This window comes from Camarhynchus parvulus, chromosome 10 (genome assembly GCF_901933205.1).
Source record: "Camarhynchus parvulus chromosome 10, STF_HiC, whole genome shotgun sequence".
In the NCBI taxonomy this organism is placed as follows: Eukaryota; Metazoa; Chordata; class Aves; order Passeriformes; family Thraupidae; genus Camarhynchus; species Camarhynchus parvulus.
The window spans coordinates 6,960,782-7,221,658 of NC_044580.1; the positions used below are offsets into that span (position 1 = coordinate 6,960,782).

General features: G+C 38.3%; 2 protein-coding genes across 15 annotated transcripts; one reads left to right on the plus strand and one right to left on the minus strand.

Annotated features, from left to right (window-relative positions):
- Nucleotides 1-10,869: 10,869 nt before the first annotated feature.
- Nucleotides 10,870-169,517, minus strand: TCF12 (transcription factor 12). 10 transcript variants are annotated; one of them, XM_030954930.1, is made up of 22 exons: nt 169,344-169,517; nt 168,221-168,321; nt 167,366-167,438; nt 129,021-129,094; nt 127,030-127,098; nt 116,385-116,487; nt 80,494-80,558; nt 65,048-65,183; nt 61,781-61,833; nt 40,562-40,667; nt 39,305-39,444; nt 38,841-38,985; nt 37,275-37,339; nt 33,099-33,177; nt 28,444-28,517; nt 27,447-27,518; nt 26,509-26,712; nt 19,922-20,036; nt 18,945-19,116; nt 17,730-17,962; nt 14,504-14,657; nt 10,870-13,161 (listed from the first exon to the last, which is right to left on the minus strand). In XM_030954930.1, exons 2-21 carry the CDS (start codon nt 168,293-168,295, stop codon nt 14,515-14,517), a joined length of 2,196 nt encoding a protein of 731 aa, XP_030810790.1. In that variant the 5' UTR covers nt 168,296-168,321; nt 169,344-169,517; the 3' UTR covers nt 10,870-13,161; nt 14,504-14,514. The 10 variants fall into 10 exon arrangements, with proteins under 10 accessions (XP_030810790.1, XP_030810791.1, XP_030810788.1 ...); XM_030954931.1 differs by having other exon boundaries at nt 17,730-17,959; nt 26,509-26,715; XM_030954928.1 differs by having other exon boundaries at nt 26,509-26,715; nt 169,344-169,516.
- Nucleotides 169,518-202,982: 33,465 nt separating this feature from the next.
- On the plus strand, nt 202,983-248,610 carry ZNF280D (zinc finger protein 280D). Of its 5 annotated transcripts, XR_004061032.1 has the most exons (18): nt 202,983-203,166; nt 207,779-207,930; nt 211,644-211,709; nt 211,815-212,185; nt 213,826-213,943; nt 219,869-219,978; nt 221,603-221,829; nt 223,844-224,001; nt 224,507-224,607; nt 224,702-224,848; nt 225,400-225,534; nt 226,791-227,035; nt 228,134-228,274; nt 229,534-229,596; nt 230,134-230,252; nt 230,430-230,466; nt 232,765-232,862; nt 240,493-240,627. XR_004061032.1 is itself a non-coding variant. In XM_030954982.1 (17 exons), exons 2-17 carry the CDS (start codon nt 207,786-207,788, stop codon nt 241,109-241,111), a joined length of 2,802 nt encoding a protein of 933 aa, XP_030810842.1. In that variant the 5' UTR covers nt 202,983-203,166; nt 207,779-207,785; the 3' UTR covers nt 241,112-248,610. The 5 variants fall into 5 exon arrangements, 4 of the variants coding, with proteins under 4 accessions (XP_030810842.1, XP_030810845.1, XP_030810844.1 ...); XM_030954982.1 differs by lacking the exon at nt 232,765-232,862 and having other exon boundaries at nt 240,493-248,610; XM_030954985.1 differs by lacking the exon at nt 240,493-240,627 and having other exon boundaries at nt 232,765-235,431.
- The last annotated feature ends 12,267 nt before the right edge of the window (nt 248,611-260,877 follow it).

A 260,877-nucleotide genomic window follows, 5' to 3' on the forward strand; every position in this document is an offset into this window, starting at 1 on the left:
ACTGTGAACTGGAGAAGATGCTGAGATAAAATCTCCTTTGACCTCTTGGTTAGTCAACAACTTTTATATAAGTGCAATGAAATGTGCTATATACATGCCTGTTGCATGTGTGTATTACAAGAAAAAAAAATTAGCTGTAATGAGGTAATTTTTGATACATAAGATCACATCAGCCTACCTTTCTTTCTACTTTGCCTGCAAAATAAACTGAGAGGTGCATAAATTACTGTCAGGCTTTGAGTCTGATAGAGTTTTTTCAGAATTGAGAAAATTCTAACTTCCAGATTGTAAAGTTCTAAACTGATTAAATCTACAAAGAGAGGAGATCTTATTTTAAAGGTAATCAGTGGTTTGTATCTAACTAACAACTGTAAGAAATATCTGTGTAAGCATTAATGACTCTGCTGTAATGTACTGCCAAGGGAGACTGAAGTATGACTTTTTTTGAAGATAATTTTTGCCAGGTGAGGATATTACAGCCTTAATTTGCTGATCACAGGAATGGCTTGTTTATTTTTCTCATAAGATGAAGCTTGAAGTGAAAATGGGGTATGAAAAAATCAAGATTTGCTTATTAGTCTCCTTCATCTAAAATAAATATAAAAACTTAATTTAAAAATCTTTCTTATTAGCAAGGACTAAGATAATTAAGATGGCTGAGAAAGGTCAGTTATATATGCAACTTAATTGGGATCCCAAGGCCAGGAGACATCTCACCATCTCTAGAAGTCATGAGCAGTCTATGCACTCCAGAAGTATTTGTCTAGAATACAGAAAACTGAAAATAGCATGTCCCAAACACTCTTCAGAACAGTTCTAGTAGCAATAGGCACGAGCCTGTACCACTGCCTTACAATACTAACTTTGTACAAAGAACTTATTTTATGTTGCTTCTTTGTTTTTTTTCCTCTTCTTAAGTCAACAGGGGGAGAAAGAAAAGAGATGAAATAGATATTAGCTAGTGAGAAAAAGCACAAAAATATTTCAGACAGCAGCATATTCTTCAGCTGAATTTCTACAATTTTTCCTTAAGCACTTGCTGCCTCTGTCAGCATTGACATGCTGAACCAGAGGCCTTACTGCTATTCCTGTGTTTCTGTGGCAGTGGTAATTCCATCCCAGAAGTCACAAATCAGAAAACAGTTTCTTCCAATGAAACAGCAAATGAAACACAACAAGATCATCCCCCTTTCTCATGCGTGTAACTGTAAAAAGTTTCTGTGGTCGGAATGTGGCTCTGATTACATTTCTCTATCCCAAAATAAACATGGTGCAAAAGAAAAGGATATAGGGAGGGGGGGAAAGCCTGTCACTGGGCCACCCTCAGGAAACCTCACAAGATCTACTGTCTGTCTGTGCAAGCCATGGAAAAGCCAAGGAAGTGATCCCAGCTTGGTGGTCTTATTCTTAATTAAAACAAATGAGGCTCTTTCAGCTGCTGCAGATAAATATTTGATGAAAAGAGACAAGAACAGATGTCGAAAAACTGTAGTAAATAAAGAATAAGACCAGAAGAGCAAATGTTACAGCAGTATTTTATATTTTAAAAAACATCACTTTACAGATTTCTGTCAAATATCTATTTTTACTAAGATCATTCCATAAGTGGGAAGGCTATATTTTTTTTTACTAAGTAGAATTGAAATACAAATGCATATAGATGGTGAAAAATTTTTAAGTCAACTTGTTGCGCATTAGAGGGTTAAAGTAAGCATTAGTTCTCAGGCCACTGATGAGACAGAAGACTTCAAAGTAATTTGTACGCTTCCATGAGAGTTTGTGTTGATTCTAGAGTCATTAGTAGAGTTTTGCTCCATAATTTGTGTTAAGGATGCACAGTGAGAAGGTGCCTAGCAAAATACAATAGCAGCATCCTTGGTGAAATAATCTGTCATAATATTTGTAAGTCTCATGCTTTATGAATGGTTAATTTTATGCAGGGTACCTGCATAAAATTTATGAAGTTTATAAAGAGAGTAACTGCTGTCAGGTTCCATGTAAGTGCTCACTGGGCATGGCAATAGCAGGCTAACTGGGGACATGCTGACCTTGCCAAATCCTATCAGTTTCTGCAAGGGTCCCTTAAAATTCTCAGTGTCACAGATCCTTGCAACTCACTCTCTGTGAATTCTTAACTCAGGCACTGCTCACCAAAAAAATCCTCTCACCTTTCTTCTGTCCTAGCTGGGCACTGGGTTGATTACAACTGTTCTCAGAGTTGTTTCTCACCTTGAGCCTCACTCAACCTCTATTGCAATCTGCTGGAGTTGTCATTGACTTCAGCAGAATTAGGCTTAGGCCTTTATCAGAAAGTTTGCTGCTTGCTGCAAGTCTGATTTCCATGTGATACATCTGTAAGCTTTTAGTTATCATGCTGCCTTTGAAATGGAAAATTGACAAACTGTTATCTCTGGGAGCTTGTTGGGTTCAGATTGGTTCCATCAGATCACAAGGAAATTGGCCCCAAGCAAGGTTGCTATTGAGTTCCTTATGTTTGATCCCCAAATTAAAAGCTACCTGCCTCGTTGGTGTGACTTGAGACTACCTGGTTTTGTCTGAATTTTGCAACAATGGAAAGGGAAGGTCTTTAGCAGGACCTATGGGTTGGGAGTTTTGTGTCAGCCTCAGAAAACCTCCAGAGGACTGGGATACGATGTTGTGCTGAACACTACAAATTTGCAGGTGCTGTGGCCAGAACAGATAATTAGAAGAGACAATTATGATCATTCATCTCGACTTTCTGCAAACTACAAATGCCTCGTAGTTTTTATAAAGGACCATACTTCTCAATTTAACTAGTCATTAGAATTCTAGCTGATTTAATTTCTTCCAGTCATGGAAAGTTTGTTGCAATCTAAGGTTTCTTTTCCTCAGTTTTTAAAATTTGTTCCCCATCTCTCATCTAAACCTGTTAACTTTCATTTCATGTCTCTGGATGTTGTTCTGATTTCACCTGTGCCTGCTGTGGGACTCCAGCTCTGTAGTATCCCATGTAGACCCCGATGCAGTGCAGTCAATCAACTGTTTACTTTTTTTTCTCAACCATCTTCAGAGTCAGGTTTATATTTCAGGTCTCCATTCACTCCTAACTCCAGTATCTATATTTCCAGAATTCAGATTATACCAATTTATCCAGCTTCTGGTGATCTAAATCACTATATTATTTTAAAACATTATCATTGAAACTCCTGTGGTTCACACTCTATCAGTAGTTTTGTAAGGATCTACTTAAAAAAATCAGTTCTTTCACATTCAGATGTTTAATTTACATTGGACTCAATGGAAACATCCTTTTTGGAATGTTTTTCTTGAATGGCAAGACCAGACCTTAAACTAGCAGGCAATGCCAATGTGGCGCTAACAATGAAGATGTTAATGTTGAAGGAGCCAGCTACTGAGGTTTTTCCTCTACTTCATGACTCAGCTTTCTTTTATGGCCTACCTTTAAGTTACTTCAGTTATAACTTTTTTTTTTTATAAAATGCTTTTTTTTTTATAAATGCATTTGCTGAAAGGTAAACTAATTTGGACCCAATGCTCTCAAGGTATGGAGTAACTGAAATGGAAAGGGATCTTTGGAGTTCATCCTGTAAAAAACCCATTGAGAGCAAGGTGAGCTTTAAAGTTAGATCCAAGTGTACTCATAAGTAGAACTGCAACTACAGGAAAAGTTTGAATCATAAGTGACACGTTTTATAGAGATTTACTTCTGTAAAGACTTCTGTGATGGGTGAGAAAGAAGCAAAGGAGAAAAAGAAATTTTTCTCCAATTTCTTTTTTAAAAAAGGTTAAGGAGAAGGCTCCAAAATAATACTCACTCCTTTGTGTCCATTACAGATGAGGGTAAGGTAGACAAAAATGAAAAGACTTTCCAAGGTTGTGCTACACAGTCAGGATTTCAACTCAGAACTTCTGAATAGAGCCCCAGTGCCTGAGCCACACATTCATTCCCTTCTCTGTATTCCCCCACAGTCTTAGGCCATGTGGCCACTGTTGGTGAAATGAAAAACAGGTGCAGATCCATGAACAGATGGGAGACCAGCCCTGGCTGATCTCTGGAGGATAATACAACGTTGTTTTCCAGCAAAGAGGATTCCAAAGAACCACAGAGGCAGCACCCCTGCCCTAAAACTAAAGCTGCTCTGTCTCACAGAAAATGTTATCTCCACCAGCCCAGCAAGTGGGAGTTTTGAGGAATGGTCTGTTGTCTATCAGCAAAGGACACTGCCTCACTGACCTCTCAGATTTGCAGTATTGACATCTCTGTTTTTCAGGCATGTCTATAAAGATTGTAGAAGACTAATTGCAATTCCATTCTTAGCAGTAACTGCAGCCAATGTTTCTAAGTTGCTGGAACATGAAATTTCTTCCCTTGAATAGACATCTTTGGAATGTCTAACTCTCAAAAATGCCATTAGCCATATGCAGCATCTTTCTCTGGGAAAATCACTAGTGGTATGGGACAAATCTCCAGGTAAATTGAATAATATATTTGTTCTGGATCTTTAAGGAGTGATCTACTTTTAATTTCCAGTTCATGGGGAGCTGATGGCTTATTCCACAAGAAGTGTTTAAACAAAGAACTTGGACTGCTTTCTTAATGGGAGAGTGGTGGTGGATTACTAACAGGGCAATTGCCTGGGCCTAAGCACAGGATGGAGAGCAAAGCATTCCCTGCCTTGTGTGACCCACAGTTACTGTCCCTGGAAGACACAAAGACACCTTTCCCCTCCATGTGTCACCTGACACATCAGAGGAGGCAGGGCAGCCCTCCCTTTGCACAGAGCACAACCCAAAAGGAAAGTACTGCAAGAGGACAGGGGAGGTTTCTTAGGATCATAGAGTTGGGATTGGACAGGACCTTTAAAGGCCATCTAGTCCCACCCTGCTGGCTGTGAGCAGAGACACCTTCATGTGGATAAGGTTGCTTCGTACCCCATCCTACCTGACCTTGAAGATTTCCAGGGATGGAGCATCTATCACCTCTCTGGGCAACCTGTTCCAGTGTTTCACCATCCTCCTTGTAAAAAAAATCTTGCTTATATCAAGTCTGAATGTACCCTCTTTTAGTTTAAAACCATTCCCCTTGTCTTGCCACAATAGGCCCTACAAACATTTCAGCTTAGCTACTACTGGGTCCAGCCTTCTCATTGTTTTTTGGTTTTGTTTTGTGCAAAAATACTCCTGTAGTGCTGTGTCCAAGAGAGATTATTTGTCCTTGCTAAAGCTGCTTTTACAGCAAAAATGTCTGTCTACTTGTGCCAAGACATTTGAAGACAACCTGTTTCCTTAGACTCTGTTTGGGGCACAAGACCTGATTTGAAAAAGTAGCCCAAAACCACACTGCTGACGTGCATGAATTCTGCTCAACTGTGAATCAAACTCATTGGGAAAATCCATCTTGTCCAAGTGTTAGTCAGGTTTTGGAAAGAAACGTTCTCCACTGATGACACAAGCAGAATTAAACAACAAAGACCACCCAGGACACTGGGAATTTCAAATTTCTTGGCCTCAGTTTCTCTGATTTGTTCTTCCCAGCTTCATGTGTGCTCTTTGAGACAGAAAAGAGCATTTCCTTCATTTTGAACTAATATTTGTCTTCCAGTGAAACATTTGTGAAAGCAGCTGGTCCCAGAGGTGGAATGTTCCAAACTCCCATTTTGGAGCCAAGTACGTAGTTATGGAGTCAGGCATGACACCCCTTTATAGAGAACAGACAATGAGTTTTGGATCTTGTGAGTACCTTTTCTCCCTGCAGATAAGTTCCCTTCCCCCATTCTTTTGGAAACATCTCAGGCTGTATTGGAAACAGAGGATGTAATTTATTTTTATCGCCTTCCCTGTCAAACTGGCCAACTGCCACAGGGTTCTGCTTTCAGATGTAGCTAGAGGCAGGAGAATCACAATGAAGAACCATTCATTTCAGTGGCTCCTCCTCTGTTTCCTTATCTTATTTTGAGGCTACCTGCTGTGCTGTCTTATCTCTTTCTAATCCTGCAAAACTTCTCTGCAACTTGACCCCTCTGCAGAAAGAGCTGACCTGCTTAGACCTCCATGCTTCTCCTCTCCTGCTCCCATGCCCACAGAGTGTGTTGCTCCTTCCTTTGTTACTGCAGGGCTCCTTTTCCACTGCCTGTCTTATCCCTCACTCCTCTTTTCCCTGCCTTACATTTCCTAGCTGAATGTACATACAGCTGTGTGGGCTCCTTGGGAATGCGCAATTCCTCACTGTCCAGCCTGCCCTTTGATGTCTGCTGAGGAAGGATACATCTTCTTTTCCATCTCTTCACATGTGCCTATTAATTACTCTCTTCAGAGGAACTGTTTACTGACTATCACTCTGTTTACAGTTGAATACTGCTAAACATTTGGTCTTCACAGTTCCCCTCTTCTACACCACCCACCCAGTTTCTTCTCAATTGTTGCAAAATAGATGTCTCCAAATCTCTTTATAAAGGCACAGATACAAAGTACTTCTGTTCCACACCCAGCCTCCTGCTCTGAAATACTGAGTTTGCCTCGCTTGCAGGGAAGGAGGGAAAGAAGCTATATTGATGGTTTTGTCTTCAGGCCTCCAACAGAAAAGAAGCATTGAAGCTTTTGCTGCACAGGTTCCTACCTTGGGTGCTGTGGAAACCCAGAAAGACCTGCAAGCATCAGACTCATGACCTATGAAGAAACAATACAAACCCAGTATGAGGTACAGAAGTGTGCCCACTGAAACGAGAAGGGCTATCCTATGCATAAACTGTGCATATGTATTTGTGAGATCAAGGCCCTTGGGCAGAAGGAATTTTAATAGGCTAGGGAGGAAAAAATTACTCTAGCAAATATGCCGGAAAGTTGTATGGTTATAATGTAGCAGTTCAGATCTCAGATGAAAATTCCTTCAGATTTCCTCCTTATTCCATATGGAGCTTAAAATATTACTAAATAATATGAAATAAATTTAAAACAAATGTGGGATAGATTGGGGTTTTTTTTTCCAATGAACAAATTATTGTCAATCATAGAATCAAGGAATGATTTGGGTTGGAAGGGACTCACTTCCAACTCTCCCCTATGGACAGGGACACCTTCCACTAGACCAGGTGGCTCAGAGCCCCATCCAGGCTGGCCTTGAGCACCTCCAGGGATGGGGCAGCCAGAGCTTCTCTGGGTAACCTGTGCCAGTCCCCAGCCAGCCTCACAGGGAAGAATTTCTACCTCATATGTAACCTAAACCTGCCCTCTGTCAGTTTAAACCCATTACCCTTTGTCTCATGTCCTTGAAACAATCCCTCTGCAGCTCTCCCTTGGCCCCTTTAGGCACTGGAAGGTGCTGTAGGGTCTCCCCAGAGCCTTCTCCAGGCTGAGCATCCCCAGCTCTGGGCCTGCCTGCACTGGAGACAGCTCCAGCTCCTCTCTTGGTGGCAGAGGCAGCCTCAGCACTGGGCCTGGAAGAAACAGAAGCTTTCAACTTCCAACCCACAGTTTGGAGACCGTATCTCATGTAACAGAAATAGGGATGGGCTGGGCTGGGGCAGGGCCAGGGAAGGAAGTTCAGGAAGGCCTGAGAAAGGACACACAACCAGCTTAGTTTACAGAGCCTTCCAGCTGCAAAGTGGAGGGGTACAGAAACATGGGAATGAACCCGTGTGCAGATAATTTTCATCAGTTATCCCAGATAGGAAAAACAGCCCCAGCAGAAAAACAGACGGCAAAGCCTGACGTGTCAATTTTGGTGTCATTCACACTCTTTTCCCTGATGCTCCTGTAAATGCAGAATCTGCATTTATATCCAAAACACTTTTTAATGAGTGCTTTATTGACACATTTGTTCTACTTCTATATAACAGGATAATGACGAACAGCTGGCTACAGATAATGACAGGCACTAATTTATATTGGGTTACTACCTTCAGATTCTGGAGGCTGTTACCTTTTTTTCCTTTAAATTTTTAGCATTCTCGCCCTCTGTTGTAGTTGCATTTTATGATGCTCACATTTACTATTCTTATGTGCTAGGAAATGAATAAGCATTTTAAAAGCTTTATGTTTGATTACATTTTCAGCTATTAATTAGACACATAAACAAATTAAATGTACATTTAATTAAATGTTACCCATTTAAACGGGTAAACGGGAAGCAGAGTCCATCGACTTTAAAACCAATATTGTGTGCATTTATCTTAATTAGTCAGGTAGTGTTAGGGATTAATGAACTTTAACTGTTCTATTCATAATCAGATGCATTAGCATTTGTGTCTTTGTGGCACACAGAAGATGAGCTCAGATGGGAGCTCTCTCCTGTTATGCATTGTACAAACAGAATGGGAGGTGCATCTGCAAGACTTTCTTTGTCACCTTGCAAAGGAAATACTGATTATTTAGCTTTGCAGGTGTGAACTGAACATTCAAATCATCATCCAAAACTTTCCCCTACCTTGTTATTTCATCTTTACACCCAGGAGATTTCTCTTCCACAGCGTGGCCATTCAGCATCTTGAGAAGTGGATCCTCATTCTGGCACATCCAGGTTCTAGTCTGAGTGAATAAAGCTCATGAGGAAATATTAAGCCCACAAATATCCTAAAGAACTCACCTGATGGTGAAAGCAGTTATTTCAGCAGGCAGAGAAAGTCATTTGGGAGCAATCTGGAGCACCTGATCTGGCTGTGCAGCAAACAATTGGCTACATGTTGTCTTCCCAGCAAACACACAACTAGGGCTGGTGATTAATTCCACTTCTGTGATAAACTAATGATTCTGATCATCTCTGCTTGTTTATTGGTGCTGGGAAGTAAAATGTGGAGCCATAGCTCCTCAGATATTTCATTCTACAGATGGGTTTGTAACTTCAAGTTTGGAGAATTTATTTTTATAATTGATACACATACATTCAAGGTCATAAATTTTCTTTGGTTGTATTGGACCATCACAAGTATTTCTTTTTCCTTTCTGCCCTCCAGGATAAGGTGCAGTCATTATTTTGAGAAAGAGTTTTTATTTCAGCTGGTATAATTTTGTATAAGTTTGTTTTTTTTTTAAATCAGGTTCTATTTAACAGATATTATTATTTGCATCAAAACATTTTAAAAGTCAGGGTTAGGAGAGAATTGAAAGGGATTCTGCTTACAGCCCAGACAATTTGCAGTTTCAGGGCCTGGTCTGGACAGTTTCTGACTGATACAAACAAGCTGAGCTGAGTGCAGTGAGCAGCTGAAGTACTGAGCGTGCACACGCCGTGCTCGTGGTAAGAGTTGAGCAGTGGATTTGTATCTTCACCAACAAATAAACTCTCCCTGTTTTGCCAAGGCATCCAGGTTGACAGAGGGATTAACTTCAGTAAAACAAATGAAGGTTAAACAGTACAAACCAGCCCCCAAACGGCACCTGACTTATCTGCTCTGTGCAGCACTGAGCTGAGGGGCAGAGAGGAGGGATTGCAGCAGTCTCCTCTTAGCACCCTTCTCCCCCAGCCTGCGATTTCACCCCCTTGCCCTGGGCACAGGAGCAGCAGGAAGGCAGAGCTGGGCCTGCCATGCCCCAGGGACTCCTCCCTGCAGCCCAGGCTGGGGGATGCCCTGGGAGCAGGGCACTGGGAGCAGGGAGCCTCAGCCTGTGTGCACAGGCAGGAAGGTGCCAGCCTGCTCCTTCACCCCTGCTGGGCCTGCTGGAGCCCCACTCTTGATATGCTGCCAGGCTTTAAAGTGCTTTAAAATGTCTTCTTTTCACAGGACATTTTAGTATCCACAGGCGAGGGATATCAGTCTGCAGAAGGTATTGGTGTTGCAAACAAACAGCAAAGTTTACCACCCACTGCCTTGGTTGTCTTCTACACATGGTTCCGTTTTACTTTTGGTCTGCCACGATTTCCAGATGTTGGGGCAAAATGTTTAATTCTTGGGGAAATTTTAATTAATGAAGAATCCAGAAACTTTTTAGCAGCAACTACTCAGTAGCTGGAGGAAAAAAAGTTAAAGTCCATTTTAAGACCTCCCAATGCTTTAGATTTACAGGAGAGCTTTCCTAAAATATTCCAAATGCTAATTATAGAAGAACTGTATTTAACAAAGATATCCCAACATGCATCTCTTCCCCACACACACAAATCAAATGGAAAAAAAAAAAGATGAAGGACTTGTGATCAGAAAGTATATGCAAACAGGACAGCATGTGGTAAAAGAAAGATAAAGGCTGGATTTAGAATTGTTACTGGAGTAAAGTTCAAATTGGGAATGTGTGCTGGGGAAGGCACTGGGCATCTCTGCCACTGCTGCTGCTACAGCCATTCTGAAAGGCAGCTGACATGGCTGGGTCTGAGCTCCCCTGTTTGGCCAGGCCATGGCAGAGCTCTGTCTCTTTGTCTCTGTAACAGACACGAGCCTGACCTGCACTCTGGGTCCCTGAGGTTACCAAGGACAGACTCTGGAGTCAGAAGTGGTGCTGAGCACAGCAGCTGTGCTGACACCCCACACTTTCACATCAGCTCTGCACACAGAGGAGCTGCATCTTTGATGTGCCTGAACTACAGACCTTCCCCACAGTGCCACAAAACCTTCACAGCTGCATCAGTCAGGTCAGAATGAACTTGGCACTGAACTTCCCTGCACAGAGGGGCTCAGATCCAGGCAGCCTCTCTTCAGCACAGGCAGAGACAGGAGTGAGCTGGACAAGGGGCTGTGCCTGTGGGATCAGCTGCTCCTGGTTTGCTGTCTGTCTGTCTGTGCGATCCCCTCCCTGCTCTGCAGCAGGACGCACAGCTCAGGCACTGCTGCTCCTCAGGCACTGTCAGGCTTTGTTCTGACAACTCAGAAGAGAGTTCTGCCACTGTTTTTCAAGCAACACATTGCCTATGAGGAGAGAGAAATTTAAAAAACTCACTGATTTACCATGTTAAAAAAAGATGGCACATTTATTGCTACATAAATGTTATATACATAGTGTTTTCTGTTACATTGACAGAAATTTTTTGAACTTCTTGCTGCTGGTTGGAAAGGTTTATCAGCAATACCTTGAAATTTGACACAGGGTACAAATCTGCAATAAACCAACAATGGAAACTGGAGAACAAGATGAGAAGCAATTCATCTCGGACAATTAGCTCTTACAATACTCCATAGGTACTACACGGTATGCTAGAACCCTACTATGGTCTTACAATGCTATTGTAAATTTCTGATATTAATGAACAGGTTATGGTAAATAACCCTACATTTTTACTACCTAATATAGTAAAATAAAGTAAGAAACTTTTTACTGAAAACTTTTTTTGATTTCAAAAATCTAGAAAGAGTAATATTTAGAATTCAAGAAATTTTCTTACAAGATTATTGTATAAAAGACTAGCTACAGTGAAAAATAAGCCAAATGTTTTTTTCTTTCTATTTTATGAAGGAAAGCTTCTGGGCATACTGCAAAGTCTAATATAGCCAAAAAGACAACAAGCTTAGAAGGAAAAAGGCCAGGCAGTGGCACGTGATCACTTTCACACGTCATAAGCAACAAATTCCGTTTAGCTGATAAACACTGAAATGAAGAACAAGGCCACAGATATAATCAGGTGTTATCTGATGATATATGCAAATTAAAGTAATAGAAATGAGTCCACTAATTCCACAAACTGTTTTGTTAGGAACCATCCAGAACATGAGCTTAAATTCATTAGTTTATTTTATCAATCCATCTTTTGTTCTTTTAAATTAAACGACTTCATAAAAATTATAGTTTTGTTCCTGTTTTGTGTGTGAACCAATTGCCAGTGATGAAAGATGCACTATATAAACAATAGCTCAGACAACCTTGGCTTCGGAAATTTCCTCCCATGGTCATTGCAGTGGAAGACAGTTTCCATGGAAGTTCAAAGGGATTTTAACCATTTCAGCACATCTGTGACAAAGGAATACTTATGGACACTATTCTGGTGGAGAAACATTTAAAGGTTTAATGCTAATATGGCTTGGGACGGGGGTATTTGCATTTGATTCACACTATTTTTCTCCACTGACAAGCCATACAACATGACATGATAGTTAACGTGTACAGGAAGGAAAAACTGGTGACCATTGCTCTTAAGATTCCATTACGTAATAAGCCCACCTGGCTGGTGGTTATATCATCACACTACCTGCCACGGTGAATTCAGGATTTTACTATTCACCAAAGTTACAGCCTGAAAAAAATCTCCTTTGTATTTTAATGCATTTTGTGCTTACATACAGCTAACACTTTACATGTACTATATGTAGTACTTACTGCTCGGAAAACAAAGCAACTCTAACAAAGTAGATTCTCCCCACCCAATTTACACTTCACGTTACAAGCTTTACTATGAAGCCTAGAAGCCTAAAAAGGTTTTGTTTATAATTAGAAAAAAAAAACGTTTGAGGAAAGTCTGAGGGAAAATAAAAATCACTTTTTAAATCCAAGAAATGTTATGGTCACAGTATTGCTCCAGCCTGCAGCCTTCATGAGGCCTCTGAGTGGCTTGAGGCACAGAGCTCAGTATGGAAGGGGAACTGTGACCATAACTGTTCAGATTACCAGAGATCAAAAAGAACATAAAAAAAGCTATACCAAGGAATAGTTTCCTATTGCATGGAAAACACTAGTCATATGGCAAAAGGAGAGGAAAGGACAACAAAAGACTTTTCCCTTCCTTTTTTAAGACACTAATAGGTATGCTGGGAATGCTACGGGTCGAAGGTTGTCACTGCTTTGTTCTCTGAATGTGAACAGCTTTAGTAAATGCTGGCATTCAGCTGAAATTTTATCAGCTTTTAACATGTTAACTTTTCCCTTTATATGTAGACCTTTACAGTTCCATAACAATAAATAAAATTTGTAGTTACAATGCATTTGTCAATTCAGTTTAGGCACAAGGCAACTTCCACAATGAGTGGAGAGATCACAACAGTCTCTGATTGTGCAGAAGCGACACACTGCTTGCAACAGAATGATATGTTCAGAGTATCTCATGGGCTGAAATTCTGTCTGAAGATCTTGTATCTTCACTCCTGATGCAGGTGTTGACCAGTAGCTTTGATCATAAGATTGCATTTGGGTTTCTTGCTTCAAGTGTTTTCTCCTGTCAGGTTTGTGTCTTCATATAATGTTAGTTGTCTGTGTCCTTGTGAAGAAAGGTCACCTTCTGTGTATCCTACCAATAATTCTGGAATTCTAGAAAGAAGTTTAGGAGAAGCAAGAGGTTATTAGGAAAAGAATAATTTAAAAGCTTAGTATCATCATTAGAGACCTAATTTGAACTGGATTTGGTGGCATTTTTGGTCATTTAGGTGCAAAAGAAGATCAAATTGAGAGCCCCTGAAATCCCCTGTTCCAGAGATATCCGTCTTGAGCTTGATATATACTGTAAAGAACCTTCTGCTGGGCCTCTCTGGATAAGGGAGGAAGAATGATCTGCACATCTCAGACCTTAAGTTTGTGTCTGACTTTGCTCTCCAAATCAAGCAGTGCCAGCTTCACTCCCTCCTGCAGGTAAATTGCATGTTCCTGTACAGCCCTTTCTGTCAATGCTGCACTTAAGTCAACCCACAAAGTTACTGCTATTAAAAAAGCAAAGACACCAAACTTTTTAAAGTGGTTGTTTATATATTCTATGGAAAGAACAGACTAAGTTGGCTGTAAATTAAAAATCAGCTGACAGTTCCAAAGTAGCCAATTACTCTTGTATGAAATAAAACAAATTAGAGAAATTCAAAGCATTAAGAATTAGAATATACACGACAACAAGAAACCTCCCAAACCATAAAATTCAGTAAAGTTCTGGATTAAAACAAGGACACTGAACCCAGTTTTTTATTCTTTTTGAAAGTGGCAACAGGTCTACTGGAATACTCATTTTTTTTCCCTTTTAAAATCAAAGTTTCCCAACTATTTAGAAAACCAACCAACAACAAGAATAAACCCAAAAGACTGATATTCCTGTGGGGCCTCCCCATGAGTGTGTTTCAATGAGATGTTACATACTGGGCTACCCTGCAAAGCTGCAAGCACTACTTTCAAATTTTAACTATTTTTACCAATACAGATTGTGACTTAAGACAGTTGCCAGTCTCTGCTGGGCAAATGAGAGGAGTTAGAATGACTGGCCTTGAGCCAGAGAGCAAATCTCACTGGGATGAGGAGTCCCTGAGACTGTATCAGCACTGGGAAACAATATGTGGATTTTTAAATCAACTAATGTGATATTCAGACCATTTAAAGATGTATAATTCATCCCTAATAAGCTTGGCTTATCTAGCAAGCTGTTCAGTGTTCCTCTGATGTCATGCCAAGAAGGCCACCTGAGCCAAGAGATGTAGCCATTGGCAACAAGGCAAGAAAATAGAGACTGACGACAATTTCTTGGGGTTTTATTATAAACCCAAACAAATCTGCAGCCTTCTGTTTCTGCTGAGAGATGTGAAAGCACAGACGAGTTCGGTGCTGCTGGCAGCTCAGGAACTGAACCCCCATCTCCAGGTGTCCCCCACAAAGCAGCCAGAGGAGTCTCACGTACCTGGCTGGTGTTCACATATGACCCATAGGGTTGGTAGTTTCACTCAGGCCAGGGTGGCTTCCTGGGTGTGCTGTTGGTGGCTCTGCCGATACGGCAGAAACTTTTTCTTCTTCCCTTCTCTTAAGGCAGGCTGCTTTAGGGTTTAGGTTTCGTTCTGTAACAGAAGAATCAGAGTTCTTAATCTCCCATCCAGACACCACGGGCAATATCGATACAAGAACCCTGGAGCAAAAATAGCTCTGCAGCTTCCCCCTTCAGCTGCTGACACCCCCTGCTCACCCACAGGTGTCCAAAGCTGCAGACAATCACTACTCAAAGTCCTGCCAGACAGCTCCTAAACTGGTATTAAAAAAACCCAAAGAGACAAAAAGCCAAGCCCAAACCCTTTCAGCAGCCTACATACGCCTTCAGAAACTTTTAAAAAGCATCTCCTTTATCAGCTTAAGACACTTAAGTGCTAAATGAGAACTGTCTGTAATTTACAATATAATAAAATTGAATGCATCCATTTTGTTGGTAGGCTGAATTCTTACCAACCTTGCTGACACCACACTAGTTTTAGTAATGTCGCTGCTTCTTCCTTCCCAGTATGAGCCAGCTGTTAGGGGCAGGGGAGGCAGCACACCCTGAATGGACAGTTCTCATCAGCCTCAATCACCTTGTGCCCATCTTGGTTCAATCAAAAGACTGTGATGACAGTCACATACGGCAGGAGCATTATTTTTTTCCAAACCCTATTTCCTCTCACATTAAAGCCAATACTTGATAATAACCAGCTGTGGACCAGCTATCAAGGTATTTTCATTGGTGTGTTTCCACTTCCCCACTTAGCTTCAATAGATGTAGATTTGGATCTCATTTCCAAATAATGACAGTTTCTAAAAGTCAACTGTTTCTGTTCTTCAAAATGGCTTTTCATGAATCAAATACAGAAGATGTCAATCACAGGGGTCCAAAAGACACACAAAAAACATGTAACATATTCCACTGTGGAATTTAATCAACATTTTAAGGTATTTTCTAGCTGTCAGTACATTCTGTTTTGCAGTTGGAGATGGCAGATACAATTATAACTGCAAGAAGTCTGCCAAAACTGAATAGACAGCACAAGCCCTTTTCTTGCACTGCACAGGCACCCCTCTAGTAACTGCAGTTTAGTGACCCCTGTGCATTTTAGCTCATCTGACAGAGACTATTTTGGATGGACTTGATAGTTCTGCTGTCACCAAAGTCATTATCAGCAGCCTCCTACTGCATTTCCTTAAGGATGAGCACTCCTAAAGAGTCTACCGGAAAAAAACCCCAAACTGCTAACTTTCCTTAATCACAGTTTTCTTTGTCTAAATGTGGCTTGCCTTGAAGTTTTAAAGATTTAATTACGTGGAACTTTGAAAGGAAGTTAATTTACAGTGATTTAGGAAATGGAGATAAAAACCCCTGGCCTACACTGAAAGCTTAAATCTGAAATGGTTCATTTTGAATAGCACCAATCACAAAATGAGAAGCTTCTTTACCAGCAGAGAGAGGAAATTGTTTATGCAATTACACAAAGCACTGTGCAAGCTCCTGTGGGTGTCACACAAAGCTCTGGTCACTCACTCCCAGGAACAGGTGCAGAGGGGGACGGGAAGACAAACGGGAGCCAGGGCCTCTCTCTGCACGGGGAACGGAGGAAAGGAAGTTCTCCATTTACACTGCCTGGACAGAGGGGCCAGCTGAGCTGTTAGCACTAAAGTTTTCTACCACTGACACCAGGGCTGGAAGTCCTCTGACTGAGGCAGAATGATTTTATTAACATGGAGCTTCCTGTGAATTCCAGAATCTGTGAGAGCAGAGAGATGCTTTTTAAACACCAAAACCCACGCCTGATTAACGTCCCTCTGACTTCATAATGCTCAACCTTATCTTCTAAACCATGGCAACCATTTTCAGACCACAACAGTGCCTGAGTTCTAACTCTCAGAGATGCTAAACTGGGTTTTACAATGGCCCCAGCTGCCATCTCATCTGCAGTTGCTCTGTGCCTTGGAAGAGCTCTGGCTGGAGACAGTGTGTTCCTTTACTGACAAGTGGATCAGTAAAAGTGCCTGAAAACACAGCATCTCATCCTTACTGCATGAAGTACATAAGTTTGTGTTAAGTTAGTTATTTAGCCCTTTTCAGTAAACTTCTAACTTTTGCTTGGATCTTCTGTGCAAAATGCAATCAACAAATGAGAAAAAGGAAGTAAAAATGAGGTTTGCAAAAATAAAACATTGTTATCACTCGGTGACATCAGTTATTCAAAGATGTAGTGCATTGAGCAAATACAACCACTGACATTCCACATCTCAGACTTTTCACTTGACACACTTCCATCAGTGAGACACCAAGGAAGATGGCTGCTAATGAGTCCCAAACAGCAGAACACGAGCAGACTCATTTGGGCAGTGCCACCTCCACAGAACGAGACTATTTCTGTGGGAAAGGACTCCCAGCCACCAACCAGTCCAACTCGGGGCTGACCAAAGGTTAGAGCAAGGTGCACCAGAACTTCAACATGTCTTTGGCAAAAACAAACATGGAGATTTAAAGTCAACTGTGGCTTCACCAACTCACAAGAACAGAAGAGTTGAAGAACCAAACGTAATCCCTAGAACCATCTCTCCTTACGAGAATGAATGGCAAAAAGTGGTTTTCCTTCTGCACCTACAGCAAGCCTATTGTTTCTTTCTTGGAAAAATCTGAAGGAATCAGAGAAAGATTCATGCAAACCAAGCTCTGATTCAATTACAGTACAAGCTTCCTCCCTTCCCCAGTACATGTTTAATGCAAAATCTTATGAAAACACAAATAAATTCACTGCATTTTAATATTTCAATTATGTGGAGTTCAGCCTAAAACAGATCTCTTATTGTTGCTTAATCTTTTCTACTACAAAAGAAGTGCTTGTTACAATTTAAAGCAAGATCCATCACTACTTGAATAAAAGAATTTACCTTGAAAACTTAAAGTGATGACTGCCTGAACAGGAAAATGAAAGGTCAAATTATAAACCTTATACTCACTCTGTTCCCCCTTTCTTAAAAAAAGTGATTCTTTGCTTTTTCTAAAGAACTTCAGCATCACTACAGAACAGCAAACACCCTTTCAGTAGCTTGTGCATCAGGCTGAGCGGGTTTCAAGAGCCCCACACTGCTCCATGAACAAAGCTGCCACAGGGCTGGCCCAGCCCTAAGCCACTGACCTCTGACTTGCTGCTCCAGGCTGAGGATCACTGCCACGGCCTGGTGGAGGATCAGCAGCTTGGTCTGCGGCTTCTCGCTCTTCAGGTGCAGCTGGCACATGCGGCCCAGCTCCTTGAAGGCCTCGTTGATGTCGCGCACGCGCAGACGCTCCCGGGCGTTGTTCGCCATCCTCCTCTCCTTCTCCCGCTCTATTTTCTGCTCGGGGTTCAAATCCTCATCTTCGTTAGTACTGCTGCAAGAAAGGAAACGTCACAGGCTATTGAAATAACACTGGTGCTTCAAACAAGTGATCCTGGTGCTGACTACAAATAGATGAAAAATAAAATAATTTCCAACAAGGTTTTTGCTATTTTCCAATGCATCAGCTTATATAAAAACACATTAAAGGAATTTTCAATTTCATGTGCTTATTTAAGAGTTTTACTTTCGTTAAAGACCACACTGGCAAATTCTAGAACTATTTTTTCTTCTACTACTCGGTGTAGAGATACAGTTTTATTTAGAATTCCTGAACTGCCTCAAATGATACCAAGTTGCACAGTCTTTTTTAATATAGGTTCATCCAATTTAGTCTAAAACTGTGCAAAACCTCTGTTCTACTAAAACTAACACACAAAATGCCATTGAACATGTCTTAATACAGATTATGCTGCCTGTGGTTGCAAAATTCTGATTGTTTTCTGTTACCTCAAATTTCAATGCTTGCATCCGGCCTATCAGGCAGATCCAGAAGCATTTCCCCAGTATCAGCTCCAGTTTTGTGGCTGGCTTGGGAGGGGACAAAGTGTTTCAAGAGGATATTTAGCCACAGTGTTTGGCCTCAGACTCCAGGTCAGGAGCTGGAGCTCTCCACTGCCACAGACTCACATCTGCAAGGGCAGCCCTGGCCCAGGTACAAAGTATCAGGAATTTCTGACATTGTCCCATCCTCTGTGCTGGGCAGGGCCCTCAATCTTTTGCTGCTTACAGGTACAGGCAGACATTAGGCATGGCACTAGTGTAAGGAAATGTACGCTTGACACATGATTTTCCCAGCACATCCTCTACCTTCTATTTAAATATATACAGATACTATACACTTTTTCTCCCAGCTGCCTATTGGTGTATGCAGTGCAGTAACACAAAAGCCTTGCAATAAATTTATCAAATGTAAGGACAACGTGCTACTGAGCATTATCAAAGCACAGATTCTCCACGTTATGTCAGCAACACACCTTGTTCTGCCTCTGGAGGAGACCTTGATATCCTTCTGGGAGGACTCATCATCTGATTTCATGTCATCTGATGAGGGAGGTTCATGGATATTTTCATCCTTCTCCTTATGTTCAGACTTGATTTCTGTTGGACCTATAGCCACAGACTGGCTCTGTAAGCCACCCGACAGTGCTGCAAGCAAGCAGAGAGCAGAGAGAGTGTCATGGCACTGAAACTCTGCCCAGGACCTCAGCAGAGAATGGCACTGAGGGGCCAGGGCCGAGACAACAGGAAGAACTAACAGAAACAAGAAATCCTGCTAACACTGCTGCACTTGGACATGTGTCATGGGTTATAAAGCAATCACAGCTCACAGAGCAGCTTGATTGGTAACAGCTTAGTCTAAGGAAAACACTCTTTGAGACAAAAGGACATTGAGTGAAGTAAGGAAATCTGCACCTGATGTCTGGGCTGCAAATTGAAGGGCAAAGCTGCACTGACATTGAGGCTTGGGTTTAGGCTGAATGTGCAACACCCCCTAAATGGTGCTAGCATGGCAATAAAAGGAGCTGACTTCTGTTTTCTGCAGTTTACTTCTTCAGCTAAAAATGGAAGGAACTGTAAGCACGGGTGTGGAATGACCTCCTTCCCTTGGCTGTGCTGAACTCTGCTCTCAGCCCACCCCACAGCTCTCCTGGCAAATGGGAAACTGGGAAATGGCTGCAGCTCTGCAAGTGCATCATGGCCCCTTAGGCTGGAGGAACGTGGCTGTAATGCAGCCTTCTCTTGAAATTATACTGGGATAATTGAGGGATGCCCTCAAAATTGTTGCAGGAGTCCCTAACAGTGGTGGTATATCAGACCTGTTATTAATTTTTATTTTTCAACATTATCTATGCCCCCATCCCTTGCAATGATGACATTTTACCAAGATCTACAGCCTCACTGGCTCCGAACTACTGCAGACCCTGTCCAGCATTTAAGCCTGGCAAGTTACCTCTGTAGCTGTCTTGTGTTTTATGATTTAGTTCTGTGCTCTGAGCAGAAACTGTACTGGGAAGAACTGAATGGTTGCTGTTGAGGCTGACACCTTCTTCCCGGTGAGTCCCAACCTAAAGCAAGGCAAAGCAAAGATTTCACATTAAAGATGTGATTCAAAGAAATAGTCCAAAAACAGAAGTTTAAAACACTGGAAGTATTTGCTGGATTAGAGACCCAAGTTTAAATTCTTGCTGAATAAAGGAAAGATTTGCTTGATAGATGCTGTTACACTGAAACACTTGATTAGACCTTACTGGACTGGGCCGCGTCTCAAGCAGTGACCAACCCTATTTGGATAAAATAATCCAGGTATCTAATTATTATTACCACCTATTTTTCATCTATTCCTTCATAATAAACCATGATTTCATTTCTGAGTAGCAAGCACTGAGATGAAGAGTCTTGAAAAATTCTAATTTTGCATAAACTTGAATTAATGATACTTATGTGAGACAGTTTTGAGTGTGCATACCTAACCTGAAGAGGCAACTTGTTAAAAAACTGCTGCTCAATACAGAATACTGTCATCAACTTCTCTTAAAAAAATATTTGGTAGGAAAAAGGGGTAAAGATACACTGCCTATATTTAAATAATTTCCATTTAAAGCTTTTGATTTCTAAAGGCACAAAAGTTCTTAAACATTTATAATATAACCAACAAAATACAATTAAACAGTTAAAAATTAACAAAGACGAGGGATTCTACTATTATTTGTATAGTTACAAAAACTGGCTACAGATGAAGCTTTTTATTGGAACAGTAGCAAACATGTCAACTAGAAGATTAAGCCTTTAATTAAATAGGTTTATTGCCTGGAGTTACACATGAGAACCACTGTTTTTCAATAAATCCTTCAATCCTAGTAAACTGCTGAGCTTTGAATCCCTCTTGAGTAATTAATGCAGCTTTTACCTTTCATGTCTTAGTATGGGTTTTACCCAGAGAGAGATAAATACCCTTATGCAAGTTTATCCTTTGTTTAATATACACTTGTTCCTGTAAGCTAATGCACAGGAACAAAAAAAGAAAGGGGGAACCCCCCCTCCCCAACAACCCACAACTAATATCAGGTCATTCCGGGCTGCTATTTGTATCCATTGTTCTGCAGAAAATCTCCTCTTGTATACTGTGGAATATCTGTTGCTATTTCAAGTATATTTTATCTTCCTCTGTGTGTAATAGGCTTTGCTTGTGAGAAGTTCTACTCTGGATACAGTTGGCCCTGCAAGCTCCTGCAAGAGTCATGAACTCGCAGGGAGGAAGGAGCTGAGCCTGGGTCTTTCAGCCTCACAGACAACACTCTTTGCAACTGGAACATGAACCTCATTCTTACTCTGAACTTTTCAAAACTGAGTCTTTTCCTAATTCTGCCTTGCAGGTTGTGTGTTTTATTTTCTTCTTCTGGTCATGCTTAGTCCTAACACTTGAGGGTGCTTTTATTCAAGCTACAGACTATTAATTGTTTCAGGGCCAGGTTTGTTCCAAAATCTACTTCTTAAAAAAGGCAAAAATTTCTTAAAGCTGTGTACAAACACAGCAGTTGTCAGAACCCTGGCAACTTTCAAATCTAGAGCTAATCTAAAAGCAAGAGATTAGCAAATCAGTTCTGATAAAGGCAGAGAATAGATGAGAAATAAAACCTGAATTTAAGTCCATGTTCCAAACCTTTGAAACAAGATGCACAAATTAAAAGCATACAATTTAGATTAACAGGATTTACACAGAAATCTTAAGAGCTAAAATGTTACCAAACTGTCCATAACAGTGATTTTTATCTGTGATCTACGATATACCAGAAAATCCAATCTGGCAAACAAAAAAACCCAAACAACATGACTTGCTCAAAGTCACTGCATCCCAATCGGAGACCAAAAGCTCTGTTTGCTACAGTTACAACTGATCGGTGGCTACTTCAAGCTACCCAAGATTCAAGTATCTTAAACACCGAGCTGGAAAATTTGGTTTGTTTTCCTTTCCCTGGACTCGCACTGCATAGAGAAAGGGCTCTCCCCATCTGCATTTCAATGGAGCACAACCTCAGGCTTCCTTTAAGTCTTCTGAAAGGCGTCCGGGACCATCAGCTCCGCGGCGCTCGAAACAAACGACCTCTCAACGTGTTTTATCGCTATTATTTGTAAGCGATTCCCAGTCAGGCGCTTTCCTAGCGCCAAGGGCCGGCTCCGGGGGCAGGAGCTGCCGGCGGGTCCCGCGGTGCCCCGGTGCGGGGCTGGCGGCGCTGCGGCGGCTCCCGAGCGCTCCCCATTTCCATACAGCTGCCCCGGCCGGCAGAGCGGGCTGGGCGAGGCACCGGCCCTCGGAGCGCCGGCCGCGGGACTCGCGGCACCTCATCCCCAGAGCAAACTCACTCGGAGCGAATCCATTCTCTTCGGCGCTAATCCAGCCTTGTTTCACCGTCTCTCCTCCCTCTCCTCCCTAGCAAAGCTCGAAGCTTCCCAGGCACACAAAATGGGAGACAAACGAAAGGCCGGGCTCTGCCACACCGCAGGCAGGCAGAGCACACACAGAGTGCGGGAGAACAGCGGTGAGGAGCAAACAGCACTCGGGATCTGCTGTGAGCAGTGACCAGGGCAAACACCACGCTCGGGATCTGCTGTGAGCAGTGACCACGGCAAACACCACGCTCGGGATCTGCTGTGAGCAGTGACCAGGGCAAACACCACGCTCGGGATCTGCTGTGAGCAGTGACCAGGGCAAACAGCACTCGGGATATGCTGTGAGCAGTGACCACGGATCTGCTGTGCAGGCACCCCACTCGGTACCAACGCGTTCCCGTCACTGCTTCCTTTGTCTGCTTCCTCCACACAATGCCAACCCAACACAGGTCCGGCATCCAGTACAATCACAAAAAAACTTACCCCTCAGTAACCCCAGGTTGAGAAAAACAATAGTCCTGTTACAAGACTGTACGTTGTTGTAATTTACCAGGTCAACTGTATTCATTTCAAGACTTGTACACAGGACAATCTGCAGCCCCACCTCTCCTGCAAACTAAAAAAACTCCAAACCTGAGGGCAGAATATATTTCGGTTGATTTAAGTGGTAACATTTGGGATCTGAAACCAGAAAACCAGTTAAGTATTTTAGGCAACTAAATAAAAACTAGACAAATCATGGGCAGTGATGACACACAACTGCATGTAGGAGAACCGAGAGTGACACGTGGGGAAAGGACATCTCTGTCCTGTTAATATTGGTTCTGCATCTCACACTTTAGTCTCATTATTCATTTTGAGCACTTAGCACGGAAAGCTTTTGAGAACTGGAAAACAAAAATACCACTCTTGGTCTGAGTCTTTGAACTTTTCAAGCCCTACTAGCTGGTCAGTTTGGCTATGGTCATTAAAACCATTTTAGCCAAAGTGTGCATAATTAAGGCAATGAAAAGGGCTTTGTAATCAAGAATTTTACACTTCAGACAGCTCAGAGTTGTTCAGTGGGAGCACAATCTCTGCAGGGAAACAGCAGCTCTGGAAGGGTTTGAGCAAGAGCGGAGGCTGGTGTTGGCAAAGCTGCGTAACTGGCCTTTCATGCTTCTACTGGAGCAGGCACAGGGCACAAAGAGGGAGATCACCAATTTTCTTAGATTCCTGTTATACCTGAAAAAACCCTCTGACTTAAAGATTGAGTTTCATCCTTAACTGAGTTTCCAGGCCTTTTATTTATTTATTTTTAATCAGTTCAGGCTGTTCTTTTTCCATTGTATTACAATGACAAATAAAAAGCAGCTTGAATAAGAACAAAAAGTATTACTTCTTAACTTTTCAATAATACATGAAATAAAATACAAATCAACTTCAAAGGCCAGTTAGCAAATATTTGATGAGTTTGAGATATTAAAAATCTATTTGAATAAGTCTAATGGCCAGCCCAGCTAAAAAGAAAACAAGACCATTCAGAGCAAGCAGGAAATGAAGTCAACTAGAGTTGTAAAATAAATCTGGCTCAAAAATTAAGCAAATGTTAAAATAAAACCATGCCTGGTTACACTAATTACATAAAAAGGAGTTAAATTACTCATTTCCTAGCTCCTTCTGCCAAGATCATCATCTTCAAGGGAAATTAAATTTATTTTTTTCCCTACTTTTTTTTAAAGAGCAAAAATGTTTTGTGCAAAGATCCCACCCTCCTTCAACAAGGAAGTTTCATTTAGTGCTGAATTCCAACGAACATTTCTTGACCCTATGTCAAACAAAACTTCAAAAATAGGTAATCACCGTTATCAATGTTGACATTTCTCACTATGTTAGCCCAATACTCATTATTTTCTTAAAATTTACTGGATGTCATCTCAAGTAAAGCAGTATTTAAATCTGGAATGAAGGCTGGATCTTACAGTTCAGGTTGTGTGTCAAATCCTCTGCTCTCCTACTTGCTATTTAAAAAGAACACCAACCTCATAGTAAATAAGAGTTTGAAATGAACTGGTTATTGAAGAAGAATTACCCCTGATACTTGGGGAGCATGACTGCAATGCAGTCATCACCAGTAGAGCCATCAGCCTGCAGCACAGCCAGATGTGGCAGCCCCTGCTCTGCACCTATTTCAGGACTCCATCCTCAGCCACGCTGAGCTCCTGCAATTGCCAATGATGTCAAAGGGCGCTCTTTGGGGACTGGGCAAGACCACAACTGGATGCCTTCTGTTGGAGCCAATTATTCTGATGTAACAAAATTAAGGTTAATCCAAGACATTCTTTAGCTGACTCACTTTACAAGCCAAAACTGATCTGCAAGTTTGTTTCACCAAGTGAGGATGAAATGTACAGGCAAATTTTTTTTTGTTGTTTTCTTAATTTAAATTTATTTCTAACAGACAAGCTTATGTCAGTCAAATAATTAGATGATAAATTAGGTCTGCATTACATTTAAGTTACACAACTACATTAAACTAGAGAAGATCAAGGAACTTCTGTCCATTTTGGAGAGTAATTTTCCACTGTCTCCTATTTTAATAAAAATTGAGTTGATAAAATATTTATTGTAACTGATTTAAAAGAGAAACTGAGATTTTCAGGTACATTTTGGCACTATCTGGATATATTTGACTGTGTCTGGCTTAGCAGTATCAGAAGGTTCCTCAAGTCACAGAAAAAACTTGTCACTGCAGTTTCAGTTACTCACTTTATACCACATCAAGAGCAGAAGGGAAAAAGTTTTCTTTTGTAGGACTAAATTTCAGTCTACCCTAGAACATGGTAGAACTTTAACAACATTCTTTAAATATTAGATCTCTGTAGGTACTGTGAAAAAATTCAAAAGTAGTTATGCATCACTTCTTTCATTACTAAAAGTAACTGTGAACTTGTATAGAAAGCTGAAGTTGGATGTGCATTTGGAAAGTACCCCCTCCCCAAAGCCCCCAAACCCACGCAGCTTATAGAAAGCAAGCAGTTCTTTTTGATGTTTACTGCAGTGGTCCTGAAATTAATCTAAATGGATGTGTGACGTGCGAATGGGAGAGCCTGGAACTAATTCTGTTTTATAGAATACAAACCCTTCAGCAATTGGGGTACCTAATTATTTTGATGATAGGTGAAATTTTGCCTTGATCACACAGTACCCAGCTGTGAATCTGTTTTATAACAGAAAATTTCACAGCATGTAACTGGTCTTTAAAATTACGCTGTAAACATGCAAACACATGGCACCACTAAAACAAGCATGTTTTTAAAAGCTCTTTTTCCTTTAAGCATTTTTGAGAAGGGTGGAATGAAGAGGAAGAAAAAGGGAAGTGAGCAATGCTACAAATAGATTTGTTTACTGTGTAATGCTTTTAGCATATTTCTGATCTATAAAAAGCTCAACTACATTTTTTCGGAACAGTTCACATTTTTAAAGAAACAAAAAGAGATGGATTGAATTATTTCACCCTTCTTGGGGATTAATCTGAAAGTAGTTTCCTTTTCATTGTTACTTACACTACAGCTGTGCTCAAACTCCTTTTCGTTTAGAAAAAAAGTTTAAATTTTGAGCCTGCGCACACTATGGTTCCACATTCCAACAGCTTCCTCCCAGTCCTCTGCCAGCATCTGCTATTGAAGACTAGTTCCAATTTACAATAAACAGCTTTTCCAGACCAGAACACTTGAAATTCAGTCCTTCTCGACTGCTTTTCCCATTCAATCTCCCTATTCACCATTTCAAGGAGAAAATGGTTCTGCCAATTATTACACATCTGGAAAAAATGCATGTATAAGCTGAAACACTCTCAGCAGAAAGTTTCAGCTTTCTGCATATGGTCACAGCAGGATTTTATGGGCCACTGACCAGGCCAAAGTCTAAGTTTTCCCATCTTTTTCCTCCCCCTCATTTCTGCCCACCCCCACTCCAACATTCTAATTGGAAACCCATAGCAGGTGCAAGCTGTCTGCCATCTTTTCCTCCACAAGAATCTCAAGTGGTTTCTTCCTGATAAATATTAGTCTTCCAGCCCAGCTCTGCCTCAGCAGGCTCTACAATAGTTTCAGTGCATAGGCTGTAGTTGCTTTGCATAAACATACACGTATTTTATAACATCATTACCATGGATGCTTGTCTGCTGGCTGTTACAAGGCTGGATGCTCCATAGTTTGAGTTCAGGCTTCCAATTGGCCCATTGTGGGATGGTCCCAACAAACTATGGATATCTCCATGGGCAGCTGACAGGCTCGTGGAAGGCCCCACGGCGTGGTTCCGCAGCACGTGGATGGCATCATCCAGTCTGTCCAAGCGATCCTCCATCCGGGACTGCTGCAAGAGGGACAGGAACAGCCATTACTGAATAAATCCCCAGGCTCTCCCACCACAACAGAGTCTAGCTCGGAGGTATTAAAGATAGAAGATGAAATGTGGTATCAAAATAGTATCAAAAGACTTTGAGAGCACCTACCAGCACTACAAACAAACAGGAAAAGAAAATATTATCTGGAGATTTTGTTCAAGATAGCATTCATTCCACAAATAGGTGGCAGCTTTGAAAGTGAAGCTTACTATAAGGTTAATGTTACTCAGCTGCTATTATATTGCATGAAACGAAAAAAAGGAATTGCTACAAAATAAGCTAATGCAGGACAAGAAAGAATGATCATAAAATCAGCCTCACCATGCTGGAAACAATTAAGAGAGGCAGTGGTTTTTTGAGAATCTGCATTACAAAAAAAACTGGACAAAACTTCAAGTTACTATTTTTTAAAATGGACCTTCAAACGGATTAGGTATTTCAGAGATAAAAGCGAGTTGTGTTACTGTCAAAGTCTGTCTTAAAATTACTTTCTTTTAATTACTTTCTTTTATTAAAAGGAATACAAAAAAAAAAACCCAAAGCAAAACCAATTCTGACACTGCAGCTCTAGACACTGAAATAGCAGGATGTTGGAGTCAAAAGATGGGTCACACACTACACTAATTTAAGTTTTTAATGGGGAATCCGAAGGAAGCGTTAATTGAAACACAAAAAGGCACCATCTAAAGTGAAATAGTACCTCACAGACATCCTTTAAGAAGGACATTGCATCTTGCAAATGCTCGTGAAGTTGCTGTTCAACTCGATTTTTCTGGCAAAGTCAAGACAGAACAGGAAGCAAAGCACAGGTTAAGATTAATTCAAAAAAGAGGTGAGGAAACAGCTGATGTGCATGTCAGCAATAAATTGTTAGTCAAGTTAATGCAACAGAGATCTGATTATATTAAGATAAGAAAAGGCTAATATTTAACACTGCAGTTATGTTAGGATTCTAAGATGTACATAACAATTATATTTAATCGCAAAAATATTGAAGAAAAGAAATCTGATTTAACTTATAATTTATTCTTGTTAGACAGAAAAAAATAGAAATTTCATCTGTGGAAACTAGAAATATTAAGCAAGTAATCAAAACGTTCCCTCAAATTTTCCCTGTTTCCTTCCCAATATTGTATCGGAAATGTAAGAAGGAAGTCAGGAAGTGAAATCCTCTGCTGAATCCTCAAAAGAAGAAAATTTACAATGCTGTAGATTACTGCCTGTGTGTTTTTCTGTAAAATGTTTAATTAATAAATGAACATTCCTGACAACAAATAATAATTACAAATAAAATGTATTAATACTTCAATAACAGTGTAATGCAAACAAGCCCTAGAGACAGCCATTTGAAGGAGACAGGGGGAAGGACAAGTAAATGCGGAGGCATGAAGTCTTTATCTTTCTCCAGACTGAACTTTAGATAAGAATTAGCTATGGATTTGTGAAAAGGTACCAGAATCTCATAACAGCGCTTTAGCACCAGCTGTCCTCAGCACAGAAGCCTGATGCCCAAGGAACAGATGGTGAAAGACACACCCTGCATGTCTTATATTGTTCAACTGAACAGGCCATTTGTTAGCAAAGAATTCATTTGTAATGCTATCCTACTGTTTCCTTTAATGATATGCAGGATTTATACAAAACCAAGCCTTCAACTCCTAAGTAAAAAGTACTATGTTGCTTTCACCAATTCTTACCAAGGAGTGTAGAGAGTTTTCATAGCTGGGAGATGAGGGGGCTTGTCCTCCACTCCTCGACCACTGACTGGCACCTGTCAAAATTGTCTAGGTTAGTGCACAGATTTACACAGCAGAAGTGGGAAGCAGAGACTGTATTTCTCAACATAATTAAACCCAACATATTCTGCATAAAGGTAAGCTAACATATGGGTATACAAAGGAGGACAAATTCCTTCATTCTGCCTTAACTGAGGGATAATTTTCACATCCTGGCATCTGCAGGGTTAGATCACTGTCAGTGACAAAAGCGGTGACATGGTCTAAGTACTTCAACATTAAAAAGTGGACCAAGTACACACACACCATATTTGAAATACCTGCTTCTGCCTGTGTCACCAAAAAAGACCTGCTGAATTCTTCTTCAGACTCTGTTCAGTATATGAATGTGCATTTTTTATATTGTTAAAATACACAACAAAAATATTTAAAGTCATCAAATAGGCACCAAGTTAAGGAGAACTGGAGAACCATTTTTATGACACCTCTCTAATAAACGCAAAAACTTAAAACTGGATCTAAAAGCTTTACCTAGTCTAGTTGTATACCATACCATTTTAGATTTAGAAAAGTAAAAATATATCTAAGTCATTCCCATTTGGTATTTCAAATATAGTTAAGGTAAATCACAGCAGAAGAATCATTGATTGTGCAACAAATTGACAATTGAATTCATATTACCTATACACTTCAAATCCAAAAACACAGCCATTCTAATCTGACATAAATACACCTAATTATCATGTAAATTTTAAAAATAATTAGATGTGAAATGTAATACCTAATAAAGCAGTACTTTTAACACAAAGCCTGAAGTAGTACAACATGCATTTTTCTCACCAACTAATAATGCATCTTTTATAAAGATACTACATGAAATTCTATGGCCATTAGAGACAGCTTCCTTTCAGCCATACAAATGTAATAATAAAGCAATTACATTAATAAATTATGGATATACAATCCAACGCAGCTCATTAAAGGAAGAGCCTGTGGGCTTGTTCTTTCAATAACAGCCAGAGCTGTGCGTCTGGAAAACTGGGAAAAGGTTTAATAACATTACAGTTCCTTTGTTCAGAGAGCTGCAAGTAGTTACCTTTTAAAGACAAGGTTTTATTTAACAAAAAGAGTGCAGCTTGCGTAGCTATTAAAATTATTAAAATACCTAAATATTTCCTTTCTAATTAAAAAATAATAAAAATCTCCTATTTCATGAAAGTCCAGAGCTGCCATAATTGTGTTGGAATTCTCTTTTAAAATACAAAGAATTCAGTGAGTAAGTTTATAATTACCGACTTTCACTTCACACAGCTACTCTGGGTCTGGACCTTTAGTCTCCGTCTGCATTGCTCTCATTCCTGAACTTGGGAATAATGCTTGGAGTCCCACTTATTTTTGCATAACCATTAATGAAAAAACAATGGAGCATTTTGGTTCAGCATAATGTTCAAATTTTTCCCTGCTCAGAATGCTATTTTTAGACACAGGACTATGGTCAGGAGCACTGCTGCTATCAGAATTCAGAGTACCACTTCCTGCAGCACAGCAGCAGCACAGGATTAAGCAGGAAGGTGGCCAGGTGAGCAGCAAACAGACTGAAACCCTGTGCACTTCTTCCGTTTGTTTGGGGGCTTTAACTGAAGAAAGTCCTATTTCTGTAGTGTAAGCCCAGAACAAAACTGGGAGTGGGGCATCTAATGAAGGAGACAAAAAGAAAAGAAGAGAGGGAACAACCAACCCAACTGTGACCTGCAGCTTTCAGTGACACCTCGGCAGCGCCGGTGCTCCTCCCGAGCGGTGGCACTCTGCCTCCATGGCTGCACGTTGCCAGATGGCACCGATTTCCTGCTTGCCTCATTCCACTCCCCCTCCTAGAAGTTTGTGCATGAAATCCACCAATTATGTTAAAAAGCATCCTGGCACCACAAGCCCTGCAATTAACAACTGCAGCTTTTAGGGCAGCACCAACACAGCAGCATTAAAAAACAAATAAGCCAGGCAAGTGTTAGGATTTACAGGGGTCACCGACGGCAATCACTGCAGTATTGTTCTTACCCCCAGTCTCCCCAACACTAATCCTCTGGCTCCCCTTTCAAACACACTCAGAGCTGCAGAGGGCTGGCTTTGCATCCTCAGAACCCACTGAACCTCCTGAATGCCTCTGATCCTGCGGAAGGATTCTTAAAATACCGAGGCTCCCACCATTCAGCTCCCTATATAAACTTCACATGCGTGTGTACACAATCGTTAAAACTATGCAAGATGCTCAGCTCTGGGCATGTTTATGTAAAATTAGAAATTAAATGAGGGCAGGGCAGGCGAGACACGCACTATTGTCTCATAATACTTGGGGGTTTTCATCAAGTTGTTTTCCAAGCTTTTACTTAACTGAATTAAAAAACGTCATTAATCCTCATTCAGCAACATCAGAGCCAAAGAGTCAGTCATGAGCTTATGAACCCCAAGGTCTCATGACGTTGGTATCTGTCAGTGCTCTCCCTGGTAAACTGAGTACTCCTGCCCTAACTCACAATTAAAGCATGGGCAAATTATGACTTAAGCAATCTGTAATACTGTGAATGCCAACTAAACAAATACCTAAATGCAAAAGGGGAAAATGACAACGAAGGCTAAAATGCTCCAAAATATATTATTTCGGTACACATAAAACATTTGTTTTATCTGCAATAACTTTTTGGGTCAAGACAGAAAATGGCTACCAGGAGTATAAATAGCAATAAATGCAGTAGTAATTACTTCACATTGTGCTTCACCGTGTTCTTAGTGACTCATCTGGGAATAAAGATAAAAGTCCAGATTCATAAATGAAGGTAATTAACTACTGGAGCAATTTACCAAAGGCCTGATAAATTCTGTATCACTGGAATTAAAGGGGATGGGACGGTATAAATGTGAAGCAGATGCTAAGTTTGAGCCTGAAAAGGATTTCAGTATTATTTACTTATGTCTACTACTGTCTTAATCAACAGAATCCAGAATAAGGAACATAAAGTGCAAATTTTGTACATTTCATACAGGCTGCAACAGGCAAAGACAACAACAGCAAAAGAAAAACACATTTTAGTAACCTCAAATTTGTATTCTGAACTCAGAAATTAGCTAGTGCTTTCACGCTTACAAAACGAGGTGCAGTATCTCATTAGGCAACTCTTGAAAAAAAACTCTTTGGGATCTTTATAATTTTTAAATACTTGGAAATGCCAGAACTTCTTTCTTCCAGCCACAAAATATTTTCAATACTTGCTTTGATGTTAAAAAGAAAATAATAATAATTTTCTGGTCTGATCTGCCTTTTCAGTACAACAGAATACACGAAACATTTTTGTCAACTGTAATCACTAAATCAAAAATCCCATTAATCCCATCATTACTCAATTCAACATGGATTATTCAATAATAGAAAAGAAATGCCCAAAGCAGCTGCTCAGGTAAGCCATGTCAGATATTCATTAATCCATTACATCCACAGAAAACCAGAGCAGTGTCCATTAAACAGGAGTGAAGCATGAATGATGGAGGCTTTGAGTGACACTGCATATAAAGATATGCATATTCACAGCCATATGATTATGACTGCGTTTTGCATGCAATACCTTTACTAATTTATTCATCTAGATTACAAAAGCATTCAGCTAAACTCATTCTGTACCCTTTTCACCTTAAGGTAATTTTATTGTTTTACAAGAAGCACAACATTTACAAAAAAGTGACCAATGGCCAGAAGCCTGCATGGATGTACTAAACAACAGAGAACATGGAAACAGACTGTTGTATAAATGTTAAATAATTTAACAAATTGCACTATAGGAAAGAACAGGGTTAAAGTTACATCATCTTACTTGTAATTCTAGTTCTTTGTTAAACAACAAATTTAAGTCAATGGAGCTTTCACAGTCCTCTCTATATGGAGAACAGCTGTTCAACTTTTACTAGACAGCTGAGGCCACAGTGTCTGTGAAAGCTGCACTAGCACTAATAGCTGTAGGCAGCTGCCCACAGTTCATCTCCACACTGGAATGCTTCTTCCCACATTCACACTACAAACACACAAAGCACAGGTGACAGAGGTGCCTGCAATACACAGCATTTATTTTTAAAAATGCCAGAAATTCTTTTCCCAGAGAATGAAAACATTCATGAAATATATGAATGAAAAGCTATCTTGTGTACAAGTTGGATAGTCTCATAGCCTACTATATTTTCATTAGAGGGAACACACATCTGCTGTGTTTGTCACTGAAAGCTGATGCAGAGCTTTAACATATAGCTTTAAAAAAAACTCAATCAAATCAAAGCAAATCACTCTTCTTTCTCTCCAACAGTGCAAATCCATACAGACATCTTTATAGCCCTCACATGTATGGCCAGTTAATGCTTCCAAACATTATTTTAATTTGCTGATTTTCAAAGCAAGATGCCAGGACTCAAGTGAGTGCCCCTAACAAAATGTCTAAGAATCTGGATTTATAAATCTTCTTTTTACAATGGAAAAATAACCAAAATGCACAAGCAGTTATGCAAGGAAGTTAATGATGATTTCCAACAGGACATTTTCAAAACCACAAACAAGGTATTGACAAATGGCCAGTCTGTACCTGTAAGAGGCGATGGTGACCCAACTGGTGTTGATGGATTCGATGGAAAACTACTGCTGGTATGATCAGGAGAATAAATCTGATGACAGACAAAGAGATTATATATCAATATATGTTACAATACACAGGAAAAACGCTGTTAGGATTCTTTTTCATGTTTTAATTGTCACTCTTGATTCTGGATTGATAAAAAATGCAATTTGATCCTTCAATCATAGCTCTGCTTTATTACACTCAAGGCTCTAAAAACGTCCAAAGAACTTTCATTTTCAAGCAGCTGTCCAAATAAGCACAGTCTGTATTTCATAGTGACACAAGTATTACCGACCTTCCTGCTCGTTTAAGAGCAGCAGAAATTACAGCCTTTTTGTCTCTGCAGGGGAACGATTCACGTAAGAGTTCACAGTACACAGCTAATTATATCAAACAAAACTTTAGGAAAATGCCAATGAATAATGACTTTCCAAACTTTAGACAGAGATTTTAGCAGTCAACACATGTTATCTGCTAAAAATTAATCCTTCACAAAACACCAAGAAAGCATTCAGGCTCTCTTGTTATTGGTACCTACCAAACAAAAAAAAATTTTGAAATTTTGTTCCTCTTACAATGTACTGCAGCACATAACATGCTTCTCTCTTATTTCAGTATCAATTGGTCTCTTGAGATACTAAACTTACAACAATTCTTTTCTTGCTAATAATGAAATTAAAAACTATTGGTAAAAATAGAAGACATAATGCTTAAAGCTTTAATTAAAAATTAAAATCTCAAGACACTGGGCAAATTCATTTTATGAAAGGAATTTAATAGATTTAGAGGCTGACTATGGACTTCAGAACATATTTTTATAGGTCATCAGTTCAAACCTGTTTTACTTGAGCAGAGACCAGGATTTGTTAGTCATCAGATGGCAGTTAAAAAAATCTTCACTGGCAGTGTGGTTGATGTCTCTTCACACAGACAATATGACATTTCAGCATTTAGCTGACAATAACTTCATTAAGTTCCATATTGTATTTTCTGAACTGACAAAACCAGGACCTGATAGACCACATGCTCCTTCCTGGTATATTGTACTTTTCCATTAGAAAAGACCATCAGTTCCCTAATGGAAATGCTTCCTCCTTTTCATACATGCTAGAAAGGAAATATATTTAGAACAAACTACCTCATACTACCGGAGGAAATTCATGCATTGTACATCAGCATAAAAATAAATCTTGGGTGTCAGTATAAGAACTGCAGAGAGTTTCAGACAGATAAGATACAGAAAATTAAAATAAAGTCAAAGGCCACAAAGTTTTCTTTGAAACTGCTCATTTTCCACAGGCGTACCTGCCAATTTTATTTTGCTGTATTTTATAACAGGGAAAATCTACAGTACAGCAAAGCCCCAGCTAAAATACGAGGTCAGAATTCATTCTGCATTCAGACCCTGGCTGCTGTGCTGTTAAATGACCAATGATGAACAACCCTGACACCTTCTGCCAGGCTTAAACGGTAACATGACTCATTTTACTGCAACAAATGAGACTCCTCCTCCTATCAGTCATGGTCCATTCCAATCAGTGGGGTGCCAATATGCCAGGGTCTAATGAAAAGGCTCTTAGACAAAAGCTGCACAATTGAGAGCCTGCAGAGCCAAACCTCGGAGCTGTTAGTCCAATTTTTTAAACACTACAGTGTACATTTCAGTTAGGCTTTGTTATGTTAATGTTATTGAGTCTAAAGCAACAAAGAAACTTAATTCATGAATTACTTTTAGAAGTCAACTTCCCTACATTTTCTTTTCTTTTGTGGAGGGACCAGTGGCTATTTAACTACCGAGACGGTACAAAGGCCTTTACCCCAGTGCTGAGGTAGGAATCAAAACATAAGTTATCACAAAGAGGTCTGATATAATCAACAAAGTTAAACAGTCCTCCTGTTTGATCTCCTCTAAATTAAAGACCAAGTGTTTTGATTTGGCATTAGGCAATGAAATAAACCAGATGTTTCTCCTGCCATATAACCCTCCATGGGCACAATCTTAAAGGGTTATTGTTTGGCAAATGTTCAGGGAAACACATTAGAAATGGCACGAATACCCAGATTTTCTTTTCTTTCTATCTATACTAGTTCATTATCCAAACTAATGCATAATCCACAGGGCTTTGGGAACTTTGTGTAAATACTTTCATGTACAATTCTCTTTCTTGCCTACCCTGAGATTAAGACCACAATTATCCAGGCTTAAACCTAAAATAAAAGAACCTTTGCAAATGTATTATCTGGCCTTACATGTTTAATCACATACTATTCTGTATGGTCTTTAATACCTAAACTGAAGAACAAATGTCGTATCCTCTGATGTTTCACACATGAAAGGCCTATTGTGAGATGTACATCAACAGAATTTTAGAACTAGAAATTCCTCTCAACAGTTGCAGCAGCAGCATTTAAAGCCAAAACAGAAAGGGACACAGTGGCATCTTAGGGGGGAAAAAAAGGCACGACAATCGCAGTATTCGAATAAAACTTTGTTCAAACAGAAAAATATTCTTGATTTCCTAGCTGTCAAAATTCATGTGTGTCAGCTTCACCTGCAGGAGAGCCCAGCTCCCTCCTGGGCCAGCCGCAGCCGCGCTCTCGCAGAGGGAGTGCAGGGAGTGTGCTGGGTGCGCGTGCTGCGGGGTGCGGGGGAAGCAGATGGATGAGGCGAGGGATTTGAAGTGTGCAGACTATGGCATGCACTGATAGAGCAGATGGAATGCATCACCATCAGCTATGACAGAAATGATTTATGGAATGACCTGGCTGCTCCTGCCAAGCAACAACACGGGATGACAGAAACAAGTTTCTATGACAACCAGAGCCCACCCACCAGTTAGATTAAACATTTCTGCCCTGACTTCCACTCGCAATATATTTAGTTTTTCCTCAAAACATCAGCCTGGCTTTCTCAGCTAGTGACTTGGACAAAAATACCTGAAAGGATGAGAAAATCATTTAGAAAAGGAGAGCAGTGGAAAATGTCACAAAGTCCCGCAGGTCTAACTGGCCAGCGTGTCAGACTTAACAACAAAATCTTGTTCCGGCTGCAGAGCAGCAGACACCCAAATACATCTGCAGAGCAGTGAACAGCCTGCAGTATGTGAGCACTGCCATTTCTAGCAGGCAAAACCATCCCAGCTCTTTTCTGACAGGTCTCAAACAGACCAAAAGGGAGCGTTAACTGCCCTCTGGACTCCCAAATTGTTATCTACTTGCTGAATCCCTGAAAGCAACAGGGACATTTTTCTCCTCAAAGCCAGTAGGTCAGAGTTCTCCCTCCCAATATGGACATTACAGACATTATCAGATCTGGTAATCTTTTAACATATGACCCTCTGAGGGATGCGAGGGTAACATGATCTGCATGAATATGCACATTTGCATTCACTGGTATGAGGCGAGGGATGCAGAACTCAACACAGGGACAGTCATTTAGGGCTGCAAAGTTTGCTCCATACAAGAAATACAAAGTGCTTCCCCAGCCACCATTCCCAATTCTGAAATTTCTGCTGCTGTGTATCAATTACTCTTTTATAAAAAGTACATCTGATCGTACTAATGAAAAAATAATTAGTGTATGCATGTATATGGAAACAGAACTTGCAATAGATTGAAGATACTTACCATGTTTTACATTATTCCAACAGGAGTTAAAAGTTTAAATTTATGCATATAAACCATTCTAAAGGCTCTTCCATAGATTATAGCTATACAATACAGCATTCAAAACCTCTCTGTTTTCTAAGGCCACTAAGAAAACATTTTAAACCTTGAGGCAGGATCTGCTCTAAGACTAATGTTAAAAATATTTAACTTCACCTAAAACACTATAGGAAAAAAAATTAAAGATCAACTTTTTGTGATTATCTTTTACTTTGTCTAATCAGCTTTTTAAACCAAATCCGCCTTAAATCTTTTGATCACCTGAAGAAAAAGCAATTCAGAATAAGTCTTCTTCAAATAAAAGCATTTTCACTTGCATTTAAAAAAAGACATTTTTCTAGTATAAGAAATTGCATCATAGTATATTGTCTTGCCTTCATATGTGAAAATTCCTGATTTGATATTATGAAATGAATGACACATAAATAATGGATTAAAATATGTGTTTCAGATCTGAATATTCTGACTGCTACTTACAGATGCCAATGCCTTTCCAAGTGCATCACCTGTCTGTGAGCTTCCAGCACCATTTCCTCTGTTTCCTGTAATGTGGAAAGTAAACCCAACACTTATTTTTAAAGCTGAAATTTTATTTAGTTTTATTATTTTATTCATCACATAGAGTTGAGTAACCACTTTTAAAATTGATTTTCTGAGGAAGTCAGTGTCAATAGAATCAGTTCTCATTAGACTTAAAAATTTAATTAAAACAATTAGATTTACATTTAGATGCTCTCCTCTTAAAAGTCAAACACAGAACCACTGTGATAATTTAAGGACCAACAAGTGAAAGTAGCTAGAAAAAGACAAATTATTTTCTAGGATCATAGTCTAATTTTAATGAAATATGAAAAAGAAAATCAGAAAATTACATTATTGCAGCTTATTTCTAAACTGCTATCACTGAAGTGCTGCGCATTTAATTAATTCTTAAAGCCAAATTCACAGAACAGTTCCTTGTGTGTCTCCTTGCTCCCCCTGCTCTAATTCCCTGTGTTGTGCTCTCATCTTTAGTTTAAGAAGTCCCTGAAAAGCTCTGATGCACCAAGCTTTCTGTCACCCCTGCTCTCAGTTGCATGTCAGCAGCTTTGCGTGCCCTTTTGCTCCACACACCATTAAGCCAAGAGGAAGTCTGAAGCCCTGCCAATTGGAAACACAGAGAGGAACTGAATCCTCAGAAATATCTGCTTTGCTGTAGAAGACAGACCCTTTAAAAGCAAATCTTCTTTCTCCAATTATCAACTTCTAAAGCCAAAAAATGTATTGAATGTGAATGTAAGCCATTCACATCAGAAATCTAAATAATGCAAGGCTCACTGTTTCCAAGTTTGTGACAAACTTGGATTTTCCAGCCTGAATTTCCCATGCAGATTCACTAACTGGGTTCTGTTTAAAGATCTTGGTCTAAAACATGTTTCCAAATCAAAGCTAACAGTCAGCCTAACTAAATTCCACTTCCTTAAAATGAAGCTAAGTGCAAATCCTATCGAACTGACACGGAGCATCTACAAGCATTTAACTTCTACAGCTGTATCTCAAGACGAGCAAATATGTGCAAGGAACAGATGATCATCCTGCATTTCTTGCTTCCTAGGTGAGCACAGAGGAGGCTAAACCAGCCACCATAGTGGCTACTCTGTAATCTCTAAAACTGTTAAGAGAGGAATTTACGATGCATTTTATCAACCTCCCCTTGGAAGCAGCCTTCCTGCTTTTCTCCAGAGCAGCCCTGCAAACTTCAGTGCCAGAACTGCCTACACGGGCACACACATGCACTGAACTATGGAGGGACAGTGGCCACTAAGTCACACCACAGTCGAGCACAGGCTCGACTGTGAAAGCAAATAAATGGTAAAGTCTTAAGCTGACTGAAAGACAATTTGCCTTATGTCAGCCATACTGAGGACAGAAATATCACAGTGGTGAATTTTTCCTGATCTACAAGCATGCCATAAATTAAATCTTACTAATTTTGTGCGTCATGCAGCCCTAAATTTCATTTTCTTGTAAAATGAAAAAAAAAAATCAGGAAGAACTTTTTACCCAGAATATTATCTGATCCATTGACAGGTGGAGTGTGTGAGGCAGCTACGTAAGGTGAACTGCTGGTACTGCCACGATGGAAGCTGGACATTGGAGGAAGACTGGCATTTATATCTGTAGGTGAGACTGAATGTGGGGGATAGCTCTGGAGAGAAGAGAAGCAGACATAAGACATTAAGTTCTTAAATAAATGTTGATATTTTAAGATACCAAACATGTAACACCCAGTTCTTTATTACAGAAGAAAGGGACTCATCCAACCTCTGAACGGACCAGTGCACAGCCACAGATTTTTATTTATAAAACAGATATAACTAAAAGGACATAAATCTAATAATACACAAAGTTTGTGATTTCTAACTGCGTTTTTAACTGACATACGTGAGCAGCAAACGAGAAGTTAATTCTCATCAGTTAGATCTCCATACACAGCTATAAACAGATTAATGTGTGCTGAGTCTTACCAAACGGTCGTGTGTGTGCAGGCTGCCGTAACTGCCGGACTGGGACATGTGGGAAGAGGAGCCTCCAAGCATCCCACCATAGCCAGGCTGGCTCATGCCATTGGATGAACTCCAGAGGTCAGAAGAATTGTGGGTCCCATCTTTTTTGTAGTATTTTTTCAGTAGAAGAGAAAACAAGAAAAATACATTTAATGAAGAATACTAATTTCTCTGTTCCTTTACACGATTATTTTAAACAAATACAGAATTCAGTTACTGAGACTAATATCAGTGAGGAAATGGTGACCAGTTTATACTGCATCTTCTATTTTCATACCACCACAGTGTTGCTATATTTATTTTTAAAAAACCAAAGAAACAACAGAGGCTTTATAGCTGAAATATAATCCAACCACAGCTGAGAAAATACCACGCACTTCTGCTAATTACACAGACCTTCAGCAAGGCCAGATTTAAATCAAGAGTGTTGATAAAAAGTCCAGACTGAAAGAAATAATAAAAAAGGAGGTGGAGGGATAAGAAGTTTGGCCAAACAGAACTCATCATAAACATACACTGCAAAACATCTCTTTACCTAAAACAAGCAATTTACAGTCTGAGATACCCTAGCACCACAAAAATATAAAAACATTTCAAAATAGCAGATTTAAGTAGCTGAAATGACTACATTACATAAGCCTCAGCCTGTGTGTCAGTGCAGTTTCCCTTCCCTGCTGTAGCACAAAGTGAAGTGCTCTGTGAATTCCCGTTCTGAGACACTGAGCTCTCCATGTGCTCCAAACCCTCACCAGACTGCAGCACGAGCTAATTGTGTGACGTGAGGCTGAGGAAATGGATTCTGCTCTTGTTTCGATCAGCGCAACCCCCTTTTTTCTGGCATGCTGGATATACAAGCATCTGAGAACATAAGACTGTTAGCTGATATTGTACAGTCAAATTCCAGAAGAGTCAATAAGCCCCCACCTCATTTTTCTCTATCACTCCAGTGTGCTGCTCTGAAGCCCCTACAAATCAAAGGATGGGAATTCTGTCCATCTGGCCTGATGTGTAATCCCTTTAAATTTCAGTCAGCAATTAATGTCATGAGAAAAACTTTACATCAACAGACAGTTCCCTTCATCTAACTGTTTCAAAAGTATATAAAAACTTAACCATAGGCTCTAGTACAATATGCTCTCTTTACACTTCTCCATTCACCCAGTAAAACGGTGTCTGACTGCAGATTTCTGCCTAAAGGACAAGTGACATTTTACCCACCTTGCATGAAGAAAGTGCTAGCAAACATACTGCTTGGTGGCTTAGGAGATGGGTAACTTGGAGATTCTCTGTTGAAATCATCAGAACTCGGGGATGGTGCATACACCTACATATTGGAGGGCAATAAAAGCAGGTTAGCAATAACTGGGTGTCACGTATAAAAAAAACCACAACAGCATACAGATATAGAGAGAAAAAGCACAAATAAAAAAAGAACAGTGTAGCAAGCCGCAGCATTTGTTGCCCTTGTTTTATTTGCTTTTTAGCAAGTTGCCACAGTACAGAGGAACTACAGTAGAATGATCCTAACAACACACTTTCTGGTGTGCCAACTCAGCCAGGTGGCCTGATAAAAGCCTGAATGCTGATTTTGCTTTCTAAGTACATGACTCGCACAGACTTGTTGCTCAAGATAAAAAAGCAAGATAAAACAACTGGGCCCCAAACAAATTTTATTTTAAAACAACTGTATGCCTATTTGAATATTTAATTAGCTGGCACCCCAACAATCAGAAAGAAAAGAACATCCAGTGACAAATGGAAAGGTTTTAATGCAGCCGTTTTATCATCCATTCAGAAACTCACACGCCTTTGGAGAGCCATCAGAAATACACGCATGCATGTCCTCAGGAATAATCTTAAAACTGCAACAGCAAGCACGTAATTTTCACACTGGCCTAGCATTAAAGAAAAGCAGTACTATTGCTTTTTCAGTGTTAACACACCAGTGGAATGCCCATTCTCAACTTGTGAGCAACAAATATTCTTTTCAAGTAAAAAACGTAAGACGCCAAATAAACATAATGACTCAAAGTCTTTCACTACAGTAACTCTAAGAAGAAATATAAAGTGTATTCAGGAATAAGCTCAGTAAAATGAACAAGGCCCAGTATTCACAGAGTCGAGGACTTTACCCATAATTAGTTGCTCTATACTGAATATTGCAATGATTAGCGTGTGTTAGAAGAGAAATAAAATAAAAAGCAAATCAACATATACGACAGGAAAAAAAAAGTACCATCAAAACTGGAGCATCTTTTCCCTATGAAATAAAAACTGTGGTATTTTTAACGTTTATCTTATTTGTTAAATACAGATGACTTCATAAATACATATATGGTGAGTAATTTCACAACTTTAAAGCTTATATAATGCAACTTAAAAAGTGCACTGTGCCCTAACATTCTAACGTGATTATTTTGATCCCTTCCTATGCATGTACAGACACACATATGTTTCTACGGCATTCACAACTCTCCCCGGTCTTTCTGAAATGTTGTTTACCAAGCAAGAGAAGGGCCAGGAAAACCAAGCCAACCAACAAAAAAAACCCAAGTTCCCCTAAAAAAAGAACCATTGTCCTCCCAGAGGCGACTGTTCTGATAGGGACATTGAGGATAGTGAAGTGGGCAAGTCCTGCTCCATTTGCATCCCAATCCCCCTCCTCCCGCTGCCGAACGCTTTTGCAGCCCTGCTGTTGTGGGAACAAATGGCCGGGATGTGCCTGAGCCAGCGCCTCTGACATCACCCGCACCCAGGCACTGCGCTCTCGGCCTCGCTCACAGCGGCACCATTGCAGCAAAATCTCTGCAATTCCACAATGGTGGAACCGGGACAAGGGCACAGGGCACAGCTGTCGGGATGAGCCCTGGAATGAAAAGGGCAGCAGGTAAACAGACACCTGGTTAAGGAGTCAAGTGGAAAACTCGAAACTTGAAGTTACGTGCTTGTTTACCATTGGTTTTTTATTGAAAACAAATGTATTTTTTTTCAGAAAGAAAGCTTTTCAGAAAGCTGCTCAATATTTTACTCGAAATTTTTCAGTTTATGGAATAGACATAAAATAGAGATGCTTACCAGACCTGAGTGACAGAATGACAATACATCCTGAGCAATGTTCGCAGTACATATGTATTTACTCTATATGATGAATGCATGTATATTCCATGCCTGGGACATATTTTAACAGAAATGTCACTCTGTCAAATTGTAAATATTCGCACTCATAAGACTGCAAACATATTAGGTAAAACTGGGCTTAATTTACAAGTTCTCTGTTGTGCAGAATAACACAGCATATGCTATAGCTGATGGATAATCTATCACTGTCACAGGACAGCAGTGGAAACAAAGCTTTATGACATTTAGCACTGCCATGGAGATGTACACTGATTAATGCGAAGTCACCTACAGTGACGAATTCTACTTCTTTTAAACTGCAACGTTATCTATGAGATTTGTAAATACAAGCTTCAGACTGAAATTTTAACATTTTACATAATTGGGTGATTTATAAAAACTGATTAAACACTATATCAAAAGGGGAATTAAAACCTCCTACAAATGTATAATTTACAAATATGTATGTACAAGCCATTAACATAATAAAAATGTTATGAATTATATAAACGCAAAAGAGGCCCTTCCAAACAGCTACATGAAAGTCTTAGCACAGACACATAACTTCATATAGTTTCTGCTTGTTTTGGTATCTTAACTATAGCTTGCAAAAACATAGCTGCAATGTTATGAAGCTGCACTTGTGCCAGTCTAGATTTTTCAGATCAAAGGGTTCTTGCGGCAAAACACAACTGATGTGGTCTCAAAGACTTCATTAACTCCAGATGTGGGGAAATAGCCAGCCAATTCCACAAAAGGAGCGAGTCTCTTTTAGTTACAATCAGAACTACCCACAAATTAAAACCAGGCCTCTGATGTCATCTGATCACCTGCAGATGAGCGCTGGGTTTTTTCTGGTTAATGACCTAATCATAATTTTTGTGCTGCGTTACTACAAACAAAATTTAAAAGCAAAGGAGAAATTTTACTAAAATTAACCCAAAGTCTATGAGATGCAAAATACAAAAGTTTTAAAAAAGGAAGTTGACAAAAAGGACGAAATTTTATTTTTAAGTGGGGAATGCATCAGGGCAAGCAGCCAGTTCACTCTGAAAGGCCCACAAGCAGTGGGACCCCTACCCAGCCAAAGGTACCCCGTGGCTGCTGGCATGGCTGCGCAGCGGCTCCCCAGTAGGACTTGGTGTCCTACTTAAAGGGCTTTCTCTTCTGCAACAGCTGAGTAAGGCAGTTAAAAATATGACGTGGCTGCTCAAGACGGCCTCTTTTAGCTATTAAACTGATAACACTGACATCCAGGAGGCATCAAACCAGTTTTTCCTGGCTGACATTCCCGCTAAGACAAGGAAGGAATACTGTTAAAAGGTCAGCCTGTTTGCAGTCTCCTTGAAGAGGGCTGTCTCCAGCAGGTAGAAGAGGAGCCCATCTTTAATCCCCTCAAAAGCACAGTGCCCAAAGGCACCGAGCGTGCCTCCATGCTGACAAGCAAAACACTCTCCCATTATGAATGGGAAATTCCCTTCCGATAAACGCAAGCCAAAACCAGTTTTTTTACATGACTTATCAAGTCTTGGACTCGACTTTTTTGGAGCTGTGCTAATATATACATCAATCCTAATGCTGCAGTGGCTCCTGAAGGGCTGATAGACTCCACTGAGGCAAGCAGGACAAACGGGTTGCAGAGGACGTCAAGTCAGAGACCCACATCAGTCTCTCCTGCACCCTGAATTGGTTTACATCTCTCCAGCAGGAAAAGAAGGATGACAACTCAGATTTCTTTATCTGGGGTGGTGGTGGGGCCTGACTTCAGAGCTGAGAGACATTAGCTGTACGACATCAGATTTTTGATTTGGGTTTTTTAAAAAAAATGTTTGATTTGTTTAACCAAAACAAAAACATCATCCCAGTTCTGAAATTTGCCTTGGTGATTTCCACAGGCAGTGAACACTACCATGAAACTTATACGAACATAATATATCTAAAACATTTCAAATATTACTCACTGTTGCTTCTGTTTAATAATACAAATGCCAATAACTTCAACAGCAATTTGAAGATCTGGGTTTACCAAATTTTATGCTACTTCCAAGTCTTGTTCTATAAATACATTTAATAAATATAACACTTGGAGTCCTGTTGGCATCCATCCTCTCAGGCAATTTTCCTGTTTCAAATTCTTAAATATTTATCAATGTTTAATATTAATGTTAAAAGCAGATTAAAAAACCAGCAGTGAAGCAACCAAACTTACTTCCGATGAGCTCATGCTATCTCAAGACCAAGGCTCCCATCACACACACTGTTTATGAAATTATGAATTATGTTACTCATTTAAGCATAGTTATTAGCAATTCTTGGGAGTTCAGGAAAATATTTGTCAAGCTGCTTGAGACAGAATTTTTTGAAACCAGTAAAGATGAATAACCTATTCTGTAGCTTGTAAACTCTGCTAAGTAGCCTATCTGCATTCCATCAGCATCAGTCATGCAAGTGTGCACTGATGAATGATTTGTACATGTGGCAAAACTTTACAGACTATTATCTGCAGGTTTTGCAGCAAAAGCTAATTTTGCTGAAAGGCAGTTCTAGGAAAAGGAAACTTGTTTTCATGTTTACTGTATTTCTGACAAAATTATATACTAAAACTTCAGGAATGTAGAATATTAACTACAGTTTTCCATGCTCCTCTTTACAGCAAGACAGAAGCTTCAAATAAAAACCAAATCCAACCAAACCCAAGATCCAGCCTAAATTCTTGTCTAACTAATATTTAAGCAAGATGATAAAATGAAAAGCCATAGTGTACTTAAGTCAGTATCACCACATCCTCAAACATACTTCTGTTTCCAATACCAGGTGTAAAGGTTCATGTATTTAAAAGAGCCTTCTCACTAGCCAAAATGAAAATAAAAGACTCCTTTAAGAGAACAGTCTTGTCTGCAAATCAAACTGTATTTTTTAAGGATGGTATAAAATTCAAACTTCTTAGAGTAGCTAAACTGAATTCCATCTTAAATAAATGTTTATGCAGTTTAGGCATGCTATACATGCCTATTTGGGTATTTTTGAAATGCAGAATCCCACTGTAATGATACACAGCACAAACACTTCCTAGCTTCTTCCCTAGTGAATGACAATTTTAAAGTCATGTTAAAAAAGCAAGAGATAACCTTAGCAAAAATCTCAAATTCAGTATAGAGAAACCTTTTGGCCTGTTTTTTTTTTATTATTATTAGTAGTAGTTTTCATTTTTATTGTAGTGTGAACTGGAGAGGGAAAGAAAAAGAAGGTAAGGCAGCAAAAACAACATTAGGAAGAAATATGTGTTTATATAGTGCTTGAAGATTTTTTTTTATATTTTATTTCCTAAGCAAAATCTCTTCACCACACTCTTCAAATCATGCTGTCACTAAGGGACACATGCAACTATGTCTTCAAAAACTCCTGATTGAATTCAGATTTTCAGGAAACGAAAACCAGAACACTTGAAACTACTCTGCCTGTTTCTTAACCTGTTCCCCGTATTTCAGAAGGCTGCTCGAGCTGCGGGAGGAATCCCCAGCACCAGCAGCACCCCCAGAAACACGCAGCAGCGGATGCAGGCCATCTTTTCCGTTTGTCCCTCTGCTCTCTGAAGCCACTCTCTGGTCCTGCACCTCCAGAACAGACTATTGTATTTCTCCAGGCAGAGCTTGCTGTGCAGGTGCTAAAGGGAACCAAGGCAGGGAGCAAACAGGGCGTGTTCCTCCTTGGTGCGCGCCTTCTGAGAAATCCAGAACTGCCCATCCAGCACCTGAGCCCTTCCCTGGCTGCTGTCATGTGCCCAAAGAAATGGACATAACCTCCACTTTAAAGCATTCATAAAGCTTGTTGCAGACAAGACACTCTTCTGGCAAAGGACCACTGCCCAGCAGATTGGCAGTTCAACCCGATGGAGTGGAGCAGGGAAAACTCTCTTGGGCTGATGAACTGTAACTCATCGTTTTTCAGTCGGATGGAGAGGGAAAGAAAAGAGCAAGAAACAGAAAGAAATAAAAATCCAGCTGACCAGTGTTTACTACCTCTCTTTATTCAATGTCCACAGCCGCGTACCCCTAGAGATTTTCCAGATGATCTTATATTTGTCCTGACTCACAAATGTTAGCTTTGACCTTGTGTAAGTTGCTGTGGGCAGCATATGGTACAGAACAGCTTTAATTGTACCTTCCTCCCTGTGTACTAGCTGGCCCAGTACTAATAAAAGCAAAATTGAATCTTAACATCTGGTTGCTCCAAAATTTACAAACCAAAACCATTTTACATGGTTAGAAGCCTGAGTCCATTACTGAGTGCAGAACAGGCACAGCCAGGCACGCTGCCGTGCCAGCTGAGCATCACCAGGATTATCAACGCGCGCTCAGTGATGGCCGCAGGACCGGCAACTGCTGCCCTAAAAACCCCCAAACACACCCAGCTCTCCCCACACTCTGTGCATTTGTTCATCTATACACATTTGTTCATCGATACACATGTGCTCATCAGCAACGTGTTTATAAAAAGCTTCTTACACTCTCAACACTCCCAAGGAAAAGAGTATTTTCTCAAAAAATATCCCAATATAAGCTCACCAAAAAGCAAACCACAACACACTGCATATATGCAAAATACCTAAATCTCCTGACTTTTTTTTTGTCCTTTTTAAATAGGCATTGTAGAAATCTAGTGTAAAAGATGCAGGTTCTCCACCTTGGAGAAGGGCTCAATCTCAGCCTATGATGAGAAAAAAAAATGTATTTTATAATAAAATATACTTATACATAGACTGGTATATTAAATCAACTCATAAAATGCACTAAATAAAACAATAAACTGAATATACTCACAAATCTGTTCTCATATTAAATAGTAGCAATAGGTGATATAAAATAAAATAGAATCTTTTTTTCAAAAATTATTTATTGTGGTGATAACTGACACATTACTGCATTGTCATCTATATTAAAATAATTCTACAGCACATTTAGAAAATAACTAACTTACTTCTATACCTGTAGGTGAACTGAAAATAGTGGAAATCATGCAAGTCTATTTTACTTTTAAACACAAAGATGGTATCAGACTTCTATTAAATATCATTTCGGTACTGTTGCACTTCCTAAAATCCAAATGAAAAGGCCACAGTGAATGACAAAGTTTGCTTAATTGTGATTAAAAAAAAAAAGTAAAACCACAAAAAGACATAATTTACATTTATGCTATTATCTCTACCTAAATATTTCTGCAGCTTTATTTTTAATTGAGATTAGGTATTTGGAATATTTGGGGGGCTGAGGGCTGCAGAATGGCTCCTGAGTGAAAGAGAAGATAAAACTTTATTGATAGAAACAATTTTTAAGTATAGTTTTAATTTTTTTTCCTAAAAGCTCTATACGAAAATGTTGTAAGCTTTCCTTAAACTGAGAGTATTTTCTATATGTCAACAGGTGAAGGGCAAAAAAGAAACAAAAAAACCCCAAACACAACAACGAAAAAACCAGGCTACGTATAGCGCAGTGCAAGTGCTTTATTTCCTTTATGAAACAGAATAGGTCTTTTTTCTTTTTGATTTAAAGGGGATTCTTGAAATACTTTTTTTTCCTATAGCACCTATCACACATAACAGTAAAATTTCACTCCTCAGCAAGGCATTTTGTATAAAACCACTACTTTTTACTTTGATGTGTCCTTCCTAAAACAAAGAAATTTTAAAAACTCAACTTCTTCTAACCGTAAAAGCCTCTGATTTATACTTCAGGCTTTACTATATGTGCCAATCCTCATCGAATCTTCTATTGGGCTGCTCATATACTTGGTTTTAAGCATAATATTAACCTTTGTTTTGGCTTACAGATTAAAGAAATTGAAAAGAAGAAAACACTTTTAATCAAAAGTTTACACATTTTCTATATGTGATTTCTCACTTATTTTGTGAGTAAATAAATCAGATTTTATTTACATTAGCAGGTATCGAGGAATGCCAGCACCCAAAATCTAATACGATGATCTAAATAAAAATCTCCAACTTGAACAATGAGGTTCATGCTAGCAACCACTAATTTATCAGACCATACAAATAAAAGCACCAAGAAATCAAAATTAGGGTATGTACTGTTCTCTCACTGTAGGAAGGTTCATACAAAGATTTGGCATGCACACCAAGAGGCGTACTTCAAAAACTAACACAAAAACCAATCCCACAACTCCACATAAACTCCTTACGTATATTTAAATTAGAAATTTAGGCAAACTTGCAATATTCCTCGGAGAAACAGTGGTAAAAGTTACTAAGATGGTTTTTAAAAAAAAATTAAATAAAACCTTGGGCAACATGATATAGGATGATCATATGATTTGTCATCTATTTACTAAGTTTTCAAGCTCATAAAGGTCACCTCTGACCCATAACAGGCACATGCTATCAATTTTCAAGCCATGCCCTCCTACAGTACCAGCACTTCCATCTACTATATGCCTGGAAATACTTAATAAGATCAAAGCCTTTTTTCCTGCTACAAGAACAAAGAGAAATGTTGTAATAGAGTGATCTGTGCTCTAGAAAGAATAAAATCAAAACTCCATGCAAGTTATATTCCCTTTGCTTCAGGGGTATTGTATAGTTAATTTCACTTAAGTCTTATATATATCTTCACATAAAACTTCAAACAGATTGTTTTAGCCTAGGAGCAGACATGAAAGAAAAATCATTTCATATTTGAAAGACAGCTGGCATTTATGCCAAAGGAAATGAAATAGAGACCAAGCGATTTTACTGATTCCTCAACCTCTCCTCCAGTGTCTTTGCTGTTATTCAAGAAGCTCGTACACAGCGTTTTTTATGAATATAAAGATTCATATTTTAATTAACATTGAAAAAAAATCTTGGCAAAAAAAAGTTTACTAATGAAATCAAAACTCACACAGGCCCACGGGAGGTGGACCAGCAATAAAGAAACAAAACAAAACAAAAAAAAAAGCCACAAAAAAAGATCAGTATCAGCATCTCCCCTTTTCCTACTTAATACTATTTTTATAATAGAAGAAAGCCAAAACCACATACAACATAAACAGACGGGAAGAAACACACCGTTGTTAATTTACCATCGTATGCTAATTTTTACACACAAAAATCAGAACTGGTGTTCTAATTTAAAAAACAGAACTATCTACCACGAAACACAAATACCTCGTCCAACTTCCACTAAGTTCAATCCACAGAGAAGAGATTTTTTTCCTTCCACCCCTCCGGAATCCGCACTCCCCCCCTCCCGCCTTTGCAGGAACATTTGATGATTCCGAAGTCCCGCGGCGAGCGCTCGGCGCGGGCAGGGCAGCGCTGGCGGCCGGCCCGGTGCGCGCCGCTGCGCGGGGCTCGGGCCGCCGGAGCCGGGAGCGTTGCACAGGGCAGCCCGCAGCGCTCGGGGAGGGCCCTGCCTAAAACCAAACCCGAAACAGCCCCGGCCAAACCTGCACCCCCCAAAGAAAAGGCGCGGGCACGCAGGAACACAAACTTCGGCGGGTCTTGCGCGGCCGCCCGTCTCCCGTGGCACAAAGCAGCCCCCCGCCCCAGCCCGCTCCCCTCGAAGCCCGACCCGCCGTGCGCCCCCGGGGAGCTCCCGTCCCAGCCCGGCCGGGCTGGCGGGGCCCCGGAGCGAACTTGCGCGAGCCCGGCGCGGCGGTCCCGGACAAAGGCGGCCCCTCACCGTCTTGCCGTTGTAGTAGTACATGAGGGAGCTGCTGCCCACGCCGGGCACGGGGTAGGCGCAGTACATGGCGCGGCTGGCGCGGGCCGGGCTCAGCGCGCCGCCTCCCGCTCCCCACGGCATCCACCCGCCGCCGCGCACATGGAGCGCTCAAAGGCGGCTTATGCAAAGCAGGACTGAACCATCTCCGGCCGGCGCGGGGGTTGGGCGCGGGGGGCGCGCCAGCCCCCGCTCCGCGCCCCGGCCCCAGCCCCGGGAGGAGGCGCGCAAGGGCCCGCGGGCGCTGAGGGCTCGGCACACGCAGCCCTACGCGCCGGGGGCCGCAGGGAACCCGCACATGGGCACGTCCTGAGCCCTGAGATAATCGTCTGCTTTTTGTTTTAATTAAATTAGAGCACTTGTGGCCGTGCAGACGCTGCTCGATGCAGCTCCAGCCACACGGCCATCTGGCTCTGTCTAAAGTTGTTTCCAACTTTGGCAAACGTTTCCCACAGGCGTGGGGAGCTGCTGGGAGCGAGTCCCAGGGGACAGCCCGAGCACCCCGCGCTCCCGGGCCCCTCCGAGCAGGGTAGGATGGGGCAGGGAGTGACCCTGACACAGACAACACCTACACAAGGTGCTTGGGTTAAAAAAAAAAAATCACGGAAATATTTTCACTGTATGGAATCATCCAACATCCATCTTTAAGACGGGGTATACAAACTATAAAGAAGGATTCTCTTGGAAACACGAGTCCAGGGTCCCTTTATATTGTAAATACAGTTTTGTATGAATAGAGCACACATACGTGCCCATACAAGACAGGGCAGAGAAGGGGAGAGGACCTCAACAACTTTGTCACATCACAAAATCGTGAATTATTCAATACAGCAAACAGACTGCAACTTCCAGCACAGAGATCCCTCAATATTTGCACACTATCAATGCCTGGTAGGCCTTTTCACTTTCTTCACTGAGCAGGGGCATTAACTAACATTAACTCTTAATGGGGCGTACATTTTTTTATTTTCTACAAGTGAACACAGCTGGTTATTAACTGAGCTTCTGCTAAGTCACATACTGACTTCAATCCAGGGAAAAAAAGGTTAACATTCAACCACGTTTCTCCACCTCCAGTTGTGTCTACTGCCAATGCTGTGAATTCTCCCTGCCTTCCTCCTGACAAAAGCAGGAAAATATTTCAGGATAAGGAAAAAAATGGGTAAAGTTCAATTCAGCCATTTACAGGGAGAGAAAGCAAGTTGCAGAAGTCTGGTTCATTCTGCCAAGCACCTCGTGTGTCAGTGAAACCCTCTGAACTAAAAAGATCCACAAGGGTGATAAACTGACTGCAGCTGAATACTACAATCAGATAAAAATCTCTGTGTAATGTCCATTATCTCAGGACATAACTACTGTAGTGTCTATAAATATACAGAATATATAAACGCTGACAAAAAATATTCCCATCTCAAGCTTCAAATGCTTTTTCAGTGAACTCTTCCAGTCAATTAGACTACTGTGCTCAGAATATGTTGGCAAATACATCCTGAAGTTTCCATCTGCTGAAGAACACTTGCATTTTTACTGCAAGTCAAACTACGCATCCAGAACTGTTTAACTATGCAGCAAAGCTAATGATATCTGAACCAAACTCCTCTCCAATACAAAAGGCGTAGCAGCAGCAGCTGCAAAAAAGAACATCACTATACTGCAGACTATTAAATTGCCAGGCCTGCAGAGTGACTGGCGGCTTCCTCCCTCCCTAGGGACCACAAAGACCCATTTCAGTCCCCAGAGAGTCCCTAAGAACCTCTGATTTGCAGCTAACAATGCTGTTCCTTTAAAGCTTCTCACTAATGTTCAGGACTCTACAGATGAGACTTGCTAAAAGATCTTCAGATTTTTGCATGTGTTACTTCTTATAGTGCACTAGATTAAAAACACTACTTCAGAATAATGTACAACTTAGAAAAGTTGGAAAAGACGCTTTAGCTTACAGAATTGAAGTAGTAAGACAACCCTTTAAAAAAATAATTTTAGCATGCAAGCTTTTGAAACATTAGAAGTACTTCAAGGGTAACTGCAGTCAATTCTTTGAAGACTGTCACCAACACCGTTGTGATTGCTACTGCACCTCCATGTACACATGCCCAGTTTTCAAAATAGCTGTATTAGAGATGAAGAGCACAATCAAGCCCCCTTCAAATAATAACCATTACCTGCATATAAGCAACTGGAAAAATGTTAAATACATCAAGCACAGAAACCTAATTTGACTATGTAGCATTGGTGAGAGGCTGCTCTGTGTTCAGCTGCCCTACACTCATACAGAGCAGTGTAACAAAAAATACAGTGTAACAAAAATACCGGTAATGTTTACTAACACTATTAACATTTATCAGTAGAAGTAAATCATTCACCTTGTTCACCAGCACATGGGTAAGACAAAAGCAACAATATGACCAATAAAACTGAGGAACGCCACTGCAAACGTCGGTTTGTAGACAAACTGGTCCCTCCATAATGAGTCACTAAATGAATTTGCTCCTGGCTTGCTTCCCCACAAATCAAAAGGATAACAATTGCATTTTATTGAAAAGGAAATTATTTGTCCTACACTCAGTTACATCATTGGGAATAAAATCTTGAGTGCCCAATGCTTGAAACATATCACTGTATCTGCTCTACATTTACTGTATGAAAACATTGTTTCTCACATTTGGTACATTGATTGATCGATCATACAGGATCAGGCCATAATTCCATCAGCATATCAAACTTGAAACCACATAAATTTACTTTCACCAGGATAAAATCTGAACCTAAAATGGAAGAATTTGAAAGACTGCTGAAAAAACTGCTACATTGTTAGCAATAACTCTGCATTTGCAGGAACTGCTACCAGGTAACTATTCCAAAAGCTCCTGAAGTCCAAAGCAAGTTTTTGTTTTGTGGTTGCAATTTTTCTAATCCTCATTTAAGCCAAGCAACAGCTGCTCTGAAATTTGTTTTCTTAAGAGAATCATGTTACAGTGAAATGAATCATAGCTGGATAAGTGGTACTGTACAGGGTACAGTTGTTTACTCCATTTTTCCTTGGTGACAAGGCAAGGGTTAATCTTATGACTCAGCCTGACAAAACAAGTCAGCTGGAGACAGGGCCAATTTTTTAAACTTGATTTCAGACAGACATGCCGTCAGCAGAGGAACACTGAACTGACATGCACTTTGTAGCCCGAATTGTTTCCACTCATGACCCTGTAGTGTGTGTCAAAAACAATAAACTGCCTGTTCCTAAAGTATGTAAAGAGATTATGAAAGTTGATGCAGAGTGAAATAGTGACCTAAAAATAAATGAAGCTACCTGTAAGAGAATATTTTCAAAGATGATTTTAACGCTAAGAGATTTTGTGAATGAACCACATTCACATTCTCCCTGAAAACAAACTTTTATGTGAAATACATTCTTGTTCCATTTGTCAGAGTCACAAAGCAAATACACCATAAAGCATATGTAATTCATCACTTAAATTTATAAAAAATAAACACAATTTCCACAGATTACTGAATGCTATACCATATGAAAGTTAGTTACATAATTGTCTCAACAGATGAGCCATTCTCTAGTCAAACATATTCTACAAAACTGAAATATCAAAATGCTTTAAAAAGGTTAATGCCTTTGATCAGTTTTGTTATTTTAGATGTTCTCACACAAAAAACACCAAATCTTTTTAGATTATGTGCTACTAGAAATTACAGCTCCTCTTTCACCAACAAAAGCAACTGTGATGTGCAAACCCAAGTATCAAGTATCTCCTTGTGGAGAGCTAGCTTCAGTCTTGTTGAAAAAAACAGTAACATGGTGAGAGCCCAAGCCTGCTTTCCATGGGGAACCCAGATCTTTTGTTCTTACCAACTTTCATTATTTTCTTAGGGACTAGGTTAACCTTCTAAGTTCGGAAATAAGGCAAAGGCAACTGTCCTAGAACTCTCTCCTTTCCACCCCACACTGTCCAAGGCTGGGACTTCTTATCAATTTCAACCACGTTCAAAGAGGAACAGAAGTTTCACAAGTGATAAAGTTCTTATCAGTTCTAAGAAAACGGGAACCTGAACAGGAGAGACAGACTGGAACTGATACAGAACAACCTGTTGCTATCTAAAATATACATAGTAATTTTGAGCTGTTTGTCCAGCAAAAATTCAGGAAAAAAAACTATACATCTTTGGATTTCAAATATAACTTATTTTAAACATTTATGATGATTAACTATAGCAAAGCCAGACTTAGGACCATTGCTAAGCCATGCACTGAATATGCTGCATAATGTAGCTGTCAGGATAGACAAGATTTCAAGCTGTAAGAAAGAAACCTGTCTGTTTTCAGGGGAAAACACAATGCTTATTATACTGTCCTCCATGTAATTCATCAGCTAAGTAAATGTTAATTTATTTTAAAATCCTGGAAGGATAGCCTTCTGTGTTAACCAGCCACTAAGCATGCTGCTCAGCAGAGATGGAGCAGATGAGCTGTATGGAAGGCAATTTAAAATAACCCAGTAGACTAAATTTTATAGGCAATCCCTCCTGCCAATATCCAAAGGATGATGTTTTATGCAAATTAATTTGCTAATCCACACAAGAGCTAAAATAGTTTGGTGGTTTTCCTTTTCAAATGGTTTGTCTTTAACTGCACATTTAACATTCATGTTACTATAACCAAGGTAAGAGTTTGAAGGGATAGCAAATAGACAGTAAATACTAATTAAATGGATATTAATTGCTATCCACTGCTTTCACCTTGCAGTATTGCAAGGTTGAGGGATAGTTGTTGGGGATTTTGTTGTTGAGTTGGGACCTTTTTTTTTTCTGCAAAAAACTCCAGTTAGCTGTAGCAGATATAAGTAAAAAATAACTAATTTTTTTTTAACAGGAAACTGCAGCCAGGACTTTTCTGTCTAGTACTTCTCTAAATAAAAATGAATTTATTCAATGTTTAAGTTGAAATTATTGAATTTTATGAGATATTTAAGTTATTAACAAGTATTTTCTCGGAATGGGAAGAATGAGGGAAAAAGTGTTGCATATCCTATTTTTTACAATCAATCTCAAAATAATTTCTTAGAGGAAGTTTGAAATTTGTTTCAAAACCATTCAAATATAACTTTGATAGGATATTGGTCAAGTTCAGAAAGTTATATTATTTTTCTGGAGATATAAAGCACTTAGAGTTTGAAAGCCCTATAAGAAGGTCTTAACCACCCATATCTGCATTAAAAAGTAAACAAACATGTTTATTATCCTGAGGCAGTAAACTCTCCTATCAGAAGCCAGATAATCGCCACAAAACATGCTAAAAACCTATCCAACCTAGAAACCTATGCAGACCTTAAGAGAGTTTTAAACCCTGAGATAAATCAGCACTGCTGTTACTGAAACTCGCACAAGACTACCTGCAGCACAGATCCCTGCACACCAAATGCAGCGGGCCGGGCCGATGGCCGTGCGCAGCTGCGGGCTCCCTGCGGCTCCCTCCAAGCCCGGCTGTGCCCGGCCCGGGGCTCCCTCCAGGCCCGGCTGGGCCCGGCCCGGGGCTCCCTCCAGGCCCGGCTGGGCCCGGCCCGGGGCTCCCTCCAGGCCCGGCTGGGCCCGGCCCGGGGCTCCCTCCAGGCCCGGCTCGCCCCGCCCGGGCCCTGCGCCGGCGGTCTCGGCCTGCAGGGGGCTCCAGAGGCACGACCTGCGCCCGGCCGGGCCCGGCCCGCACCCGCCGCCGAGGCTGAGGCAGAAATTGGCTGCGAGGGAGCTCTGAACATGGCGAGGCGGAACGCTGAGCGCTGGCTGTGCCTCGGAACGGAGCGCCCTGCGTCCCTCCCCTTCTTCTGTGCTCCAGCTCCCTGCTCGGAAAAACTGCTCTGCGAACCACAAGCCAAACAATCCTTCTGACATCCAGGATCAGGAACCCGCCCGTGCCTTACAGAAAGGAAGAACTAACAACTAATCCTAGCTATCAGTGCAAGTGGAATGAAATCCCACAACTACCTCTCCAAGGCTGAACAACTTGCTTGCTTTATAAAACCTGATGTCACAAGCAACTGTGGCACTAAATTAGGAGGTAATTTAATTCAATTTCTTTGCTTCATTGTGTAAAGACATAGCTACATCTGAAATTTTACTTAAAGCTTTACTTTCAGTACCATTCTTTTGAAAAAACATTTGTTTTGGTTTTGCACTTGTTTTGGTTTTGTATTGGCCCCTGCCCCCCTCCGGGGCAGAGCAAGCAAGCAAAGGGAAACCTCTCACTTCAACAGCCCATGGAAGTCCAGCAACACAACATTCCTCACGACTTTCCCAGCTCACTTCAAGTATTATAAACATCTTCCCACCAAAGCCACAAGTATTATCAAGCAAAAGATAGTAAGAAATAGTCTTCAGAAAAGCTTCTATCCTTATCTATTGTTATAAAACACCACACCAATTTGTGGTAATGGACACATTCATCTTTGAGGAAAAGCAGAGTTGCAGAAATTCCATGTAACTTCTCCCTAAATAACATGAGCTGCAACTCAGTATTTTTTAATAACATTTTTTCTAACAATGCACAAAATTTAACGTTCTTTTATGCAAATCTACACTCTAATTTAAGAACATCCAATACATTCGTTTTGATATGTTATGAATACTTCAAAAATAAAGTACCTCCAGTAAATCCAAACACAGAGAAATTATTTGACATCATTATATATCCATCATGGACGCATGTATATGCAGGATTTTCAGAGAAGATCTCTCAATTAAGCAACCTTACATTAGTTCACCACAGTCAGATGACAGGACAGTTAGTTTGGAAAAATAATCTGATTGCAATTTTTAAAAAAAGCTTTTAAGAGAGGGTTGCTCAAGTACCTTCACCCTAATTCAGTGAGAAGTCAAGCTGAACTCTCACAGCAGGACTTTGCAATGGGCTGCCTGCTTGTTTAATGACAGCTAAATGTTCTCATGCAGCAAAGAGCAGGTGGGATGCTATAATCTGAGGCTACTGCGGTTTTCAGATAGATTTCAAATAAAGGCCGTGTTGAAAAAAAGCCCTACAATAATCTAACCAGAAAAACAGACCTTTTTCTTATTAAACATAACATCTCGAATATTTTTACTTGGTTTGTAACATAATTTAGAGGTTGGATGTTTTATACATTTGCATTTTGTTCAGGTACATAGATGAACACAGTGTTTAAAAAGCAGTACTGAGCAAGTCCCTACAGACTTTATTCCATAAATCAAGCAACCGAAGAACAAGCAGAAAGCAGAAGATGGAAGACTGTGTACTGAGGAAGAAATTGTAAGTTCTGTGTGGCATTATCCATAAAGATTTATTTACTCAGTTTCATTATTTAAACTTGCTTTCTAAAACACAGCAGTGCAGCAGAGGAGAGGGTCAGGAGAGTTCCTGCTGGCTTTGAGAGCTCTCACTATTAAAGACAAGTGACAGCTGAATGTTTCACTTGACTGTGCAAGGCAGTTCAGAACAGATCTGAACAAACTAAATCCTGCTTTTCACATTTGGGCACTGTTTGTGGGCAGTGGGAAAAAAACTCTTACCAAAAAATGTCTCCCTAGAAAGTCAGTTAAACACAACATCACAGTCAGTTCAACATCACACAAAGTATCTGCCCAGGATGCTCTGAAGTTTTGATTCAGAGCCACACAGTTCATAAAGTATTCCAGTGGTGTTGCTTTACACCAGGCTACTTCAACACACATGGAAATTGCTAATATTGACAGAGTCCACTCAGTATGGTAAACATTACATTATTTCTAATACAATATAAACTTTAAACTCTCAAAAATTAGGGTTCAGATAATCATTCAGAAGATACTTCCCATTCTACTATTTCAAATAATCTCCTTTTACCCTTTAGGAGGGGTAGAGGAAGGAGAGAACACAGAAGGGAGTAACATCTATTATTTTTCCTCTTGTACCATGAGTATCTTTATGTGACATGTTTTGAAACATCTCTACAAGCTCAGTCTTAAAAGACTGCCAGGAAAGCAGAAAGAAAAGTGCCTTACATGGGAGGTAATTCTATGCATGCAAACACAGTTTGCTGTATCTTTGCACCATAAATAGTTCTTGCAAGAAATTAGCACCCATGGACTATACACTTACCATAGAGGGTGATATATGAGAAACACCTATAATGAAACTACAAGTTGTCTTACATGCATTGAAAAATACAAGTTTGAATTTAGAAAGAAATCCCTGGTATCAGAAAATACCAATTTGACAATCTCTTATTAAATAAATGTAATCCAAAGTTTAATATTAAATGAACATCTCAGGTATGGAAAGCCTAATATACTCAAAATACTTATTAGAAACTACACAGAAAACAAGCAGACATTTATGTCTGTATGTCACAGCTCATTTTCTGTAACAAAAATCAACAGATAACAATGTATTCCAGCTATTTCTCTGATATGACACTAATTAAATAGCAAAAGAATGATGATAGATATTCACACTATTTTGCTTAGAATTACGTCCTCATGATAGCCACTGATTATGGTGCTAGTAACAAATGTGAGTTTGAAATAATTCCTGACTCCACATGTAAATAGGAGGTTTCTGCTCCCAGCCTATCCATTTTTGGATGATGATGTCCCTGGGCATTTCTGAGAGAGCCTCCCTTGTTTGTCTTGTCCCTGTGCAGCCTGAGCAGCTCTGGAAGCCCTGGCCCTCTGCTGTGCCTGGCCGAGGAGCTACGCCGCTTTTAGGTCACATGATGTTATTAGTGTCTGGCTTACTTCACTCCTACAATCAGAAGAATTCTCAGAAATACAACAGTTTTCAATCTCTGAAGACAATATAACTCACTGAACAGTTATTTCCCCCCCTATAACATAAACAGCATAGCAATCTTGCTGTTCACTCAAACCTGGCTTTTTAAAAAATATGGTTTTTCATTTCCATCATACTCAGAGTGCTTTAAATTTAGTAGTTGTAGTTTAACATAAATGCTTGCATGTCAACATTCAAAATGTTTTGGGCAGTGAGTCACCACTTAACAAGTTACAACATAAAAACTTAAAAATGCATTTGCCTGGAACATTTAATTTTTACAGTAAGAGGACAAATTCAGATTGAGTTGCATCCCAGAAAGAAGCCAAGCAATTCACCAGCACTTTTCTCTGTAACTGTTTTTACTTTAGGCCTGATAAGAAAACATTAAAAAAGATAAACCTCAAAACTAATAATTTCAGAAAACACCATATAAAACCAAGGGGAAAAGAAACTAACTAGAGGAAGGGTTGTTTGGGTTTTTTTGAATCATTATTACTTAAAAGACTGTTATTAAATTACAGTTATCTAGGAAATTAAATTACTGCTGAGTATCCGTTGACATGGCAGCCTTATAGTAACAAAAACATTGCAGAAACCAGTATTTTAGAAACTGAAAAATTAAAAAACACAGATTTGTATAGCAAAATTAAGTATCATCTTTCCTCTGACTTTTCATATTATAATTAAACTTCTCTGCACTAAAGCAACTTTTCCCCACAATCCATTCCAACTTCTTAGGAAAGAATATTTAAAATAAAGGCTGCACTTACAAAATGATCTACTCAATTTAAATTTCTCATGATGCTCAGTGAAATTTAGTTTTGTATCATCTTCCACATATGCAATATCTCAATATTTTTTTTGTAACCTGTCATTTTACTTCAAGGCTCTATTCAGCAGTGAAAGCATTGAAATACAGAGAAACAGTGCTTAAAACCTGCAGCATCACAATCATTGATTATTCACAGTAACTGCACTTAATTGCACAGATTGGTACAATGTTAATACAAATAAAATCTATCAGCATTTCATTGTCTCCAATCTTACAGAAGAAGAATTAAATGAAAACCATTTGAAAAATACTGCTTGTTAAAATTAAACCCTGGTAAGACAAATGAGAGAAATCTTTCGTTCTCCAAAATGATCTCTTTACCTGGCTGATGCTACTAAATATTAAACATGTAGCGTAAGCTTTATTACTGCCTAGAATTACTGTAATAAATTTCATGAAAATTGCACTGCTATGTGTTTCAGCTTCTCTGACATTTTAAATATATTTTTGTTAATCTAGCAGAAATCATCTGCTAGACTGTAAAGCCACCCTACATAACACGCAACTGTTAAAATGTAAATTGCCAAACTATTTTTAGCTGCTGCTGAAGGGGAAGAAAAAAAAAGGGAGGGGGGGAAAGAAGAATATTCCTGGCCTCGGGAATAATGATTTGAGGCATTGTGTTCATTTTGTTTATCAAGCAGCTATTCAGCCTCTAGTGGGGCCCAAGTGCTTATGCAAGCAAAAGCTTTTAAGAGTGCCTGCAGCTGCAATCCTGGCTTCCAGGTAGGCTGCAGGTTCAGAGCACAGCTGCCCCAGGCTATCCACACTATCTCAGCTCCATCTGGAAGTACTGTTAAAATAGGATTTCAGATCCCGGGTTCTGTCTGTATCATCGTGAGCAGGGAGAGGAAGAAGGGAAAGAGAGGGAGGAGAGAACAGGGGAGCTGCGAGGACTAGAAGACACCATCCATAGTTCAGGCTCAATAGGAAATGAAAAGCTCAGCCCCATTTTGCTGCCGCTATATTGCTGTTCCTGTGCACTGTGTTCTATTCAGCCTATCCGGCTTTGAGTTATGACTCATCCAAGTGCACCTGCGCCCATGTGTTAAGTACTGCCAAATAAAAGCCCAACATCCATTTACACAACAAAGAGATGTATCCCGCAAGGCAGCGGAGCTTCCCCCTCCCCTCCTGTTTGTTCTGAGCAAGGGAAAAAATAATTCTGTCCTTCACTTCACTGGGGATTTTTCACTTCACGTGGATTTTTAAATGCAGCTTCATTTATAAACAATTTTCTTCCTTTTAAAAATAAAGCATATTTAATACCACAAAACACCCCTATAGCATTAGATTATCACAGCCATTAATGATTTTTCCACCAAAACCCTTCCAACCTTTTTTATCAAAGCCCTTTATTCTCGAAGGATAAATTTTCAAGCAAAGAGGGATCAACAAACTAGTTGCTTGAAAGCTTTCCTGATGCTAGGCTGAAGTTAGGAAAGGCTTAATGAAGGCTTTAAAATCCACCAGGACTTCACAATGAACATCTGACTCGGTGATTTATGCATATTAATAACCTCAGTCCTACTGAGGCAAGCTGAGCTGTACATGTCCTCCGAATCTTAATGTCTTCAGCTCCACTGGGATTATTACAAATGTAAATTTCTAAGATTCTCAGCTATTAATCTCTGTCTGTCCTCCTGTTCAGCAACATAATGACTAATTAAACATCAAAAGACCTGTACAGGAGATCTTCTTTGACAGCTCCTGGCCCAGCTCTCTTCCCAAGAGAGGAATTCAAATGACAGGGACAAGTGGGTAGGAGCATATGAGCGAGCTACAAATCACTGCTATGAAATCTAAAAATTCCACATCAAATGTGTATTTAGTCCTGCAGAACCACTCCCAGTTACCTAGGCTAGCTGTTCATGTCCAGCAGACAGCCCTCCTAGTGCTAAAGGTAAGTAATGGGTATGTATGGCAGGTAAGGAGAATGCAGTTTGAGCCCAATTTTTATCACTACAAGTAAAAAATGTAGTACTTACAGAAGAAGGCAAACCAGGGGGCACCTTTCTTACTTTCTTTGTCTGCAGAGGATCTGTACAAGAAAAATAGCATTTCATCAAGTATCTACATTATAGGTGAGAAAGAATAAATTCCTACACTGCTCAGTTTTTTCCTTCCATGATGAATGTCTTATTTTCCAATTTCATGCCTTTTTTTTTATTCCCTGGCAAAGAGATTTGTCTTTCACACCAATATAAAAATGTAACATAACCATGTTCTCCTCTAAAATACAGCTTTGCTAAATAGTTACTTTTGATTCTTTTCCTAAGGAAAACAGTTATTCCTAAGAACAGTTACTCTGAAGGGTATACTGTGACCTTATACACTTGTTAAAAAACAAAGTATGGTTTTGAGATATACAAGGAGGAGAATGGGACTTATTAGCAAGAGAAATGCTTTATTTTCTGTGCATCAGAGTGAAGATATGTCAAAAGGAATTTGACATGATTTATACTCTAAGAATACTAACATGATGTACATTTTATAGTTTTTAGAGTCTTCCAAGGTTGTAAATAAACAGCAAATTTAATGACCTAATTACTTTCCTTGAGTAATAAAGTCAATACATCTCAAATTTGCATGTAATAGTCAAGTTGGAGGTATGATACCTGCTTCTTTCTTCCAGTAGGTGCTGTATTATAACAGAAGTACCCAGCACTTCCACTACCTAAACCAAGAATCTAAACCAGTTTATTCAGATGCTAATACAATTAATCTGAAAACTCTGCATGCAAAAAAACCTGATTTTTGACGATGAGTATCTGGTGAGATTACCAGTTCAACAGTTAACCAATAAAGTCTTTAATTAAAACACAAAATTCTTATTTTTCTGTTTTTATTCAGAACATTTATAATGATATGACAAGATAAAGGTGAGATAAGGTGAAATATCTGCTGGATATCTTTACTCTCATCATTTCCCATAGGGCATGCTCACAAAGAAAAGGACTTTTGGAAAACATATTTACATTGGATTTAGAATGTCACCTGGAAGAGAACACTGGTTGGTTTCAATGCAATTTAATATGAAATTTAACAAGAGCTTGTTATAATCTTGGTCAGACAACTCCTTCTCAGGGATAAAATGGGCATAATTTGACTTTGTTAGAAATTCTCAGGCAGCAGATTTGTAGCACTTAACAAGTCCGTTAAAAAAAAAAAAATAAAACTCAGACATACTTTCTCAAGCTATTGGAAAAGACTTGAGATAAAAGATTACCTCCTCCTCCTGACATTCCTGGAAAAACATTTCCACGGATTTGTAACCACCACCTGCCATATCCCAGGCTACAAGCCTCAGATTCAACCATGACAGAAAGAGGAACATCACCAGCTTAAACACATTTATACCCCCTGAGCTTCTCTTTCAAAGAAAAAGCTAAATATACTCTGAAAACTCCACACTTCACTTCTATTTATTTCATTTAATAATATCAGAAACTTCCCAAACTCTGTAGGGTTTGCACAGGAAACAAGAATCTCATTCAGGACCATCTCAGTGACTGCTGCACACAGCAGCACCCTGTGCCCAGCTCCAACACCCCCTGCCACTCCAACCCAGAGCAGGTTACTACTCAAGTAGTTCCTCCCCAAAACCAATTCAGTTTGGGCTAAAACACCATCAGCAGCAGCTTAAAACACAGTTCTTTTCTCTTGAAGTTCAATCACCCTTTCAAGCTGTAAACAATTTAAGTGTTCTTTTTCTGAAACAGGTGTGAGGAACTGCTGTGTTTGTTCTGGTATTCCTAGCAACAGGAATACTTACAATGATCTTCATAAAGGCAGCTAACCCCCCAAGATAAATGGCAGTTGGTTTGACAACAAGTAAAAAGATCATACAAATATATATTTAAAATACATATATACACACATACGTTAGGAGAAGAGGAAATGGCCTTAAGTTGCACCAAGGGAGATTTAGGTTTGATGTCTTCACTGACAGGAGTGTTGGGCACTGGAACAGACTGCCCAGGAAGTGGTGGACACCATCCCTGAAGGGATTTAAAGATGGGTACATGTGGCACCTGGGGACATGGGTTAGTGGTGGACTGGGCAGTGCTGGGGTAAAGGATGGACTCGATGGTTTAGAGGGCCTTTTCAAATGAAATGATCCCATGATATATAAGATTAGGTTCTAAAGTAGTATTTTTTTATAAAAAATAGTTTTAAAACAATTTCAAACATGTTCAGGAGTATTTCAGTGCCCAAGAAGTTCGCAGTTATAGTTAATATTGAAGTTACTTCATAAAGCAATTTGTGTTTGAAAATTTTATTTTGGGCAAAGTATGGTTGGAGTTACATGGTTCCAACAAACAAGATTTTTACTATGGAATAGAAGTGCTATACAGAATGAGGGGCATTAAGGACTCAACTATATAATTAGAGAAATTCTAATGACCTATCACATTAATACCTAAATATATGGTAACTAGAATATAAGGTTATATAATTTGAATATAATGGTAAACTAGAATATAAGGTTACAGTCTCTCTTATTATACCAAAAAGATTTTTTTTTATTTGCACAAACAATTATTCACAACAGTCTTATAGCAGATACTATAGAACAGCTGGCTCATTCTTGATTCTCTGATTCGACAGAATTAGAAAGCTATAAAATATTACCACTGTCTGTGACCGAGTATGAAAATTCCATTCACCTCCAGCTATCCCCAGATTAAAATACTAATACTGTCACAGGATTATAACAATTTTTAAGCAAGTTCCTGCCTGCATATTTTGCAAGGTAGCTTGATTTTAGGATAAACTACTAGCCTCCAATTGCTAAGATCTTTAAAGGCATGTTGAACCAATTACAATGAACTATATATTGCCCTGAATAAAGTTACTTTTAGCATATAAAAGGATAATTGTTTCCCCTTTTTGTCCTTCCCCTACTAAATAATGGTAATGACCTCAAGGTCAGGCATTTCCAGGAGTTAATGATGGCACGGGTTAAGGGCACTCAGCTGGTCATCAGCTCCTATCCATCTGTCATTATTGCTTTTGCAATTAAGGGTTTTATTAGAGTTTCTTGTTTGTTTTGTAAGCCAGACTGACCAGCGTTGAATCGAAGCTAGCATCTCAAAGAAAACATTAATAATTCCAGTTTTTCTCTTATATAGCAGTTTGGTGTAACTCAGCACAGAGCAATCTCGTGTATATTAAATGAACTGTCAAAAAACAAAATAAAGTCTGCAGAGAAGCATTGGGAACCAAAGTTGAAATGTGCGTGTATCACTTACCAAGAGCTGCAGAGTCGTGCAGCGGTCGGCGGCGCTGGTTGGTGGCAGAGAAGGGGTAGTAGGGGGTGCCAGGCTTCCCAGAGGATGCCAGCTGAGCTGCACTGCCAAGCCCCATGTCAGAACGAAGCAGACTGGACTGCAAAGTACACAGAGAAAAGTCAAATTTAACTCTACAATGCAGCTGTTAATATGCCAGGTTGACAAACTATTAACCACACTTACTGCTCTTGGCATTTAGAGGAATGTACTGGGATTTAGTGAAGGTTCTAGAGTTCAAAAAAATATAGACTTTTTAAAATCAATGTTCAGAGTATGTGCTATAGCATAACTCAGAAAGGCAGAGCAAGTTTAGCTGTGAGCCTCCAGAAAGCCATAACCATTTCAGCTGAAAACATCTGAAAGAATTAATTCATATTTAAATTTTAAACAAAAATCATAATCCTTTGTTTAGTTTGCAATATAACACTTCTTCTATTACACAATATAAACATAATTGATAAAAACTGCTAAGAGTTTATAGCATGACATTAAGTTTTAGCACATACTTAGAAATCAAGACTTAGATTACATTCATAAAAACATGGAATAAAGTTGTCCAAAACAAAAAAAATCAAATGCAGACGAGATAACAGAGTAGATTAATGAACAGAACATGAAAAATTGACATTTTAAACACTTCAAACTAACAAGGTGGCTGAACCCTACCCTTTTTGTTCCATTCCCATGCAGTAAAAACAAAAACATTCTAAACACTTAACAAGTGTATTGTATACTGTTTGACCTCACATTATTTGGATTTCCTCTGTAATACTGAAATGAATGTTGGTGATTTAGAACAACATAGTTTTTCCACGGGTGATGTTATGCTTAGCTTTATTTTAGTCTGAAAATCCTGACATGGAGGGAACCCACAGAACTGTCTGTACAGAAAATGTTCTTGTAGCAGGTGGTAAAAATTCACTGTGTTTCACTCCTGGCTGGTGCACACAGCTTTGCTCATGGAGCAGCATCCACTCCACATTGCACACAGCTAAAGACACACTGCTGTTATGTCTGCCAGTATTTTAAGGTCATGTGGAAGCAGCAGCCTCATGAGCAATTGGATTTCTTCAGCCATGGTCAGCACATGGTGCAGCCTTCCCAGACAAGGGGGTAAAGTACAGCTGGCAGGACAACGGGCATGTTTTCCTTACACTCACCTGCACTGACATTTCATTGCCAGCTGATGCTAAGACAGCAACTGCTAACTGGAGTAACTTTTATACCAAAACCCCACCTAATTCCTCCTTCAGCCTGGCTGCTCCCAAGCCAACATTCCTTGTGCCATCAGCTGCTCTCCAGGACGAGCCCTCGTGGCCATGCAGGTTCTGGAGGTTCCACCAAACCCGCTCGTGGGCTGGATTATGGCACGAACCTCTCCAGTGCTGCTGCCTGCCTGGGGTACAGCAGGTACTCATCGCTCCTGCCTCTCCTCACCTTCCTTCTGAGGCCCAAATACCTCGTTCATAAATAAATGTATTTTTGGAATATACTAGATCATCAAAACTGATGTGTCTGGTGTGAGAGGATGTGAAAGGTGAGGTTCACTCATACAGCTCACAGTGAGGTACTAAATGCCTTCCACCTTGCAGTGCGCTGGGATCAGCAGAAAATGAAGACTTCAGACAGTTAGGGAATCTATATAAAATAAGCTTTTCTTTTTGCATTGTATCACCATTGAAATTTCTCTCTTTTCTTGTTTGATGACTAATTTGAGCACGAAAATCTTATATTTTAATTGAATGGAGTGGGATGTGAAAGAATCGCCACATCACAAACTCAAGGAAGGCCCAAAAGTGTTAAGTATTTTATACAAAAGTGTGAAAATCAAAATTTATTAAAAGTGTTACTGCATAGAAATAACTTCCTCTCAGCTTAACTTCTTCAGTGTTATTCTTACAACAGTCTTTGAAACAGAATTCTTAATCTGAAACTCATATTAAAATGAAATACTCTGACAGAGTGACAAAAGTATATAGCAAATACATGCAGGGGGAAATCTGCTGGTGGGCTGTTCCAAGGTCTTCTAATTTTTGCTTTGGTCAAATAGCTAAGATTTTATTGTTTTGCAGAAAACATGAACATCAGAATATCTGGCTTACTCAGTATAAATCTGAATTTAGCAAAGATCCTATTCTAAACACTTACTACAGTTTTACAGGTGAACACTGTGCAGGAAACCTGGGCAATATTTTGTGAAAAGCAGCTCTTCCAAACCAACACTAGCCAGAAGAAGAAATGAAACCAGTTCTCACTTAGGCCAACACTTGTCCTTCTTGACCAAGAATACCCAGGACTGAAGGAAAATTTCTTAGCATAGCCTGTGGGGAAGGGAGGAAGTATTGTGGTAGTTGTCATTTCAAGTAGCTGAGGCAAGGTCCCCCTCCCAGAGCAGCAGCAGTGCTGAGGCTGGCAGGGAGCTCTGGGGGTCAGGAGCGCAGCCCTGCTCGCTCAGAGCAGCTGTCAAACACAATCAGGAACCGCAGCCCGTTCACATTAGAGACAGCCCTCCCTGCCACCCCAGCATCTCCCCTGACCACTGCAGGGATTTTGGAAATGCAATGGGATACATACAGATGCTTCCAAAAAAAAAAAAAGGGGGGGAAGGGGGGAGAGTTCCTAGTTCCTCTGTTCCTCTACTCATTAGGAGATGGGGAAAAATAAAAAAAAAAAGAACCAACCAGTAAAAACTCTGAAATTCATTTCTACAAAGTCATTCCAAAAGGTATGAGTCTATGTCTTTTCCAGACTTAAACTCCAACCTTTACTTCATGATATTTGCCACTCTTGCTCTTGTCCTAAGTATTCCAGTATGTGACATTTTCACCAGACCCTGAATTTCAAAGCAGCCTAGCTTCTACAATAACATAGTGTGTAAGCACTATAGTAGATACTCAAGCTATAGTAAATCTCAAGCTGTGCAACACACTCTGAAGAAGTTTTCTGATCTATACTGTGTTTGGGTAAGCATTTTTTTATTCGTAAAAAAAGGATTAAAAAACCAAAGCAACACAAAACCACAACCCTCTTCCACCATTGGCCCAATCAAATGAAACATCTGTTTAGAATTTTATAATTGTTCCTCAGTCTTCCAAAAGAAAATAAAAATAGATGTCATTAGTTCAGCTCATTGATTTTTCTGCCTGTTTGAACCAATTGAGAAAAAATATTGATTAGGACTGATCCTTTCCTAAGGGCATCTGATAAAGAAAGGAATACAAAAATACCACTGAGGATAGCAGAACAGCTTTGTATTATCAGCATCGAGCTCCTCCTGCCCGAGTGCCTGAGGTCCCTGTGCAGACGCAGATCACTTACACACGTGGTTAGGGGCATTCTCCACAGAGAACCTGCACCCTCACTCTGAACCTCATCTGCCAAGCATGCATCCAATTACCAAAGAATAATCAATGACTGGTTATTCTCTCAATGCTTGGCCAAGTCCTTGTCTGTATTACATTGTAAATAAACAGGCATCACTCCTAAAAATGTGCCTCTTTGGATTTTATAATGCATATATCCAGTTTCAAGATATACAAAAAGTTATTTAAAGCATTGTTTTCCCTAAGGAATAAATGTTCAATAACTTAAAAAAAAAAAAAAAGAAAAAAATTATTATAATCAACTGAGAACACAGCAAGCCTGATTCAGAAGAGAAAAGTGAAAAAGATGTGAACATGATTGCTTTACTTTTGAGATTTATCCCTTTCAGAGAAGCCAAGAACAGTTTTGACAGCCTCAGGGGAAAGAAATGGCATGGCCTGACCCAAATAGGAAAGGCTTTCACAAGGGCCACTATCTCAACAAATGCTTTAAAGGGGTCACTTTCCTAAAGAGTGTTCTGATAAAAATGAAATGCTGGGGAGGTGTCTATTGAAGCGCTGCAAGGATGAGGTGGGGGGAAAAGAATCATATCTCCATTGGGGGGTGGATTTATGCACCTTTATCTCAGGAAACAAGTAACTTTGCACTGCAGCTGCATTTTCGTGCAAGCGAAGTTTGCTTCCATTCTAACTAACAAGCCAATCAAGCATATGCTTATATCAAAATTATATGCCTGAGATAAAAAGTCCTTAGTCAACTTATTTTAAAATGTTTTTTAATTGATTCTTTCAAATAATTTAAGCATAAAAGTAAAAAAATAGTTTGGCTAATTCCTAGGTTTTCTTCTCTCCAGCCCAGCTCTATGACTCTTCAGATACAATTTGATGCCAAAACACTGCTCTGACTTCAATGAACTTCTAGGACACCAGCCAGCAGACTTCTAATACATTGGTAAACATTTCTTTAATTTTACTTTGATATTAAAAAAATAAAAGAATGGACAAGTAAAGGCCACAGATGTCCTTACATAATATTCCTTGCAGCTCTCTAATGTTTAGGCTCTATGCAAACAGGAAAGCCAAGCTATCCTGAAAAGCACACAAACATTTGGAACAAACACACTCCATACACTACCTATATACAGTTTTTTACCTATTCAAAATTGTATTTGCCATAGGCAGGTAGCCTCGTGCTTCCTGGTCTAAATCTTATTCACGTTCTTTTCTTAAATGCAAACATTGGCAAACAGTTTTAAGAATTCAAATTTTCCCAGCATAGCCATAGCCAAACTATGTGATAGTTTCATCCAAATACAACTGTGTGCCTTTACATTATTCATTATGTTCTATCAAAAGAATAATATGGTTGAGAATAAAAGCATTAGCCCATTATATGCAACTGATTATGACAGGCCTATTATGCTGGCATAATAAGGCAGTCTGCTTTGGCAGTGAAATGAGAGCTGCAACTCACCAACTGCAAACTTAGATCTTGAAAACCTCCCCAACAGTCAACTAGATTCAACTAGATTTTATTTTTCCTATTATTTTGCATTAGTTTCCTTTCCATAAAATTTATACTTTCAATCCTAGCAGTCAGGCTGTACCTATTTAAAGCAGCAAAACTGTCTAGAGGTAAAAAAAAAAAAAAAGTACTTGAGTTTTTAGTTAAAAATTGTGAGCTTGAGTACTTTACTTTTACAAAATAATGTAATGCAACACCATTCATCTCAATCAAATCCCTCCATTATCCCGCCACAGTCGCTGACAAACTCACTTGGCATCTCTCTATTTCTCAGAATTACACAGAGCAGATGGCAAGTGCATTCCTTGCCTTACTGTAAACTTGAAATGTTGCCCTGGGTAGAGCACAAGTTTCATGTGCATGTCCTTTTTACTCAGTGAGCTGTTTGGATGACTTACAGCATGGATAGAACGTGTCTCAGTATTGCATGTCTTGCCTTATAGATAAACCTGACAATTTGCATAAGCTGGCTTAAAAGAACATAACAAAACAGAAAAGTCAAACTCTGGTAAACTTGCAAAATCCCCCAGCAAAGTTGTATATTTTGTTATGGTGTTTCCAAAGGAAAACCCAGCACAACACTAAAACATCAAGTAATAATTGGTGTGAAATCCTAGTCCAGTGGAGAGGTTAGGGCTGCAAAAAGACCATTCACTTGAGTTCCACGTCATGCAGTTCAAGCCAAAAATATAACTAAAATATAAAGGGTTGAATTTCGCTTTACTCAAGTCTCCAGTCTTTGGAAACTGTAATGAATATGCACTCCAAAATAGGAGTTGAATTTGGAAAAAAACACTGACATATGATGTAAATTCATTTTAAATTTAAATTTTAGAGATATGTTTGCAATTATCAGCATGTTGTTAAAGAATCTCATCCTGAGAATATCATCAAATAGTAATGTGAAATACAGTGTTACCATTTTGAGAACAAAGGGACTCTGAATGAGTAATCAATAGCAACTGGCAGAAAATGAGGCATTAATTATGATCCTCTCTAGTGTTTTGTCTCAAACAACATTTCATTAAATATATTGTGCTAACCTGTACATCTTCAAGCCATTACCAATAGATTTGATCAGATACATTTTTGGTCTGTTTCAGGAGGAGGAAAATATCAGAATTAGAAAACCAAAACAACATCTAAAGTGTTATATGATAACTTGAGCTTTTTTTTCTTGATCAATTTAAAGGAAATCAGGGGTTGCCAATAAAACATCTCAGGAGAGGATCCTCTAACAACATGTTGATAATTGCAAACATATTCCTCATTTAAAAAAAATACTTAGGTCTTATAATCTCAGTGTAGTCTCTTGAAAATTTAATTATCATCTCCTATACCTAAAGTATCATGCAGGTTTGAGAAGATAATGACAGTCATCCATCAACTGCATCCTGCCAGTGTAATCAGGCTAATCTTGCTCACTGGATTTAAAACCAGCTACCTAGGGTACTAAATACTGAAGTGATGCAACATCATAAACAAAATTACATTTAGCTTTACTGTCTTTCCAATTAATGATAACTCCAATGAAGATCAGTTATCAATATATTCTCTTTTTATGCCAAGGCTTTTCCAGATCACCAAGAGCTGCTTATTCATGTGTGCACCTAAGCAGAGGCTGCTTCTGTGGCAAATTCTGTTCATGTGTAAATATATTGGGACTGAGCACAGGGACAGAGGAGAGAGAAGAAAGGAGCTGATTCAGAATTACATATATGGGGCTTTTTAAGCAGAGAGGAGGGCAAAGATTAAATGCAAAGGGAAGAAATAATTTTGTATTCTTTTTGCATCTAAATGTCTTTAAAGACCCTGATTAACACAAATATTTTGAACAGTCTCTTCCTTCTCTTTTGCAATATTGTCTCCCCTGCACCAATGCTGCATATTGGCAAGACTACAAATTCAGTTTTCCACCTCTAAAGCAGCACCCTGCTGATGTTGTGTCCAATCCCCGAGGTTATGCTGCCTCAGCTTGTCTTCCTTCATCCCCCCGGGCAAGGGATTTTTGCCTTGCTGACTGAATTCTAGGAAGGCATTACTAAGCATTGTGATTACAGGTCAGGCACCCCTCCCTTGCCTTTGAATCTTTTTGCTACATTATGAAAACAGTAATTTGAACAGCTTCCTTTCTCTGATTATACAAAAGCCTCTTTCTGGAAAATTCTAAAATTTTACAAGAGAAGTTGCTGAGTGGTTATTCATGTAGTTTTTGATTTTTATGGTACCACCCTCCTTGTCTTCCTTTATGATTACAAGATACTAGCATGAGGAGTCAATATTATAATAAAGGATTTTATGCTGAGCCTTATTTACAGAAGTTAGACTATAAAGGATATTATAAAACTCAAACTATATTTGCATCTGTTCCTTAGTTCTCAAACTATTCTCTGCATTTTCAGCAAAATTATTTTAAAATATTTCAGACCATTAGCAGATCATTTCATGTATATAGTATGGAAGCTGTACATCTCCTCTCCCACACAACCAAGAGAAAAATCTTGCTCTAAGAACCAAGTCAGAAAATTATTAACATGATGAGGGTATGTTAATTAGCAACCAGTTAATTGTTAGGACTTAACATGGAGAACCCAAATGTTTTCACATATGATCAAGGAACAGCTCAGTTCAATATTAGGGTGCTAGGAAATGGCCAGGAGATATCCTAGGCTACAATCCCCTCTCCTGAATAAATGTTACCCTTCTCTCCCTGCTCTTCAGAAACCTGTGCCAGCAGGAGCACCAGTGTCTGGAAAAGCACTCTAGAACACAGCTGAAACCAAAACAAGTTGGATGGTTTAGTTCCATGGAGGAGGAATGTAAATGACAAATCTTGTGGATTTGTCCAGCAGTGCCTGAGTGGCCAGGCTGTGCTGTCCCAGCCAGCCCAGGAAGCAGAGCTCAGAACAGGCTGCCCACAGCACCAACTCCCCCTCCCCAGTCCTGCCCAGAACAGGCTGCCCACAGCACTCACTCCCCCTCCCCAGTCCTGCTCAGGGCCTCTGTTCTTCTTGACACCAACTATTTGTGCATTTGTAAAGTCTGGGAAGGGACTTTCTATATCTATTAATTCAAAAAGGAAGGTAAATGGGGGCTTAACATACTACAGTAATTACAGACAAAAGGAATGCACACTTCCAAAGGGCAATATTAGCTCATTCAGATAAGCAGGCATGGCTGGGAGTACAGAGCTGAGCTAATATTTTCCCCATCCTCCACTAATACCATAAATTCGTAACTGAGAAGCACCCAACTCTGAGGCAGTCAGAACAGCTGGACACAAATAGTAATTCACCAAGAAGTTTTACCTGCACTCTGTGCTGTAGCATATTTTTTCCTTCCTTACGTAGCAATATGCATCTTAGTTTACAGAATACCCATAACCTTAAATACAATCAAAAATAAGCAAAAAAATAAAGGCGGTAAGGAAATTTGCCAACCCCAAATAGTGTGAGAAAGAGAAGGGCAAAGACAAGAAACTGTTTGCTTGGTACAGGCATTGAAAATTATTCCTTACAGAGCTGCTCCCCCTTTATAAATAGCATCCCTCCTCCAACTATAACAAATTCCTAACACCTGCTACCCACTTCATTCCAGGGGGAATGTCTTCCCTGATTAACTTCAGGTGGTCACCTCCAGCGCTGGAAAAAGAAATCTAGCCTGTGCCCCATACATTTTTACTTTCTAAAAAGGTTTTGCAGACTCCTTATCTGCTGAGTGACAGGAGATATTTTCCCAATAGCACGATAAGTAATTCACTTCTAATAAATCATGATGAAAAGAAAGTTAATATTGCTTGATTCTACTTGAGAAGTAAAATAAAGCAAAATAAACTAAAGTTCAGGCATTCCATCTGCCCTTAAACTATATATCCCTCTCCCCATCCCAATCTTTCAGGATGGTATCAGCTGGCAGAATCCAGAGTCACTGCTTCAGTTAACATTGTGCCAGCCTTTCCTTCAGCAGCTGCATTTCTTAGAGATTGATAGCTCAGCTGTAAAAATCTGCTTCAGGGAGACACCTGATATCAAAAGTGTCAGAGAAGGGGAGATTAAAAAGAGAGAATTTACAAAATAAAACCAGTTTTTCAGCGTTAAAGTTATATTGGTATTAAAATCCCCACACATGTACAAGCCTTAAATTTTTTTATACTTCCATAACTCAGTATTACTTGGATTTAAGGAGACATCATGTTCTCTGTACTGCTTCTAAAACTATGTGAGGAAGGAAGAAAGGCAACTGGTGCCACTGCTTGTAGCCTTTCTACAGCCCCACTCATCAGAAAGGTGCAGAAAATGATGCAATTTTCTGCCTCATTGGAAAGATCCATCTAAAGCATCCTCAGACACACACCAGCAGTGAGGAGGAAAAGCTTTTTGGTTGTTTCAGGGACACTGGCTGGTAGAAACCCTGGCAAAGCATCCTACGAGCAACTGCAGTGCCAGGCTGCCACACTGCTCCTGCAGCCTGAGGAGGATTTATTTGTGTGCCTTTGCACCCATCTGAACAACAACCACCTGGGAAAATACCCTGTGCTACAAAGCCCTTCTTCTAGTCTAACTCTTACATTTTAAGTAACATCCCAGCTGTCAAATGCCACTAAAATCCTGCTCTACCCCACTATTCACAATCACTCATTTCTTTCCCTGTTGTCACTTCTGAGGTTTTTGTCCTCACAAAACTTGTATTTCCAATTACATTTTTCATATTCTTCTCTACTTTTCCATTTTTGTCAGTAAATCTCATTTCTGCTTCCGACATATATTTTGCACATCCTTATAACCTAACATTCACATTTTTGTCTGTGTGCTTAATTAATCTTACAGCTGCTTAATGTTGCCTGATGCTTCATTAAAAATATTAAAATCAATCTTCTCCATTACACCAAATACACATATTGCAGTTATATAATTTATATAACTACATAAATTTAAATTATAATATAAATAATATTTCACACAATTGTTTTCTAGATTAATTAATATTATTTAATCAAAATTATTTTAATAAGAATTTATTAATTTATTGTTAAATATAATTTATTAATATTAGTTAATATGTTTAGGAACATATTAAAAATACATTTAAGTTGGTGGTATTTTCTGGTGTCTATACTCTTGTTTTAACTTTTGCTTGTAATACCAGCCAGTAATACAAAAAAGTTGCCATTTTTGCTTATGCACAATACAAATGAGCTTTTATGTTCTCCCTAGACAGCTCAAATTTCTGGAGTTATACCCTTATTACACTTCCTCAGCTATTAGAGAGTGAGCTCTGAGGTAACTACTTGCCCCAACATTGCAGGATTGCTCTTTAGGTTTGAATTCTGCTCAAGCTGCTTTAAAGTCTCTTTAAATTTTAAAGAGGCAAATTACTGACTATGCAAAGACAAAGTAACATACACTTGCAGTCATTTCTTTTGCTGAAGTGATCATCTGTTAAATTGCCCAAGAAATTGATGCTAAAGGCATTTTTTGGGTTCATTTCAAAAGTTCTTATAGTGTTCGTTCAGAAACAAATTTTTTACACAAAAATAAAACAAACTTCTTAGTCCGTTAAGGATGCAACAGCTAACACATACAGCCAACAAATGCTGCCATTTTATTCTTTAACAAATAGCTAAATTTGCAGGCAACAAGATGCAAACCTTTAAAGTTCCGTATCAAATCGTGAAGAAAGCAGAAATTGGTAAATTCTGAAAAGTTGTCTGAAATCATGTCTTAATCTGTTTACTTGAAGTATATCCCCATAAGGAGCACTAAGTGTGGTGCTAATGTGCATAAAATGTTACTGAGATACTGCAAAATTCAGGCTAATTTAATAAAGCCTGATGTGCCTTACATCATGTTGCAATGATGCAATAATATGCTGCTAAATGAGTCACCCCACATTAGCTTCATGGCAACAGCAGAGCTGATGGCTGTTGAAGGGAAAATGGGGTAGAAATATTACTGCAAATATTGATGGAGCAGCTTTCTATTGGATTTTTTTCATCCAAGAAAAAGCTGCCTTATTTATTGTGTATTACCAACGTACACAAAACCTATATAATAGTAGCAGCAAAAATGAGTTAGAAATCCATCTGCCACTACATAAAATATATGTAAAGTACACAGCATCATATAGATCATCCATATGCCTTCTGTGTAGTGCTTTCCATTTCATGCAATATGTATATACATCATGTACTATAGTGTATATTTTATAAATTATTTTACATATATATATATGATTGTACATAGTCTAAGTGAAATGTAATTACTAAATTCAATCCACAGCTCTTTCCAGCACTCATATATTCTACAGTTTTACCAGCAGCAGCTTTTTCTAAATGAGTTTTATAAGTTCTGAAGTGTCCCATCATCATGTAGACCACAGAGATTAATGAGTAACAAAAATGGAGTAAATTAAGAGAGGACTCTTTATAAAAGGCTACACTTTAAACCACAAGTGCTGAATGCCTCTTTAGTTCCTGCCCAGCATCCATTACATTCAGCACTTGATTCTCCTCCTTTCCCACACACAGGATAGAGTGCAGACTTCAAATGATTATGAAGGGAGGAAAAATGTGTTATCTCCACATGTCAAAAAATCCATCACATCTATTTTTCATGCATGATTGTTTAGAATGAAAATAGAACATTAAAGGGTATAGTCACCAACAATTTCCTACGCTGAGCCCAGCGATGCCAGTGAGGAGAGACTGTGGCAGGCAATGAGAACAGGCACTGTGATGCCAAAGGAGCATCCTCCACCAATTCCCCAGGGCACTCTCAGGCTCCTGGGGATAAAGTCACCTTCTGGGAAGACCCACACCAACAATTAGAAGAATTAGTCTAACAGCTACACATGTACTGCACATTTATCTCCATTTCACTTTAAAAATAGTGCAGACCCCTGGCTTTCTTTGAGCTCAGAGCTGTCAAACCAATGTGCAGTGACAGCTGGGGACCTTTCTGATGATATTGGAAATGGGAGTAGTGAATTCAATATCTGAAGTCTAATCTTGTTTCTTTCACATAAGCTACTGTTTTCAGTACAAAATCACACAAATGTGAAGAAAACCCTTTTTATCACAAGAAGCTTTCTGAAAATTTAACCTTTACCTGATTTATAATTTGTGAGAAGTTGCCATTCCCAAAATTGCAATTACATGGCCTACAGGAATGGTGGAGTTCCCCACAAAAATCACAAACCACCACCCTGCCTTCAACTCAACGACACAAAAGGAGACTTTTTGTCAAGTCATGTAGCATTGCATTTCATTCTGACAGCTAAATAGAGTTTTTAGTATTTCTTCTAAAAGCTGTCAATTCTTCCTCCAGGTAAAAGTTTTTGACATTCATCTAAATCAGCTCTGCATAAGCCTTAATTTGTCATCTCAGACACCCACTTAGAGTCTATATACTTTTGGATGTTCCTTTTTGGCTTGTTTAAAACACCTGATGGAGAGAAAGCCTGAGAACCTGCAGTTCTTGCTAATAAAATATTTGTAAATTAGCCATATTTATGTTCTTGTGACTAAATGTTACAGCTGAATCAGATTCTATTACCTAAGTCACTCAGGTTCCTAAGCTACATTGAAAATCAATCACACTTCACTCCTACAGCCTAAATATAAAGCCTGTAGGTAGCAAACAGTCCCTACAAATCACTGCTTAGATTATTTTCAGTAAAAGGTGAGAATGATACTAAGACTCTGAAACATTGCAGTTTACAGTAGTCTTGAAAATTTTCATTGCAGCCTTCTGTAAACTCAGAAAGTAAAAATTAAAACTCCTCACACTTCCATACCAGGTTATTAATACCTTTTACACCAGCAACATAAGGAAAGGAGGTAGGAGAAGGATGGAATCAAGTGTATTTGGAGAAGTTAGATATTTTCAATTTATCTGTACCCAATACCAAACTCAGGAGACTGACTAGCTCTTGCCATTTTACCATTTCAGAAACCTTAGCCACTGCCCTTGAAGAACTCATGGTTCAGAGCAGGGACCAGAAAAGAGTGGGGTTGGTTGGTTTCAGAGAGGAAGAAAAGTAGTGGCTTGTAATTCCTCAAAAACCTAAATTTCCTTTTTTTTTTTTTGAATACTGGAAGAAATAGACTGCAAATGTCAGAAAATAATGAAGAAGTGATACCAATTCAGCTGAAATACCCTATATAAAAGATATTTCCTTCTCAGATTGCATAATAGATGTTTTAATAAGGCTTTTACCACTTCCACATTTCACAGGTGAACTAAGGAACCAAGGACAACTAGAACTAGTGCTGAATACAGAGAGAAGCTGATTAAAAACAGCTAAGAGTTTATGATCAACAGTGAGTGAATGTATTAGCTGAGACTCTGCAGGCCTCTGTTTTGGGCATCATTCCACCTCTTAATTAGTGACTTGGATGAAAAATGAAGACTACATTTACTGAACTCACAAAGCAAATAACCCATAAGGATCTACAAATGCCATGCAAGCCTGGAATACAAAATTGCACTGACAAATTTAGAGATGGTAGAAGCAATGTGTTTAAAAAGTAAATACATTTTTGTACATGGAACCTGTAAACTGAAAAACACAGGGTGAGGGATAGCAAGCTAATTTCCCATTACCATAAAAAGGTATTGGGAAATTTTTGATCACCACAATTCAAATATGTATCAGAAACTGGATATTTGTTAGGAAAATAGGCGAGTACTACCCAGCAAAACATTCACAGTACTGTCTGAGAGATCCAGGAAATGTCTTTTTGCCATGGTGGTAAGGCCCTAGGTGAGATACTTAACCTCATTTAAAGCACTGGAATTCCCTAGAGTTGTGAACCTACTGGAGAACATTGAGAGCAGAGCATGAGCTTTTCTACCAATATTTCAGTCTGAGATAGATCCTGTTACATAGCCACTGTTAAAATATACCTGCACTATACACACCCAGGTCAAAATTAACTCCAGCTATATCTTATCTTTTCTAAGGACTCCTTATCATCTTCATCATCTAATGGTTTTTCCAGCCCCTACAGGCTTAAAAGAGAGTAGATCCATGTCCACTGGCTGTGTTAGCTACTTCAATTACAATGATGTTTAGATAAGGGACCAGGGAAACTTTCTTAAAGTAATTACACTTCAGTACTTGAAAACAAAACCCGGGGTGGTCATGCAGCCTCTTCCATCTCTGGAGTTTTTTGAGAACTGACCCCACGAAGCCTCTGTCAGGGACAATGCAGCTGATTCTTCATTTAGATTGTAATGACCTCACATGATAACTGTGGACCTTCTGTATGACAGATTTCAAACACTGTAGCGGCAATGAGAGCGATATTTCAAGCACTACCATGCATTCAAACAAACAAGCAAACAAATCAAAAATATTCAGAAATCCCAGCACAGTCCAAATGCAGGGTTTCAAATGCTGTCAGATTTACCTGACAAAAACCAAACTAAAGTACAAACTGTAACTTATCACATGAATTTAAATGGAATTAAAATTTAATTGAAAGTTAACTCTATGTTCATTTTTTATTTTCCTGAATATAGAACTAATACAGATTTACCTACAGTAATATTTTCCCCACATACCAAAATTTTTAAGGAAAAAGAAACGGAGGGAGATTACATAGTCAGAAGCTTATCAAAGGGATACACTGAAGTAAAAGTGATGTTAATAGAAACAAACATGTGTAAGACTGTAGGTATATGTAAGGTAGGACTGTAGGTATATTAAACAGTATTAGATAGAAACAATCCTAAATATGCAGAGATATAAAAGGATTTTCCTCACTGAGAAACTAAACAACAGAAATAACACTCATTACTGCAAAGCAGAGTGGAATTTTATGCAAATTCACATAAAAACATTTTCCAATACAAAGCATTAATTTAATGAAAGAGTAATGTGGAAATTATTTGATTCCAAACTAATGCCAAATTTAAGTTATTATATTTAAATAGAGTACATACAGAGTTATTTCAACAATAGTAACTACACTAATACAATGTTTTACTGTTTAGACTGGCAATAATGTGAAGCCCATAACTCTCAGGTAAAGAGCTATACTGCTTTTTGGGAGAATGCTGCTGAAAGCTCACCCATACAGCTACAAATGGGTCTTTGTTTGCCACATCTGCGTTGCAGAGAAGTAGTAAAGGCTGTGAGAATGATCCTTTCTTAATAGGGGAAGCACTGCCACATGGTGCTGCCCATTCACACTTCCCAAGCTACTAGTTAAAGACTGAAAACCAAGATGTCAAACTCATATGCTAGATGTTAGAAAGATACTTCTGAAAATATGAGCTCAAAGGAAATAGTCAACCTACAGTAAAATTAAAAAATTATTCCTCTTTGAGAAAATAAACATAAATTAATTTCTTAGAATTATAAACATATTAGTTATTTAAACCTTTATCAACAGACACTGAATGTAATCACATGCTAATTATACTTTTTAAGCAGTCAAACTTCCTGTGCATTCAAAACAAACTTTTAAACAATGATCAAAGTATTCTTAGTCTGGCTCATTAGAAATACCATGAAGAAAATCATCACTCTGAAATGAAAAACTCTGTACTTACTTGACAGCCAGGCAAGCCTGTATCCCTACCATACAGTGGAAATGGACCTCTGTCAGAGGTTTTTCCTGAAAAAGAAAGAAATTTAAAATTTGATTATTTTTAAAATCCCGTAGACATCCACATCAGTTGTTCTTTTATGCAATTCAGAAAATCTATTAGCATCGTAATTAAATTTACAAACATTAAGTCGCATGAATCAAATCAGGTTTTTATATCTGTGTTTAACATGCTCAAACAACACTGCAGTGAAAGATGACATATTTACCTAATTCCTTTTGTAATCAGTCAGATACAATAAAATATTCCTATTCAGTATGTTTAAATACAAAACGCAAAAGTCCGTTTTTATTTCCATTATTAACAAGCAAAGGTAGAGACATTTTTAGACATTTCTCCTTCCTACATGAAAGTAGCACTTAGCTGGTATCCATCTTAGACAATTAATATACTCAGCAATAAAACCAAACCACATGAAAATCAAACAAAAATCTTATTTAAAACACCAAAACTCACATCACCCTTAAACCACAGCTGATTTATTCAGCTCTTGGCACTCACCCCTAAATCTCTTTTTGTTTAATGTACAGATCAGCAGGCACAAAACTCAAGCAATACAACTGGGCAAGACAGCAAATGCAATTTTTGTGGGTAAGCAGCACATAGAGAACACGGTGCAGAGGCTGCCTTCTGATGCTGCTGCCTCAGGTCACAAGACATTAGCAATGGGTTTGGCAGCTCCAGAAAATCTACTTAGTGCTGTATTTGTTAGCTATGCCACCAAAATGGCATGTTTGTATATGAAAACTCAGTATGCAACTTCTCCAGTAGAGCTTAGAAGTTTATCAAGCTACACTTTGAAAAAAATCTTTAATAGAAGCCCACGGAACAATGCCAAGCATCAGACACTCATCAAGTTTGTGTGTAACAAAAAGCACCAAGTGCATGTGCCTGCCCTAATTACAGCACAGTTAGGGCTCAGAAAAACCCTGTACCACCACTCAGAGCCTTATCCAAAGGCAAGCATTAATTAACCAGATCTACCCATTTGAAAATGAATGCTATCTCACCCAACTAGGCACTCCCTTTGCAAATGATGTGTGTGTTATCCTGTCCTAATAAGAAGAAAAAGTAGCCTCTCTTTCACATTCCCATTTCAGTGATAAATAGCTCCAAGTTATTGCAATTGCACTTCAAGAATAGGACTTCCTTTGCTTTTTCTGATTTTTCTCTCTTACTACCAGAAGTCCCTAAATACAATTTCATATGAGGAAAATCTGAAGTATGCTTTCTGTTCATTTTAAAAGTGCATCTTGTGTAAGCAGGGAGGAAGAGGAAGTCTGAATCTCTTGGAACAACATCTCTGCAAGGTTATCACCATGATAGCTACCAATGGTATGGTCAACAATAGTTTGCTTGAAAAATGGCAGCTCTGCTGTAACAAAGGGAGAAAAAAAGTTAACATTTTTCTGCTGAAGCAATTTGCCTCTAACAATCTATCAAGCACCAAGCAAATAAAATACCTAGCATGCAAAATTATAAGTAGTAGGATGAATCATGCTGTTCATTTTAAACCAGACTCAGCATTTTCTTTCCAGAAAATGAGAATCTCATATCACATGATAAACAACTTTGACTGAAGTATGCAGTCTTCCAGGCAGGCTTTAAAACAAATATTTGTACAAGAGTCAATTACAGAGGCTAGAAAAATTATTATTTAAATTATGGTTTGTGTAGCAAGCAAGAAATTGTTAGATAAGAATGCATAAAATTTGTTATTTGAATGTTATAATTTTTAAAGTATGGCAGATTCATATTAAAGGAGAAAAGCTTCCTCCAACAGCCTAATCTACAGTAAATTTGGTTCCAAGAAGTGACCAGGAAAAGTCAAAGCTTTCTGATGCTGCAGTGCTAAATATTTATCAAAAATTAGCTGAGCAAATTAACACTTAATCTGAGTTCAAATGCCCTAGCTTTTCAATGAAGGGTTTGGAAAACAACCCAGGATCAACCATGAGAGTGCCTTTCACAGACAGTCTCCCAAACACATTCCCCTTTCAAGCACTCAGACAGGACTCTCAAACTTGCAATAGTGTCGTAACATTCAAGGTACACATTTTCGAAACACCCAAAATTAGCAGTCACACACTAGAGCAACAGCCACTGAGCCCACACTCAAGTCCTGCTCCAGGCTCCCTCTCAAACCATGGAGCTGCACCCTGGGGTCCCTGCGTGGGACTGGGGCAGGGTCAGCAGCTTCATCTCCACATGGGAACGGCACAAGGGTGGGACAGAGGAGGGGGATCCTGGGCACCATCAGAGCACTTCTCTGAGTGCAGTGAAGCCTCTGAAGCCCCAGTGAGAAAACACCAAGGTTTCCCAGCCTGGCCATATCACAGGACAGCTTCACTTCCAACACAAAGGAAAGGTGATGGAGGACAGACTTCAAACTGCTGTTGTCATCTCAACACACCTCCACACCTCCAGGCACAATGCTACTCTCCCTATTCAAACCTCTGTAAGGTAATGCCACAGGTGATGTTTACTTCTCAACAGAAACAGAAAATACTCAGCACTACTTCACAAGTACTTGGAAGGTGGGTAATGTCAGGTGTGAGAAGATGACACTTCCTGGATGGTTCACAAACAGGTAGGTCCCACTCACACTGTGATCAATGCATGGGCAGTCTCTAGCACCCAGTAAAGTTCATACACATGGCCAAATATATCAAAGCAGAATCCCTTTGGTGGTTTTCAGCTTATGAAATACCTTTCTTATTTACTCATACTCTCTACAGACTGACAGAAGAGAATAAAAATGTAGAGGTTACAGTAAAACCCCAAATTACTGGAGTCCCAGTGCTTATGAGAATGCCAACTCTAAAAATACAATGAGAGTGAGAGCCAAAGCAGACCCTGAATGACTTGCAGGTTTACCCCACAAGATTTGCAGCTGAGTCTGTTATGCCCTCTCTCAGGTCTTGTCTCAGTCATTGCCCACTACACAGACAGCAACAGTCTCCTTTGCATTGCAGCTGGAAATTCAGAAACACCAATGCTCAGCATTTCTGGGACATAAGGACACTTATCACTGTGGCACCCAACATTAATTAAAAGAAGGAGAACAAAAAACACTATAAATTACAAAATCCTTGTTGAACATTAATTAGAAGAAAGAGAGCAAAAAACACTATAAATGACAAAATCCTTATTGAATACTTTCATTTGCACAGGCTTGTGCAGAGATGGAGGTAAGGTAGTGTGCAGACTTATCAGATGGGAAGGTAAAGCAGATGCCCAGATGAAGTTTATTTCCTCTTCAGATCTGATTTTATTTTCACACAACCAAAAAAAGTTAGATGCTGCCGTTTTAAAAGCAAAATCTATGCCTTGCTTACAAACTAGCATCATGGTAAACTTTTCCTCAGGTTACATCCTAGTGGCTCTATATACCAGAGCTGTGCATTCCAAGCAGATTTGGAATAAAGCAATAGACATTTTAAAAAAATTGAGTTGCTTATATGCAAAAAATTTACATTTGCACAGGTCAATTCACAAAGCATTTGAATCTTTTAATAACATGGAATTAATGTGTTTTATTGGGCCTTGGGTTTTTTTTTTTTTTGAAGTTTCATGTGTTTTTATCAGAAAAAAATTTCAAGGACCTAGTCACCACCTAACAGGCTTAAAGTTCAGGGACTATGGAGTTAACAGAAACCCAACCAAGAAAATCCCACTAGGCATTTTGAACCACAAATATTTCCCAACTGCATAAATTTAAAACTCTGACACATTCTCTACCAATTCAAACATTAATAGGCATTTAGTAAATAATTTTTTTTCTCTTGCAATCACTTGTCTAAATGTGATATGCTCACAACTTAACACAGCCTTTGAATACCACACGAGGAATTGTCTTCCACAATCCATCTATACTATAACAGCTGTGCAGCCTAAATACTCAACACAGAAGGAACTGAAACAGCAAGATGCAAAGTGATAGTGAGCTGAAAACAGCACTGCATGAACTCAGCTGAGGACTACTTCAGTGATTGTGCTATAAATGCCTGCCAGTATCAAACAGCCTTTTCCCACTGCTTCTAGAAAATGCTTGGCTTATGAGAAGATGACAGAACTCTCAAAAAATTATTTCAATTCCCACAGAATTAACCCTTTACAGACTGAAGATCTTTCTGTGCATTGCTAAGAATTTGTTTGGTTGGCAATATGGAAAGCGACAACGTCTTTTAATGAGCAATGTTTATCATCCAGTATGAATGCCACAGTGACCACAGCTGGCAGCTGCTCTGTTTGTCAGACATGAAGTATGTCTGCCCTACTTGTACCGAGAATCGGCTCTAAGTGAATACTGAAGCGTGTTTTTACAGTTCCTAAACATAATTTCTTCAATGGTAACACTTTAAACTGGTCCCCACAGATACCCAAAAATCAGCTTATAAACTTTGTTGACAAGTTTGAAAATTTCTTTTTTCTTTTCAAGTTATTAAAGTGGTGTTTTCAGTTCATTATTTCAATTCAATTCAGTTAGAAATCTATTAGATTGCTTTCTCCCCCTCCACATCCAGCAAAGTATGTGTCTTTGTGACCCACAGAATGAATACATTCAAATAATTTTTCATATGCAGATCTAATGTAACAAGGAACAAGCTGCATAAGCTACACTGGCACATACAAAAGATGCAAGAAAACCTTCAACAAAATAGCTGTTTTTCTACTAATCAATATTGCTTTCCAAATTACCTTGAGGTAAAAAGTACACAATGTTTCTAGAATAAGATTCTTGTAGGTTCACTCTTTATTTCTTTAAATTTTGCTGGCATTAGAAATTCTTATTCAGCAATTCTTCAGTACAGTCAAAAAAATATTACGTTTGGTTAAAACACAAATCCATCTCTGCTCCTAGGACTTGGTGTGTTGCCTTTTTTGTAGCAAAACTGACACATGCAGCCATAAAAATTTTTACTACATATCTATGCATTTCCCATGGCAGCAGAGGAATAATTTCTTCCTTTTCTACTGCTATATAGCATACTCATTAATAGAGGCTGTCCCAGTTTTAGTATCTTCCCTCTAGCATTTTAAAGATCCATAATGCACACATGTATATATTGTGAATACATATAAAAATACAACATGCATTTTTCCTTCTGATACTTGAGCCCCAGAACTCCTGGAAATGAAACAGAGATCTGGAGCAACACAATTAGAAGAAATGGTTTAAAACAAATGACCTCCTATTCTCTTCATGACAATGTTTAAGTATTATTGGCTGATGTGTGCCAAGCATGCTGCTGGCTGCACTGAGGATGTTTAACAAGCCAGTGCCAACAAGTGCAGCTGCTGGACTTGCAGCACCCTCCTCCTGTTCATTCCAAGCCAAATTACTCACTCAGCTATGAACAATGAAGCAGCAACACAGAAAAATGCCAAGTGCAAGCGAGATTAGTGATAAACTACAGGATCCCTACAGAGGTCAGTGATTAGCAGGTCCCCAGCCGTAATCACTTTCCTAACCCAGCCTTTATCTCATCACTGCTCCATCTCAGCTCAGACTTCTGACTGCAAGCAGCTTCTCCAGTCAATATCCCTCCAAGTCTTGCAAACTCAGCCACACTCTCACACCTTTTAATAAAGCAGTCAAACCTACATAGTACAGAATGTCTGCAAACGTGTAGGACACATTTTTAACCTGATGTTTAATAAGTAATTAATACACAATAAAATCCTATAACTGGAAAAATTGTAATAAAGTAACAGAAGAAAAACTACAAACATACTTAAGCCAGATATGCCATGCCCAAATGTTGATCAGCAATGCAGCCTCATGATAAATACAATAATCATGATAAAAATGGTATGTACAGACTGCAACTAGTGAAAATATGTAGGGTTTTCCCCCCATACTGTGACATCTTGTAAAACCAATTTTTCCAGACAGCAGAAGTAAATGTTTTAGCAAAACTTGGGTTTAACACTACAGATTTGCTCCCTCCTCCTTTTTTGGCCAAAATTTTGAAAGACTGAGATCCTACAAAACTAATGATTATCAAGAAGTAAGAACTATGATTCTAAATGAGATTTATGGGATTTAACAGTCCAATCTCAGGTCTGCCAGTAATCTCCTAGGATTCTCCATGTCATAAATTCTCATTTGTAAGAAGACAGCATCATACTTTTGTTATCAAGTCCAATTACTTATTTGGAGCAAGAACTGCTTTTCACATCCAAATAATCCAAAATGTGAAAAAACTGAAGCTGGAATTACCTGTAATCAACTTCCCATTATAACTTTTGCAATTTAGGAACAGATACTGAATTATTGCTTTTGTTAACATTTGCACAAGATGATCTGGAAAAAAAAATTCAGTTTGCTTTCCAAAGACGAAAAAGATCAGAAGCTTTTATACTTACAGTTGTGTTGGCATTTGCAGATGTCTTTCACTGTGAAAATTCTACTGATTGAACCAACCAGGCAATAAATCTCCGAGTATATTTATAAAGATGTTAAACACAGAAGTCAAGGGATTTCTCACAACTTCTTTAACACAATATTTTTTAAAATAATGTCAGTGTGTGAAGAGGTATTAAAGAACCTGCTTCTCAAAGACATGCCTTTGACACTTCCATCCCATTGATTTGTAAGTACATCTAAGAAAAGATGGAGTATTTTGTCAGTTTGCAGATCACTGCACAGATCTTGCGCTATAAAAACAATTTATTAATGTTCTTATGTACTTCAAATACACAGGAGGTAAGGGTGGACTAAATTCCACATTATATTTGGATTGACCCTATGAACTTGTAATTTATATGCTCATGTCAACTAGGAACATTTCTATTCCAACAGAGGCTGATCCATGAGGGCTCCTTCCCCAGTACTATTCCTGTCCTTCCACTTAGCAGGTTTACTCTGAGCTGAATAACAAATCAAATGTTTGCAAGGCTAAAAGGCACTGAAGTCGCTGGCAGGAAGAATGCACAGCAGTAACTGAGGGAAGAGGGAGGACAAACCTGAAGAAAGAACTTTCTTCTCTTCCTCCCCCAAGCATATGTAGGCAAGTATCTGCAAAGCAAATAATTCCTGAAGAGCTGTTCCATGCACTTGCAAATCCTCCACTACTATGTGTACCCCAGGCTAACCTTACCATTATCAATGGTAGCACTCTATTAACCCATTATGTGTGCTGCACATAGAGAGAACACCCAGTGAGACACAGATTAAAAATACACTAAAAATGAGGGAGATCAGGGATATAGAATATCCAAAAAACAACAACCAAAGTGAGTTTGCATGTGAACACACAGCCATTCCACACTGGTGGCATTTGTCATATACATTTACTTAACTCACCTATCCATCCCTTGTTTTTCTAAAGTATCCAAGTGTCTTCACTTTGTCAATTAAAATATTTTTCTTTTGTCATCTTCCCCACCTCATGCCCAAGGGATTTAGCTGAAATTCTTAAGTAACTAGCAAAGCTGCTACTTATAGTTAACTTGAAAAGCATCCCTTGCTCTCCTGGTGTGGAATTTGTCCCAGATCTAAGGACAAAAATTACTTTGAACATCAATTACATTCTTAAGTCTAAAGTCAAGAGGATTTTTTAATTGGAAATGAATAGAGAATCCACACTTTACAACAAAATGCTACACCTGTTTCCAATTAAAAATTATTTTGGTGACACTACTTACTACAAATTACTAGATTACTTTATATATATATATATGTAAGTTCTGCAGGTATCTACAGCTTCACTTACTATCCAAGATCTATTGATTCTCATTTCATGTGAAAAGTCAGTTTGTCAACAAAGAAAGATTCCCCCCTTGCCCATTTTGTGTATAAACACAGGCACAAACACAATGAACATTTATAACCATCTTCCACAAGGCAACTGCAAATGCATACACGGGTCCTCTGCTGGAGAACATTTTGACAGTTCTTACTTGAATGACTTGCATAACCTTTTCTAACTTCACCCCTCACAGCCATCTCAATTGCAGAGACAGAGGTTTGCAAAACAGGAATTTTCAATCTGTGGGCTCTGTAACTGTTAAACTGAAGAAGAAAAAAAACCCCAAATAAAAACCCAATTAAATAAAAAACCCCACCGAACCACCCAAAGAACCAAACAACAGAGGAAAACAATATAGAAAACCAAACCCCAAACACACAATAGATGCTATAACACATTTTGGAAGACAAAACAACATGTTAAGTGTTTTCTGAGTATTACTTCTTCTAGAAACAATTCCCACAGGTACCACAGAATAACCAAGTTACCTGTTAAAACAAGAGGGGGAATCCTGAGGAGATGGTGCCTGAAAGGAGCCATGTCCTGGTTAGGGGCTGGAAACTCCTGACTATTCACATGCATTATATGAAGGTGCATCGAGCCAAAACAACGTGAAACAAAACCCCCAGAAAGAATAATTACACAGTCTAGAGTAATGCAAAGTACTTCAAATGCTAGGAGCTTAAAATAGGTGTTCTTGTTTTAGTACAAAAGTAATATTTACAGTATGGGACTTTGGAATGTCCAGAAATTGAAAGCAATCCTCCCAAGCCCTGAACCAGTGACGATAACTGCACAAGTGTGCAGAAATGTAAACTGGTATTGCAGCTACAAAGAGAATGAACTTTTAACTATCCACCACAATACCACTGAAAACCACAGATCTCTCATATGTAGGCACCTCACATCTCCATGCATTTATGAAAACACCAACACCTTACTGCCAAGGCACCTCCAGCATGAACATTGGAGTTTTAAGTAACAGATTATTTATAAGAGATCATAACAAGTGTGGAAGAAACAACAACTGAAGAAACATTAAGAATAATAACCCAAGTCCAGACATAGTCAAAGTGATCATAAGTCTCAGGTTTAAAAACACCATGGAACAGGGGGAGCTGCTCAATGCACTAAAGACTAAAATTTCATATATCAATAAATCCTACCTCTCTGCTTGGCTACACATGCTTTACAGAGGCTTTAAATGACCTAATGCAGATAAGGAAAACACTTTTTCTCAGCATGTTAAGAATAAAAGGAATGCTCATTGCAATATTGGTAATTATTTTATACAAATGGTGACATGAATAAGAATGATGAAATACTTTCTATTACAACAGTAAGGAGAATGTAAAAGCAATTACTAATGCTCTGCACATCTGTATCAGCAGGTCGAGGTATCCTGACTCCAAAAGGATTTTTTTTTTTTTTCAAATACATATAAACCAAGGGGTTATCTCAGATATTAAGGCTGGTTTTTACTAAGTCTTAGAATATTCATACAGTGCAAGATCTCTGGAAGAAAGTTCATTTTGTACACTATTTAAAATAAGTAAATAGGACTACCCAAACAATTTATTCCCCTAATAGCAAATCGTAAATAATGACATCACAAAATGGAATTTTATTAAAAAAGGATTAGTAGGCTAATGGCAATACTCTTCAATCTGATTTTGTGGGAAAGGTGTGGTTTTTTCACTGTAAGCTGGCACAGTACACTATCAATGTACCTGAGTTTTGTAAGTTATGTGCATTGATAACCAACTGTTTGACAATAAAAGGCTACATTTTAAAATAATTACTTAAAGGAATCACCTTATTACTCTATTAAAATAATAATGCATTAAGGGAGTGAAAGCTAGGCATCAGATAATGTTTTAAATGCAACTGGAATCACCAACATGACTCAAACCTTACCCCTAGATTTAGGTCATTTTTGGGTTTTTTTTAAGCATCAGCTTGTCAATCTAAATGTGTTACTGGAAATTCAGAGCTGGTAGATTGAAACAAATGAAGACAGGTCAGTGGAGTGCTCTGAACTGCACTTTGGAAAGCAAACTGCCTTTAATTCAGCCATGTGCAGGACTGAGACAAGGCCCTGCAGTCTGGAACTGGATTTCCCCTTCAGGGGGAGGGTAGGAGCTACAGAAACTTTCCACATTCCTCCATTATCCCAGCCCTTCCTGTTGGCCTGCCTCAGCACCTCTGCAAAAGGCATTGTGGCCTTGGCAAATCCCACAGGGAACCTCCTGAGGTGTTGACTAGAAAAGGCCAAATGTCCACCCTGGTGTTATGTGGTTATGGTCCCTGAAAGTATTGCAGAGTGAAAATCTTTCTTGTAAGGCTAAACAGTATTAATGAGTGAAAGTAAAACCACCTGGGCTTGGTATCTTTTTATCTATTTTACCTGCTTGTACTTCAACTCCCTGGACTATAGAACAGGTTCTGTATATTATTGTGCAAGCCTTTGATACACAAACAAGTATTAATTTCAAAGACATTTCACATTTCATACCTAGCTGTAATCTCTGCTGTAAGCTTTCAACTACACTTGATATCAAACAGGCATAAACACTTATAAAACACTTTTCTTGATCCTGTTCTAACTCATCTAAGTCTCAGCATCTGAAGCACCTATTTTACTTCTCATGCAATTTTTTCAACTTAAATTTACCTTGTTTTTCACTCTCCCTGCAGCTCTAATTCTGTATTACCAACTATACAGTGTATATGGAACCCTTCTTGCTTAAAGTCTTTATCAGCTTGGAGGAAAACACAGAGCACAGCCTAAAAGAGTTTTTACAGACTGTAATTTCAGAGATGCAGTTGGCATACTTGAAGGCAGGACCACCGTTCAGAGGAACAGAAACAACCTAGAGGATTGGGCCAACAGGAACCTTATAAAATTCAACCATAACAAATGTAAAGTTCTGCCCCTGGCCAGGAGCAGCCCCTTGCACCAGTGCAGGCTGGGGTCTGGAAGGGGCAGCTGCAGGTGAGACAGCATGGGCAGGGCAGTGACCATCCACCTCTGCCCAGCACACCTTACAACAGATCAAAAATATTGCACCTAATTTCCAAACCCCCAGTTAAAACAAAACCCCAACAGCCCACAAACATCAACCAGCCAAAGATAAGCTAAAGAGCAATAAACAGAAAGAATCCCAGTGCTTTCACTGGATGCAAGGGTTTCTTTCTTTTTACCAGTATCACATCCATTCCAGAATCCTGGATTCTGAAATCCTGCAGCTGGCAATTCTGCCCCCAACTTCCATCGGGTCGTATCACTTCCAATTTCTTCAGCTTCCTTTTGCAATGACTTCATATATCTATTTTTCTATCTATTTTTCTGTATTGGTTTCTCTTTACCTCTTACATATACTTTTCCCTCAGCACCAAAACTTAGTGAAATAATTTTAAGCTTTCCAATTCAACTGAATTAAGTCCCTTAATTATTCATTACATACTGGTTCTGCAAAAATGTTCATGCATTTAAAAACCCACACAACACTGACCTGTACCTCTTTCCTTCTTTGCCCATGAGAGCACTCTCTTGGATATCCGGTCTCTGCAATGAGTTTATGATTTGCATTCTGCTGTACAAAACAGCAAATAATTCTGAATGACGACTGAAACTATCCTTCTTTAGGCAAGCCATTTGGAGAAGAGTCATAAAAAGAATTAAGACTGATATTGAAATATCTGGGTTTCTCCGTTTCTTTAAATTAAAAATTGCATAGTTAAGTAAAACATAGAGTCATTGTAAGAGTTCCATGCCACAGTTGTATCTTGAAACTTTCACTACCTCTGTGTTTATTTAATTCACACATATATTCTAATTTTAAAAAACCAAAGCAGTACCGAGGTCATTTGAATTGCTGCACTTTTACTTCTAGGGTTATATTCACAAAGTCTATTTTAAGAACTGCTTTGGAAGCAACTGATGTTTTATGCAGTGAACTGCTATTTTCCCAGATGAATAGAATATCCATTCTTTGGCTCACAGTTTCCATGACACTAAAAACAAAACATTCATCGGCAGCAGCTCAGTGTTTGATGGTAAATGCAGCTGCAGCTCACAACAGCTCGCAGTGTACCTCAGCCCGCCACAGCTGAACAGAGGCACTGTATTTCCCCAACGCAATTTCATTGTTTTACAGACAAGCCTTTTCTTGCCAAACTCAAACATTTCAAATCCTGCTGCTGTTCTGTCTTGAAATGAAAAGTTATTCAATTCTGTAAGTAATGATACTAATGCTAAGTCTTCCAAATTACCGGACAAAGTACATAACCAGAAACACAGCTTCGGTGGCAGGAGCATCTGCCCCTACAGTCTAAAACAAATTTTTTTGCCAAAGAATTTCAAACTTTCCTCCTTGATACAATTCCAACTCACTTGCTTCAAGTAAGCTGTTGAAAATGAAGTACAGGGGCAATTTTAAAACTGGTAAATGGAGAAAGTCACATGGCAATCCAGAGACAAGGAATGGCACTGAGCTTTCAGAACTGCTTCCCTCCCCAAAAAGGAGCATTAAAGCGTGCATGTCTCTTTAGAACAAAGCCAGTCTTCTGTTTTAGGGCAAAATACAAGACTTCCACTTGCTAGTAATTTAATCCTGCCCCATATCAGCTAACTTTTCATCTGTTTGAGACCCAGTTTAGGTATATGGTCACTCCCCTTTTCACACTGGTCAGCACACCACTGTTAAACAAACACTGGGACTTAATCACATTGGTTTGATTCTGAAGGTCTCATTGAAAACAGGACCTAATCAATACTCCACATTTATTAGGAGTAGGTTTAGGCAGAAATTCTGTAAAGCAACTAAGCATATATCTACTTCCAAATATTCAAATGTTCTAAATTCAGCAGGGACTTCTCATATGAACTACACACTCAGGAAACTGATAGGAGACTGCAGGCGGATCACAGAGAAAAATCTGACAAAGGAAAACACATCTCAGCCAACTCTTAATGGAGTTCTTAAGAAATTCTGTCAAAACTACTGGAAATATTGAAAAAGTACTAAGTTAACATTAATCCATTCGCAACTTAACGGTAGTGCTATTTTCATTTCTGGTTTTTCTATAATATACAGTCCACCTTCTCTAAGGGCAGAAACAAAGTGACGGCTCGCAGCACGCCGCGGTTGGAGCAGAGGGGAGCCAGCAGCGCCGTGTGGCTGCGACAATGCCGGGGTCGAGGGGGTGACAGTGCCGTCCGGAGGGAGTGGCGAGGGGGGAAGTGACAAAGCTGTCCGGGAGGGGGTGGCAATTGCCGTTCGGGGTGGGGGGTGGCAATGCCGTCCGGGGAGGTGGGGGAAGGGGGGGAGTGACAATGCTGTCCGGGGGGGGAGGTGGCAATGCCGTTCGGGGAGGGCGTGGCAATGCCGTCCCGGGGAGGGGGGAGTGACAATGCCGTCCCGGGGTGGCGGCAATGCCGTCCGGGCAGCGGCGTGGGCCCTGGCGCGCTCCAGCTCCCCGCGGCGCGGCCGCTGCCGTGCCCAGAGCGCCCCCTCCCGGCGCCGGGCCTGCAGCGCACGGAAATGTCACGGACAGCGCGGCCTTGCACCGGCGCGGGCCGAGACTCCCCTCACGACCGAGTCCCTTGAAAGGGCAGCTCAGTAAAGAAAAACAGTAGTCCAAAAGCTGCAGCAATATTTAGTAATAAATCATTAGCGAAACAAAAATTAAATCATTGCTCTTTATACCCAAACCATTAACTTCAACTTGAGATTCAGCAGGCCCTTGAGGATCAAAGAGGGTTAGGGCAGCTTACTGTCAGAGGCCGCTGGAATTCACTTGCAAGCATTACTCTTCATAAATTTCTATTGATGGCCTTTCTACTGACAACTTACTGGACTTTTATCACATCCTTGCACTAAGCCATTAACAAGACTGGATCATAAGTGCACTCCCCACAGGCCACTACACATTACAAGACCAGAAAAAAAATGAAGCTTGCTTTTGTAGCTTTTCCAGGACCTGAATAAGAAAAATAGACACAGAGTGCAACATTCTTATTGCCAGCACAGCAACTCCACCTTGACAGAACCCTAGTTCTGGAGTGTAATGTGTGCTGCAGTAGCCACCACTGTAACCTAGGAAGAACATTCAGGTTCTTCTGCAAATACAGTCCTTCAGAAGTCCTTTGGTGGGCTGGTAAATACTGATACAGGACACAAATGCTATTTCAAATTTTCCATTTTATTAAGTGTTTCCTGAGGGTTTGACTCTTTTTTTCCTTCTGAAGCTTAAAAGGAGACAAGAAGTCCAGAATCTGGCAGAAATGGTCAACTCCCCTTGCAGTTCCTGGAAAGAATTTTCTTATCTACAGATTTAAATTCTTCAAGTTTATTGCAACACTGGTGTACATTTCCCTATCCTAGTGTCTCCCAAACAGCAGACAATAAATTGAAGATCCACCATCTGACTGGTATATTAGAGATGATGTTTTTGCTCCTTTACATCAAATATAGTGCCAGTTTTATTGAAAATATTCAAGATAAATCCATGTGTTTTCCTGAGACTGTCTTTTTGTAGCTGTAGTGGCAGTAGCAAATAAGGGACTCCATAGAAAGAATACAAGCAACTATGTCTAAGGCCATAGTAAAATCCCACCTGTTTGTAATTATCACACACCCAGCCAGGCATGCAGGGGGAAGATGAATGAACATAGAGAAGCTTTTTCAAGTATAATTTGCAGCATGAAAACCTGAAGGAAACCCCACATTTTAAGCTACCACAGATTCTCGATACGTTCTTCATAAGTCAGTAGTTAGTGATCCTTTTTATTGCTCCCTTCTCAAATGCAGATTCTTTATAGCCATCTACTTTCTGAAACTTTGGATAATGTCTAAAAATGCTAAACTGTAATATCAACATATTAAGTCAGTGACAAGGGAGGAAGACTGGACAGACAAACAGCACCTATTATAATCACTACCAGCATCTCTCTTGCCCAAGCATGAACCATGTCTTGCCCATCTGCTCAGGTACTTACCTCTTTTTCAAGAGGTAATTGAAAAAAAATTAATAAATTCTTATCCATGAGAAAGTGGTTTAAAAAAAAATTACAGCAGCTATATTGGATACAGAAGGTCAAAATTCAGAGTCTCAAAAAAATAGTGTTTTAAAAGAATCTCCAAAACTAAAAGTTAAAAGATGGCTGCTTTTCAGATAGCAAAACACCCAATTTTATTTGAAGTATAACTCAATCACAAGTGCACAGGAATGCTGAAGCCATGTCGTGTAGCTCTATTTGAAATCCTAAATATGGATTTATGACCCTGATCCTTCAAACAGCTACATACATGCTTAATGGGATTATGTGTGCTTAAAGTCTCTTAGATGCAGAAGTATTCATGAAATTAGGACTTACCTTGGGCATGTAGATCAGTAGGACACATTAGATTTATACTGACTTTTGTTATATTTGTAAGACATTTGGACACTTCCTATTATATGAGGTAAACACAGAAGTAGAATTATTTCAGCAGTATTTTCTTTGCATGTATCACAAAAAGCTTAGAAGGATTATTTTTTTCCTAAAAGAAAGGAGACTACTATGGGAGCACTACCAAAGCACCAGAAATGCTAATTAAGTGGTCACTTTGCTTATGATAAAAACAGCCTTGAAGTAAAAATCAGAGATATGTTTTAAATAGATTTTTTCACACTATCCTAGAACATTATGTATTTCTAGAACTGGAGCTGTACTGAAATATTCTAAAAAGTGAAAGCACTTGAGATATTATTTCAACAATTGTGTGCATGTATGCATAAGTAACAACACTTCACCTATGCACATTTCAGTGTATCCAAAACACCTCAGCCTCATACATGCTAAGATTTTTCTTCCCTGAATAAGACCCATTCTTTACCACTTTTTAATTCTTTTTTTAAAAGTCTTCCCCCACCAATTACAGGCAGGAAATAAAAAGAAACGCAACTCTTTTATGTAAAGTAAATCCATCTGGATGTTTGCTGCATCCTATATTATAAACTTGTGATCCCCAACCAGAATGAGTTATAGTGAAGCTGCAGGCAAAATTGTCTCCATATACCACAATCCATTATCCCTGTCAAGTTAATGTTCCATGTTGAGCCATATGGCGTGGGTACACACTCAACAAAGGAAATTCCTTAAACTTGTTATAATCAGCACTTACAGTCATCCGAAAAAACTGACATAAACAGCTTTATTGTGTTTTGTTCATTTCAGTTGATATCCATGACAAAAAGAGGAAGCTTCGCGGGGGAGAAAAAAGAAAAAAAAATTAGGGAGGAGGCAGTAAAGTTGCAATAATAAAAAGGGAGGGGAAGAGACAGAGACTGTACATTTTATAATTACACAACATTTTCCTTACGAAGTGATTTTCAATTACAATAAAGCTCAAGACTCCTGACACTGATACGGTATGCCAGATTAAAAAAAGACAAAAAAATCCCAAAAATCCTACATCAATACCTCATTTTCAATGTAAATACTACATTCTATAGTTTCAAAGTGCCTGACTCATGCAAAAGATTATCAACTAAAAAAAAAAAGTGAATAATTTTTAGTTTTTCTGACTTGGGAGAAAAGGTTTGCCTTCAGTTGTTATACAATTATCAAGAATTTAACAATCCTTCATTAGCAATATGGCAATTTAAGTAAATATCTTTCTATGCATTAAGTGTAGGTCACAGATGAATTAAGGACTCCCAGAAGCCTCTGCTACCTGGCACAACCCATCACATCAAGCCTAAGTCAAGGTACAAGTAGAGCAGAACTTCATTCCAGCCCCCGCAGTGACAACAATAAAACGCTGAGAAAACACACTATCAAATACTGAACTCAGCATCAATTTCTGTTAATTACAGCCTTGTCAGCAACGTGATTATTCAAACAGCTCATGCAAATGTTAATGAGTCCTTATTTGCATATTTATTTTTTCCTTTGTTGAAATGTCATTGATTATTACATTCTACAATGATGAATGCTGCTGATGATGTGCTCTGATATGTAATTAGTCATTAAGTGGAATGAATAGATCAATTATGAAAAAGGAGTGAGATTAAGAAATATCAAACAAGACCGCCCAATGTAACCATAGAATTTTTTTTAAAGGAACTAAAATAATTTCTTGGCATTTAAAGTGCAACATCAGTAGTTTTCAATAAATAAACTACTACTTTCCTGAGGTTAAATAAGATCTTCCACATGCACTGCTACTTGGGTAATCTAATTACAATAGCAGAGCGCTTTTGTAAAATCAGTAAGAAATCTGCAGTGACACGTAGGTTTTGGGGTTCGGTTGTTGTATCCCGTCCCTCCTCCAGTTTGTAGTTTTTAGGAGAGCTGCTCATGATGCCCCTGAGCCTCTCTGATCTCTGAGCAGGGCTCAGAGCAGCGCTTGCAGCAGCCCCACTTTGTTCAGGAGGCGAAGCTGAGCGCTGCCTTTGCCACTGCCTGCTCCGAGTCCCCAGCCAGCACTCGTGGCTTGTGCATGAAGGGGAAATGGGAGAGAAGAGGAAGGAAGGAAAAAAAAAAACCCTAACAAAAAAAACACATTACTGCAGACCAGATGGGAACATTCCACATGACCAAACCAATCAATCACCTCGGTGGGGCGCAGGTGCAACACAGCCGTGTAGCAACACACCATTTCACAGTCTATCGGGCACAAACACATGGTCACCAATCAATGGCACCCCCAGGACCTGGGGGGGAGGCTCTCTCGAGCCTTACTGGTCCATGCCTGATGACTTCATAATCACACATCATTTCATTCACTGGAGGATACAAACCAGCATTCTAATAACCTTCCCCCGAAACCGGTCATGTTGTGCATATTAATAGAGTGCTGGGTAGAGCTCAGCCACCGGCTCCACGCTGCAATTCGAGCAGTGCCTGCAAGAAGGAAACAACCTGAAGCTAAGAACTTCTGCCCGAGGAAGGAGTCTGCTCAGACCAGATCAATGGCAACATTATTCATTTTGCCAAAATAAACTCTGCATGACGCTCGCACCTTTCACCAAGCCACCCTTGAACAATAGCAAGCAAGCAGAGATAAAGGACAAAGCAGGATGAAAAATCAATGAAAGAAAGTGCTGCTGGACCTGGTGATATGCAAGACTAAATTCTGACACAAACAGGAATACTGGTAACAAAAACAAAAAATAAAAACTATTTTAAAAATTATTGATATGCTTACCAATGCTCTCAGGGAAATAAATAATTTTATTTCTTTTAGGCCAAGTATCACAGATTAGTTTTAAAACAAGCAGATAAAGTACACAATGCAGTGTGATCCCGACACACCAAGACTTAGATCAGAGCACTAGCTGCTTTTGACTAGTTCACAAAAAAGGTCAATTACAAATGGCAATTTATGTTTGTGTTATTGATGACTCAGGAGTATAATAAACATTACGGACATAAGGATATGGTGACATTTTTGCCAGAACATATCACACTAGACTGTTAAGTATTCACACTGTAAAAAGATACACGGGAAACAAATGTGATAAGGAGCACATCTTCTCTGGGAATTACATTGCACCTTGGGGCCAAAAGTCAAATGAGTTGCAGCTGAAATGTAAAAGACTAAACAAACTACTAATACACACATACAATGTTTAGAATGCTGTTAAGTGCACAGGTAGGCAGGACTGCCCCCCATTTGGTGTCAAAGCAAAGAGCTTAGTTTTACTTACGTATTTCTTAAACTGATTATATGAAAAGCAGACACCTCTAAATTTTACAGTTAAAAATTATGCAAATTTAGCATCTACTGAACCGACTCAGTTTTGCTTTTGGGCATAAATTCCTGAGAACTTGAAAAAGTAAGTATGTAGGCATGATAAGAGTACAGTTCTTAGGTTGCACTCTGAAGCACTACATGTTGCTTTAGGTCAATGGCAATTCCTCCTGGCCTATCTGGGAGGCTACACAAAGGAACTACAGCATAATTTAATTCATTAATACAAGGACGGGGGAAATGTCAGATGCAAAAAGCACAGTTTTTTATAGTTAGCATCCAGGTAATCTGGTGATTTGTGATGCTGCAGGCCTTCTAATCTTTCCTTGACTTCCTCCCTTCTCTATTTCAAAGATCTCAAGGAAATGCACAGAAATATTTATATTTTGTTAACAATTCAGAGTCTGGGTATGATTCACAGAACCACAGGGCCAAATCCGAGTCCTGTAATCTAAACCCTACACACAATAAAAAGGTGGCACACTTGGTGTTAGACAGAAGAGCATGAAAGGGTTAAAGAACAAACATGAGTATTATCAAAGGAATATTCACATCCTTTTGCAGAATTATGTTGACCAGAAGCAGAGGAAGTGTTCTCCCTCATTAGAATACAAAAATCATTAATCAATAAATTATTAAATTAAGGGCCTGATGACTGGTTCTATTCTGGGCACTTACAGAATACTAATTACTGCAGTGTTAGGGGAACCTATAGTGTTAAAATCAGAATTTCTCCTTTAATAAGATCCATTTTTTAGATTGAATTCAGCTCCTTTTATTTTGAAAGCTCTTGAAAAGAAATGAAAATGTCATATAATGAATTAAGTACTAATATTCACTACACTTCATATGCAACAGAGGGCAAGTTGATGGCTATGCTACAGACTTGACATCTCTTAAGAGCCAAAAAACTAACAGCTGGTGACATTCCCAATGGAAAGTGCTGGGAGGAGTTTGACAAAGAATGTCATCCAAAATCAAAGTGCCTCAGCAAAGCTTACCCTTACCTGGGAACATTAGGTAAGATGGAGAACAAGGGGACAGCTCACATCTCCAGGCGCATCTGAGCATCTCTCTTCCCTTCCCTGTGCTAAAATTCTGTCTGAGTGAAGCCAAAACCACAGGGAACTTTGGTGGGCAGCATGAACCAGCCACTAAACCTCTTCTAGTCCTCAGACAAAACCAGCCTCTCACTGACAGGATGGGAAAGCAATGGGGCTTGGCTTGCACTTGCTTGTGCCATAATTGCACCTTTAAAAGGCTCAGCTCAACACATGGGAACTAGAGCACAATAGGATTAGGATTCATCAAAGAGACTTCAAAAGAAAGGGTATTCCAAGACGGCAAAAGGTGGTGCTGCTTGTGATTAGGGGATTTCCACAAGGACAGGATGAAATGCAACAGACACGCATTTTAGTGAACTTCTGAGAAGTGTTTTTAAAAAGTGCATGGCACAGGTATGAGGGATCTAATTGTTATATAAGTTATATAGGCTGTAAGGACCTCAGGATGAACATGAACAGATTTTAATCAGTTTTTGAGATCAGTGAAGGAATCATCACAACAGTAACACAAATTTCAATCCATAAAGAAGGCAACACATAACTCCTGAAGCATTTTCTACAGCAAAGGACTCCAATGAAGCTTTAGTTATATTACAATTCTTATACCGAAAATATACAGAAGAAAAGTTATCAATAAAACATTATATATAATTCAAAAGTATATAATGCATAAATTAGGAAATTTATCTTGCAAAAAGTTGCTTTGATTAATTCATTCACTAAAAATCAGAAAAGCAGCAGTGTTTGGAAAAAGGAAGCTAGAAGTTAATGGACAAAACAGTTATAAAAAAACCAAAAACAACCTCATGTTATCAGTGCAGTATCCTGAAATGGATTTCTTTAAAAAGTACTCACAGCATGAAAAATAAGGCAAAATTAATATTTACAATAATCATAAGCAAGAATCTTTGGAAGCTTATGACAGTTGATAGCTAAGACTGAAAGTTTTGCAATTTTTCGAGTGAAAATGGTTAAATGGCAGGGAGGCAATGCAAATGTTACACTAACAAGAGACAGACATTTGTCCAATATTAAAAGAAGCCTTAAAAGATTCATTCAATGAATGAAACTTAAAACTGAAAGCACAGCTCAAATTAAGAATCTACTTCCCTCCATGAAAGCAATTCTTAAACGAATTCAAATCCAAAGAAAATCTTCAGTGCTACTAAGAATTTTCTTTAACTACTGCAGAAACATTCAAACCCAGCTACATTGAATGCTCTGAAGTTTAGATCCTGCCTAAGTGCTCCCTTCTATCTAATCAGCTATACTGACGTTACTCAGCTTTATCCAGGGTCAACAAAAATGATTCATTTTGTGTTTTGCCTAACTGGACTCCTTATGATCAGCTGTTAGCGTCAAGCTGTCTGATTTCCATTCAGGCTTCACAGCTGGATTCATCATAAAAAACCAGAATATTAAACCTTGGGCAAGCATAGCTGGCTTTGACTTCCAAATAAGCATTTTTCTAACTAATCATGCTATACTTTCAGGTATTAAATAAGACATTCATTCCAATACAATTTTTTTCAGTGTGATACAGACAGCATCTATTGAAGAGCTGCAAATGTAAAGCAGCTAACAAAACCAAAATCTTTAATGAGAAAAAAAGAATCAGGACAAGAACCAAAGGAAGTGTTGGAATAACATGGAAGAGGGTGGGTTTGTTTTCACTTTTTTTGAAAAAACTATGAGGAATATTTTGGGTACTTTTTCAGTAGTTACTGAGCTGGTTCTTAAAGAGTTGGTATCTTTTACATCTTCAACAAAAATTATTTCTAAGTTATGATAGAGAGAACATAGACACTGCTCAGAGCTATTTTGTATTTAAAGAATGTTCTTAGTAGTGAAAATATCTTCTGCAAGATGGATAGTTATTTAAAAAAAAATCAATGTCCACAAGGGAAAAAAGGGAAGTCTGTGGATTTTTTTTTAATTTATATTTGTCATCCAAAAAAGAAAACAGATGAGCAGTTCTCCCATCAATGCTTATTTAAGCAAATATTTGAAAAGGGTCAACAGGACAGAAAGGGAAAAGGAGGTATAAGTTAGAAAAGGTGGTTCTTTGTACAACTGCAGAGATGAAATCTGGCATCTAATAGTTGGTAGTTACATTGCCACCCCTTTTTAAAATCACTGCTGAGATCTGCTAATGAATTTTCTCAGGGGGAAGGAGTAGAGCAGGCGAAGGGCCATGTCCTCCTCCTCACTACACCAGACCTTGAACAGGCTACAGAGAGAGTCAGGGACTCCACGGATCACACGGGAAGGAGAGAACACAGCAATGTATATTATCATAAAGACACCAAAGGCAAAAAGGCAGGAAGGGTAAGAATATAAATAATTAATAAAAGTTTTTTTAAAAGAAAGCTAAAAATACAATTTACTTGCTGTAATTTGTCACTTCCTATGTCTTATTGTTGATATATTACTTCCACAGATTTGTCAAAACAAAGTGCTCAATGCATGTTGTTCACTGAATATGAAAAATGAATAACCAGATATGAATTTAAGTTTACCTACCACAAATTTAGAATTACTTAAAAAGCATGAATTGCTCTTTAAATCCTAGAAACATTTAAAACATATATATTTTAAGTATTCTTCTTGGAGTGGTCCCCCAAGCTCCTCACAGCAAATTTATGGAGCTCTGAAAGGAAACAATCAATCAGATACCTGTTCAATATCTTGAAACTTCAGGTTTTATTACCAGCTGCCACTAATTCTGTCTCACAGGCCAATACAACCAAAGAATGTATCCAAAGACGGACACAATCAGGAAAGCCATGAAATTCATTTTTGGCAATACTAAAAAAAAGGAAATTAAAAAGAGAAAATCTAGGAAAACACATTTTGGACAGCATCTTCCAGTTACAATCACTTGACATGATTCTCATGCAAATTAAATTTAAAAAAATAAATTCAAACAAAACAACTTCAAGGCAATACCATGATTTTAAAGCTAAACTACTCTGCATATGTCCCCTTTTATAATGTACTGACAGAAATAAAATGTAGAAAAGTTTGGATTTAGTACTTTACAAAAGTAAAGTGGTCACAGCACAGTTAGCTCAGATGGCCAGTTGAACAGAACATCCTTAGGGAGACAGAGCCACCCCAGAGGCTTTGGGGCAGAAAATCTTTAGGCAAAGTGATTCATCATGTGTGGCAAGACGACTGTGACATCTAAAGATTCTTGCCTTGAGCAGCATGGTACTTGCTACAGGGGATCAAGCATTCTGAAAAACATCCACACACATCTCAGAAGCTGCAGTAAAAAGGACATGTTTCAAATAACAAAATACTGGGCACTAATAATGTGTGTGTGAATTTGCTTGTTGCAGTGGAAAACCGCAAAGTTCCCCTTCAAGCCATGCTGTTGACCTAACACAGAAATAAGCAAATTTTTATTAATTTTGCACTCCAATTATTTCTGGCTCATATTCCTTCCTCCAATATAACTAAGCTTTAGTCCTGCTTTAATATTCTTTAGAAGTTGGCCATCAATGAATTATTATTTTTCCACTTTAAAATATATTTTCCCATATTGGTTTTTATTTTTCTCTTGTTCGTGCACCACAACTTCTAGCATTTCTACCAGAGTATTAGTGAATGCATTACTATGCCTCATTGCAATATGAAGTTTTCATCTTCCAAATCTTTGCCCAATAATCTGTCCTGTGAGGGGGAAAATTTACACTACTACACAGCACCCCTGTTCAGTATCTGCACCTAAAGACCTCTTAGAAGATGTAAATTTTGAGTGTACAAATGTCTCACAAAGAAAAAGACCCATGCTGGAGAAAGACTCCTCTACCACGGTGTCCCACCAACAGCACTGGCCACTAACAGGTGCACAGAGAAAGAATCACACAAACCCAGAGAGAATGTGAAAAAACTATCTGGTCTGCAGTTGAAACAGTCAGGCATTATAGCCAGGTTTGTACCACAGGGCAAGTAACAGAGCATAAGCAGTTTTAGAATCTAGCTTTTCTTTATATTTAAGATGATTGGAACAAAAAGAAAATAAATCTTTACAAACAGAACACATCTGCACAAAACCACATAAAAATGGTCTTTTCTTAAGAGAGGCAAAACAAATCAACAGAGCAAGGCAGACAGACAAGCCAGGTAAAGACAGGAAAAATCCCAACATGCAGCTGAGCACAAGTCTTATGAAAGTGCTCAGGTGGAACAGGGTACTGATCCAGATGGGTGCATTCAAGGGACAAAAATACAAGTTTAACCACAAAGTAACACTACAGTAAAATTATACTTTACAGATTTGAAGACAGATGATTCTATTCATGATTTTAGTGTAAATTAAAGTTTACATTATTTCCTACCTCTGAGGCTTTGGCATTTTTTGAAGAAAATAAACTGGACCAATGACACAATTGCATTGCAATTAACAAACAAGAAAGCAGCACAAAAGTACCATCAAGGAAGTAGGAGAGATCAGTAGAAGGGCAACAGCAACTTTAAAAACTCAGCTTTGAGTTCAATAACAGAGCTGAAACTGATTATCAAGGGAATAACAATGCTTGAGAGCACAGGTTAAAAGAAGAAAAAGAGTTACTGGGGTCTGGATAACATTTTCTCCTGATGAATCACTGCCTTTCCATTTGGTGTTTTATTTCACATTGGTTTGCTGGCATTTGCACTATGTCTCTATCATGAGACCAAGCTCTGTCAGAGCTGGGGAGAGAGGGGGAGGCACACAAACCAGAAACTCGAGGCACACAGCGACAAGGAAGCATTCCTCCTTCGTGTTGGAGAATGTCAACCCAGCCATATAAATGCAGTACCTTGAGTTCAAGACATTTGGGCTCTACATTTTCTTCTATGTAGGTAAAATAAGAAATCAATACAGAAAAAATTCTGTATTTTAACAGTACTATTTAGCTTTAATCTGTTCTAAATAAATAGCTGCAAGCCCACTGCTTATTGTCTATACATACACAAACTATCGCAGATAAAATGGTTACCAACTGGAGAAACGCATGGCCTTTTTCCCCCTGCCAACAAACTATATTCTTTTTCATAGTTTGTAACTGTGAAACTGAACCAACTAAACCCAGCAGTATTTTTCTACTGGCCTCTCTTTGTTTACCCTGCTGCCCCCTCCTCCCCTCAATTCCAAAATACTGACGGAACAAATTTATATTCAATTCCTTTATCCGATTTTAAAAGGGTTTGGATTGGGTTTTTTACCATGTGCCTTTTGAACCACATTTCCAGGAAGATCCATTTCTAATGTAATAGCAAAAATGTAATTGAAATAAAGAACATACAAGTATACTGGACAAAACTATTTGTTATAATTGTGCCCAGGGCTGAGTGCCAGATAGCTGTCAAACAAAGGAACAAAATCATACAGTTGTTTGGCACTCAAGGCTGAAATCATTGTGAAACATGCACTGTTTATAAATTGTCACTGATGAATAAAAGCAGTGAACAAAAAAATTTTAAAAATGCAGCCAAGCCTCAGAAAGACAAGGCAATCATCGCTCCTCCTCCCACCACTCTGTAATCAAACAAAACAAAATAACCCTCAAGCCCCCACTATGCTGGGCAGGAACAACGTAGTGGTGCAAGGTAAACAGAGCATTGCATGAACCAGTGACTTCAGGCCGTGCTCCCACAGCTCACCCTGCAAAGTACCCAGCAAAGCAAAAACATTCAGACACACACAAAAAGCCATGTGGATTTCTCAGCTTTGTTCTATCTAAAACAATTTCTGAATACTACTGATGCTAGTGAAATTTATCTTAATCTTAAAAATATCAATCCCTGAAGATATAAAGAATTTTTTTCAGTGATGGTAAAATATTTAGCCGATCTTTCATCACAGAACACAGCACTGCTGAAAAAAAAAATCACCTCACCTATCATTGAGAAAAAAGATCTAATTCATGCCAGGTGAAAGGATGATATTTGTCTAAATATAAAGCAAAAACTGTATCCTGGAAAATAAGCAACAGCTCAGATTCTGATCTAGCATATCTGTACCAATTCCCGTACCTTTCAAACTTGAAGCTGTATGATAATAAAGCACATCCATAAGGAAATGAAATCTCCTCTAAAATTACAGTGAAAAGGACTTACAAATATGGGGGGAAGTTCTCATTTTTTGACTGATAGGTGGAATGTTAAGGTGTGCCAAATATTTTCTATAGTATAGCTCACATAGGAGCTTCTGAAAACTCCTTTGAAGTTAGAATTACATGATCAGAAAATTCCCTACAGTATTTAATAATGCAATGCAACTTTTAAGACAGGTAAGGCATAATTTAAGAAATAGGGTTCTGTAAGGAGTTTGTTTTTGTAAATCGTGATTCTAGCAGATCAATCAGTTTAAGTTGGGAAGTACCTCAAGGATTCAAACAAATATATAAATAAATAAAATCTGAGATTACAGTTTGCAATGGACCAGCAGTATGTGAAATAAATAAATTATGTAATAGGAAAGAAATTAATTCCATCAGAAACAGAAGTGTTATTTATCACGTCAAAATAGTACAACAAACTTCTCTTTGTTCCTACCAGGGAGCAAACATACTTAAAACTGCAGTATCCTGATAAAGAGCATACGAGTACACTCCTTCCTATCACTGCAGAACATTTTTTAAACATGATAGAAGTTATTTATGATACAGTCATGCACTTAGGTATTCAACACAAACGCCAGGGATCAGCCTTGCAGCTTACAAGACTGTTAACAAGTCACACATTGCTCTCAAGACTTCTGCTTTCTATGTCCCATTGTACAGGAGGAAGACATTGCAAGATGCCTCATTTGTATTGCACGTATCCAAAAAGCCAGGATTGTTTTAGAGGTCCCTGTTACAATGGAAAGGAAATTAAAATTTCACCACAGCACTAGTTTTGCCCATGGTCTGTACAATTCCAATTTGAATTTACACATAACATATTTTATTGCCTTTGGTTCCCTAGTAGGGAACCTTTAAGTCTCATGGCCAGACTTTGCCAGTTTTACAAAAAACTTGTAAATCAGTCAACTCATCTCAACAGTAACCACTGTGCTTCTTCCTCATTCTCACTTCAATGAACCTTTTTTATTTTATCTCTTAATTTATGGTTATCGCTCTCTTTAAAAGAATCAGTAACAGTAAACCCAACTAGTGTGAGTTTATTTAATTGCGTATGTAACACATCATCACATAAAATTATGCATCAACTCTCCCTCATATTTCATCTTCAGATGGAGGACCCGTGTGAGCACCCTCCAAAAAACCCCCAACCAAGCAGCACCCTCCCTCCACCAAATGCCATCCTGGTGAAGCTGCCGCACACACAATTTCTCCAAGTGACCCTCCACGGGGATGCCAAGGAAATAACTCTGCAGAATTTTCATCTGACCCCATTTACACACACGTGTCAGAGCAACAGAAGCTGCACACCTGCGTGAAAGCTGCAGTGCTGACAGCCTCCAGGAAAAAAAACATTAAAAGCCAGCAACCAAGAAAGCCTCACAAATAAAGCAAGTTATAACCATCTCTTAACAGAATGAGTTGCTGTTCCTCTGGTCTTTGCACATTTCTGTCACATGAAAATTTTTCATCCATTTTTCCAAAACAAAACTTTGGAGCAATATTAGATTGAAGTGAAAGTGTCCAGACATTATCACCAAAATAAAATTTAAAATTTTTGTTTTCTTTCGGTGGTACTTGTCCCATTCATCTATTGTGTAGCTGAAGCACTGCACACCTTCAGCATCTTACAGGTCTATGGAAAATGCAGCAGCTGCTCAGGCAACTCACAAAAATCACAGTATTAGAGGTCCAACAGCCCCAAGCACCTTAAAAATAAAACTGCATCTTTTATTTTCATCTGATTTGTTTTCCCCTCCAAGACGTCTGTTATCTAAACAAAGTCAGGTTTCCAGCAGCAACAAACATTTGACTCACTAAAACCCAATCTCTAAAGAAAACTATTAGAACTTCAAATCATATTAATGCAAATACTATAATGCCCCAAATCACAAAAGCCACTTGTTTTGGCACAAGCAGCCTAGTTAGAACACTTTGGTTGATCAGTTCAGAATTTAATCACTGGGTACAGGCTGCTGTATTTATTAAAAACTGGACTGCTAGCAACTCACAGGCTACAGCTACATGCATGCAAGAATGAACAAAAAAAATTAATGGAATGAAATAGAGATTAAGTAAATGATTTTTATGCACCTGGCGATAAGCAAACATCTTTATTACAAAACAAAGACAAGCCATGAAAAATTACAAAATTATCTTTTAATCACCAGTGAGCTTTCTACAGCCTCCTATTTGAACAGGATAATAGGTATTATGTAGATCCCTAAGCAACTGCCTCATGGGGAAGTTACATCAGCAGTATGGGAAAAAATCACCCCCTCCTCCATAGAAGGGAGCTTGGCGCCTTCAGACAGACTCAAATTTAAAATCCTACAGCTTCACCCAGCTGATCCCATCCACTGGAACACATCTACAAGTGCCCAGGGATGGCAGGAACCACAGGAGAGAAATATGCCCTTTCAGCATTTCACGCACTGATGAGCCTTGTAACAGATAAACATACCCTGCAGCAGCTAAACTGACATGTTATAACAAAGAGGAAATACAAGACTTAAAAATTTCATCAGATTACTATTTATTCCCCTTTTCAGAGGCAGAGTACACTGTGAATAAATCAACACTCAAATGTATCAGACTGCATTAACTAAAACCCAAGCTTGGCAGAACAAATTTTATCAGAACTAAAATATTTCAAAATGTAAAAGCCACAGACTTTGCATATTTATTCCCAGACGGGCAATTCAAAAATACTTCGTATGACAAAAAATCTGGGTTCAAGTGTGAGACCATTTTGAAGAAGGCAACATTTCATCTTCTTCCAACACAATTTGCACCAGGTCCCGTGGTTTTCTCCTGTCAGTGCACAGTGCAAGCACCACCACTGCCCACGGACCACCAGAGCTGCAAGTGGATTGTAAGATACCTGTGGCACTGGTAGTATCCAGTGAAAAGGAACCATCACCTCTTCCTAGCACAGTGTAATCGTACAGCTTGATGGTTTTTCAAAGGAATCATCACCTCTTCCTAGCACAATGTGTAATCATACAGCTTCATGGGTTTTCTAGAACAAATTTATTCACTTGCTTACTTGACAGACAGAAAACCTTTCTGGCTCTTCCTTGAACCACAGCACTACTGACTAAGCCTGCTAACAACTCCTACAGTGATCCAGAGATACAAAAATCATCTAAATGTGCACAATACTCAGGAATGGTTAAGGATGAAGTGCCTGAACACTCCAGCACTGCTGCAGCCAGCAGGGAGGGGGCAGGCTGCCCCCCACACACCTGCTCAGCCCCACTCACCTCCCCATGCCCGGAGCTCCCCAGGGCAGGAGAGAGGACAGGCAGCTGTGCCCACGCACCTACCTGGCACTGCCACACCTGAGCAGCACCTGAGGAGCGCTGCCAGGGCCCCCCCTGCGCCACAGCTGCTCACCAGGAGAGAGATCAAAGTCTCCAGGGGAAGGGAGCACAGGCAGACACCTGCTACAGGAACGGCACAAAGGACACGAGCCCCCCGCCGCGGGTGGAGGAAGCCTCCGTGTGTTACCCAAGGTAAAGAAATGTTAAGAAAGAGATTTGATTGAAATATTACTGTAAACAGAAGGGAAAACTAAGCTTAACACACGCTCTTGTGAGCAAAAACCCAAGGGTAAAAATGCCCTGCACTTAGCACTTTCACTAAATGACTGTGTAATTTAATTTCCCAGAAACCCATTAGCTTTCACAAAAGGAAAATTAAGAGCAGATGAGAGCAATTCTTTGGTGTGAGTGGAATTTATTTAATGTAATACCTGGGGAAAAAGAAAAGATAAATCCAAAACTGTATGAACAGATAGAAAATACTGCAACTCTAGAAAGCTTCAGCCCACAGAGCAGTGACTTGTGCTGGCAGTAACCAGTGAGTCAGCCCAGGTCTGAGAGCTGCCTGTGCCCAACCCACCACGCCAGAGCTGGGACACAGCCAGACACAGCACAAACAGTCCAGAACAAAAGGACTGCCTGCATTCAAAACAGAAACAAACAAACAAAAGGAACCTCCATTTACTTATGGCGGTTTTATATATTCATACGTGAAGTAAATTATTCAAATAATTATCTGGAAGAGAGAAAGAAATAAATGAAATTTAACTTAAAATGTTACTCTGGGTTTGAAATTTCATTATAAAACCCAAAATACTATGGAAGTCACAATAGGCTTTTAGCCAATCCATATCATATAAAACCAGCATCAATTCAACAGAGTGACATACCCCAAAAGGAAAAGAAACAATCTTAGGAGGGAGCTTAAACAAAAATCTTCCATTTGCCAGATTCATTATGTGCAATGATTTAAAAAATGCTAATTATTAAAAGAACTTAAGCCTATCAGAAGCAAGAAGACAAGAAGCATTACTGGGGTGAAGCAACAGCAACTTACTTTGGGAAAAGTAGCCACGATGTATTACATCATGGGTGAGGTGAACCAGTATCATGGTATTTTTAGCTTTAATAACCAAAACAATAAGTGACTCAATGATATTCAAACATAATACTGTGCAACTGCACAATACAGTTATGTAAAGTGAATGTTAAGGAACTTTTTCACCAAATTTACAGTCTATGCCTTGTGGTGGACTCAGTAGCAATACCTCTAAGTATTTACTGTAACTGTGGATGATCTTATACTCTTGGGTTTTTTACTAGGGAAAGTTTTTCTAAACTCACTAATATTTCATATGTGAAGCTTATCAGGTATCCTCTTACAATTTTCTCTCAACTTACTGCCCTGTAAAATGAGACTGACTAAAGACTTGTCATAATCTTTGTTATGTCACTGTTTTGTCATTTTCTTCTTTTAACATTTTCCTCTTTCTTCTTAATGAATTCTCCAAAGGATAGAAAATACTCTGTCCCCACCATTCTCCAAGTTAATAACAATGTAACTGCATATAAATTATTTTAGATCAATCTTGCTATTACTCATATCTCTGGAGATAATTTCCATTGTGATGCCTGTTTTTTTTTTCATGTGTTGAAATATTAATGACTATAGAAAGCAATTCAAGGAAATCTAACTATTATTTTGGACAAATAGAGAGTCTGCCAACTCCCTGCTTGCATCTGCCCTCTCCCTTCCTAAAAGGTAATTAAGACAAGATTCCTAGCAAAAACTATAATGGCATCATTCTTAATGTGTGCCATTTTAATAACTATTTACCCTTGCTGGTTTGCTACTATTGCCTTCACCATTATAAAATCACTTGATAACAAGATGTCTCTCTTCAATTTCAAAATTCTTTTATTGAAGGGTTACTGAGGAACAGAACTAGCAATTTCCCTGAAGATTAGTTAGATTCTTAACTGAGTACCAATTCAGATGTACATCTTCTTTTAATTGTATTTTAAAGTTCAAAAGCCTCTCCTTTTACTGAGAATAACCTTTCACAAATTATGGTTTTAAAGGCTTACATCAGCTGTTCAAGAACTGTATCAGTACTGGAAGGTTTACAGAGGCTTCAGCTATTTACCATGTTGCTTCACAAAATGTCCCTCCAATGTTCAACTTTAAAAAAACCCCACTACTCTATCCAAGCCAACTAGAGGGCTTAAATTACAACCCAAATAATAAATTTTACAATAAAAATTAAGGGAGTAATTTCAGTTTGAAAGATGCTCTGGCAGAAGCCCAGGCATTCTTAGAAACCTGCACAATCAGGCAATCAAGTCAATTAAATTAATAGTAACTCTAAAACCAGGAGGCATCCCAATCCGGATATTGATCTCTCATTCATATTATAAATACACAAAATCCACTGTGAGTGTCACAGTAACCCAAAGACTAGCTTTGAAAATTCTTTAAATTTCGCTTCAACCTATAAAGCACCTCTCTGCTCCTGCCACCCTTCACCCAATAGTTTCTGCCCAGCACACACCTATTAACCCCTGCTACACTGGAACACGACTGCTAAACAGTAAGAGAAGGTAAAATTCATGGTGTATATAGATTTAATTTACTCAGAAACCCTGTTTTGTGATGCCTGATGACAAACCATCCAAGTGACCCAAGTGCATCAAGTACAGCAAATGGCAAAGAAGTTTCACTGCAAAACCCCCAATATGTATTACTGTACCTCCCTCTGCCAGTACTACCTTTGCTTCTTTCACCTATTTATTTTAAACATAAGAAGAATCAGACTTACCCTTTACATTCACATTATAAACAGTAAAATAAGCTATATTTTTATTTAAAATCAGAATAATTTATAGCTCTAAGTACTGTAACAAGTTGCTACTCCCACCTTGTAAATACCAACTGTTGTGTCTTGACTTCTCTGCATGGTCAGTCCTTCCATCTCTTAATGCTGGCCATAAAAAAGCACCACAGCATTACCCAGCAGAACTTGTCAGGAAGAGAAGCAAAGGCACCAGGATGCTAACAGAGGTGAGAGTTACAAAATCACCAGATGGTATGAACTAAACTACTAACTGCAACCTGCAGCCGATCGATTGGAGTCAGCGAGTAAATGAGGCAGATAATCTAAAATCCTCTGATTTCATACATTCAGAATCTCTGATTTCATTGACACTTCAAACCCTGCTGCTAGCTCAGAAACACCTAGATGTAACAGAAACACCTAAAATGTAACCCAATTAAACTTTAAAGGAACTAGTTAAAGAAATAATGAGAAAACAAGGAAATAGATTAGAAAGAACACTTGGAAGAATTATCTCTCTTCCTACTTCAAGAGACTGATTTCAACATGGCAAGCTGATATTCAAGCACTGTTTTTTCACTCACTATTGACTAAAATTTTTAATGACTTTTTGTCATATACAACCTTGTGGAACTGTGCAGTACACAGACAACGAACGTGGAGCACAAAAGTTTGGCTGTTATCCTTTCTACCACTTGTGGAAAGACAGGCACACAAAAGAAAGTAATTCACCCACTTCAAATTTTCAAGACAGACCAACAAAAACCCCCTTTAAGCTATATTCAAGAATAATCTGCTTTCTTTCTTCCCAGTAAGTAGTAGTAAAAAAGCTCAGGAGAATAAAGTCCAGGGAACAGTACAACAGACGATACAATACCACATGCTTGAAGGGTCCTAGCAAAAACTGACCTCTCCTTGCAAGTGCAGAGTACTAAAAGGCAGCATAATTACACAGAAAAGAATCTCATATCCTTGTGAATAGTTTTCTAGAATGTAATTAAAAGAGAAGTGTTGAATAAGCAAAGATTATCAAGTCTAAATGGAGCTACAATACCACCAATATATCTTTGCCTGATTTTCTACATATCTCTATGGATACCAACAGACTATGCTGGTCCCAAGAGGATTCAGTGGTTTTACTCAAAATATAAGTAACTGCCCTTCTTTTTTTATACTACCAAATCAACACGATAATTCTGGAATTCATTAGTGAAGAACACTAACCAATCCAGCATAATAGCTTTACTTCCTCTGCAAAACACTTCAAAAAATATCTAAATGAATATGGAAATGCATCTTTCTGTGGTAAATTGTTCATTATTGAATCATTATCAACTCTTGTTAGACAAAATTTCTCTCTTTTGCAATGTACAAGATCATTAAAATGTTTGAGAGCTCCATCATGAAAGACAGTGGCACTTTATAATCCACTATCTCTTCAGGCAAATATGCTTACGGCTGAACATAATACACAAAACAACAACATCCCCTTGACACACAATTCTTTCTTTTAATGGTACTCTTAAGTGTTGACAGCAATGGTGAAATATGTTGTCGCTCTCTCTTCTTCTTTTTTAATAGTTTTTAACTGTTTCAGAAATGTATTTCAGTTGTGATAAAATTTTGGGAAGGGATGTATTTCTTAGATCTTAGTTGTGGAACCCCAGATGCTCAATCACTGCTATAAGCTAGTGAGATATTTCCTATAAGCTTATCAACTTCCTAGCTTCTTAGCCTCCCTCCATTTCCTTTTAAACTCCAAAGATCACAAAATAATGAACCAATACCTTAAATATCATATGTCTACATTAGCTAATAAAATAAATGTGTTCATTCTGCTTACGGGAACATGTCCACAATTTAATATTAAAAAACTCTATGACATCTTTTTGTCTAAAAAAACTTTAGAAGAATTATAATTTTTCTTTTCAATAATTGATAAATAAACTATAAACACAGATAGTAGTACCACACAGAAAAGCAGTACTCTATGTTTTCATGTAGCTTTTATCATTCCTCTCTTCAAACTTTCACCATCAATTAAAATACAATGCAAAACTGAATGATGTGAAGGTGTAATAAACAAAGCTGCACTCAATACAGAAACATGATTTTTTTGTTATGACAAGCCAAAACCCACTAGTGGAATACTTTGAAAAGCATACTTTTAGAATTTTGATGTGAACATATCTTAGACATACATATAGAAAGCTTTCTATAATTCTTGACTGCATATAGAAGGAAATTAAGTACTTTTACTCCAAGAAAATAAAATCCCTAAGAACTCTTTGCCGCAAAGCTTTAACAAAACTATTTCAGTTCTCAGCAGCTTTGGGTGACTGACACATACATATCTTGCTATTTGTTAATCCTCTCCACAAAATCATCTAAATAGAGGGTTCTTCTCAAATCTGTATTAATGATGTAATTCTACTATGTCTAATAGAATCATCTGTTCAATAAAAATGAAAAGCCAAGAAGATATAGTTGCCCCAATTTTTTTTTCATATATTTAAAAGCATATATTGTTTAGAAATTGAATGGCTTAAATTAATAACATGAACAATTAATTTGCCTTTGGTAATACGAATGAAAAAAGAAATCAAACTTTGCTATATGTATTTTTGTAAAATAAAATCAGTATCAGCTACAATGCCTAGAGACATTCCACACATGCTACTGATCAAAATACTGGAGAAGCAATTGAAGTCACTTGTCTTTTTAGCTTTCTGCTAAAAAAGAAAGAAGACAACATGTTTGAAAGAGTATTCAGGGAAAGTCTACTTTGCTTTATCTTGATAACTTCTACATTTTAGCTTTGCTGTCTTCAGATAGAAGTGTCATTGACCAATTGACAAGTCCTTTCTCTAATCAAAGTCTACAGAGATGGGCATTTTAAAATTGCCTGTTTTCAGCTTTATATATGAAGTTTCAACAAAATTCTTTGTTTAAACAAAAAATTGTTTTCAGCAATAGCTGAGCTTTGTCTGTCTCTGTTTCAGAGAAAATTAAAGTAGTAAACAAAGACTGAGCAAAGTAGAAAGATTTCCAAAAGAAATTGCAGACCACCAGGATTTGGATTTAGGTAATCCACTTAGATTACCATGGCTATGTCTTAAAAGGACAATACTGAGATCACAAAATAGGTCATGTCTACAAGATGGGGAATATAGAAGTGAAACAATGTGAAATGTAGAAATTCAGAACAAATATTCGGAGTCATCCTGAAATCTAAGATACAAAACAGAAATGGACCCAAGACCATGCATTGCCAAATTAAATACTCTGAAATCAACAGTTTTATGTTCTGAACTGGACACAAAAAAGGAGATTTTTCAACCAATGCCATCAACACATTAGCATGTTTCAGGTAACACAAAGTATAGGCAATGAAAAAAAGGTTCAGTACCTAAGGCCACAATACAATACACCCTTTGCTTGCTTTTTTTCTGGTTTCAAAAGCAGAAAATGTTAAACCGGTCTGGAAGCAGGAGTTTCCGTCTATTTCTTAGAAGTGACAGAGTTGCTAATACGACAAATATCAAAGAAATTAGAAAACTAAAAATAAGAAGCAAGCTCTCAAATTATTACCTGAAGGGAAGCCTACAGTAAATTGGTAGGTAGTTCAAGAATTAAATGTTAGAAAAAAATATATCTTTACATACACAAATAAAAAATTGGTATAAATGTCTTCTCAAACAACATTAAGGAAAAATAACCTTGAAAATAATTTAGAATTTACATCAAAATATATCAGCTTTCTAGATCAACTTAAGAGAATCTTTGTATTTCCTTCTTCTAAAAAGTCCTGGATAATGGGCTTTCTGAGGAACTCACCCAGCATAAAAAGATTTGAATAGGAAAGTCAGTGTTGCTATGAGAAACAGAGCAACTTCCAGATGCTTGACATGTCAGGCCTAGACAAGGGAATGAAAAATGTCTCTTTCTGACCAAAGAGGCTTTGAGGGGATACTCGTAAAGAATTACCTACTTACCCATCAGATTTGAGTTCATGAAAGGTGTCGGGGACAATCCTTCATGAGGCCCTAATCGACTGTCATTCAAGTGATCACTGTAATGAGGACTGTCTGCAAAACCCTAGAGAAAAAAAAAGACCAGAGTATTAAACAGATTATTTGGCAGCCCTGCTAATTGAGTGTAATGACACTTTCCTAATTAAATGTGCAGAGTCACAATTGGTCATTAATCACAAAAGTTGGCTTTCAGGTCTATCTCACAGAAATTACTCTCTGCCCACATATTACTTTCTCCCCATCAAAAAGAAACCACATAGTTTCTTAATAAGCTGTGTCCTCATGGACAAGATTTTTAAAAATTGAATAATACAGAGATATTTTGATATTTGAATCCTCTTAGTGCTAGAAGTCACTAACCACAGAGAGTAAAATTAGTCTGAAGAACTTGCAACTTTTCTTTTCCTAAGCTTTCTTGCTTGCATTAATAAAAGTCAGTAGAAAGTTCAGGAAGAGTCACTAATGTAAGAGAAAATGTTGGTGCAGATGAGCAGAACGAATTCCATTTCTTCTTGCAGCCTGCATTTAATGTTACAGATTAATAAGCATTTTGACATTATCACAATACTAACCAGCACAGCTCACTGACAAAAGGTTTACTTCCATATAGTGATTAAATTAACAACTTTGTCACCCAATTTGCAAACAAGCACTGAAACACTTTTTTGCATTTTTCTGCCATCAGCACAGGCAGCTTACCAGGCCTGGAGCGCCCCTTACACAGTCAGGAAGTACTGGCTTACTGAAAGCTGACACCAAAGGCAGAGGAGATGGAAAACAAAGAAGTCCTTGGATGTAGATATTCTTTAATTAACCCAGTTACGTAAAGCTCTCCTCAAGACATTTTGAAATCCCATCAGCTTTTCCATATAAAGGTATGAATATGCTATTTGCCCTTCAGACTTACCAAATGCACACTGAATCACTTATTCTGTACAAAACATGAAAGACCTGGCACTCAAAATTGTACTTCCTTTGTGGCCAAAGTTTTGAAAAATATTGTATAAACCTTGTCTTACAATTCACACTTAGTCACTTCTCGTTCAGAAACCTAAAGCTCAGGCCTAATTAAGAGAGGAGGGAAAATTGTTCACAGCTACCAGAAACCATCGCAAGTGCCCTGGGACTATAAAATCATCAATCACTGAACATTTATCATTTCTCCAGACTGCAGGCTCACATTCAAGCCAACATTAATGGGGCTGAAACAGGCCTCCCTATCTTTGTAGGCGTGCTGTCAGTTCTACCAAAGGGCTGCTAAGTGAGGGCTAAAGAACTGTCACAGCCCTGCTGCTGCTTAGGGATGCGTGTCACACTCCTGCTGCTGCTGGGCTGCACAGCAATCCTTCCCCAGACCCAGCTCCCCACTGCAGCTCTGGCTGACTTCATCTGCCTCAGAATCACCAATACACTTGTGATAGGCATCCAGAAACAATCTTAGTGACATTTACAACTTGCTTATGACCACAAGGGTGTCCTCTGGAAAGCGTGACCTAGCCCCGTCTGTCAGACAAGCAGCGTGGAACAGCAGCTGCTGAGGAAATGGAGTGGCTCCTAGCTAAGGTCACCACATGTGGTTTATTTTTATGCTGAAATGAAACAAGAAAGAAATTAAATCTGCTGAATAAAGAAACAAAAATTTGCAAATACAGGACCAAAACCAAACCTCCTAAGTAGGTAGCTTTGTATTTGTGTCTCTGTTTTTACTCCTTAACATGGTATTTTTTTAAAAAACTTTTTCCCTAAGATTTTTGCTATACTTTCTTTTTAAAAGAAAGAAACTATAAAGGATAAAAGTGATAAAAGGATATCAGTGATAAAAGAGGATCCATATCTCAGACATTCAGCAAGTGGTGCCCAAACAAGGCCCAGAAACTGCAATCTTTAAGACATCTATATTTACAGAGTAACTAAGATAAGTACTGAAATTATAACACAGGTAAGACTCATTTAATACACAGTTGCACATAATGCAACACAATCCACCTAATGCACAGGACTGTTAATGGTCCTCCCCATGTTAATATTGCATATCCCCTCACAAAATAGAGGGATTGGAGAACTGGGTGGGTGGTTTACACAAAAATGAATATTCTTCCTTCCATCATGAAAATTCCTGTGAAGAATACTTGATATCATGTTCTTTTCATATACCCTCTCAGTTTCCCAGAATGCACTTGCAACCAATTACCATAGCATCCAAGTTGTACTTACACACTACCAGACAAATCAACTACTTCATCTACCTGGAAAATACTCAGGGTTATCCTTCACAACACCAAAGCCATTGAAAACAAAACATTTGGTATACAGGGTGAAGACGTACTAAGGGATATGCAAGCCCTTTAAGTAGAATTGGGCTTTTCTGGACTTGAATGCAATTCCTAAAATTAATTGTATCAGGCATTTCATTATTTGCCACTAGAGAATTCACAATTGTCAAATTGCAGCCTATGCCTTCACCTAGAGTGGACCAATGTAAAGAGGTTTTACCTTGGCCACCATGCCTGACACCAGTTACTCAGTCTCAGGATTCAGTTATGGATTATCAACTCAGGCTACAGAGCTCTGTTTGGATTAGAAACCTTGGGCTGATTCCTACAAACAACTCACCTCCACTAAATGAATACAAAATAACCACAAACACGTGCAGTTTTGATTTAACAACTTTTGCAATTCACAAAAGCAAATGAAGAAAAATCAGAAGAGCTCTAAGGACAGTGATTTAAATTACAGAGTTTTTTCAGAGCATTCTTCACATTTAAGCTGTACTTCAAATAAAATTGCATTCCTCTTACCATTCCTTGCTCTTGCATCTTTATTGTTAACCTACAGAGTAAACAGCAAAGTACTACTACTGGGAAGAGTTGTAACCAACCATGAATAAATCTTTAGAAGCTTCCAGTAGCTTCTGAAAAGCTACTGGAAGCTTCTAGTCATACAATCAAAGCTCAAAAATGTATTTAACGAATACAATAGTGCAAATCGACAACATCTGCTTATTGCTCAAAGAAGAACACAGGTGAAAGCCTTAAAAAGTCTGGAGCATCAATGAAGGACAGTGGTTTTTAAGACACACCCTACTTGTGTGACTGAGTAATGAAGAGAAGACACAATCAGCTGGCACGTGAACTCATCCCTCATGGCAAAAGCAGCAGAAGGTGGCCGGGAGGGATTTCCATGACATTCTATCAGAGCCCCTTTTCAAATCCATGTTTTAAGCAGGACTCAATAATACATACTGCTAAATTTCATTCTTCCTTTCTCAGAAAGGCAGGAAACCTCAGTTCCTGACAGTTTTGAAGACTAATCTACTGCAGCTCACTTAAATATAGCTGGATTGATACAGACTGCAAGCAGAAAAAGGAACTAATGAGTCATGCCAAAAGTTACTCTCCCCTCTTGGGAAGAGCTATTTGATGGTACATATTCTGGCTGGTGAGGTCATTCTTTGGACCACAGGTGGGCTTCCAAAGCCCTTTGAAGCATTTCTACCCCCTGTTACCTGCAGGGCACGTTTAACACAGAAAGGCTGGAAAGAGACATTCCATGCTGAATACACATGCTCATTTCTGCCTCTGCGCCTCCTCAGCAAACCTACCAATGGATTGCTATACAGCAGAGTGCACACCTGGGGTGTTTAGCAAATAACTGGCAAAAAGTCTACAAAATAGGAGTTACTGGACAAATTTATTTCCTGTTTTAAGCACTTTGTTCTGAAGGGACTGCAGATAGCTGAGGGCATTTTTCTGCTTGCAGAAAACAAACTGATTTTGAATACGATTAGATGACATAGCTGTAAACTCAAAACTGTCTTGCTTGTTCCAACCTCTTACATAGCTATTACAAAAGCAAGTTTTAGCTTTCCCAAAGGAAGACAAAACTTCTCTTTCTGTACTGTTATAGCCCAAATAAAGTGCAAATGGGGTTAACTGTTCCCTTACAGCATTTTGTAATGTTGTCACTGTTCACTTTGCCCAGGCCTCTCCCTGGATCTCACTCTGACTGTTGTTTCTGATCAGAAAGACCAAGTCAGATACATCTACAAATAAAAGTATTGTCCACTAATAATACCTGTGATGAAATGCAGCTGAAAGACTACTACTAATTAGTACTGCAGTTTAATTGAGTAGTGAAGGCACTCCCAACACTGCATGCTCTTTCTTAGTTTTTCAGGGATTTCACTGGATTAGAGTGATGTTCTCTAATAATTCCAATTAGTAAAATCCACCAATTTAAAAATTCCACAATTGTAACATTCATTCCTACCTCTTCTGGGTAAGGTGCCCCAAATGCCCAAGTGATTTAGGCTCTATCTGTATCAGGATTTTCCGAGCACAGGGATGCTAACACAGCCAAACCAATTAAAAATCTGACACTATTTACAAAATCATTAATACCTGTACGCAGGACACCTGAAAATTATCTTCCATAACGTATTATTCTAGAAGACTCAGAAGACAAAATGGAAAAAATCCCCAACCCACACACCCAGAGTAATCACATTGCTTACCAGGCACGTTTATCCTACCAAATCATGAGAGAAGACCTGGCACAATGAGTCTATGCCCATTTTACAAACACAGCAGTAATTAACCTCCTAAAATTCAATGTCTTTCAATGACCATTAAAGTTCTGCCATTTTGGTTAAATTTAATTACAGAAGTCACATAAGAACAAGTCAAAAACCTTTCCCAGTTCACTGTCCCCACCCTTTTTCATTGCAGCGGTTCCAGGTTTTCTGTGGGATTAATCCTTTCCCATTTACTTCCCCTTCAAAAACAAAAAACTATTGTCTCTTAGCAATTATTTTCTGAAGTCACATCAGCATTTGTCCATGCATAAGCAAAACTGTACTCCTGACCCTAAATCAAGTTGTAGGGTTTTTGGTTTTATTTTTAAATAACCACAACATCTTGTTTCCACTTCAGGGTAAAATGTGAAAAATGGAGAAGACACTGTCACTACATGGCACACCATTTTCCTATGCATTTATTGAGTTCACACTCAACTCATTGAGTTGTCCTCCCTGTACAATTGACTGCTCCACAGCATTTCATTTGCTCAAGTCCACTAGACTAGAGATAACAGGGGTTTTGTTTGTTTCTCCTCCCTTAGCCCCAAGCCCTCTCCTACACAAGTCCCTGGGAACAGACCAAAATCTAAGGCTCGTAACCAAGCTGCCAGATCACTAAGCACGTATTTGCATTTTAGCAATTTACAATATAGCTCAATTACTGCCTTTAAACTTAAGACATTAAAATTCCACTAAAATGAATGGTTGAGTTCACAGTTTGACGTGGCTGCAGACCAAAAGATTAAGTTTAATGAATGCTGCTTTCAATTCCTTGAGTTTTATAGTTTGGCTGACTTTAAATAACAAATATTAATTGTTTAAAGCTCAGGAATACTGAGGTCCCTTGCAAGCTAAATTTGGCAATGAACTTATGAATCAGGCAACAGTCATCCAAATGACTAATGTGTAAATGAACGAGTGAAGCTACTGCTGAAATCCACTTTATTTTGGATTATCTGGGCCTCCAAACTAATCTGAAAGTTCTACAGACAAACAAGAAGGGAAAAAACACAAGGGCGGGGGGGTGGAGTGAGGAAAGAAAGAAAGATGCAGAGGCGGTGAGCGACAGACGGACAGACCAGAGAGACCAACTACATCCAGGAACACGGCGCTGAGTCACTGACTGAAGGTTAGACAAGAGGTTCTGTACAAAAGCCATACCAACATGTCCTAGTGAATTTAAAAGATTATGGATTCCATGATTCTGAATAATTCCAGAAATACACAACCTTAAAAAAAAAAAAAAAAAAGAGTATTTTTAGTAATTTAATCTATTTATCTGTCAACAGCTCTTAGAGGAAAGGCTAGAGAACCAAAAACCTGGCTTGGTCTACTGAACACAGAGATCAGGAAGAATGGTGCAAAAATTAAGGTAAGCTAAAAATAAATCCAGAGAGGAATACTCTTCCTTTTTGCCTTGAGGATCACTTGCACTGTATTCACTGATTTTAACAGAACATCAAGAAACATCACATTGGCACAGGTCACGGCCATAACTCCATTTAAATCATGAACCATCTTACAGCAAACTAGCAGTGGGAACAATGTTGTTTCCAAGCAATGACCAAACTCCTCTCAGGAAGTCTGGAGCAGATGGATGATGGTGATGGGAGTCATCCCACACTCCTTCCATTGTTTCATCCATGTTCCTCTCATTTGCCCACTGCAATCCAAACGCTAAAGGACCAAGCTGAGACCTGTCTGATGTGCCAGGAAACAAACACATCTCCCTCTGCAGGCTCCATGTCTGCCACCTCCCAGCCCCCTAAGAACAGCCAGGACTTCAACCTCATCTCCTTTAGCTGCACGAGAAGCTTGGACAATACTCCCTAACCAGAGGAATGAAAGCAGTTTGCTGATGGAGACCACCCAGTCACACCAGAAACAAGGAGCTTTCTAGCTCCACTTTCCAGCTTCAGTTATGAGTCCCTTTCTGTAACCATCAGCAGGTGTTAACATTCAACTACAATATCCTAAATACAGAAATGCAGCTTTTTGTGTTATTTGGTTACCTACTACCTGCTTTTGCCTTGCCATGTTGTATCACTACTCCAAATTTCACATAATATTGGGACAAGTCAAGAGAGCTTTCCCAAGTAACCTTTTAAGTGTCACCCTAAGTAACATGCTTTGTAACAGAGTTCTAAAACTATTCATTAGCTTCTTTTCCCACTTCTGGTTGAAACTCACAAAACCTGTGTGTGCAGGAATGGAGAACAACTGAAAACACAGTTTATTTCTTTTTTCAAATTTATTTTGAATGTTATTTATTTTTTAATAAACATAATTTTCTCCAGCTCTAAATCCATTTCCAAGAAGTTAAGTTACTGAGTGCCAAATCTGATTTTAAACAGCTAAACCCAATAGCCCGTTACACCTCTCTAAACTCCTGTGAGACAAATATCAACATGATATGCAATAGGACAATTCCCTGGCCACATGGAAAACCAATTTGTGAACAGATTCCAATGCTAATTCCAATGTGGTAGGTAGTTGCAATAAAAACAAAACAAAAACCACAACCAAAAGATCCACTTCTCCAATATTGATGAAATGAAAAATTCATATGATAGAAACCAGATTTTTCTAGCTCTTATTATCTAAGCAATAAACCAGGAGATAAAAATGATACAAGTATAGCCAAAAGACTAACAGCAAATGCTTAAAGAAGATACTTGAAAACCTGACTAAAGCATTCAGAATTTAAAAAACAGAACTTGCTTTGAAAAATGCTGCTTGTAAATCAAATTATAAAGTAGGCTGCATTTGTAAGTGTCCTGAGCACTAAATATGGAATACTTAATTTGGGCTTTAATTCCACAGAGAATCATCATCTACGTTGTAGAATACGTCAGGAAAAGCAAATAACCAGCAGCAGAATCACCAAACAACCTCCCTCCCCCATTAAAAAAAAAAAAAAATCAGAGGACAAAAAGGACACAAATACAACAGACTTGATAACACTTACTGTGTTTCTGTGTCCCTCTTGTCTTGTTTTGCTATTTAACAGCTTCCCTTCTTGTTATGTACCTGAGATTAAGAGGTATAAAATACTATTTCAAAACCTGCTATCTCATTACTACTTTTTTACTTCTTTGCAAATTAAAAGTACTACTTGGGGTGAGGAGAGTGTAGTTTGGGCATAAAGTATTTCAGATTCCAACTCACATCTGAGTATTTTACATAGAGTAGAGGGAAGAACCTTTTGCCTGATGCTACAAAACCATCTAACCTAACAGTGCTATCTTGATCAGTTCCACTCTGGCTTCAATTAAATACATAGAGTTATGTAAAGGAACAGAAGGATAAGCTGCATCCTCAGCACTGAAGCTAGATTCATGTTAAATCAGGTCAAAATGTACACTCACAGCTTTTAGTGCAATGTACATGGTGCAAATTATTTGAAATATCCACAGTTCAGATTTTGGAAGAAAAATGCCTCAGCTAATTTATGCTAAATTTTTAACAGTTACAATTATTATGTGTGTATATATAAAAAGGAAATCCATCAAGGAAATGTCTTATGAAAAACATTTCAGATATGCTTGATTTGGAGACTGCAATCTGAACAGATCAAAAACTGACTTGCTCCTTTTATTGCTCCTTTTATGTTATGACAAAACCAAAACAATGAAAGAAAACCTCACAGAGCGTTATTCCTCATGAAACAGCAATCATTAGCCACACCACAAGAACCACTATAACCAAATAAAAAGTTTAATTACTCAAAAAAAGGTGACTATGCTGCTACATTACAAATTACAACTCGCAAATACACAGGAAAGCTACAAAGTTCAGGATTATCTCACTACAGGGAGACAAAACTTTCAAGTGCTGTAGGGCAATATATTATTGTACAATATATTATTGTGCAGAAGACATAGTACTCCAGTCAAGTACCTCAGAATATGCTTTAAAGAGCTCAGGAGAGCAAGACTTTCAAAAAGCAACTTTACCACCCTCTGCAAAAGACACTAAGAGCTCCCCTTCTAGTGCAAGGCATTATGAACACAGGCAATAACATCTGTAGCTCTATATCACTCAGATAAGGGAGATACTTGCATACATCAACCAAAGATATTCCCTGAAAACCCACCACTGCTGCCATAGAAAGGGAAAAACAAGATGGGAGACTAGGAAGAAAAACAAGCCCCACAAGAGGCTAACTCGGTACACAGTATTGTGTATGGAGTTCAGTACAGCAATTCAAGAGTAAGGGAGGCCATCAGCACATCATAGAATTCCAGTGACTGCTAAGCACCACTCCTGAATTATTCCTATAAACAATAAAGCTTTCCTACTTTTGCCTTCACCTCCGCAATAGAAAAATGAATAATACGAAAAGATTCTAACAAAACAGTTAGCATATGCAAAAAGATTTTGCTCCCAGAAGTCACTAATGTCTCAATTTGTACCTTTTCACAAATCTAAGACCATCACAGCAAATTCAGACATAAATACCTGCTGTTCTTTCAGTGTTAGAACACTGTTTAGCATTAGGTAATGAAAAGACAAGGCTCCTATATGAGGTTTTCTCAAGCCTGCTGGGATTCCTTGCCTTAAATGTTACTTCAAGACACTACTGAAGTAAGAATGGTTTAGCTTTCAATAAGGTATTACCAGAGACTCTTAAAATAAGATAAACTGCTATTACATATGAGAGAAGGTTCTTGTCTGAATTAATTATTGATGAAAAGATTAAAACCCATGACAAACACCCAACCCCAAGCACAGGAACATACATCTCGTTTTCACAGTGAAAAGAAATTACCATATGTTTTCCCCAATTCCCCAAAAAAAACCATGCTCACACCAACAGTCTTCAATAATTCCATGAATAAATCAAAGAGTGGATAAACAAATACAGTAAAGTTTGCTCATAGCAATTTTTTTCAAATAACCCTAACTAAAAGTTAGTGCAGAGTTGCAAAGCAAGTTTTCCATTAAATTGGTAATAAAAGCACAGATAAAATCTGGTGTAAATAAATACAAAATGAACACGCTCAAAAATAACTTAATGTCATAACAATGTAGTAACTATGATGCAATGTAAGACAAAGTATTTTCTGCATAGTTTTTAGAACATTATCACACCCCAGCTCAGTGGCAACAAGTAAGAAAGGAACAGAGAATGAATCGATCATTCTGTGAGGCAGAAATGTATGGTACCCCCTCCTCTATACTAGTGCATGCAGTCAATCACCCTAACTCTGAAGTTATGCAGAAGGAGCAGAAAGATTCAGGGAACTGCACCAAGAACCAACCACAGGTTGGGAGCAGTGACCATATAAACAAAACCCAGTAGATGACAATCCTTCAGCTTGGCTGAACATAGGAGTGGCCTGTAAAATAAAGGTGTTTGCAGGGCAAAGATTAAAAATTATTAAGTGTATCAGTAACTATTTGGAACACAGGAACATGGGGGCAATCAGTTGCATCACTGGGCAGCACACAAGATAAAAAATCCATAAGCTTCAGCACAAAATCCTTGTAACTGTTGCCAAAACTGTAACCAAAGCCAGAAAAAATCACAAACAGCAGAGAGCAAGCCCACCAACAGCTATAAGAACCACGTCCAAAAGGTTGGCTCTGTCCAGGAAATCTAAGCAAAGAGCTGGGGTTGTGCTAGGACAGTACACAGTAAAGGTGGCAAAATATTTTGCCCTATACTTAAACAACTTCCTTATGCACCATTGCTGGCCACAGTCAGAGCATTTAAAATGAACTGAAACAGACCTTCCACAGGATTTGGGAAGGAAAACTATCCTTTGGCCAGTATTCCATCATCTTTTTTCATTAGCCCTCAACAGGTGTGCACTAAACTATCACCAAATTCCAATTCTATGCACTTGAAAACTGCTTCTCTTTCAGTGTCTTTGGAAATTCCTGTCAATAGTGAGCCAGCACTTTAAATTCTTAATAATTTTAACATTATGTTGTGACCTTTAACAGAAAACTCTAGTAGCAGGCTCCACATGGACTTAAAAAAAAGTTGAAAATCACACACAATATAAAAAGAATAAGTGGTACCTCTTGAGATTTCAACTTTTCTATGTCTGTGGAGAGGTCTGAGCTTTTCCCATGAAGACTGCCATTTTCCTGTAAACAGACAAACAAGTAGTAAGAACAATTAGGACAAGAATAACATTCTACATTGAAATAATGGGGAAAAGCACTGGATTAGAAACCTGAACAACTAAGACAATTACATCTTACTTAAACTGTGTTAAGGACACAAGGAATAACCTAGAAATGTAAAAGGCTGTGTATGATTTGCCCTGCCTTCTGAGAAACCAATCTATACTCTCACAATACAGAGCCACGCACTCATTTTGCTCTTTCTCAGAGACATCTGGTCTAGCAGCACATGTAGGAGTAGACAGAAGTTATCGTTATTCAAAATCCTGAATTAGTAATTTGCCTCATTAGTTGAAAGAAAACCAAAAACTAAAGACCATACATCATAGCCAAAATTTATGCATGCAAGCTTGATTTAAACTGGTAAACAAAGTCCAGTGCTTTTTCAGTGAATTCAGAAGTGAAATTCCTGTGTTCTACTTTTTTTGCAGAAGACACCAGCCACAAGACAAATTACTTTGTGGCTCTTAATCTTTACCAATTCTATATACAGAGAATATGTATTTCTAGTGTTCACTTTTCTGGGGAGAACACAGGAATTAAGTTTTCCTGTGAAAAGGAATTAAGTTTACTTTAAAAGAAAATTCTTGTCACCTAAATGACATTCCAGATTACCATTCTTTATTGCCTCATTAAAAAACCAAACAAAAAAACCTAACCAAACAAAAAAAATCCCACAACGAAGACACTGCCTTTACACTATTCAAATATTAGCTGGCTGATCCTCTACCATGCAAAAAATTGAGATTAATGCAGCCACACAGCCAATAAATCACAGGCTCAAATTCCAGTTAGGTCAGCTTAACTCATAATCGATTAAAATTGATCAGCAACATAAAAAATGAGAGTCAAAACACCAAACACATGATAAAAACATGAGTTACATAAAGCTGCATAGTAAGGTTGCATTTCAAATGTAGAGGAGGCCTTTGAAGGTTCAGCTCCATGCCCCAGGTTACACAGGAAGTTTTAAAGAATGTGTAATTCCCATGTTGCACAGAAATATTTCTTCCATACAAAGTACTTCCAAATTTATTGTAATTTATTTACTAATGATCAGTAGAAAAATCAAGACTTCATGAGAAACCTTCCTACTTCTGTCTTCCAGAGTAAGGCAGAGGCTGTAATAACACCCAGTGAGCCAAACAAGGTCTTGCAGCCTACCCATCTCATTCCACAGCACAGGAAAGCTGCAAAGGGGCAAGTGCTAGCACAGTTCTGACTCAAAGGCACTGAAATCAGAACATCAGGCTTGCTCTGTATATCTAGTTCAGGTACCTAGCTCATTGGCCTTTTAGGGAGTAAATATTCGTAAAAAGAAAATGGAGTAGGTGAAAGGGAACGTGACGAACTAGGGGTAAGCTTGCTTTGACCATTGCATTTAGTTTGAAAAGGGTCATGTTATTTTAGGATATCAGATAGTAGCAAGAACCTTCAGCTCAGTAAGTGGGATGGATGAGGCTGGAACAAGAACAGGAGGAAAGTATTTAAAAAGAAAAGCCTCTCTCCAACATCATGACACAGCACACACTATAGCTGGTTAATGTTAACAGAGAGGCAAGTGTTCCCTACACTTGGCCGATAAACCTGCTCCTAAGTAACATGACTTCTACTTCCAATTTCTGACTGTTTGTTAAATAAAATACATGCTCATCATTCAAGCATACATATAGTTTATTTTCATGAATTCTAAGCCTATATATTTTTTTAGTCTTAGAAATATAAATTGATGCTGTAGCTTCTCAAAGTCATTAAAGTCTCTAAAAAGTCCTAATCTGTATATTTAAAGGAGTTTCCCTTCAAAAACTTCGCCAAATCATCTGCTGATTTGCTCTGTACATTCCCATGAACTTTCATTATGAATTATTAGGTGGGTATCTTACCCTTGAAGATTCATATGAAGGACTTGGCTGACCGCTTGTTCCCCAGGATGTGGCACCTGTTCGCTCATCCATACCTAGCAATAAAAAGAAAAATACAAACCTGTAAGAAATCTTAGCAAAAACAATGTTTTCTGATGCAACCTGCAAAAATATTCATCTGCTTCCATACACTCTAAGTAAATTCATCTGCTTTCATATACTTAAAGCAGTGTTTCTAAAAGCAAAACTTCAGATGAACAGCTTCCTTATTAATTAAGCTAGCTACAGAGGAACCTGTTCATTTGGACACCTGCAGCTGCTGAAAACAGGAGCATAAAAAGCCAAGAAATTTGCCAATCTGCTGTCTGCCCAATCCAATCCATAAGAAATTAGCATGAGTAACAAAACAAGCACAACGATGTGAACATCATGGCTTTTTGAGCAGCCCGATTTATCTGCATCTCAAGCAAGCACTGAAATATTGCAGCACATACTGTGAAACACATACTTGTTAGCTACTCTTTGCTCTTGTATCTTGCTTAAGTATTGTAAAATGTGCAAAATTATTTCCCCTGCTTGGCCTTTATGTGACACAGAAGATATTTTAGCATAATGGGGAAAAAAGGCAAGACAGACTGGTTATATTTCAATGGCTTAAAAAACCCACAGAGAATCATGGTCTCTGCACTACTAAAACAGTAATATTTTTTACACTCTGTAACGGTTCTTTTAGAATCAGTTCCCTTTATGCAAATCCAGGTTACAGCTCACAAGAGAAAAGGGAAGGAGAAGATCTTTAAACACTGTATCAGAATATTGACTCCATGTATTACCCAATTTCTATCCAAATTTAATCGGTCTAACCACCTATACACCACATTCCCAAACAGCTAATTGCAAAAACACCTGAATTCCTATAGCAAATTCCTTCACAGAGGATAAGGCTGTGACTATTCTAACAATTAGGTTCCTGATTATCTGCTTCACAAGACATTTCTTTGTCACATGTGGAACACATCCATCCTAAACTGCAGGCTTCCAAGCACTCTGGCCTACAAAATGCAACTCATTACGTTCCTGTCACACAAACTTTTCTCATAAAGAGTTTTGATATAAAGCATAAATTCTTTATGTGATATATACTATAAACTATTTATGAAGTTTTATAATGTCATAATTTATAAATAAGAACTAAGTGTCCCAATTTATAAATAAGAGTAGAGCGCAAGCTACTCCATACAGTCATCTCTAAACCCTAACTTTATATTGCAACTATAAAATGTTCATGCATATTTCTCTTATGGCCATACTGCAAAATCGAAAATGTAGACTGATACTGTAAATAACTACCTATGGATTGTTACTATTCTAATCATTATTTCCTTAAGAAATGTGCTTTATGAAGCTATAAAATAATGTTTTGACAAAGCCTACAAAAAGGAACGTTAAACTGAAAGTACAGTAAATCACTCAAATAAAAACTACAGACACTTTTTGTGCACTGCAGGAAAGATCCTCAAGGTTGAAGAAGGCTCTTTGAAAATGCAAAACCACCACTATCTTGAGCCAGCAGTTTGGGGAAGTTTACTGCATTTTGCAGCTGACAGTATTGTTGTTGTTTCATTGTAACTGGTCCAGGAGCTGAGTAAAGAGTCGTGGCTGGCACTGACAAAGGCAAAAGTAATCTTTTGGCACAATTGACTCTTTTCTGCCAGAAACAACAGTGCCAGTAATCCAGTCATTATCATAACAAGTCTTCCATTGCCTTCGTTTCCAAAGAGACATATGTGGGGTGAGAAAAGAAAAATATCTTACTGCAAGACCAAGTCCTTGGGAAAGTTTAAGATACAGTAGGTTATACCAACCCATTTCAGGAGATATGTGACTAGATAATGGTTATGCATAGAGTGTTCAGATGCTAAGCACTGAAACATGCTACTCATATGAAAATTTGAGTCAGTGGGACATAAGGACTTATGTTATGGTTCTGCTTAATCAGCACATGTACAGCTAAAAATTCAAGTATTTTAATTCTACCATTTGAATTATGCAAATAAGTTGTTTAAAGAAACTGTTCTAAACCAAAACGTAACTGCTTCAGATAAGGAAGAAAACTAATTTCTGACTAGTTCCCAGAATTCTTTTTTTTCTAAAAAAGTCCAGTACAGTTTACTATTCTAGCTAACTTCCCTTTTCCTGCCAGGTGTCTTTTTCCTCCTTTTCATGCAGCATTTTTCATCCTTATAAGCCCCAAAAAGGCTTACATGTAGACCTATCTCTTACACAAAATTTTCACACAAGGAAGATGCTTTCACATTTTAAAAGCTCTGTGAAGGCTACAAGAAAAAAGGAATCATGTATTGCACACAGAACACCAGCACTCTGACTTACTGCTGCTTGACATCTGGATTTGATTTGGAATGATACCCCTGCTGCCCTTGGTCTCCATCAACATGAGACACCCAACAAGTGCTGCCCCAGGCTGCCAGCAACACTCAACCAGGAAATCAGATGTGTGTCACCATGGTGCTCAAGGAATCTGTTCTGCTTTGTACACTAATGTGTTTCCCATGGGTGACAGATGAAAACCACCCAAATGTAAGATGGGACAAAGACCCAGACCATTCCTAGCAGGATGGGCACAAACAAACAGCACATATTTTAACAAGCCAAAAGTAACTACATGACTGAGCCAGGACCATCAGATTAACTTTTAAATGTAAAGCCCCTGAATTGGGGAACACTTGGTAAGAAAGAACATGGGAATCATCTATGATAGTAAATTCAATAAAGTCTCAAAGCAAAAGTGTCATGAAAAGAGTTCCAGTGTTTTCCTGGAAAAGGCAAAAGACAAGAGAGGAACTAGGGGGATCATCACCTTTGTATAACCCCTTCCACAAGGCAATGCAGTGACCAATTCCAGTATCCATTAACTCATCATGGATGAATTCATCATTAATTAATCAGGGATGCTAAAGAGCATAGGAAAGCTGTGACAGTTAGCAGAGCACTGAAAAATGTGCAGGGCGAACCTGCAGTATCACAGCCTCTGTAGGTAAAGAAAAAAAAAGGTGGAAATTGAACTGTATTTTTATAGAGGTCCAAAAACACAGACACATGCATTCGTGCAGATAGGAGTAAAACAAGGTTCTACCCCCACTTCCTTTTTTTAGTAGGCATTGAGGACGGAAAGTAATTGAAATGACTCATATTTCATAGTTCTCAATCAAAACTGACTACTTCCATAGCACATATGCTGCAGTTTAATTAGGGAGTAACTCTCTTAAGTGTGATGTTTGTTTGAGCAGGTTCAGCTGGCAGTCTGGGGCTGGGCTGGCTCACAGGGCAGCTCCACAGCACTGTGTGTCCCAGCGAGGACACTCCTGACCTCGGCCAGCCGAGCACGTGGAGCACGGCCCAAAGCCCAGAGCATGGACAGCCTGCAGGAAAGGCTGTGTGTCCTCGTCCCAGGAGAGGCCGTGTGTCCTCCCTCCCTCAGGGAAAGGCTCCGAGGCCTCGCTCCCTCAGGGAAAGGCTCCGAGGCCTCGCTCACCTCGGCGAGACCCGGCCGAGCCACGAGGATGCTTTCTACATTGGCTTTCTGGCTTTATGCATGGCAGTCTAAACAGGCTTTGTTTAGCGTCACTTTTACGATGCTGCTGTGAGCATTTCAAGCTATTCTAGAAAAAAACCTGAAGAAACCTGTTGCCTCATTATTTCAACATATGTGTTCATTCTGAAGAAACAGATCCAAACATTCATCTAATAAAAAAAAATTGGATCTTACAATCAAACTGAAATGAAGGTTGCTCTTGGTGGCATAAGACAAAGAAGACTATATTTAAAACTTATTTCAAGAGACACAGGCTCTAATGTTCGTGTAAACACTATAATATACTTTATAGGGTTACCATCTGCTATGATGTTGATCAAATAAATGATTTGACAAAAAAAAATCACATTGTAGATTGTTATACTAGGTACTCAAGGTATGAGTTTCTATCTTTTATAGCTTCTTTATCCAATTTTGTTTCAGAGTAATGATATTCCTTCAGATAAGATTCAACATCTGAAATCAATTACAAAAAAACCTACAGCACAAACCATAACAGCACTGATTGTGTTTTGCATGTCAGACACACAAACATCTCAATCTACCATTAAGCCATATATTGCAAACGTCTATTGTGAAGTATGATTCCAATTATTACCCAAAATTATATTTTAGGTCTAGACTTTCTCATAAGGGGATGAAAACAGTAATAATATTTGATGGAGATTTGGTATACTCAAATATTTTAACTTTCAATAGCTTAAGACTAGTTCTCTTGTTGTTTTCAATTAAAACTTTCTTTTTTTATACTAGATGTAATATTTTCAATAATATAATAAAACCATTTATTTGCTAACAAAGAACGCAACATTCACAAGTCAGATAAATAAATAAATGAAGACAAGACAAAGTTCTAATGTTTATTACTAGGGAGTGGGAAAAAACACGGATGATAAGCGGACCAGAATGACACTAAAAACCAAAAGCAGCTTCGACAATAGATACAACATGGTAGGCTTAAAATATCCAAAGCTGAGAAAATTAATCAAATTGAGAAGAGAAATGAAAGGCAGCTGACCTATCAATAGTCTAACCACTGAAGTATCATTGGGATAAACTCAGATGCAACATTTTAATTAGGTAAAAGACAAACCACTTTAATTTCAAACTACATAAATAAAGAACTTTCTCTCCATCCACCTTCCACCATAAAGGAAAAGAAAGGGGAAGTGCAAGCATGGAGGGGGACAAAAAAAAAATTCAACTCTCAATTCAGACTGTTTCTTGAAGAATGTACTAATCGTCTTGCAGCATCTGGATACAAAGTTCCCCCGCATCCCTTCAGATCAAAAAGCGAAGTTGCTCCCCAGTAACAAATTTCCTTATCAGAGGCACCAGTGGGAGTCGCAGAGCATCCTTTTGTGTACCTTTGCTCCAGAGAAAACCCATGGAAGAGCTACAGATATGCCATGGAAACACCATCTTGATTCTGTCATCTGGACTTTACAATTACTTCAGGAAACTTCCCAAGATAATTTTATTAAATTGCACAATGCTGCTCACTCCGCTCCCTGTATTGAGCCATGGCGCCACAGATTGAGCTCTTAACCCACTGCACAGTGTAAAAGTGACATTTCTACTGGGTTTAACTATCAGGTTTCATATCTTTCCCCACCTGCCCAGCAGGTTCATGGCCATGGGAGTTGAGATCTTAACTACCAGCCTCTAATGGCAGGGATTTAAGAAGTGCAAGGAAGCCCTACAGAGAAGACCCCTTGAGGGGACATTGGTTACCTCAATTAGTACCCACAAAACACTGGCTTGCATTTGAATATTAATCTTTGCAAAGATCAGTTTGTAATATCTGTTTGAAATATCAGCTGTGATTATTAATAGTGGTAAGTAAATTCATTTTCATTTTTGAAACATTGCTTATCGTGGAGATTCCCAGAACATGATTATCTGACAGCAAAGAATAAATATCCACTATGCCTGTCATTGTGGAAATTATTTGAATAATAGTAAGAAGATATGCTATACAAAGTTGATTTCTCTCTAAAGAACAGGTAATCACAATTAAAACTTCAGAAGAACAAAATTATTCAAGTTAGAGGGAGGTACAGCAAGTACACAATTTACCTGGACAATAACCAAGACTTAGACCAATATTGCCACTGGCAGGTATTAAAAATTAGTTGTAACTTAATACATCATCAAATTGAATTCTCCCTGTATGTAAAACCTATACTTTCATAAAATTATTTGCAAGAACAGTATTTCCTCTGGAAGAATAAAACTTTGGGGTGTATGCCAAAAAAACTTTCCAAAACAACAAAAAACACTGTATAAATTCCAAAGAAAACGGGAAAAAAAAAACCTTGCTGGTTCAGGAAAACTGAAGAAAAGTCTGAATTTGTTTTAAAAGTGTCTATTAGCATCAAGTCAGTACTGGCAATACAGTTCCTGTACAACTATCATGTTTTAGATTTGTTTCAACTCATTAGCTAAATATAATTTGCTATGAAAAAAAAAGCAATTACTACTTTTAACTCGATTTCACAAATAATCCTATTCATTTCTTGCAATGAGACCTATGTATTCTGTATTCCGTAAGAACAACACTGGGTTATAAACTCCTGTAAGCGCACTGCCCTTACCGAAATATCAGACTACCTGCTTCTCTCTGCTCATATTCTCTGCTTCCTAGACTCTAAATCATGTCCCCAAACACGCCAAGTGACCTGCCATGACCGGACACTTTAAATACAATGCAACCCACTCAAAATAAAATTGGAACTGGCATTTCCCACACAAACTGTACTAAACCAGAAAACTGCACATTGCTATGTGCATCTTGCCAGAAAAGGTACAGCAGGTACTGTTCAAAGAGGAAAGCATATTTATAATACTGCATGTAACAGGCATTTGTTAGTTGTGTATAGATATTCAGACTGTTCAAGCATAAGTTAATGACAAAAACTATAAAAAATAGCATTTAAACTAATAAAAAAAGGAATTTTCCACGGAGGTGCTCAGAGCACTACACAGTAAAGCTATTCTTTACACATACACACCGCCAATTTCCCTGTATTAATACAGGTTTTAATACTACTCTTGGATCCAATTTAAGGTTAAATTTTTTTTAAAAATTAAAATGCTAATATTAATAAATTATCCTGTATACAAATAATATTTATATGTGTGCCCACAGAGTATATTTTGAAGCCTCCCTGGTCACAAATGTGAATAAAGTACACCAGCTTAGAGATTAAGCCTTTAGCAGGGGCACAACCCAGAGCTTTTATTCACACACAAACACACACAGTTAAACTGCTATTAAATTGCATCATGCTGCTTATTCCCTTCTCTGTGCTGAGCCATGGAGTATCAGGCTGAGCAGCTCTAACATGCAAGTCTCAGCCCTCCAGTACCAGCTATCATAATAATCCTTTCTACTGGCAAATGTTCCTGTGGTTACTTCAGTTATGACTCAACTGCTTTATATAACCACACACTTTCAAATACATATATACACATATATATTTTTATATACACACCAAATCAAGGCCAGTGTCACAAGACTGCACACACCAGGCCAAAAATATTCTAATACAGCCTCACAGGCAACAGCTACTGTTACCAACTGTATAACAACACAACTGTACAGAAAACTGCCAATTCAGGCACCAGAACACAATTAATGTGAGTTACACCGTGTGTAACTGAGGTTCTAAGTCTCATGAGCAAAGAAAACATGGCAAGTGTGACAGCTTTCCTAAGAACATGTCTAAAAATGTTAAGAAAAAGTATTTTTAACCATTTACTGTATCACAAGGTGTCCGGCAAATTTTGACTCTCTTGAAAACAAATTCCAAGATCAACCTGAGTTCAGTATCCTTTCATGGTGTTGATGATTGCCATGTATCTTTATACACATACAATTAAGATAACACAATTGCAAAAAATTAAAATTACTTTGTTGATATTTAGAAGATCATTAATACCTTAACACTAAAATCTTTCAAGAGAAAAAGACCCTCTGACATATCAAACGGGGGGGAACAACTGAAAATGTTTTTGAGAAACAGCATATATTTTGACTTTCCAAGTTCATGAAGGTGAACCAGTGGAGAAATCAAGCATCAGACAAAAACCTTGGAATTTAGTGAGGCAGAATTTTGAATCTTAAGTATAAAGTTTTAAGTATAGGCAAGAGAATGCCAGAGTAACTCCATGTTTACAATAATGTGACTGGAAACAAAGGCTCTTACAGATAGACTGTCAAGATCACAGAAGCCTGAGAGTGAACTTGAGAAGATCTGGATCAAGCCACTTCACAGAAGCATGTGGAAGAAAACCTAGACTTTGCCAAGGTACACAGCACCTCTGTATCTGATTTTTGGCAACCCTACAATACTGAAATCAAAAGTCGTTTACCAGTAGCATGGCATCTCAGCCTCTCACATTAAAGCAATGCACTAACATCTTACATTTTTCATAAAACAAAGCATGTAGAATACAAACAAGTCTGAAAGGTTTTTAAGTTTGCCTCTAGACAGGCACATCCTCAATGAGATGATTTCTTACACTTTCTTGTTTTAAAGAGCACATCTAAGTCAACTGCAGGAATTAACTCTCATTACTAAGCAAAACAGAAATTACACATCAGGGTTGTGTGACCTTAAGTTTGTGATGAGAGAATTCTGGTTCTTTCAATACAGCTGGGGGAAAGTGTTTATTGTATGAAAATTTCAGCATTAAACACCCTCTTCTAAGTCTGAAAACAAAGCTTATCTGCTCGGTATTTAAACAGGGAAGAACACTTAATGGATAAATGCAAGCACTGCACATCTGCTCACCTAAACAAGAGCTGTGGTAGGATAGCTCTAAGTTAGATGTGGAAAAAACAATAGAAGAAATATAGCCAATATTGACTTACTAGAACCTGGCTCCCTTATTTCTCCCCTCTTTTGCCAAAAATCAAGAAGAAATCCTCCATACTTCATCTTCAATCAAGAAAGAAGCTTTTACGAGATTAGGGCTCCACCATTTGCCCTGCAGCACAGTGAAGTGCCTTCCAGTTTGTCCAAGGGAAAGGCTGCACCTTCCTCCCTCAGTAAAAGAGCTGCCTAGGGCAAAATGTATTTTCTTCTATTATTTTAGGTATGGAGGGGGAAAAAAAGGGATAAGGTAAACTATTAAAAAATTTCTAGAAACATCTCTACTTGCATTTATATGACTGAAAATTTGAGCTGATGGAAGTCAGCATCAGCCTGCAGTGTCAAGAACTACTTTTTCCATTATGCAATTTGTACCAACAAGTGCTTCCCCCTCCATAAGGGAGTTGGAATGTAGTAAGGCTCTGGCCAGATGTTCTCCTTCTGCAGAGGTCCAAAAGCAACAGTTCTCAATAATTCCATTACTTCCATAAGTCAAAGCCAGAATCCAGTCTGAACAAACGGAGATCTGGCACAGCCTGTGCTGCTAGCAGGGCCCTGAGACACCTTAAAAAACTCAAAAAAACCCACCCCAAGAAACCTTTACTTTCTCAACACTGAGACATTTCTTCCAACAGCTTATTAGACAGAGCTTTTACTGGTATTGTTAAATCTCATTCTCAAATTAAGAAAAAAATATGTTCTCTGACAAAGGAGAGAAATCTGTTTTTAAATGTGCCAGGTATCATTACATCTGCTCAAATATTTGCTGAATCAAGCTCCTTGCTGCCTGGGCTGTTAGCTGCCTCCTGAAGCAAGCAGGCAGGCTTTGTGTTGACAGCTCCTTTAGTGTGAGTGGCAGTAAATGATGGTGTGCCCACAATGCTGGAAAGCTGATATGATACAGTTCAGTCTCCTGCATCAACAAACAAGGTGGAAGGATGACTGGGGCCTGATGTTAATGGGCCTTGTGCTAATACACAGCAGCACTGCAGCAACTGAGATGTCTGAGGGAGCCTGGTTCATCTTCCATCCCCAAAACATTTGTTTTTCTTCTTTCCACTCTTTCCCTTTGTTTAAAAGAAAGGCTGTGCTTCCCCTTGAACTAAGATATGTCACCAGAGTTCATGGCAGGACTAAGCTGCATGACACCCATATTCACTGGTTTCTCCTTTCATCACCAAAGGGTATCAGCTGATCTACTGATTTCTGCTGCCCTTCAGGAACAACCCACATTTTAACATTCTTCTGGTAGTATATCCATATTGTTAGAGCTTTAAGTCTGGAAAGACTACCCTTAAACAACAAAATTACACTGTCAGAGGATCAGCAGCGCAGAAGTAACAACTTTTTGAGTAGCCAAGACTCCCTGTTCAGCATTGTGGTCTTTAAATGCTAAAGAGTAATTAAAATAGTTTAACGTTGCTAGTTTAGCAGAAACATGCAACTATTATCAAAATAATTTAAAGTAGTATCCTACTAACTAAAAAACAACTACTAACTTTCCTATTCTAGAAAACAACTACTAAATCTGACAGAGTCTGGCTCTGGTGGAAGTGAATCCAGAAATATATGCATCTGCAGTGAAGATGTTGAGATTTCTCCAACTTTATTTCTCAACTAAAGTCTTTTTTTCCTGTTTGAAGACTTTATTGATCTTCCTTTTATTTCTTCTGCTAGCTTTTCATTTAACAGTCCATAGTCTGGTTCAACTGCATAACATTTCTCCTTGGCTTAAATCCTAAATATCACACTTTTTATAGAAATCTGAGTTTTCAATGCTTTTCTGGTAACAAGTGTTACATGAGTTAAAACACTCTTAATAAAATGCACTTAGAAACTATGCACACTCCAGAAGCAGAACTTTGACAAAAAAGTTAGAATTGGAATTTATAGTCAAGTAACTCCATTTTAAATTGCCTTCATACTCTAACAGCCAGAACAGACATACCTGTAGCTGTTAAAGTGCACTCATGCCTTTGGTTTTGTTGGTTTTTTTTTTTTAATGAGGACATGTTGAGCTTTGAATACCAAATAAATTTGCTGTCGTTGTTTCTCCAGGTATGCTGTTACAGCAGTTCTGTAGGTTACAGCTAGAAAATGCTGAAAGCCAATAAAATATGGTAGACAGTCTTTCTGTGGACAAAAGCACCCTCACCTAATAATTATCCTTCTTATAATAATAATATGGTATTACAGACTTTAAAACATTTACCTAAGAAGCCAGAAAGCAAGTGGCAATCAATAATTAATTATTTCCATTTAATACCCCCTCCCAGGATGTTTCAGAAGTCTCTCCTTTTACAAAAGCCCTAAATAATCTCCTAATGTCATTCCTATAAAATTACACCTTTGTTTTAGGAACCAGTTTCTAGGGATATTTAACCAGAACATTGGAGTGAATGATTTACATTAAATAGGAGAAATACTCTGATTTTAATATTACAGGTGAGCAAGAATAAGAAGTGGAAGGATTCTAAAACCCTTCCAGACCCCAGCACTGCTGGTCCCCACCAGCACAGTGTCCAACAGACCCAAGCCATGAGCCAGCCTGCTGCACAGCCCCATCAAAGCTCCTGTGCAGAGTGAGCCTTCACAGGCCAGCAGCACTTCCCAACTCCAGCAGGGGATTCTGATACAGGAATCACTGCCAAACAACAGCTTATGAGTCAAGGTTTATGTATGCAAACACAGCCTATCCTCCCAAAGCTAAGGGCTGGCTGCCACCCAAGGGAGGCCATCCTGCTTCCCTTAACACGTCAGTGTCCCCACTGCCCACAGCCTGCCTCACATCCTCTTCCCTCACACCAGCACCAGGGTTCTAGGGACCTGCAGTAAACCTGCTCAGAAAGAAACCAGCAGAAAACAGACCCATCAAAATAACAAATCCTCGCTTGGTTTCTGGCCAGACTTGCTCACAGAAGTATTTCACTACTGGGCCAGGACAGCACCAGTGCTGGCAGAAAGGAAAGGGAGAGCACAACAATCAGAGAAAGCCAAAGTCAAGGTTGTGGGAAGGGCCAGGGAAGCCAGCCCATCACTTCTGAAGCATTTACTACCTCTGAGACTGGCTGTATTTAAAAGAAAAAAAAAAAAAAAGGTGATTTTTTCAGGGGAAAAAATAATAAAAGAAAAAAACCCAAGTACAAGAGCTCCAGTAACAATTTTATTCTACTCCGTTTACTTAACATGTAAAGCTTCTATTTAAAGATCACACAAAGGAAATAAACATGTGCACCACTCAGGGGTATATCAGCAATTTGGCCTTTAAAAAAACTCTGTGTATATTACAAACTGCATCATCAAATCATAATTTTCAGGAATAAAGTATTTCTTTGGATTTTATTTCTTGCCTTTTTTAAGAAAAAACAAAGGAAGCCACTTCTACACTTTAGAGTTTACTGTTGAATTTTTAAACATCAGAGCAGAACTTGCCCTGAGTAAGATATATATTCTTAATCAATTATCAAGAAACTAGAACATTGTATATACTTTAGCCCTTAAGATCTCTCTACTTTTTATTCTTCTTAAGGACTCAGAGCAATCATTATTTTAATGTTGAGTGTATTATGGGACAAACAAGACAAAAAAACTAAAAAAATTTCCTATGAAATATTACACCAAAAAGAGGACAAATAACAGAGTAAGAAGAGCACAGAAAAACAATCAATACCTGCTTTTATTAAAAAAGTTTCAAAGTGAACGAGAACTTCACACATGGTGGAACCTCTTAAGACCTGTGAAGCCTCTAAGTCATCCGAGAACTAATTAGGTTTTCAAGAAGTCTTAAAATTTAATACACCCTATTCCTACAGAATTTCAATTGAATATGGATTCTTAACTCTTTCATTGTAAAATCAGAGTCTAGCAGTTCATAAGACAGTGCAAAAACACAGATGAAGCTAAGCCACTTCATCGTATTTTCCATTAAGAATGAAATGAAGTACAGTTGAAATCAAAATTCTATACTTGCTGTACTTGATTTAATCCAGAGTAATGCCATCTATAATGCTACTTACAGAGAAGTAATACAAGAATCTGCTGTGGTGCCTGTATTGATCTAGCGTTGTACGGAACACTTTTTCTATTCAGAGTCAATTACACCTCCTCCACACACACATCTCTCATTCTAACACAAAGTTTACAACTTTTTTTACACCGCAAGAAATTTTCTGCTAAAGAAAATACAGAAATTATAAAAGGGAACATCTGCATTTTAAAAAGATCTATCAGTCTTAATATTGGGCCTAAGAAAAATATTGACTAGAATTACAACAGTGTCATTATTATGTGTATGCCACCTTTCACACAAGAAAATCTACTCAAAGCCATTTTTAAAACAGATCCAAAATTAGAACTCTGTACCTGCAGCAATCTTTAGGCTGTTAAGCTTCCAGACCACAGGCAGTTCATAGCAGGGCTGATTAGCTCAATCACAGCATCTTCCTAACAGCAGCTGAGAGCCCCAGACTGAATCTAAATCACATCAAGCAACTAAAAGCACAGACAAAAGTACTTCATCCTCAAAGCCTCATGTATACTAACATAAAAAGGATGGATAACCTGCAGAAGCTCATGAGTTAACTAAAACTCTATGATACATGTTTCCACAAATACCATATATTTCAACCAAAAAAAGCATAGTAAGTCCCAAAATCAACTTCACGAACACTGCTAAATGATGGAATTCTGTCTGAAGTTAGTGACTACAAAGGTGGTTTCAGCACCAAAATGTTATTGGGAGTGGAAGACAATATGCTATTGAGGAGAGATAAGGGGAAATAAGAGCTAACTGCTCTAGTGAGGTTGTTACCAGCTTTTCCTTTGTCCCTTGATGTTGTCAGCCTCACTGGAAAGGAAAACTATCTCTGTAGGATTTATTTAGTTTTCTTTTCAAAGCAACTGAAGTAATTCAAAGCCACCGACAGCTTGAGTAAGAATGAACCACCTGTAGAGGTCAGCATTCTAAAAGCGTATCAGTAAAAATGTAACAAATTGTCAAATTCTCTGTTTTGGAGGAACTTGATACTATGTGTGTTGAATAATGATAACCCAATGCACCTACACACATGCATGTATCCTCTGTCCTTTACACAAATTGCATGGAAATGATTTTGCAAAATGTGGAAGAAGAAGATGAAAACAAAACTCCTGAACTGGTTCATCACAGGAGTAACGCTTGAATAAAATCAGTTTCCTAAGGCAGAATAGAGCCACCACTGTGATTAAATATTTCATGAATTTAATATCAAGAATTTCTATAGAGAATTAAATAGAAAAATTACTACATAGATGGCACAGGCAACTTTTAAATTTACATTAAAAGATTTCCACAGTATATCAAATGGCAAAATTCCTTCCTAGAGCAAAGAGTTTTGCTCAGCTCATATCATAAAATGGTATAGTAAAGGGTCTTTCTGGAAGACTGAGAAATACTTGCTCTAACAGCTCAAAAATTTAAAATACTGTGTAACAACTGAAATATATTTTACTAGATCATGAAATTCCATTATATACAAAAGAATACCTGTTTTATTATTATGCTAGAGGGTGAAAACAATTGTAAGAATTCTGATAATTTTATTTTTTTTCTCTGAGTGTGTGGCAAGATACCAGGTTTAATCTAAATTTCCTGTTGATTTCAGGAGGAAAGCAGCATAAAAACACAGGAAATCTCTGATTTGTTTCTTTTGGTTATGTGCAATTCTTCTGTATTGTCCCAGGCATTTCAGGCAAGGTTGCTCCTTCTATGAAGAGAGAAGCAACATGACTTTGCGTCATAAAACTAAAAAAGGAAAGGCTCACAAAAAAAAGTACTTGGTCTTTTTCACAGGAAAAAATCTAAAATGTATATATACATATACATATATATATACACATATATATATATATATATATGTAAGATGAGTCTCCAGCAATAAAACCAAGGCAATTCAAAGGAGTTTCCAGAAAACACTCAAACCTCAACACTATGAAGGAGAAAGTTCTGCTGCTTGAAACGGGTCACTATGAATAGAGAGGATTAAAACAAAATTGTGTTTCTCTGTGGAGCACTAACTTAGTGTTTTTTTGAATACTTTAACCTCATTCTCTTATGTTTGCTTACCCTTTTGTTTGGTCTTTAGGACATGCTACAGATGATGATTTATTTTCTGACTGCCAACCCTTCCCTTTGGGAAATAGCTTTTGTCTAAGGTTCTCCAAGTTTCCATCCTCCTCAATACCCTTCCAGTTCCAGTATTTGGCTGTGGCTGTGGATTGTACAAACAATCCCATCTCCAGACATTCACTGCCGAAGCAGAGCCTGGCAGCAATGGTCAATAGCTGCATCTGACAAGGCCTCCTGGTTTAGGAGCCTCCTTCCCACAAGTCATAATCTTGGCTGTTCCCAACTTTTTGCATTAAAACCAAGGAATCCATCTACTAATCCAGAACACTCATGTGATCCAAGATGCAGACAAAGCAAGCACAAAGGTCTATGAATAACACAACCTTTGAGAAATCCTAGCAGCAGAACTCCCTGCATCATGGAGCTCTGCACTCTTCAGCCTATTTAAGCATCCTGAGTGTGAAGGAATTACTTGAGTGCATAACCAGAATATTAATATCTCACACTGTCCAAATTCACAGTGAGTCTATCAAATAACAGAGTAACTACTTCAGAGCAAAACTTTTTTGCTGACTACACACCATCAGCAGTACCAACAACAGCAGCATCCACACATTTCCATGCCCACTTACACACTGCTCTAAATTATGTATCACAGTTTGGAGAAAACACTGCCACAGCTGGCAAACATGATCCTCCACTACCACTGCCAGAGCCACTGGATGCAGTGATAGACACTGTCCCCTTACAATTTCACCTAATTTTAGGAAGCACTCAAGTAGTCAGCCATTTCTGAAAGCCTAAGGATAAGCATTTATTTAAAAATTCACTTGAAATCCTGTCTTATAAAGGATATCCTCTGTAAGTCTGCAAACAAAAAATACTTGCAGTTACTGTGACAGAAGCATTGCAAACCTCAAACAGAAGGTGCAACTTCCTTGTCAGTAGTTTTCTATTCTATACCCACATCTGTAATACGTGGTAGCAAAAGCAGAGAAGAAAAAACAGTGAAATGGTTCCACAGCCAAGAAAACAAATACATCCATCCATCCACATATATATATGAACATGTATAAAAATATATATTTATAAAAGTTTTCTTTAGGCATTCCAGATCAAGAGTCCAGGTTAAAACCAAATAAAATCAAAAGAAAAAAAATCTTTGACATTTACACATCATCTTTAAAATGCAGAGGAAGGTATTTTTTCTATAGCTCTTACACAGCAAAAATTCACAAAAATATGAGCCAGACTGTTTCAGCAATTTTTATGTCCCTGGTGGCAAAGTTGCAGCTACCCATGGAGCCTCACCTTCAAAGTCACTTAGTCTAAAATCACTCATTTCTCTGAAAATACTGTGGATTCCAGCAAAGTCCCAATACGGCCTGAAACGGTCTGGGAGGGAGAGTAAAAACGTAAAGGACAAGGAAAAAGAAGATACACACACAAAGAAACTGAAACCATTTGCAAAGCACCGATGGAAGTATTGCCCAATAACCAACAGGTGTGCTGGGCTCCCTGGGCACCCCACAGCTGCAGCTGTGCCACAGCAGGAGCTGCAGCTCCAGTGCAGGGCTCCTTCCCACCCACAGCACCCAAAGCAGGCTCCCTGTGCTCGCCCGAGCAAGGCTACCCCGGAAAGGCAACCTGCGTTACTACCTCAATACCTAGATCTGGTATTAAAAATAAATAAAATAACATTTTATTGTTTTTATAATTTTATTTTATGTATATATATATATAAAATAGTATATCTTATTATATATTATAATAATATATTATTATTATATATTTTATTATTATAAAATTTATTTATTTTTAATACCTGATCGGATATTCAAAATAAATAAAATAACATTTAAAAAGCTCAAATACAAAAGCTCACACACAACCTATTGCCTACATTTTAATCAAGAACAGAAAGAAAAGAAAATGAGAGCAGATATTACTTGGCTAGATTTAAAGGAAAAGGACAATATTTTTCAATAGCAGGCTCCATTTCTCAATATGACCATGTTCCAAAAGATTAGATAACAGTATCAGGCAACATCAGACTATTAATGACACAACCCTACAGAATGGAGAAAAGTATTTAAGCATGATATTGACTTTGTAAGATTTAAGATACCAGCACACAAACAGCCCATCCTTTTCTAACACATTAACGTATTGGTATTAAATGCCTGGATTAATGGATTATAAAGGAGTAATACCATAAATTAATTCTGATACATCTCAGCAAAGTTGCTGAAAAAGAAAAGAAGGAAAAAAAGAAAGGAAAAAGAAGAGATCAGCATTCCAGAAGTATCCCCAGGGGAAAGCAGCAGCCGATCATGGCACACATTACCTCTGCCCCTGGTTCATCCATCTGCTGCACCTCAAGGAATGCCACAGGGGAAGCAAACATGTGGAGCACAGCTAATAACAGCAATTCTGTCCATATTAGAAACTAATTATCACCCTTTCCTATCAGGATCAGTGCTTCCAGAATTATAAGCAATTTACCCTACTAAATGCAGTCTAGAATTTAACACTCAATAACTCAATAGCTAATTTTAAAAAAATGTCGATTTGGACTTAGAGATCATACAAATTATATTTCTTTTCCTCTCAACACCGCCCACTTTCTTGCATCTAAAGATTTAAATTTTTGTTCGTGGTTTGGTTTTGGCTTTTTTTTGTGAAGGGGTGAAGGGGAAAAAAACTCTGCTTAAACACAATTCTGTGCATTTAACTCTCAGCTCAAAAGTGCACAATTACTGTGATTAAGTCTATGTAAATCTAACAAAAAAGACAAACATTTAGTCTGTATTGTATTAGCCATCTTCTGGAAATAACAGCACGAAATCTCATTGCTCCCTACCAAATATATTACTTTTCATTAAATACACAGACCATAAAACTACAAAATGAGATTAAAAAGCTGTGAATAGCATTTTATGTACTGACCTCGCAAATAGAAAACAGACTTTCTCCTCAGTCTGTTGTCATTCTACCAAACTAAAAATTAAGAATCTGGAAGATTGTTGAGATCCCTCAGCATTAGGCTGGTCTATAAGAACCTAATTATTTATTTTGAAATGACTGAGTAAACATTTTGTTTTAATTTTTTTTAAATTTATTTTGATTTAATTAAGACCACCTAATTGAGGCACTACTTTGCACATTTTGTAGCACAATCCAAATAACTGAGAAACACTGGGAAAATCGAGGAAAATCATATTATGAGTGAGTGCAAAGATCTGAATAAAGAGCATCAGATACAGACCAAAACAGTGCTTCTCTCACAAGAATAACAATTTCTCTTTGTTTTCTATCCATCCACTCCTCAAGCCAAGCACTTCTTTAGCCCTGACCCAAGTTTTGTCTCACAGCCTACCAAGACCAAATCATCCTCCTCCAAATTCCCTCAAAGCCCGTCCTGCTTAGCCAGCAGGTGCCACTTTTTTGAGAAAGAGAAGGTCAACATTCCCCTAAGGATTTGAGCAAAATGCCTCCTGGAGGGAGCAGTCTGGGATTGGTGCTTGGGTCTGCTCCCCTGGGTCTGCACATGCTGGCTCTGAGCCTTGAGGTAGCAATGTCAAGAACTGTTAAGGATTTACAGAGAAGTCTCTCAGATTTAAGTGAGAAGCATTCTAATGGAAATCACTCAACTTCTTGCACCTCTGAACAACACACATTGATAGTAGATTTAAAATGTTTTTAGAGGAAAATTGAACATTCCCCAAAATATTTGACTCAAAGGTAAATAGAATTTAGTGCCAAATACCAAAGAACTACAGTAACAAAGCAGAGCTACTGCTTTTTTTAGTACACAAACAAATGTAATACCAGTATACATTCATAGGACTTCTAAAGCTATACTTTTTTGCTAAATAAGGAATAGTCAAGGCTGTATTTATGATCAACTGTATCCTTCAGCATGAAGGGATACAAAGCACAAACCTAATGCAAACATCAGCAACTTGGCTTAATAAGATTACAGTACAGTAAAAGGTGCTCATAAGCATTTTCTATAAATGAAATGTAAAGCCTGATGACTCCATAGGAGCCGGAAGACCAACCTAAGCTCATAATGAAGGTATTGTGACAAAGCTTAGCATCTGAAACACCAACAGAATGGTGCATTTCTGATGTGGCTGAGAATTTCACACTGATTATAAAGCAGCCATGTTACAGTGGCTAGTTTTAGGGTAGTAGTGTTCTAGTTTCTATGATCCATGAGCAGTTGTAAGGCAGATAATACTGAGTTTACCTAGTATATTATTCCTTCCTCTAATCTCACTTCTCAAAATAACAATATATGTGTAATGGCACATGGTTGGAAAATTTAATCCACTTTTCCAACAAACTTAAATCAGTAAAAATATATGTACATTTAACTCGGTACACAACAGTTTCTTTTTCAAATGCAGAGAAAAAGGGATATTATGATCTTCTGTGGGAAAAGCAAGCTGTCAGACTGAATAAGCATCAAGAACTATAACCATTAATTCATTAAGTAAAAATAGTCAAGAAATCAAAACCCATCACCCCTGCACTCCAATCACATCTGCCCTCTACCAGTACACACAAACAAGTACTACAGTGAATCAAATACCATCAGGCAAACTTGGTTTTGTTTCCTCACCTTTGCAGTTTTGAGCATGCTTAATGCCATGTCCACCACACACAGACACAGCTATTCTTCTATCATCTGTGTGCCTTCAGAAAACACTCCTACAGTCCTAGACTAGTAATGACAGGAATTTGCCTGAACAGATTTGTCAACAGCAATGATAAACAGCATCCAAACTGTTCTACCAGTATCCTACTTACCTTTTCACCCTTACTAGATTCAGTAACTAAATTTACATTGAAATAGTTGTACAATGGTACTTCAGCATTCAATAAACCATGTTCCTTGTATGTCACCATGAGCCATTCCCAGGACCAGGGGACAAAATATTTAAGTATAAAACATAGAAGTCAACATCCTTTTACTTCATACCTCATTGTCTGCCCAATCAAAACCACAGTAAAGTCAATACCAGTCAAGGTCTTTATTTCTGTAAATGACATCTCAAACCATAGACACACAGATAAATTGCATTTTATTTCTAAGAGTTACCAGGAGCTCATTGTGCATGCACAATGCATAGAGTGTGTTGAGGAGGAAGAACTAAAATAAGGATACTCTTACACAAGCCAGTCACCCATTCTTGCCATCATTTACTAAAAATAATTTTTTTTTAAAAATCCCTTCTGTTAACTGAAGCACCTAAAAGATTTTTTTTGTTTGTTACAAGGAGAAGTCAATTCTAGAAGAAAAATTATTTTAATTTGAATCAAAATACATGCAAGCCTTTGAGTAGATAACAGCTTACAGCCACATGTCTATTTCTAATAATCCTCATAATAAAAGCAGAGTTTTAAGTCGAAGTCCTTTCTGAGAGAGGATTTTTTTCCTTAAAAACTAACTTGGTTGCAAGCCACAATATAAAACCAAACAACAAACTTCTTAATTTGCCACTGCTAAAGAATACAGATTAATAACAGACATCCAGCCATACCCAGCTGAATCAGAAAATGTGTAAGAAAATAGGAGGGGTTGTTACTGTTGCTTTTTAATAATATGAATCAACTGACCACCTCCACTGTCAGCACTGGCAATAGGAAAGGGAACTGATGTTCACAGAGACGTAGGCACATCCAGCAAGCTTCTACTTCAATACCTACACTTACCAAGGCACTTCCTTCACTGCAGTGCACCCTGTGTGAGCACAACATTTACTTCAAAAGTTTTCCATTCTCAGCTCCAGACACATATTACAGGAAATATTTTTTAAGGACGTGCAACATCAAATTTTATTTGAAACAAATGAGCATACAACCCTTCTTAGGACTACTTTGTCTAACTCTGATACTAAGGGGAACAAGAGGAAAGTGCTAAGACAAATCATCAAAATTCCAAAAGAGAAAGTCAAATTAGAAAAGCCAAATACAAAAAGGCCAAAATGTGTCAGATCCAGAACAGAAATACTTGAACAGTCATATTAAACCAGAGCTCCAGCCTGAGGTCCTCAGTCAGAGGCATATTGAGAAGAGTACTTTGAGCACAGAGCCAGCTCCCTGCTCTGCAAGGCACTTCCAGTATCAGGCCACATTCACATCCAAAAACCAGCAGAGATTTTACAGGCTATGAAAGCACACCTGTTTTGGACTTCTACTTCCCTACAAATAGTCTTGTAAAGGAGTGAATAACTACTTAACAAACACTAAAAGGTCAGAGACAACTTCCAAATGGCTGGCATTGTCCCAGGCTGTTACAACAGAGTTATGGATAGGCAGATAACAGTTTCTGAACCTAACTTGGCACACCCCAGAAGACCTTAGCATCCTTGCTGAGCTCTTTGCTTCCAAACAGACAAATCCTAAGAGCCTCTTTCTGCTCTCCAGCACAGGCTGGCAGTAAGCACAGAATGAATTTCACTGCAGAACATAAACCACAACCAAACCCCAGCACATGTGCAGTGCTGGCTGTATGCACAAATGGCTCCCAGCCAGCTTGACTCCTATCACTCACAGGCAGGAAGAAAACCAGACAGGCCACTTAAGCAAAGGCTTGTTCACTGTGGGACAGCAACAGAAGATTTATTTGCACAATTGGAGCCATTATGCCAATAACTTCTGTTCTCTGACACCCTTTACAGAAATCCTGAAAGGGAAAAGTTAAAGCACAGAGATAACTAGAATTCACAACAATAGCCCCAAAATGGCTGAGACTGTGAATTTATGTACAAAGTGAAGAGTAAAAACTACCAGCATACAAGTAACTTCAATAGCACTGGATTATGAAGACAGCATCCAAACTACATTTCAGCAGCAAAATACTGTCATAATAAAGGTAATGACACAACTTTATTATATCAGCTATAAAATACTTTGTCTTGCAGGAAATTTATAGTATCAGTATTTCCTCTGCACTCTATACAGGACTCAAATAACTTCCCCAACTAAACCAGGTATATAAGTGCTTGACTTACAACACAGCTAATATCACTGACATGTTCACTGATTGAAAGCTACATCTTTAACTGAACTGAGAGAAATGCAAATTATTTAAAATCTGGGAAAACTAACAAAGAAAGTCCTAACTGAACATATTCCATCAATTCCTTAAGGTCAAAGAAAAAACTAATCAAGAATTAAGAATTCAAAAAGATGGCCAGATATTCCAGAGCTGACAGAAGTAGAACATCCAAGTTCTAGTGCTGTTTCAGAGAATCACAGAATATTCTGAGTTGGAAGGGACTCAAAAGGATCATCAAGCCCAGCTCTTAAGTGAATGGTCCATATGGGGATCAAACCTGCATTATTGGCATTATTAGCACCATGTTCATTACTACTGCTGCTACAGAACACAACACAGAATTTCACATGTGTAAGCAATGCTTTGCATTAAGTTGGTTGTTAGCTTTGCTTTTTTTTAAAGGAAAACAGAAAATGCATAAAGGAAACCCACACAGGCACAGTCTTCACAAAAGAGGTACAGATATCAAATTCCTATTTCACCATAATGGTGACCTGTATTTTCAAAGATGTTATCAGTCCTTGTCTGTAGTCCTAAATTTTATCTGCATAAGTTCAACAAACTTCCTATGAAGAACTAATAATATAATTCTTAATAGTATCATTCCAGATGCACACCAATTAGTACTATACATTGTGTATTTCAAAGATAATTTCTAAAAGGGCTGGAAACAAAAATTATCTTTTTTTTTTTTAAATCTGTCTGCATTCAAATTTAATCCATCATGAGGTTTCAGAGGAAAAAAAATCAGGCTAAAAACAACTCAAAAGCCTATTCCTAGTCCCATGGGAATGCAAAGTCTCAAAACACTAAATCTGTCACTGGTTCAGGGGTGATTGCAGACACTCCTGTGCCTCCAACTCACATTTTCAGTTGTACATTTCCAGAAATACATGTGTGTGAGAAGAAACTAAGACAAGTGATTTTTAAAAGGAAAAATATTTAAAACTCAAGGTGATTACAACAATCTTGAGGGATTCTTGAAGAATATCCTTACAGTAAAAGTGAATTAAACTGTATTCCAGAACACAGACATTATTCTTAATATTTATGTCTGTACACTTTCTTTTTCTCTGCCTACTTTCTTTTCTTGTTCAAGACATCACCATTAAAAAAAATAAAATCACACCACCAGGAACAGTAATGAAAGAGAAAGTTACTGAATTGTCCCTGGGCATTTGTCTATCAACAGATGTTAGAAAGCCTAACTGGAAATCACAACACAGAATGCAGTGCTCAGGACTGGCACTCCTTTGGTTCATGCCCTACAAAAGCCTGGAGGAATCACAAACACCTAGAAGCAGCTAACTGCATAATCCATATGGATGAAACTAAGCTCTGGATAATGAAAATGACCAAATAAAATTTAAAAATTAATAAACTTCAGCTGAACACCCAAATTCAAATCTACCCCAAGTAAAGCAAGTTTACTCTTTTCCTTGCTACCCAATGGCAATTACATTAGCAAAGTTCTATCAATGCCACTAACACTTACTAGTAGGAGCAGCACCACTACCAAACTGCTCTAAAACTCAGAAATTCTTTTACACCTCCTCTTTATTTTTGCCTTGGAATTTCAAAGTAAGTTTGTTTTTAAAATAATTAATTTAGAAATTAAGAAGTACTCACATCAAGTCCAGAAGAACACTATCCTCAACTACCTGAACCAGTTAAAAAATCTGGTTGTGGACAAAAGGAATCACATGGGAGTGGACGTGGCCACCTGCATGAAGGACCCAAGAGCACAGTAGTTCTTTATTTCCCAGCTTCAAAGGTGGACACTCCTCTTTCCAAATGCTGACGCTCTTAAGATTTGTTTTAAGTTTTTAGATAACACAATCATACCAAAATAAACATTAAAGTTGCCTTTATATTCTGTTTCACTGCCACATAAAGACATAAATTCTTCAAAAACAAGTTGGAGAAAAAAATCCTATCTACAATAATAACAGTCAGGGATCAAATGTATAATTTGCACATTAGCAAGAGTTGAAAGGATAAGAATCTCCAAAGCTTCTTGCACATCAGGCACAAAGCAAATAACCTTCCCACACTAACAGTTTCAACCAGATAATCTTATGGGCTTCCCTAGAAAATACCTCTGCTTCCTGATTTCCCCAGCTTTCTGTGTCTCCCTAAATACTCACTTCAATGTAAACATCCTACTTCTCATAACAGCTACTGTGAAGTTTAAAAATAAGTACCTCAAATTTCTTGAATTACAAAGAGATGGGAAACCAGACACTAATTAAAAAAAAAAAAAAAAAAACCCAAAAAAACCAACAACAACAACAACAACAAAAAAAAAACACCACACCAAACATAATAAGTATCACATTCAGAAGCTGCTGAAATGTAATCTATAAATTCAGGTCAACATTTAATTCATTTGCACTCTTTCCCATTTCAATGTTTTCTAAAATATTTTTCCTGCTAGGTATATCAGAAATTCCATTTAAGATAAAAAGAAGTCATAACAAAGCTACAGTATTTGGATCACTTGCTTTTATCCCAACCTGGTATTTTCAGTAGGTTTACAGGATGTAAAGCAGCTTTTTTTCTCCCCCAAAAGCTAGAACCAAATATAAAACAAGAGTCACAACAGGCTACTTTGGCAAAACATGGTAGTTGAATTTTGAGTTTCAAAGAATTGTTTGAGGGCCAAGACACTGTTCTTCTGTTAAATAGTATTTATTTACAAAACAGGTTTCACTAATCAAATGGTGCTGAGACCAAAGTACGCTGTTAATATGTGAAGTATTTGTTTTTAAAATATCTGTAGTGCTTGAAGTCTTCCCCTTTGACATGTATTTACTCGTCAGCCCTTCTTAAACTTACCCTCACATACCAGAATTGTGATATAAAAATCATCTATTTCACAAAAGACTCCATGTAATGATATACAACCATTTTTATGCAGAAGAAGCAAACAAGTTAAAAAGTACTTAGGGGAAATAGAAATTATTGTTTTGAAACTAAGTTCTTCATGATCATTAGGTTAAATCACATTTGTTTCCTAACCTTAAGACACACTGTTGTAGCACAATTACCTTTTCCATTGCTGGTAGAGCATAGGTTCTATCTACAACAACACAAAGGATATTTAAGTACTCAGAATCCAGATACAGTAGCAAATGCAGCCACATTTAACACAGCCTCATCTCTTGTTCCAGTCAGAGTAGGTTTTGTCAAAAACCCCACTTGATTACTGAATCTTTTTAGACGACTTGTTACCATATCCATGATTATTAGATCATGGCCATAGGCTAGACACTGGTACATATATCCAGCTGTCAGAGTGAATTTAATCCATTAAATACAAAGGATAGCTATGGACAGGGCTGTTTTCTGTTTATGTATCAGGAAACAGTTTTAGACCAGAAATTTTCTTCCTTGAAGAAATTTAGGCAAATGTATGTATCTGTGTTTTCTTATTTGGATAAGATTCAAATAAAATTTACAGAAATGAGACATATATGTAATCTGTGAAGGTGTGCTGAAACAGTTTCTGTAATGCTGATATGAGCCCCAGACTGAAATTTGCATTTCCACATTTTTAAATAACAGAGTCTACTTTTAAGAAGCTGTATAGTAGACACAGCAAGAACTCAATTGAAAAAAAAATTATCAACATAAGTAAAAGAATAAATTAAACAAGCAGAGACATCAAACTAAATACAAAAATAGGGAGTGAATATTGACACTGAAAACAGTGCAAGCTAATTTAACTCTGCTTAGGTCATATGAGGTTATTGATATTAACCCATTCCAACACCACCATTTACATTAACTGAGCAAGTTCAAAAACACTTATCTGTTCTACAGTGTAAACACTAGCCCTCATTTTAGAGCTGAGGAAATCAGAAAATAGAAAAGTAAAAAAGAAAGGCAGTTCCTCAACGATGTAGCAAAACAGGAACCGAAATTTTGCCTCTTTGTTACATCTTTAAAACTCAAGAATATCTTCACTATGCAATGATACAATCTTGACAAAAGCTTTTAATGGAGATAAAAAGCCTGCTTTAACTTTTTACAAAATTTTGCAATTTTACAAAAATAACAGCACTAAGTAGAAAGTGAGTAGTAATATTTCCTAGGACTTTGCTATTCCTAGTGAATTTTTAGACAGAAATTAAGAGTCATTCAGACAAAAAAAGTTTCAATAATTACGTATTTTGTTAATTATTCAGTATTCCATGTTCCTATAATTTAACAGATCAAATAAAACAATAGTATAGATTATAAAACTACAGAATATTGAAAAACATTTAATATTTCAATACAGAACCTTGTTATATGAATTAAATTATCTGTGCCTTTTATTTAAGGATTAGTCATAGAAATGTAAAACTATTTCAGAATTAGAATTTTAAAAGATAAATATCTATCTTCTCATACTAAACTCATTCAAAATGCTATCTTTGTTAAGCCTGACAAAATCAGGTCAGTATTTATACACACTTACACATTCAGAACACAATGAGCTTATCTCAATGTATGTCAGTGACCCTACTGCCACAATCCCAAAAACAGTGCCTACTCAATCAGTACTGACTCAAAGGCTAAAAGGACACATAAATAGAACATTTGTTGGAGCTGTGAAAGATCTTTTATTCCCAAACGTGACTTGAGACCAACTGGCACAGCAGTCAGAGGGTACTTGGGTCGTTAGTGCTGTGTGCCTTCCCAAGGAGAGCTGCAGAGCTTTAGGACACACTTCTGCTGAGGCAGCACTAAATTTGCTTAAAAGGGGAAAACAACAACAAGCAGCCACCTTGCAGAGCCTGATTCCCCTGGTCCATCCTCTCCTTGTGATCAGTGCTGACCTCTCCTTGGTGCAGTATCTGGTGCCCTCACACCACAGCCTGTCTATGCAGGGCAGGCAAACACATGTACAAACTGTAAGTACCAAGTCCTGGCTGAAGTGCTCAGAGCAGCAGCTCAGCAACCTTCCCAAGGCCAAGCCGAGCTGCTGCTCTCCTGTCTGACAAAGGGACTGAAAAACAAGACCCAAGCTAAGGATCTCTAGTACGGCACATGCATACATCTGCTGCAGCAGGTAGAAAGTTCTTTTCAAGTACAAATAAAGTATTCATTATTTCATTCTGCCTTAATTTCACTTGGAAGGAGAAAAAAGAAGAATGAAGTGTTTGCTTAATTGTCACTTTTATCTATTTCAGAGAAAGTGATAGAGCTAAAGACTATGTTACATAAACAGATGTAAAGGATGGAGCAAGCTAAATGGGTAACTTCAGAACTCATTTCATCTAGAGGCTCTTTCAGTAAAAAATAAATACTTATATATGGAAGTACCAGTCCACATAAAATAATACACTGTACAGTGTTAATCACATTGTCTCCAAATTTAAAAAAAAATCCACTTTTTTTTCAATTCTTTAAATTCAAAATTTTTTATCTTCTTAAATAAGCAAAAAATTAATCAACTCCATCCTGACAGCACATGTAGAAACAGATATTATGGCTGCATAGAGTGTCTGTGCTTTAAAAATTGTCTCTGATTTCCCATGTTTCATCTTAATGAAAAACCTCACATAAAAAAAACCCCAAAAACTATATTATGTGATGTGACACAAAAAATTCATAGCTTTTTCTTAGCTTGAAAACAATTAACTTGTGGTAACTACAGTCTGAGGAAGAAGCATTTATATACAAAGATATAGCTGAGTTTCCTGAAAAAGAGATCTTATGTAAGATATATTTTCCAAATATACAGAACTTTACACCTCTGTAAGTGATTTTCCCCCATTAGTGTCACATTTATAAATAAAATGGTAGCAAGACAACCATTTTACTTATAAAAAACAAAAACATGAATGAGAAAAGGATGATGAATGAAGCAGTGTATTTTCCCAACTCTTTTGCACTACCCAAAACTACAGAGGAAATCTTCAAAAATATTTCTTCCAGGTACAAAAAGGGACAAGTACTGTGGGAAACTCAGACAGTGATACTTTGGCAATAAACAATGGTTAGCTGCTAGAACCATTCAATCTCTAAGTGCATTCAAGTTAAGTATGTTAAATACACAAAAAGTTCACAGAATAAGATTTTTAAAAGCTGTAGCTTTATGAACACTGGGTTCAACCAACCAAAGAAGCAAACAATGTATTTCAAGGAAATCTCTGCTTCCTGCTCTTTTTACTCCAGCCACGTGCTAATATGACATGGTACTTTCAGACCAATGCACCAAGCACTTCAGGAGATGCAAGAGCTCTGTCAGGAATCCTGCCTTCAGAAGGACTTCCATTGCTATGGCAACAGCATGTTCTGCAGGATCCAAGGCAGAGACAACCTGTGACACACTCATGAGAGATGGCCAAACTCCGCCGGAGCGCTCGCTGCAGCACAAGTGGCACTGTCACACACATGCCAGTTAGCACTTGCAGGAATGCAAGGCACAAAGCAGGGGGGTGTTTATGACAGTTCACTTAACTTCCCTGCTTATAAACCGCTGCCTCTGGGAGAAAAAATACCATTCACCTTATTAAACAAATTTAGATTATTCAAAGGCCAAAAAGTATATTATCATTAGCATCAATAACAAATTACATTCAGGCATTTACCCCTGTTCTGGTCCCAAGTTCCCCTAACAGGATGAGGATAAAGGAAAAGGGAAGGGTTAGTACATAGCAAAGAGGCAAATTATTGAAACTATTATTCAGTACTCAACAAGTATCTTGAAATAAAGTGAGTTTAATGAGTATAACAGACACACATGGCTAGAAACTCTGGTTTTACTACATCATTCTACAAAAAAAATCCAATCTCTTAGAATGCTTCACCTTCTACCCAGAAATGTATTCACAAAACCACCCTTGACATGTTGAGATTTAATCACTAAACATGCTGAGTTTTAAACACCTCATATAAATCACTCTTACCCTTGCAAGCATTTGTATACCACTACACAGGGACCAGCCACTAATTCAAGCCATTTAAAACCACCAGAAGGAAATTTAAGTTATTTACCCATTTCTGCATTTTTATTACATTCCCTTTCAAAACTTAATGTAATAGTTACATACATTTTATCTGCATCAACAGACAAAACCCTGCCTGCTCTTGCTCACCTAAGTTCATTCACCCCAGATAATCAGCTCTATCCTTCCCATATACAATAAAGACTATAACATGGCTGCATTCTCAATGTTTCTGACAATCCCTAGAATAGTTTAGCCCCTTTTAAGATTCCTTCTGGTTGTACTGTACAGCACTTACACCCTGAAGGCCTGGTAAGACTGTTGGGTGTATGTGCTGCAGAAGATATGGTCTTGCATTCTTTAGAGCCGCTCTCTTCTTCCTTTTGAAGTATCAGTATTATCTGACTTGCTTAGCAAATAGTAATATTGCAGATTATTAAAAAAATATTGCAAATAAACTAATAAAATTAACAGCTGAAAGAGGAAGAAATATGGGGGGGTTAGTTTGTGTTTTATTGGAGTTTGCATTTTTGGGAGGTTTTTAGGCTTTTGTATTGAGTTTTTGGTTCGTATTTTTTCGTGTCATTGTTTCAGTTTTGTTTGGGTATTTTTGGGGCAAGCTTTTTGACTGAGGAGCTTTTAAATTCAACATCTTACAAATACTCACAAGTATCTAATTCAGATGTTCCTGTGATAAGTAGTATTGGGAAAGTTTATGCTCCATTTTTTTTTTGGTGTGCTTATTATGGTCCTCTGGCCAGGGAATATGATAACAGAGATATTTTCAAGGTTACCAAAATAAAAGTATTGCACAGAGCAGAGAACACAAGCCAGACATGACATGAATTTATACACAAATTGGCAGAAATGTGCATTTGTTTTATAAAATCTAGCTAAGGAAAAAATTTTTGCATTACCATTCTATTCAATCCCCTTGCATCTATGCATCACAAGCACTAATCCTGCAGAGACATACTACAAAATACAGCCATTTGAGCTCTACAGTAGTAAGTACCAGACATTATTTTTAGAAATACACAAAAGCTTTTCATTACTCAAAAACTCGGTCATCTTCATTAAATCACCATCTCTTCATAAAAGCCTTGGCTTCATTTAGCATTCAGGAAGATGAAAGAGCAGCTCTCCTCCTTATGGATTACTTCTCTATTACAAGAGAATACTTTGCACGTCAAAAGCAAACACTGAAGGATTAAATGATATTGTAGCTTCCGCTCTTATTTATCTGCAATGGCCAGTGAATAGAATTGCAAAGAAACAATCAGTGATTATTTTAAGCTGTGTTCTTTTGCAAGGATTATGACTCATGAAGTTGCTGCATAAAGAACTGGAACGGGATAGGTGTCGCATTGGAAATGGTCAAAACACCACAATATGAAAAATGCTTGTCCTACAAGCAAAGCTGTCTGATTAAATCATTTCATAGGGCAGCCACAATCGCTCTTGGGATAACAACCAAGACAATAGTATCTTGCATTCACATAAACAAAAAAGAAAAATATACACAGTGAATTCCATTCTCCTACAGAAGACTAAAAATACCTCTGCATTTTTTGTTTATACTGAATTAGGGCAAAATATGTTTTAAACTCAATTTAACACACAGAACATGCACATTTATGGTCTGATATTCACTTGCATTTTACCTGCAAAATGTACACAACTAGAAATAGCCAAATTTGGATTTTGATTAACTAGGTACATTTTTCTAACAATTAGCTCAGCGTACTCATCTTTATATTTAAAAAGGAGGAAAAGAATACACCATCTAAAATATAACTTCCACAAAATATGGCTCAGAGCACACTTCAACATAAAACTCCAGCCCAGCATAACGTAAGTTTTGTTGTGTTACCACTGCTTCAGCAAAAGCAAAGATCTCTCCCAGAGACAAGCTAAACACAAAATGTGTCCTACAGTTTTGTTCATGAAAAGCAAAGTAGAAGTGGTTCTACTTCTTACTAGAAGTCCACACAACTAACAACCTGATCAAGGCATGGAGACACCGCTGGCTCTGTAACTACAACTGGCACAGAAAGAAATCCAACAAAATCTGCTACCAAAACAAAGCTAACTTGAATGGTGAAACAAATACCTCACATGCTTACAAAAAACAATATAGACAACCTCTGCAGAAGATCAGGAGCAAGAAATCCACTGTGATAAACAAAAGTTTTTTCTGGAAAAAAAAAAAAGTGAATTGTCAGCTCTACATTAAAAAAAAATTAATACTACTTATATTCCACTTACCAAAAAATTGCTACTGTAATAAAAATGTACACTTTTGGACCATCTTCTAAATGCACTTCCATAACCCTAATATGAAAATGTACAACTTATCTGTCCAAGATAAACTTTCCTTAGTTTCATGCTAAGTTTTTACTACCATTCACCGCAAGCATTTGTCAGCGCTGCAAAGTGAACACTTTTAGTCAAGTCTTTTTCACCCCCCCATTCCAAATACTACCTTAACACACCAGCAACAATTATACTGGTCTGGTCAAGCAAGATTTCTCTGCATTACACTGGTAAAACATGAAGTTTATGCATTTTAAAGCCATTTCAGCCCTCTACTTAAAAAAAAAAAGAAATCACATCTCCAGTATACAGGAATGTAACAAAGTCCTGAAGATTGATTGGGTACTTTTTAGCCTGATTATCCTCTGAAAACAGTGAGATATTATAAATATAACAAAAGCTACTCTTTCTGATCATTCTTGGTATTCAGTTAACATCTTCACCAAAGAAGTACGTCCTTTATGTTTTTGAATGTTGTGTTTACAAACACAGTTTTGTTTTACAGATGAAAAAACAAGGCATTCATTCAAGACATTAAAAAAAATTATCATTATCTCATCTTAGAGTCATAATAGAAAAAAATAAGAAACAAACAACTTTGCCCCTGCAACTACTAGTAAATAATGCATTGTAGTATCTAAAAAGTCCATCAAGTACCACAAAGCACCTCCAAATCATCAGGTTGAGGTATACAATAGAACTGGGGAGTGCTAAATTTTCATATTAATTAAAAATAAACAAAAAGCAAACAAAACCCACAATATACAGGAGTAGCCATTACAATATAATGCAGAAAAAACCCACCTCAGGTATTAAAAATAAAATTCCTATCCTTAGAATGATAATTTTTCCTGCCTTTTCCTATAATGTTTAATAGCCAAAAGTGATAAACGTGAATAGACTATTTAGAATTAATTACGCATATTCAATAAAAATCTCAAATAATTCACATGCAAAAGAAAATACTGCCTTTGCTTATTTCTTTCTTTACTTCAAATCTAGTGACTTCCTCACTAGAGGATTGTACAAAACCAATCAAGTTTTGCTACATGTTTCTGAAGAAGTGCTAACAAATTGAACTAGATAATGCCTGCAAAAACAGATTTTCAGAGAAGACAGATTATTTCATGAGGTCATTTATTGAAACTGAATTTTCAAGTATGAAAATTAGTATTTATTTTGAAGTAAATTTAAGATAGAAGACTTATTTATTATATCCCATAAATCACATCTGGCTCCATGGGTACTTTAATAAATTTTATGTGGTTCTGAAAATGCTCAATGCTATTTCCCTGAAAACATAAACCTCCCACAACAGAGTAACAAGCAGAACTGCATCTCGCTGGTCAAGAGAGGTCAGTTCAAGAAGCCTAGAAAACTATTTCAGTTTATGTGTAGCTTTGATTTTAAAAACAGTCTCCACAAACTTCACTCTTACTAAGTGGTATGGTATTATATTACTGCCTTAAACAACCTTCTCTTCATAAATACACAATGTTCAGCCCTGAAAAAATTACACTAGACCTTTAGCAATTTCAGGAAAATATAGTTTACTGAGTTAATGGTAGAACATAGGGTAGATTAACAGAAACTCATATAATGGTATCTGCAGGCTCAGCTATGGATAAAGTAGAATTACCTGAGACACACAGGTGTCACAGCAACCTGACAGCAGAACAACTAAGGGGTTAAATCCTCTTTGTGTGACAGCTGGAAAGAAGTGAGGGGAAGGGGAACTTTGGCAAGCATGTATGAATGATAAGCTTTTAACATGAAATTCCTTTGCTAAAGATCAAAAAGAGACCATAAACAAATATACCCAAAAAAAGCTAAAACTCAGCAAAAGCTGCACACACTAAAGTTTTACAGGGAGAGATTACAAGCTCAGCTGACATTAAAGGACATACAAATACATAAGAATCCCATTCATACTGCTCTTCCTCCTCTTTACTCAAACCCTTAGTCCTCACATTTACATTTCTATCAAATCTGCTGTCTGGATAAATACAAAATTTCAAATCCTATTCCTTCCACATGCCATTAAGACCACTGTCCAAAGCATCTGAATATTCTTCATCACTTACAGTAGATCAGAAAAATTTGGCAGGACACAGAGTCACTGGCTGAGGGGAGGCTGATGGTGGAAGGTACCCCATCCTTAGATCCACATCAGGAAAGGACAGGACTACTGCAATCCCAGATCTTCTGAAGCCATCCAGAAATCATAGCAAAGATCCTCCTTGCATCCCAAACCAGTAATATTTATATGGGGATTGAAGGTTGCATGCTGTGCCTGTAACACAGTGAGCACACTGCTGCTCTCATCTAAGGAAAAAGTTGCTGGAAATGCAGGATTAATTTTTGAAAGAATGCTCTCTGCATGCCAACATAGCAAAACTCGGTTTTCCTTACTAATGAGCTGTTTTAGAAACTCTGCCTTTTTCCTCAGTCCCCAAAACCTCAATATCCATATGACCACAAACACCTTGCAATACACTGCTTCAAAAGCTGGGCTGTCAGTTCTCTCTACTTATCCAATATTTTTTCCCCTTCTCTTTCTTAAACAGGAGTATGGAAGCTGTATCTCACAGGAATATACACTATACTTCTCAAGACTTTTCATGGCATGCCTGGTAATTTATCTTTCCAAAGGCAAGGAATGGAAGGAGGAAATGAGACAGCAGCAGTGAGACAGGGGCTGCCAACAGGCAAGCTGCAGAGTCATGAATTTACTGCCTCTGCATTACCCTCAGGTTTGTAAATGCAACAGGTGAGGGATCCAGACTGGAATCTTGATCTCATTTGTATCTGGCCCATTTGAAGAGTAATCCATGGGTCACCCCTACAAAAAAATGGAAGGTAAAGAAGCCACAGACACCCTTCTGCTTTCAAGCACAAGACTTCTTCAACTCTCCTGAGGCTCTTCAGAGGAGGACAGAATTTAGCACCCCTCAGACCAAAGATGAAATACCAGGTTACCAGGTCTGCTGGTTCACCTTTAATGAAGCTAGAGGACAAACCAGATATTAAATTATTTTTAAAAAATAACAAGCTATACTGCTGCATGAACTAATGCTTAACAGGCCGCTCCAGATTTCCAGCATTTAAGACACAATAAGAGTGCCTTTTCTCTTCAGCAATTGAATAGATCAATGAACAGAGTATCTAAACCATTGCTACTCCAGGTAACTCTCCCAAATTCTTTTTGTTTTAATTGGGTTTGTTTCTTTTACAAGAAAATTGAAAAGGAAATAAGAGTTCACAGGATTGACATAGTCAGGTTTTGTTAATTTTGGAAACACTGTTTGGTAACTTAAGGGACCTGCTCAAGAATTGCCATTGTGTCCCTTCTCAAGACACATGGCCCTAATTTAGGGACACTCAGGTTAATGGCAGGCTATCAACTTAAACGGTCTTTGCATCAAGTCACTAATTAGCAGCCTATCCCAATCCAGTGCATCCCTTACAAACTCAGTACATTAGCAGAGACAAGTGGAAAGCGCAGCCAGTCTCTTGAATTTGTATAAAAGGGATCAAACCAATACAAACATATCTAAACAGACACCTTCAGAAGTTTTTGCATGTATTAGGAATGTCTGAGTACACACAAGATTTGTGCCCAAAGCTGTTCAATCCCAAATCTGCATACTTAGTTCTCATGAACTTCAGAAGAATCTTACAGGCAAGAAGTGTCATATTTTGACAACTTAGGTCCTAAACTGTACCTCTTACTTTACACTCTTATCCCTCTTTTCTGCTACACATCCACAATATCTTACTTCATCTCTTTGACTGATACCTCACTGATGCATGTGCACAGCCACATGCAAAAATAATAAATAATGCTATAAGTACACTGAAAAAGGTACTAAATTGAAAATGGTAGGCCACAGAAAAATATTGCCTTGGAGTTACTCTTCTTTGCAAAAGACAAAAACAAAAAAAAAAACCAAAACACCAAAGGGAGTTATTTTAGGGTACCAAACCTGAGATTAAAAAAAATCAGTTACAGGAAAAACTGAGATTGTGATCAAATCTACTAAAAAGCATAAGAAAATCGCACTACCACTGCCTGTGGTGGGCACGTGCATATTGTGACTGGTTGTTAATGGAATTACTGTGATAAATAAAGGGTGTTGGGCAAAATCAGTAACCATCCGAGTTTATATTGGTATATGTGTTGTAGCTTAGACAAAGGCAAAACAAGCAAAATGTCACTGTAAATCACAAACACTACCTTTAGCCATAGCAGTAACAGAAGATGTAGATTTTACATAAAATCTAAAGAAAAAAAACCACCTGATTAAAAAGTTCAACTGCACAAATCTCTGATCTTTGCCACCTTCTACTAAAGTTTATAAGACAGAAATGGCTTCATCTTCAGAAGTTGGTTTTGGAGGAGAAAAGAATGACAAGTTCTGCTTCAAACAAGAATTAAGTACAGCAGGTATGACAACGAATATTTTGTGGCTTAACTCACTGGCTTACATATCAGGTTACTTTTCCAATATGTTTATTTTCACCAGCAGTCTGACCAAGTTATTTGACTTTATCAGCAGCTTACATGACTTACTGTCATAATATACTACAATATATCAGATTAGTTCACTTATTTTATCTGCAGCTTTCATTCATAACTGATTGACCTGTAGAAAGCAAAGCTGCCCCAGCTATCTTTTAATCAAAACAGTGTTCATCTGTTAATCCAAGACAGCAATTTCTTACAAATTATAGATCCGTTGTATTAGCTGTTTTATTCATGCAACCCAACTACACATATTTTTCTAAAATATAATCAACAGAAATCTTGCAGAGTTATAACAAATCAAGCTTGTTACATCAGGATTAATAACATGCACCTCAGTATTTCCAACACTTCACAAAACCACACCTGAAAAACAAACAAAACTTATCCATTCTTTAACAGCAACTAATTTGTCCTTTTAAACTAGGGACCAGTGGGTGGCAAGGAAAAAGCACCAAGGAAGCATTCCTTCCTTCTAAATCAGATTTCCCTGAAATATGGAGTCTTAAGAGCCACGTAGACATACAATTGATCTTCACCTACTTAATGGGGGCCATTAGGCTGAATCTCAAATCACTGACAGGTTGGAGGGGGAAGGGAGGTGTTTGCAGATGTTTAAGTTTAAATGAGAAAGAGGGGGCTCTAAAATAAAAAACAATGAACAGTCTTACTTCAACTAAGAAAAAGAAAGCACTTTCCTCTAGCATGCTTGTAAAAATATCACAAAAACAAAACTGAGCTTAATGGAAAAGATATTAAAGCAAGCTTCACTTCTCTAATTGCCATCAAAACCACTGAAAGTCTCTGTAAGAGGCAGCAACACCCAAAGAAAAAAAGAAGTACTTTTTAGGAATCTGTGCACAGTGTGATATTCAATCCTAGATAGCTCAAAGGAATAAATACCTCCTCTTTCCATGTTTCTCTTTAAAAAGTGATCTCTGGTCAGTAAAAAAAAAAAAAAAAAAAGCTTTTAAGTGTTGTTTGTCCTAGAAGTTACAAAACACTTGAAATTATAGCAAGACCACAATTAAATCAAAGTACTTAGAAATTAAATGCCTGTACTTCATCACTGATCTTGGCATAGTTTTTCTACAATACTTAACAATGTCTCAGAATACAACTAATAAAGAAGTTTGTCACCTCTCACTCCTGCAGAGTAATCACCCTAGGTCAAGGCTTAGATCATACCATCACCAGAATTAGGGCATAGAATTCACTATCCAGTAAATTTCTACAGCTAGAAATGCTTTGAATGAAAATCCACAAATATATACTACTATCATTCCAAGGGGAACTCAGCTGAGGTTGTAGCTTGACAGTTGCAGTGTTGTACTGAGGACTGGTATTTATAGGCGGATACACCATATTGGCAAAGAAATTCAAGGAGTCACACTGTTTCTCTTAAAGAAATAACTATTCTGGCATTCTCTCTTTTTCTAAAACATCCAAGGGAAGAAAGGGAAGCATTACCTACAATTAGGACATGCCACATTACTTAGCAGTGCTCGAAGACCTTATGTAAAAATGAAAGCTTTATTATTCAACAGAAAATCATTCTACTTATTCAGGAAAAGCAAGGACAAAGTGGGATGAGGCGCTCAGGTTGTGGTCCCCACAATCAAGTTTTAGGTGCCTGAATGTCTTCTAAAACAAGCTTCAGGGAAACAACTCTCCTAAATATTTGTATTTTTAAAAATTTAAATATTAACTACACTGTAAGACAGATTTCCTCTCTTACTACTGCCATTAACTTACACCTGATGTACTTTCAAAGAGGAAGAGGAAGCCAGTCATTTATTTCAGGAGAAAACCTAACTTGAAAACTCCTTCAAGTATGTAACAATTACATTTGCTACATAGTTTCATTAAATTAAATGTGAGATACAGTCTCTGGAAAATTTTAAAATTACGCAATGGATAAGTTTCAAGATGCTTTTAAAAACAAAAATCTTTGAGTTACTAAAATGCAGTGTCATTTGGACTGCCAAGGTAACAGCCCTGACAACCTAAGAGGTTAACAGGGGATAGCACTGCAAAACTTCAAGCCACTACTTCACTTCTCTACTGGCATTCTAAACATTTATTTTCATTAACTAAAACACAAACATCACTTTGTTGTATTCATAGGATCAAAAATATCATTCCACTGTATTCAAACAAGATGAACCTACATAACAAGTTTTATCAAAAATTTACTTTCGTTTCTCTTTTGTAGTAAGTATTCCCTTTAGGGAAAGACACAAAGCACCTCTTTTAAAATTGCACTTATTTCCTATTACAGTCCTAGCTTAAAGGTCTCTGACACAGCAATGAGGTGGACCCTGTGATAATGTGATAATACACTGAAGACACAAAATACATGCAACATGTAAATATACAGTTATTTGCTTTCCAGATGCATGGATAAAGTTTTAATACAAGAAAATTCTAGTTGCCAAATTGTTGAGAGCTACACAGTACTAGAAAATTGTATTAAACTCATATTTTCCTTAAGCACTGCATTTAAAAACAGCATGTCCTTGAGTCAGGAGTATTTAACTATTTGGTATTTTACAGAAGTTTTCTCCCTTCATACAGGGGGGCTAGGAAATTCTTCAATTGAACATCTAGGTTTGATTTTCTTAAACAAAAGCAACACAGTCATTCATTTTTAATACAACAAATATACAGCTTCCATGTCAGCATGGCCAGAGACACTCAACACTTCATTGTACTGTAGTTAATAGAGAGGAAAACCATGGTTAAAGTTAGCAAAATGCCCTATAAAGATCAAAACAGCACATCACTAACTGATCTGAATATCTTATGAGAATATGCACAAATGAAAGATTACAATCCTCTGAGAACATGGAGACTTCGCTGAAACATTAAGACCCAGCGAGATGAACATCATGTGTCTCGGATGCATCCTACCTGATCCACTGAACTGGCTGCTTCCTAGTGTAGTTGGTCTGGTTTTTCCACTATTTACAGGTGGGGAAAACATCTGCAAAACAAGAAAAAAAGAGACATGTTTTAATTGGCTTTGAAAATCTGTGCTGAATTATTAATGGAAACAGAAAAAAGGCTAAAAGGAAACAGGTTTTTTTTTGTATTTCTGCTTGAAAACAATGCAAGATGTGTGTTTAGACACACAAAACCAATAAGCTGAAGTACTCCTTAATAGGACCAAAACCTCATTTCTACATGAACACAAACCACTTAAAACTAAAAGGACACCTACTACTACTGTGACTATTTCAAATAGTTACACGACTTACCACTTTTTACTCAAATTATATTTCTTACTGATCTTACTGCAAGTATAAAGTCACTGCACAAAGACAGCATTTAAGATGCAGTAGTTTTCTATTATATTTAAAAATCAGGAGGCTTTTTGGTATGGAAAGAGTAACACACAGAAAATACCTACAAGTTTCTTAGCCAAGACCATCACTTATTAACTTCTTTTTTTGTGGGAAATTATTTTTTTTTTTGTTTAAATAAGGAAAAAAAACACCAAGAGCCAAGGTACCAGTGCCACACGCCAGCTTAACCAACGTTAATTATTAGATTATGCCACCACTGGGTCAGCCTGATTTTAACCAGTTAAACCAATTGACCCAGCTGGTATTACAGTATTAAATCTGGAAGTCTAGACATTACATCAAAGTTCAGGTGTCCAACTTGGCTGAGGCAGACTCAGCCAAGCCCTGCACGCTGCCGCCCCTGCTCCTCAGTTCGCACAACCACGGAGAAGTCATGAGAAGACCTCAGAGAATGTCCTACCGCACTGAAGTCCAGCAAGTCGCTCAATTCCTTGTCAGTTCCTATAGCGGCCATCCTCTGCTGCTGGGAATTCATCTTCCTCCGCTCCTCCGATCACCTTTCTAGGGCACAGGGAGAGAGGCACAGGCAGCACTTCACGGCGCGAACCTGGCCCCGCGAACAGGGGCCTCCGGTACCTGCGCCCCCGGGGCGGGGTGGAGACGCCCGGGGGAGCCTCGCTCGGCCGGGCGGGCGGAGGAAATCGGCAGCAGCAGCTTCCCGAACTAACCAACTCTCTTCAAGTTTCCTCAGGCTCCCTCCTCTCCCTCATTCCACTTCTCCCCCAACCTCGAGCAAGGCACGGTCACACCGCAGAAAAGCGGCCGCCAGGAATTAAGTCCCCCCCAGGCAAGAGAAAGCAAATAAACAGCCGCAGCCCGGCGAGGTCCGGAGAATTAGCGAGAGATTAAGTGACTCACTGTCCCCGCAACAATGGGGCTGACGAGCGGGGCCGGACGAGCCTCAGCAGAGCCATCTCTGCCCCGGCATTACCGCCCGCCGCCGGTGCCGGCTCCCCCTCCCCCTCTCTCCCGACCCACCCACCGGGGGCCGCGGCCGCCGCTCCGCGCTCGGGACCGCGGCGGGCCGGGAGCCGCCCCCGCGCGCCGCACGCGCACACGCGGGACCGAGCGCGCGCGCCACCAGCGGGGGGGGGGCCTGGAATGCGCGTGCGGCGGCGGGGACGGGAGGGGCCCGCGCCTTCCCTTGTGCCGGCGGGCGCCGCGGGGGGAGCCGCCGCGGCCCCGCGCCCCGGCAAGTTTCCGAGCCGCCCGGTCCTTTATGAGCGCGGGTAGACACCGAGCGCCGCCCGCGGAGACTCGTTCCTGCCCGCGGTCCGCGGCCCGGAGACCCCGCACGCCCGCCCCGCCACCCGCGCGGCCGGCCCCGGCTGCCGCCCCTCGGGTTCCCCAGAGGAGCCTCCGCGTCCCCCGCGGTCTCCCCGCCGCCGCCCTGGGCAGCCCCACTCCCGCCCGCGCGCCCCCGGCCCCGTCCCCTCGCCGCCGCCTCTGCCCCTGCGAGCTCCCGGCCGCCGCTTCCCTCCCCCGCCGCTCTCTCCCAACTTCTCGCGGCCGCCCGCACTTACCCGCTGTCCCTGTACGCTCCGGTGACCAGGGCCGGGCCGGCGGCGGCGCGCGGGCCGCGGGCTGGGTGGGAGGCGACGAGCCGAGCGCTCCCCCCCCGCTGGAAGGAACTTGTGGGTTCCCTCAGGCGGACATTTTTTTGCTTACAGAGCCTCAGCACCACGTTCACGGCTCCGGCTCCGTATCCCTCCGCGCCGAGCGCCGCCGCCTTAACCCTTGTCGCGCCGCGCCGCTCCCGGCCGGGGCGGGCGGGGATCCACGGACACCCCCGGGAGCCGCCCCGGCACTCGCCTCGCCCCCGGACACGGCGCCGGGACTCTCCAGCAGATGGGGAGAAGCGGGTCCCTCGGGCCGCTCAGAGGAACACGCACCCCGCGGGAACAGACCCCTCCCCAGCGCTCCCCAACTCAGCCAAACCGACAGCAAACCTCGACATGCAGCACTGCCGGCAATGCACGTGTCCCAAAAGACATTATCGCGCTCACCCTGAATTCACATACCCTAAAATACGCCTGAATACTTTCAATATATCGATACACAGTCTTACTGCTCAAAATAAAATGGTATGTAAATTACATAAATCTTTAAGCATTCATTAGCAGCTTCCCCTTAAACACATGCCATTAAAACCGTAACGTGTCAAAGCACAAGAACATGGCTGTTACTACAAGAACACGCATTCAAATAAACTCTGCAGCTCTCTGAAACAGGTGATGCTAAAGGTGAACCAGCCCAACGGCTTCCGTGAGGAATGGGAAGCAGCTTGCAAAGAACCTGCGCTCTCATTTGGGTCCTGCCACCGCTACAGACAAATCACTCTTTTGTGCTCCTTCTCCCAAAACCGCCCTGCTAGCCCGTCCTGCTGGGAAGTTTATTCCGTGTCTGTGAACCGCCCCACACCGCAGCGTAGCGGCCTAAGGCAAGCGCACGGCTCTGCCCGACACCGAGCGCAGCGGGGCCGGTGCGGTGCCGGTGCTCCGTCGCACGCCCGTCTCTCGAGCCTGCAGAGCCCCCAGGTGGCACCGACTTGCCACCACCTGGGCCTGGGCCTGCTCCTTTCTGACCCCAGCTACCATTCTCTTCGAAAGTGAGAATTACAAAGCAATAATCTATGCAGCTACTCGCAGATTATTCTTTTGGAGCACGGGTATTTACGAACCACAAGGACAATGAGAAAGGGTACTAAAATCCCGGAGAACCCAAAAGGCACCAGGGAGGCGGTAAGCGCAGTGAGGAAGGGCACACAGTGTGGAGGAGCTCGCATCCCTCACAGGCTGCTGCTTGGCAGGCCCCCAGCTCTGGAAAGCAGCAGGCTGTACCGAAGGCTCTCCAGCCACACACCCTTCCCGTTCAAATCAGCTCTTCCCACCCAGGTCCTGACTGTGACATCTTCCGGAGGAACGGGAATGTGGTAACAAACTTACCACCCCCAGGCAAAGACAAACTAGAGAATCTGGAGATGCTCCTCCATTTTTCTCCCTTACATGCCTTGTGCTGGATGATCATTTGGCTTCGTGATTCTATGACTATTCATATATTTGCCACTTAGAAATGCAGGAAGCAATTTGTATTAAAATACCAACACAATGACTTCCATTCTCTGTGCCCCTGAGGGATATAAGTATGTACTTTTTCTCTTTGAAGTATAAATAATACTACACTTTAGAGGGAAGTGCCCATTGACACAGATTATTATACATTTCATGAGCAACATTCTTTAACATATTTTTATTATAAGATCCCCTATATAGCTACTGAGAAGATATTGTTTCTCTGGAAGCGCTACTTTTAACCAGTAGTGGCACTCAGTACCAATCAGTACAGCTGCAATCCTGATAAGCATTGATTATAAAGCTGGCTAAATGTAAAAGTGGAAGTAATAATGCTAATTATTTGTACTGATGTGTAATTGGATTAAAATTATAACTTTTTTTTAAGATATAGATAATTACAGATTCTTTGTTAATACAAATACTTTGTATTTGCCCTCTGACATCATATTTTAAGGTTCACATTTATAGGCTTTTATTTGCAGCTAGAAGCTTTGAGTGGGAGATGATATAGCCACATAATCCATGGCACAGGATTTAAAGTTACAGAAAATACCATAAAATGTTTTATTTGCTCCACAATGACATGCCACTTTCTCGTGCAGATGCTCATGGCCAAAAGTCACATTGTAGCAGTCTGCATTACACCTCCAGGCCTTAGCGGTCCTCTCAAAAAAACTTCAAGGCACTTAGAGAAAAATTATCAGAACATAAGTGAACTTTCCAGAAATTATGCCAGACAATTTATCAAGTACACAAGGCCTCATGGAAAGTATGCTTCGACCCAAAATACACTGTGAGTCTGACCTAAAGAAGATTGCTGGGGAACACAAAATTGTAGTGAGCTGGCCAAGTCAGAAATTTCAGAACATACTTCTGCAGGTAGCTCAACTAAAACTGTTGTGAAAGATCAATAACTATCACATCCTTTGTTACAGTAAAATTCAAAATATAGTTAACCTAATGTTTCCTGGGTACTGAACATATTCCACGTTTGTGAGTTTTGGAATCTTTAATGTATTAAATTTTTAACCCCTTATCATGTAACATTGCCCAGAACTAACTTGTACACTCAAAACATTAAGGCATGATGTTCTATGTCTGTGCAATACTGTCTTTCACCTATTCTCAGGATCTCCAACCCCATGCTCAAGGTGTTACTTAGAATCCTTTCAGCTCTGCCACTCCCTATAAATTATTCCTGTTCACAGCAAAGAGTTTTTTAAAAATGCATTTCATATCCTTATTCTGTCATAGCCATACACAGAAAATGAAACAAAAGCCAATGCTGTCATCATTAAAAAGAAAAAAACCCAAACCCAAAGCAGTATCTATTGTAAACATTTTTAAAGATCTGAAGAATCCAATGTCTGAAACCTGGTTCAAACAGGTACAATGGTTTCCCATTTGCAAGAAAGCAAATACTTCCAGTCTCATTCCTGTTGCAACTCCTAGATACGGTTCTTTCCTTGCACATGTGCAAACGCAGTAAGTATAGTATATAAATCACACAAAAATCAAAAACTTCCAACTGTTCTGTGACAGGACTGTACCTTTCCAGTACATTATGTAGCAGGCTAAAATGCTACCCCCTTTTGTTACTGTTACACCCTCTTTTCTTTCACTTCATTCAAAATAAAAGGTCTTCACTATGTAGGGAGCAACAATTCAGATGGATAGAAGAAAAATACAGGAGCAATCATAAGCACTAATAATTTTACTGGTGATTTCACAAGCTAGGACTCAGCAATCAGGACTGTATTCCTGTAGATGCTTTCACAAAAATATTTTCATCAATGATTTTTCTACCAAGAGAAGTGTCAGTGTTGTAAATAAATACCCTTCCCTTAGAGAAGTCTTTGGTCTGTCATGGAGTAGTGCAAGTAATAGGAAGGTAAACCTCTGCACACAAAGTCATCAGTGAACTCCAGACGCTGACAGAACACACAATACAACTGTAAATCTTTATGGTAACTGCCCTGACAGCTGAGCTACCAACATCAATATGGTCAGCGACCAACCAGAGCTATCAGGGAATTGCTACTTGCCAGATGGCGATGGCAGCGTTCTTCCACATGCTTCAACGTGACCATGAAAATGAAGAATTACATACTGAACATAATAAAAAAATTAAGAGGAATATAAAACCCAAATCACTTGAGCACAACTCCCTGAAAATAATCACACTCATATGCAGTTTTCACAGCCTTCATGAATTGCTTTCCACCCACTCCTTAAAGGAAAAATATTTGATGCAGCAGACAGCTGTTGTGCATTCAGGGATGTGAGAAAATGTATTCCGTATTACTATTTAATGTATCATGCCTGTGTGAATAGAATCATTAAGCTTGCATGTCTCCTTTTGGCTTATTTATTCTCAAAATTACAGATGCTGAATTAATTCACCATCACCACTCAAACTGTACAAACTCCTAGGGTGATCCCCAATAGAGCACTTGACCAAGGATGGAGTTTTCACTGGAATGGCTCCTTTAAATCAACATGTATGTTGTCATCTTGCATCCACAGCCAACAATTTATTAATGATAAATGCTATTGCTTGGCAATTCCACAGCCCTGAAGAAAAGTCAGCAAACCTTCTTCCCTCCTCCAGTTTGTTGCTGTTCTTGTTTGGTTTCTTACAACAAATTCCTGCCTTCACCTAAACCACTGAATTCTTTCTATTTCTTCCAGTAAACTTCCCTGTACAGAGAGCAATGCTCATTGAGTCAGCAATAAGGAGATAACAGCATTGTTTCCTGCAGTAGTATGGACAAAGCAATTCCATTTTCTCACTGATGTGTTCCTTCACCTGGAAGCTGACTAGAGCCAATAAAAAATTAAAATATTTTTTTGCAATGCATAAAACTTCTGGATGAAGTTCTTGGAGAGGCATTCTGTTCTTCTTACATTTTGCAAAACAGAGTGGAAAAGTATCCTACGAAAGAGCACAGAGCTGTGTTCCTATGGCCAAGCCTCATGATTACGCAGTGCTTGCCGTTATCAGTACAGCCCATCTTACAGATAACCGAATTTGCTGCCTGCTATATTTACCTCGCGGTAATTAAAATTATATAACATATATATTATGTAACATATTCTACAATCAGAAAGATTTAGAACATTTGCAGGAGGCTACAATGGTGAAACCTGTCACCAAAGAGTACTACTTAGGAGGTGACCAGAGAGCAAATCTGCAGAGTGACTATTGTTAAATCAAAACCTGTTTCTGTGGGGCACTGACAGCGACACTTCACTTGTTTTCTGCCGCTGACAAAGTGCTTGTGGTCGAGCAGGGAGTGAGTAAAAGCTCTAGCTCGCCGTAAGGGACCTCCTCTCAAGAGGAATTCCTATAAAAGTTGTCTGGGGGAAGGAGGTTATAAAAAAAGGCGCCTGAAAGAAGAAATCGTGGCGGGAAGGCCCCATCAGAGACGGTCCCTCCTGGTCCCGCTCCCCGCAGCAGAACCGGGCCGGGCACAGCGGGGCCACCCGCCCGCCGTGACCGCGACCACAGAGCCCGGGGCGGGCGGCGGGACCGAGGCCGGTGGGAGCTGCCCCGCCAGCGGCCCCTCGGGCTGCGAGAGCCCCGCGGCGGAGCCCCGGGCGCGCCGAGCGCAGCCCACCCCCAGCGCCGCCCGAGCCCCGCTGCCCTGGGGGACCGGAGTGACAGTGCCGGTGACAGTGACCGTGCCCGCCCGGACAGTGACCGCCGCCCCGCCGCGGGGCCGCCCCTACACCCGCCGGCCGAGAGCGGCCCAAAGTTGTGCGGGGCCGAACAATGCGGCGAGGACTATTTGTCCTTCCGCCGGCCGGGGGAGGGGAGCGGCGGCCGCGGGGGAGGGTCGGGGGCCGCTCCCCGCCGCAGGTCCCGGGGCGGGACGGGCCGGCTGAGCCCTCCCCAGGGCCGGTTACGAAATCCCGGGGAGCCCAGCCCCATCCCGTCCCGCCCAGGCCGGGGGCAGGCTGGCTGGGACTGTGCGCGCTGCGCCGGCCGCGGGCCTGTGCGAGAGGCGCGTTTGGAGCAGCGCCGCGCTCTGCCCCGTTCTGTCCCGTCCCGCGCCTGCCGGCTTGGGGGCCGCTGAGAGGCTGGCGGGGCAGCAGAACTCCGAACGGTTCGGCCGGGGGAAAGTGATTTCCCGCAGTCCCTGCTGCCGCTCCAAGCCCTGCGCTCCGCGCTTCCTGCCGGAGTTACACACCAGCACGAGGTGTACACACCAGTACGAGCGCGGCGCAGCCCGTGGCCATGAGCGCCTGGAACACTCCTCATCTTCCCCGAGCTCAACAAACGAACCTGAAGTGAAGAATTAAGTAGTGAAGAATTAAGTAGTTTAAATAAATAAATGACGCTAAGTTAAATTCACGCAGGAGCTGGCTTGGGTACTCGTTTTGTTAAAGCCAGTATTTCTTAAATCACCTATAATAATCAACAAGTTTATGCTAAAAGCAACATAATGTTTTCTTGCTTTTACAGTACTTGGCTACTTACAGAGAAGTAAGTAGTCATGGGAGATTTACACAAGCTTAATAAAATTAATCTAAATTACATCGTCTTTAAAGGTGGCTTTAAAAATCAGTATGATCTAAAGCTTAATAGAAACGTGTTTAGATGTTTAATTAAAGCATTCATTACATTGAAAGCAGATTGATACCCCTGGAGAAAGCTGGGTTTTTTCAGCGTATCTCAATCTTTCTGATCAGGAGCTCTCAGCATGGCCCTGCCTTGCGCTCCTGGGAGGCGACACCGGCACAGCGGCCAGCAGCGGGTGTCGCAGCCGGCCAGTCCCACCGAGCGGCCGGGGAGGCTGTGGGATCAGCACGGCCCCGCTACCGGACGGACAGACTGCTGGAAAAACAGAACAGGGGCTGGGCAGCTGCAGCACTTTGAACTACTTCATTTTAAGAGAACCCATTTACAAACTCGGAAAACACAGATTACAACAGAGTCTTGTAACTGAGGTTGAAAAGGGACTTATTTTCAGTAAGGAAATAATACAATGCTTTAAATTTCCTATGTGAACTATATGCCTTTCACTACGCATCATTTATGATGATCACATCACACAGTTCAACGCAAACAGTTCTGAAATACCTCTAGGATGATCATTATTGGTGAAAGCCATTGGGACAAAGCATCTCCCACTAGTAAATTCTCACACTGCATGATGTTGGCTAGGTAGTCAGAATACAGTTAATTTGCAGAAAGGATAAAACATGTGTACCTTGTTTCCTAGAGAAATCACTTGCACACTCTGCTCATGGGGATGGATGAGTTTTCTTAATAAATCACAAATTCACTTGCTAATTTCAACCAAGGAAAATTAGATCACATTCATGCATGTCATGGAAACAAGGATTAAAGGAAAGGAAAAAGAGGAAAACAGGAGACTCTTAGTGCATCTACTGAAGAAATGAGTAGTTAAGGTCAATCCTTGTTAGTGACCAACGAACCCAGGGATGCAAACCCAGGGGAAGGTAACTTCAGGCAGTTCTCTTCTGGCAGACAAAATTCTGGTATTCTGTCTGCCACAGGAAGTGGAATCATCCATCTGTTTTCCACAGAACTTTTTGAACATTTCCTCATCTCCAAAGTTCACATGAGCCAGGAAATAATTGCTTTAATGTAATCAAAAGCCATATAACCCATAGATAATGTTTTACATTCTCAAATTGCTTGGAAGAATTTAACTGAAGTCTGACTACAGCAATTCATCAGCCAGTCCCAGATGGGTCCCTCATGCATGAGATTCCTACCCAAAACGAATTCCCTGCTTGGCACTGATGGGAAGAGTTTCTGTCCTTCACACAGCTAAGGGACCATCAAATGATGCACTTTGGGGAACTAATGGATAACAGAGAGGACCACATTTACAGAGGAAAATCAGAACTTTGAAGAATAGTAGGAACTGTTTACACCATGCACATATAGAACTACACTTCAAACTACACTGAAAGAAACTTCATTTCTTACATCAGTAGAGTGATAATATGGAAATTTTTAAGGCTTAGGAAGAAAAACAAAACTCAGAGTTGAAGTTCTATTTTGAATATTGTTGCAGCCACATCATAGGCGGACACTGGTATGAAGAAAATGATTAATACTAAAGTATTCTCCTCCTCATATATAATCAATATTATTGTTTCCAATATTATCTGCAGAACACATCAGATTAATTTTCTTTTGGGAATACAATTGTAGGCAGTCTCCTTGTCATATATATTTATAATTTCCTTGTAACTAACATAAATATTTCTGTTAGAAATGAGACAGTATTGCAAGTGCTCTGCCCAGAGAACTATTGATTAACTACATTTAACATTCTTTTTACATGAATAATTTAAGATTAAGCTTTATAAAATATATCTTGTTCCCCATAATTTGCCCTTATATAGCTCTTAACATAGGAAAATCTGGGGCAGTTGTCTCAGTTACGGAAGATACTTGATTATCATGGTTATTCTTTCATCTGAACCCTTCTTTTATCATATGCAGATGAACTGTTTTATACAGTCACATCATTTTGTCATTGTCACATTCAGATACTTGTTGCAACTACCTAGTTTCCAGATGCTACAGAACTGTACAGCATCCCATTAAAGATTACATCCATCAGAAATTTTATGAGTCTGCTCTTAAACTAGAAACTAACATAGAAAATGTGAATGTTATACCATGTAGAGGGTTGCTCTATACAGGTATACAGGTCTCAAGTCTAGAGCTAAAGGACACTTCAAAGAAAGTGAATTTTTGAGATTTTACTTTCTTTTTTGAAGAGCAGTTTACTTTCTAAACAGCATATTTATGCTTTCTGTTCTTCTGTGCTTATACAGTAGTAGTTATGACCTCCAGAGCCATAATTCTACCACAGCTGAAGGTCCTGGGGAGCTGGCTTATGGCAAAGAGGCTTCTGAATTAAATACAACCTTAAATAAAGTTTCAACAGCTTATAAGAATAGGGAACATAAAACCATGCTGCTCAGACCAAAGGTCCACCTATCCCAGTAGCCAGTTTCCAAAACACCAGCCCAGTATAGAGTCACCCTTTTCTGTTTAGTCTCTCATGTGTTCTCAATGCAGTGATTATTCAGTGGGATTCTGGAGAGCAGAAATGGCTTTGGCCCAGTGCCTGTTTCTGGTATTGCATCATTTCCAGACTAATGAGAAAGATCAATCATTAGCCAGTACAGGACACTCAGGGAAGTATGTAAGAATCAGGCACGAGCAGAGTAATCCTGTACCTGATATATTCCCCTTTTTGCCAATAAGAAAATTAATAATTTCTCAAGCAAGAAGTTGCATTTGATTGTTGTTTTAAGTGGCTATTGAGAGCTCATCCTTCATTAATTTATTTGGTTCATGTTTAATTATTTTAACTACTCAGTAGCCATATTTGTAGAAATCATGACAAAAGGGTCATCAAGTAATGAAACTCTTTAATGGGGTCAATAGGGTAAATATGCTCCATGAGGAAGACTCTGAAAGTCATTAAAGGAGATCCGAGTCTAGATGATGAAAACTTGTGATTTTTCTCCATCAAATACAGCATCAATATATTGCCACTGAAAGCTGTAAGTGCCAAGTTAAAATATGAGCTTCTAGTCAGTTGTTTTACATTCCCTCTATCACCTTATCTTTAGTTGTAAATTTGAGGTTTTACAATATGGAACATACTGTGATTAGCACAGGGTATCATGGTTAGTTTGCTACTATATGCAAGCTGTTGCCTCTTGGTTGTTGGACAGACCAAGCCAAATGGTTAAAGGTCAGTGTCCCTCTGCATTTGCCTTAGTAGGGCTCAGGGTTTTCTACTCAAATTCTTATGTTCATTAAACTTGTAGAGATTTACTATCTTGGAGACAAGTTCTCTCTGTTAGATTGAATAAAAATTGGAAAATACATTTAAAAGTTATTGGAAAGACAAACAGATAAACTGGTAGGGCAACTACAAAAATTTATCTTCTGTAAACAAAAACCAGAACAAAGCAGTTATGGTACTTGCCATAATTCTGTTCTCATTGAAGTCAATGGATAAGAAGGAACTGGCTTCAAAGGAGGACCAAAGTATAGCCCATCCACCGTCCCTTCAGAACTATTTCCAGCAGAAATGTCACAGCCTGTCAAAATAATTCATATTACATGTGGAAATTTTTCATTATGTTCTCTAAGAAAAATGGTTATTTCAAAGTCAAGAGATTTTTCTTCTAACATTGTTTTGTATTAATCCCTTCTTTTTCAAACTGCACAAAGAATTTAAATTGATCATATAGCTCAAGGCCATTCCAAAGTTTACATTCATTGCTGATGGTGATTGAAGTGATGGTTATTAGAGACCTAAGCAGCTGCACTGCTATCAGGGTACTGGCTCAGAACTGAAAATTGAGGGGTTGCTGAGCCCAAGCTCAAGTTCAGAACATACTTTTATCTCTGGGAGGCAAGAATTATTGTACAGTTTGCAGGTTTTTTTCAATGTCAGACTCAGTTTAAGGTTTCTGAAAGCCTAATGTTGTATACATAATTTTGAATACTGCCTTCCACTTCACAATTTTAAATATTATGTTCTTTGATCTTATTTTTAATGTTAAGGGAAACATTTTAGCAGCACAAATAGAAGACTTGCAGCAGAATCTTGCCCTCCTGAACCATCTCAAAGCTTTAGGTTTCTCTTCAGGGAAGCTATGATTTTCTTTCTGGGCTTTCAACTCAGTCAATAATCAAGTAACTTCATATAGGTCAGTTTAATTTTCTTTATCTCAGCTGCCTTACATGTAACATAAGACTAGATAATAACCTCCCTCAAAGGCTTGCCAAGAAGAACCAAACTATAAGATCTTCAAATGAAACACATAATAAAAAAGATTTTACCTAATTTGACATTTAAAACTAGTACTGGGTAACATTCTACATACCTGTAAGACTATTTTAATTCTGGATTACAGGGTAGATGTACATCAAGCAAAATCTTAGATAATTTATACATTTTACCACTAGGGATATACTACCTTCATTTAGAAAAGCTAATAATGTTAATCTAAAACCCCCTCATTACTGCTATTTGATACGCAAATATTTAAAGATATTCTGTCCTACATATCATTTAAATATATTTTCAAACTTTATAAGAAATACATTTTAAAATTACTGCCTTTAGATGTATTATTAAAATTTGTACCTATGACCTGCATTTCCTAATACCTGTACAATAGTTAAAGAATGCCTAAGTTTCTATTACTGTGAAAGCAATGATTTTCTAAATTCTTTTAATGCAGAGATCATGAATTTAACTTTTTTTTCTGTGTGAAATTCCATGCACCCAACTTCACTCATCACATTTTAAAATATGTATTTATTTCAACAGGAAACAGTTTCCATGTTTCCACCTTCTACCTGATATTATAAAAACACTGTGAAACAGGTTGCAACTCTATATCAATATAGGCTTTAAACTGTCCTTAAATCAAATAACAAAAGAGAAATTATTAGAGTATCATTTGAGTGAGACCTGCTTGCTGGGAAGAGGTGGTGTTTGTTAGGTTTTTTTGGCTTTATGCTGAAGTTATGTAAGTTTATATTGCATTTATGGTGGTTAAACTGAAATGATAAAACTAAAATTATAAAATAGCATGAGGTATTTATATCTAAAAATAAAAATGTTTTTTACTCCTTAGTCTGTGAGACAAGGCCATTCCTTGAGCAACTCTAAACAAGAAGGATTTTTTTTTCATAGTACATTTTACAGCTATTTGGGCAATTGTAGCTTAGAAATAAAACTAAACTTAGCTCTTTGCCATGAGTTATTACTTATTTGCATTTTACATTTTTCAGAGCATATTTTCCACCTCCCCACTACAGAATACATAATACCGAAACAGCTTTTATTTGCTAAAAAGAGGTACCCCATTTTTTCCCCATGGGAGAGACTTAATTTTGATGAATAAGAAAACAGTTTTAAGAATCCTGAAGAGATTTCTTGAGACAATAACTGTTTCCAGTGGCATTGCTTTTCAAACTACCAGTGAATGATAAGCAGTGCTACTTTGGAATATAAGGAACTACAATTGGAATGGAACAAGGTAATAACAGAACTGTTACATTTATCTCATGGTTCTGCATGAAAAACGGCACATGAAAAACTTCTATAGGCAAACAGAACTTCATCACAGAGGATGGTCTGATGTCTCTGACCTAGTCAGCCTTTAGAAAGGTTAGCAATGAAATATCAGATAATTTGTTTTGAGGTTTTTTCTACATTTGAGAGACTGTTTAGCATGATGTAAAGCCAAATTAAAAGTAGGACAAAAAGCTTTTGGGGAAATAGACACATGCTAAATAAAAGTGGCTGCTGCCACTGCCACCCTGCAGGGTCTTACAAAATACCATGTAATGTGTCAATGTGATTTATTTTTATGAGTTATTCCTATGGGCTTGATGTATGTATTCTGTGAAGATTAAAAGGAGTTGTTTCTTTAGAGATACTACATTAAGAATCCCTGTAAAGTTATAGTTTAATTCTGCAGAACAGAAGATCCCACTCACTGAACTTTTACCAGTATAACAGAATAAATATTGTATACAAATTTCATCACGGAACAGTTCACAAGGCTGAATACATTTTACAAAGTCAATGAAGTTTGACATGAAACAGATGAGGCACTGAGCAAAAATATTTTCCAATTTTGAAGCTAAGCATACAGAGACATATTTCCTGTATTGTAGGATTTAATTTTCTTAATGATATCTGTTAGCTCTTCAAAAACTGACAAACTGGCTCCCACTGTTGCCCACTTTATTTAAGGTTATCTGTCTGTCAATTGCTTCCAGAGGCACCAGTTCCAGAAGAATTTGTCATTTCAACCCACATTGAGCAAGACTATGATTATCTCTGAAATGTTATTTCCAGTGGCTTTTGGATCTTTCTAGTAACCTGTACAGAAAGGCACACTACACTTGATCCACGACTACTAACCATGTAGGTTTCTATAATAATCACTACAGAGTATTCTTCTGTGCAATGAGAAGCTTCCAGAAGCACAAGGCCAAACTGTCTCAGCATCAGAGAACATTTCATGAGTGGTCTCTGGAGCTGCACTGCCTGCCCTCTTGGCTCTGACTGCAATTACCAACTGCAGCACCCTTGGGAACAGTGCGGACGCTGACCCCAGTCCTACTGGTAAGCAGAAAGGACTAGAGCATTTCCCAGGCTGCTGGCATCTGTTATAGCCAAAACATAACTACAATTAGTAGATCATTTGTACTATTCTTCCAGTTCCTCTTGCCTCCCCACTGAGCAGCAACTTGCTACAGCAAAGAATTATGTACCTATTGAGCAAGACTTCTTGCACTAAGGAATGCCTCTGTCCTGGCTATGAGAAGTTTCTCTCAGGGCTCACACTGTCTTTCATTGTTGATAGACACTACTAAACAGTGCTCAGGATGGTGAGCATGAAGGTGTTTCCTGTAATCAATGATTGAAGGCTTACCACATCATTTCATACCTATGTTTATATCATTTTGGAGGTAGACTGGTTTTCCAGGTGCTACTAAACAATTACACTTTAAAATTATTAGGAATATATTTTTCTTTTCTTTTCCAAGCAGAGCATGACCAGACTCTGCTCAGTGGTGCTCATGACAGGCCAAGAGGCAATAAGCATAAACTGAAACACATTAAATTCCATCTAAACATAAGAAAACACCTTGAGGCTGACTGAATGCTAGAATAGGTTTTTGAGAGTGGTTGTGGAGTCTCCAGTCTTGAAGACATGGCCCTGAACAAGCTGCTCTAGCTGCTGCTCCTTGAGCAGAGATATTTGACTCCAGAATTTAAGTGTAACTCATGACACTATTCAGGTGTAAACTCAACTATTCTGTGATTCTGTAATTAGACTAACTTCCTTAATGCAATCATGATTTATGCCTTTTACTTTGAAACTGGAATACTGTAATTGATTGAACAAGGCAAGGGCTCATGACCACTGAGAAAATGAAGCTGTTAGAGCTGTTAAAACCTAACAGTGCAAATGAGAGACCAAAAATCAAACCAATCACATTAGTGTTTCATGTTTATCCTGACTGGGCTGTGCTTGAGAAGGAATCTTGAAAGAACTGGGCTAACTACATGTTCCCATCCTGGATTTGCCCTAAATGACAGACTGCATCTCTCCCCCTCCATTCCACAGTGAGCAGCAGAGGTGACAGAGGGAGCTGCCTCGCACTGGCAGGATTTCTGCCAGCATCTCCCCACTGGCACATCCTCCTCTCTCATCTTTAACTGGCAGGTGTTGCTAACTCAAGCAAGTCTAGAAAGCTGCAGGAATTTCACAGCAGAGAGATGCTGCTGAGTAGATTTCTCTTTGGAATTAGAAGTGGGTTCACTCTTTCAAACGTTCTGAGGACAAACACTATCTGCTGTTTACTGCACCAAGCTTGTAGGCATTACTGGTTTATGAAAAGGTAATTTTAAAGAATGAGAAAGATCATGAGTATTTTGGTTGAAAACATTCTTTGTCTTTCTATGTTCCAAATAAACAGTTTAAAATGCAGCTTCTTCAGACTCTGCTTTCTCCCCCTAACTGTTAGACATCAAGTGTCATTCAAATATGTTGGAATATTTCCCCCCTTTTCAAAAAGCTACCCATAGAGAAATGTTTGGCTTCCTTTCAAATGAACAGATCAAAAAGAAAGAACTGCTGAGCACAGGGATTAGCAACAGTTGCTCTTGAAAATGATTGATACTTTAAAATGACTGGGGGACTGGGTTTATACTTGTGAAAATGGAACAACAGGTACAGCAGAAAGGCTGGACTCATGAATTGTGACTAGATTATTAGCAATAAAACTTGCATACATGGAGTTAAAACTTATTTGTACAGAGACCTCATATTTGTTGAGAGAGCTGGAGGAGTACTGGCTTGGAGGAGTATACTTGTTTAACAAAAAATGTGCCATCAAAATGGCTCACTTAAAAAGGTTGATGAATAAAACTAGAGATTTTGATGTTATACTTCCCAAGGTGAGCAGATTGGTTTTTTGAGGGTTTTTGTTGTTGTTTTTTATTTTATTTTCTTTATGCTTTTCAAACTCCTTTCAGATGACAGTAATTAAAAAAAGCCCCAAACAAATAAAACTGCACAAAACCCCAAACACCCACACAAACAAACAAATAATTAGTAATTTTAAATATTGTTTCTGTATCATTGGAACTAATGGTAAGTATTGTCTATTTCAAATGTTAAAGCCTTAATAAAAACTGTGTATATATTCAGCCAGTCCTTTCAGTATAACGTTACTAAGGCATTAATATACAAAGACCTAGCTTCCCTATACCACCAGAAAAATGATCTCATTTGTTAGCTTTCCAGCAAAGCAAGCTTTTTCATCCATTTCTTTTACAAGCTGCTGTTGCCACTGTTCTCCTTGAGGAGTCTTGACAGTTGACTCAAGCTGATGGCCACATTTCCACAAACTGCTGTACAGGAACTGCCAAACCTGTTTCCTACTGTAAGCCTGGTGCCTTCTCTAACTCCTCATGAATTTGCTCTTAACATATATAGATATATAATTTCATTATGTATATGTTATTGTGGAAGTGATGTATCAAATGTGGAGAAAAAACCAAAAAAAAGAGCTGTTTTCTTTTTTGCTCTTTTGCTAAAGTAGACAAATACTGGAATTACTGCACAATAGAATTCCATTGCACAATATGGCAAAACCACGTGAGAAAGCCTGTGTTTTAGAAGTAAGCTTTCCTAATGAAAAAAAAAGGTAAAAAATGAGTTGAGGATGCTAATAAAATAGTAGAAGAAGCCCTTAAGGAAGTATGATGGTGTTGAATGTGTGATACAGGCCAGTTTTTAAACTGAGGGAAGAATTGTTAGTTAAAACACACAAGATATGGGCCCAGAAGCAGAGATTGTTGGCAGCAGTTCTTGTGTTTTGCAGACAATAGGAAGTAGGGGTGTGACTGGCCATCTGGTCTGCACGCTCCAGCTCCAGCTGTGCTAGCAAGCTTAAAGGAGGAGCTGCAGCTGTGTAATGAATATTTACAGCAGAGGAGGGTGTGATTTATGGCAAAGATAAGAATTGATGAAAAACTAGGACTGAACGTGCTTGAGGTTTAAGATGGCATTTCAAATCCTGGTATCTGTGATTCAATACTGGACATTTCCTTAAAATATTCAGAGACCTGAAAGAAGAGATTTGATTCATAAACTTGCTTCAGTGTGTGTAAATACAATGCTGGGAATTAGTATACAGTTGCCCAGGTCTGATTCTTATAAACATATTTAGACAAGCACAAGAGTTTTCCTTCTAAGTAGAATGATCAGAAGGTTTCGACAATTTAGTATCTAAGAATTAGAAACTTATTTTAGATAGCATGGAACTGTGAAAACCTTAAGTACAGTTAATTTTATATTATTCATGCCAATGAATCAGACTCAGAGGTGGTCTGGGTGGAATAATAAATTATCATCACAAGATATCTTCACTGATGTAACGTGTTAGTGTTTCAAGTTTTGTTAAACCCAGGACTTTCATAAATGGAATTTCTTTATATTTACATATATGTATGTGTATAGCAGATATTACACAGCTCTACCTACTGTCCCTTCTAAAGAGATGGTGAATAAATAATTACAATATAACTGTCTTTAGATATACCTTGTTCATGTTATTTAGCTGCCACAGGTAAAGCTCTTTGTGATGGCCCATATACTGGTAGAGAGTACTTCTGTTAGAGAAGTACTAACCTGACCAGCAGTTACAAGCAGATAAAGGCTGTGATAGCAGGGATTTCTTATCTTCAAAGAAGGACAGAATTCAGAATGTGAATTTATACTGTGTGCAGTTGTGACAGCACACAGTACCAGCAAGAAGTTAACTTGTAACTGCATGTAGAAAGAATTGCCAGCATGGTTTCCTCATTTTTGCCTTGCTAAAGAAATGTATCTTGGATGGTAGGTACTGTCTTAAAAAAAATATTCAGCTAGAAGCCTTCGAGTGGGAATTAGTCACATTCCTGGTTGCTCTTCCCGTGCTCCAGAGAGTTTGTGACAAGCACAGAGAAGTGTGAAAAGCTTTGATACTAAATCTAGAGATAACATTCACCTGAAGAGTTGGTATCCCTGGAGAATGGAGGGAAAGTGTTATTCTCTAATATTCCTTAAAACACTCAGAGCAAGTGGTTTTATTCTGTCCATGAAGACATTCTCAGAAATCTAATTATATTAAATGCTACTCCCTTAAGAAGCCTTCATTCTGTAAAAAAAAGCATGCCACAGGAAATCCTTAAATATAAGGGTGGAGGTAAGTAGCTGGCATTTGTTTCTAATTCATGTTTATTTTATTTCATTGCAAATTCTAGTTCATCTCTTCCAAATGAATATGGAACATTTCATTTGCTGATCTTCTGCATTAATGTGGTCAATATAATTGGAGCTGAAGTGAGCTGTTTGCCAGACTTTCTAAGTGCTGCCAAGAAAAACTTGGGTGTCATTTTAGAAAAATCCATGGGTGGAGGAGGACGAGATCATGACCATCTGTCTATGCATCAAAGGCTAAATCATTATAGGGGAAAAATAACTTCTCTGTTGTGTTTGCCAGCCTTGTTCCCCTTCAAAGTAAGTTCAGTTAGTAAGTTTTGAAGACAAACATCTTCAAAATTGTCCTGTGGGCTGAAACGTTTCTTGGAAGGAAGTTGGGGAAAATTTTGAAGGTCAAAACTTCACAATTTGGAAGTGAATGAGATAGCATGAGAATAACATTTGTGGAAAATTATACAGTCTCCTTCAAAACTTCCCAAATGCTTTCTGTTGCATCCTTTTCTGTTCCAGAATCTACCAGGTAACACATAGGAAGCACATAATCTCTTTCTTGTCCTGAAGACAGTTTACACACATTCCATGCCCCATGGCATTTACAGACTCCTTGACTTAACATTTAACAAAGGGACAATAGACTAACAGCTTTTGAGAGATGTGACAGTAAATATGCACCTGGACCTACTGAGCCTTAGAATTTCTCTTGTTGGTCAAGATAATAGTCTGAAAAATAACCATTCTGCCAAAATATTGCATAGAGAAGAGGTGCCTTGTCTGTACTATAGTTAAGACTTTGCTCTTTTTATTTGGTTGGATTTTTATTTAATGCAATGCAAAATTAAAGTTTTGGCATCGTGCCAAAATCCATCATAAGGAGCTAAAGTAGGAATGTCTCTGAAAAGCCATCAGTCCTTGAAACCTGGAGTCACTATTGCAGGCGTGCCACAGGCTCCTTTATCAGTAGTCACTGTGACATAAATGTCTCTCTGATGAGAGTGAAATGACAACAAATGGAAAATGCTGGTAACCATGGGAGCTCTGTTTAGACTGCCACTTCCAGGATGCTACTGCTCTAGTTCAGTCTGCTACTGTACCCACTGCAGTTCCTGTAAGCTCCAACTTCCAGCATGCTCTCTTGTCAAAATGTTTGCATTTTGCAGTGTGTGACATCTAAGTCCAGACATTATTACTTAAAGATATCGCTCAGGTTTCTCTGAACAGGAATCCTTCATAGTGTCAGTTTTCAAAGGAAACAGTTACAGTTCTTATCAGCAGTATGGAGGTTTTCTTTCTATTGAGATTCTGAATTCTCTCCTTCTTTGAAGATAAGAAATCCCTGCTATCACAGCCTTTATCTGAATATGAATGGGTCCCTGGATTTGATAAACTGTTTAGGACTATGAGGATCAAATCCCTAATATGTGTACTTTGAGAGTTCAAAAGGTGAATTAATTTCACCTTTGTACAATTGGTATTCTTGATTTCTATCTTTCCTAATAATAAATAGTAAAATTTCAAAACGTACTTTGAAAACAATTATGGCTTTTTGGAGCTATACCTCCTGTTTCAACATCTTAAAATTAAAAAAGAAAATATTTTACAGGCAGATCTCAATGCAACTTTTGGAAAAACAGCCCATGCTTTGTTTTTAATAAATGAAAAACTAAGCAAGAGAGAATTTTTTAAAAGAAGTGAAATGTCATAGCATGTTTCACACATGAAATGTAACAAATACATTGTTAATTTGCAGTGCATTCTGAACACAGAACCACAGCACTCCACCAAATCTGGAATCCTTGAAGATAGAAACATTTTAAGTTTCTTTCTAATAGTAACTACAAGTATTACTTCAGACTCATGTAATAAAATGGCGTCTTTAAGATAAATGTAAAAAATCTAACCACTGAACAAAGATTTTTAAAAGGTATTGACTATGCAGAAAAATTATACTTTTACATTATTAAAGTTGAATGATACCCTAAGAAAGATCTCAAATTCTGCAAGTTTTCCTAAAATCAAAATGCTTACGGCAATGACATGGCTGAGTTTCCTAAAATATTTGTTTGTATCAGGCTTCTTGAATTATCACCTTTCTCAACCTTTAGTCTTGAATTTTAACAGGATTTGTGTATTCAAGAAAAAAGTTTAAAAGAGTAAAACCTAGTGATCAAGTACTTGCAGAAATCTTGTGGTAAAGAATGAATCTGGGTCATTACAGAGAGAAGTGTACATATACATACTGTTTCAGAGCATTCTTTTAGGGCTTTTATGAAAAACAAGAGTAGAAGCCTTTCTGCCCTGCCATTCTCTCACTGTTTATGTGGTCAACAAATAGGTGACCTTGACTAGTAAAATTTACTGTCTGAGATGAATAATAGGATATCCTGTAAAGCAGGAGTGTTAGAAATCTGCGTGGAGGATTGAATTAGAAAACTGCCAGAAGTTCAAGGACCACATCCATTTTGCATAAAACGAAGCAGATGGTAGCTGACTTAATCTTTGATACCATGGTACAGTCCACAGAGATTATAAATCCCAGCATGAAACACTCCATTTCTTTCTTGCACTGAGCAGGTGATAAAGAAAGATATAAAATCTTGCAGACATTTTGAAATGCCTACCTTAAAAAAAGACTCTATGATGCATTCTTGTTTCTTATCTACATTTTTCTAGCAAAGGTTCTAGTTTTAGCACCTACAGCTAATATCATACAGTTGATTAGCAACCACAACTAATTGGCAGTTTCTTGGCCATGTTATTGGAGCTTTGCCTCTGCTGGCCCAGAGATTCCCTGCTTCTCAGAAGCCTCTTTCCTATGTTACACAAGCATCTATAAATCTTCCATCATTGTATATGCCATTCACAGGTATACCACATCAACCAATAGAACAAATGCTCAGAGTCTATATTTGAAATTCCTCCACTACTCAGGAGCTGGTGGGACTTGAACATATTGCAGAGGAGGGGATGCCTTGGGTTGTTCCTGAGGATCATCATCTAACAGGTATTTTACATGACATCAGTGACTAAGACTGTTGGCATTTTTGGTTGAGAGTGTAAGAGATTTAGAGCCTTATTCAGAAAATCTTAAACTCAAAATGTTTCCCATCATATTAAGCAAAGCAAGTAAACATTTTGGAAGTTACTCTAAACCAAACTCTTATTGTGTACATCAAACTTTCAGGAAATCCACACCATCTACATATGCAGACTAAGGAAGCTGTTGATAAAATCATGTGTTATGAATATTCCTGAGTCACTCCCTGCAGACCTCTCTGTATTGCACCATGTCAACTTAATATTGGGTATGATTTGTGATTTAATTTAAAGGATCTTAACTGGTTTTAAGTTAAGTTTAAGTGAAGTTTTTAGTTCTACTGCTAATATTGAGATACAAAATGCTAATCTTAAAACAATGGTATTCCAGACTGAAGAAGGCTAAAATCTGAAGTAAAAGAATAGAATAATCTTGTTAATTGTCCATAACTTCCTAATACAGTGTGAAATCCATTGGATATCTGGTAATAAAAATTGCGGTGTCCGTTGGAAATATGCATTTTCTGTAATAAGATTTAAAATGTAAGTGCTAGAATATTCCTAAACTTTTAGAATATCCAACTACTATACTTGAAGACATTTTACTTTAATTTATAGACCCCTACGAAGGCATAGATGAACTATGACAGATTTTGGTATAACTACTTAGTAAGGAAATAGTTCAAACATGATTACTGAAGACTGATCTTTTAATGGGAAGATGACTAGAAAGCATCATTGATGTGCAAGTGTGGGTGCTTCTCTATGTTTTCCCTAAAAGAAAAATGGACAGTGTTTTGTCACCCAAAGTTATAACCAGTATTACTCAGTACTGGTGGGGAACAGCCGTAGCCCATCTGCTTTGCTCTGATCTGCCTGCACAGAGCAAACACAAATCTGGGTGGGTTACAGGAAGCACAAATCCCTGGCATTGCTGTGTGAGTTTGAGGCCCTGCTGCCCTTCTTCCACTCAGGTGCTGCCACTGGATGTAGCTTTGTAGCTCTGTACTGCTTGTCAGGGTCTCTGCCTGAACCTTTAAAAACTGTCTGAGAGCTGAGGGAAGCTCAAATACTTTGTTGAATCTGCTGAGGCTGCAGCTCTCCCTGTTTGTACTTTCCAGTTTTTCATTAGTAGTTCCAATCTCATTATGTGGTAACAGCTAGAGAGCCAAAGACTTGTACCCATTGCTCCAACTGGAACAGCATTAGAGCTGCTATGATTTGTGTCAGGGTTTGACTCAGTGCAAAACTTAAGGGACATCACTGCAAACTGAGGTTTTCCATATCTCATGAGAACAGCCCCGAGACTATACAAGTTGTAATATTTCAATTTTATAGATGAGAGAGATGAAATTATTTCTTTTGATATTACAGATATGTCCAGGATACCCAGAAATTTATGTTCTCACCCTAATACTGCAACAGGAAAACAAAAAATCAAGAGGAGAAAGCATTTAGAAATTATTGTAACTTCATCTTTTTTTCCCTTTGAGGATTTTGTTTTCAAGCAATGGCTTCCTCTAACAGCTTTTAATACTTAACTAGTCATTTTCATCAGCATGGAGTTGTTGTAATTTGTTACTTCTATGTTCCAATTATGAAATATGACAGAATTCTAAATATTTAATGGGAATGGGATTATTACCAATGTGCCCTTGTTGCATGCTGCATTGTTATCCTCTTTAGTATTGTAAAATATATGATGTACCTGTAGAAAAGAGACCTTAGTAGTGCATACAGATGGAATTGAATTCCTTAAGCAGTCATAGGTTTGCAAGTTTTATTCTCAAGGTCTCCATACAGATTCTTCAGATTGTTATACATGAACATTGGTGAAAAATGCTTTGCCCATCTTCTTTTAATACTGGAACTCCACATATGACTCAAAGATAGACTGGTACAAAATGATCAGTTTGATTACTCCCTAAAATGGATGTTTTGGTTGGTATGCAACTGATGGTAAGTTTTTTTTACTGTACAGGATGTATTTTTTGCAGATTACAATGACCCTCAGGTTATTATGGTTCCTGTTCACATTTTAAATGAATTCTTCTAATATCCTTTGAGAGGGGTTAGATTCACACAAAGGTCTATAGAGAAATACTGTCATTTAAAATGGAATAGTACAAAACATTATGGTTTTACACTGAGAATCATGTAGTGAGACCTCTGGTTCATGTGTTAACCCACTGAATGAAGATTATTATAATATCTGGTAGTCAGTGCAAAAACTTGGGGGTGGAAAGCCTCAATTATTCACTTGGTATTGGTGCTTTTTGCAAGAGAAATCTATGTTGTTAGAAAAACACAGATTTTTGTTTAAAGGGGATATAGCAAAAAGAAAGACAAGTGGTTTATGGCTCCTATGGTAAGCTTTTCCCATCAAAAGAACTAATTCTAGGTTGGCAGTGTATCTGCAATGGTCGAAATTAAAATCTCACTGGCCTCTTCAAAAATGTAGCAAACTGGTGTCAGATTTTGATATAAGCAAGACATAAAAATAGAACAGCAGCCCAAAACATTCACTGCTTGTAGGAAGATAGACAGAGACAAGCTTGCAAAGTACTTTGGATTGTGTTACAGGTCAGGCTCTACCAATGTTAAATCAGTTGTGGGAAGAGGAAAGTCATGACAAAGTCAGATTTCCTTTATAGAACACCTGGTGAGACTAGCAGAGTTACTCATCCAACAGAGAAATTGCAGCAACCATTGATATAGGCTGCATTAAGAATAACTAAAATTTCTTATACAGTGGCCAAGAAGAACACAAAATGACATTATTTCTGAGTTGCTGTAGTGAAGTGAGATACATGGTTCATCTCATGCAGAAAAAGCAAGAGATCTGCCAAAACAGCAACAAACTACCCACCTTTTCTGCTGCCAAATGTGCTCAGGGCCACCAGAGACAACGATCAGGCCCGTGTCGGTCACTGGCTCCTACTGCTTTCATTGCACTGGAAGTCACAGCAGTCTCACCTGGGTCTGCTGATGCAAAAGCCAATTTTCATCTCTCATGGGTCTCTTCTCATTTCTGTGAGGCACTGTCACAGACCAGGCTATCTCCTGTGCCCAAGCATCCACTTATTCAGCCATCTCGCCAGCTCTCATTCTTCTGGATCATGACTACTGCAAATATAAAGCAAATCAAAGGCTTTTTTTAAAGCTTTTTTCCTCATTAACTGAAGCCCCTCCTCCTCACTTCAGCCTCACATTGAGGTTGTGTCCAGGTGACAGCCAGGATAGCATCCAACCCTTCCATTAGTTAAAAAGAAAACTTACTTCAGACTATTCCTTAAAATTCTCATAATGTCCACTTTCTCACTTTACCTTATAAAAAAGTCCAACAAGAGTAATCAGAAATCAAGCATAATATTTGCATTGGAGAGGTGGTTTCCCTGAAAATGGTGAATGAATTGATGTATTTTTCAAATGGTGAGCATGAGGTCTAAGATCTGGCTTTTCATAACAACATGGAAATCATGTGCAGGGTGGTTTTAGCACTGACTTCAACTACTAAGAATTAGGAAATGGAATCAGGTTGCATATGGATGTTAGACTTCTTAATGACTCATGAAAAGAAAAAAAAGTAGTTAGGCACAAAGAATATCAAATAAATTGGGGTTGGTTTTTTGCTATGAAAAAAGCCCTGAAGATGCTGTGTCCTATCTGTATGGGACAGATCACAGAAGAAAAGCATACCTTAAAACTGATGTCATCACAATTATTGCTATTCTGCATCTGCCTAATTTCTAGTTGCTTAATTTAGTTGTTGAACTCTTCTTCAAAAAGGATTTTAATTTATGTTATCCGTTATCATTTTCTCAGTATTTTCTAAAATTCATAAGAAATGGAACCAAACCAATAAATATCTGACCAAAGACACTGCAGAAGCCTTCCTGGATGGTGAGGAAGCTATGTTGTGTTAATGGATAAAAAAATATCCGGAGGTTGATGTTTAAAATGATCAGTTTATCGTGTGGGTACATTTTATTCCTCTCCAAAATAGTACCAAATTGAAAGTACCTTAGAAGAATTAGATGATTATATGATTCCAGGAGAACAGTATCTCTTCCCCTATTACAGATCATTAGGAGGTTAACAATGTGAATGAATGAATGCGGCTGCTCCTGCAAATCCTTTTCAATTAGCTGTTCAAATAGAAAACTCATCTGAGAAACTGCCCTAAAATAATAACACAAGTTTCCCATGCGAGCACTTTGCCACTGAACAAGAGCATTCCTGTAGTTTAAGCCACTAGAGACAGTTTATAATTAATGCCCAATTTCTCACAGGTGCATTTTTTATATATTTTGTCAGGGTATTGGCATTTTGTCTGAAAGCTGCAGCTTTGGTCCACACAGCACATTCTGATAGAAGCAAGGTGTGATGTTAAATCTGTAAGTGAAATCCACTTGGTTAACTTCCAGAAAGATTATTTTATTTAAAATTTAACCTTTTGTCAATGCCAATAAGTCTTCTTTATAATAATAGCTCTGAACAGAAGGCTAAGTATCCATATATACCACTTCTTGATATTCTTCTTTGTAACTCATACTTCTCTTTCCTGAAAAGTAAAATAATACCCTACCTTGAACCACCAAAGTGACGAGCTGTTTTTCACTGACTTGTACATGGCCTTTTAAAACACTGATTCGGGGGACTGGCAGACCTGGTGAGTAATTCTGACTTACGGTACAGCATATGCACAGTGTTTACAATGGTTTAGAAAACATGCCAAAATACTGCTTTTTAAAATTCTGTCATATTCACATAGGTATCTTGTTTATTGTAGAAGTTTAATATCTGTACTCCACCTGTCTAAACAAGCAGAGCAGTTGACTGATTCATGGTTAATGCTTCCCAAGGAACCTGTATACTAGAAGTGGGACACTGGAGAAAACAACTATTCTGACATGTTTTGTTTGTGACAACAAAATTAACCACAAACCACAGATTGTTTAGGGCTTCAGTGTGTTGATAGATATTCAAGGTCTAGAAAAAAAATTTTTTACTGCACACAGATTTGTACTAATACAGTAGCATAATTAAGGAAATCACCCTGCAAATGTCTGCTGCAGGCACATAAAAACCGTTTGTTAGAAATCTGTGGCATGCAGAATGTTATGATCAAGATCCCTTAAAGAATTCTGTGCAGATTCTGTTCACCTGTATTTTTTTGTCAGGATGGATTTTATTGCCATTGCATTGTTGTGATTTAATGCTGCTTTTTCATGAAATGTAAAGTTAATCTGTGGCTGTTTTAACACCAGAATGGCATTTCTGCTGTCCTCAGCCACAAGAATTTTCAGCCAGTGCCCATGCAATACTATCAATTGTAATGTCATATGAAATTCCAGTTTCTGTGAATCCTTACTCAGAGATCAAACAAGCATCTGTCAAACTTTGTTCTCCTATAACTCTACTGTTTAAGATGTAGCTCTACAATCTTTTATTGCTACAGGTCTGATGCCATGCTGGCCTCTATTGTTACTAACCCATTATGTGAGTCTACAACACACAACTTTACTGTAGCTGGGCTGAAAAGTTACATTGGCCAGCCAGACACAGAATTTGAAGACAGAATTTAAAGGATATTTTTGCTAATATTATGCATTTATGCAACCCTGGAAACAGGGATAATAATAGGGCATATTGGGCGGAAATGGAGAACTATGGAGTGTTGAGATAAAGAAAACAGAGCAAAGATACTGAACTTGAAGTGAGACCATGAATTTCTCAGAAAAAGCTGTAATTTCTAGTTTGAAACTTAAGACTATTATTATTTTAAGAATACTTGTAGGACTCAGAAAAGTAATATACAGATACTCAGCAAAATAGTTCTGCTTGTGAAAAACAGCTAAGACATGTTAGAGGTGACAGAATGACACACAGAGTGTCATTTGGACTTCAGCTGTCATTTGAGAGCCAGCTCAGACTCTGATTACTCATGTGCCATCCATGCTCTCAGAGTTCAGGAGTTACTGGGATATAACAGTGCTTTCCTTTTCTTACCTCAGGTCTGTGAGAATCAAAACAAATGAAACTTGACTCTTACATACAAACTGATGGAAGCCACATTTGTAGCATTTCTCAGACTTCTCCTGGAGAGAATGAGCATCTCTTCATTTTAAGTCTCATCCTGGGTATTTTCTTTAACAAAAATTTGAAGTTCTTAATTACTTTAAAGGAGTACCTACTATTTTATCAAATTTGTCTCAAATCAGCCTATGTGCTCAAAACCTATTAACAGGGCATGTATGCTATGGTTGCACAAATCTCCTTTCCTTAGTAAACTAGGCCAAATACCTCTAAGAAGCCAAATGAAAGTTCAATTTTTTAGAAATTACATTAAAAATAATTTCTTTTAGACAATCCTACCAAATTTAGTATAATGTTAATCCTACTATTCAAATGTGCAGGAATAAACAAGAAATTATATTCTTTATGTGAATTTTTGACTCTTCCTCTAGGATTCTACAAGACAAGTAATTTTCAATCAAGCTGTTTAGAGCACCTGAGATATTCCCCAGCAAATGACTGCCTTGTCTGAGCCCAGTCAATATTGACACCAATGAGGCATGCATCACCATGCATTCAGATGCATTTTGCATTTGGACTGAAGAACAAACCACTCCAGGCTGTCAGACACACATAACCCAGGTAGGATGCATGCATTCTGCTTTGTACTTTGCCAAGGGAACTCTAAACTGGCTACATTTTAGTTGAGGACCAATTATTCAAGAATCTGGAGATGACGGAGAGCCTTGATAATATCAACTCTGTTTTATAGAGTTGCTGCTTACAATTTTGTTTTGTAGCTTTTCTTGAAGAATACAAAAACTTCTCCTAAAAACACTGTATGCCCAAAGAAGGGAGCCTGAAATAAAGATAAACAAGTTGACTGCTGAATACTGAGGCAAAAAGGAAATAGCTGTGTAGATATGAGGCCTGTTGGACAGCTTTATAAATAGAAGTCAGTGGATCACAAAAAAAACCCAAACAAAACAGCACAATATTTTACTAAGGTTTTTAAAAATATATAATTCTACTATTTCAAAGTTATCATTCACGCGCTACAGAGGAAGTTTCTAAAACTGAAATATGTTTATATGCTAGAGACTGTTCTTAGTAGAGCCTGGCCAAATACAGCTGTTCAAAGAAAGGCAACAATACAGTAGTCAAATGAAATAAAGTATTTAAGAGGGCAATACTTCTGCTGGCTCCTAAACTGCATAAAGAACCATTAATGCAAAACCCCAGGACACGCCTGGCTAGATTCATAAGCAAGAAATGGTGGAAGTGACCTTTCATCCTGAAGTCCAGTCACTAATGCATTCCCCTGGGACAAGGCACTAGGCAGAGAAGACCCGTGCCTGTTTGAGGAGACTTTCAGAAGGGATTTTGAAATAAACCTCCTTGGTTTTTTTCATCTGAATGTATGCTGAGTCAGAATGACTCAAGTCTGATATGTAAACCACACACTGGGGAGATGGGACATCCTAGACTTTTAATCTCTGTTCAGATAGACATTTAACATTCTTGAAGTGAAATCACTAAATCAGAGAAGAGTACCCCAAATACCCTGTGAAACTCTGGTTAGATCAGATCTGTGGGAAGTGTTGAGCCTACAAAAAATAAGATGTGTCCCCTTACAGACTGTAACTGATTGGCTACTGGATAAGACAGCAATTCCTGTTGTTTTCTGTTTCGTTATCCTAATATTTTCTTTCCTTTCAGTTTGTCTGATAAATAAAAATCAGTTATTGGCGCAGACTTTCTCAGAATTCATGGACAAGTTTTACAGATGTGATGATAATGCCAAGAAATTTGCTTCAGTTCTAGTTTTCTTAACAGAAACTCCTAAGCAAACACATTATTACTTTTAAAGAACATAAAGAAATTTAACAATCTAAAGATGTGTCACTTTCTTCTTACAGTGATTGATCCAGAGTTGCTGATACCTCAGCAGAAATTTTGAACAGTATTGTGCTAAAGGAATATTACACGTAACAGATTTTCTGTCTTTATTTCTTATCAAAAGTTTGGGGGTTTTTGGATGATGAGAAAATTCTGCTTAGAAGCTTAGTAATGTGTTTCTATGTTTATTCATCAGGTATTTTCAAATTTGTCCCAATGGCAACTCATTGTGAGACAATGTGAGTTATTTTTATGATTTCAAAGTAGCAGCATCATTTATCACTTCTGGTACTATCTGCAATAGTTTAAAAGCTGCATTGGAACATTGTACTCCTACAAGTTTTAACTCACTTTTTTGGAGTTGTCTTTTCTTTTTTCTCTTTGCTCCTTTTCCTTCCCTTCCCTTCCCTTCCCTTCCCTTCCCTTCCCTTCCCTTCCCTTCCCTTCCCTTCCCTTCCCTTCCCTTCCCTTCCCTTCCCTTCCCTTCCCTTCCCTGTCCCTTTTTAAGGAACTTTCCTACTTTTTTCTTCTCAAAAGAATGTGGTTTGCTTCTGTAATCCCATACGAGTAATGGTTAATATTTTGCATGAGTTAATAATTTTTTACAAATCACAACAAAAGGAAGCATCATAGAAGAAATTTTCACTTCCTGTTAACAAGGACACATGCTGTTGAATATCTGTTCACCATATTTTAATGAACTACAGTATCTTGGCAAAATAACAGACAACACCCTTTCTTTCTCTGACAAGGCTTGTGTGAGAGGAAAACAATCTGGCTGTAGGATTGCACAATCGCTGTCAATAAGACAACTTCTCCAATAAATAGATATTACTCACTTTGTTTTTTTTTAAGCAGTAAATATGACTGTAAACTTTACCCAGTAGTGTAATTTTTCAACCAGATGTCCAAGTCATTTTTTGAGGTGGTGTTATGTCACCTTTCATGCTCTTTAAGACTTCTGTCAATATAAGACAGTCTGGAATCACCTCAGTGGAACGATGTTCTTTACTACTGAATTACTTAATTGAGTAGAAGTGGATGCAGAGGCTAAACCAAAGAGCCATTTCCTTGGATTTTCTTTACCATGTGGATTACATACAGCAGTAGACATTTTGGATTTAGTTTCTTTGAATAGGAAGGATAAAAATCCAATAAACAAGGTGTATGCCCTGTGTCTCTGCTCTGAGAACTGGGTGAGCAGCTGCAGTAAGTAGATGTACATAGCATTATCTTTCCAAGATCAATTTCTTAAATAAAAACTAAATTATCTCAAATATTATTTCTTTATGTTAACCTACTGAACTTCTTTTAACCTGAAGCTGCCATTAAAAACTGCTTGGAAAAATGAAAAAAAAATTTTTTTTCTTTTGCTTCCAAATGAACAAACTGGATTTTTTATTATTATTCTGCATAATGATATGTTGGAAGTATTTAAAAAGGTAAACCATGGGTTGGGTTGAGGTTTTCTTCTTCATTTACAGAAGTATACTTCCAAAGACTGGAAGCTTATGCTTTCTTCAGGATTGCATACTTGAGACTTTTCATATTGTCTTGAAAAGGACACTATAAACATGTTACATGTGCCTAACAAGCAGTAGAAAATAATGTTATAAACACATTAGATCACTCCTCAGTGTTTATACTTGTGCCAAATTCCTGAAGGTATGATACTGTAAGAACAAACCACAGCAGACTAAATGCAATCAATTTTACAAGTGTACCTTATGGAATAAATGAGTAAACCATACATGTGTTGAATAATGTTTGTGTTGCAGATGTTCATTTAGTATCTGTTTGTGCATTCATAGTTCCAGGCTTCCCATCTGAACATATCTATTCTAATGAAGCTTTGGCAGCAGCTCCAGTTGCAATGTCATACGGGTTGGTACTTGCTGTCTGTGACTAGTGCCTCAAAGAATAACAAACAATATTAAACAAACCCAAACTTCAGTGCTAATGAGCAAGACATCCCCACTCTGCTCCAGGTGTTCTACTGACATGCAAAATCAGGACTAGACAATTGCCCTCTGACTCTCAGATCACCTTCAAATAGTGACTAGATACAACATGGAGTTTAGGAGAGTTTAAAATAAAAATAGTAATAAAAAAATCATCATTAGGTGTATTTGTCACAGTAATTTAGTAGTGCTTCCCCCAGTTTTTTTAACCTGCAACAAGCAATAGGAGCAGTTTGTATCACTGAAAGATATGGCAATCAATCAATTTCTCTGGCAGAGATTGTACTTTTTAAGGCAAAAACCAGAAACTGATGAGAGACTGCTGTCAATACCTTTCTACAGGTGAAGGAATGTCTCTTTAGCAACTGAGTCCAAGGCCAGCAGACTGTAATAACAGATGAAGTAATTCAGACTAGTTAACTTTCAAGCTTAGCTGCACTGCTACAGTCAACAGTGCACAAATGCTGCCTAACTGCATGAAATTCAATTGCTCTATCAGCTCCTCCTAAGTTTTTCTGTAGAGTGTATCATATGTTTGCAGTTTTCCCTGTAATTCTTTTGCAATTATGGGAACTATTTCCTATCCTTGATTAATTTGTGTTTTAGAGTTATGAATGATTATTAATTCTCACTTGATAAACTCTGGTTTGCTCCTATGCCTTTGTGGGATGGTGTGAGACATTCACACCAATCTGTCCAAGGACTTGGGGCTTTGCAGAACAGAAAGTATGCAATTGTGCACCATTGGAATGCACAAATATAATTACAAAAATGTACAGGGTTTTGTTACTTTGCAATTTTTCAATGTTTTACCTTGCAATCTTCATATTCTCTTTATGTTTATCTTGCTTTAGAAGGAACATAAACACCTGCAATGATTTCTCAGTAGGTAAATTAGTAGTTGAAAATGTGTGTTCCAAGTCAATGGACTATTTCCCAGTCACTTTGCTTCAAATAAGTTCAACTCTGGTTCCTATTCCTTAGCTCTGTTTTCTGCCTAATATTAAGAATATTTCTTTCTCTCCTTTTTCGTTCTTCTTTGGCAGAAGGGCAAGTTTAGTAATTGTTTAACAACTAAACTGTAATAACCAAATGATTTAATGACATAATCACTAAACAGCAATTATTTAATTACTAATGAGTTTTTTTTCTTCACTTCTCTAAGATTCCAAACTACTCTGTAAGCATCTCAAGGCTAAAGATACTAGTTAAAATGAATAGAATATTTTCCAGGATAAACACAGTACTAAAATCTTTAGCGCTTAAGCTCACAAGGAGAACGATACTTCACTCATTCATCTGAAAAAAACCCTATGTTTGAAATGGAATTCATACTAAATAAACTGTGTATTTCTGAGGGTAGTTATGGCAGATAGTACAACAATAAGTTGCGAGAAGTATGGCCTGAAAAAATTGAGACATAGATTACATGTTTAAATACTTTCCTATTATTTATCTTCAAAAATCACCAGAAATATTTTCATATTTTACTAAATGATCATACTTTGGTGGGGCTTTATTTTTTTGGCTGTGTTTTTTGTCGGTTGGGTTTTTGTTTGTTTTCGTTTTGTGTTGTGTTTGCTTTTGTTTTTTAAACTTTTGGTTGGTTGCTTGGTTGTGGGTTTTTTTCTGTTATTTTTGGAGTTTTTAAATTAAGGGAATAATGGACAGAAAACCTGAAAAAAAAACCAAATTCAAACTCGGGACCATTCTTAGTTATTGGCCAGGATGAGACTGCGCTGTAGACAAAAAGGCATGAGAAAACTGCATTACTTTTCATTACACTATGTCACCTTTTGATTCAGAGATTTTCATATGCAAATTCTGAGGCGAGTGAAACCGCAGCTCTTGGAGGTGCTGTGCTTCAGGGCTGTTTTCTCCAGCAACTATGACTCCATTGCCCAGGTAAGGCTGTGTCCAGCGACATCCCACTGAAAGTAATGGGAACGTTTTACTCAATAGAGCTTTAGAGGAGTTGATCATGTATTTGACTGATATTTAACCCAGCGGGTAAATGAGAACACAGGTGCACAACGAACCTTCACTCTGAACAGCATTTAGCATCTGTGCTGCTCCACTGACTGCAGCAGCACGCTGTGTGCTATACTCTCCGCTGCCTCTATTCGATGTCAACACCGGTCACAGCTGTCCCTGTCTTTGTTCGGCCCCAGGGCTGTGGGGAGTTCCCGCTGCTGGCTGTCCCGCAGGGAAAGGCCTGCCCGCCGCCCCGGGCTGCCCCGCGGCTCAGCGAGCGGGAAGTGCGCCCGCGGTCCCGCTGAGGGGAACCCTGCTGGGCCCTGGGGCCCGCCCGGGACCGGGACGCGCTTTTGGAGACCGTTCAGTGCTGGCGGCCCGGGGGCACCTGCAGCTGGAGCTGCAGGCTCGGCTCGCAGGAGAGCTCCGGCAAGAAGCCGTGAACTGCCGACCCTTTGCACAACAAAGGGCTCGGGGACCAGCGGCCCGGCCAGGTGAGGGACACACTCCAACGGGGCAGGAGCCAACGACCTCAGAGTTTCATACCCTTAGACTGTGAGGGTATAAAAGCCCAGGGGACCCTCCTGAGAGGTGCATTCCTCAAGCTGCTATTTTATGATTTAGTTACTACACCACGATTAAATTATTTTAGGGCATTGCTATGTAAAACCTGTGGCCGAGCTGGTAAGGAAATCTGGTCTGTGTCAGTGTGGGAGGTGCAGCTGCAAAGGGGCTTTGGTCCCAGCTCAAGGGGTGCGAATGTGACAGCCAGAGTGGTTCCTAGGTAGTGGAGAGCACATAATCTTAGAACAGTTTGGGTTGCCAGGGATCTTAAAGATCATCTAGTTCCAAACCTCCTGCTGTGAGCAGGGACATGTAAAATGAGACCAAGTTGCTCAGAGTCCCATCCAATCTGGCCTTGAACGTCCAGAGATGGGACAGCCACAATTTCCCTGGGCAACCTATTCCAGAGCTTCACCACTCTCACAGTAAAGAATTTTTTCCTTAATATCCAATCCAAACCTACTCTCTTTCAATTTGAACCCATTCCCCCTGACCCTGTCACTGCATGCTCAGGTAAATAGTGTGCCTCATCTTTCCTGGAAGTTACCTTCACCTACTGAAAAGTTGGAATTATGTTACTATGAAAATCTTGTCTTTTCCAGGCTGAACAATCCCAAATCTCTAAAGCCTTTCCTCGTAGGAGAGGTCTCCATACCTTTCATCAATTTGGTGTCCTTCTCTGGACTTGCTCCAACAGGTCAATGTCCTCCCTGTGCTGGGACCCCAGAAAGAGACGCGGTTCTGGAGGTGGAGCCTCACCACAGCGCAGGGGCAGAATCCTCTCCCTCCCATGCTGCCTACACTGCTTTGGATGCGGCCCAGGCCACGTTTGGCTTTCTGGGCTTTAAGCGAGCATTGACAACTTATGTTAAGCCTTGAGTCCACCAGCATTTCCAAGGCCTTCTTGGCAGGGCTGCTTTCTATCTGTTCAGTCCCCAGCCTCTGTTGATACTTGCTGGTTTCCCTGACAGCATGGCAGTGGCCCTGTGTGCCCTCACCAAAGCAGAGAGCAGGCAGTGTGAGGCTGGGCTGCAACTGCTGGGTATGAGGCCGGGCCTACCGTAGCAGTGCAGACCAGGTCATGAGGCCCAAAACCAGCAGCAGTTCCTGGTAGCGGGACTGTGAGGCGCGGCATATGGCGGCGGTGTTGTGTATACCAGGCTGCGAGACCCGGCAGTGTTGTGTTATACCAGGCTGAGAGGCCCGGCACATGGCGGCGGTGCCGTCGGGGTGTGAGGCCCAGCACATGGCGCAAGCCCCGCCCCGGCCCGGCCCCGCCCCGATCGCGGGCACCGCGATGTGTCCGACCCGCGGTTCCCGTCAGGCAGCGCGCGGGGCCGCGGCCGCCCCCTCCTCCTGCCCGCGTTCCCTCGGCGGCGGCAGCGCTGAGGTGGCGCCGCGCCCCGGTGAGGTGAGCGAGACGCTTCAGTCGGCGCTGCCCCATCCCCCGCCAGCCCGGGCGGCAGGGAGTGGCTGTCCCGCTGCGGCCTTTACGGACGGGAAGCACGGTAAGGTCAGCCCGCTCCATGCCCCCGGCCCGCCCTGCCGTGCTCCCCGGGCGGCGGGAGCGGCGCTCGGAGGGGACGGACGCGGGGGGATTGTCGCCGGCAAGACCGGCGCCATCTTAGGTCGGAGCGTGGCCTGGCGTCCCCGAGCGGGGCCCCTGCGCTGTGAGGGCCCCCGCGAGCCGCCCGCGGGCCCCGCTGGCACCAGACGGTTCTGCCCTGGAGGGCGGCCCGGGCAGGGCTCGCTCCGCCCGCACTCGGCCGCATGGGGCCCTCCAAGGACCCCGGAGTTTAACAGCAAAAGCGGCGCTGGCGGCGCGGCTCAGCTCGGCCTCCTCCCCGCCGGCCGCGGCTCTGCCGTGCGGGCCTCGCCCAAACTGGAGCCCCCCGCTCCAGCCGAGCGCCGGCGGTCACCGGCGCGGGACGCGGGGCGGTCCAGCTGCAGCTGTTCGGCTGCTCCCACGGCCTGGTACCATTGCGGCTCGGCGGCGTGAGCTGCTGGCGGGCTGGCACCGCCGATATTGCCCTTCCTTAGGCGGAGCTTGTGCCTTCTCATGGCACAGAGGGCAGCGTTGGCTCCTGAGGTTTGTGTTTAAGGGAAGTGGGTTTACGCTTTGGTTTTTTTACAGTTTTCAGGTGCACTTTCGGCTTGATCATTGTTTCTTTGCTAATAAACACATGCAGCCCTCAATTAAAATCCAGTTGTTTCCAGTCCTGGTGCAGCTGTGGATTGTGCACCCTTCATCAACTAATGTGGTGGAAAGTTATGTGCCTGTATGGGACGTTATCTGAGAAATACATCATGTAGTCTATTGTGTGATCTGTGTTGTAAATAAGGTAACTTCTCTGGGCGTTTGAAGTGCAGCTATTAAAGTGGGGGAAAAATTATAATTTAGCTATATGAGGAGTGGTTGAGATCACTTGATCTAGAGAAGAGGAGACTGAGGGGAGCCCTCATGGCAGTCCTCATGAGGGGAAGAGACTCATGAGGGGACAGACACTGATCTCTGTGGTGACCAGTGACAGGACCTGAGGGAGTGGTTTAAATGTGTGAGGGGAGATTTAGGTTAGATATTGGAAAAAGGTTCTTCACCCAGAGAGTGGTTGGGTACTGGAAGAGGCTCCTCAGGGAAGTGGTTGTAGCACCAAACCCTCCAGTTCCAGAAGAGTTTTGTCAGTGCTCACAGGCATGTGGTGGGATTGTTAGGGATGTCTTGTGCAGGACTAGGAGTTGGGATTGTGATCTTTGTGGAACCCTTCCAACTCAGAATATTCTGTGATTCTATATGAAAAGGTGACAGGGCTAGTCTGACAAATTTCTGGTTAGTGTAAATGTCCTCACTCTTTGAGCTCCCTACCAATTTCATTTTAATGATTTGACTTTACGCCAATTGAAGGAAGTTTTGAGTATTGAAAGGCTCACTTGAGCTTAACAGTGGAGCAAATTCCCATTTGAAGTGGTAACGGGATTTTCAATAACTCTTAAGTCTTACTGTGGCTGCATCTACCGTGATTTTCTATAGTGCCAATTTCTGTCCGTCCTTAAGCACCATAAGCATCCTTATGGTTCTCTTCTACAGATCGTTCTGTTGTTTTCGGTACAGCTGTTACACTCTTGATACATTTACTTAAGTTAGGTAACTTTTTGTTGTTTCTATATGAGTGCCTTTAAATCCTAGCTTTAAAGAGAAAGAAGTTATAAATACAGCTGGCTTTTAATAAAGTTAGGTGTTTTTAAACCTAACTGCCATGATAAAGATGGCTAAAATAGTGCTTTTAAAACAGTTATTTCATCAGAAGCTTATTGCTGTTTAGGGTAATGAGCTCTCATTTTGTAATCTGTCCTGTATCAGGTTTTTAGTTCATCACTTTTCTAGTAACTATAATAGTGTTCCAGGGCTTGTGTTTTTGCAGGTTGTTGGTTATTTGTGCCTGCCTAATGAACTTGCATAGCTATGCTTAGTTTTAGATGGACAGTTGCTTTTTAAAGTAGTATCTTGATATAGTCTATAATGTTATTTTTAAAGTATTTTAAAGAACTTGTTCACAATTTTGATGCTTTACCTTACAATACCAGTTTCAACACTTTGTGTCTATGCATACAGCATTGCATTGGAGCTTTGGACCTCTCAGTTCCATGGACCGCCTTGAAGGAAATGTGTGTATAAACATGAATATATGCTTATGCACATTAAAAAATGAGGAAGATAAAGTCTATTGTCAGTAGGTTTACTTTTTTTACACTGGTGTCTGCACCACCACTGGGAAATATTTAAGCAGAGTGGGGGAAGGATTCACAGTTGGTTTTGTCTTTGAGAGCACTGCTAGCAGGTTTCCTAGAATACATTTTGTGTGTTAATGTAGTTTAAAAAGCTAAAAATTTGGAAGCTATTTGTACTCTAAACATGGATGTAGATGTTTCCTTTGGCAGTGGAGGCCACTTGCAGGAGCTGTTCCTGTACATCTCCTCTAATCCAATCAATTACCCCTCATTGCACTTTTGATTGTTCAGGCTACAGATTTTTGACCTCTCAATTGTGCTGATAAAACTGTTACTAGGCTAGGTTATTTTTAACCATAGTTTTGTACAAAGTTGGGTTAGCACAACTGAGGACACAGTGCAGGAAAAAGAAGTCAGTGAAAGCTTGGCTTCAAATTATAGCATTGCAATAAAAAAAAATTAAGTTGAAAGATGTGAAATTAATCATGATACTTGCCTTTTAAAAGATGCTCTGCATTTTGAGTCACCTTTAAGAGTATCTTAATGTGTATATCCTAATGCATAAAATGAAATATCTATAAGAGGTATCACCAGTTGGTGTCACTTTCTAAAAGCCCATGGCTGTGTTATCAAATTTCTTTTAGCTGTATTTAAGGAAAAAATTGGCTGTGTTACAGTGTAGGTGAGGTTATTACATGTACCTTGTTAGGATTCTGCTAACATACATCATTGCTTATGCCTATTTTGTGTTTTCAGTATAAATTGCATTGCATCCTCTGAGCACATTTTATAATTTATTCCTTTTTTCCCCTGAGGTCAGTAATACTAAATTCTTAGAATAAAAACACTGATCATTTCTGTTGTCTGTTCTGTAAAAGAAGCCTCTGAAATAGTAATTTATTCTGCCTTAAAGCCTATTAAACTTTGCCTCAGTTATTAAAAAAAAAGTTCTAAAGAAGGTCCTACAGAGAAAAAAAAGTTATAGAGTTAGGCTTGATTCTCTTTCCAAGACCTGGCATGTGGCTCATGTTGTCTCTGTCAGGTGGAAGTTCACTTCAGAATTTACCTCTTTCCCCCATACAATAATTTAGTTTAGTGTCCTGTTCTCTTTCCTAGCACCGTGTCTGACTTCAGCACTCTCAGCTGATGGAGGAAGCAAAGGAGGAGTTCAGCTTTGTGTAGTGGGTCTGGCACTGGCCAAAGGTGTAAATCCAGCAGAAACAGAGCAGTTTGGGGATACAAGCATCATAAAATCACCCTAGGGCATTTCTCTACTTTATTTCGTCTCAGGTCTTAACATGTGGTAACACCAGCAGTCCCATTATCATACAAGTAGAGGATGATTGCCTGCTCCCCTGTGATAAACTGTTACAGACTAATTATTTCTGTAGTCTTATTAGATTATTTGTACTCCATGTAAAGAAATAGCAAAATTTCTTACTTATTTTGTTGTTCAGAAATACATTCAAGATTATGTTAAATAATGTTAAAAGAAGAAAGCTTTATTGGCCATCTGTGTTTATTTAAAAAACAAAATCAGTTGTGATAAGATATGCTGATGTGAATTTGGTTAATTCCAAAAAGCACATATTTCTCATGACTAGTTTTATACATGACGTTTTTAATGCAAGAAAACATCTACAGGCATGAGGGACTCCATCGAATGAGATCTGTGCAAAATTTTTATCATGTCTTAATTGCTAATGGAAGCAGTATGCAGTGCATTGTAGGTATGGCTTGGGGATTTTGCTGTTGTGGAGTTTTTTTGTTTAAAGTGTTTTTGTGGGTAGTTTTCTTCTTCTTGTTGATGTTGTTTTGTGTGTTTTTGGGAATTTTGTGTAGGTTTTGTTGGAGTTTAAAGAAAATGTGACCTTAAGGGAAGCCTTGGCAAAGTCTTAGAAAATTTGGGAGGCTGTGACTTTGGGTGGGGTTTTGTTTTGTTTGTGTTGGGCTTTTTAAGATGCAAAGAGAATAAAGTTATAATCAGTGCTTCACTGACTCAGTTATGTCCTTTGTAGAAGGCCCTTGATGTTTCTTGTGAATCACTTACCTGGAATTTTTAAGAAGATACTTTTCACTGTGGTGTCAGAGGCTTCCTCTGATAGTTACTGGTGTTTTAGACAAAAATAGCTTAAATTCTGTGGAGGATATCTTTGGTCTTTTCTCTTTAATAGCAAAGATGAGCATCCAAGCAATTGTCAGAATGTGATGTGGCATCAATCTTTGAAGATCTCCTGTGTCAGATCCTGTTCAATCTATAAAGAACATGGAGGGAGGGAGACCTTTCTATGGGAATTATTGACAAGTACAGTATTCCTTATTGAGCAGTGAAGTATTTCATGAAAGTACTGAATGTTTTGGTGTGTGTGTTTTTTGGTTTTGTTAACTATCTAGTCTCAAGATGGCAGAATTATTTATGGAATGTGAAGAAGAGGAGCTAGAACCCTGGCAAAAGAGAGTGAGAGAAGTGGAAGAGGATGATGAAGACGATGATGATGAGCCAATCTTTGTTGGGGAGATCTCCAGCTCAAAGCCAGCCACTACGTGTAAGACAACACTTTTCCATAATTTAAAACAGAACTTTAAAAGTATAGAAAGTTAAACTTAGTTTGGAAGTATAGAATTCTTAATAGAATAACTTAAGACATTCCACACCTTGAAGCTGTGTGTCTCTGTCTTACTGAAAATCAGAATTCTTAAGAAATTCTGTCTTAAATTAAATCTGTCCCAGGTTATGCACAGCTCTGGTTACTTCTAATGACATGTTACTTCTACTTAAATCTCTGAGGTCAAAATAAGGACATTTGAAGGTTTTAGCATTAGTGACAGAGTTTAAAAGCCCCTGTATACAGCGCTGAAATAATGCATGCAATTGCTTACAGTATAGTTAAAATTTAGTTATGTATTTGGAGTGTCTCCCTCCTAAAAGAATGTGCATGAATTTAGGTCTTCCTGTTACACACCTTTTTTTTTCCCTCCACCTCTCATTTCATTTATTGGTGAACATCATTCTGACAAAACCAAGGTAACTGTCTTCAGTGTCTATAATAAAAGCACAATCTGGAAAGTGACTAATATGAAAATACTGAAAGCCTGTCTGTGAAGTACAAGATTTTTATTGATAAATTTACCCATCCTTTGTGAAATATCGTTTTTTCATCAAGTTCCTTAGTTTTCTTCTAAATGGAGGTAGTGCAGGGAGTAAGGTTAGGTCATTGTGATGACAGGAGATGTTTCAGAATTTCATGTTTGTCCTATGCTTGGGGTTTGGCAGGTAAGTAAAGAATAACATTTTTTCTTGTTATTTTAATTAACTTTAGTAATGAAACTTTTTTTGTGTATCCATCTTGTAGTCAATTTTTAAGGGCTGTGACCTAAGGTCTCCCTAAGCAGTCACATATCCAGGACTTTGCCTGGTGAGGTTTATTCCTCATAGTTTCTGCCTTATTTCTACTAATGCTTGTAGCTAAGATTTCCATAGTAGTTTTCTGAAGGTGTAGAATTTGCAGTAAAGGATCTCAAGACAAAATGTTCCATGACGCTGTTTGTCACACTCTGCTGCATGGATTTCAGAGCTGTTACTACCTGTTCAGTCATTTTAGTTCACAATACTTTCATCTTGCATTTATCAGTTTTTTGCTCACTAGGATAGCAAGTTCAAGGTTTCTTTAAATATGAGAAGAATACAGAATCTGATAAGTACTCTCACCAGAAAATATTTTTTTAAGAGTGAATAAGACTATTTTAAAATTATTCTTAAGCTTTCTGCAGCTACAGACATATTGAATGTCTGAAAAATACCGTTTTCTGAAAGGTCCAGAGACCTGTGGATTGCTGTTGGTCATTGGCAGTAGGTCATGGCATACAACAACTGTTAAGGCACTAGCTTGTGTTGGAACAACAAACACGCCAAGTTTGATTGCAGTTGTTGTAGCCTCCAAGTTTTTTTGTAGTGAAAGGATAGAAATAATTCAGGTGACAACTCTAATTTTGATATGATTCTGTGAACTTCAAGAACTTTGGTAAAAGATGGAGACTTAAAATGTTTGCTTCTTATTCTAGTGCTGTCCATACTCGGTCCTGACACAAATAAAATCACTTATGGTATGACTTGTTACTTTATCTTTTTTCCTTCCCTTTCCTCAACTTTTCTCTTTTTAATCTTCTACTTCACTATCAAAAACAGCTATGGAAGAATGACCTCAGTTCTTCTCTGGCTTGTAAGTAGTACTACCTGGCACTAGTCAGGCTTCAGTTTGTTATTGGTGATAGGCAAGATACCGTGAGCTCAGCTTTGCTTATCACTGTTTAATTTGCACCTGATCAGATGAAAAATTGATGACAAATAGAAACTCACATATAGGATATAATTTTTCTGGAAGGTGTGGTTTCTACGATGCATTGCATTTTCTTAGCCTTTTCCTGACAGTACAGTTACTAGTTCTTGTACGAACTGTGTGGAAAGCTTGAAGGAAATAGTAAATACCCCAACTTTGACCTGCTGTCAGAGAGCTGTGTAGTATCAAGTGTCCCTTCTGATGTACTGGAAGGTTGTTTTGGCTGGGATGAAAAGTAGTTCACACTTTGTTTCCTTTACCTTTTTCTGCAACTGCTCATTTTTCCTACATTTACCGCTTGTTGTTCTTGCTTCCTGTTTCGCAGTGATACAAACCTGTAATTTGTTATTGTTTTAAAATGTTACTCTGCATGTCAGCATGCTTGTGCTTCAGTGCTGTTTTACCTAAACGGGACAATACTGCTTTGATGGAAGAGAGGAAAGTGCACTTCAAGTCTATGATGAATCAGTTGAGTCATGTAACTGTAGTTTATAATTTCAATTAACTGGCTTTCCGAAATGTTATTTTTAAAAGCAATAAAATCTACCTTTGTAATTTAGAATGTGTGCACATCAGATGTCTTGACTATGCTTTGTAAGACATAACTTTTATAAAAGTTTTTCTTTTGTAGATAGATGATGCTTTAGTTTAATTTCACTCTGGAATTCATGTATGAGGTATAGATTTGTTAATGCTCGCAAAATGTATGTATTCAGCTAAATGCCAAAATAATTTAATCCTGTTATGTTGAAGCAAAAATAGTGTTACCATTCCAGCACCAAATTTCGTCATATCTTAAAAAATGCAAACCTGCTTGAATATGTTCATTGCAGCTGCTTTTTTATTAGTGTGATCTAAATGCAGGTGGTAGGTTGAAAGCTGTGGTGTTCTGAGCTCTACTGGTGGTATTAGATATATTTATCAACTGGTGAAGTGTATACTAATGAGCCATTGTTGGTGAAAATAGCCTTAAAGTTATTAAACACAATGTGTAGATACTCTGAGATCTATTGTTTGTTAACCTGATGTCATTTGATCCTGGTTTGAGAAGTTACTTCAAGCCTTGTGGGTTAGATGTTAGAGAATCAATCTAATTTCCTATGCATATTTTCACAGGTCAGAGCAAGCAACTTGTCAGCAACACTAATGGAACTGAGAATCTGGGAGTAGAAGAATATTTTGATTTGATGAATACTTTCGTAACTTTCTGAAATTGTCAGAAATCCCAGACTAAGACTTAAAAGTTGGGGAGTATGAGTGGCATTAGTTAGGGAGTAAATGTAAATTAAGAAATTGCATGTGCTCCTGCTGAGCTAGAGTGTGGACACAGACTACCATGTAGGATATGTAAGAAAATCAGTGCTCTTGTAATGCAATTCTAATACGACTCCTTTGGTTGCTCATCTGTTTATTTTCCTTTCACATTGGAAAACAGATACCATGAAGTCTAAAATCCACTTTGTAAGTGCTGTATTTGCTGTATATACAGAAGCAAATGATATCATTACTGGTTTAGAGAAAATGCTTACTTTAATGTAGGGCAGTTCTAGTATTTGGGAAACATTAGGTATATGTGAGAAAGAGATGTAAATGAATGCACTATAATCAGCAAATTTAAATGTTAATGCCATGTCCTTTTTTTTGTTGTTGTTTGTATTCTTCCTATGTGTTAACCTGTCTCCAAGAGAATAAACATTAAGATTGTTAAATGAACTAACTTAACCAAAGAGGAGTGGAAGAACATATCATAATTTGTACAAATGACAGTTGGTTTTGCCAGGTTTTTGTTTTAGAAATAATATTTTAATTTATAAGCCAAATTCTAATTGGCATAATTAGTATATATAAATGCAGCTTTTAAATTTCAAAAGCAATGAAGCTATTAATTTATTTGCAATTAAGATAAATGTAACTTTTGACAGATATATTGAACAGAGTCAACCTCAGCTCACCACGAAGGGGGATACAGAATGGTGCACCCAGTAGAGGTACTTTATTGTCCTAATATGGTAATTACAAAAAAAATCCACAACACTTATGAAACATTTGATGGCAAAATTACATAAAGCTAACTTTGGAATCCTTTGCAACAGGTCCAGTCACTACATTCAAGTCTGAGAGTCAGCATTACATGCCGCCTGCCTCCAGCCCCGGAGCCGTGCCTGCCCCATCAGTCTTCCAGACTGTGCCCAGACCTGCCACCAGCTCGGTGGCACTTCAGCCTTTGGCTGGAGCAGTGAATGTTTCAGGAACTTCACAAACACTGCAGAGACCAGTTGCTGGATGTTTGTCAACACAGCAGGTGCCTGGGTCAAGTTCTGGACTAGCACAGCCTGTTAGCAGACCTGTAACCATTCCAGTGACAACACAGCCGGCATCAAGAAATATTACAGTTCCTGTAGTGGCTCAGCCTGTATCCAAGCCAGAGACTCCTGCAACAGCACAGCCTGTAATACTCAACCAGGTAAATTTTTATTCATTTAAAACGTAAAAGGTATGATTACTTTTGAATAAATTAATCAGTTCTGTCTATTCCAGGTTAGACTGACATGCTTTAGAAAGTAATGCATCCTTATCTGAGATATGCAGTGCAGATTCTGTGGTCTCTTAAAGCTTCCGCTGTTCGTTGAAGTTTGTCTTTTTTTATTTTTTTTGCTTGCTGGATATGTTTAGTATATACTGGGGAGATGTATCCATGCCATCAAAATACCCAAACTATGATCTTGTTGAAAATTAAAATATTGGTAAGACATAAAACCAAAGAAACTACAGACTAGTAAGAGATGCAGTGTTTCTATGTCACTGTTGTATTGGTCACATTTCAAATGTGAATGATGTGCGTAGGGCTCTGCGCTCCGTTTGCCACAGGTTTATCCCTTGAGCATTAGTTGTGCTTGAGCTGTGGCCTGCAGGCTGAGGTGCTTTGCTGTCCTTTCGCTGGCTCTTCTGAAACTGTTGTGACTACAGTGACACCTTCCCTATTGTGTCTGCAGCTCATGTAGCTGTTAATTTTAGGAAGTACAGCGCAGAAATTCAGTAACTATTTCCTCAGCTACTCCCGAACATCTATCTTTAATTTGGTTAGAGTGGGTTAGATGACTCACCAGAGGAAAGAGTGGCTCTTTATTAATGTCCTGAAGGGTCTTCATTTAAGGAGATGTACAATAAAAAGGCAGGGTTGGAAGCAGCATCTTCCTTTTTGTTCTGGTACTTAGGAGTCCTAAACCAATTATGATACCTGTTTATGGACTTGTGCTCCTTTAGATTTCTTTCCATTAAGTTTGGTTTACATGGTGGTAGTTAAAGATGTGGTAACTTGCACAGGGATGGTTTCAAATAAGTAGCAAAATTGTGAATGGGAATCAGTTTATGAACTTTTTTATTTTTTTCTCCAGCAAAATGTATTTTGGCCTTTGTCTCATGGATTTGCTGATGACAAGGTCTCTGTATTGTGTATTGGATGGTTTTTAAAATTTGTTTATTTTTTTATTTCAGGAAAATAGCCCTACTTTAATCAATTTTTTGTTTTGCAATACAGCTTGATGAAATGTAACCATTGAATTATTTCAGAGTTGAAATAATACTTTTTCATTTCTACCTTACTGTTGCTTTGAGAAGCTTCTACTTGCTACAAGATTGTACTACTTTTGAGTTCTGTTTTTTAATCTTTTGAAATGCAGCAAAATGTTATGCAGGAGTAACAAGCAAATGCCTGAGTTTAGGTTGAAGGAAGAAAGTATTTGGTTTTTTTTGAAAAACAATCAAGTATAATTTGAAACATCATCAGACTTTTTGGAACAAAAGCCTTTACAACTAGGAATTGAAACAGATTAGTGATGTTTCATTAAATGGTCTTTCTCAGGTCTTAGATTGTTTTTACTATTCTGAATACACAGCTATAAAAACTAACAAGCACTGATGAGAATTGCAACCTTATTAAAATGTCAAAAGATACTATTTGGGGAGATTGTAATGAACTTGATTTTCAGCTGAGCATTTTCTTTTAAGCAATCATATGTTTTTAAAATAAACCCTTTGAAGCCTGCAAGTAAAAAAATATATTAAACCTCAAACTTCTTTTCCCTCTTGAAAATATCTTATCAGGATTATATTATGGATTCTCTACCAGATGCACCAGATAATACATCTGGTATTCTGTTTGGTGTGAGACAGAACTCGGGAGTTCCACAGTACCAGACTGGGCCGGCAGTGAATGTAACAGGTGGGTATAACTGTAGTAGTTGATAAGAGAAACAACCAGCCTAATGTCATTTAACTCTAGTGCAGATGTGTGGGTTATAACTTTAAATACCATTTCTAGAATATAGTATAACTCCTTTTTTTCTTCCCCCTGTGCATAACACTGTATGATGTTTAATGAAATAAGCTTTGGAGTCTTGTGTTGTCAGACTTTGCTTTTCAATGCATTAGGCTGACTATAAAATCAACTAATGTCTTCTTATAATGCTCATTTAGATGGGAAAAAGCATTGTCAGATCCACTGTATCTTTATTGACAGGTAAAGGTTTGTTTTCAGTATACTCATCACTCTTTGGCCTGTGGGAATAGGAAAAGACTGTTAACAAAAGGGGAGCTGTGAACAGCACCTGGAGAACTGAGTCTGGATGGATTCTCTGTAATGATGATCTTTGTTTTCTGACTGCTGTATGCTGGAGTTGAAGTAGATGGGATCAAAAGGATCATTCCTGAAAAGGAGAGGAAGGGAGAGAGTATGTAATTTGACAACAAAACCCTTTTTTTCAAACTCCACCCACTTGGAGGAATGAGAAGTTGCTGTGACCCAAAAACCTGTCATGTGGAGTTGACTGGAGTGCATCCATGAATCCATAGCTCCAGATTAAAGGGAGGAGTTGGTGCAGGACACTGCACTAAGAGGCCTGAAGCAATTTGCCTATCATGTGCTTATTCTGGTATCACAGTACATTTGGTGCTTTTATTCTAGCTTACTATTTCTGATGTCTTTTCCCATCATTTATAAAATCAGACCCAGCCAGCAGGGATGCACAGAGCAGCATTGAGGTGTTTTCAGTGGTGGTGTGGGTTCAGAAACCTGTCAGCAAGGTGGTGCTGCAGCCAGTGTACTTTGCTCCTTCTTTGCCATCATGGATGTGGTACACAGGAATATTGTGTGTATGAGCACAGCCAACTCCTGGATAATAGCTACTGAGTGTTCACTAATAGCACAAAGTGACCAATAAATAATTGTTTGGCTACTGCTTTTCCCTGCTGTCCTGAGTACTTGGGAGTCCCTGTGGCCTGCTGTGTAGAGAACTGGACAGACTAGACTGGAATATGGTTAATTCAAGGAATTCTGGTGTCCACACTCCAGCTGAGAGAGGCACTTTCATGATTAGAGGTGTCAATCTGATTTATACCAGCAAGATATTAAATAATACTTGGTGCGATTCGTTTTCAAAGTAGGCCTAATTTTTTTTTGTGGACAAACAACAGAAGTAAAATGCAAACCTGCATTTTTATATTATTATAGTTCTTCTGAAAGCGAATTTACTAGTCAGAGTTGTATAGATAACACTACGCACCTTTATAAATATGTAAAAGAGTCTTCAAAATTATTATCACAGATGTGTTAAGCTTTTAAAATTGGAATTATGAAGAGTACTTTTAACATAAAAATAGTCCTTGTTTCCAAATAGGGTTTTCTGCAGTCAAATGAAGTACTTCACTGAAGATCCTTGTAAACTCAGTCAGACCTTGTGTCTTTTCCCTAGCCCTCATTGCAGAGCTGCACATAGTTTAATTCCCAGCAGCAGCAGTTGCTGCTGTTGGTTGATGGCTGGATGCTCCAATAGCCTCAGGTGATACAGATGAATGCTAAGGCCATACCAGCTCTATGGAATCCTTTGCTGAGCAGGACTTGTGTCCATGTGAGCAGCTCATGCACTGAACACACTGAGTGTAAGTAAATTAAACCCCCCAGGAAGTAGTAGCATCTAATTAATAACCTTATCATTTTGTGAATGTGTGAATGAATGAACCTTTGGCAAACAATGCTTAGAGCAACACATTTGAGCTTAATATATTTATATAAAAAAGAAGGAAAGGTATACTACATAGAAGAATGTTAGGATGTTTAAGTATCTCTATATTGAGTGAATTATGTTTTCCCACGTTTGAGGCACAGTGTGGCAAATTCTCCAAGATGTTCATCAGCATTCCCTGCTGGGAGTCTGCCTATGTGCATTGAATGGGGAGATTCTCCAGACTGTTGGCCGAGTTTAGATAGTTCCCACTGAGTATACAGAACTATAGGTGCCAGAGGGCTATTTTGTTTCTTCTCAGATGTTTGAATAATTAGTTGTGACACAAAGTATCTACTTGTTGAGCTTCTTGTTACACCCTGAGAAATCATTGGAGCAGCTCTGTCATTGTAGGGGGGGATATACCAGAATGTCCTTAGCTTAGATCACTGTGTCCAGAACTGAAGCCTTTGACATATTTTATTATAGTCTTAAGGCTGTTTGCAGTCTGTCATTGTGAGAGGTTTACAAGACCTGTGCTGGCACTTCAGACTCCTTGGTTTGTGGCTGTGTCTTTCAGGTCTGCTTGAGGCCTGATCTCTGTATTGAGTTCATATCATTAAGGGTAATCTTACAGTGACAGGAACATGGGTTTCTGACCAGGTGGAGCTGAGTGTTTATGGGCATGTTAATCAGCCACTGAACCTTCCAATTTCAAAGTTGTTGTTGGATTTTTTTGTGGTGGGTGTTTTAGGAGTTTTTTTTGGTGGGGCTTTTTGGTTTAGTTTTTTGTGGATTTGTTGTTAGGTTTTGTTGTTGTTGGGGGTTTTTGTTTGGGTTTTTTTTTGTGTGTGTGTTTTTTGTTTTGTTGTGGGTTTTCCTGTTTTGATGGTTTTCTGGGGTTTTTTTGTTTGTTAGTTTTTACTGATTTTCTTGAGAAGAAATACTGCAAACTGTAAGGACATGTGATGTTCTTTCAGTAGAAGAGAGCGGATAGATGTGCTGTGGTTGGTCATTAGAAGTTACAACACTTTTCACTTTGCATGCAAACTGAAGTTTACAGTTATATAAGAAACTAAAACAGCATTAACACAGAACCAGAAAGAAAGGAGGGGTGTTTTCCATCAGAAGCACAGAGCTTGTTCCAGATAGCAGGCATTGCAGAAACCAGCTGCTTAGCTTAGCTTCGTTACTGTGAACTCACCTTGTCTCACATTAGAGTGGGTCAAGATGTGAAAAGTAGGCCAAATGAATTCAGGTGGCCACTGTATGATTTACTGGGGTTTCAGAGGTGGGTCTGTATCTCTTGCATTTACCCTTTCCTGCTTCACTGGTCTGGGCCTGCAGTCTGAGTTGGATATTTTCTTAACTTCAGTATGGCATATTAATTTAGGAAAATATTTAAACTGCTTTGTGTGGACTCTAAATTGCAGTTATCACTAATGCGTTCTAATTACTATGGGAAAAAACTGAGGATCTTTTAATTAAAGTACTGTAGGTCTAAATGAGAGTGGTTTTGTATCTAAACCTCCTGCTACTTCTGAAGGTCACAGTGTAACTCCAAAACAGGCCAGGCTTACTGAGGTCGATGCTAGAAGCAACTTGTCTGTTTCACCTACAGGTAGCTGTCCAACAGTTGCACAGGCACAAAATGGATCTTCAAACAGCAGGAAGTTGGAATGATCTAGCTGGCAGTCCTGCCTCTGTGTCATGGAAAAACCTAACACATCTGTAGTGTTTCAGTTGGTCAGTGTTTTTAATGCTCTTAAGGCAGTGTAAGTAAGTAACTGTTCTTATGCTGTAAAGTAAAAATAGCTATTCTATGCAAGGGTTTATATACATTTACAAATTAATTTACCTGAGGTTATTACCTATTCAAATTGTAGACCTTCATTGTTTAGTAGGTAGGTTTGAATTCTGTAGAGCAGTAATTAGTCATTCAGAGACAGATGATAAAAATAAATGCCCCTGACCTCATTCTCTTAGTTGATTTCCTATGTCAAAGAAGAGAGTAGGGGGTTGAAACTTCAAAACACAACCAACCAGAAAATCAAGATTGAAAGAATTCTTGACTTATAGAATTCTATGACTGCTGAATTTATGAACTAGTTCTGATTAGATGAAGGAAAAAAAAACATTTTAGCAATGCCAGGCAAGGCTGTAACAAATTAGATTGTGGAATCCCCATCCTTGGAGATACTCAGAAGTTGACTGAACTCTTATGCTCTGAGCATAAGATTAGACTTGCTTTGACTGGGAAGTTGCAGAAAACCACCTCCAAAGGTCCAACCGAAATTATTTTGTGATTCTGTGCTTTGACTGATTATTGCAAAATATGTTGTGCAGTTCCCCCTCCCCTTTTTTTTTTCAGCAGTGTTTCTGATATAGTTTGAAATAGTAGTGGGAGGGGAGATGGTCTATTTCAAAGAAACGATGTTATTGGAAAGATTTTTTCCTTCCCTGCAAGAAGAGAGCTGGTTTGGCTGTTTCAGAGTATTAGCTATTAGGTGCATTTTTGTCCTGAGCCAAAAAGTGCTTTCTAGTGATTGCAATAGGCCAGCATTTATTCTTGACTTTTGAGACATTTCCAAGACATCTTCTCTCCTATAATGTTGAAGTGATTGTTTGAAATAATTTCAGATTTGAGTTTTTTGCATTTCTTATTTAGAGTTTGTTTGCTCTTTCCAACTACCAGAAGGACGTGGCTATAACATGAACATTTCAGGAAAAAAATTTCCTCCACCCTCTTTCAGGTGAAATAGATATTGTGCTGCAGCCTATAATAAAAAAAGATAACTGAAGGATCTTGCTAAATTCAGTAAAAAAAGAAGTAGATCATATTCACTGAGAAGCTTATTTTGCTGAGTTTGTGTCTAAGCCATCCCATGCTGGCATAGCAATTTCTAATCTGTCACAGAATCCAGCACTGAAGCACTGCAGAACACAAGGTTTTGCTGCAGAACCGGCTTTCTTCAACTCAGTTTGCACTTAGCTGTGATGTGTCCAAATGTTTTACCAACTGTAAGATGAAGACTTGCAGCACTGTTTGTGGTACATCTTTTACATGGCCATCCACTCATGTGAAGGACTTTCTGCTTAGCAGTGGTTTTTAGCAAAACTGTTACCTTAAGGAAAATTACTGTTTATTTATGGTCTAGGCATGGTCATCTCTTAACTCATACACCTGTTCATTCCCTTGTATTTGTTTTTGGTTTTATTACATCTTTTCATAGTCCTGGCAGGGAGCAGTTGACTCTACTGTTAAGATGTTGTTTCCTGTGTTTAGCTTCTAAACTGCTTACTTAGCATGGAGTCCTTCAAATCTGTGAATGAATTGAAAATGCAAGAGAGTTTCATCTGGAAAAGTAGCTCTTGCTCTCATGTTTTTTGACAGTTTGGAGAAAACTCAAAGCTTAAAGTTTAAACTAATGCAAAGCTTTAATACCTCTTTTTGCTCAAAAGGTATTAATCATTTATGTTGATAAAAGAAGCATTATTTCCTTTAATTACTGGGAGTAATTATTAATTTAGAGGATTTATTCTCTAGATTCTCCAGAGACACCTTTGCTTAACAGAAATAATGCATTTGAATAAGCCAAGATTCCAGCAAATCTCCAGAGAGAAATAGTCTCATCATTGAGAACCAAATGGTGAAATTCCTTTCCAAAACCTTTCACCAAAGGGTGAAATTCCTTGCTAAACTAATAGGATTTTTTCTGAACCCTATTGTGATGATGATCAGGCTGTGGCAGAAAACAGGCTTTACATGTTCATTTGAAAAGTTTGTGAAAAAAACCCATCAAAAATCCATCCTATCCAGGATGGGGTGGGCTGGTAGTGCACAGAAGAAATGCTTTCTCCTTATCATACTGCCTTCATCTCCTCACATGTTTTTTCCTTGTTTGTTGATAAGATTTTGTAAAATGTGTTTATCAGTCTATGTCAAATGGAGCAAACTCCAAGTCAGTCTGGGAAAAAGGAAGAATAGTTAAAAGATGCTTGTAAAGCCTTGCTTACGGTTACTACAGCTTCATTGTTGGTAGTAGTTTTCATTTGAAATAGCACATTTTACTAGAATACTGCCACTACTACTAAATTGAGTATTCTGTTTGTGAATTCTGAGTCTTTTTATGTTTTAAATTTTACAGGGACAAATGCTGCATCCAGCACCATTAAAAATGGAGGACCTTTTCCACGAGCTTGTCCAAAATGTAATATACATTTCAATCTTATGGATCCTCTAAAAAATCACATGAAGGTAAAATATTTTGGGGCTGGTAAGCATTAGAACAAACTTTGTGGGCTTCTCTTTGGTTATGGAAGAGTGTCATGGTTTGATAGGAAGCTAGTTTAGCTTCTGTCTGCTATCAACCAGAGCCAAATGCTCAAAGTGCTGCAGTCATGGAGAGCAAGACAGGAGCAGGGGAGCTCCAAATCTTGCTACTTTTTGCATCATGTTTTCAATGTACTGAAGGTGCCTATGAGAGTAGGCAGCCAGGTGATCCACATCTGTCTAAGATTGCAGCTGACACAAATATGACAATGTAAACTTACTGTTTTATCTTGATGTATCAAGATTTTATCTTGGTACAGCAAGATAAAAATACTTGATACTTAATAGATAAAGGAGTTTCTAAGCTGTGAGGAAGAATTTCATTTGTAGTTCATACTCAAACACTGTGGTAAACAAAACTCTCAGAAACTGAGCATCACTTAATTTGATTGTGAAACTACTTACTACTATTTCTGGAAACATTGTTTCCTGGAAAATATTTATCATTTGGCAAAGATCCTCATGATTCTCAGGCATATGTATTTCATTTCAGGGACAGAGGAATGGCTTTGCAGTCTGTATACAACGTGAATATCCAAAACAAAAAGGAGTATCAGCTACTGTATAAGACAAATTTGTGAGGATCTGAGTTACTGTTCTCACAGATGGTTCTGATTCACAGGGTTACAATACCCTAAACAGTAATTGCTGTCTCCTTCAGTTCTGAAACGTAATTAAGAAATACAGATAGCAGTGGAAAAAACCCCAAGGGTTTTAACTTTTTCAAATCATTGTTTGCACAGAATAGCTTTTGCACTGAGTACATCAACTGAATGAAGGAACCATTGAAGAAGTGTGTTTACTTAGGATACTGAGTTACAGTTCCACAGCAGGAAATTGCTCCTTACTAGTAAGCTTAGGGAAAGTAGTTCTGCATGGTTAGAACCATTATTTAGCAGGAGAGAAATTTGTCCTCTGAAACATTCTAATTTTGTTGGAAACTTCATAGCATCTTCTTTATGGAGTGTGCTGTACTTTTTAAGTCATAAGTTTCATGAAATGGCTCTTGGGCTAAGCATTTTTTACGTGTACTTCAACATAAAGAAGCTTGAACAATGTCTATTATGTGACTCAGAATTCTGAATTTTTTAGTAATGCTGGAAAGAACTTTTGAAGGTTTCAACATACATTCTTCCCTAAGAAACAAAGGACAAAACTTCCCATTAAGTTCTCAATAGACTTATGCTTGTCTGAAAAATACTTGCATGAAAGCTGCTTTTTTCTTCCATTTTAAATGTAAATAAATGTAAATGAAATAGATTTTTTTTGCAAGAATAAGGCAACAGTAGTATTGTTTTCTTGATTAAATTTATCTTACTTGAACCTATGGGAATCTTCTTCAGTTTTATTTATATAGTGTTTTATTACTTAAACACTAGTTAAACACTGTTCAAAATTGAGTATTGTAAGTTTGTCAGTGTGTCAGAGAATTAAGCTTTGTGTCTCTCATTAGTGCCTTCAGTTTTTAAAATGCTGTTGTCATCGATGCAGTTTGTGAGACTGATACCTTTGTTTCTGTGTCTCATCTCTTCTCCCTGTTTGCATTCAGTATTGCTGCCCAGATATGGTAAATAACTTTTTCTCGGAAGTGGTCAAAACAGAATGTGTGAGCACAAGCAAGACCATGGAATGTGAGAAAGGAAAGCTGATTATGTTAGTTAACGACTTTTATTATGGGAAGGATGAAGGTGACCTCCAGCAGGTACAACAGGAGCAGAAGACTCATACAACATTTAAATGCGTCAGTTGTTGCAAAGTTCTTAAAAATAACATAAGGTATTTGAACTCATTTCCTTAATTATTTGTTAATCACTTACAGTCCATAGTAGTCTCATGTATTAAAATTTTGTGTTTCTGGAGTGTAGAGTTCCTTTCATACTGAAAACTGATAATATTGGGTGACTAAACAGAAATTGAATTAATTTTTACCTTGCATGTATGTCCATAACTGGGAACTTTTTACAGAGTATGAATTTTAGTGGTGTCTAACGTAAACATAGAGTTTTGATAAGAGCAGTTGTAGGACTTTGGGGTTAGAAAGGGCAACACAAAGGATTTTACAGTTTGCCATCTGGATTGATGGCAGTATTGGTAGATGCGAGTGTTAATTCCCTTTAGGGACACACAATGACTAATAGTCAGTAGTTCACTTATGTAACATCTGTTATTTTGTTGGAGTAATTTTACTTCCAAATGCTGATAAAACCCCAGTAAGCTGTTTTAGTAGGTAGACAAGTTTGTGTCATCGTTCCTTTGGAAGTTAAGGTCACTGAACTTTTTTACATGCACTCTTCAACGGAAGCTGAAGTAGCAGAATGTAAAATTGAAAAATGGACTGTTGTTTCAAAGGGCACAGTCTGCAAGTTAAAGTGAGCAGGTTTATGCTAACATTAGACACATATTATTGAAAAAAACAAGTTTTCTGTAATTAAAACAATGACATTTGCTATTAATCATTAAATAGGCACTATTTTATACTCAGCATTATATTGTAAGCAATTGGTGCTGTGGTGCCTATGTGTTCCACAGCAAGCCATTAAAAATGTACAAGCTTTTTTTTTTTTTAACTTATTTCTGTAGCATTGACTTTTACCGTATTAATTTTGACTGTAACTTAAAAATTTTTATTCCGAGGTCTATTTTGCACCTTTATTTATAGTGGACAAAATTAACACATCTTACCATCCTAATTAAAGTATAACTTTTTTCACTTAAGTTCAGAAAAGCAGAAAGTGATTCATCATGGTAATCCCCTGCTTTCTTCAAAGGATTTGTTGTTGGATCTACCATCGCAATAATTTTCTGTTAAGGCATTATGCAGTAATAGTATCAGTTTCTTTTGTCTGCTTAGAAACCTGGAGAGACTCAGTTGGCTTTTTCTGGTTTTCTTGTTTCTGTTTTTTAAGCAACTGCATGACAGTATGAGCATGAGCTCAAGAGACTATGCTCCTTGCTCATTTGTTTTTTTCCAGTTCCAAGGTCTGCATTCCTTTTGTGAGTGTGACTTACATGTAATAGTTCCTCTGGCTGTACTGAAATAAAGTGCATTCCAAACAGGAGTTTTGGAAGTTGAACTGTAGTGGGTTTGCAGGTAACCTGTCCTTGTGCTGCTCCACCAGTAACAGTGATCTGCTGATCCTGCCGTGAGTGCCCGGACTTCCTAGCCAGAATAGGTTCCGACAGATGGACAGATATATGAGGAAAAGTTATTTTAAATAGTACCATACCAGTTTCTCCCACTCTTAATGTTGGCTGCACAGTGGTGGTTTTGATGACTATCCTTCATAATTCAAGGTCAGCCCTAAATGCTTTAGACAAGGAACATTCCTGGAACTCCTGCCGTGGTTTCACATCAAGCTGTCATGTCCAAATTGCAGATACATCCTTGCTATTTAATACTTTTCAGCCGACCTAAAGTTAAATGTGTTTCAGAATGGAGCTTTGAGATTGCTGATGGTGAATAAAGTGTTAACAGTTGATGTGTTCTTGTTGTCTTTACTTATTTCCTTATATTTCAAGGCAAGAATTTTGTCTAAGCAAACATGAGAAATGTAATAGATTTAGTCTTAGAACATGTTTTAGATTTCATGTGTGTTCCTTAAAGTTAAGAATTCTAGTCAGCTTTAAGTTTGTTGCCTATTTTTTTAGCAAACACTTAGTACTTAATTTTTTTTTTAATTGAGAAGTCCTTACAGAGTAAAATTTCTAAAGAATCCTTTATATCTTGCATATGATATGTATAGGGAATGTTCAAATGTAGTTTTTTGCACCTGTTCACTATAATTTAAAGGTTTATGAACCACATGAAACATCACTTGGAACTTGAGAAGCAAAGCAATGAAAGCTGGGAAAGCCACACCACGTGCCAGCACTGTTACCGACAGTTCCCCACGCCGTTCCAGCTGCAGTGCCACATCGAGAGTACACACACGCCTTACGAGTCATCCAGTGAGTTGAATTTTTTTCTTAGCCAAAATTTTTAGAAATTTCCCAACTTTTATTTCCTGGATTGTAATTTCAGAATAAATCTATTGTTATCCAAGTACAATAATCTTGAGATCTAATATGAAAAAAAACCAGAAACAAAGCACTTTTTTTTTCTTTTGAGAGCATATATATATATATATATATATATATATATATATATATATGCAAAAAAGTATTTTTAAAAGCCTTTGTTTTTTTCCTTGCATTTGTTTGTTTATTTATATATTTTGAATTGAAAGCTTGACTTTAAGACCTCAGGTTTAAGGCCCTTGCCTTCCTGGCTTTCTGAAACTGTACAGGGAATTTCTTCTAAAGAGTGGAATAATCATTAGATTTCTTTACCTTTAATGATATATACATATAATGTATGTGTGTATATATTTATATATATATATATGTATTATAATTTATGCACATACAACACCTATAAAATTTTTAATTTTTTCTTGTTTTTTACTTTTTCTAGCGATTTGTAAAATCTGTGAATTATCATTTGACACAGAGCAAGTTCTTTTGCAACATATGAAGGACAATCATAAGCCAGGTGAAATGCCGTATGTTTGCCAGGTATCTCAGAGTGACTTTTGTATTTAGATTACACCACTCCCCTGTCTTCAGTGTCAGTAAACTTGTTACTCAAAAGTCAACCTTCTTATTTTAGGTGTGCAGCTACAGATCCTCAGCTTTTTCAGATGTAGAAACACATTTTAGAACAGTTCATGAAAACACAAAACATTTGCTATGCCCCTTTTGCCTCAAAGTTATTAAAATTGGAGCACCGTACATGCATCATTACATGAGGCATCAGGTAAGCAGATCTTTTCAGTCCTTAATGCTAGAAAAATGCTAAACATGTTTAAGGAATCTCCCTCTGAAAAAACAAACGTGACTGATTTGTATGCTGGTTACTAGGTAAGAGTAATTAATAAGAATACATTAGAAGAATTTCAGAAGTCTTTAAGGGAGTTGTCTTGTTTTTGTGTGATGGCAGCTTCTTGTTTAAAATAATCTCTGAATATCCTTGGAAGAATCTTCTTGCTGTTTGGTTTCTTCATTACCTTTTAGTGATTTGATTCTACTTTTCTTGAGGTTACTAGCAAACCTGCCACTAGTTCAAATAAAGAAAGAGATAATGAAGTGTCCTGTAACTGGGAATCTGATTCCTCCTTGTATTAACTGTACTGCCTTGCATTTTCAAGTATCTAATTCCTACAGGGTGTCTTTTCTTTGTGTAGTATTAGGAGTTTGTTTGTTCAGTTGATGTTTTAGGAACTGCATGAGCATTGCTTGAGACAAGCTAGGGCTAGAGTTTTGTCATCCCATCCATGCTTACTGTAGATTGTCATTTGTCTTTAAAAGAAAAAGGGAATATACCGTTGCACTAAATGCAGACTGCAATTTTTAACATGCAAAGAAAAAATGGATCACAAGACTCAGCATCACCGAACATTTAGGAAACCCAAGCAATTAGAAGGCTTGCCTCCTGGAACAAAGGTGAGTGTTCATGCAGGAAAACTTGAGGGGGCAAAGGAAAAAAAAAGGTCTTGGTAGAGGAAAGAGTAGAGGAAAGAACAGAAAGAAGTGCTTTCTGTTGGTAGAGGAAAGAACAGAAAGAAGTGCTTTCTGTTGGTAGAGGAAAGAACAGAAAGAAGTGCTTTTCTCCTTTCTTCTGTGTAGAATATGTATGCTTAAAACTGGGTTCACTAGGTCTTGTTTGGGTTCAGCATTTGAAGGTATGTGAGGAAAACTTGGATCCCCTCAGAACACTTACCCTGTCTATAAGTCAATCTTCCATTTCTCAAGAAGGAACTACTTAGACTAGGATTTTCTTGTAGATTTTGGGACTTTTTCCAACAGTTTTTTAGTAGAGCATCAAAATATATGTCCTTTCAGTTGCAAGAAAGAATAGAAGTTAACATTTTGATCTGCTCATCAGTTCATTTGCTGTAGAATCAGGAAGGGAGAAATTACTTCAGTTGCTGTTGATTGTCTTGCTTGGCAGAAGGAATGTAAAGCACCAATTCTTCACTCTGTGATGATACCTCAATTTTTTAAAGATTTCGTGGTCTTCATGACCTAACAAAAGCTTGGATTATGTTAAAATTTGTTAGTAGACCTTGACAGGATGAAATGATAATACTGAAAAACCTGGAACCAGATTTAGAAGACAAGGTGCTTCTAAACTAGGAGTATGGTTAAGTATAATTAGGAGTCATATTGTGAGTCAAAACCACATTTGACAGCATGACAAAGGAGGTCAAGAATAGCAGATAAGAGGTCAAAAACCAGAATTTCTCCTTGGAATTCTAGGATGAGAAACAAACATATCCGAAGGGAGTAGACTGGCTCACCATGTGGCAGTAAGGCACAGGACTTTTTGTTAAATCCAGACACTGATGGAATGGTTTGATATTCTTCTTAGTAGGGCTGATTGGTCTGACACTTCTGCTACATTTTTTTCATTTAAGAAAGCAGGATCTAGCCAGTTGCAGCTCTGGAAAGAAAACATGTTTTATCATGAGTAGCTATTTCAACCAAAATGAACTTTTTAAGTGTCCAGTTGGCTATTAGAGGTTAACTCTAGTCCAACGGTGTTTTCAGTGTTTTATGGTTTTCAAAGTAATCTTTCATCAGGAGAGTTTCTTATGCTATGATTTGTGCTGTAAAGTGGCTTAAACTTTGAGACAAATAGAAGTAGGAACTTGGAGAGCTTATATCTAAACAATTATTTTAACATTTCATCCTTGTAGGTGACTATTCGAGCATCTTTGGGGTCTCATCAGTCAGGATCATCAGCTACATCCTCTGTTAGTACTAGCAGTTCCACATTTCAGTTATCACCTAAAGCTAGAAATACAACCACTAAAAATCATAACAAATCTAATACAAGTAAATCAAGAGGAAAATCAAAACAATCTACATCGAGGAAACAAAATGCGTGGACGAACAGCAGAAGAAAAAAAGAACCTACAAATATAGCATTTCATAATCTAAGGTAAAACACTGGCAGTAAAATTGTCTTTAAGTACGCTTTGAACATAAATAACTCATCACTTAATAGTCTTTCAGTAACTTTAATGCTGTAATATAGAATATCTGGCACCTCAGGTTTGCTGAGAAAGCAGAGACATAAACTTTCTACATACTGGTACTGTGGTTGTAATTCTGAATTCACTGATTTTGGTGGTGGCAGACTACTTTCTGATGGAAGAACAAGTGTTCTGGAAACTTCTCTGTGTCACATTTAGAAATTTTCTCTGTGTGAAGCCTTTCTTTTTCTTTTTCTCTTTTTTTTTCTGTTTTTTTTCTTTTTTTCCCTTTTATTTTATTTATTTGAACCTGTTAGTTAAAAGATAAAATCCTAGGAGATACAATATTTTGGGGAGCTAATTAAAAAAAATCAAGGAAGTAAAAGCAAGCTATTGGGAGGATGCTGTCTTTATCTTGACAATTTATTAGGCTTTGCTGTTCTTATGTTACAATTTTCATGGGTATTTTATGGACTGTTTATTACACTGGAGTGTAATTTCATTGGTTATGATGAGTTAGCATTTTTTTTGTCAGAGATGGAAGATGCTACCCCTCCAATTTTTGACTTTCTGAGTGTGTAGCTCTGGGAGAGATCCAAAAACAAGTCAGCAAAACTGGGGAAGAGCAGGATTATATTCTTGCTTGGTAGATGCTTCAAAGCTTGTGGGTAATATTGGGATGATAGAAAATCCGAAGGCTTTTTCTGTGCCTTGTGATGGATGGAAATCATTGTTGCAAATACTTCTCAAGTACATGGAGACAGCAGCAGCTGAAGTTGGAGGTTCTCATCCACTGCATTTTCTCTTGTTTCCAGGCCAATAATGGATGTGTACATTAACTTTCACTTTTTTATTAGGATCATAATTAAATCATAGTTCAAGTAAAAGCAAAGTTTTCTTCCTTTCTGCTAGTGTAACCTTTAAGTATTTAACTGATGTATTTTTAAGTTCCTCATTTTTCCATAGTATAGGCAAGCTTGCTACTTACTTAAAGCAGAGTTTGAAATAGTTATCCCTTCTGAAAGTGTTGCTATTAACTGATAACTTTTTCATACTACTGTCAGGTATCATGTTGGAACTCACAAATGCATTGAGTGTTTCTCAGAAATAAAAGATTTTGCAAGTCACTTTCCTGCATACGTCCACTGTAGTTTATGCAGATATAACACCAGCTGTAGCAAAGCCTATGTCAATCACATGATGAGGTAAGAACTCTTCAAAGCTTTTACTGGCTTAGTAAACACTTCCTAAGTTCATGTAAGGTGTGAAGTGTTTGTTAGGTGAATTTTTAACTGGATCCTCAGACTGGCAGGGAAATGCGTGAGCTTGGATTTTTTTAATTTTTAGCAAAGGCTTAAACTCCACATTCTTGTTTTGCTTTAAAAATCCAGTGGTACAGGCAGTATTTTACCTTTGCTTCAGAGTTTCTGTGCTATCTTCCATAATCGCTTCAGCCTGACTTGGCAAATAATGACTAATTATGGTATGTTCTCTGGGTTTCAGATTGAATGTCTCATCTGATTTTACAAGTGCTGAATGCATACAGGCCACAGCTATCGCTAGTGAAGTCTGTGCTCAGATTTGAAGGATATCTCAAATAGCAAACTCAAGTGGATACTTTGCCTTACCCTACTTCTGGTCATCCATAGAAATAACATCTCATTTGGTCACCAGTGGTGGGGCAGCGTAGGGTATTAGTGATGACAGCTGTAAAAAAGCCTGTTAAGAAAACAAATGCATCATTTTTAGAGCCATAGTATTATACTATACAAGAATTAGATACAGATCACGTAGCTGTGACAGTAAAACAAAATTTTAAAAACCTACTTGTTACTCCTGTGCCCTGAAAAAGCCAACTGTATTGTGGAAAATAGTGAATGTGATTTTTTTTTTAATTCATATACATAGGAAGTGCCTTGGCATTTGTAAACTCTAGGATTCTTGAATCTGTGATCTAAGTTTTTAGATACACTTTATATTTACCTATTCATACCAATTTCAATGCTCATAGAAGTCCTAGGCTGAAATAGTTTGCATGCTTTTATGTGTGTAATCTATTGTTATCTGAAAATTTCATGTCTTATTGAAGGCCATCTCTTTAGGAAGCACAAGTTCAGCCAAGTTTTAGCTCTTTTGTGGTGCATTCTATAGCTATGGTTCTTCAAAAACTGAATTGTTGATGGTAGCAGTAAAAGTATGTTCTTCCAGGACTGTGCCAGTAAAATTTAGCTTTTCCCCTCCCGAGCTCATTTACAAGAGAGCCAATGTTTTAAACTAGAGCTGAGATTCACAAATTTGTAAGCTTTAAACATTTAATGTTTCAGAATAATGCAGTTCAGTACCTTGGGCTTCTATTTTCATGTTTTGTCCTAAGCAAAGTGCAGTACCATGACTAGTGAAGGGGTTATGCAGAGTCATGTATTTATTAAAACCAGTCTGAGTGGTAATGTTTTCATATATTCAGCTTTCACAGTGCTCGTCCAAGTAAAAGGTTTTGGATCTTTAAGAAGCATTCAGAACAGCTACGGTAATTCAGCTTTTTTCGCTTACAGATCATTATGGTTTTACTTTCTGATGTTGAACTGATAACTTAGGTTGAGATTATAACCTCTTGAATTTCCACAATTTAGACCAGAGAAATGAAACCATTAGGTTTTCCAATAGCAGTGTTCTGGTCAGTGACAAATACTTATTTGTCCACATTTATGAACTTAATTCTGAGCAGTTTTAATTTTTATTTTTTTTATTATTATTCATAAGATGCAAAATGGGGAGGGGGTCAGGGAAAGAAAAAGACAACCATCCAATCAGAGAAACTCATGCTCTACAGATAAATTTCTGTCTAAAGTCATGTTCTTTGTACTATATCCAGCATGGAGATGCCCTGCTCATTGATGGGAATTTCCTGATACTAGTTGCAGTAGAAAAAGTAAGATTATGTTTTTGTGAATCATCTCATCTGAAGTTGATTTTTTTTAATAGTTTGTCCAGTTGCTGTAAGTTAAGAAAAGTGTCTCTATGACCATGTTGTAACTGCACTTCCTTTATTATTTTTATTTCCTAGAGGTATGACTGTAGTGTGTCTTAACTGTGATTTCCTGGCTGATGTTTCTGGCTTGGATAACATGGCCACACATCTGAGTGAGAACCAGACTCATACTTGTCAAGTTATTGTGGAGGAAGGTGAGCACAGGTGGTGTCTTTTTATACAGTGTATAAATACTTCCATGTGGATGTCTCTTGTGTTATCACAGTCCTATTTTGAGTTGCATTATTTTTGTATGTGCATTTAACAGTGAGTACTTCTGTATTTCCACATTTTAAAATATTCTTAATTCAATCCTTTGTTTTCATTTTCAGTTTCCACAGATAATGCAACTGCTGCACAAGTGTCTCAGTAAGTTTTATTTTACTGCTTAATGTTTTGGTTTTTTCTATTAATTTAGTGATAGATGGCCAAAATTTGCACTTTCAACTTGGGTTTCTTTGAATTCCATTGAATTTGAAATGTATGGGTGAACACAGGCCTTTGCTGTACTAGTGCTTTTTCATCTTACCATGTCCACAACTACAAAAATGAAGAGATAAAACAAGTACCTATTGCACCTAAAACAAAATCAGTCTGAAGAAAGATAAATAATTGTTGCGGTGTTGGAACTTCTCAATTCTGACCTGTCTATATACAATGAGATTGTTACTTCTATTTAATACTAGCTTTATCAAATCAGTGGTTTATGTTCTTTATGTAATATGAATACAAAAAGGAATGTCCTTTACTGAAGTAGGACAAATTCAGTCTTAATATTTTAAAAATATTTAGGAATTATTTAAAAAAATATGTCTTCATATGACCAAGGCATACTGCTTTGTATTAGCATTTTTATTCTGACTTTGAAAGAGGAATTCCTATGTATTAATCAGGGTTTTTTAAGGATTTGAAGAACCTGCAGTATTGTGGAGATTGTGTTTCAGATTGTGTTAGTTTGGGTTTGTTTTAGACCTTAGAAGAATCAGACATGCCAAGCCCAATCAGACATGCCCTGATTATCCTGGAACTGCTTCTGAGGCTCTACAGTGTAGTTTATGCCTTAATTCAAGGTTTAGAGGTGTGTCAGTTAAATCAAACGTTTGTGTTTTCTTCATACCATTTTCAGACTACAGAATGAAAAATGTCAGACTGCAAAGAAATATTTTAAGAGATAGAACAAAATGGTTTAACCCTGATAACCCCTCTAGCCCTCAGCAGGATTCTAAAAGGAGTTTAGATAGTCTCATGCATGATGAGAACTCTTTCAACAGAGTGATAAGTTCTTAGGCCTCTAAGCATAAATCAGCTTTCACTGAGTTTTGGAGATTCCCCAAATAGATTATTTAATATTTATTAAGTATTTTCTTTCTTAGTTTCCATAAAGTGGCTAATAAGAGGAGGTCCTCTAGTAGTTTAGCTTTCAGTGAAACTCAGACAATGACAAAAGAAAGTGTTGAGCTATGATACTTGGGGAAACGTTAGCTTTTGTATTTGGAGCTGGCATTAGGTGTTGGGAATTAATGCCTGCTGAAGTGTCTGGAAGGAAGGTTATAGATATGTTGAATGGTGGCTGAGGATGTACAGCTGATACGCTAATGCAGCTGTGGCAGGCTGTCTTCGGTACTGCAAAAGGACCTTGCTGTCTTGAATACATTGCAGAGACATATGGAAATATGTAACAATGTTTGCTGTATAGATCTATGTATCTGTTGCTCAGAAGTAGATGGATGAGCACTGAAAAGATTTGAAGTAAAGTCAAGAATATATGCAGGTTTGTTTCTGCAATATGTTAGAGTAGGACAGATGCAGATACACATTATTTTTGAGAGTTCTGATGCCAACATAAAATCAGTTGCTGGTACCACAAGAAGTGATAGAAGATCAATGATGGTGCTTTTTGAAACTGTCAGGCTCATAGGCTTCATTATTTTCAGTGAATCTTGTCCTGTTCCATATGCTAGTTCTCTGATACTTTGGACAAGAATATATCATTGCTAAACTGAAGAGTATACCTCTGTAGCAGATATTTTAATTCATAATTTGCTGTACAGGGTACAAAAAAAAAGTTCATCTTTTTGTTGTGGGCTGGTTCTTAGTGGTACTCTGGTTGCTTTGGAAGAAAAGGAACTTGCAGACAATATTCATAACTTCTGCTGTATAGTTTCTCAATGATCTCTGAATGTTTCTTCCAATTCTTTGACCTATAATTCAATGACTTGTTTATGGGACTCTTCAGAATCACTTCATCATTGGAAACAATGACTCAATTACAATCTTGAACCCTTCTGGATCTTCTCTTGCATCTCTCAGATGGTGTCTTTGGGTGTCTTTTATTATATACTGGATTGTCTGTATGTGTTATAAAACTCATCTTTATTGCTAATGATCAGACATGTTCCATGAACTCTGTGTACTGTTACAGAGCCTGTCTTTGGACCAGAATCCTGCCATTAGTAATACAGATAACCTAGCTGGGAATGTTCCAGCAGAATTTGTTTTTTAAATTTTTACTCTACATAAGTCTTCTTGTTTATTTGGTGATCCACCTTGTGCTGAGGAAGTAAGATTGAATAACTATGCAAGTACTCTTCTAATTGCTCAACTCTCTGCTTTGCACAACCATTAACATATTTTTAAATGAACTGACAGCAGACATTTTTGTTGCAGGGCAGTTGAAAGTGAGCAGGTATCCTATACTGCCTTGGCTCACTGATACATCATTGTGGACCAGAAAATTGAACCCAGTCCAGCTTGGGATTATTTTGGTATGTAAGCAAACAAGGATCTGACCAGACCTTTTCCTTTTTCTTCATGCATTGAAGCTGTGGTGTTCTCTTCTTGCATCTTTTAGACAGTGGGTCTGGTCTTTTCTCCAAATATTGCTGTCAAAGGCCCTTTTTGATAATGTTCTCTACTTTACAGCATTGATTGGCAGCTTTTTGGGGGCTGTACTCTGTTGAGGAGAGGCTTACCAGGAGTGTCATTTACCAGGTGCAGTGTTCCTTTGCTGCTCATGTGCAGCATTTCTTCCCTGCTCCAGTCTATCAGTTTTATCCCAAGCTAGAGTAGTGAGTAAATGCTGATGCATATGGGCTGACATCAAAGCCCATTTTGTTCTGAACTTGATCCCACCTTCTGAAACTAAAAGGCTTTGTTGGTTTTTGGGTGTTCACTAAAGCATACAAGTCTTGATCTATTTAATATTCAAGTAAGTTACATTTTTTCTGCCAGTGACTTTGTGGTATATAGTGGCAAAATATGCTTTCCATGTCTTCTATTGCATGTAACTACATAAACTGAGTCTTGGCCAAAGCAATTTACTGGCTGCTTTGCTCTCTGGTAGCTAAGCTTCTTTTTGCTCCAAAATACTGTGAGAGGAGGAAAGCATGTAATGGAAGTACATTTATTGAGCCTTGATTCTGAGGGTGGAGCAGCTACAGTTCCAGTTGATTTCACACCTTGTTCTTTTGGGATCCTCTCTTATCTTCAAGGATGCTCTACTCAAGCTGCTGGGACATTTGCTGCTTTTGTTTTTACTGCTTCTGATTTCATCTTCAGTTCTAGATTATCTATGGCAAGTTTATCCATCAGGATATTCGATGAGCTTTGCTTTTGCAGTGATGAGCTTGTAATGTTCCTCCAAACTCAGCCTCCTGTTTACAGTGGGTATGTTTTGAATCTCTCATTTCCTAGCCTGAGAACAGCATAAGAGATAAAGCTGACCTCACTTAAGGATCAGTCACTGATACAGCTTCCTAGTTGTAAGAGTTTGGTTTTGGTGAATGCAAGCTGTTCTTGATTTGCAGCACTTCCTTTTCCTGAATAACCAAATTCTTTGAGATTAATTCATTTTGACCAGTTTTTTTGTCCTCTTGACTTTTAGTACTCAATCACAGGTCTGGTGATAGTGAGCTTCTGCAGCTGTTTAGTATTGCTAATAATGGTAAGGATCCTGTCATCCATGGTCTCTTCCACATATTTTGTGACTGACCATTTGCACACTTACTCAGTACTCTAAAGTCTTGCTCTTTTTGCAACTTTCTTCCTTCTGACAGAAGCCGTGTTCCATCTTGAATGCTTCAAGCGTCACTTACCAACTACAGGTTTTTCTTGCAGGACTTAATTCTGTTTTGACATAGCAGCATTCAGAAAAGCATAGTGGGTTTGTGTTTTCATTGTGAGCATGCTGTTCATTTCAGAGGAAGTTGAATTCGTATTTCACTTTCATTCAGGTTTCTGACAACATGAAGAATGGAATGTGATTGCAGGGTTTTGTGGCTTTCAGAAACATTCTCTAAGAATTTCCCAGAGGTGACACTAGATAGACACTTGGATTTGAAGTTATGTGAATTCTACATCTTTTAAATGCTTATTTGTAATATTGTCCTTCAGTTCTTTTGCAGATTTGCTACAGAAATTTAAGTTTCGAACTTGCATTTTAAACACTTCTTAGGGTACTTAGAGATATGAGAAATTTGTGGAAATGGTTCATGTAGAATCAATTGGCCTTGTGACATCCTGTTTCCATTTGTGTGAGGATCTTGGAAAAGTTACTCATGTTGAAAACTCATAAAAGCAGTTCTAAATCATTAAAATAAACCTGCCTTAGTATTAAATCTCTCTTATGATCCCAACAATTTACATGAATAATGCAACACATTGGACCATATCTGCACGGGCAGAGCATAAATATGCATGATATAACCAATTTAGCTTATGGTCAAAGAATTAAGATTTCATTTGTATGTAGCTTAACCTATCGCTTTTATTTTTAGGACATTGAGTGTCATTGCTTGGCTAGCCAGTTATGTTTTATGTTTGTTTGAAAAGCCATACAAACAAAGTAAATGTTTGTTTCTGTTATTCTGTTAAATGTAATTGTGCAGCATTTAAATTTACATCTGTCAAAACAGGGAATTTTTGCAAGAAGGTGGAATTAATTAAAAACAGGCCAACACCTAAAAATCCCAAACCCAATGACCTTTCCATTCATTTGGCTGTAAATAAATTTAAATTTTTTAATGCTGTGTATGATTCAGTTGAGTGTCTGGAAGATACCTCAAGCCACTTAAAGTTGATTTCTAGAAATTCTTGAAGCTACAGTCATCCCAGAAAAAGTTACTTTTGGTTAGGTGTGGGCAAAAAAGAAGTGTTTGGCAAAAGATTGCAGCTGAGTTTGTTCTGCTTACCCAGTGAGCCTTTGATTGTAAGGAAGCATGAGGGATTGCTGGGAAGAGGGTGGCTCATGATTTGAGCTGTGTATGTGAGCAAATATATACAGTTTTATTGTGGGAGAGCAGGACAAGGAATGAGACTGAATTTCAGAAATGAAGCTACTCCTGTTTGTGCTTAACTGCATTTTAGAGTCTAGCTTTTGTTACTGACTCCAGATCTCTTCCATTAGTCCTAGGTGTCTCTTCATCTGTCAAAGTTTCAGTTCAAACTGATTAAAGACTTCAAGGTGTCTAAATTAATGTTCTTACTTGACTTTTACTCTGAGTCCCTTTGGTTTTATGGCTGATCCATTCTGTTTGCTATCTCAAGGTGAAATTTTGTGCTCAGCTGCTCCTTTTTTATGGGCAACTTTTTTAAGGATTGCCATTAAAAGGGAATTTTTTTTCATTGTTCTTAACTAGAAGTTCATGTAGAGTGAAGAATTTTTGGAGAGTTCTAGAAAGGTTTCAGAGTTACTCAAAACTGTTGGACCAACAGGCTGTACTTACTGGAGGTGGTCACAATCATTGGTTTATTTTTATAATGTTCTTTCCAGAAGCACTGTGACTTCACAGATGTGAGAAAGTATTGCCTTGCTGATGTTTGAGATCTGTGGGATTTAAGATTTCTTGTGTCATTGAAGTGTTGGGAAGATCACAAGGTGATAATTTTCTCTGGTTTGGTGTGTATTCATGCAACTTCTGCCAATCACAAATTAGAAGGAACTGCTTTCTAAAACTATACCTAAACAAAATTAAGGTTGAGAGTATACATCATGAATCCAAAGTAAACCAAAATAACGAAGATGTGGTTACAACAAAATGTTACAAACTCTGCTCATTTCCGAACCAACATAAATGAACCAGTTGGAATCTCCTTTATAAGATATAAAATGTGAACACAAAAATGTCTCAAATTTGATAATGTAAAATAACATTTATAATGGATTTTAAATAATCTATAGGTATTGGATCCAATTCACAGACATTTAAGTTAGTGGCAAAACTTTAATTTATTGAGACAAGAAGACCAGTATGTTTTGTTCTTGGATATGCAATATCTGATCTATTCCTGTCGACATTAGTGAGTCTAACAGGAGTGACTGTTTTATGGCAAATGGCTATTTCCAACATATTTGTTTTAAGTTCTTGCATATAAATCATTAAAGCAGTAAAGCTAAATATTTGGCATTGCATCATCTTATACTGGTGTGGCTTCTCTTGATTAAATACTTCAGAGTATTTAAAGTCCTGACCCAAAAAATGTGTTCTCATTTGATTTATCCTGATTATTTCTCTGTTAATTAGAAGAGTATTTTTACAGTGCTACTGAAACCAATCCTTTTTTGTAGCTATTCTTGCCATAGATTGTGGCAGATTAGGATATAATAAATAATAATATGTGATTGTTTATGCTACAGTTTAAGATGCTGGTTAGCTGCTAGAACATTAATGTTAGAAAGTATCCGTGGTGTGCTGATACTATGTGCTTAAATTCTTTAAAAGGTCTGGGGTTAGGCTGCTTTTTTGGATTTAGGAAAATTCATGTGGTTGATCAATCTAATATTAGTATACAGTTTTCATAAAATTTAAGTGGTAAAGCTGTTTTTTTGTGTCAAATACCTTGTACCCTGTAGACAACCATTAAGACTCGCTGAGGTTGTGAATAATTTAATTTATGATTAATAACATTATCTAAATATAATAGAGGCAGCACCATACTTCAGCAGATTAAATTTGCCTTTAATGCAACATCAACAAAGAAGATTTAGGCATAAGCAGTTTTGAGGGGTTTGTTTGCTTTTTCTTTTTTTCTCTGAGAAACCTTTGAAAGGTTAGATTTTGTTAGAACTGATGACTTAACAAGTTTGTAGGAGATACTTCTTGCTATCTCTGCGATAACATTTTCTTACAGAAACACAGAAAATCAATTTTGGTGATGTTGTGATAAGCTGTTTAATTAATGTGGTTTTCAAAGTCAATAAATTTAAATCATTTATAGCTCATCTAATGTATGGACTGTGCCTGTAAAGGTATTTTGTGGGAAGCATCCCCTCCATGTAGTAGTTGGAGGTCAGCTGCAATGTTTTACAATTCTCCTAAAGTCAACTACAGCTCTGTACTGGGTGTTTGGGTTATGGCAGACAAATAAAAGAAAACTGAGCTTATATTGGGGAATGTTTTTGTCAGGTAGTTTTATGCACTTAATTTAGCATTTCAGATCTTAAAATACTTCAGTCATGGTTTAAAAGGTCTTTCTGGTGTGGAGATCATTCCTCAGGTAGAATTAGAATAAAATGCTCACTGTCTTCAGACTGTTGGTTCCTGGCTTTCCTGAGGCAAGATAACTGGAAGAGCTTACATGAAACAAGTTTATCTTATAATTTCTGTGCACCCAATAAAACACTTCAGAATTCTGAAGTGAAGTATGTTTAAGCTCAGCATAAGTATTAACTTTAAAAATCAGTTTCAGATAACCAAATTGCTTTCTAAGTTGTAAGTATCTTCATCCTTATCTCTGTTTTAACAATGCAGCAGTTTAAAACATTGAATCTTTATTCATTATCTACACTGAAATCTTCATTAGAGAGAGAAAAGCTAAGCTGGGGGTAATGTCTTGTCTTTCCTACACATAGTCTAAGAGTATCTCTGACCTTTGTATCTAGTGTGAAGATCCAAGACAATTCTTTTATAATGATACATAAATTACTGGTTATGGTGTTCGGAGGGTCTGCCTATAAAAACCCAGCTTTGTGTGTCTTACTGCAGAAAGCTGGGCTGTGTCAGAGGCACACCTTTGGTGGAGATGTGCAGTTTGTAATTTGTCGTCAGTCCCTTTGGCTGACTATTGAATGCCAGCCTCCAGTGAAGGAATGCTTTGCTTTCCTGATGTATCTTCATATTCAGGGAACCTGGAAATTGGTCACTGTGAGATCTGGGTTAATATTGACTCTGAACTGTAATTTTTGGGGGCCTCTCAGAATCTAAGTGATCTCACAGTACATATTCTTAGTGGGTTTTTTTCAGAAATGTCATCTTTGGATTCGGATTTCACAGATTTTTTTTTCAGAAGTTGTCTTTTTGTGCCCTTCAGAAAGGGCACTCTTGTTACAGAAATCCCAGATGGTAAAAGAGTGAGAGAAGTCCTGAGTCCTCGGAAAGATTTGTCTTGTAGCACTGCTGGCCAAAATACAAAGGGTTTGGTGACTTTCTTTAGCAGAACAAATGATTTTGTAGAAATGAGAAGACCTTTCATTTTCATTCAGAAGTGTTAAGAATTATTATCTTACACAGACACACTTTTTCCATAGATTCCATTACCACTTCAGGTCTGTACTCTCTCTTCTTTTTTATCCCATATTGTTTTTCAGCATTATAGGAGATGGCTATCAAATTTGCTTTTTTTCTCCATAGAATTGTGTTCCATAATACTGGGTTTTATTTAAAAAATAAAACAAAAAATACAACATCCTCTGTCTAAACCACCACATAAAAACATTACAAAACCCAAACCCCACACTGTAGCCCTTACATTTGGAAAAGATGGAGAACACAGAACAGCAAAAGCTGCTTTGATGTTAACTGACATTTTTGTACTGGAACTTAGTCTTGAGTTTTCCTTCCAATATTGCTATTTTTACCCTTTTCTTTCTAGATGTTTGAGAGAGAAGAACTTGGATAGATAAATTCTGTATTTGAGAATTTAGCTACTCCACTAAATGAGGAAAAACCCCAAACCCTAACATTTGTCTTTGACAAAAGTAGCAAATACAGGATGTAATTTGGTAAAGAGTTTGGCCTCTCTCTTGAGTTCATTCCTTACAACAAATGGAAAGTGAGTGTAACAGGATGAAAAGATTCCTGTGAGTACCCCTGTGACCACCAAAATTTCACCATTCAAGGGTGTCCCAACAGTCTCTTTTTCCTGCTCAAATTATTCCTCTGACCTAGAGTAGAAGGAGGAAATGGAATATTCTTGGATTAGTTTATTTAAATAAGAGTAAAACTTGAAAACACATTTCTGAATGGTTGTAGCTCCTTTTCTAGATTAGCCATTTTCTGTAGAATTCCATGTCATTTATCTTACAACTGAATCACTGGAATTGTTTTAAATTCGTTTATATTAAATTCAAAGGATAAGTAGAACATATGTAGGTTTTCAGCTTGAAAATATATGAAAAAACATAGTAGCAAGGAATTGGTTATTCTTTTTGAGAGTTCTGAACTGTGTGTTGCTTACAAAATTTGAGTGGCTTGAGCCAAAATATATTTAAAACCACTTGAAGAAGTAAAATAAAAATGCATTTTGATTAATGAGCTAGGTGGTGATATTGTGTTTCTCACAGCTTTTCTCTGCATGTTACTGTTCAGAGTGTTACTTTCAATTTAAATTTTAAAAGGTCATTTGGGAGAATTAGCTTTATTTCACTTTGTATATAGAATTTATATCTGAAATCAGACAAATTCCTGTTCTTCCAGCTTTTCCTTCCCTCTCCGCCACACTTTCTTTTGTTTTTCACCATCATCATTTTAGGTAATTCAATCTGCTTATCATTCTGAAAAACTTTGGATTGATTAAAAATTATTCCACTTTTACCAGATTTAATCTTTACAGAAAAAATTGAACTTCTCTAAGTTTCTTCTTTATAAACACACAGATTTACTCTGAAAGGTGACTGAAAATGCTGCTTCACAGATTTACTTTTTCAGTGAATGCAGATTGTGATTGCTTAAATAAATTTTGGATTTATTTAGATTTCCAGCTGTTAGCTTTATTCTCATGAGTATTGCAGAGTCAGTTAGTGATATAAAAGTATAAAGCAATTTTATCTGCATCTGTATCAAAGAGGCTGTGCAGGTAGAGGAGCTACAGGTGTTATTTTGGGAAATTCCATGTGTCACACAAAGGCAAACTTCCTTTCTGGAGCTGAAATGCAAGAACTAGAGTATTAATTGACTGCTAAATACAAAGCTGAGTTTGTAAATAGATGAGAAAAATGCAGCTGTTAGTTAAATTCTGTCTTTCTTGCTATAAATCCTCATGACAAATCCCAAAGAGGAAAGCTTTACTACCCCTCCAAGTGTCACTTTCCAGAGTATAGCCAAGCATTGCTTTTTTTCATTAATAACCTAAAATTATAAAAAACATATCTAAAAATAACCTGTTTTGGTTTTTTTTCAGCAAACAAGAGCATGTCTCTTCAGATGAAACAAAAGAATGCAGTAGAAATCAAACTAAAAAAGTTGCATCCGTTGAAAAGAGGGAAGACTCATCACTGTCAAATCCAGAAAATGTCCGTCGTTTGGAAGTCCCTGGCAACTGCTCAAAGAATTCTTTGCATGAGAAAAGAGCATACTGTGATTCAGCTAATAGCAAACAGTTAGTAGATGAGAAACAAAAATGTATTCATGATGGAAGTGAGATGAAAACAGCTGACATCCTGAATGAGCAGACGAAAGCGCGTAGCTGGGATGCAACTGCGCTTTCAGCTAAGAACGTGAGGGACTTAAAGCTGACCCTGGGGGAAGATGTCAGCTTTGAGCAGTTCCTGAGAAAGAGGGATGATCCTGAATCTGTGAGTTCAGACATCAGTGAGCAAGGAAGTATTCATTTGGAACCTTTAACTCCATCAGAAGTACTAGAGCACGAAGCTACTGAAATTCTCCAAAAAGGTAATGTTGCACCTTCATCAAAGAAGGCGGGACAGCTCACTGAACAAACAGATGAGACTTCTAGAGAAAGCAATCCCAGCAGAATGGAAACAACTGCAAACAAGACAGATGAGAATGAAGCAAGCTGAAATTGTGTTCATTTTATTGTTTGTTTTAAACTATGGTAAGAACACCATGGACCATTCCTGATGAGTGTGCTCACAGATGCTAAAGACTGAAAATTTTAAAAGGGAGGAGAAGAGAAAGGGACACCAAAGGGAAGTCTGCATATGGAGGTAGCATGTATGTGTATGTATGACTGAATTCATTAAACTTCAAAAAGATAACATGTTAAAATATATCTTCCTGTCTCTTGGATGTGATATATTATTAGATTGATACTTGAAAAGAGGTATAAATTCTAATTTTTTTATAGTTAACTAGCCCAGGTTAAGGTGATTTGTTCGCCCAGAAAGTATTTTTCTAAATTCTTTAGTGTGACTATCATTGAACAGGGGATTGAGTAGGAATTAACTTCTGATGCTGATATGGAGCACACTTATAATGGAGGTTACTGGTCTGCTGATAGTTGAGGTAAATATAAACCTTGGAACTTGGTGTCACATTCCTGTCTGTAAAAGCACGTAAACAGAAGTATATGAATTTGTGCACCTCCGTACAGGTGTAATCCTGCCAGGCTGTAAACTTACCTTAATAAACTTTCAGTGAAAGTGAAATTATTACAATAAAAAAATATTTGTGGAGTTTTCACTGTGCAGGCTGTGCAGAACTACCAAACATAGCTGTATGAAGTAGGACACAATGCTGAAAGTACTGTAGCTCTTAGGCTTTTACCATTGGTTTCATTCCTCTTAGCCGTAGACCCATAGTGTCGCAGACATCCTTTTCACTAAAATCCTTTCTTTAGGATTTTTTCCTGAGAAGCTGTGGCCTCAGAAACACATATAGGTTATCTGCTACTGTGGAATGCAACAGGCCCGTCTGGGTTGGCCCAGCTTGGATGTTTTGAAATAATGGCCAGTCCAGAGCTGAGCTTGCTTGGATGCAGTCCGAGAGAGCGGCGTTTGTCATTCATTCTTTACTTTTCTATTCTTAGCTTAGCAAGCTTCTGAAAAGCTCTCCTGCTTTTTCTTTGTAGTATAGTTATAATGTAGTATATATATATCATAAAATAAATCAAGCCTTCTGATCATGGAGTCAAGGATCTCGTCTCTTCCTTCACCCAAAAACCCTTGTGACCACTGTCACACCGTAGGAATGGTCTGTAAGTCGCACCAAAGTATGGTTTGATGTAAAAATGGTTTTAAGCAAAAATAAGGAAAACTCCAAACTGGAAACACCACCTGGCATGCATTTTGCCATTTTGCAGCTGCTACTGGCTAACTTAAAAGTAGGACACAAGGGCATATAAAGTAGTATTGTACAGTTCAATTTCAGGACTTTTTGTAGTCTAAGTTATGTACAGAAAAATGGCTGCTGGTTTTAGTTTGGTTTTTTGGTTTTGGGTTTTTTTTTTTGTCTTCTAGTTAGCTAGATTTAGGAATGCATACGGTAACAGTAGCTTGGTCCTTTGATTTCATTACTCCGTTTGAAACATTCAGAATGTGCTTTTGACTTACAGTTTTGTTTTTAATGAATGTTAAATGTTTTGAACAGCTGTTAAAGTACTGCTGTAAATTATTACTTTTTGAGTAAATATTTGCAACAAAAAATTGTCTTTGTGTATAATTTTATGCTCAACATGAAACTTTGGGCATAGCCTTCTCCTGTTTTTTAAAAAGATTAAGTGACAGTTCCCAAAAAGTAAGTAACTTCATTATTGTGAATTTTAGACCTATGTTTCGCTGGGGATTTTTGTTGGGTTTTGGTTGGTTTGTTTGTTCATTTTATTTTAGAATTAAATGAGCAAGTGCCTCTGCATAAACATTTTTTGTACCTGTGTATTGTGATATGATGTGCTAACTTTTCCAGACTATACAGATTTTTTTCTGGCCTGTCAGCCTGCAAGTGAAGTTTCCTCTGTCCTCTTAAGTTGACTGAGCTCAGCTGCTAAGTGAGTCTAACAGTATTAAAATCTAGAGACCATCCAGCTTACTATTGGAACCTCTAAATAAAACAGATCTCAACAGCCTCAGAAGTTCCTTCAAGCTCTAAAGAGATGTAGAATTTAAATTTTCGACTGCATTTTTGTTGTCATCCATGCACATGTACAAGACTTTTAAAGAAGAAAAGTGGAACAGTTTATGTGCTCACAGCTCTTTGAGATCTGCCTCTTGGAGAACTTCAAATACCACAATACATGAAAAAACTGAGAAGAATAAGTTCCATTATTCCTTTGTTCTTTAAAAAGTTTAGTGAAACCATTAAATAGTGCTTTGGTTAAGCAGTCTGATGTCTTCATGCTTTTACACATGCAAGGTTACTCAATGTGATGCTTTATTTTATGCAATTCAAAGCAGATCATCAACTACAAAAATGGATGTGTATGTTACCAAGGGAGTTCTGAGTGCATCTGTGTTGGAACCCAGGGAAATCTGTAGTGTTTTTAATCTGGTTGGTGATCTTCCATGCAAATTATGTGTTTTGAATAATGCTCTGATATGTGGCGTTAGAAAAGATGAAAGTTCAACTGGAACCAGTTGCGATACTTGAAATTTCCGCATATATGTCTTTTTTAAAAGTTTAAATGCATAATAACATTACCATTTTAATAAGAAATTGGAAGGATTTGGCCACATAGTGCTGAGAAAAGGTGGTAAAGAGAGCTCAAAAACCTGTGTATTTGGCAGAATTACATCCATGTCATTTCAGCTGCTTATTATGTAAAATGTCATTTGTTTCAAACTATGTTGACAATGCTTATGCAAAAAGTAACATTAGGTAAAAACCACTGAAATATCTTCTGGTCCTTCTGAAAGAAGAGGTGGAAGAACTTGGTTGTACTAGCAATGTCAGCAGTTAGCTTTTCATATGCAGGGAAGGAATATCATGAAAACACTGGCATGGTATTTTTGTGAAGAAGGAAAACTAAAACTCATCACTATTTTTCCTGTATGGAAATAGATTTGCTCATAAACGCTGTAGGAAACTGCACAAGTACAAAGATAAATTTCTATAATGTTATTTGGGAGGTTTCCCAAAGAAGAGATAAGTTGAATTGGTACTTTTTGCAAAAGCTGCTATGGAAGATCAAGTTTCATTAATACATTTTCAGTTAATTGAACATAACTGCACATGATTCAATTTGTTGTTTCTGAGTCATTTAAAAGTTGTTTTTTCCATCCAGCCATCAGTAGTTCTTACAGTGTGTCACCTCTCTTTTTGTCCTGGAGAAGACATTTCACCTCTAGTTTTCATTGCCTTACCTAGAAATAGTCACTTAATTCTTGGTGTCCATATTAGAATCACCCTTTCCCCTCCTCTCAAGGGCTTTATCATATTTGCTTGAATAATCACTGCAGCTTGTTTATATAGTGCTTATTTTTAAGGAAGTTATGTATGCTGTCTGTATTTTTGACATTTCATAGAAAACTGCAGTCATCATGATGATCAGTGAACATTCTGTCACTTGGATGTTCCTCAAGTGCAACCAGTGTCTGTTTGCCTTGTGCAGGAGAGAAGCTTTGGTTCACCTGTGATTCAGGTTTTCTAAATGGAGTGGCTGAGTAAATGCAAAAAAAAAAAAAATTCCAATTGTAGCACATACTGAATTGTAAATATTGTGTGATGTAATTTAAAGAGGAAAGTTTTTATAACAAAACTTTGTCTAGTTTTCCTTGGGCAGAGAGAGAGAGAGAGAAGAACCTTGGGTGATACGTGTTAAATCTCATTTCTGTCATGCTACTTCTAGAAGGAATCAGAAACTAAATGTCAGGGTAAAAAATCATGAGTAATGCTTGTATTCTGCAATACCTTAAATAAAAGATCTTAAACCTTTTCTGCAGGCATTAAGCATTGTTATTTATATGCTGGCATGCAGAAAAGTAATTTTTTTATACTGTCAGATACAAAAATATTCCACTAAAGACTGTGACCATAAGCTGTCACAGCAGAATTTTGTTACAGACCACTTAGATTTTTTTGTGGCGGGCAAATTTATACTTAATTGTTCTCTTTTTATTTTCATTAGTGTTGGTTTTTGCAGCTTGTGAACTTTGTCTAGTTTTATCCTGTATATTTTGATGTGTGCTTCATATAACAATGTCCTTAATGAAAGAAAAAGGTAAGTATGTTTTTTGATTATATTGAGTGATTTTTGCTTTGAAAAGAATATTTATTCCAGTTTTAATGTAATTCAAAAGGACAGTTCTCAGTCCTTCAGTGAAGGATGGCATGTTATCTCCTTTGAACATTGTTCTTATGTGGGATTTTGACTCTAATCTTCCCAATTAATTCTGTGCTAAAAGGGCAAGTATATTGACTGGTATTTCATATTAGTTTACAAGTTTACAGACACTATGCAGTGTTCCTTTGAGTTTTCGATCACTATTATAACTCTAAGACAGCTAATTAAAATTTTGTACTCAGTCATTCATTGACCCAAATTAACCTTGTAAAGTTGGTATTTCCGTTTTGCACCAGATTAAAGAAAACAAAAAAGTGGAAAATGTTTATCTGTGAAATACCTTGAGGGAGATGAATGTAGTTGTGCCTTCAAGGCGCTGTAAAGCTAATGAGTTTGTTGACATAAAAATGTGCTGGATTTGTTGAGGGGCTCTTTCCTGTTGAAACCATTATATCAGAGAGGCTGAGTTTTTTTCTGACAACCAGAAAGATAACTGTGATGTTATATCTGTATCTGCATTTATATTTGGACAAATTTATCTTCAAATTAAGGAAATTGACTCCTCAAATTACATGTGTGGGCTGTAAACAGGCCATAATAAGATTAAGTCCATGATCAAAACAAGTAGCTTTTCAGCAAGCAATTCTCCATTTTTAAGCAGCATTGCTAGGTTGCTTATGCTGTGAATCTAATGTAAATAAACTGCATTTCATACTTTAGTTCACTAATGTCTCAGTGTTAGGCATTTAAGTCAAAAGAGCTGTTTCTGCAAAAATGTTTGTGAATAAACTGGTTTCTTTAAGAAGGAAGTTGTCTCATATTAACAGTGTGGTAGCCTTGAAAATGCTTCATATGTTTTGCTCATAAATAGTGTAGTTAAGAATTAGTCCTTTTGATTAAAGGAAAATCACCTGCAGGTCTGTTCCTTACAGCCTCTTGTGAGTTTTTCATATGGATCTGTCATGATAGTCTAGCAACAAATTGAAGCCCTTGTTTTCCTCTGTTTTAATGCTGTAAAATTGGAACATGAATGCTTAATAGTTTTTAAATTGTATGTGTTTAAATTACCTGTGTGTTTACTGCCTGAATGAGGATGGAATTTTGTGTACCAGGTTCTTGGGTTTTCAGATGAGATTTGTCTCTCCACCTAATCTTGGAAAGGCCTCACTTCTTCTTGGGGCTAGCAAGTTGAAGGCACATAGTATTATTTCCCAGGTTATTTAGTGAAATCCAGTGTATTTGTTAGATATCATTTAAGTGGGACAGACTAGAGGCAGTCAGAATGAATCCCAGTACTGTGAGTAATTAAGAACAATTCAGCCCTAAAGGAAAACTTCAGAAACACAGAACTTGCTCGAGAAGTGGTGGCAGTGTGGGAAGTCAGGTGAAGCCTTAGCTACATTGGACTGTTCCTTCATTCCTTTGTGTACACACACACAGAGTTATGTGCAACTATAATGACAACGTAACTTGATTTTTATTTTCCCTGATGTACCTGAACAGAGTGATAAAACACAAAGAGGATCTTGTTTTTATCATGTTAAAAATGAGAGTTCAGCAGCACTCCTTAGGCTGTTTTGAGCATAAAGTTGTCTAAACAGTTTGTTCTAAAATTGCCATTATACTTGAATTAGAGCATTTTACTAATCCAAGCACACTTCTTGACTAGGTGAGCTACTCAGCTATATTGGAAGCTTTTAACATATTGTTGCATCTTAATTGCTATTCATATTTTGACAGTAATAAAAATATCTGTTGTCCTGTCACATAATTTGTGATTTATATTAATGTATTCTTTATTTAATGTGTTTACACAGTCCTTACAAATGTGTTAGTTCTTTCCATAAAAAATGTATTGTTTGAGAGAGCTTACAATCTACTTTCACTGTTATGAGAATTTCTTGGTCACATCTCTTTTATATGTATGTTAACCTACAAAACTACAGGGAATAAGGAGAGGGAGCTATGAAAAAAATGTTTAGAAGGTCAGTCTTTTGCTTATCGTTAATTAGAGTGCGTAAAATAGATCCACTCTGAACTGACTCCCTGCTGTAATAGCTGTATTCTCTTCTTTATAGGCGATGCTAAAGGTGATAGGAATTCTGAACAGAATCTCCAGAGAAAATACAAAGCAGTGAACAAAGAGTAACATTGGATTACCAAGATGCCTCATTGCAATAAAAGATCAATAAGAAGCAGCAGAAAATGGGAACTTTACTGTGAGTGGAATATAGAACATGTATAAGCAAAATGCTTCTACTTTGGTTCTTGGTTCTTTTATTTAATAAGGGTTTGGTTAATGAGAGTAGACATCTCTATTAAGAAACATGAAATTCTGTGCAGCATCAGACAAAACTGTTACCAGTCACTTCACAGGCACAAAGATTTGACCTGGCTGTAAACTGATATTCTTGAGTTTAATGTACACCAATTAGTTAAAGAGCAATAATTTACGAAGTTCACTTGGTCCAAACATAGTTCCTGTCCCTCAAGTGTAATATATATTGCAATGTATCTGGCTGTGGGGAGGTGAAAAGCACTTTCTGCACCTCACCTGTATAATCCACTAGGTCTCTTATGTTTCCTTAACCCTGCTGAACATGCAGAGCAGGAAACATTAATGCTTGCTGAAAATCCAGAAAAAAACCAACAAGTACTTGGGTATGAAAGTAAAAAAATTGACTTTCCCACTGTGCCAGCAGGCAAAATGCTGTGATTGTAGAGGTCGTGTCACAGAACCGTTGATCAGGCTCTTTCACATAGTGTCCAGTGGAGCTCTAGAGGAGGTTACTGAAGCTGAAAACAGCTTAAAAAAAAAAAAAAAAGCAGATTCATCTGTTTAGGTTTCACAAGAGTGCCCTTTAAAATTCCAGTGGGTTCTGCATCAGATGCTTGTATTTTTGTTATTTCCATTGTCAGCAAGTTCTGTGCAAATTCTACATGACTAGAAAAGTCAAAAGGTAAAATTTGATTAAAAAAAAAAGTTCACAGAAGAATTCTTTTGTTCCACACACAGTTGTGTGACTAAACTGGAGTGCCTAGGACCATGCATGTGGAAGGGTTCTCCATGCAGGCGCTGAGGTGGAGCAAAGGCACGAGCAGCCCTTGTGCTCCCTGGGAAGGGCTCTGCCTGCAGCTGCTGGGGAGGTGAGGCAGACAAGCCATGGCTCTGTGTGCACAGGGATGGCTGCAGTAGCTGTGGAAGCACAGCTTAGTGCTGTTTTCACCTTTCATGGACTGTGTGTGGTGGGTAAAGGAATTGCAGGGTTAACCAGTGACAGTTGTGAAATGGAGACATGCTTAACTAGACATGAGAGATCAGAACTGCAGTCCCTACAGGCAATCCAGACAATGACTTCTATTACTACAGAAGCAGGAGGCTTATTTAGGGGTTTTTTCTTGGGTTTGTTTTGTTTTGTGTTTGTTGGTTTTGGTTTTTTTTTTTTTAACAATACAATATAATTTTCACACTATGAGTGAAAATTTGGGTGAAACTGGGAGCTTCAACAAACTCAGTAATGAGCTAAGATAGCTTGGTTTGCAGTAGCTGTACTGGTGATGGAGTCTGTAACATTACAAGAGGATATTAGTGAAACTGAAAATAGGAGTAATTGGACCATGTTCAGATGTTAAAAAGCTCTTTGCTGTCTAAAAGGGCAAAGAAAAAAACTGTAAAATAGTCTGGTCTTCCTAAAATGGAATTTGAGAGTCTTCTTGTCAATGAAACATGATAAGTTTATTAAATATGCTATAGAATGTATGAGAAAGTTGGTTTTATCTGCTATAGTTTTTCTTAATTTGAGCTGTATGTATGCCACTGCAGCTTCAGAACATCTGGGTACAGTGACTTTTTTTCTTTTCTGCACCTGCAAGTGTAAGTACACACATAAACAAAAAAGAAATTAAATCTTTCACAAAGCCAAAGAGAAAGAAAAAACCCAACCAGGCATGAAGCTCAGGGGAGCAGTATGACAAGTGCTGAGCTGTAAACAAGCTTGAGAGGGATTTAATTCTTATGACAAGCGCCAGTGGTAGCATCTCACATGGACTCAGCATATGCACACATTTCAGAGGAGGAATCACAGAGGAGACTTAATGCAAATATAAAAAAGCTCAGAGCACATCAGCCTATGCTGTTCTAAAATTAGCCTCAAAAATCAGGATGAGCAAGGGTTGTAATTATTTTGATTTTTTCGGATTTTTGCCACTTGTAGGAGGTTTTGTGGTTTATGCTCACACTATAATTAGACTTTATAACATGCAAACTACAAATGCTTTAGGATAGGGATTGGTTCATTTATTTGTAGGGCAAGTACAGCAAGACCTAATTGGGTGGTATTTTCAGGGTGATAGTACAATACAGCCACTGAGTAATAGCTGCTGTTCTAAGTTTTAAAAAAGCTTATTTTAGGTCATAAGATTTTTGGTGTTTGTTAAGGAAAGAGAAATAAGATGTAATTTGGTATCCAAATTAAATTTTAAGAGCCTTTAATGCCTTTAATTACAGTCAGGTCCGTTCTCTTTCAAATATGCTTGTAACTGCTTCATTTCTCTAGCAACATTCTGAAGAGTACACACTGCAAACCATCCCCAGCACTCTGTACTTAAGCAGATTTCTCCATGGCATTTGATGAGCTAGTGCTGCAAGATGTAGCCAAGTGTAGTTTTCACTTCACCTTCAGACAGCTCTGGGATGAGTAGCATGTGCTCCCCGTGCTCCAATCATTGGATAGGTTCAGCTCATTTAAGAAATTAGACTAGTGCTCTATTCACCTTAGATCTTCAATTTGATGTTTTCTTTTCTGCTTTCCTCAGTCTGCAAAAAATTAATGGTTACATTTACTAGCAAAGGGTTAATAATCCCTGGAGATCTGCAGGCTTAGCCAAATACTCTTCTGTTATATTGTAGTTAGCTAAAAAACTGGGTTTAACCATGGTTGAGATTTCATTGCAGAAGGTGGACTCTAGGAAGAGAGTCTCTCTTACACCCAATTTTCCTTGCTCACTTAGATGGTTGGCAATTGGGAAAACATGTTACTTTAAAAAAGTTTTGTTATGTTTTAAATATGCGAATTTTCTATACCAGTTTACAACACTGATCTTTGTGTATGTGTGCAAATCACCTTTCAGTTGTATGATGGTTCTTAACCTGTTTCTGGATATGTGTTGTAGACATCCCTTTTATTACAAGTGATTGAAAATGGTCCTTCATTTGCAAAAGTTGTGGTTATTACCTTCAAAATAACAATTAACAGCCTTGACTTCACCAGTGGAGTAGTTTGTCACCTTTGGCACAGAAAGCTAAAGCTACTCTTTCTTTCTCTCACAAACACATTAAGATCAACTGTTTTAAATTTTTTTTATTATTCTTTTTATTTCTATAATTTTTCTTTTAAGGACAAGTGAGCATAGGAGGGGCTCTTTTGTTCTATAGTGAGTATTCTAAGGGGTTGCGAAACTATTAATAAGGATTGTCTTCTTGGAATCTGTAATTAGTTATTTTACTAATTGAAAATTGCCTGGATAGATAGTACTTTTAGTTCTCTGGTTGCCTATATTGGTCTGAGCATTCAGAAGGTTGAAAAAGCTACATTTACTAGATTTCTCTTTGTAAAAGACAAGCATTCATTCTGGATGATGAAGATGAGTTTTACCAGAATACAAAATGATCTTAAACCACTGAGTTTAAACCTTGCTCCATTAATTTCAGCCCTCTGTGGATGCACAGGCCAAACATCAGTAACCTGCAAGATTTGTTAAAGGCTTTACTCTTCTAATTCCCACTGGGGTATTTTAATGTTGACAGCTGTTAAAATTCTCAAACTGGAGCTTCACATCAGTATTCTCTTCCTCACAGACACCTGTAATGGGATTTATCTGTTTTCTTTGTTATTCCCTTTGCTCATTTAAATGTAATATGCATTTCTCATCAGACCACTGGATTAGTTCTATATATATTACTAAAATACACAGATACATGAACACACATATGTTTGTCCCAGAAGAACAAAGCATGATATTTTGGATGTGATTAAGAAGATGGACAAAGATAAATACAGCACTATAATCCTTGTACATTTCTTTAAAACAAAAGACATTTTTTTCTTGTGTGGCCAGGAAGGTGCAGCTTCTTGAAGCTCCTCCTGAGATATTCATTTTCCCTATCCCCTCATCACGGAGCTGTGTTCTAGGAGTGGAGAAATTAATTCTATTTATACTTCTGGTGCTTTTCTACCAGTCACAGGCTCCTCCCCTGACCTTCCATTTCCTCTCTTTTGATTTATATTAGCTGGAATTTCGGCTTTGGGAATTGTATTTTCCTGAAGGGTTTAGCCAAATACTGGGCTACTATTGTATTGCTTTGAGGATTACTGATTCCAGGGCCTCAGTCCTGGACCTCTGATCCCGGGCTCGACGCTGTCTCTTTGGCTGTAGTAGTTTTGAAGACCATATTTTAATTGCAGAAAAAGATAAATAAATCTTTTCACATTTTTTATAATTTAACTTTTAATTAATCATTTATAACAATGTTGATAAAGACAGGGACAGACTTCTGTAGTTTAGTAACTGATCTATGGTCTTGTGAGGAAAAGAAATCAGTAGTGCAAGGAAAAGATGTAAAATACTTTATCTGGACAAAATCACTTCTACTCTGTCCTGGCTTTTTATTTTAGCTACTTAGGGAACTGGTAATTAACACTACTATTTTAACTGTGCAACTTTGGCCTTTCAATCCCAACCCCCTTATTTTCATTTTTCACTTCACAGCTGCATGCAGAAGCCCAACCCAGTATACATGGTATACTTTTTGTTAACTAGGTAAGAAAAAGGTATACCATATAAATATGGTATACTTTTTAACAAAAAATCCTGTAAGAAGTTGACAGTGGGAGATTGGAGAAAGGAAGGATTTTAATGGATCCAAGTCTGAAATATGGAGAATAAGCAATTTTCTAAAATTAGCCCATCAGATTAAGCAGAGAATATATAGTATCTCTTGTAGAAACAAAGTATTTCCTAATTTCCATTCCAGTGTTTTCATTTACAAGGCTGTTCCTGAGCAAATGACCAAGACATAACACTCAAAATATAGGGAGAAGCGTCAGTCATATAGAACAGAAGATTTACTTTAAAACAGTACAGACAACATCGGAGTTACCCAAAAAATATCCCTGCAACATACTTTGCTTGAGTAACAAAGGTAGGTTTTGAATCTTGTTATTATTTTTGATGGTGTAAAAGTCATATTTGCATATTTGAATAACCAGATTTTGACATCTCATCTAAAGCCTTTTGCTGGCATAACTTAAAAGCAGAGAGTGCACAGTTTCTAATAATAATCTTTTCTCTTTTTTAACATAGGCACATAGTAGTAAAAAGATGCTACCTGTGCATCAAGCATAAAGAATAATGTTGTCTTGTTCTAATGTGTCAAAATATGCTTTAATGAGGAAAGGTATATAAAATGTACAAAGCAGGATAAACCAGCTACTAATACCTTCATTACTGTCTGTCAACAAATGACAGTCCTATCAGTAAATGAATGAGCTAGCAGGGATAAATGGACAGGTTATAGAAATAGCTTTCACAGTGATCTCTAAACACAGAAAATGCAGTTGAAAGCTTTCAAATTTTAATGCAGTCATTTTGGCAATAGGAACATATGAATGTGTCAGGTGTCAAATGTTTTACTCTTTATATTCCATAATTAAGCTTTGTGATATTTTTTAAATTTTAAATACCCCTTGTGAAATATCAGTGAGTTTTACACTTTAAACCTTTGTGGCCACTAGCATTATTACGGACTGTAAATTCAACCTACTAATTATACTTCTAACAAGTTGATGGGGTTTTGGCCTTCCAGAATTAATGGACCTCTTTGTCTTGCTTGAGGTATATTAGGGCTTAAAACCATGAACAAAATGCTGATCTGACCTTTGGTTCCAGGAGGTAATGCTAGGACACAATATTTTTGAGGCTCATTCCAATAATAAAATTACAGTTTTAATGATGGCTCTGCAAACATATGGCAAACAGAAAACACTTCTAAAACAACATTAAACCTCTGGAATGACTAAATCCAGTAAATTGTTCAACACCAAAGTGTTTGTTTATTGTACTTTGTTTAGTTAGTTAACACCTGCCTCTTTCCTGCTTTAAGGTTTAATCAGCATTAGAAATACTATTGCTAATCAGGTTGTCAAATCTTAAAGCACATAACAGTTCTTGCTGCTTTAAAACTGTACTGCTGCTGCTACTTTAAACCTGCACCTGATGTTTACCTGAGAAGCAGTGAAAGGGGACTGCATTCTCATAAATTAATTTATGAATATTTATACACCAGATGGTTTTTCAAATGCTGGCCAAAACTGATGGTGTTTAAACCAGAGCGATTGAGAAAGATTGAATAAACTCATGGAAATATCTGTGATGGGGATATTTGTGTAGTACATTTGTGACTTCTAACAGACACATTATTTATGCATTTGAAAGTACATTCTTGCTTGTGCATTTGATGGTGTAGTTAGCCTGTGCTTTTAAGAGCATTTTTACTGCTGTGTACAACACAAGATGAGCAAAGGCTGAAGGTATAATGATGCCATTAATATGAATATGTGTCCATAGTGTCCCTCAGAAGTCAGACCATGACTATGCACATTTTGAAAGACAAAGTCTTTGAGATATGGGCAAAGAGGGAGCAGGGAAAAGTGATGATGTACTGTAAAAGGTGCATTCCATCCTCCCCTTAGTTGTGTCTATTTGATGCACTTTAAATTAGCTACAGTACATTTATTTTGATGTATTTGCCGAAGCACTTTGTCAATTCCCAAGCAGTATTTGCTAACAGACTGAATTTTGGTGCCATCATCTGTTGGCCATGTACAATTGCAGCGTGGGCAGATGGGGATCCTGAAAGATTTCTTGTACTGCTTGTTTCACATCCAGCTTCATTTCTTGTGCTCACACCTTATGTATTGTGCTTTAAAAAACAAGCAGATACAGAAGTCTATACAGTGGAGCAGCCATTGTGTGTTGGGCTGGATGTCATAGGTGAATATTGGCACAGACAAAACAGGCTTTTTACTGGGAAATAAACTAGACAATGTGAACTCTAGAACTACATCTATAAAGCTGATTTTACATAGCCCCTTTTTGTCAAAAACTGTAGGTGATCCTGATATTTGGCAGCAACAGTATGTATTGAAGTTATTTTTGTGTTTGGAAACTTCTGCATTGTTTCAGTAAAAAGTTTGACTTGCATGAGCAAACCTGTTTGAAAGTAGTTAATAGTGACTTAATTCTGCTCTAGAAAGCAAAGCTCAAACTCCAGGTTTTTGGGGGATAAAGTATCTTGCCAGTCATGTGTGTTCTCTTCAAGACTAGCTTCTGCAGAAAGATGATTGGTTTCTTTGCTTTAGCCAAGTGGTGTCTTTCCATCCAGCAGATCATCCAGAGACAAGATTTAGCATGATTCTTACTTGCTCATAGTAGATATTTACACTCTAATAGGGCTTTTCTAGCTGTAAGGTGGTGTGGTAGTAAGAATCCTGTCCATATTTGAGGCTTATCACTGGGTGAAAAACTTCTCTCCAATTGTAGCTTCAGCCTCCATTTATGAATTTCTATCCAAGTCCAACAAAAGAAATAAGTTTGAAGATGCTGGAGAGATGTCTGGCCTAAGAGTCACAGTTGTCACAATGAAAAATGAGCCTTGGCTACACCTCAGGGCTACGTGCCTGATGTTTGTGGATGCAAGTCATTGTCCAAAGATGTCTGTGTCTGAGTTGATCTTTTTCCATTAAGAGCTGCTGGCGCGATCTCACCCTGAGGTAGATGTTTCTAACTGGCAGGCACGCCTGCCTTCTATCCATTGTCAGTAACAAGATTTTGGGAGATGCTATGGTCTGAGTTTTGCTAAGATCGTTCCCATACAATACAGCCATACTGTCACTGCATTTCTGTCACAGAGAAACAAACTCCATCATGAATATTTACAAAAGATTGTCAACTGAAAATGAATTACTTGGAAAATCCCTGAGCAACTTATTGGAAACTGGCCCGGCTCTGAGCAGAGGGTCAGACCAGACAAGTGCCAGAGTCCAGCCCACCCTCAGCTTGTGTTTGTGAGATTAAAGCAGGTACCCTTTCTCAAGGGTGAGAACCAAGGGGAAAGCTTCTTGTAATATGTGTGGGATTGCTGTGTTTGATCCCTAGCAACCAAACAGATACATAACATTTATAACTCAGTGACAGATCTGTGCTGCACAGTAAGCTGCCCAGGTGGACTCAAAACTTGTCACTGATTTTTGCACTCTCTTAATCTTCCTGTTTATTCTGTGCTTCATTAAAGTCAATCTCTGCTGGACAGACTGTCACTCAGGCTAGGCTGGCCCTGCTGTCTGCACTCTCTGGGGATCGCCCTTCATCCTGATAAATGGTCTATTAGGAGAGCACGTGTCAGAGAGAAACCCTTCATGAAGCTAAATAGATTAGAGGCTGTTCCTCTGCAGGGTCTCAGTGGAACGGGGTAGGCGTGATCATTAAAGCGGATTTCAAGTGGGAAGATGCTCTTCCTTGGGAGAGAAATTACTCTGAGTTTACAAAGGTATGGATTAGTTCTAGGAAATGTATAAGGTGAAAACCCCCAATGTTAGAGTTTGCCACCAGAACCAATGCAGTGTGATGGTCTGGAAGTTGCTGAACTTTCTCATGGTGCCCCCTTGGGAACTGAATAGATCCTGCCTTTCTTTGTGCTTTTCTAATACCTTTCTATACCTACTGCAATTGCCAGCATGAAGGAGCTGTACAAATTCAATATTCTTGCAGTGCAGCAGGTACATTAGGACTAGTAAAATGACCAGTAAAGGGACAGGATTTCTGGTTCTTGCAGACATCCTATCCCCCAGCTGTGGCATTGGGAGTCACTGCTGCTCTGTCCTTGACCCTCTAAACACATCATGGTAACAGCAAGGCCAAAAAATCCCTTGCAAAAGCAAAATCTGCCTTTGAAATCATGTTTACAAGCGTGACTTAGTACATGGCATCACACACCCAAACGCCTCTGGTCCATCTTCTGGTGCTGCCTTTACCTTGTGCAGGTTTCCTCGGGTGGGACATGGGGAGGGGAGAAAGAGGTTGCTCCTGTTTGTTTCTCTGTGGAGTTTGGGTGGTGGTAGGGATGGGAAGATGAGCTCAGTTGTTGCTCTGAGGTTAGCAGATGTTTAGCAGAGGTTGCCTCTGTTTTGCAGACCCTCAAAGGCAGCTTCAAGCTCTCAAAACTGTTTTTGTGCAATTAGTTTTTTAATAATTTTTTTCTCCTTCACTTTCATCTTCGCTTTCTCTGCATTACTGGGTGAGGGTGAAGAGAAAATGGATTCCAAGCTTTTCCACACAGCTCTGTGTCCTAAGCAGCCTTTTCCAAGTCTCCGTGCCTCTGGTCTTGAGCTTATCCACTGCTCTGTGGATGTTTGGTGTTGCAGGGATGCCTGTGAGAAAGGAAAATCCTGTGTAAAGAGTAGGCAGGCGAGATCAGGGTGCTTCTTTTTCGTTGCTTGAAGGAACATGCAGAAGCTCTGATTTTTCACTCTTGTTGGAGCCAGTCCAACAGAAACATCTCTGTTCTCTTGGCACCAAAGAGAGTGGCAGGTCCTCATTGGTGGCATTTGCACCAAAACGGGGAGGGAATGCTGCCAGAAAACTCTCTTGTGAGAAGAGTGGCTATCACCTAGGGAGAGGATAGAAAAAGATTATGCTGAGGAAGTTAATTTTAAATGAATTAAAGGAAGATAAGTTCAGATTTTCCAGCAGAGCGTCTTCCAGAAAAAGAAATCAAATAAAATAACAAAAAAGTTATAAACGGCAAATTCACCATTAGTTTCAATGAAGGATTAAGCAAATATGTAGACTTTTTAATAATAGCAATAAAAACCTACAAGTATCATAACAATATGCCGGTTGTAAACTCATGTAATCGCTTGCAGTTATTGTTCCTAAACTGCATCTTGCTTTTTGCAACAGTAATATATTCTCTGTCTGCCTGGGAAGATTTGGTAGACAATGACTGCAATGATGGTACAAAAGTTGAAAGAGGTAATGTGGGGGAGTTCTGGAAGACTCTTTTCAGCTCTCTCTTTTGTTGTAGTTTATTTAAATGCAAATCTTTCAGGGGAAAAAAAAAGTCCAAAATCTGATAAATATTCAATAGTCTTGGTGCATTCATGAATGTGAGGCTGAGGTTATGGAAATGGTGAGTCATACAGAAACTTGTCCAGGGAAACAAGGCACTTCTGTGAAAGGAAGAGCAGGGTACAGCAAACTCTTCAATTTAGCCAAGGCCTAGAGTGTGTATTTTAGTGTCTTCTAATAGTGAATTTTAAAGATATACGATGTAGGAAAACAGTCACTTTGGTCATGTTCAGGCAGACCTAGGCAGCACTGCATTCAGCCAGCTCTAATCCAGGAGGGACACGTGCCTGTGAGGTTACTGTGAGAAAAGCAGGTGACTGTGAAGCCTGAGACCAGGTCACAACACACAACTGGAGTCAGAATTGAGGGTGGTGTCCAGGAATGTGGTTCTGCTGCTGTTTCAGGTTCTGGTTTGTGCTTGTAGAAAAGCTCTCCCCAGGGCAGGATCCTCTCCCAGGGCTGGACACAGTCTGATGCAAGCAGGTGCCAAGTTCATTTTCCCTTTCTGTTCCTTGGTGAATCACTGTTTGTACACTGTGAATTTTGCTCCCTGGGCAACATGCCCCAAAATGTGGCCTGAGGAGACCCTGCTTTTCCTCTCTCAGCCCTGAAGAGGGGTATGAGAGACAGCTCCTCCACCTGAACAACATTATGGAATGCTATAAATATGTTAATTCTCTAATCCATTAAGGTTAAAACTTACTTATTTAAAAAATGTTGCTGTTTCCAGGGTATCAACAATTAACAAGGTATCTGAAAGAGACCTACAGAATAGCTTGAGTGTATGTCATGAATGTCATGTTATTTCATGGCTTTACATTTAAGCATCTTAATTACCACATCTCCTTACACTTAGAAGATTACCAACTAGAACGGGTTCAAAACTTTGTGTAAATGAAATCTGCAGAGCATAAAAGGAATTCACAGTAAACATCTTTTGTTTGTAGGTAGAGATGCCACAAAAATGTGTGGTTTGGTATTTGTTGTGTACTGTTATTTTTATTCTTGTCTATTTGTTATGTTTCTGCCATATTCATTTTGAGTTCATTACAGAGCCTTGCCTTAAAGTATGACATGACTAAGCTTATGTTTAGCATTATTATCATTACTACAATTTGCTTGTAAGCTCTGCCTATTTTATTGCTGAATTATCCATTTTTAGCAATATTATTTAGAAAATAAATGTCAGTAAATGTCTAGTTTTTTCAGGTTCTACTCAGATCAATTTAAACTGTTCAAATGTTAGATAAAATAAAATACAGCTTAGTAGAGCCTATAAATGTAACCTTAATATTCATTTATCACTGACAAGGACTGGCCAGAAAATTACTGTTTAGGGAGGGTTTCCATACATTTTGGGTTGAAAATCATCTCTTTTTTTCATGGCTTCTGGAGGAACAAGGGACAAATTCTCAATCTGATGCAGCTGAGGGGATGGAAGGTGGATCTTCTATATCCAAAACTACAGACTATTTAGTATTATCTATTATTTAAAATATATCTCACTTTATAATCTACACTTTCACATCCCACTTTGAAGGCACATTCTGATTATTATTGGTTGGGTGTTTTCTTGCTTTCAGTTGAGGAGAAACTGCTACAGGGACTCAGGCGTCTGTCCTCAAGCTCCAGGTGTCCAGAGAAGGATTTGCACAGGGGGACTCTCTTCTACACCTTAGGTCTGGCCTGGCTGGACACCTTTCCCATCCTAGGCTGTGTGCAGAGCAACAGGATGCTCTGCCATGACTTGCTGAGCCAGGCAAGGTGAATATTTGCTGCCTGGAAGGCAAAGACAGTAAGTTTTTCAAATATTGAATAGCAAAATATTGAAATTCAGGAGAAGAAAGACCCCCCAAGAAATTAAATAAAAATGTATAGTTCTTCAGGAAACTATCATGCATTGCCTAACAAGCAGATAAGAATGAATTGCTCCTTTCAAGTCAGTTTTAAAAGAGGGAAATATTTAGAAAGTGAATCTTGCAGTCTAGATAAAAGCAATTTTGTTTTATGCAGCTGCCAGTGAAGAGTCCTGCTGCAGTGGTAACTTAAAAGTCAATAAACATAAATTATTTACATGAATTATTTAGAAGACAGGATAAAAATTTAGAAGCTAGGATAAAAATGAATGAGTATTAAACCTGAATTAATCCACTGTATAAGCACTAAGGAATATGTATATGTTCCTGGCAAATTGATAGTGACATCCATTTGGAATCTCAGTTTACATACATGAAGAAGGTGTAAGTGAATGTTTCATCATCTAATTGTGAATACATTTTAACTAAAATGCATGAGCTAAGTGTTAAGGATCAAGTAACTTAAATTAGAATATCTACAGTACATAAAAACAGACATGTCTGGCCAGATGGTGTGAGAATAAGGAGTGACTGGATTTCAAATAAATAACAAGCAACTAGAAACCATGTGCCATGGGATTCACCTGACCACCACACATTAAAACAACCTGCAAAGAAGAGATGAGGCAACTTAAGGGAAAAGTTTCTATGTTGGAGGGGCAATGAAAAATCTCATTTAACTGAGATACTGTGTTAGTCATACTTTTTACTTCTTCTGTCTGCAGAAATCAGGTCTGAACAGAGCTCTTGGATCCTGGAGAAACCTGATGAGAGATGTCATTCCAAACCCACTGACAGAGAAGGAAGAGGAATAATAGTACTCACATGTAAATGAAGTGAGGCAAGCCCTGGAAAATGCTTCACAACAAGAGAAAAAAATTGAGGAATTAGGAGTGCCCAAAAGAGCACTTTGTAGTACAGACACCTGTGGGATGGGAAGAAAATACCAAACAGGTAATGGAGATCAGAGAGGGTAGAGATAATTCCTCTGAAAATACTACAATGAAGTCCTTGAACTGCAGTTGTATCTCTCTAGTAATCATCTGAATAAATATGGAGTCAGGAAATGGTTATTTATAAGCTAAAGCAAAAAGTCCATGGGTATTGCTTTTAAACATACCTACTCTCTAAAGGACAGGCCTGTGTGAAATCTTTTCCAAATGAACTTGGTTAAAATTTCAAAAGTATGGGTGGTTGGGAATGAGAATTTCCAGCATATCTGACAGTAGAGGAAAAGTAGAAACTGCTCATCTTAACATATCTTGTAAAATTCTATAGGTCACCCAGTTTTAGGTTGTGTGCCCTTATTAAAGCACTAAGCATGTTTCTGGACTAATTACAGTAAAAGCACAGTTGTTCAACAGTGGTGTTTATCTGTCAGTTCAGCATAGTGATCACGGATTCTTGCATGAGTGACAGAAAGGTTAAGTTAGAGATCTTCTGAAGGAGGACTTTGTTAGCCATAGGGGACAAAAGGAGGGGAAAAAAGGACTGACAAAGGTTGTATACAAAGAAACCTTTAATGAAGATTTGCCATAAGGCAAGATAATAGTTCTTGAGTGTTATG

Excerpts from the sequence above, each read along its gene's own strand:
- TCF12 (XM_030954928.1), bottom strand. The coding sequence starts at position 168,295 with ATGAATTCCCAGCAGCAGAGGATGGCCGCTATAGGAACTGACAAGGAA. Across the intron at positions 116,488-127,029 it reads AAAAGTTGAAATCTCAAGAG|GGTTTTGCAGACAGTCCTCA; the intron begins GTACCACTTATT and ends TTTTTTCTCTAG. Across the intron at positions 80,559-116,384 it reads CATGAACTCAAATCTGATGG|GAAAAACCTCTGACAGAGGT; the intron begins GTAAGTAGGTAA and ends TTTCTTTTTCAG.
- ZNF280D (XM_030954982.1), top strand. The coding sequence starts at position 207,786 with ATGGCAGAATTATTTATGGAATGTGAAGAAGAGGAGCTAGAACCCTGG. Across the intron at positions 213,944-219,868 it reads GCCGGCAGTGAATGTAACAG|GGACAAATGCTGCATCCAGC; the intron begins GTGGGTATAACT and ends TAAATTTTACAG. Across the intron at positions 224,608-224,701 it reads AAATGCCGTATGTTTGCCAG|GTGTGCAGCTACAGATCCTC; the intron begins GTATCTCAGAGT and ends TTCTTATTTTAG.